Source organism: Dendrobates tinctorius, unplaced genomic scaffold (genome assembly GCF_039654945.1).
Source record: "Dendrobates tinctorius isolate UK_male_01 unplaced genomic scaffold, ASM3965494v1 ptg000016l, whole genome shotgun sequence".
NCBI classification, from domain to species: Eukaryota; Metazoa; Chordata; class Amphibia; order Anura; family Dendrobatidae; genus Dendrobates; species Dendrobates tinctorius.
In genome coordinates this window covers 53,891,247-54,171,378 of record NW_027361684.1, presented here as the reverse complement: position 1 = coordinate 54,171,378, position 280,132 = coordinate 53,891,247, and the positions used below count along the sequence as shown (strand labels likewise).

At 44.2% G+C, this 280,132-nt stretch overlaps 2 protein-coding genes and 1 long non-coding RNA gene across 13 annotated transcripts in view; all 3 read right to left on the bottom strand.

The window, feature by feature from the left end:
* Window positions 1-49,420: 49,420 nt before the first annotated feature.
* MAP7D2 (MAP7 domain containing 2) lies at window positions 49,421-239,891 on the bottom strand. Of its 11 annotated transcripts, none has more exons than XM_073565861.1 (18): window positions 239,650-239,891; window positions 157,011-157,088; window positions 142,112-142,275; window positions 106,837-106,948; window positions 106,228-106,326; window positions 102,184-102,294; window positions 97,623-97,748; window positions 94,946-95,097; window positions 94,551-94,678; window positions 90,078-90,295; window positions 89,240-89,372; window positions 86,672-86,876; window positions 84,347-84,451; window positions 83,325-83,378; window positions 82,345-82,414; window positions 69,690-69,879; window positions 68,477-68,745; window positions 49,421-52,151 (listed from the first exon to the last, which is right to left on the bottom strand). In XM_073565861.1, exons 1-17 carry the CDS (start codon window positions 239,708-239,710, stop codon window positions 68,496-68,498), a joined length of 2,256 nt encoding a protein of 751 aa, XP_073421962.1. In that variant the 5' UTR covers window positions 239,711-239,891; the 3' UTR covers window positions 49,421-52,151; window positions 68,477-68,495. The 11 variants fall into 11 exon arrangements, with proteins under 11 accessions (XP_073421962.1, XP_073421959.1, XP_073421966.1 ...); XM_073565858.1 differs by lacking the exon at window positions 239,650-239,891 and adding an exon at window positions 185,017-185,200; XM_073565865.1 differs by lacking the exon at window positions 106,228-106,326.
* Window positions 129,703-132,545, bottom strand: LOC141080569 (uncharacterized). The gene is made up of 2 exons (XR_012228969.1): window positions 130,091-132,545; window positions 129,703-129,961 (listed from the first exon to the last, which is right to left on the bottom strand). It is a non-coding gene; the product is annotated as an uncharacterized lncRNA (long non-coding RNA).
* A 26,979-nt stretch (window positions 239,892-266,870) lies between the features above and the next one.
* Window positions 266,871-280,132, bottom strand: part of EIF1AX (eukaryotic translation initiation factor 1A X-linked) — a 17,234-nt gene continuing 3,972 nt past the window's right edge. The window contains exons 2-7 of the mRNA XM_073565857.1: window positions 272,092-272,175; window positions 270,231-270,334; window positions 269,738-269,788; window positions 268,802-268,883; window positions 268,628-268,719; window positions 266,871-267,466 (exon numbers count right to left, since the gene is read on the bottom strand). Coding sequence (XP_073421958.1) covers window positions 267,461-267,466; window positions 268,628-268,719; window positions 268,802-268,883; window positions 269,738-269,788; window positions 270,231-270,334; window positions 272,092-272,175 — 419 coding nt within the window. The 3' untranslated portion in view covers window positions 266,871-267,460. The remainder of the gene's footprint in view (window positions 267,467-268,627; window positions 268,720-268,801; window positions 268,884-269,737; window positions 269,789-270,230; window positions 270,335-272,091; window positions 272,176-280,132) is intronic.

Here is a 280,132-nt window from a genome sequence, read left to right as displayed (position 1 = left end):
ACAGGTAAAAGCGCGGGTCTTTTGACCTGCAGATTTACCTGCGGATTTTACAAAATCCACGCGGCCAAATCCACACCCCAATCTGCAGCGTGTGCACGTACCCTAAGGATTGATGTGGCAGTCTGAGGGTTAAGCAACACTTATCGCGACTTCCGCTGGGCCTCCTTGATATACAGTCCAATGGGGGTTGTAGTGCCAGCAACGGCCAGCGTGGTGTCCTCAGACGGGACCTCTGGCAACAGTCCAACTTCTGGCGGCAGCGGGCGGTCTCCGGTTTTACCCGTTCCTAGTGCATAAGCCCGAGGGGAGCCGCAGGAGTCTCTGGAACAAGCGTGGGCAGATGGGCGCTGGTCGGCAGAGGGAACCGCACCTCCCTGTCCTGTAACTGGCCCACACCTCACCGTACGAGCGCTGCCCAACGTTTATCCGGGTGCATGGCGCTCTCCTCAGTGTCACTCCCGCTGGAGCATGCGGGTGAGCCTGGTCGCGGCACGGCTCCGCTGGATGCGGAGTGCGTTGCTTAGGCCTGTTTCACACATCATTTTTTTGGGGTCAGTCAAAATCCGCTAAAATGGCAGATAACGGATCCATTCCTGTACTGACCACAATGTTTGGCACCGGACCGTTATTTTAACGGATCCGTCAAAGGAAGAATTTTAATGGAACCGCTGCCTGGGGAAGGAGAGAGAGATGCATGGTCCGTTCGGGCATGTCGTCAGACGTCAAAATTTTGGCGGATCCGCAAAAAAAAGGGATCCAACGGATGGCCATCCGTCAAGATCCGCCGGTAATGCAACTCAATGGGAAAAAAACGGATCCGCCAAGAAAAATGGCGGATCTGTTTTTTTTGCATAACGGCGGATTTTGACTGATGGACACAAACGGATGTGTGAAATATGCCTTACCCTACTGCACGCTCCCGGACGGCGGGAAACTGACCCCAGCTTCGCGCGCTTTCAGTTCTGCTTCCGCCTTAAACACGCCCCTTCCTTCTGGGTCATGGGACCTGTCCGGTCCCCTATTTCTTCCTCCGGACAACATGGGACGCAGTCTCGGCAGTTCCGGACCCAGCTCAATGCAGGTACCCGCAGCCCGGTATATCTTCTTACATGCACATCAGGAGCATTGCCAGTGGCGTAACTAGAGTCTGATGGGCGCCTGTGAAAAATTTCGACCACCATGTTGGTCAGATGTATGGGCTACTGTAGCATTCTAAATCCTATAGGACATACGTATTGCCCCCTTCCCCATCCTGGTATATAAGACCCCCATCCTGGTATATAAGACCCCCATCCTGGTGTGTAAGACCCCCATCCTGGTATATAAGACCCCCATCCTGGTGTGTAAGACCCCCAGCCTGGTATATATGTTTCCCATCTGGGCACAGCCTGGTATATACACCGATGAGCAAAGGGTAACGATGTTTTAAGCTTTTGACTTTCAGCCTCCATATCTCACCATCCACTACAGCTTCGAATATGAGACTGCCATCATTTTATAGACTATCATCTTGGCTATCTCATACATAAATATGACTTAGAACAATTTAGTGTGGCGCCCCTGAGGCTCAGTCGCCACAGAGGTACTGCACCTTCTAAGGTGTAGTGCCCCACCGCCTAGGTAAGTTGGGAACTCCTTTCCTCACTCCAACACCTGCACCCACACACAGGATAGTTCAGCAATGGACCAGATTGCGGCTCCATGCTTAGGCCTCTTTCACACTAGAGTTTTTTGTTTCAGTTATAAACTGCCAAAAAGGCGGAAAAGCGGATCCGTTCTTAACTGATGTGAATGGATGGCACAGGATCCTTATTTTGACGGATCCGCAGAATGAAGATTTTTTTTTTTAAAGGAACTGCTGGCCGAGAAGGAGAGAGAGAGAGTTTTCTCCCTGACTTCCTTTCTCCGGGCATGTGCAATGGAAAATGCGGATCCAACAGCAAAAAAAACGTTTCAAGGTCCGTCCAGTGACCTGAGCCACCTGGCACGCGAAAGGAACAGAAGGAGAAAGGCGTAAAACTGCAACCTAAGCTTCCATAAGCGAGAGAAGGAACAGCGCGGTACGAAGGAGTAGGAGAACAGAGACGAGTTGTGGGTTGAAAGAGGAACCCTGCCTATAGGTTCTCAGCGCAAGGCCGGGGCCCGGTCCCCGAGGTTGTATGGACACTTATGGTTCTGCAGCAGACACCGGTGGAATAGTTGGCTGTAAATGTGGGTCACCCTCTCAGGACTGTGGGGTACTCGGTACCGGGTCGGTGTCAGGGGGATGTGTCACAGCACACAGCAGCAGTGACCCAGTCCGTGGCCCTGGGCGCCCAAGTAATGGGGGATGTAGTTAATGAAATACAATAGTTTGTGACGCCACCTGTGGTGTTCTGCAAGGGAGATGTTAAGCCGACGCTGCAGACAGATCCGCTGGGACTGATGGTGTGGTGCAGCAGTGATGGTATAGCCCTCCACAGGCAGGGCTAATGTCCCAGGGCAGTGTAGCGGTGGTTGGCACGGTGATGTAGCAGTGCCGTAAGGGTAGGAAGCAGACAAGACACAGCGGGGTACAATTTCTGTACCTTTACTTGATAACTGCAGTCCAGGGTCCTGATTACAGATGGTATTGGAGCAGGCTAGCCTGGAAGCAACTCAGGGATTCTCTGTCACAGACGGGCTGTGCAGTCTCCTTCCTAGTGCTTTGTGGTGTGAAGCACTCCAGTACTTAGTTACTCTAGAGTTCCTCCTGTCAGATGTTCCCAAGAACCTCGCTTGCACGGCAGACAGCTGTAGCCTCTCTCAGGGACTCCTCTTTAGTTCTGGCTCTCTATTCAAGCTGCTGTTGTGCCTCAAGTCTTAGATGGGAGTAGGGCATTTACAGCCTCCTACTCCTCTGGTGTCTGCTGCAGAACCATAAGTGTCCATACAACCTCGGGGACCGGGCCCCGGCCTTGCGCTGAGAACCTATAGGCAGGGTTCCTCTTCCTACCCACAACTCCTCTCTGTTCTCCTACTCCTTTGTTCTGCGCTGTTCCTTCTCTCTTATGGAAGCTTAGGTTGCAATTCTACGTCTTTCTCCTTCTGTTCTCTTTCCCGTGCCAACTGGCTCAGGTCACTGAGGCAGCTGCAGCACCCCTTCCTCCATCACTCTTCCAGGGATCCTCACTCCAGTCTGAGTGACTTCCTACTCCTCTGACCTTCTGTCAGACTGACCCGTAATTCTAAGCTTTCCCACTCTTTTATATCTAACTCCACCCACCTCCCAGCACATCTCGTGTTACGAAGCAAGGACCCACGAAGGTGCTCTGCTACCCTCTAAGCGTGGAGCCGCAATCTGGTCCATTGCTGAACTATCCTTTGTGTGGGTGCAGGTGATGGAGTGTGGAAAGGAGTCCCCAACTTACCTAGTTGGTGGGGCACTACACCTTAGGAGAAGGTGCAGTACCCCTGTGGCCACTGAGCCTCAGGGGCGCCACCTACCCCCCCGTTAAACACAACACGTCCGCGGGCTGCAAGACAACAAAGTAGACAGCAAAGAAACATACAAAAATTTTGTAATGCATAACAAACTTTTCTTATACTAATCTTCCTAGTATAGGAGGTACTCATCTTGAACGTTACAAACAATTCTATCTTAAATTCTTCATTCTAAGAGCAATTCTCAATTCAAAGTGCTATTCTTCGTAACACATTTTTTTCTACTTTCACTGTCTCCTCTAGACGCAAGACGCAGACCGCAAGTACCTGGTCCGTCACCTGTCTACTTTCAATTCTTTATTCACATCACTCATCTCTAGATCAGACATTCCTAATTCTTCTATAAAAGCCATTTCTCAGTTACTAATACTCATAAAACACATTGTCAAATACTTCACAGTAAAACATTCAACAGTTATTCTTGTATAAGTGCTGGACACCACTCCCAGCCGGGATCTCTTGCAGTGTCCTTTAAGGTAGACATCATCTTCGAAAAGTGTCCATGCAAAAACATTATCTTCGCAAAGTGTCTTTTTATGTAAATCCAAGAAAGGGCACCTAAAGAGGTGCAACTATTTACAATAAAAGTTTTTGGATCACTCCAAGTTCATGATCGCTAGTTCAAATTGGGAAAATGCTGTCAATCAAAACAGGGCAACAAAAGTGCTACCAGAAAAACAAAAACATGATAGCAAAAATAGAAAAAGGCACAATTGATGCAAACAAACCCTCCTGGGTAACGAGATTTAAATTTTTAGTGCTGGTCCCCTCCTAGGGTTCTGGAAGCTGAACTGGAACTGTCCTCAGACGGGGTATCCTCATCCTGCTGACTACTTGCTAGTCGCATATACTCTGCCTCCCACAGGGTGAGATAGGGACTGGTCGGGGTAATGGAAAGGGCCATTGTAACGTCTACTGCCTGCGGGGACAACATGTCCGCTACCTCCGATGGCGCTTCTGCGGCTGTTGGGGACTCAGCCACTGCTGCCGCCGATTCCCCAGAATCCGATTCTTCAGTGTCCATCGGGACTTCAGCTAACGGTATTGCAGTCGGGGGTTGCCTGCGGAGGTCAATCGGGCCATTCCTGTCTGTAGGTTCCGTTCCCAAAGCTAGGGTCAACCCCGGGGCAGGATTCATACCTGGCGTTTCCAGCCGCGGTTTCGGCTCCGGTACCGGGTAGTAGATGGCAGCAGCCGCAACTCCCAGGGTGACTGGTGGAATAGGCCGCAGTCGGATGCGTGCCGGGGCCAGGTCGGGGTCGTCGGTGGAGGTCGGTGCAGCCGCGCCCGGTCCAGGCGGGGGCGCGGTCCCGGTCCTCCGTTCTGCTCCAGAGCTCTCATATACCTCCTCCGGACGGGACTCACCCAATGGCAACATTGGTTATAAGGCGGTGGTGGCCGCTGCCGAGGATGTATCAGCGGTCGCAGCCTCCGCAGGGGCAGCCTAGGAGCGAGTGGCCTCCCCTCCCCTTGTTCTTCTGACTTCTCGTCTTCTTTCATCATAGCGTTCTGGCGTTCTTCCTGCCTCGGCCCCTTTCCCGCCACTGGCTTCTTCTGCCCCTCCTTCCGGGGGAGGCGTCTTCTTCCAGCGCCTCCATACCAAGCCAGTATACGAACCCCTCGGGGGGTGGGCCATGTATCCGTCACATTGTAATTCAGGCAGGGAAGGCCCAATAATCTTCGTGGTCTTTTCCTAGGACCTCCCATCTCTTCACGCCCTTCTTCTCCGCACCAGCGGCCATTTCTAATGTCCATTTTACAGTCTATTAAATCAGGTCTTCTGCACATTTTCAAAAGTTCAAAGTCTCACAAATTTCAGGCGCACAGAACCCGATGGCATCGGATCTCGTCATCCTGTTCGTGACGCCAAATTGGGTCGCTCTCCCAGGGCTGTGGGGTACTCGGTACCGGGCCTGTGTCAGGGGGATGTGTCACAGCAGCAGTGACCCGGTCCGTGGCCCTGGGCACCCAAGTAATGGGGGATGTAGTTAATGAAATAGAATAGTTTGTGACGCCACCTGTGGTGTTCGGCAAGGGAGATGTTAAGCCGACGCTGCAGACAGATCCGCTGGGACTGATGGTGTGGTGCAGCAGTGATGGTATAGCCCTCCACAGGCAGGGCTAATGTCCCAGGGCAGTGTAGCGGTGGTTGGCACGGTGATGTAGCAGTGCCGTAAGGGTAGGAAGCAGACAAGACACAGCGGGGTGCAATTTCTGTACCTTTACTTGATAACTGCAGTCCAGGGTCCTGATTACAGATGGTATTGGGGCAAGCTAGCCTGGAAGCAACTCAGGGATTCTCTCTCACAGACGGGCTGTGCAGTCTCCTTCCTAGCGCCTTGTGGTGTGAAGCACTCCATTACTTAGTTACTCTAGAGTTCCTCCTGTCAGATGTTCCCAAGAACCTCACTTGCACGGCAGACAGCTGTAGCCTCTCTCGGGGACTCCTCTTTAGTCCAGGCTCACTATTCAAGCTGCTGTTGTGCCATAAGTCTTAGATGGGAGTAGGGCATTTACAGCCTCCTACTCCTCTGGTGTCTGCTGCAGAACCATAAGTGTCCATACAACCTCGGGGACCGGGCCCCGGCCATGCGCTGAGAACCTATAGGCAGGGTTCCTCTTCCAACCCACAACTCCTCTCTGTTCTCCTACTCCTTCGTTCCGCGCTGTTCCTTCTCTCTTATGGAAGCTTACGTTGCAGTTCTACGTCTTTCTCCTTCTCTTCTCTTTCCCGTGCCAGCTGGCTTAGGTCACTGAGGCAGCTGCAGCACTCCTTCCTCCATCCCTCTTCCAAGGATCCTCACTCCTGTCTGAGTGACTTCCTACTCCTCTGACCTTCTGTCAGACTGACCCGTAATTCTAAGCTTTCCCACTCTTTTATATCTAACTCCACCCACCTCCCAGCACATCTTGTGTTACGAAGCAAGGACCCACAAAAGGTGCTCTGCTACCCTCTAAATGTGGAGCCGCAATCTGGTCCATTGCTGAACTATCCTGTGTGTGGGTGCAGGTGTTGGAGTGTGGAAAGGAGTCCCCAACTTACCTAGTTGGTGGGGCACTACACCTTAGGAGAAGGTGCAGTACCTCTGTGGCGACTGAGCCTCAGGGGCGCCACATACCCCCCTGTTAAACACAGCACGTCCGCGGGCTGCAAGATAACAAAGTAGACAGCAAAGAAACATACAAAAATTTTGCAATGCATAACAAACTTTTCTTATACTAATCTTCCTAGTATAGGAGGTACTCATCTTGAACGTTACAAACAATTCTATTTAAAATAGAAACTATCGGAGTCAACAAGTCGGCTCATCCCAAGGTCTATCAGTTCTGGTGTGACGAACACAACAGTGGAGGTGGCTCGTATACTTCATAAGGCCGGGGTCACACTTCCGAGAAACTAGCACGAGTCTCGCATCTCAATACCCGGCATTGCCGCCTGCACTCGGGACTAGAGCGCTCAGAAATACAATCCAGAAATGTAGAAATTTTAGAAATACAATCCAGAAATGACAGTGGCTGCATGAAAGATACAAGAATATGTCTGGATCCCAGAAACTCACTCAGCTTTTATGCACACATACTGATTACAAGCAAACAGGTCACAGGTGAGGATGTTACCTTTAAGGGTACTTCACACTAAGCGAGGTCGATAGCGAGATCGCTGAAACGTCACAGATTTTGTCACGCAACAGCGACCTCGCCAGCGATCTCGCTACGTGTGACACATAGCGGCGATTAGCCCCCTTTAGCCCCCTCTGCGATCTCGCTGATCATGTGTAGGTAACAGCAGGTTCGCAGGATGCAGTGACGAGACGCGAGACTGGTTGAATTTTAAAAAGCAAACTTTTTATAATTTAAAGCCGCTAGGGCTATACTAAGCAACCAAAAAGGGGTAACAACAGTTGTCCTCGCAGGGACTCAGTACAACCAAACACTATTTGAAAAGAACACGACTAACCCGGCCGAGGCCGATTACTATGAGGCCACGGTATGACCGTCTACGGGTCCTTATAATCTATAATGTCACTTATCCGTCCTGACGTCCCTCGGCGCCTCTGTGGAAGCTGCGTTGTTGATGAAGCTGCTTTGGCGTCTTTGATGAAACTGCTGTGGCGTCTTTGATGAGGCTGCCTTGGCGTAGAAGCCGCTGGGCCCAGCTGCTGAAGATTTGGAATAGTCTTTGGGCGCCCCAGCGCCCAGGAGGAGTTGGGGCACAACAGACCCTGATGGAGTCCTGAGATGGAGTAACCCCCTGTTGTAACAGCGGGGTTGCGCTTTTTATTGAGTTCAATGGGACTCCTGTCCCCAAGCAGGGTTGTGTCGCAGTGCACAAGAGTGGCGGTTTACTGGCCGCGTGCACAGCCTGGGGCTGTGTGCAGAGTGTCTCTGTTGATGAGAAACAGGCCCCAACTGCAGCGGGGTGAAGGCGGCTGTGTGCGGTGATAGACAAGCCGCAACCACGGGCTGACGTGAGCCGGCAGCGTCCGCGGGTGGCAGCGGACAGGCCGCAACCGCGGGCTGAAGGGGAATGGCAGCAGCCGGGAGAGGGAGCGGACAGGCCACGGAGGGCTCGAGCTCAGCGGTAACGGCCGAGGATGACCGGGGGCAGATCGTAACCCGGGATTGGGGTGAAGAGACAGTCCCCTGTCGGTAAGCTCGGCGCCTCTTTCCTGAGGGCCACAGCGTATCTACCCTCTGCTGCTGGTCTCTTCTCTGAACTGTCAGTGTCCTTCCCTCTCCTCGCCTACTCCGTTTCCTGCTCCGTGTCTGACGTATCACCAACTGCCTCCTCTGCGCGCTCCCTGCCCCTTTTATACTCGCCCCTCCCCTTGCTGTCCTGTCACTCTCAACAGTCCACTCTCCTCCTTTGTCCCCCGGGTACTGTTTCCTTAGGAACTCAGACGGTGGTCCCCTTGGTTCCGGCCCGGACACTCTGTTGGGGTCCTCCTCCCTACATTCCCCCATCCTGTAAGCTCACCAGTCCTCGGGCGAGGGCCTCAGTATACTTGGGCTGATCTGCGGAGGTGTCAGTTTTCATTGCAATATGAACTGGTCCTGTTCGTATCGTTCGGGGGGTTTACCGGCTGTCGACCGCTCGGAGCGTCTTAGTACGACGGGGGTGGAGTCTTCTGGGGTGGTGGACGGTGGTGGGCTAGCTGGTTCGGGCGGGATAATTGTGTCAGTTGGTTTGTCATTGAGTAGAGAGCCCCTTGTTATGGATGAGTCACCGAAGGAGGAAAAAACAAAAATAATAGCTAAGTCCAGAAAACCAGAGAAGTTGGAAGCTATCGGATTGCAGACCCCTGAACCTATCCACAACAACTAGCAGTAGCCGTGGGGGGTTCCTACGGTGCCCTAGACCCCTCAATCACAGCCGGAGAACTAAATTAGCCTAAAGACAGAAAGGGGAAATCTAAACTGCCCCAGAGCAGACCCCAAAGCAATAGGCAGCCCCCAACATATAATGACTGTGAAGCAAGATGAAAAACACTAACACAGATAGAAAGATAGGTTGAGCAAATGATGGGGCCCAAGCTAACTAAATAGGACAGGATAGAAAAGCTGCTGTCTGCAATCCGCAAAAAACCCTATCCAAAAATGAACCAACAGACTGATAGGAAAAACAGGCCCTGAAGTCGCTAGGCTTCAAAAAGACTATATCAGCACTCAGGTATATTCTGAAGACAGAGCCAGAGATAAACAGATCAGAGACAAAAATGGAATTCAGCTCACCCCCGGCCGGGGATGGCTGAACTCCAAAAAACAAGGCAAACAAAACCAGAACTAAAGTGTACAAAAGGCAGAGCAAAACTGAGCTTTGAGAAGCAGAAATCAGACTGGTCTCCAAGAATCCAGCAGGAAAATCACCGGCAAGGCAGCAGGGCGTCAGCTGCCTTATATCCAGTCATCAGTTCCTGTGACCCAGTCATCATCTACCTGCTCAGCTGTTTGGTAATCAGCCTCACTACCTTCCTTCGCCAGAAGAGGGAGTTCATCAGATCTCACTGCTGAAGGGAAAAATGAACTCACAACAGCCCCTGGTTATTATGGGGAAGTCTTCGTCGTCCGAGTCCCAGAACACGGGCAATGGTTCAGAAACCTGAGGAGCAGGTTCAGGTTGTTTCGGATCGGTGGAAATACAGGGGCGTAGCATATTCCGATGCACTACGCTGGTAGGCAGCGTTTCATCTTTCTCGGGTTGTATTTCGTGCACAGGTCCTTCAGGGTTTGTACGGCGTAGGACCCGATAGGGACCCCCTTCCCAGCGTGGCTCAAATTTGTTCTGGGGATGTTGGTCTAGTACGAGTACTCGGTCTCCGCTTTGGAGGTCGGGAGGCAGAGATGAACTCTTTCCTGGGTGTTCTAAATCTTGAAGTTTGGTATGTACGATTCGATGAAGAGTTTGCAGCCTGTGCCGGTGATTTCGGACCCATGATGATACCCCAGTCCAGGGCTGAGGTTCCTCTGGGTCCAACTCTACCTCCGTGATCCCCTTGCCCTCGCTTCCGAACAACAGGGAATAAGGGGTATAGCCGGTAACTCGATGTACTCGGTTGTTATAGACCCATACTGGTTCAGGGACATATTCGGGTCAATGGGCCTTCTTGTCACTCTCCAGAATACGCAACATTTGGATTAATGTCCAATTAAATCGCTCACAGGCCCCGTTTCCCTGCGGGTGGTATGGCGTGGTCCTGGATTTGTCAATACCGTAGAGATGGTGCAGTTCCTCCATTATTTTTCCCAAAAAACATGCCCCTTGATCGGAATGTATCCATTGAGGGCAGCCGTAAACTTGTATAAAGTTTCTAAAAATTGTGGAGGCGGCAGTCTGGTTTCAAGTGGGGGTGACCACAGCGACCTTAGTGAAATGGTCTACCATGACGAGGCAGTGTTCATACCCCTGGAATGCGGGACCAATGGTCAGGTAATTCACCGTCAGAAGCTTGAGGGGCGCTGAGGTCACGATTGTTTGTACTGGGGCTCGCTGTGCAGGCAGTTTAGCTAATTCGCATAGGCGACAGGTCCGGCAAGTCTCGTCCACAACAGCATGCAAGCATGGATGGTAAATTTTCTGTTGTAACCATTGCAAGGTCTTTTGAGCTCCAAAGTGAGCCCCTTTTTCGTGGGTTTCTCGAGCCAGTTCATTTAGTTGGGCTCCTGGCGTAACTACCTGCCAAGTCGTCATAGATGTTGTTCGTGATGTCATTTTACGATACAATAGTCCCTTTCGGATAGCCAGTCCTCCCATTGTCGTAACATTAGCGACATTTCCTGAGTCAAAGTCTGTCTTTTGGAGTCAGTGGCAATTTGCCAACGGTTACCCATTTCTGGAGAAGCCCAATTTGTTCGTCTTCTTGCTGCTGTTGGATCCACTTTGTCACGTCGCCATCGGATACAGGGTCTGTTGTTCCTACTTCAGCCACTAGGAGGCACCAGACTGGCACGTCGCCGTCAGACCAGAGCTCTGCTATTCCGGTTTTGGCCTCTGGGAGGCGCCGGACTGTCATGTCACGGTCAAACTCGGGGTCTGCTGTTCCTGCTTCGGCCACTAGGAGGCACCAGACTGGCACGTCGTCAGACCCGAGCTCTGCTATTCCGGTCTCGGCCTCTGGGAGGAGCCGGACTGTCATGTCATGGTCAAACTCGGGGACAGCTGTTCCTGCTTCGACCACTGAGAGGCGCCGTGGTCCACCCGTGGGTACTGCAAACAGGGAGGAGGCTCCACCGCAGGCATCTGGCGGCCGCAGGCTGCGCTCCTCTGTCGGTCATGAAGGGGTTAGTGCATCACCATCTGGCCTGGTCCTGGGGGCGGTCCTAATGACGTCATCAGACCGTGAACCTGTGAGGGATGATCTGATCCCTCAAATACCTTGGGGCTGGTCTTGCAGGCCGCCAGATATAGTCTTGGTTTCCTCAGTGTGCTAGTTTGTTATTTGCTATCTTTGATTCTGACCTTTGCCTGGATTTCTGACTCTGCTCCTGCCTGACGATTTTGTACCTCTGCCTCTCTCCCGGTTTATGACTCTGACCTTGGCCTGGATTTGACTCTGCTAATGTCTGCCATTTTTGTACCTCTGCTGCCTGCCTGGTTTAGACTTGGATTCCTGACTACGCTTTTGGTCCCGTTTTTTAACCCCTTTCTGGCGACCGTCCTGCTCTGGTCCACTGCTCTTATTCAGACAGCTACCTCCTGAGCCCTGCTGTAAATCCAGATCCCTGTATAGGGGTAAAGGGTATCGGGGTTGCTCGGGGTGCTGTCTCACTGCAGCCCAGACTCGCAGACGGACGTCACATTATATCTGGCCCAAAAAAAGTTTTCATATATATCCAACATATATAAAAGCAGTGTCCCTGAACTTTTTTTTCTTCTCCCTTCTCCTGCCTGAGCTGATTATTTGACCTAACACCTGTTACCTGCTTCAGTGCACAGCCTGGAGGAACATTCCCATCCTCCTACACAAGCATGCTGCAGTCTGGAGACTTCAGGGATAACACCGGACATCAGAGATCCACAGTCCTGGGACATCGGCCCCTGGGCAGCTCTGGTCAAACCTGCCCGAGGGCTCAGGTATTGCCCGCAAATGCGGCTAAAGTTTTGTTACCCGTCTCTCTCTCATTTTATAAGAAATCTCTATGTTTGAAGGCTTATGTGGATAGTGGCTCTGAGGGAAATTTCATGGAGTCTTTGGTTGCCAGGAATCTTGGTGTACCGCTACTGAGGCTTAATGCCCCTATTAAAACCACTGCTATCAATGGAACATCTATTGTCCAGGGTGGAGTGGAATTTGTTACTCCAGGAATTGCAATGTCAGTGGGGTCATTACATACTGAGCATATGTCATTTTTTGTGATTGATAAGTTATCAGACGCAGTTGTTTTGGGTATGCCATGGTTACGCAAGCACAATCCTGTCATTGACTGGCACCTTGGTGATATTGTGCGCTGGAGTCCACAGTGTCAGGATAAACTGCATATCGCTAGCAGTGAACCAGGTTAATGTTAAAACCCCCTGCATACCTTATGCTTTCAGGGACTATGAGGATGTCTTTTCTAAAGTGGAATCTGAGAAATTACCCCCTCATAGAGAATATGATTGCCCTATAGACTTGATTCCGGATGCCCGTCTCCCTAAAGGGAGAATATTTAATCTCTCCGGTCCAGAGCGTCAGGCCATGAATGACTACATAGCGGACAGTTTACGAAAAGGCTTTATTAGACCGTCCACTTCACCAGTTGGGGCCGGGTTCTTCTTTGTGGAAAAGAAAGATGGGGGTCTCAGACCTTGCATTGATTACCGGGAATTGAACGCAATCACTGTAAAAAACAGTATCCGCTTCCACTCATCCTTGATCTTTTTAATCAGCTGTTGGGAGCCCGTTGGTTTACTAAACATGACCTCCGGGGGGCATATAATCTAGTCCACATAAGAGAGGGGGATGAGTGGAAAACCGCGTTTAACACCCCCCTTGGCCACTTTGAGTACCTTGTAATGCCGTTCGGACTCAGTAACGCACCTGCCGTGTTTCAAAATTTTGTGAATGATATTTTCAGAGACATTTGTGGGGTGTATGTAGTAGTGTATTTGGATGACATCCTGATTTACTCTGGGACCCTGTGGCACACGCTCAACACGTCTGTTCTGTGCTCCAAAGACTGTGAAAACATTCTTTATTTGCTAAACTAGAGAAATGTGGTTTTTTTGTTGAGGAGGTACAGTTTCTGGGGTACATGGTCACAGGCAAAGGTTTCCGCATGGATCCTGCCAAGATCCAACCCATTAAAGCATGGGTACAACCCAAATCGCTAAAGGCGCTGCAGCAATTCTTAGGGTTTGCCAATTACTACCGCAAATTTATCAAGGGTTTCTCAGAGATTGCCAAACCACTCACGGATTTGACCCGGAAGGGGGCAGACGTGGCTAATTGGAAACCTGACGCACTTCAGGCATTTTCTACTTTAAAAGAGTGTTTTGTGGCTAACCCGGTACTAATCCAGCCTGACCTGGATCGGCCGTTTGTGGTAGAAGTGGATGCCTCTGAGGTTGGAGTAGGGGCAGTGCTTTCACAAGGCACGGCATCCCTTACGCTACTTCGTCCATGTGCTTTCTTTTCCCATAAGTTCTCTCCTACGGAGAGAAATTATGATATAGGGAATCGGGAATTGTTGGCCATAAAATGGGCCTTCGAGGAATGGCGTCACTTCCTCGAAGGTGCTAAACATAAAATTACAGTGATCATAGATCACAAGAACTTGACCTACCTGGAGTCAGCCAAAAGACTGAATTCTAGACAGGCAAGGTGGGCCTTGTTTTTCTCGAGGTTTGACTTTGTAATCATCTTTCGTCCAGGTACTAAAAACGTAAGGGCTGATGCCTTCTCTCGCAGTTTTTGCCCCTCACAAGCCGAGGACTCTGAACCAGTTCCAATATTGGCCAATGGGATTGTTGTTTTGGCTGTGTCTTTGGACCTTCTGAAGGCGATCCGTAGATCCCCAGAACAAGCCCCTGACACGACGCCCCCCAAAAAAATTGTTCATTCCTGCCACGTTTCGCCTGCAGGTTCTGAAGGAGTCGCACGACTCTGTTCTGGCAGGCCATCCTGGTGTCAATAATACCACCAGACTGGTGACTAGGAATTTTTGGTGGCCGACGGTGGTTAAGGATTGTAAAGATTATGTGTTAGCTTGTGAAATCTGTGCCCGCGCCAAGTCCCCCCCATAATCGCCCTGCCAGCTGGCTCCAGTCCTTGCCCACCCCTGAGAGTCCATGGACTCACATCTCTATGGACTTCATTACTGACCTGCCACTCTCAGAAGGGAAGACGTGTATCTGGGTGGTGGTGGATAGGTTCAGTAAGCAATGTCATCTTGTTCCCCTGTCTGGTTTACCTATTTCTGAAACTTTGAGTAAGCTCTTCATTGTTCATATTATACGATTGCACGGCACTCCGGTGAATATTGTGTCCGACAGGGGTACCCAGTTCGTTTATAAGTTCTGGAGGACGTTCTGCAAACGCATCGGCGTTGAATTGTCCTTCTCCTCTGCCTATCACCCTGAGACCAATGGTCAAACTGAACGCACCAACCAGGCTCTGGAGCAGTATCTCCGCTGTTACGTATCGGAGCATCAATCCGATTGGGTGGAACATCTGCCGTTAGCTGAGTTCGCCCTGAACAACCAATACCAGGAGTCCATCAAAACTACCCCTTTCTCACGCCTATCGAGGTCTGAGTCATCAGAACAGGTCGTTATATGGATCGCTGGATCGTTGCTGCGCCGTTGAGTAGATCTGCCTGTTTGACAGCTTACTAGCAACCCTTTAGCGACACACCCAGCGATCCTTACCAGGTCGTATCTTTGTCGGGACCACTGGTGCATCGCTATGTGTAACGGTACCCTTAGTAGCCATTCAAACTAATTTGTGTCAATTTCTGTGCATGTTATCAGGCCAAAATCACCAGGGTATGTGAACTTTGATCAGGGTCATTTGGATGTTTTGGGTTGTCAATATTATGTAAAAAGAGAAAACACAGTAGTTTGATAGTAAGGCTGAGTTCACATGTGGCTTTTTTTTGCGTTTCCGCGGCGGTTTTAACCGCGCGATTTTGCCGCGAAAAATAAGCATCCCATGCATTCCTATGGATTCCGCAATGCTGTGCTAATGCTGCGGTTTTTACCGCGGCGGAATCGCTTTGCGGTAAAAAAGCAGCATGCTCATTAATTTCACGGAATCGCAGCGATCCTGCACCCATAGGAATGCGTTGTTCTGCTTACTTTCCGCATGTGGCTGTGCACACCATGCGAAAAGTAAGCAGAACATTTGCGGATGGTACCCACGGTCCGGAGGAGAGGAGACTGTCCTCCGGGCTTTGGGTACCATATCCCTGTAAAAAATAGAATTTAAAATAAAAAATATTGTTATTCTCACCTTCTGACGTCCCGTGCAGCCTTCCCGCCTCTCTCCACGCTCCCGGTCCCAGTAAGCCTTTGCTAGCGATGATGTCCGTTCTCGCGGGATCGCGAAGTCTCGCGGTCATTCGCGAGACGTCGCAATCCCGCGAGAACAGACGTCATCACGGTAATTGTCGCAAAGGATTACAGGGACCGGGAGCGTGGAGAGAGGCGGGAAGGCTGCTGCGGGATGTCGGAAGGTGAGAATAACAATTTTTTTTATTATTATTTTTTACATTCTATCTTTTACTATTGATGCCGCATAGGCGGCCTCAATAGTAAAAAGTTGGTCACACTCGTCAAGCACTATGTTTGACGATTGTGACCAACCTGTCAATCAGTTCTCCAAGCGATGCTCCAGATCACTTGGAAAACACTAGCAATTCTGCAAGCCAATTATGCTTGCAAAATGCGATTTTCCCGCGGAATGGTAATTTCCGCGAGAGTTCCGCTGCGTGTGAACCCAGCCTTAATGGCTTCATCCAACCACTAACCATGAGTGGAGAAAACGTTTTGGTGTTATCATTCATATTCTCTGAAAAAAGGCCAAGAATACAAAAATTCTGCCGGGGTATGTAAATTTTTGAGCACAGCTGTACACCTGTGAGAGACAGTATCTAAAAATAAAAAAAAGAAAATCACATTGTATGACTTTTACATAATTAATTTGCATTTTATTGCGTGAAATAAGTATTTGATACAATAGAAAAACAGAACTTCATATTTGGTACAGATACCATTGTTTGTAAGTACAGAGGTATTACGTTCCCTGTAGTTTTTGATCAATTTTGCACGTGCTACAGCTGGAATTTTGACCTACTCCTCAATAAAAAAATCTTCCCCAGATCTTTTAGGTTTAATAGATGTCACTGGGCAACATTGAGTTTCAGCTCCCTTCCAAGATTTTTTATTGGGTTCATATCTGGAGACTGGCTAGGCCACTCCAAGACCTTGAAATGCTTCTTGTGGAGCCACTCCTTTAGTTGCCCTGGCTGTGTTTCAGGTCATCCTCATGCTGGAAAACCCAGCCATTACCCAATTGCAATGTTCTTACTGAAGGAAGGAGGTTGTTGACCAAACTGTCATGATACATGCAGTCATCCTCTCCCCTTTGCAGAAAAACACTTCCAAAGTATAATGTGTCCTTCACCATGCTTCACGGTTGTGTTGCTGTTCTTTGGATTGTACTCTTCTTTCTCCTTCCTCCAAACACAGCAAGTGGAGTTGATACCAAAAAGTTCTATTTTGGTCTTAACTGACCAAATTGCCTTTTCCCATGACTCCTCTGCATCATCCAGATGGTCACTGGCGAACTTAAAACGGGTCTGGACATGTGCTGGCATGAGCCGGGTGTCACACTTTGGCTGTATGTGAATAGGGAAAGGGGCCCTGCACTATCCCTAGGGCTGGGACCCGATCTATCCTTGCTCCCAAAGGTACCTCTAAAGTTGAGGAGGTTTGTGCCACCAGCCTTACTGTTTTCCTCTTATACCTTGAGCCGTCACCTCCCCCAGGAGGCCTGGGATAGAAATGCTAGTGTATGAACACGTAAGACAGAAATAACAAAAAGCAACTAACATACAAAACACTCACCAAAGGTAGAGAGGTATATAGGGAAGGGTAGAAATGTAGAAACTAAATGGGGCAACAGAACATTGAAGAAAACATACAACCAAAAACAGCATGCAACAATCTCCAGCAGCAACAACGATCTCCAACTCAGCACAGTGATGCTGAGGAGCTAGGAAGTAAATGTTCACTGGTGAGGAAGACAAGGTCTGGCCAGATTTTAGAGAGAGAGGAAATGACCAGGCCAGTAACAGCTGTGAGATGGAAATGCAAGTTTCTAACCAGCATAGAAAGTGTTGTTAATCTCTTCAACACCAAAGGAAATTAAATCCATTTAATATGAAACACAAACACACAGGCTAAATGGAAGCCTTTATCCCTATTTGATAAAGCTAACTCGAAACGCGCGTTGAGATCGGGCCTGGCTCCTCGGCATATCAACACACCATGGTTAAGCCCTAAATGCACTTTACTGAGCTATTATATCTGATCTGCAACACAGCCATTGATATTCTAAGGGAACTTTCCCCAGCAGGTTTCAGATACTTTATCCCTGGTGCTGTATGCATCATGGCAGTATTGCTGTATTGGATTAGCACTTGTTTCAAATTGCTTTGGTTATCCATTGGATTATCACTTTCATTAACTTGTTTTTGATTATTTACACTTCGCTGCTGGGCTGCACATGGTTCCAGGATATTAGTGTAATTTTTAGTTCATTACCTTGGTGCTGTTTTGTATATATTTGTATTACTATTCATGCCAGAGGACCCATGCTTTTTCCTAGAGTCATTTATCCTTTTATGCTATTGTCCATACTGAATAATTGTATTTACAATTGTATAATTCTTTTTTTACTTATTACATAGATTAATAATAATATTTATTTTTATATAGCACTAACATATTCCACAGCACTTTACAGTTTAGCAGACATTATCATCGTTGTCCCCAATGGGGCTCACAATCTAAATTCTCTATCAGTATGTCTTTGGAATGTGGGAGGAAACCGGAAAACCCGGAGGAAACCCAAGCAAACACAGGGAGAATATACAAACTCCTTGCAGATGTTGTCCTTGGTACGAATCGAACTCAGGACTCCAGCAAGGCTGCAATGCTAATCTCTGAGCCACCATGCTGCCCCCAGATTGTACAGAACTCCATTTTTTGGTCTTTCATATTACCTAGGAGTATACAAATATTATCCAGATTTTATTACATGGGGAAAGACAAATGCGTGGTGAAGCTGATATATACTCCAAATAACTTTCATTCATGTACTTTCTGTGACTTTGTTTATATAAATGGAAGATCTGTGATTCAAAATAACCCCAGATCTCCCAGGAGGACGTGACACAGGGGGACCTTGCGTGCTCTCCAGGATTTTAAGCCATGACGGCATAGTGTATTACTAATGGTAATGTTTGAGACTATGGTCCCAGCTGTCTTCAGGTAATTGACCAGGACCTGCCATGTATTCCGGGTTGATTGCTGACCTTTCTCAGAATCATCTTTACCCCAAGAGGCGAGATCTTGCATGGAGCCCCAGACCGAGGAAGATTGACAGTCCACTTATGTTTCTTCTATTTTCTAATAATTATGCCAACAGTTGCTGCCTCTTCACCAAGCTGATTGTCTGTTGTTCTGTAGCCCATCCCAAGCATTGTGGAGGTCTACAAATTTGTCCCTGATGTCCTTAGGCAGCTCTTTGGTCTTGGCCATGGCGGAGAGGTAAGAGTGTAATTGATTGAGTGTGTGGACAGGTGTCTTTTATAAATAGTAACGAGTTCAAACAGATGCAATTTGTGACGCTAGTCACTTCTCACAGCCAAGCCGTGAGTCAGAGTGGTCAAGGAGTCCAAGGTCAGAAGCCAGGAGGATACGTCATAAACAGAAGGAAGAGACAAATGCATAGTCAGGTAACGTTCCGAGGTCAGAGTACCGGGAGGATAACGGATCAGAGCTGAAGGGGTTAAACATGCGGATGGTCAGAATGAAGTCCAAGGTCAGGCAACAGATCAAGAATACAGAACTCAAGGTCCAGGAGCACAAATCTCACACGCTGAATGTACGTCTGGCAGTGTTCTGGGAGACACAGCTCAGTTAAGAAGCATAGCTGTTAACTAGAATAAAGAACACATGGAGACAGCCGACACCCCCATTCTCCGATTGGATAGTCGAGATGTGATCAACACACTGACAGCTTCAGCACACCCCTATACTAGATTGGACTGTCGAGCTGTCAGTAACCGCACCCCAGACACACTGAGCAGTGGGACCTTAACACAATTAATACAGGTAATGAGTGAAGATTAGGAGGGCTTCTTGAATAAAAAGTAATAGGTCTGTGAGAGAATGTTTGCTGGTTGGTAGGTGATCAAATACTTATTTAATGTAATAAAATGCAATTTAATTATTTAAAAATCATACAAGGTGATTTTCTGTTTTTTTTTATTTTTAGATTCTGTCTCACAGTTGAAGTGTAGCTACAATAAAAATTACAGATCTCCATTCTTTTTGGAGGGAAAACTTGCAAAATCGTCAGTGTATCAAATATCAATTTTCCCCACTGTACATAGAATGTAGCCACTTAAGGCCCCGTCACACACAGCGTCCTCGCTAGCGAGATCGCTGTGTGTGACGGGGATCAGCGTCCGGCCCCCCCGCCGGGTATCGCTGATCGTGCACTATCGTCCTGGGCTGTTTTTTGATCATTGGTCTCCCGCTGGCCAGCGCGCATCGCTGCGTGTGGCAGCGGGAGACCAGCGATGAGCGATGCTGGACGCTGGTTTCCAATGTAAACATCGGGTATCTAAGAGCCGCGCGGCCCTTAGAAACCCGCTGTTTACCTTAGATACCAGCATACACGCTGGTTTCCAAGGTAAACAGCGGGTATCCAAGAGCTCCGATCCTCGCGATGCTCCCGGCAAGTCCCGTTCCCAGTGATGCCTTGCGACAATGACCTTTGATGACATATCGGTCTCGCGAAACCGCTAGGGTTTCGCGAGACCGCAACTTCATCAAAGGTCATTGTCGCAAGGCTTCACCGGGAACGGGAGTTGGCGGGAGCATCACTGAGGCCTGGGGACACTGCGTGGGACACTGGAAGGTGAGAATAACATGATTTTTTATTTTAATTCTTTTTTAACAGGGATATGGTACCCAGGGCGTGGAGGACCATCTCCTCTACTCCAGACCCTGGGTACCATCTGCACATTTTCCGCTTAATTAGCGCATGGTGGCCATAGCCCCATGCGGAAAGTAAGCGGAACAATGCTTTCCTATGTGTGCGGAATTCCCGCAATTCCGCACAAAGAATGAGCATGCTGCATATTTTTCCGCGCTGCGATTTTACCGCAGAAAAATACGCAGCATTAGCACAACATGTGCGGCATGCCATTTAATACAATGGCTTGCTTATTTTATGCGTTTTTGCAGCGTTTTCGCGGCGAAAAAACGCATAAAATCCACAGGAATTCCGGACGTGTGAACACAGCCTTACAGCTGATGGTCTTTCTGATTGAGGTTGGTTACTTTTCTTGTTTTTCCCAGCTGGTCCAGTCTGACATGACATCTTCCAGTCATCACTTGTATCTGCAGTGTTTATAAGAAAGACACATTTAATGTCTCATATTTCCAGCACCGTCCCCATCTATTCACAACCTTATTCTTATGATTATACTCTCCCCACAAAAAAATTAAGTGTCCCATAGAAAGTGTTGAAGGGAACATGTCACCTGAAAAAAAAAAATGCTGTTAACCTGCAGATATGGGGATTATCTGCAGGTAATAGCGTCGTGAAACTGCCTGGTGCCGTTATTAAAACCCACGGTGCCAAGAGAAAATGAACTTTAAAGTATTCCCCCTGGCAGTGTTTGGGTTCCAGTCATAAGAGGGCACCAACACGTGTTATGAATGAGTCACCGAGGAGGAAAAAACAAAAAGCAAGCTAAACCCAGAAAACCGGAGAGGTTGGTAACTAGCGGATTGCAGACCCCTGATCCAATCCACAACAACTAGCAGTAGCCGTGGAGCGTGCCTACAGTGGTCCTAGACGCCTCGTCACGGCCGGAGAACTAAATAAGCCTAAAGAAAGAAAGGGAAAATCTAAACTGCCCCAGAGCAGACCCCAAAGTAATAGACAGCCCCCAACATGTATTGTCGGTGAAACAAGATGAAAACACAGACACAGGTAGAAAGATAGGCTGAGCAAGCGATGGGGCCCTCGCTAATTAGAAAGGACAGGAAAGAAAAGCTGCTGTCTGCAATCACGCAAAAAACCCTGCCAAAAAGAAAGTCCAACACATCTGATAGAAAAAGACCCTGAAATCACTATATCAGCACTCAGGTATATTCTGAAGACAGAGCAAAAGAGATCAACTGATCAGAGACAAAATGGGGATTCAGCCCAGTCCCAGCTAGGGCAGGCTGAACACAAAAACTAAGTAAACCAGACAAAAACTCATATGATCAATAGCTGAGAAAACTTAGCTTTAGGAAGGCAGGAACCAAACTGGAAACCAGGAGCCAGAGTCAGGAAAAATCACCAGCAAGAAACTAGGGAGTCGGCTGCCTTAAATCCAATCAGAAACTCCTGATGTCCAATCGCAGTCCTCTTCCTCAAGTGGCCGGTCTCTGCCATTTAGATCAGCTTCATTACCTCCCTTCACCAACAGAGGGAGTCCAGAGAGAGAACTCACTACTCCTCTGTCAGCACAGCCAGTTCCATAACCCTCACCAGAAGCCAGAGGCAAACCCAAAAATGAGCTCACAACAGTACCCCCCCTTGAGGAGGGGTCACTGAACCCTCATCCACGCCACCGGGCCGATCAGGATGGGCCCGATGAAAAGCTCGAACCAATCTATCGGAATGAATACCAGAGGCAGAGACCCAAGATTTGTCCTCCTGGCCATAACCCTTCCACTTGACCAAATACTGGAGTCTCCGTCTAGCCAGACGAGAATCCAGTATTTTCTCTACCTCATATTCCACATTACCTTCAACCAATATAGGGTCAGGAGATGCAGCCATAGGAACTACTGGCTCAACATATCTCTTCAACAGCGACTTATGAAACATGTTAAGGATCTTAAACGTAACAGGAAGAGCCAATCGAAAAGAAACCGGATTAAGAATCTCCAAAATCTTGTAAGGTCCAATAAATCTTGGCTTGAACTTTGGAGAAGCCACCTTCATAGAGATATTCTTTGATGACAACTAAACCATATCACCCACTTTAAACTGGGGACCAATGGTCCTATGCCAGTTAGAAAACCGCTGGGCCTTTTCTTGGGAGAGAGACAACTTATCCACTACTTGGTCCCAAATCTGCTACATTCTCTCTACCACAGTGTCAACACCTGGGCAGGCTGAAGATTCCACTTGCCCTGAAGAAAATCGAGGATGAAACCCAAAGTTACAGAAAAAGGGCGACATCAAGTGGCAGAACTAGCTCTATTATTTAAAGCGAATTCGGCCAAGGGCAAAAATGAAACTCAGTCATCCTGATCACCAGATATAAAACATCTCAAATAGGACTCCAAAGTCTGGTTTGTTCTCTCAGTCTGCCCATTGGTCTGAGGGTGAAACGCAGAGGAGAAGGACAACTGAATTCCCAGGTTGGAACAAAAGGCTTTCCAGAATCTGGAAACAAACTGAACTCCTCTGTCCGATACAATGTTCTCAGGAATCCCATGCAACCAAACCACCTGTTGTAAAAACAAGGGTACCATCTCTGAGGTAGATGGCAACTTTGGGAGTGGTACAAGATGGACCATCTTAGAGAATCTATCACAAATCACCCAGATAACAGTCATTCTCTGAGAGACAGGAAGATCAGAAATAAAATCCATTGAAATATGGGTCTATGGCCTCTTAGGCACCGGCAAGGGCATCAACATCCCACTAGAGCGAGAACAGGGTTTAGACCGGGAACAAGTCCCACAGGACTGCACAAAATTCCTGACATCACATGATAAGGCGGGCCACCAAAAAGACCGACTCACCAAATCTCTTGTACCAAAAATACCTGGATGACCAGCCAATGCGGAGCAATGAACTTCAGACATCATTCTCTTCCTCCACTGGTCAGGAACATACAATTTTCCCATAGGACAACGCTTAGGTTTGTCCTCCTGGAATTCTTCCAGAGCACGTCTCAAATCGGGCAAGATGGCAGAAAGAACTACCCCCTCACCCAGGATGGTAGTAGGCTTGGTCACAATAGGAGAATCAGCAAAGAAACTCCTAGAAAGGGTGTCTGCCTTAACATTCTTAGTGCCTGGAAGAAAGGAGACCACAAAATCAAAACGCGTAAAAAACAAGGCCCACCTAGCCTGTCTAGGATTCAAGCGTTTGGCCGACTCAAGGTAAATCAAATTCTTGTGGTCAGTGAGGACCACAACTTGATGTCTAGCTCCCTCCAACCAATGTCTCCACTCCTCAAATGCCCATTTAATGGCTAACAATTCCCAATTCCCCACATCATAGTTGCGTTCAGATGGGGAGAACTTTCGGGAAAAGAAGGCACAGGGATTCATTTTAGACGTCACCGGATCTTTTTGGGACAAAACAGCTCCTGCACCAATCTCTGAAGCGTCTACCTCCACCTGAAAAGGAAGTGAGACAATCAGGTTGCCGCAAAACCGGAGCAGAAGTGAACCTTCGCTTCAGCTCCTGAAAGGCCAAAACAGCCTCTGAAGACCAATTCAGCACATCAGCACCCTTCTTAGTTAAATCAGTCAGTGGTTTAGCAATACCAGAAAAATTAGCTATAAATTTACGATAAAAATTAGCAAAACCCAAAAACTTCTGGAGAGCCTTCCAAGAAGTGGGTTGAACCCAATCATAAATGGCCTGTACCTTGGCCGGGTCCATTTCAATAGTTGACGGAGACAAAATAAATCCCAAAAATGAAATCCTCTGTACACCAAAAAGGCACTTCAATCCCTTAACATACAAGGAATTCTCCCTCAAAATGACTCATTACATGAACACAATTCACACCTCCACAAGAAGGTCTTCAGATCTCTAATAGAACACTTGGTCCTCATCTGCATGTGTAACAAAAACCTTAATTTGATTTCCTTGGCCTGTCTATAGCTAGCATCATCTCATGTCCTGTTGTAATTCCTATTTAAATGTTGCCATCTTTTCTCAGTAATTCACTTGTAATTTAGCCTGATGAAGGGGCCTTTTGAGCCCCGAAGGCTTGCTTGCAAATATAATTTCTCTGGTTAGCCAATAAAGATATCACACCTTGAATACTTTTCTCAATTTTTTGGGGGGACATAAGTATTTATATCTATTTTTCTGGCTAACACGGTACCACAATTTTATTTTGTATTGTACATCGTAAGAATGGAAGATACCCCAATGTACCGAACACATATGGATCTGAAAAACCTACTGAAGAAACTGGCACAACTGGACAGCGACATCTTTTTATCCAGATGCAAAAAGGAAAACTTAATCCCTAAAGGTCTAATGATAAGGAACCCAACTCAGTTTACCTACAATACGCATTTCTCACAGAAACTTTGCTACAGATCATCTGAGAGACTGCGGAATCACCTCATTGGATTTTTCTACTACAAAAAGGGAAACATACAAAAGGAAATAAATTCTCTACAGGACAGAATACAAGGACCTGGTTCATGTCTATTCAAAGAGGCATTACAGGATTTTCACATCAAATTACAATACCACCTAATCATCAACAAGAAAAAGAAGCTCAACAGACTCAGGAGGAAAGCAGGTCTCAATCTAGCGGAAGGTAAGCCCAATATAAACAATAATTTTAATACATCATCATCTGTTGTGAACCTCTCACAGTATGAGCCAAATATGGCAGAAATGAAAGTTCTAGCAAAGGGTCTAACATTCTGTCCCACTAAACAGCTTGACACAGCTCAATTCTGCAGTGATATTGAGGAATTCTTCCATGACCACACAGATAACCCATCACAAATCAGTGAGACAGACACATCAAAAAAGAAAAAGAGGACAAACTGGACCCCACAACCTGGGCACAACCAAACTCTGGACCACTACATAGACTGTTTCCGCAAAAAAAGTAAAATCTGACATTTTGGACAAACACCTCAAAATACCACACAATATCAGCACGGAGGAAAGAAGAGCCATAAAATCCTTAAAAACCAATAACAACATCATCATTAAACCAGCAGATAAAGGGGGAGCTGTAGTAATTGTGAATAAGACAGATTACATCCAGGAAGCACACAGACAACTCCTGGACAAAAAATACTACACCCCCCTTCAGGAAGATCCCACCAAAAAATGCAAAGAGGAATTAACAAAGATCATCTATGGGTTTGACTTTATGTCATCCTCCCTACTGGACCTAAGACCAGACAACCCCAAAATAGGTACCTTCTACATGTTACCTAAAATACACAAAGAAGGTAATCCAGGGAGACCCATCATCTCTGGTATTGGGACATTAACTGAGAATATCTCTGGCTGGGTGGAGAACATTTTGAAACCCTTGGTGAGGCAAACACCCAGCTACATCCAGGACACCACAAACATTCTCTGCAAATTGTCAGCACTGGGTCCACTTCCAGAGGATACAATATTGGCCACCATGGATGTAGAGTCCCTATACTTCAACATTCCTCACAGAGATGGGATTGCTGCATGCAAATATTTCCTCCAAAAAAAACAATCTTGCTATGGAACCAGCCCTGCAATTCATCAGGTTTGTGCTCCACCATAACTATTTTTCCTTTGGAAACAATATATACCAACAGTGCATGGGCAGCGCCATGGGAAGCAAAATGTCACCACAGTATGCTAACCTGTTTATGGCTAAACTAGAACAAGACTTTTTGGCATCCTGCACTATCAAACCTCTAGCATACTTCCGCTACATTGATGACCTACTAATAATCTGGAAAGGCTCAGAGGAGGACTTGCTTACCTTCCACAACAACTTCAACAAGTTCCACCCAACCATCAAACTCACCCTCAACTTTTCAAAATCCCAAATCCATTTTCTGGACACAACTATATACATCAAAGACAATACCGTACAAACGACTATTTACCATAAACCCACAGGACGTCCGGCATACCTGAGATGCAACAGCTTTCATCCGAGACACACAAAAAATCAATAATCTACAGTCAAGCTCTAAGGTACATTCGGATCTGTTCAGACAATGAGGATAGAAAACTACAACTACTATCACTCAGAAAAACATTCCTACACCAAGGATATCATCCACTTGTAATTGATGAACATATCCACAAAGCTACAAGGATCCCAAGAAGCAGCCTCCTGGATTACAAACAGAAGGAGGAAAACAACAGGGTGCCGCTTGTGGTCACGTACAACCCTCACATGAACATTTTAAGGAAAATTGGCGCTGACCTCCAACCCATATTCCACAAAGACCACAGACTGAAAGCAATATTCCCGGAACTGCCACTGCTCTCCTACAAACAGCCTCCGAACCTAAGGAATATCCTTGTCAGAAGTACCCTTGCATCACCTTCAGAGACAGGCACAGTCCCCTGTAACAGTAAGAAATGCAAGACCTGCACCCACATATCACCAACAGATAAAGTCCCCATACCAAACACAAATCAGGACTATAAGATCATGGACTCTTTTTCATGTACATCCTCCAATGTCGTGTACATGATACAGTGTACAAGGTGCAATGCAGGGACATAGATCGGCGAAACTAAGCAAAAACTACAAACAAGGATGAATCTGCAAAGACATACGATAAAAAATGAGCTGGACACACCTGTAGGGATACACTTCTCTAGACCTGGACACAGCTTGGCAGATCTAAAAGTCCTAATATTGAAAGTTCATTTTAATAGTGGAAAAAGAAAAAAGGTCCAGCTTTGCAAATTCAAGTCCAATTTATTGTTAAAAGCAAGTCCAAAACAGAGCAAAAAATAGTGTGTTCACATGAGTAACAAGTAGTAGAGAAAGAACAAGCTATTGTTCGAAACGCGTAATTCAAATTAAATCAATTAAATCAAATTAAATCAAATTTATTATCGCCAAGTACATATTACATATATACAAGGAATTCTTTGTGGCAAAGAGGCAACATAATATATAACAACAGATACAACAAGTAACATCTAACAAGACAGATACAGTAAATAGTCTACACATCTAATACATCTAATCTACTACTTGTTACTCATGTGAACACACTATTTTTTGCTCTGTTTTGGACTTGTTTTTAACAATAAATTGGACTTGAATTTGCAAAGCTGGACCTTTTTTCTTTTTCCTTGGTTACTGCGTGAAGACTGCACGTGGTCCGGGCTATCCACTACACATGCCTTCAGGTGAGCTGGCTTCTTTTTCTCTTTTTCATTTTATACTGACAGAGAAAGGAATATTTGGGAGTTTAAATTTATAAATATGTTCCAATTGCTAACAATAGGACTGAATTTGACACCTGGGTTCATGACTCATTACATGAACACAGTTCACACCTCCACAAGAAGGTCTTCAGATCTCTAATAGAACACTTGGTCCTCATCTGCATGTGTAACAAAAACCTTAATTTGATTTCCTTGGCCTGTCTATAGCTAGCATCATCTCATGTCCTGTTGTAATTCCTATTTAAATGTTGCCATCTTTTTCAGTAATTCACTTGTAATCTAGCCTAATGAATGGGCCTTTTGAGCCCTGAAAGCTTGCTTGCAAATATAATTTCTCTGGTTAGCCAAAAAAGGTATCACACCTTGAATACTTTTCTCAATTTTTTGGGGGGACATAAGTATTTACATCCCTCAAAATCCGGAACACAGTCCGAACATGTTCCACATGAGAATCCCAATCCCTGGAAAAGATCAAAATATCATCCAGATAGATGATCAAAAATTTATCCACAAAGTCCCGGAAAATATGATTCATGAAGGATTGGAAGACAGAAGGGGCAATAGTGAGCCCAAAAGTCATCACCAGGTACTCAAAATGTCCCTCCGGAGTATTAAACGCCGTCTTCCATTCATCCCCATGCTTGATGCGAATAAGATTATACGCCCCCCTGAGGTCAAGCTTAGTAAACCAGCAAGCACCTTTAACTCTGGAGAATAAATCAGAAATCAGGGGTAACGGATACTGAAATTTAACCGTAATTTTGTTGAGGGAACGATAGTCAATACAAGGCCTTAATGAACCATCCTTCTTGGCCACGAAAAAAACCCCAGCACCTAAGGGGAAAGAGGGTGGTCTAATATGACCCTTCTCCAACGACTCCTTAATATAAGATCGCATAGCCTCGTGTTCGGGTACAGATAAATTGAAAAGTCGACCCTTGGGAAATTTACACCCAGGTCTCAACTCAATTGCACAGTCATAACTCCTATGAGGAGTCAAAGACGCAGACTTGCTGACACTAAATGCATCATAAAAATCAGCCAAATAGTCAGGAACATCATGCGACTGGGGAGAGGTGGAGAAAACAGGAGTGTCACCAAGAGCACACCGACAACCCCAACTCACCACAGACACAGATTTCCAATCCAAAACCGGATTATGGATTTGCAACCAGGGAAAACCCAGAACAATGGTATCATGTAAATTATGCAACACCAAAAATCTGCAATTTTCTTAGTGGTCTGGGGCGACCCGCATTATCACCTGGGTCCAAAACTGAGGTTTATTCTTCGCCAAAGGAGTAGCATCAATACCCCTCAAAGGAATAGGCGTCCGCAGAGGTGTCATAGGAAAACCACAACGTTTAGCAAAATCCAAGTCCATTAGATTCAAGGCCGCTCCTGAATTCACAAAAGCCTTCGCGGAAAATGTGGATAAGGAGCAGATCAGAGTAATTGCCATAAGAAACTTAGGTTGTACACCACCCACAGCAAATGTGTGCAAAACATTTCTCTCGTTTAGGGCAGACAGAAGTAACATGAGAGGCATCTCCACAGAAAAAACACAGCTTATTACGCCTACTAAACTCCATCACATTGCATAAGTTCAGACATTTGTTAAAAATGTGGCAGCGCCTCCCGTGTAGTCTTGCGTTCACGTAAACGCCGATCAACTTGAATGGCTAATGACATAGAATCGTCAAGACCAGAGGGAACAGGAAATCCCACCATAGTATCTTTTAAAGTCTTAGACAAACCCTTCCGAAAGAGAGCTGCCAATGCACTATCATTCCATGTGGTAAGGACCGCCCACTTTCAGAATTTCTGACAGTATAACTCTGCAGGATCCTGACCCTGGTTCAATGCCAATAGGGCTCTCTCAGCTTGATCAATAGCATTAGGTTCATCATATAACAACCCCAAGGCTTGAAAAAATGTATCCGCATTAGTCAAAACAGTATCTTCAGGTGTCAAAGAAAACGCCCAATCCTGGGGATCACCGCACAGCAAGGAGATGACAATTTTAACCTGCTGCGCAGAGCTCCCCGATGAGTTAGGCTTCAAGGCAAGAAATAATTTACAATTATTCTTAAAATTCAAAAATTTAGACCGATCCCCAGAAAACACATCAGGAGCAGGGATCCTTGGTTCAACAGCATGTGAATGAGTGAGATAGGCAGAAATTCCCCGCACTTCAGCAGCGAGCTGCTCCACACGGTCAGACAATTGCTTAATCTCCATCAAGGAGAAAAAGAAAAAAAAAAAAAAAAGAATCTTCCTACGGCCCCAGAGAAAAAGAGGAGAAAATATATATATAAAAAAAAATTCTGACTTTTTTTTTTTTTTTTTTACAATTCTCTCCTGCTTTTGAGTACCCTAGAATCTGCGGTATGGCTGGTGATTCTGTTATGAATGAGTCACCGAGGAGGAAAAAACAAAAAGCAAGCTAAGCCCAGAAAACCGGAGAGGTTGGTAACTAGCGGATTGCAGACCCCTGATCCTATCCACAACAACTAGCAGTAGCCGTGGAGCGTGCCTACAGTGGTCCTAGATGCCTCGTCACGGCCGGAGAACTAAATAAGCCTAAAGAAAGAAAAGGAAAATCTAAACTGCCCCAGAGCAGACCCCAAAGCAATAGACAGCCCCCAACATGTATTGTTGGTGAAACAAGATGAAAACACAGACACAGGTAGAAAGATAGGCTGAGCAAACGATGGGGCCCTCGCTAACTAGAAAGGACAGGAAAGAAAAGCTGCTGTCTGCAATCACGCAAAAAACCCTGCCAAAAAGAAAGTCCAACACGTCTGATAGAAAAAGGCCCTGAAGTTGCTAGACTTCAAATCACTATATCAGCACTCAGGTATATTCTGAAGACAGAGCAAAAGAGATCAACTGATCAGAGACAAAATGGGGATTCAGCCCAGTCCCAGCCAGGGCTGGCTGAACACAAAAACTAAGTAAACCAGACAAAAACTCATATGAACAATAGCAGAGAAAACGTAGCTTTAGGAAGGTAGGAACCAAACTGGAAACCAGGAGCCAGAGTCAGGAAAAATCACCAGCAAGAAACTAGGGAGTCGGCTGCCTTAAATCCAATCAGAAACTCCTGATGTCCAATCGCAGTCCTCTTCCTCAGGTGGCCGGTCTCTGCCATTTAGATCAGCTTCATTACCTCCCTTCACCAACAGAGGGAGTCCAGATAGAGAACTCACTACTCCTCTGTAAGCACAGCCAGCTCCATAACCCTGACCAGAAGCCAGAGGCAAACCCGAAAATGAGCTCACAACAAACACAGGTTCAGTCAGTTCGGTAGGTTTTAATAGGTACATGTGGATATGTGTTTACGGTAAGTGTGAATACGGATGCAACACGTACTCGTACATATGAAGGGGGTTTCAGAAACACACTACATGTGGCTCCAATGTTTGGGCTGGTTGGACAAACCATTTTGGAAAGTACACCTCTGAAGACAAATACGGTATCAATTGGAGTAGTGACGATTTAGCTTGTACTTATACTAAGAAGTGAAAAATCCAATTTTTCCCCATTTCAGGTTAATGCTTTTTTACAGCGTTGCCTATGTGGTATAAGCGTCATATTAACTTTATGATGTGATCTGTACAATGGCCAAGCTATATAGTTTTATTTATGAGTTATTATGTTTGCACAATAAAAATATTTTGCAAAAAAAAAACATTTTAGTTGCCACATTCACAGGGAGCGAGCACAAGAAGAGGATATCATCACCGCTAAACCTAGGAACGCAGCATACACAACATGCAGCAATGATATCCTCTTCCTGTTCACACTCCCGCATTGGTCCTCAGAACACAATGGGCCACGCATGTGCAGATTGAGAGCATCAGTGTAACAAGCCAATCTGACAATACTTGAAGTTATATCCAGACAAAAACAATGGGTTAAGAAATAGCCAGGAGCGTATAAACCCTTAAAATCATTTTATTTATATCAAAAAATATTACAATTATCAAATCACATAGTGTTCTGTGGCTTATCACGCTCACTGTGTCCAAATGAATATTACAGTATAAGGGGTATGCTTTCCTCACATAACAATAAATAGTCAAAAGTCCATACTTTAGGACAACAAAGTGGCAAGATGGTCACGCTTATTTAATAGGTATTGGAAGTAAGGTTCATTGGATGCAGTGAAGAGCCAGAGGCAGAGAAGGGGTTAACAGGATTTGCTAGAACAGGTTATCATACGAGGGAGATGAAATCAACCGCGGTGACAACAGGATTTGAACACAAACACAGTATTTGAGAAGAAGGTGTACGAAAAAAAGATAGCTTATCGCTTGCAGTTCTTGTTGGGGAGAGGCTGGAATATCTCCCGCCGACGTTGTAAATCGTGGACAATGTCTCTGTCTCTGTTACGTAGGAAAGAAAAGCACTGTCTACCGACCGTGCTGATGTATTCGGGTCCGCTTGGCATGAGTGCGTTGGGACGTGTAAACAGTCTCTTTTGTAGATTCCTCTGGAATGGCACAGGACATAAACAGCATGCACGCTCGCGGGCCACAGCAGCATGCAAACCTCCAAAGTGGTCGCTAAGAACAGAGCAAGTCAGATTATCTCTCACTGAGAGCGGGAAGGAGCCATTCAGTAAGGGAAGGTCCAAGAACAGTTCAGTAAGGACACAGACATTTTGCAAGTCAGACCGCTGGGAACTAGATGATGAGGAATTAGCAGTCGGAGCAGTGGGTAGGGATTCAACCTTCTCATTGTTCTCTTGTCGCCTTCCCGCCAAATCTCCCTCGTTCCCGTGCTCAGTCGATGTGCGTTCGGAGCGACGTAGACTGGAAGGAATAGTGGAGTCTCCTAGTGGAGGCGAAGTTGGATCTGTACCCGCCGTAACATTTTCTTTCGGGGTCTCAGGGCCTTGACTAACAGACGTATATTCAGATTGTTGTTCAGGACTTTCTTTTTCATCTTCCTCGGTCACGGGAGGCACCTACTCAAGAACATCAGTTGTTTCTTCCTCTTGTATAGGGTCTTCTGAGAAGCATGGCCAGAGCATACTCCTATGTACCACTCTAATGGGAGCATTCTCTTCTCCTTCCGGATAAATCTCGTATACGGGTCCTTCTGTTCCGACCCGACGGTTCACTCTGTGGGGCCTATTCTCCCAACGGTATTCCAGCTTGTCCCATGGACGTTTCTCCCGCCCCAACACTCATTCACAAACCTGAAGATCTGTCCCACGCAGAGGGAGCTTCTCAGGGTGCTCCAACTCCCTGAGCCGAGTCTGTACTAGACAATGTAGGGTCTGCAAACAGTAACGATGTTCTCGGACCCAGGTAGACACTCCCATCCATGGGTAGTCCTCCCCTGGAACCAGCTCTAGTTCTGTTACTTCTTTCCCAGTTCGGACGAACAACAAGGAGTAGGGCGTGTAACCAGTGTTTTGATGCACCCGATTATTGTAGATCCACACGAGTTCAGACACGTACTCGGGCCACCTAGCCTTCCTATCATCTTCCAGTGTCCTTAACATCTGGATTACAGTACAGTTAAACCGCTCACAGGCCCCGTTTCCCTGAGGATGGTATGGTGTGGTATGAGACCTGTCAAACTGATAGATCTGTTTTAGCTCATCCATTACACTTCCCAAAAATCAGACTCCTTGATCGGAATGGATCCGCTGTGGACATCTATAGACCTGAATGAAGTTTTTTCAGATGGCATGTGCAGCGGACTCGGCCGTTTGATCCCGAGTGGCCGTCACAACCGCAAACTTCGTGAAGTGATCTACCATCACTAGAAAGTGGTCGTATCCTTGGTGTGCCGGCCCGATGGTCAAGTAGTTGATGGTCAACAGCTCCAGGGGGCTGATGTCACTATAGCTTGTGTAGGAGCTCTTTGTTCTGGGGATTTGGCCAACTCACATGCCCGACAGAGTCTACAAGCCTCTTTGACCGCTGTTCTTAACTGAGGGTGGTAGACAAACCGCTGCAGTCACTGAAAAGTTTTTTTCAAGACCGAAGTGAGCCACTTTTTCGTGAGCTTCAGTGGCCACTGTAGACAACCCTGTCTCTGGAATCACCACCTGCCAGAAGGCTCACAACTCTTTTTGTAGTTGAACCTTCTGATATAACAGCCTGTTTCTCATCTGGAGGCGCTCCCACTGCCGGAGTATCTTCAGTGCTTCTGGAGTCAGAGTAACTGGGCAGCTTCTTCAGTGTCACCCATTGTCTAAACAGAGCAAGGTCACGGTCTTCCTGCTGCAACCGGACCCACTCATCCCGAGATCTTCCCAACATTCCTTCATGGTGGAGGGTCCATATCTGGTCCAGCGTGGCCACCACCATCCCAGTGGTCTCCCGGAAACAGGGAACCTCCTCCAGCATCTCATCTCTACTCTTTCCGGGTGTCACATATCTTGCTCTGGATAGGGCGTCGGCGTGGGTATTTTCCGACGCCCTCCTGTATGCGATTCTATATCGAAACTTTGCCATCTGGGCCACGCAGTGTTGTTCCAGGGCCCCTAACTTAGCATTCTCCAGATGTGCTAACGGATTATTATTGGTGTGCACCAGCACCTCCGAGCCGGACATGTATTCTGCGAATATCTCCATCATGGCCCACACCAACACCAGCAATTCCAGCTTGAAGAAACTGTAGTTGTCCGGGTTGCGCTTGGATTCGTGAAGGGACCGACTAGCATAGGCAATCTTCCTCTCTTTCCCATTCTGCACCTGTGAGAACACAGCCCCAAGTCCGTGCAAGCTTCCGTCGGTGTGAAGAATGAACGGTATAGAAAAGTCTGCATAGGCCAGTACAGGAGCTTCGGTCAGCGCTCTCTTCAAGTCACAAAAAGCCTTCTCCTGCCTTTCCTCCCAACGGATGGATCGACCCTTTGCATTCAGGGGTACCCCTTTCAGAAGCTCGAGCAGAGGTTGCACCACACAGGCAAAGTTCTTCATGAAGTGACAATAGTACCCTGTCAGTCTCAGGAACGCTCGTACATCTTTTACGGTCTCTGGGGTCGGCCAATCCTGAATCACCACGATTTTCTCACGTGACGGCTTCACTACTTCGGCTGAAAAAAACATGACCTAGGCACTCGATCAGGTTTCAGAACAAGTGCCACTTCAGGGATTTCACCTTCAGTCCGTAATTTTGCAGACGGCTCAGCACTTTCTCTAATCTCCGCAGGTGATCTTCAAACGAGTCCACAAATTTCCAAATGCAACTATGGGCACAATGACACCTATGTTCAATCAATAATACACCTAGTGAGTAAAAATAATACGTGCCCAAAAATAGTCCTAACGGATAAAGTAGATGTAAACTCCAAACAGAATGTGCCAAAAGAAGAAAAAGGAGTGCAATACATATAATAAAGTGCACAACAATGCAATAAGGTGAAAATAGTATTTATTAATTAATTACAAATAAATGTGTACAAAAATTTGTTAAAATTAAGTATATCATCCAACCCTAATTAGTATATGTGCCCAGTGCAAAGCAAAGCAACAAAGCTCTTTAATGGCATATAATAAAATTATTTTACACAGAAGTGTTATAATGACCATAAAAAAGCGGTACTGTTACATATACACAGGCAGAAAGCTTTAATGATACATAATAAAGTCAGTTTACACCAAATGTTATAATCACCATAAAATCCTATAGCGCTACATATATATAAGAGCCAACCCACAAAGTGCTGCTAATAAAAATACCAAAAAAGAGCCAAGTAAAGTAACAGCTTCTTAACGCTTACCCATATAGTATGGTGCTTGGTTGCTCTGGAGCCACGTGTCACCCTTGACGCGCGTTTCGCCCTTAGCTTTATCAAAAGGGCGAAACGCGCGTCAAGGGTGACACGTGGCTCCAGAGCAACCAAGCACCATACTATATGGGTAAGCGTTAAGAAGCTGTTACTTTACTTGGCTCTTTTTTGGTATTTTTATTAGCAGCACTTTGTGGGTTGGCTCTTATATATATGTAGCGCTATTGGATTTTATGGTGATTATAACATTTGGTGTAAAATGACTTTATTATGTATCATTAAAGCTTTCTGCCTGTGTATATGTAACAGTACCGCTTTTTTATGGTCATTATAACACTTCTGTGTAAAATAATTTTATTATATGCCATTAAAGAGCTTTGTTGCTTTGGTTTGCACTGGGCACATATACTAATTAGGGTTGGATGATATACTTAATTTTAACAATTTTTGTACACATTTATTTGTAATTAATTAATAAATACTATTTTCACCTTATTGCATTGTTGTGCACTTTATTATATGTATTGCACTCCTTTTTCTTCTTTTGGCACGATCTTCAAACGAGGCAGCGTATACGATGATGTCATCCAGGTAAATGAGTGTGGCCTCAAAGTTCAAATCACCTAGGCACCTCTCCATCAATCGTTGTAACGTACCGGGGGCATTGGCCAGGCCAAATGGCATCCTGTTGAATTCAAAGAGGCCCATAGGTAGTATAAAGGCCGTCTTCGCCCGGTCCTTCTCTGACATGAGCACTTCCCAGTAGTCACTGGCGAGATCCAGCGTAGAGAAGAATTTGGCTTTCCCCATTGCAGACAGAAATTCCTCAATTCGGGGCAGAGGGTATGAGTCCTTCATGGCGCAGGCGTTGAGTTTACAGTAATCCACGCAGAATCTCAGTATCACGTTCTTTTGCACCAGCACAGTGGGAGCTGCCCATGGACTTTGGCTCTCCCTAATGACGCCCAGCAGCTCAGTAAGGACACAGTCAGTTTGCAAGTCAGATCACTGGGGACTAGATGATGAGGAGTTAGCAGTCGGAGCAGTGGGAAGGGAGTCAACCTTCTCCTTGTTCTCGTGTCACCTTTCCGCCAAATCTCCTTAATTCCCGTGCTCAGTCCCTTTTATCTCCCCCACGCCCCCTGCTGTACAATGCAAAGGTCCTCCCCTCCCAGAAGAATCATTCCCCGGCAACAGTGGTGACAGTCCCAATAGTTCCGGACTCAAAGTGTACCGGAAACCACTGACTCTGTCCTGGCTCATCTTCTTACACTTACATAGAGGTATTTTGAAACAAGCATTCCCGTCGCCCCAATGCACGTTTCGTTTCAATACTTCATCATGCCTCCTGATGAAGAATTGAAACGCAACGTGCTTTGGAGCTACGGGGACGATTGTTTCAAAGTATCTCTATGTAAGTGTGACCATCTTGCCACTTTGTTGTCCTAAAGTATGAACTTTTGACTAACTATTGTTGTGGGGAAAGCATACCCCTTAGGCTAGTTTCACACTAGCGTATTTTCCACGCAGCGCTCAGCGCCGCTAAGTCCTGCCCCCTGCCGGCTCCCTGCCCGCCCCATCCGGTCATTGCCGCCTACTATCGCACACGGCCGCATGCATTCTGCGCACCCTATCTTTAGCATAGGGTGCGCAGACCGTGCGCTGGCCGTGCGCTAGTAGGATTTTAAGGTGCGCCCGTGTGCGCTGAACGCACCATGTTGGATTTTGACGCGCTTGGCGCACCTTCAAAAGTGCGCAGCGCACGCTAAAATCCTACTAACGCGTGGCCAGCGCATGGTCTGCACACCCTATGCTAAAGATAGGGTGCGCAGATCGCATGCGGCCGTGTGCGATAGTAGGCAGCGATGACCGGATGGGGCGGGCAGGGAGCCGGCAGGGCTTAGTGGCGCCGAGCGCTGCGTGGAAAATACGCTAGTGTGAAACTAGCCTTATACTGTAATATTCATTTGGACACAGTGAGCGTGATAAGGCACAGAACACTATGTGATTTGATACATATATTGGCGTCCCCATTCTTTTTGTAATTATTCTGTAGTATTGCGTTATGTGATTAATTTTAACATTTTTTTTAATTAAATAAAATGAAAGGGTTTATACTCTCCTTGTTATTTTTTAACCAATTATTTTTGTCTGGATATGTGCTGTATGATTTTAAATACCCATTAACTTTGGTGGTCTTTTTCTGATATTTAATGCTTGTAATTAACAAAATCATAATGACTCATTCATTTTAAAACGAGAAAGTACAAACTTTTCTTAAGCAGTCTCAATACGTGATTTAAACATTTAGGCTAGGTTCATAAGCCATATATACGGTGCTGTTTTTACACGCAGATTTCTAAACGTGAATCCCTAGTGTTTCTGATTTTTAGATCACTAATAGGTCCCAACAGGCTTCCAAAAGTTTCAACCATTTGCATCTGCGATTGCGTTGCAGGTTTGCTGACGGACCAGCCAAAAAAAAGGAGCACCCGGCACAAATAATGACATATCCAAAAGTAAATTATGCACATACGCATGGTGGCCGACAGGGTATAGGTGGGAGCCCACTCACTGTCAGTCATCAAGATGCCACAATCACTATTGACTGTGGTATATAGCGAGGGGGTTAAATGCTCTGGATTAGTAGTACTACTGATTTCAGCCACGGCAATATGACACAGCACTATCCTGTCAAAATTCGAACAAAAGCATTAGTGGAAACTTGATCAATTACCGAACTTTGAGGATTTTGGGGAAAATGCTCGGGAATCCAAACACAAATCCAAACGTGCAAGGTTTGTGACAAATTTGAGATTGGCAAATGTTTTCTGAACAAGTTCGCTCATCTCTACTCAGAGCACTGTACAGAGATTGTCACACTTCACATTAGGCTATGTTCACATGTTGCGTTTTTACAGCACTTTTTTTTCTGCAGGCAAAAGCTGCACTCTTAGCAGTAAAGAAGCTGGTTTTGCTGTGTTTTTCATGCTGATACAGTTTTGTTCCTGTTGTTCATGAGTTTTCTGCCAAAAAAATGCAGCAAAACCTGATATACTGCGTTTTTGCACTTACTCATTACTTTATGGGTGAAAAACTGCTGCAGAAATGCTGAAAGGAGTGACATGCTGCAGTTCTAAATTTCAGTCAGAAAAATAAACAATGTATGCATGAGATTTCACAGGTTTTGCTTCTACTGTAAAACGCAGCTTTTAATTTGCATAAATAAGCAGCAAAAAAGCAACATGTGAATATAGCCTTAGTCTCTGACTCCAAAGGGGTCTCACAATCTACTTTTTCCTATTTTTAGACATTTATGGGTCAATGTCATAAAATGTTAATTGACCTTTTAGTATTTTGGGGGGATTTTTGACTTCAGTAGGCCAATATTTAGAATTTTAAAATCATTTTTCAAGCTGGTGTTATAAGGTATTCTAATTTACTGAGATAATGACTTTTGGGTTTTCATTGGCTGTAAGCCATAATCATCAACATTAACAGAAATAAACACTTGAAATAGATCACTCTGTAATGACTCTATATTAACTTTTTGATGATATTCTAATTTTGTGAGAAGCACCTGTAAATGCTAGAAAGAAGAGGCTTTGAGAAATCTCCTACTATGCTATTCTCTCCATCAAACGTCACCTGAGCCCGAGCTCCTGGACTGTGGTCTACAGGTGCTCACCAGCTAGTCCTCATTTAGGTTTGTCCACAAGAGTGTCACGAAGTGGATGTGCGACCCACATCATGATTATTTTGTCCTCTGTATAAATGGAGGTTCATTCATTTCACTGACATGCAGTCTGAATTAGTTGCTTAGTGTTTTTTTATACTTTCTCTCCCTCTAGTGGCTCAATCGCTGAAAAAGTATTACTACAAACAAAATGTATGCCTGGTATAACCCTTAGCGCTTATAAAGTATCACTATATCACAGAATGAATGCCTTGAAAAATCTGGAATTAAACCTTTAGGCATTTTAGGAAAATCAGTGTTTTATCAGAAGCTTAACAGTGTACACAGAAAGATGCCAATCAATGCTGAAGGTGGGGTTATACAGGGCTCAGCATTCAGAGCTCTGCTAGATCTGAAGCCCGTGATTGTATCAAAATGACAGCTTCCAGGTTAGTAAATGATTTATCACCGGAATCAAAATCTTAGCCCCTACATCATGCTGCTCTCAGATGACGTAGCAAAAACCTCATGACAAATAATGGATCTCCTGTTAATAGTGCCTAAAATAATATACTGTATACAAAAAAAGTATGAACTACAAAACAGGCACAGCCCAAATGCAATATTTAAAATAACTGCCGATATGCCTTATAACAGCGGCAGCGTTGGAAAATCTCCAGGGTCTCGGCTACTGAGGGTAGCAGAGACCCTTCAGTACTCTATCAGGGCCAGTTTTTACTGTCCCTTGTCACATGACGCCAATCACAAAAAAAAGTCTGATTTACAATTAATTTCTCCTCTGATATGATCTAGCATATCAGAGAAGAGAGAAATGGGATCCTCTGAGCACTCCCGGTTCCTCTGCCAACCCCGGGCCTTCCTGATCTGTCCCCCGGCCCTCCGTTTAATCTTTCTGGAAAAAAATGGCTGTTGTATGGCTTGCCAGTACCCGGCTACAATAGGAAATTTTTCCTATTGGTTCCTTTTGATCACTGGGATAGACCATATCACAGTGAACAAACTAAAAAAATAGTAAATCAAATCCCCCTTTATTACCCCTTTAGTTAGAAAAAAAATTATAATACACTTTTTTTATTTTTTCCATAGTTTGCAGTTAGGATTGTGGTTAGGATTAGGGTTTAGGGCTGTGGTTAGGGTTTTGTTAGTGTTAGGGTTGTGTTAGGGATAGGGGTGTGTTAGGGTTAAGGTTACATTAGGGTTGGAGGCAGAATTTTCTTTTTTCAAAAGTGGAAAAAAAAATGATAATGATATGACAGCTAGTTTTGATGTACTCGCTACTTGAGTTTGCATGGGGTGGTTGGATATGCACGGAGTATTGCAGATCCATGCATGTTTTTTGGGGGGTGTCTAACAGCCACAAAACATGTAGGGCAGGGACTCGAGCATGTGACTCGAGCACCGGTGGTATTTTATGCATACTCGAGCATCCAATAAAAAAGTGGAGTAGCGAACACTTGCGCTCAACACTAATGACGGCACTTTCAATATGAACACCAATGTTATAAAATTATGTGTCGAACATGTTGGTACAAATTACAAACTATACCCCTGGATAAAATCCATGAAGGGTGTGGCTTCCAAAATGGGGTCACTTGTGGGGGGTTTCCACTGTTTAGGCACTTCAGGGGCTCTCCAAACACGACATGGCATCCGCTAATTATTACGGCCAATTTTGAATTCCAAAAGTCAAATGGCGCTCCTTCCCTTCCGAGCCCTACCATGTGCCCAAGAAGTGGTTTTCTCCATTTTCTCTTGTTACCCTTGTGAAAATAAAAAATGCTTGGGTCTAATGTAATTTTTGTGCGAAAAAAGTTAAGTTACTTTTTTCCTTCTGCATTGCTTCAGTTCTCGTGAAGCAACTGAAGGGTTAATAAACGTCTTGAATGTGGTTTTGAGCACCTTGAGGGGTGTAGATTTTATTATAGTGTCACTTTGGGTACTTTCTGTATATAGACCCCTCAAAGTCACTTCACGTGATGTGTTATCTAAAAAAAAATGGTTTTGTAAATTTTGTTGGAAAAATGAGAAATCGCTGGTGAACTTTTAACCCTTATAACATCCTAACCAAAAAAAATTGTTTCCAAAATTATAAAATAGACTTGTGTGAAATGTTATTTATGAACTACTTTGTGTGGCATAACTCTCTGATTTATGAGTACAAAAATTAAAGTTTGAAAATTGCAAATGTTCAAAATTTTTGCCAAATTTCCGCTCTTTTCATAAATAAATGCAAGTCATATCGAAGAAATGTTACCACTATCATGAAGTACAAGGTGTCACAAAAAAAACAGTCTCAGAATCAGTGGGATCCGTTGAAGAATTCCATAGTTATAACCACATATAGTGACAATGGTTAGAGTTGTAAAATTGGTCACTAAGGGATTAAACCATGAAAAAGAATAAAAACTATACAACATACACTCATTCCAATAAGATGGTCTTACCCTATAGGAAAAACTGCTTGAACTCCAAAGTTATACAATCATATATGTGAAATACATAAATTTAAGCCTACAGTGCCTTGAAAATGCTTTCATGGGGGGCGGGGTCTGCGCACTGAAGATGGAGGGAGTGTGATTCCAGAGCTCCAGTGACTCCAGACTTACATCGGCTCATATCGGCATTCAGCGGCTTCCTCGACCGCCGTGCAGTGCACCGCCGGCTTCCTAACACCCCCGGGCACATGATGACCCGTGGTAGAACACAGAGAAAGGCTTCTCCTCCGCACCTGCCTGACTTCTTTCTGAGGACTCAGACTGCACATGCAGCAGGGAAAATGGCAGCAGCTTCCCCTCCCCCAGGTTCATCTCGTTCCTCCCACGGCTCCCAGGGCTCAGGGAAAGGTGAGACCTCAGCAGATACACATCACAGTAACTCTGCACCTATGACTAGGGGAGACATGAGGGATTTCCTGGCATCTATACGCACTTCTTTAAGGGAGGACATGCAGGACATGTTAAAGGAGATAAGAGAAGTTAACTCTTTAGGAGCACGTACAGACCACTTAGAAAACAAGATGTCTGAGTATGTTTCTGTTATCAACGCTCTTGTGGATGAGAATCAAGCCATGAAAGGTAGATTGGCAGGGGCATTTGATAACATACACAATCTGGAGGACAGATCTAGAAGAAATAATCTTCGTATAAGAGGCATCCCAGAGACTATAGGAGATAAAGATCTGGCCCCCTTCCTCCAAAACTATATGCAAGCTGTCCTGCCATCGCTCTCCCCAAGGGACCTGTTAGTTGACAGGGTCCGCAGGACGTCCAAACCCAAGCACTTGGATTCGTCTCTCCCCAGGGACACTCTTGCAAGGATACACCTGTATACTACTAAAGAGACCTTTCTGAGACAAATAAGAAATCCTCCTGAGCTTCCTTCTGAGTTTCAGGCACTGCAAGTTTTCCCAGATCTGTCGTCTGCTACACTGTCTAAGAGGCGGGAATATGCCCACGTCTGCAGAGCCTTGAGGGAGGTCTCCGTGAAATATCGGTGGGGTTTCAGTCCTGTGAGGCTCTTCATCACTCATGATGGAAGTACAGTTGTCTGTTCCTCTCCTAAGCAAGCAGAGAAGCTCACGAGCTGGAAGATCCTTTTTTCACCGAGACAAGCTGACACGGGTCGGAAGGTGGCTTCGGAGTGGTCTATAGCTTGACTGTACTGCATGGTATGAGTCTGGATAACTGGACTCTCCTGCTACGCTTCCTAGTGGGCGTTGGTTCGTGAACTTTTCACTTCCACCCCCCTCGTAGATCCTTGATCTGCGGATCGTCCGAACTGTTCTGGATGTTTATACGAGTGGCTCTCGTATATTTGACTATGTTTTGGTTTCTTATCTTTTTCTTTTTTACTTTTCCTTTCTTTTTTTGTCTGTTCTCTTTTTTATTTTCTTTTTGGCATCCTTTTGGGTCAATACTCTGGCCCGTCTGTAAGTATATTTGCTCCCATTTTTTCTTCCAGGTTTTTTCCTCCCAAATACCCAGGCATCTATGTGTTACAATGGACTCTCAGTGTATTTGTAGACGTGTTGGTTCTAACATGCTATATGTGACTATATTAAGTGTGCAGTTCCATTCTGCCGGCAGCACTGTGAACTTCTCGTATCAGTATTATGAGTATACAAATCTTATCCTTGAATGTTAGGGGCCTAAATTCCCCTGAAAAACGCTCTATGATGTGGAGGGAGGTGGGGAGGTCACGGGCGGATGTTGTCTGCCTTCAAGAAACACATCTATTGGAAGCCGATAATTTCAGGCTTCGACACCCTCACTTCCCCCACATGTTTTTTGCTAATGGTCAGACCAAAAAGGCTGGTGTGTGCATTATGGTGAAACGTACAATAGCATTTCAATTGTTATCACAATATGCTGACTCCGTAGGTAGATGCTTGACAGTCACTTGCCTGCTAAATGGAGAGGTGCACACGTTGACAAATGTATATGCTCCCAATGAAGGCCAACACAAATTTTTGAGAACTACCTTTAATGATATCTCTTTAAAAGCGAAGGGTAGCAATATCATATGTGGTGATTTCAATCTCCCCATGAATGCGGACCTTGACTGCTCTTCAGGAAGGAAGAGAACTAGGAGGGGTTTGAACCTCCTATCCCATGAATTTCACCTGCATGATTTTTGGAGATACTCACACGCATCGGAAAGAGATTATACTTTTTATTCTCCTAGGCACTCCACATACTCCCGTATCGACTATTTCTTAATAGATAGTGCGACCCTAAGCAGGTGTCTAAATGCCACTATTGGCCTAATCGCCTGGTCTGACCACGCTCCTGTCTCTCTCACCCGTGCTCTTGCCCACCAGGCTGACCCTGCGTTCAGGTGGCGTCTTCATGACTCATTGCTGCTGAGGGGGGAGGTGGTTGATAGGGTTTCCTCGGAGCTGGAGGGCTACTTTCAAATAAACGATAATGGGGAGGTCTCTGATGAGACCCTTTGGTCTGCTCACAAAGTGGTGGTTAGGGGGGTTCTCCTACAACAAGCTTCATATTTAAAGAAGAAAAGAGAAGCCAGTAGAGAGGCTCTGCTCTCCCGTTTACATTATTTAGATGCTATTAATAAGGCTGCACATACGCCCTCCGTCTCTGAGGAGATCTCCCAAATTAGATTTAAATTAAGGGAAAATTTCCTATACAAATATGCATACAATATGAGGAAACTTAAACTAACTTATATGCTACCGGGGACAGGGCGGGAGCGCTTCTAGCTCGCAGAGTTCATAAACAGGAGGTCATGTCACGAATTGACCACATAATGGATGAGCAAGGTAGAGCCCTTAGGAACCCATGGGACATAGTGCAAGCCTTTGCTCAATATTACACTGCCCTCTATAATTTAAAAGATGATGCCTCCACCCCTCAACCTGACCAAACATCTATTGATGCATACTTAGATTCTGTTAATTTGCCATGTATTACCATTGACCAATTAAATTAATTAAACGCCCCCTTCGCGGCTGCAGAAATTCAGCAGGCGATTAAACAGACTAAACTTCATAAAGCCCCAGACCCGGATGGCTTAACGAATGATTATTATAGGACCTTTTCTCGGCAATTAACACCATATCTACAGCGTCTGTTCACACACTGGAGAGACGCTGGTACTGTGATGGCCCCTAATTTAGAGGCCACTATTTCCACTATACCAAAACCGGGGAAATCACTCACACATCCCGGAGATTTCAGACCCATTGCTTTGTTAAATTCAGATGTCAAACTGTTTACTAAAATCATAGCATCTAGACTGAAACTAATTATAACGACTATAGTGTCACCAGATCAGGTGGGCTTGGTGCAGGACGGAAGACGAAGGATGGCATACGACGTATGTTGAATTTGATTAAAATATCTGAGCTGTCTGGCCAACCCAGTTCATTCCTGTCACTTGATGCTGAAAAAGCTTTTGACAGGGTGCACTGGGGATATTTAAGAGCAGTCCTGAAGAAATTTGGACTGTCGGGCCCTATATTATCTGCAATCGGTGCCATGTACTCGACCCCCTGCGCCAGGGTTTTGACGTCTGGCTTCTTGTCCGGCCCATTCCAGATCACAAACGGTACGAGACAGGGGTGCCCGCTCTCACCTATTGCCTTTGCGTTGTGCATGGAGCCACTTGCCGAGCGAATTAGAATGTCGACAGGCATTTCTGGGATTAGGGTTGGACAGGTGGAGCACAAAGTTGGTCTATACGCCGATGATGTCATTCTATCCTGTGTAAATTTAGAATCTTCGTTTTCTGCGATTATTTGTGAACTTGGGGAATTTAGCAAGGTCTCATACTATAAACTGAACCCCACAAAATCCCTGTTGTTTCCGGTGGCGGTTCCTTGTGCGGCAAAGACAAGGCTGGAGGCCATTTTTCCGTTTAAGTGGATGAGAGAGGGTATTCCATATTTGGGCATTACACTGACGGGTTCTGAGCAGATTGTGGATAGGAACTTTACTAATTTGGAAATACAGCTTAAGAAACAATTGGAGCAGCTTCATGCTGTCCAGACCTCCTGGATTGCAAGGATTAATGCCTTTAAGATGATTGCCCTACCTAAAATATTGTACCTACTTCGGTGCATACCAATGATAATCCCTAAAAAAAGAATTCTAAGATTGCAAACTATGGCATATAGTTATATTTGGTCATATAAAAAGTCTAGGATCTCCAGGGCCCTAATGTATTTCCCGTATAAAAAAGGGGGACTGGGGGTACCAAACTTGTTAAAGTATCATAAAGCCGCTATAATGACGGGACTGAGAGACTGGTGGCAAGCGGACAGAGACCATAAATGGCTTCAAATAGAAAATTATTATGCTACCGCCAAGTCTACCCGATATATTTTGGAGGTTGAAGCTATTAAAACTACTAAATATTCCCCACTTTTGCCAACTATGAAAGCTGCGCTACATCATTGGAGGACAGTGGTCCCATCTCTTATTAAACTATCACGCCACTCCATCTCGTTAAAGGCCCTTGAGATGCATATTCCATACTTTAATCTTCAGTCATGGGTTGCTGCCGGAACTGTGAGTCTGGGAGACCTAGTGGGGAGTGGTGGGTTAATCCTGTTTGACCAACTGGCTGCTGAGTTTCCGGCCATCCGGAGGTGTTTTTACCAATACCTACAAATACGTCATATGTTGCATAATTCACCGGACTCGGTTTTTTTCAATTCACAACTAAATAACACAGTTAACGGTTATTTTCTGCTGCCTGATTCTGGCCCGAGAGGTATCTCATTATTATATAGAGCCCTGAATGACCCCCCGGATAATACAAAACTGCCCTATATGATCAGGTGGGAGCGGGATCTGGGTTTTCTCTCCGAACCTGTTGACTGGGAGGAAGGATTGTGTGAAGTTATACGGGTCTCTTCATGTGTGAACCATCTGGAGCAGTTGAAAAAGACGCACCTGAGATGGTACCAGTTCCCGGTCCGAATGGCACATTTTGGAGCTGGTGGGTCTGGTGAATGCTGGAGGGGGTGTGGGATAAGGGGTACTCTTGAGCATACTTGGTGGTCCTGTCCGGTGCTCCAGCCTTGGTGGAGGGGTGTTGATTTATTGATCTCACAAGTCTTGGGTATCCAGATGACTCTGACCCCAAGCCAGGCCATTTTACACATTGGCCTGAACGAAATTCCTCATATTCTTAGAGGTACGCTGTCACATATTTTGATAGCTGCTAGAGTGTTGACAGCGGCTAGATGGAAAGATCCCACCCCCCCAGAGGTTGCAGGACTAATTGATAGAATTAACACTCACTGCCAGCTTGAACTAGCACTAGCTCATTCGATGACCGCCATAATAAAAAGACAGAACATTTGGCACCCCTGGATACATAGTAGACACTCCACGGTTGCCCCGCTCCATCCTGCTTAGCCGAATATAATTACGATGCCGGATATTAGATATTGGATGTTGTTTGTTTTCTTTCCTTTTTGGAATATATTACTGTACTGCAGAACACTGAGACTTATTATGTGTACTTGCTGTTACACATAGTTCTATCGATGCCACTAATGCCTGTTCCTCCCCTCACCCCTCCCCCCCCTTTCCTTTCCTGTTTTTCATTTGTCGGTCCCCACTTTCTGCTCCTTATTTTCTCCTCTCGTTCCCCTAGTTTCATATATATGGCGGTTGTAACTATGGTTGTCATTGTTTTGACAACACAATGTAACGAGTATTTGTGAAGTGTAAAAGGAAATACATGGTTTTCTAAATATTTAAAAAAATATAAATCTGAAAATTGTGATGTGCGTTTATATTCAGCCCCCTGTAGTCTAATACCCCTAAATAAAAACCCTGAGTGACCAATTGTGTCCAGAAGTCACATAATTAGTAGAGTCCACCTGTGTGTAATTTACTCTCCGTATAACTACAGCTGTTCTGTGAAGACCTCAGAGGTTTGATGGAGAACATTAGGGATCAAACAGTCATGTGGCGGTTATGTGACTAAGTATATGATACGCATACTCCCGGCCATAATATGACTAGACTGTGCCTGACCGCACTCAATACACTTGCATTGATCGAGGCCATGCTTATCTTGTCAGAATGTGGCCAGAAATATGCGTTTCACATATAGGTGCTTCTCCCAAAATTAGAATATCATTAAAAAGAGAATACATTTCAGTTCTTCAATACAAAAATTGAATCTCAGATATTATATCAAGTCATTACAAACAGTGATCTATTTCACGTGTTTATTTCTGCTAATGTTGATGATTATGGCTTACAGACAATGAAAACCCAAAAGTCATTTTCTCAGTAAATTAGAATACTTTATAAAACCAGCTTGAAAAATTATTTTAAAATCCGAAATGTTGGCCTACTGAAATGTATGTTCAGTAAATGCACTCAATACTTGGTCGGGGATCCTTTTGCATCAATTACTGCATCAATGCGGCATGGCATGGAGGTGATCAGCCTGTGGCGCTGCTGAGGTGTTATGGAAGCCCAGGTTGCTTTGATAGCAGCCTTCAGCTCGTCTGCGTTGTTGTGTCTGGTGTCTCCTATCTTTCTCTTGACAATACCCCATAGATTTTCTATGGAGTTAAGGTCAGGTGAGTTTGCTGGCCAATCAAGCACAGTGATACTGTTGTCTTTAAATCAGGTATTGGTACTTTTGGCAGTGTGGACAGGTGCCAAGTCCTGCTGGAGAATGAAATTTCCATCTCCAGTGGGAAGCATGAAGTGCTCTAAAATTTCCTGGCAGACGGCTGCACTGCATGTTCATTTGTGGGCAGGTATTAAAATACTGGTGGTCAGTCTGAGCCATTGGCTAGACTAGTTTATATTTCTCATGGTGGTTAGATTGCTTTTAATATGTACTCACACATACATATATCCAATGGACATTAAAAGTCTGCATACCCCTGATAAAATGCCAGGTTTTTGTCATGTAAAAATGTAAACAAATACATAAGAATCATTTCCGATTTTTTTTACGCCTTTAATATCTCTTGTAATCTGCACAAGATCTTTTCAGGCGGAAAAATAAAAATAAAGAACTAAAATAATGCAGTTGCATAAATATGCACACCCACTCTTCATTGCAGTAGTGCTCCAAATCTGTCAGATTACAAGGGCATCTTCTGTGTACAGCACCCTCTTCAGGTGATTTTCAGCTGGATTCAGGTGTGAGTCGTTTCTTTTCTCATCTTCAGCTTTTTTTGCAAAGGCCTGAAAGTTTTAATGTAAAATTGACTGATATCTGGAACTGTTCCCAATTCCTTTCAATCTGACTAAAGCAACAATTCCAGCTGCCGAAAATCAACCACAAAGCATAATGCTGCCTCTACCATTCTTCACTGTGGGTATGGTGTTCTTTTGGTGATGCACAGTGTTGGCTTTCCACCAAACATACTTTTGGATGGTGATTATTAGCAGTGCCTGGGTCCTGCATTTTCTGCCATATTATTGTGCATTCTGCAGTTCCCTTTCTCCACCATTGCTTAGGAAGTGGCAGCAGATGATATACCAGAAGTCTACAAGCCTGTACCAAGATTATCTCCACCTCACATTTGGGTTTATTGCGCAAGGAGGTGCCATGTCTCTCCATTTTTTTTTTTTTTACAACTACAAACATACCTTTTGGAATGATGGCCAAATAATTCCCCTTATGTCTAAATAAACAGATATTCAGATAAACAGTGCTGGGTAGAAACCAAATATTGTAGATGGAACAGAGGCCTTGTGAGCCAAGGTTGGCTTCAGATGTGTCCCGGGCACTTGGCCTGAATCTTGGCTACAAGACGTGTAGTATGTACATGTTAATCTGTAGATACTATCCACTCTGAAAAGGAACATGCATTGCATGTAACTACTTACATGTGGCTCCTCAACATTTTTATCTTTAGAGGGTATTTTATCCAACATCGGGGGATACACAGTTAATGTGAAGTTGTTGCGATGCTTGCATCATGCAAACCCATAAAGGAGACAAGTGTAGGGAATTTGATTTTCCCATATTTGCTTTCAGCTGCTACTGCAATCAATTCCACCCCAAAAACAAAAGTTTTACATGTTGTATTTGTTGTACTTTACTCTCTTTTTTCCCCATGTTGTCAAAAACGAACACAAAGCCAACAAGTCTGTTTCAAAACAAAAATGTATTTCACTTTGATCTATACATGCTATACATGTCATGCCAATTATGAATCTACAATTGATAATAAAATATTACATCTCAATGGACATTTTTAAAGTACAGTAAAACACATTACCATCACGTCATGATGGCGAGTCACAGAAACATGCTTAAGCTTTATTGCACATTCAGCAAGATCGATACCAACAGCGTGGATATAGTGGGGCAATGTGTGTTGTTATATTGACACAGGCATAATATTCTCTGTACTACAGATCTGCAGTACTTCAGCTTCCATTCTCTTATGTCGATGCCTGTTTTAGAAAAAAAAAATCATTAAATCCATCATTGTGCACTATGTTTTTCTCTTTATTGCTTATATATCCAACCAAGAACAGTCACCCTGTGCACCCTTTGCATGGCCTAGCTGCCCTTTCCTAGCTAATCTTTTTGCATGCATTTTCAAGGAGGGTGGAAATTGATGCAATTTAAATAGTTAGGAAGGGGCACTAAACTGCTTGGTTTGAACCGTCATTTTATGGTGGCTGAGATGATGTATATTTGTAATGTATGCATTGCTATAGATTCAAAACACAACCCACTTATCCAGAACACAAGATATTTACCGTCACTTTTTCATCATGTACTGTGGCTTTTTACAACAAATCATAACATAATATGTACAGCTTAACAACAATGAAGTAGTCCGCATACAGAAACAGATTACATTTACAATGTATGGCACTTCATCTTTATACAGATTACATTCTTATTATTAGTTCTATATATATAGATTGAGGCAGTAACATCGGTACCCATAATTTTCTGCTCGGTAGACCAGCTCTTACATAGTTCATTACAGTAGTGTTTTAACCATCCAAATATGTAGCCATTATCTTGAACATATTAGTACTTGCAACCAATTAATAGTTATAAGCCAGAAGCATTCACTGGACATATGTTTCTTCAGTTTGGTCACATTTGGTTTGGGGTACAGGAAGAAAAATGCTTTTTTAAAAAAATTAAAAAAAATCTCCAAGAATGTAATAAAATGGCCCCTTCACATAATTCAAATGGCAGCGCGCCCTTCTTATGTGTCCAGACGAGCTGCAGTCTGTAGAAACACAGGTCCTGAGACCTTTGTCTAAACTGCCATAAGAGTAGTATAGTAAGCACACATTCCTCTGTGAGCTGTTCAAAAGGGTTGTGGAATCAGAAGAAATAAATCTTTTCCTTGGCTTGACTGAGCACAAAGAATTGTTTTCTTCAGCCTCAGACCTCTGTGCACAGCCTGCCGAGATTTATTTATTCTCCTGTCACAGCCCTTCTCCACAAGCTACGGTATGTTTGCTTACGATGGAACCCCTCTGTCAGTTGAAACATAAGTCTTTGGAGCTGTGCTTCAGATTGCATCCCTTCCAGACACAGGAGTAGGATGGGTTGCCGTTTGAATTACATGATGGGGGTAATTTTATTACATACTTGGAGAACCCTTTTAAAATTGGAAAATGTTCAACTCAAGTGTAATCTTGCTGTGTCACTATAAGATCATTAATTTCCATGTGAATTAGCCACTTTCTAAATTACAGATTTAAATTAATAAAAACCTGTATAATTCATTTTGATCAGTTGTCAAATAATAAGAGTGTCACTGAATTTTTTTCATATTGGAATCTTAGATCATCAATAAGTCTTGGACATTTTATTACACATATGATAGTTATAGCTCATGAAATTTCTATAGAACTGGAAGTTTGTTTACTAAGAGTAAAAGGCCAACCTGCATTTAGGCAGGTAAAATAGGATTTACCGAGTTTCTCATCCTCTGGGCATTTTCCATTAATGCAGATGAATAAATGTATCATGTGAAGCTTTATGGACTTAGACTAGTAGTTGTCAACCTTTCTGTAGTTGAAATTGTCATTATATGGGAGATAGATTTAAGATGGAGACTACCAGTTCAGAAGCTTTGGCTTAAGCACAACAATGACCTTATGGCCTAATTCTCAATACTTGGGTACTATTGATTTTTCAAAAACAGATTACAATATAATGTAAAAAGACCAAATTGTAAAGTGCGAACAAAAAAAAGGGATCACACAACTTTTATTCAAGACCAGCCTTTACCTTTTCGGACTGTAATATCACCTAGTTGGATATGAAGTTAGTGGAGAGGATAGAAAAGATTCGGTACACTACAATCTGATAAAATGAATGTCAGTATCTGTTGATATACATTTGTAATGTATGATTTATTTATTTTTTTACAAAATTCACTAATTAGAAGTTCAGTGTGTCAAACTGATAAAAAGACACTTCAATTTCTGTAGTGTTAACTCGCTTCTGACTTGTCTTTGTAAAACACTAATAAAAACAGAATTAAAAAAAAAAAAGTACACTTCCTGCAGTAGAATCGCAATTTACGGACGGGCTTTGAAAAAAAACAAAACAAAAAACAAAACAGAAAATCAGTATTACAGCAAGTGACCCATTCTAATATCAAAGGATGGCATTTATTATCTATGTGCCCCAGAGATGTTTCTGTTCACAAACTATGGAGCTGCTGTAGGTTTTTTTTTTGCCAACATAACTTTTTTTTTTGGAACAGTATAGATGAAGAATTGCAGAATAATTCAGCTTAGATAATAAAATCCAAAATTTGGCTCTTGATGTTGAACTGCCAGCAGTGTTCATTGGCCCAAAGCGCATTTCTTATTGAGATACTCTGCAGCATCTGTAGGAAAAAAAAAGCACAAGAAAACTGAAGTTTGGTGTCAGAGTTTATACCTAATGTACATATTTGTGTCTTGGGAATATTTGCTTCTGTGTTGAAATTAGGGCTAGAGGATAGAAGGAGTAAAGTGATGTGAATTAGTTGAAATATAACTTATCAATATATTAAAATGCTATTTCTAGAGAGCTTTCACTATTCTCATAGTAAATCATCCCCTTATTCCCTTTTCTTTTTCTCTTCGTATTAAGCATTGAATTGCACAGATTATTGAGCTTTCAGAACGCCGGACATTAACCTAAATTTTGTATTTCTCTTGTAAAATTTCAATAAAAAGTACATTTAAAAAAAGAATCATCGCTTTATCTAGGTGCATAGAGTAGTTAATCATCATTTTTCTCTGAACCGCTCATTTTGCTCAAAGAAAATAATTGTAAATATATATATATATATATATATATATATATATATATACAGTGCCTACAAGTAGTATTCAACCCCCTGCAGATTTAGCAGGTTTACACATTCGGAATTAACTTGGCATTGTGACATTTGGACTGTAGATCAGCCTGGAAGTGTGAAATGCACTGCAGCAAAAAAGAATGTTATTTCTTTGTTTAATTTTTTTTTAAATTGTGAAAAGTTTATTCAGAGGGTCATTTATTATTCAACCCCTCAAACCACCAGAATTCCGTTTGGTTCCCCTAAAGTATTAAGAAGTATTTCAGGCACAAAGAACAATGAGCTTCACATGTTTGGATTAATTATCTCTTTTTCCAGCCTTTTCTCACTATTTAAGACCCTCCCCAAACTTGTGAACAGCACTCATACATGGTCAACATGGGAAAGACAAAGGAGCATTCCAAGGCCATCAGAGACAAGATCGTGGAGGGTCACAAGGCTGGCAAGGGGTACAAAACCCTTTCCAAGGAGTTGGGCCTACCTGTCTCCACTGTTGGGAGCATCATCCGGAAGTGGAAGGCTTATGGAACTACTGTTAGCCTTCCACGCCCTGGACAGCCTTTGAAAGTTTCCTCCCGTGCCGAGGCCAGGCTTGTCCGAAGAGTCAAGGCTAACCCAAGGACAACAAGGAAGGAGCTCCGGGAAGATCTCATGGCAGTGGGGACATTGGTTTCAGTCAATACCATAAGTAACGTACTCCACCGCAATGGTCTCCGTTCCAGACGAGCCCGTAAGGTACCTTTACTTTCAAAGCGTCATGTCAAGGCTCGTCTACAGTTTGCTCATGATCACTTGGAGGACTCTGAGACAGACTGGTTCAAGGTTCTCTGGTCTGATGAGACCAAGATCGAGATCTTTGGTGCCAACCACACACGTGACGTTTGGAGACTGGATGGCACTGCATACGACCCCAAGAATACCATCCCTACAGTCAAGCATGGTGGTGGCAGCATCATGCTGTGGGGCTGTTTCTCAGCCAAGGGGCCTGGCCCTCTGGTCCGCATCCATGGGAAGATGGATAGCACGGCCTACCTGGAGATTTTGGCCAAGAACCTCCGCTCCTCCATCAAGGATCTTAAGATGGGTCGTCATTTCATCTTCCAACAAGACAACGACCCAAAGCACACAGCCAAGAAAACCAAGGCCTGGTTCAAGAGGCAAAAAATCAAGGTGTTGGAGTGGCCTAGTTAGTCTCCTGACCTTAACCCAATTGAAAACTTGTGGAAGGAGCTCAAGATTAAAGTCCACATGAGACACCCAAAGAACCTAGATAACTTGGAGAAGATCTGCATGGAGGAGTGGGCCAAGATAACTCCAGAGACCTGTGCCGGCCTGATCAGGTCTTATAAAAGACGATTATTAGCTGTAATTGCAAACAAGGGTTATTCCACAAAATATTAAACCTAGGGGTTGAATAATAATTGACCCACACTTGTATGTTTAAAATTTAATAAAATTTAACTGAGCAACATAACTTTTTGGTTTGTAAGATTTATGCATCTGTTAATAAATCCTGCTCTTGTGTGAAGTTTGAAGGCTCTAACTTATTTGCATCTTATCAAACCTGCTAAATCTGCAGGGGGTTGAATACTACTTGTAGGCACTGTATATATATATATATATATATATATATATATATATATATATATATTAGATATATTTTTACTTCTAATAAAGGTGTGCTCCAACCGAAATTTACTTAATTCATAAAGTGTATTTTCTACTGAAGTGTGAAGCTAAACTGCTGACTTACACCATACCTGGAGGCTATTATAGTCAAAATTTGTGTAAGTTTATCAAACATTATATGCTACAAGATGTTTAAACCTGTCAGCAGGATTTTGCTCAATAAACTACAGGCAGTGTCAGGTCGGCGCCGTTATACCGATTTAAATGATACCTTGGGTGATGAAATCCGTGTTGTGGTTGTTGTGTAATCTGCATTTTCAGTTAATGAGATTCTCTTGCTCCGAGGCGGCCTGTGGGGGGACTTTATTTGGTGCTCTGTGCTCATATTCATACTTATGGGCTTAAATAACAGGTCACTGATCCTTCAGTGACCTGCCTCCTATTTTATATACTGTGCTAGCGCAGTTCATATTGTGGTCTTCGAAAAAAAATATTTAACCACAGAAAAATGGTGTCGGCTCCTGATAGATGCTACTGCGCAAGAACCACTGCCATTTGGCTGCTGTCAAAAATTTTTTCCTCCAACAAAATGGCGGTGGCTCTTGCGCAGTAGCATCTATCGACAAGCGATAGGTGCTACTGCATTTGCGCCGCCGCCATTTTGATGTAGTTAAACATTTTTTTCAAAAGACCACAATATGAACTGTGCAACTGTAGTATTTAAAATAGAAGGTAGGTGGAGCGGTCATTTAGGCTGTGTACCCACGTAACCGTTTTTTTTTTCGGGTTTTTTAAGCGTTTTTCCCAGTAAAAATGCTTCAAAATCGCATACAAGAAGCATCCCATTCTTTTTAATGAATTCCGCAATTTTTGTGCACATGAGTTTTTTTCCGGGAAAAAAAAACGCATCGTGGAAAAAAACACGGTATATTCATTAATTTTGTGGAAAAATCCACATTTCTAACTATATGCTACGAGCAGGAGGATGCCCCTGTAAAAAACGCAAAAAAAAGTGAAAAAAAGGAAGGGAAGGAGTCCGTTTTTTTCTGCATACGTGGGTACATAGCCTCAAGCCCTAAAAGGGAATCTGTCACCTATTTTTTTTTTTTTAAATTCTTTATTTTCAAGTTTCAACCACACCATAAGACAGAACATCACTTTACAAATACATATGGTTAAAGATTGCTTAGGCGTCCGTCCAAGGTGTTAGAAAATAATAAAGGGGGGAAAAAACAAGGGGGGGAGGGAAAAGTGGGTGGGAAAAAGGAAAAAGAAGGGAAGGGAAAAGAGGGATATATAATAGCTAACAATAACATCAAAACAAAGTAGTCGTCGGCATCGACACTAGCAATAAGTGAATGTATTATAAAATTAGAGCAGGTGAACAGTTTTATACGTAACTTTGGAACCAGCTACCCCAAAAATCAAGGCCATCAAGTCTAAGTGAGGTTCAAATAGTATCTGATCCCTCTCCTCGAGGATTATCCCTCAAATATCTAGTCCACGGGGCCCAAGTCAACACATAAGATTTGTGACTAAAGACCTCCCAGCTAGACAGCTCCTCCAGACGAGAAATCTGATTTATCTTATCACGCCATTCCTCCAATGTGGGGGGAGCGACATCTTTCCAATGAACAGCTATCAGTTGTTTTGCAGCACTTAGCATCAATGGGAGTAGGCCATGTTTTTTTGGTAAAAAATCCTTTGATGGGCACGAAAGAAGAACCTCCGTAGCCCTGAGATTGGTCATTATTAGCTGTAAATTCTTGAGAACTAGCTCGACACCGTCCCAAAAATGTCTCAATTTGGGACAATCCCAAAATATGTGTGTATGATGCCCTCCAGGGTTGAGGCATCTCCAACAAGCATCATTATCAGCAAGACCCCTCTGAAAGAGCTTCGCGGGAGTCCAATGCCACCTGGTCAAAATTTTATAAGAGTTTTCTTGCAAAAGAACTCACCTGGAGAATCCCCGTGCACTAGATAGCATCCTAGATACTTGTTCCTCTGTGAACGTAATATTAAGTTCCATTTCCCAGGAGTAAATAAATGAGGGCTTAAAATGTACTCCCGGAGAGATCAGATGTGAGTAAATACGGGACAAGATTTTTAGCCGTGGAAGCGGGAGTTTGATCATAATATCTAACCAGGACCAGTTTGATTTGATCGGGAATTTCTTCCTAAACTGTAGGAGCGTACGTCGAATGTGCTGGCACTGGAGAAAATTAGTTGGTTGACTCGTTGCATTTGATGGCCAAACTCCTCCCTGTAATATTTTATTACCGTAAAAGCTATTCAATGTATCTCTAGGGAGGGTAAACCACAGATTATAGGGATCCTGAAAATCAGAATCCAATAAAAACGGTATTGAGCTAATCGGCGTAAATGTCGAAGGGAAAGTGTCCTCCGGTAATTCCCCCAACATCAATCTCCTGGTACGTAATGTAGTAGATGTTATCTCATCCAGTCTAAGGGTAGCCGGTAGTTTAGCCCTAGTCCATAGATAAGGCAAGCCCCTCGGACCCAACAAAGTCAGGTCAACACAAGCTCCCTCCCCTCCTTCAGTGCAAGACACTACCTTTAACCATCTGCCAAGGTGAATTGCTTTATAATATACCAGGGGGTCTGGAACTCCCAATCCACCAGAGGCGACTGGGTAAGTAAGAAGCCTATAAGGCAACCTAGCCGGTTTAGATTTCCAGATGAATTTTCCTATCAGTGACTTTAATGACCCAAAAAAGGTCAGGGGTATCTGAATCGGTACCATATTCATGGCATACAAAATGATAGGTATAATATATGCCTTAAACACGTTTATGCGACCCAACCAAGATAAAGTAGGTAGGTTATATTTATGCATCAGGTTAGTAACTTTCTTCAATAAGGGTATGAAATTACTTTGAAATAAGTTAGTAGGGTCCCTAGTTATGAATATTCCTAAGTATTTGACAGAGCCATTAGCCCAAGAGAAGGGAGTCTGCATACGAAGAATGGAAAGTTGGGAATGAGTGATATTTAACGCTTCAGATTTGGCTAGGTTAATTTTAAAATTGGAGAGGGAGCCAAATTGTTGAAAAATTTGGAGGATGATCGGGAATGCCTGAGGTGGATTGGATATGAGGAAAAGCAAATCATCTGCGAAAGCTAGCGTTTTAAATGTCCCCGGGCCCACCGTCAACCCCTTTATGTGTTGTTCTTGTCTGATGCGTTGTATCAAAGTTTCTATAACCAAAATGAACAAAGATGGGGACAGAGGGCATCCCTGCCTAGTCCCGTTGTGAATCTCCAAACTTTTTGATAAGGTGCCATTTATCCTGACCCTGGCCGTCGGTTGGGAGTAGAGAGAAAGGACTGCTGTTATATATTGAGGAGGAAAGCCGAACTTAATCAACACCTGCTCCATGAATCTCCAACACACTCTGTCAAAAGCCTTCTCAGTTGACAAGAGTACCAAGGGGACCTGCCGGGTTTTAGCAAACATTATGGACTCTATGACCCTAGTGGAGTTATCTTTCCCTTCCCTACCCCTCACAAAGCCCGCCTGATCCGCATGAATCAATTTGGGTAAAAAATTACCTATTCTGCCCGCTAGTATTTTAGCCCACAGTTTTATGTCCGCATTAAGTAATGAAATTGGTCTATAGCTGGCGCACAAGTTTGGGTCCTTACCCTCCTTCGGGAGAACCGTAATATATGCCTCTAATGATTGCTTAGGGGGAAGCTGGCCTTTCAAATAGGAGTTAAACAAGGTCACCAATTGAGGTAAGAGTGATTTTATAAACTTTTTATAATATACAATAGGGAGACCATCCGGGCCCGGGGCCTTTCCATTTGGAATGGTGGAAAGAGTATCCAAAATTTCTTTAGGGGTAACTGGAGCGGTCAACAAAGCCTGGCCCTCCGGGGTTATTTTAGGTAAAACTAGTGGAGTCAGGAACTCTCTAATTTTTTCTATAGCTGTTATTGGGTCTCGCATGCTATCTGGTATATTTAGATTATATAAGCTGTCATAAAAGGATCTAAACTCCTCGGCAATATCAGCAGTCTCGAAAATTGAGGAGCCATCCAGAGTCTTGAGTTGCCTAACAAACGTCCTTTCTTGCTGCTTTTTAAGCAATGAAGACATAAGCTTGCTACTTTTATTGCCATGGAGATAAAACCTCTGTTTACATCTCATATAGGTTTTGGCCGATTGGATATTCAAAAGATTTTTTAGCGAATTTCTTAGGTCCGTTAGTTCAGTTAGTGTCTTAGTTACTTGAGATCTCTTATGCAATCTTTCCAAAGAATTAATTTGGTGCAAAATAGACATAACCTGTTTTGTCCTTTCTTTTTTGAGATAGGAACTCAAAGCTATAAATTCTCCCCTCATAACCGCTTTATGTGATTCCCACACCACAGGTGTGGATGGGCCAGAGTGCAGATTTGTCTGGAAAAAGAATTCCAGAGTGTCAGTCAGTCTCGTAATGTGGGAATCTGAATCTAATAATGTCTCATTAAGCGACCAAGACCCGGCTGGTCGCGGAAGGGTTTTTATGCCCATATCGAGGAAAATAGGAGCATGGTCCGATAGTGTGATAGCGTCTATGGTCGCATTTTTGACTAATGAGAGGTTGGTTGTCTGTGTCAATATATAATCAATTCTATGGTAGCTGCCACACGGATGGGAATAAAAAGTGTAGTCTCTGTCCGAAGGAGAGAGTGTCCTCCAGGGGTCCATCAAATGCAACTCCTGGAAAGAAAGGTGTAATTTTCTCAGTGCCTTTTGGGAAAGGGCAGACTTGCCCGTGGAAGTATCTAAAGATGGATTGAGTGGTACATTAAAATCTCCCCCCATCAGTAGTAAACCTTCAGTAAATAGTTTTAAAGTATCCATCGTCCTGCACAACCATCCAATCTGACCCTTGTTTGGGGCATATAGGTTACATAAGGTAACTTTGGTGTTAGCAATAAGGCCCTTCAGTATAATAAACCTTCCTTCAGAATCTGAAAGGCAATCATGCAAGACAAAAGGAACACCTTTTTTAATAGCAATACTCACTCCTCTAGATGCCGACCCACCTGTACTAGGATACCAGGTCGGGTAACGAGATCTGGACATGTCTGGTACTCTCCCCGCTTTAAAATGTGTCTCCTGTAGAAAGATCACACTAGCCTTTTTTGTATGCAAAAGGTTCAATATCGGATTTCTCTTACACGGGGAGCGTAACCCCTTTACATTATACGAAGCCACTACTATAGTGGCAAATTTTTCCTTGTCACCCATAGTAAATTAGATGTAACAAAAGAAAAAATAAATAATAAAGTGTCACATGCCGACAGACCACAAAAAATGCAAGGTGAAATAACAGTAACAGTAACCAATAGATAACAATAACCAACTACCTGCCTGTGGCAGGAGCAGGGGGACCAACATGCCCCCCATGACAGATCAGGGAATCACATCCCCAACACACGAGTAGCACACATTAGCTTGTATAGCAGTTAAATGAAAGCGTCAACACCTAGGCAGGTGCCAATCAAGGCAAACTAAAGTGATCCAAGACACTGTAAAGTTAAACCAAAAAACTACTGAGTCCAAATGTAAGAAAATGCGACTAGACCCAATAAAACAATATTCAGGGGGGCATCTCTCTTCTTGCCCCAGATTTCCCTCGCTTAGGGGGCATGCGTCTCTTCACTGAGGCCCACTCCCCCTGACCTCCTGTATAAGCGTTGATAGGAGGAGGCGTGCGAAGATCCATATCCAAAGGTAGCCATGAGGGGATATCAATAGAAGCAATGCCAAAAGTGTCCCATATTTTGCTTAAGTCTTCAGGACTTCTCACTGTTACTTGTTTGCTGTCTCCATTTACCGATATTCCAAACAGAAACAGCCATTTATAGAGAATTTTACGCGAGCGTAGTATTTCCAATAAGGGTCTCAGGATTCTTCTCTTTGCAAGGGTCGACGGCGCAATGTCCTGGTAGAGTTGTATGGCAGATCCTTTGTAAGCGAGATTTTTAGCATCCCTTGCAGCAGACAGAATAACATTGGTGTCCACATAACTCAACAAGCCGCAGATCACATCCCTCGGGGGTTCAGAGGACTTAGGCCTGGGTCTGAGCGATCTATGGACCCTCTCAATCACAATTTGGTCGCATTTTTCTTGTGGAATTAGGAGGGCAAAGATTTCTTTCGTGGATTTTTCCAATATTTCTGCAGAAACACTTTCAGACAATCCCTTAATCCTTATATTTTTTCTGCGGCTTCTGTTCTCTTGATCTTCCAAGGCCAGAAGAGCGTTATTAAGCTGTTCTCTGTGGTATTCCAAATGGTCCCTCATGGCATTAGAGTGGCTAATGAGAGAGGACTGAGATGCTTCAAGGGACTCCACTCTGTTACCAATATGTGACAAATCAGCTCTCATACCGGATATCTCTGTAACCAAAGGTTTTAATGCTTGGGTCAGAAGTTTTTTAAATACTGATCTAGAGAACTTCCCAGAGTCTGAGTGGGTAATGTCACTGCCTGAGACATCTTCACTTGAGTCCGAGTCCTCGACCCGTTCCTCTACCTCAGCATTAGTGTGTAGCTTTTTTGGTGTGGGCCTAGCCGACCCAGGTTTATTTTTCAAAAATTTCTCCATTTCGCTTTGCCTGCCCCGATGTACCCCAGTATCCAGCGATTTTGCACGCTCTTTATTAGATTTGACCATAATGTTGAATTGAAGCGTGCATTTAAAGTCACTACTCGTGCATTTAGGGAAAGTCTATTAATACATGTTCATAGATGAAAATGACCTCATGCTTCTTAAAAGGTGGAGCGCTGGCATTAGTAAATAAGGCCCTGATATGGTGCCCTATATATAGTGTTTCTCACTGCTGTAGTATGGGATCAGGCCGGTCTTGGCGTCTCTGGAAAGGGGGAGCAGTACCCCCAAACCTCCAGTCACTATACACAGCAAGGAGCGCCAAGCCCAGCCACCAGGAGCACCCAGCACTGCGGCCACCCTCTGATCACCAGCCAGGCTTCTGCGTCCAGCTCACCTCCCTCTCCTCCGGTAAGCAGACCTTCTCCTCCCTTCCTGTAGCGGTCAGCGGTCTCCCCTCCAGCATAGGCCGCGGCCCTCCACCTCCTCCAACGGCTCTCCGCAGTCTTCTGGCCCACGCCGCTCAGGAAGAAGCAGGAAGACGCGGCAAAGATGGCGCCCGTCCACCTCCGGCGCCAAGACCCATTCCCCGCGGCCGCTCTCCTCCCCGAGAGCCGCGGTTTCCTCCACTCAATCCTCCACCACTCTCTCCTGGTCCAGCTCTCTCAGGGGGGCACACAAACACCCCCATTAGGGTCGAAATAGGGCTCCCTTCGTGGCTGGCAGCGGGAGCAACAGCAACACACGTCCTCCCCACAAGCGATCCAGGCCACGCCCCCTGTCACCTATTTTTTGTGATATGATGTAAAGAGATCATTCAATTTAGTGTCACATAAGCATTATAGCTGTACTTTTGATAACCCCTGACTCCCCACCTTTGATGCATAAATACTGTTTTTAGCTCTCCTGCGGTGTATGTAAATCTCCGCAGTCTGGTCCAATGGGTGGGGCTTATTCTCCTTCTTCCCCCCCCTCCTTGGCATGCTGTACGTATTGTGGTCTGTGAATATCACAGATCCCGTAGAGTTGCCGCGCATGCGCATTGAAATGGCCTCTCGCGCGTGTGCAGTATGCTTTGATCAACTGTGGGCAAAGCATAAAATCATTATTGTGCATGCGCCGGCATACGAGATTACATTCTGTGGCCCGGAAGTATTGCGATATTTCCGGGCCGTAGAACGTAATGGCGTATACGCAATACTGATTTTATGCTTTGTCCACAGTTGCTACCTATTGAAAGTAGCAATCCCAAGAGTCAATAGTGACTTTCTAATGAGCTTGCCACATGACTCAAGATAAAAGTCCAAAGCAGGAACTCCATTTGCAGACATGCTTTGGGATGTTTGTCCCTCATCAGCGCAAAACAGGAGGAGACCTGAATTGGCTCGGTGAGACAATTCAGACAAGAGGTCAAAGGGGAATGTTTTGCCTTGTGGAGAATACCTCTCTGAAGAGGCTATTTACACACTTAAATTTCCAGAAGAGCATTGCATTTCCTATAGGGCTCCTTACTCTGACTTGGCACTCTCCACAAGGAGATCGGGTCCTGTCTTTCATTCTGATATTTACATAGATGCTACAATGTATACTTTATGACTAAGTCAATTTAAATTTGCACATATTAATCTTATAATACAGGGTATGCTCAATTATTCCATCTCATTAGCGTTTGAGTGAAGTTTGGCTGTAGATTCAGAATAAATCAGTTCTCTTGTGCTATTAACCCCTTCACACCCAAGCCTGTTTTAACCTTCCTGACCAGCCCAAATTTTTCATTTCTGACCACTGTCACTTTATGAAGTAATAACTATGGGACACTTCAACATATCCCAGTGGTTTGAAGACTGTTTTTTTTGTAGCGTATTGTACTTCATGTTAGTGGTAATCTTATGCCGATATTTTTTACGTTTATTTGTGAAACCATTGGAATTTTGGTGAAAATTTTGAAAATGTCACAGTTTTCAAATTTTTATGCTCTTAAAACTGTTATATTACACAAATTGGTTAATAAAAACATTTACTACATGTCTACTTTACATCAGCATCATTTTTTAAACAATTTTTTATTGTTAAGAAATTAGAAGGGTAAAAGTTGATCAGCAATTTCTCAACAAAATTTACAGAACCAATTTTTGTAAGGATCACATAACATTTGAAGTGACTTTGAGGGGCCTATATGAAAGAAAATAAACAAAAGTGATGCCATATTAAAAACTGCACCCCTAAAAGTGTGCCAAACCATATTCAAGAAGTTTATCAACTCTTTAGGCACTGCACATAATTATTTACTTCCACATTGCTATAATTTAACATTTTACTTTTTTCCACTAAAATGTTGATTTAGCTCCAAATTTTGAATATTCATAAGAGTAACAGGAGAAAATGGACTGTATAATTTGTTGGGCAATTTCTGTTGAGTACACAAATACCCCATGTGTAGTGGAAAACTACTGTTTATGGTACGGCTGGGCTCGGAAGGGAAGGAATGCCATTTGACTTTTGGAATGAAAAATTGGCTGGAACCATTAGTGGAAGCCTTATCACGTTTGCAGAGCCCCTGATGTCCCTAAACAGTGGGAACCCACCACTAGTGACCCCATTTTGAAAACTACACCCCCTCAAGGAATTTACCTAGAGTTGTGGTGAGCACCTTGAATCACAGATGCTTCACCAAATTTTTTAACGTTGAGCCGTGAAAATGCAAACATGTTGTAAATGCCCCAATTTTTTCATTTTTACAAGGATAACAGGAGAAAATGGACCACACAATTTTTTTTGTTCAATTTCTGCTGAGTACACGGATACACAATATGTGGTGGAAAACTACGGTTTGGGCACGCGGCAGGGCTTGGAAGGGAAGGCGCGCCAACTCAACTCGAACTCAATTTTGGCTGGAATAGATTGCAGACGTCAGGTAACATTACAAGAGCTCCTGCCATGCCAAAACAGCAGAAGTGAACTACACCTCTTAAGGAATTCATCTATGGGTGCAGTGATCATTTTTAAAATTGTATAACATTAAGCTGAGTAGATGGAAAATTACCATTTTTTCCAATAAAATGTTGGTTTTGGCACAAGTTTTTAAATTTCAAAATGGATAATAGGAGAAAATGACCAATACAATATTACACAATTTCTCCCGAGTACACCAATACCCCATATGTGCTTTTCATTTGGGGGGCGAGGAGCCATGGAGCTTTTCCAGAGCCTTTGTACTACAAGTAATGTTAAAGCCCCCTGTATTTTCATTGACATATGACGTTCCTGAGTGGGGACTTGCTTTTTTTGTGGATTGAGATGAAGCTTTTATTGAAAAACACAGTTTGCATAAAGTTTGGGATCACTTTTATTTTGAGCTCTACGCTGAGGACTTAAATTGGGGTTTCCATCTAAGTCTCCGAGTGACGCGATTCAGATGAAACCCCAGAGAGAGCCTTTCACTATAATGAGGCAGCATAGTTACCCTAGTCTCCGTCTGGCCCCTATTCAGCTGTGTCGTTTTCAAAGATGCACAAAACTGTGGCTGACTGCACTTTTATGCACACTTAAAAAGACGGACACGGCCGCAGTATAGGCCAGACAGGGTTCATAATGTCTCCATCTGCCTTATTATAGGCAATCTCCCACCGGGGGTTCCGTCTGAATCACATTTCAGAGATTTACTAGGAAACCTCAGTGTAAGTGCACAGCGTAGAGGGCAGGATAAAGCAGGTCAAGAATTGTTTTTAGTTTTTTACGCCATTCCTTGTATGGTATAAGTGATTAGACTACTTTATTCTTCGGGTCGGTGCTATTATAGTGATACCAAATAGAGAGTGGCTTGTAAAAGTAATCACCCCCGCCTCTTGGCTTTGACTAAGACACTCCAAATCATGTACAGTGGGTACGGAAAGTATTCAAACCCCTTTAAATTTTTCACTCTTTGTTTCATTGCAGCCATTTGGTAAATTCAAAAAAGTTAATTTTTTTCTCATTAATGTACACTCTGCACCCCATCTTGACTGAAAAAAAAAAAAAAACAAATGTAGAAATTTTTCAAATTAAATAAAAACTGAAATATCACATGGCCATAAGTATTCAGACCCTTTGCTCAGGCACTCATATTTAAGTCACATGCTGTTCATTTCCTTGTGATCCACCTCAAGATGATTCTACTCTACACTGTACATATTTTCTCTTAAACCACTCTAGTGTTGCTTTAGCAGTACGTTTTGGTTCATTGTCTTGTTGGAAGGTGAACCTTCATCTCAGTCTCAAATCACTGATAGAATTAAACATGCTTTGCTCAAGAATATCCCTGCATTTTGCATCATCTAACTTCCCTGCCCCTGCTGCGAAAAAAAACTTCCCCACAGCATGATGCTGCCACCACCATGTTTCATTGTGGGGATGGTGTTTTGGGGTGATGAGCTGTGTTGGTTTGGCGCCAGACATAGCGTTTACCTTGGTGGCCAAAAAGTTTAATTTTAGTTTTATCTGACTACAGCATCTTCCCTCCATACATTTGGGGAGTCTCCCACATGTCTTTTGGCAAACTTATGCTGTTCACTACAGTTAGGTCCATATATATTTGGACAGAGACAACATTTTTCTAATTTTAGTTCTAGACATTACCACAATGAATTTTAAACAAAACAATTCAGATGCAGTTGAAGTTCAGACTTTCAGCTTTCATTGAGGGCATCCACATTAAAACCGGATGAAGGGTTTAGGAGTTTCAGCTCCTTAACATGTGCCACCCTGTTTTTAAAGAAACCAAAAGTAATTGGACAATTGACTCCAAGGCTATTTCATGGACAGGTGTGGGCAATCCCTTCATTATGTCATTCTCAATTAAGCAGATAAAAGGCCTGGAGTTGATTTGAGGTGTGGTGCTTGCATTTGGAAGGTTTTGCTATGAAGGAAACATTCGGTCAAAGGAGCTCTCCATGCAGGTGAAACAAGCCATCCTTAAGCTGCAAAAACAGAAAAAACCCATCCGAGAAATTGCTACAACATTAGCAGTGGCAAAATCTACAGTTTGGTACATCCTGAGAAAGAAAGAAAGCACTGGTGAACTCATCAATGGAAAAAGACCTGGACGCCCACGGAAGATAACAGTGGTGGAAAAGTATGGCGAAGGCGTGGTACAGCTCATGATCCAAAGCATACCACATCATCTATAAAACACGGCGGAGGCAGTGTGATGGCTTGGGTATGCATGGCTGCCAGTGGCACTGGGTCACTAGTGTTTATTGATGATGTGACACAGGACAGAAGTAGCCGAATGAATTCTGAGGTATTCAGAGCCATACTGTGTGCTCAGATCCAGCCAAAGTGATTGGTCGTCGTTTCATACTACAGATGGACAATGACCCAAAACATAAAGCCAAAGCAACCCAGGAGTTTATTGAAGTGGAATATTCTTGAATGGCCAAGTCAGTCACCTGATCTCAACCCAATTGAGCATGCATTTCACTTGTTAAAGACTAAACTTCAGACAGAAAGGCCCACAAACAAACAGCAACTGAAAACCACCGCAGTGAAGCCCTGGCAGAGCATCAAAAAGGAGGAAAAACAGCGTCTGGTGATGTCCATGAGTTCAAGACTTCAGGCAGTCATTGCCAACAAAGGGTTTTCAACCAAGTACTAGAAATAAACATTTTATTTACAATTATTTAATCTGTCCAATTACTTTTGGTCCCTTTAAAAACAGGGTGGCACATGTTAAGGAGCTGAAACTCCTAAACCCTTCATCCAATTTTAATGTGGATACCCTCAAGTGAAAGCTGAAAGTCTGAACTTCAACTGCATCTGAATTGTTTTGTTAAAAATTCATTGTGGTAATGTCTAGAACCAAAATTAGAAAAATGTTGTCTCTGTCCAAATATATATGGACCTAACTGTAAATGGAAAGTTTGATAAGGCAGCTTTACTCTTTGGGTCAGTACAATTACAGTGATACCATATTTATATCATTTTTTATCTTTATCCACAAGACAAGAGCAGTAACTTTTTTATTTCTCCGCTGATGGAGCTGTATGGGGGCTCCCTCCCTCAGCCTTCTAAATACTGCGATTATGACATTTAGGTGGTTTAACGGCCCGGGCTCTGTAGGCACCTCTCCCGGCCGTGACAGCCGGAGCACTGCTATAACTTACGCTGAGCTTCCGCACGATCGCCGTAATGTAAATTTAGGACATTTTGTAAGAACCCCTTCCCGACCATGACGTAAACGTACATAAAATGTCGTGTAGCAGTTAATACCAGGGGAAACCATTTTGTAGCTGACTGAGAAAAAGTTAAGGAGAAACAAGTTGTTCCCCAGTAGGCAGAAAATCAGGGGCTGAGATAAATATATGTAATAACTACACTGCTATTGATGTGCCTAGATATAGGGATAATTTTATATGACAATAAATTAAAGCAATCTATAAATAGATTTTTTAAATAGTAAAGGGAATCTGCCAGCAGCTTTTTGCTATGTAGTCTGAGGGCAGCATGAGGTTTGGGCTGAGACACTGATTTCAGGGATGTGTCACTTATTAGACCGTGTGCTGTTTCACTACAATGAATGTTTCCTCACCAGGAAATTATCACCGAAAGACTAGCTCCAGCCAAGTGGTGTGACCTAGCTTCTCCTCTAATACGCAGCTTACTGTCAATAGACGATGTGCATAGGGAGCTGTGGTGTGGGTGGCGTTTGCTTTCTGAGCTCTGCTACAACTAAAAACTCGATAGTTTACGGGGTGCAGCAGTTGTGACACAAAGTGATACATCATTGGAATCAGGGTCCCCTTCTCTACATTATGCTGCTCTCAGATGAGATGAGTAGCAAAAACCTGGTGACAGATTCCCTTTAATAAAAGTTATATTTTAAATGACTTCATATCACTTCTTGTACCCACTATCCTTTAAGGAAGTGTTGAAAGTGTTTCTAGTGGGGTGATTAGTAATTAGACTACCCTGCGGACACTTTAAATATTTGACTATTTGTTTCTGGCCTGAACAAACTTTGTATGTTTACTAAATCTGATGAATAATATGAGCTCCTAAAAATGGGATTGAGGCTCCAGATATTAAACTACTTGAAGTTGATAATTTGCAGTGGATTTTTCTGTAGCAATGGTACAATGTGGTGCAATACACGCGTTTTCAATGCGTGAAAAACGCTGCAAAAATGGTGATGGAATTAACATGCAGATTTTGACCTTCAATTGGTTTTGTCAAATCTGGAGCAAGGAAAAAATTAGCAGAAAAACGCACCATGTAAACAAACCCTAATACTGGATATATCTCAAGCGCAGGGCTGTGCGTGGCTCTAATGTCTCAGGACTGTATCACACTCCATTTCTCCAGTCCAACCTTTAATTTTTTTCTTTTATCAAAGAACCGATTTGACCAAGGTACATCATCCACAAATTTTGCACTCACTGTAAAGAGTATGTGCAAACCTAAAAACATCAAACATTAAAGCCTAGATTACCCATGTAGCTGGGCCTGGACCAGTCAGGATTACTACTAGTTTTTAATATTTATATAGCAATTTGAAAGACAAATGCTGTAATTTATCAACATGGCTAATGTTATGTGTTCCATCAATGAAAGTAGCACATTTCAGCTTACCCATGTTACACTGTGCAAATCAGCAAATAGTATTCAGTTTAGGTTCTTGACTAGGACTGCTAAATCCATCAATAAGATTTCTATTACAGTCATCGATATGTATGCCTTCACCGGCTATCTTGGAATATGTGGCTTGGCCAGTGAAGTCCAGCAGATCTTCTAAAGCTCTGGAATGATTAGTCCCATTGTGATCTAATGACACGCCGGGAACGTGCTCATTCAATGGTGAAAATTCCGGGATGGATATAAGTTCTTCCTTGGACACAGGACTGTGAACAAAAAATGTTATTTCTTTCATATTTCAATATCAAGAATGTTATTGTACAAAATGCTGCAATATGAAAACAAAACATGTATTAGCCTTCCAAAAAAGCGATACCCATGTTGGGTGGAAAGTATGACTAAGGCTAGTTTCACACTAGCGTTTGTAGGCGCAGCGGACGGTCGCCGTGAAGCTCCGCCCCCTGCCGCGCCTCTTCCGGCCAGCTCCGCCTATGGGCGCATGACGCTGCATGCGACCTGCGTACCCTAGCTTTAGCATTGGGTACACAGGCCGTGCGCAGGTATGCTTTTGCCACCGCATGAGTCCTTTTGATGGTTTGGCGACCTGCGCTAAACGCAATGTGTTGCATTTTGATGCGGCCGCCGCACCGTCAAAAGGACGCATGCGGCAGCAAAAGCATACCTGCGCACGGCCTGTGTACCCAATGCTAAATATAGGGTATGCAGGTCGCATGCAGCATCATGCGCCCATAGGCGGAGCTGACCGGAGGAGGCGTGGCAGGGGGCGGAGCTTCACGGCGACCGTCCGCTGTGCCTCCAAACGCTAGTGTGAAACTAGCCTAAGGGTAGGGGAGAGGCTAAAAAAGCGAAACCCATGATGGAGGGAGATTAAGACAGTGAAACTATATTGGGTGGCATGGTGATATCTCCAATGGGTAATTTGTCTGGGGGCTAATGAGTGATGCCTATTTTGGGGAGTATGTGTATATGCATGTATAAGAAAGCGTATGTTGGGTAGTGTGTATGGATGAGGGAGGCGATGGGGAAATAAGAAAAAGCGATAGCCATGTTAGATGATATGTGTGGAGGAAGGCTGAGAAAGTGCTACCTTCATTGGGTAATGTGTCTGGTGGTCAAGAAAGTGACACCCATGTTGTGTTAACAGTTGTCATTTCTAATACACCAGTGGAAATCAAGACTGTGTATATACCTCACGTCCATTGACTGAACTTCATCAATGGAATCGTCCAAGCTGTTACATTTCCCTTCGAGCACATCAAGATGGATAGTGCCCACAGCCGTCTTCAGGACGCTCGGGAACAGTTCCTGAGGCTTTGTTTCAATGATGTTAACAGTTGGTACTTTATTTTGGTCATGAGCTGAAAATCCATTGAGTTGGCCTGGAAATTCATTAGATAGAGAAATAGGATGTAAAATAAAGACAAAAAGCACAAGTTAGTTTGTTGTGTGCGACAGTATCCCTGCCACACTATCACTCGTACTCCAGCCTTTGCCATATTCCTCATACCCCTCCCATCATTCGCACTCTCTTGCCTCAAGACTTCTTTAGTTTTTACTCGAAATATATTTCTATAGGTTCAGATCAAAAGGTGAGAAAATTTCCTCCATATAGTTTCTCTTTAAAGGGAACTTGTCATCAGAAAGTAATCTATTGTTTAAGTCAGGTTTATATTTTACAAATATTTTTGGAAACATTTAATTTTTTTTATATTTTCCTTATCTATATTTTTCTAAGAATTTAAATCTTGCAATTTTCACATTAATCTTTATATTGGGCGTGTATTATCTTGTTGTGTAAAAAAAAAAATCACTGCTCAGCAGCCACATGGATGGCAGTGGCCCTGACGGAACAAAAAAAAAAAAATCCAGCTTCCAAAAACATTCAATTTTATTTTTGGATTTTTTTGCAATAAAATTGGATGTTTTTGGAAGCTGGATTTTTTTCTTTTCTTGTTCATGCACTGACGTGATGACTGCACGTGGTCCATGCTTCCCGCAACACATGCCTAGCAGTTGAGCCGGTTTTCTTTTTTTCTTTGTACATTTTCAGTGGCCCTGACTTGCTGACCTCTACAGGAAAGTTTCACAGGGATGCTGTGATCTGTGCAGAGGTCATAGGGAAGAGTGGGGGAGAAGGCGAGCTGTGATGTCACCTATTGTGAATGATAGATAATACCTTATCTTCTGTATATACTCTTCAATGCAATCCTGTCTGCGATGGCAATGAAATGTCTGAAAAGTCATCCATACAGAATAGGCAGTAGGAGTCTAATATTAGGCATGGAGACTAGTTTTACAAATTTCAAGATTTCAGTTTTATGGATTTTCATTATGGATAGTGATATTTAAAAGCGGGAAAAAATAAGGATATTAATTCATTAGTTTTGAAATGGGGACAAATGTCAATCATCTAGTGCAGGGTGGAGTTAGGCTGAGGCAGAAGAAGTGCTCTGTGCCACCCAGAGCACTTGCAGACTCATTTGCATATCACTCCTAAAGTGGTTCCCTTTTCATTCGTATACCATAAATCTACATATATAAGGAGTTTATGGTTGGCACTTCAGGTTAGAGCAGACCAGGGCTGAGGGTGGTAATTGGGGAGGGAATAGTCAATTCATCTACAAAGGCCGCAGAACTTGTGATGCTCATTACATATTTTCATTTATACATCATCGTCCGTTATTCAATCAATACTTGTAAGTTTTTGCATGAATCAGATCTGAAATGCAACGAATACATGAACACGCAACGTTGATCTTGTTGGGATTCTACAACAGTAATACATAGGGTTCATCAATACAGCATGCCAGAGGTGATCAACACCAGTCTAGTATGACATGTTAGAGACTAAAATCTGTCACCTATTAGGTCAATTATAACAAAAATTCCCACAGTACAAAGGTAATAAGCTAAAAGATAATTAAATAAGCAAGAAAAAAGGAGCATAAATACAAAAAATAGACAATACATTTTATTTTTCAAATATCATAAATATGTTGTATATTAAAAACAATTTATAGCCAAAGAAAACAGAGGCAATGAACAAAACAATATAGGGAGATCTTCAAGTATATATTGGCTCACAAAAAATGCACAAATTTACATTTTTTTTTTTTTTTACAATTAATGACGTAAGCTCCATAAATAAATATAATACTAAGACATCATAATCCTAAATCCTTAATAAATCATGGCCGTCCAGAAAATTGTAATTTCTAAGTCCATGATACACTATCTCGATAGATAATAATCATATAAAGTGCCATGTGACAATATATGAAAAAACACAATCAGTAGAACTGTGCAAAAAAAATACAAGAAAGTGCTCTTCCTGATGAAGTGAAGCTGCGAAACGTACGTTGGGGCGAAGGGAGAATCTTTACAATAGCTTTAGCCAGTAAGTTGTTTTTAAAATGTTTTGACATTGCTCCATATTTATCAATGTATACTATTATTTCATTTAACTTTATCTGGCTCCGTGTGGTGGCATTTTACTGCTAAAGTCAATACAGTGGCTGCACTTTTTTTTCAGGATTTTGCAGGATCTTGCACAATTTATATTCATTGTTTAGTTAAGCCTCAGTGTTTTTTTGTCTTTATATTAACTACATCTGTTTGACATTTTTAAGCACTGCAGCCACACTTTGGTGCAATCTTCGGCATAGTCCATGATTATATTCACCATGATATTTTTTAGTCTCAGTTTTTAATGATTAATTTTATCAAGTACACCTGTTTTGGTATTTTCAACACTGCGGTTATTTTTTTGCAACATTTTAAAACAATTCATGAGTATATTCACTTTTAGATTTTTTTAAAAAATTTTTTCTTTTTTTATTGTTCTTTTTATCACATCAAATACACTTTTCTTGCACTTTATTGAACGGCTAATATTAATTCAAATCTCATGCGACTTTATTAGATTCATTACATTTTGACAATCTTTGCACTTTCTTGCATTTTTTTTGCACAGTTCTACTGATTTCATTTTTGCATATATTGTCACTTGGCACTTTAAATGATTATTATCTATTGAGTTAGTGTATCATGGACTTATATATTCCAATTTTCTGGACAGCCATGATTTATTAAGCATTTAGGATTATGATGTCTTAGTATATTTATTTATGGAGCTTAACCCCTTCACCCCCAAGGGTGGTTTGCACGTTCATGACCGGGCCAATTTTTACAATTCTGACCACTGTACCTTTATAAGGTCATAACTCTGGAACGCTTCCATGGATCCCGGTGATTCTGACATTGTTTTCTCGTGACATATTGTACTTCATGTTAGTGGTAAAATTTCATTCAAATAACTTGCGTTTATTTGTGAGAAAAACGGAAATTTGGCGAAAATTTTGAAAATTTCGCAATTTTCCGACTTTGAATTTTTATGCCCTTAAATCACAGAGATATGGCACACAAAAAACTTGATAACTAACATTTCCCACATGTTTACTTTACATCAGCACAATTTTGGAACCAAAATTATTTTTTGTTAGGAAGTTACAGTCATATGTAAAAGTTTGGGCACCCCTATTAATGTTTTTTCTTTATAACAATTTTGGTTTTTGCAACAGCTATTTCAGTTTCATATATCTAATAACTGATGGACTCAGTTATATTTCTGGATTCAAATGAGGTTTATTGTACTAACAGAAAATGTGCAATCTGCATTTAAACAAAATTTGACCGGTGCAAAAGTATGAGCACCCTTATCATTTTCTTGATTTGAACACTCCTAACTACTTTTTACTGACTTCCTGAAGCACTAAATTACTTTTGTAACCTCATTGAGCTTTGAACTTCATAGCCAGGTGTATCAAATCATGAGAAAAGGTATTTAAGGTGGCCACTTGCAAGTAGTTCTCCTATTTGATTCTCCTATGAAGAGTGGCATCATGGGCTCCTCAAAACAACTCTCAAATGATCTGAAAACAAAGATTATTCAACATAGCTTTTCAGGGGAAGGATACAAAAAGCTGTCTCAGAGATTTAACCTGTCAGTTTCCACTGTGAGGAACATAGTAAGGAAATGGAAGAACACAGGTACAGTTCTTGTTAAGCCCAGAAGTGGCAGACCAAGAAAAATATCAGAAAGGCAGAGAAGAAGAATGGTGAGAACAGTCAAGGACAATCCACAGACCACCTCCAAAGACCTGCAGCATCATCTTGCTGCAGATGGTGTCACTGTGCATCGGTCAACAATACAGCGCACTTTGCACAAGGAGAAGCTGTATGGGAGAGTGATGCGAAAGAAGGCGTTTCTGCAAGCACGCCACAAACAGAGTCGCCTGAGGTCTGCAAAAGCACATTTGGACAAGCCAGTTACATTTTGGAAGAAGGTCCTGTGGAATGATGAAACAAAGATTGAGTTGTTTGGTCATACAAAAAGGCGTTATGCATGCGCTGTATTGTTGACCGATGCACAGTGACACCATCTGCAGCAAGATGATGCTGCAGGTCTTTGGAGGTGGTCTGTGGATTGTCCTTGACTGTTCTCACCATTCTTCTTCTCTGCCTTTCGGATATTTTTCTTGGCCTGCCACTTCCGGGCTTAACAAGAACTGTACCTGTGTTCTTCCATTTCCTTACTATGTTCCTCACAGTGGAAACTGACAGGTTAAATCTCTGAGACAACTTTTTGTATCCTTCCCCTGAAAAGCTATGTTGAATAATCTTTGTTTTCAGATCATTTGAGAGTTGTTTTGAGGAGCCCATGATGCCACTCTTCATAGGAGAATCAAATAGGAGAACTACTTGCAAGTGGCCACTTTAAAAACCTTTTCTCATGATTTGATACACCTGGTTATGAAGTTCAAAGCTCAATGAGGTTACAAAACCAATTTAGTTCTTCAGGAAGTCAGTAAAAAGTAGTTAGGAGTGTTCAAATCAAGAAAATGATAAGGGTGCCCATACTTTTGCACCGGTCAAATTTTGTTTAAATGCAGATTGCACATTTTCTGTTAGCACAATAAACCTCATTTGAATCCAGAAATATAACTGAGTCCATCAGTTATTAGATATATGAAACTGAAATACCTGTTGCAAAAACCAAAATTGTTATAAAGAAAAAAGGTTAACATTAATAGGGGTGCCCAAACATTTACATATGACTGTATAAGGGTTAAAAGTTGACCAGCGATTTCTCATTTTTACAACACCATTTTATTTTTAGGACCACATCACATTTGAAGCCACTTTGAGGGGTCTATATCATAGAAAATACCCAAAAGTGACACCATTCTAATAACTGCACCCATTAAGGTGCTCAAAACCACATTCAAGAAGTTTATTAACCCTTTAGGTGCGTCACAGGAATTTTTTTGAATATTTAAAAAAAAATGAACATCTAAATTTTTTTCACAAAAAAAATACTTCAGGTTCAATTTTTTTTATTTTACCAAGGGTAACAGGAGAAATTGGACTGCAAAAGTTATTGTGCAATTTGTCCCGAGTACGCTGATACCTAATATGTGGGGGGGAACATGGCAGAGCTCAGAATGGAAGGAGCGCCGTTTGACTTTTTCAATGCAAAATTGGCTGGAATTCAGATCGGACGCCATGTCACGTTTGGAGAGTCCCTGATGTACCTAAACAGTGGAAACCCCCTACAAGTGACCCCATTTTGGAAACTAGACCCCCAAGGAACTTATCTAGATATGTGGTGAGAACTTTGAACCCACAAGGGCTTTACAGAAGTTTATAACGTACAGCGGTACAATTAAAAAATCATATTTTTTCCACAAAAATGATCTTTTCACCCTCAATTCTTATTTTTCCAAGGGTAACAGGACCCTAAAAGTTATTGTGCAATTTGTCCTGAGTACGCTAATACCCCACATGTGGGGGTAAACCACTATTTGGGCGCATGGCAGAGCTCGGAAGGGAAGCAGCGCCATTTGACGTTTTTGGCTGGAATTGAGATCGGACACCATGTCGCGATTGGAAAACCCCTGATGTACCAAAACAGTGGAAACCCCCCACAAATGACACCATTTTGGAAACTAGACCCCCTAAGGAACTTATCTAGATGTGTGGTGAGAACTTTGAACCCCCAAGGGCTGACACCCGGCCGCGATCAGCGGCGCTCACCACGTGGGCGCCGCTGATCGCGGTAGACGTACTATCCCGTCCATGGGCATAGGGGCCCGGGTCCCATGGACGGGATAGTACGTCGGATGTCAGGAAGGGGTTAAGTCATTAATTGTAAAAAATTTTAAATTTGTGCATTTTTTGTGAGCCAATATATACTTGAAGATCTCCCTATATTGTTTTGTTCATTGCCTCTGTTTTCTTTGGCTATAAATTGTTTTTAATATACAACATATTTATGATATTTGAAACAATTTTGGTTTTTGCAACAGCTATTTCAGTTTCATATATCTAATAACTTATGGACTCAGTTATATTTCTGGATTCAAATGAGGTTTATTGTACTAACAGAAAATGTGCAATCTGCATTTAAACAAAATTTGACCGGTGCAAAAGTATGGGCACCTCAACATAAAAGTGACATTAATATTTCGTAGATCCTCCTTTAGCAAAAATAACAACCTCTAGTCGCTTCCTGTAGCTAGTAATGAGTTCCTGGATCCTGGATGAAGGTATTTGTGACCATTCCTGTTTACAAAACAATTCCAGTTCAGTTAAGTTTGATGGTCACCGAGCATGGACAGCCCGCTTCAAATCATCCCACAGATGTTCAATGATATTCAGGTCTGGGTACTGGGATGGCCATTCCAGAACATTGTAATTGTTCTTCTGCATGAATGCCTGAGTAGATTTGGAGCGGTGTTTTGGATCATTGTCTTGCTGAAATATCCATCCCCTGCGTAACTTCAACTTCGTCACTGATTCTTGCACATTATTGTCAAGAATCTGCTGATACTGAGTTGAATCCATGTGACCCTCAACTTTAACAAGATTCCCGGTGCCGGCATTGGCCACACAGCCCCAAAGCATGATGGAACCTCCACCAAATTTTACTGTGGGTAGCAAGTGTTTTTCTTGGAATGCTGTGTTTTTTAGCCTCCATGCATAACGCCTTTTTGTATGACCAAACAACTCAATCTTTGTTTCATCAGTCCACAGGACCTTCTTCCAAAATGTAACTGGCTTGTCCAAATGTGCTTTTGCATACCTCAGGCGACTCTATTTGTGGCGTGCTTGCAGAAACGCCTTCTTTCGCATCACTCTCCCATACCGCTTCTCCTTGTGCAAAGTGCGCTGTATTGTTGACCGATGCACAGTGACACCATCTGCAGGAAGATGATGCTGCAGGTCTTTGGAGGTGGTCTGTGGATTGTCCTTGACTGTTCTCACCATTCTTCTTCTCTGCCTTTCTGATATTTTTCTTGGCCTGCCACTTCTGGGCTTAACAAGAACTGTACCTGTGTTCTTCCATTTCCTTACTATGTTCCTCACAGTGGAAACTGACAGGTTAAATCTCTGAGACAACTTTTTGTATCCTTCCCCTGAAAAGCTATGTTGAATAATCTTTGTTTTCAGATTATTTGAGAGTTGTTTTGAAGAGCCCATGATGCCACTCTTCATAGGAGAATCAAATAGGAGAACTACTTGCAAGTGGCCACCTTAAATACCGTTTCTCATGATTTGATACACCTGGCTATGAAGTTCAAAGCTCAATGAGGTTACAAAACCAATTTAGTGCTTCAGGAAGTCAGTAAAAAGTAGTTAGGAGTGTTCAAATCAAGAAAATGATAAGGGTGCCCATACTTTTGCACCGGTCAAATTTTTTTAAAATGCAGATTGCACATTTTCTGTTAGTACAATAAACCTCATTTGAATCCAGAAATATAACTGAGTCCATCAGTTATTAGATATATGAAACAAATAGCTCTTGCAAAAACCAAAATTGTTATAAAGAAAAAGGTTAACATTAATAGGGGTGCCCAAACTTTAACATATGACTGTATTATGTCAAATAGAATGTAAATACACCAGTCTGCCTCCTGGTAATCCCATTACTCACACGGCCTGTGTATGGCATGACTATACTCATACATAAGTAACAGACATTGTGCGTTCTCCCTAGGAAAACTCTCTATATACAGCAATTAGGCAGTTGGTTATTTTTCGATTTTTGGTTCCCCCACTAATTTCTTTGATTGGCACTTCGTATAGTTTCCCTTGATCTACGATATCACTGGCAACATGTTCAAGTATTTGCATTCTATGTGACATAATGGCCAGAGCATTTTACACGCTATCAACTTACCGTATGTATATTATTTTACAGAATATGTGACCAAGTTCCTGGATGACTGAAATGTTGGCGTGTTTAAGTGTTTGGTCCAATTTATAACTGCTACAGTTCATTGTATACAAGAACTGAAAAAGTTATAGCAGGAATAACTAATGATCAATACATAAAGAAATGGTATAAACCACACAGGCATGTATTGGCTTGGGGGTAGAATGTGCTGACAAATATTCCCTTTAAACCCTATCTAACATGTGATATAGTATTAGTAAGTCACATGTCGAGTCCCAGTCTTTGATGCAGGCTCAGGAGCTGAGCCTGAATTTTTCCCAGCAGATGATGGCACTCTTTCATGACCAGTAAACTCCGTGATGAGAAACAAAATCGACTCAAAAAAAAAAAAAAATGCAATAAGAAGCGACCAAAACGTCTTTTGTACCCCAAAATGGTATCAATAAAATAAGTCAGATCGCCATGAAAAAAAAAACCAAGAACTCGCATAGCTTCATCCAGCAAAAATGTAAAACGTTTCGAATCTCAGATAATGGTGTCACAAACAAAATGTCAAAATTTTTATTTACTACTTAAGTAAAAAACAAAAACAAGAAAACAAAACATGTTTGGTTTCACTATAATTGTACAGACCTGGACAATCATGGCATCAAGTAATTTTTACCATGCAAAACTGTAAAAACAAAGCAAAATACAATTGTGGAATTGCTTTTTTTTCCCCACAATTGCACAGCGCTTCAAATTTTTTTTTTCACGTTTTTTCAGTTCATTGTATGGTAAAATGAATGGTGCCGACTAAAATTCATCCCACGAAAAAACATCAAGCCCTCCTACAGCTACATCAATGATAACATAAAAAAGTTATGGGCCTTGAAAGAACTGGAGGAAGTAAACAAAAAGCGCAAAAATGGAAACGCGTCATGTCGGTAAGGGTTACACCTCTGGTTACACAGTATCTAATAATCTAATTTTTTTTCACCACTAGAATAAGAGCCCCGTCACACATAGCGACACACCAGCGATCCCGACAACGATATGACCTTGTCAGGATCGCTGATGTGTCGCTACATGATCGCTGGTGAGCTGCCAAACAGACAACTTCACCAGCGATCAGCACCGACGACAGGAGGGTAACAAGCGAAGGCACGTCGCTTAGTTACCCACTGTGTACCTTAGTTACCAGCGCGCTGATGCAGGGAGCTGGTAACCAAGGTAAACAGCGGGTTTCTAAGCGCTGCGCGCCGCTTAGAGACCCTCTGTTTACCTTAGTTACCAGCTCCAGCTCGCTGATCGCTGTTCTCCCGCCTGTCACACGCAGCGATGCATGCTGGCCAGCGGGAGACCAGCGATCAAACAAATGTCCTGACCATTCCAGGGAGATCAGCGATACTGGCAGGGGGGCCGGTCGCTGGTCAGTGTCACACACAGCGATCTCGCTGGCGAGATTGCTATGTGTGACGGGGGCTTAAGTGTAAGTCCTGACCATTCCCCAGGATGCATGTGCAATTCAACAGATTGTCAATGGACTTCATGACTTACCGTATTTGTTTCCACGATGAGCTTTTGGCGAGTATTTGATGTTACAGATTTTCTGCACCATTTCTGCAGCCATTTAGTATAATAGGTTACTTGCAAGTTTTCGAAAACTAGCAGCATGTAAAACTCACCAAAAACTCATTGTGGGCATGTAGCCTTATACAGGGCTCTTTTGGGGGTTCTCACTCTAATTTAAAAAAAAAAAAAAAATCCAAGAACAGAAAAAATTACTGAAACTCTGATATCGGCTCTAATCACTACCATGAATAACAAAAAACCCTACTGTAAATGTTTTAGAAGGAGTTAATATTCAATAGTCATTTTAATTTTGCTGCATGCAAACAAATTAAATTTTCCATATCATTATTTACTAGCAGGTTAACTTTATTATTATATTCCTTAGAACAAAAAGATCTCCCTATAATTGTGAGAATCTTTGCCTTTGCCAACATAAATATACCATATTACCTGTTATTATTTGACACATATAGTGTCTTGAAAAAGTATTCATACCCTGTGCACTTTTCCACATTACATCCACAATCTTAAATCTGTTTTACTGGAATTTTAGGCGATTTACACTTCACAAATACTTGTGACTTTGTGTTGGTATAAGAAAGGATACAAGGTTTTCTAAATATTTTAAAAACATAAATCTGAAAATTGTGAAGTGCATTTGTATTCAGCCCCCCTGAGTCAATACTTTGTCGGCTTTGTACCCTTTAGCTCAGTGTGACTGGATGGAGATAGTCTGTGAACAGGAATTTTCAAGTCTGGTCACAAATTCTCCTTGGGATTTAGGTCCCAACTGTGAATATGCTTTGATGTAAATCTTTCATTGTAGTTCTGGCAGCATGTTTAGGATCAGTACCCTGCTGGAAGATGAACCTAAGCCCAGGTCTCTTGTAACATGATGCTACCACTATGTTTGAGGGTAGGGATGGTGTTTTTTTAGGGTGATGTGCAGTGTTAGATTTCCACCACACATAGCATTTTGCATTTAGCCCTAAAATTTCTAGTTTGGTCTCCTCTGACCATAGTACCTTTTTCCATATGACTTCAGTGTCCCTTACATGGCATGTGGAAGAAGGTGCTTTGGTCAGATGAGATCAAAGCAGAATGTTCTGGGCTAAATGCAGTATGCTATGTTTGGTGCGAAAAACTGCACATCACCTTGAAAATACCATATCCATAATCAAACATGGTGTTGGCAGCATTGTGCTGTGGGACGGCTTTTCTTTAGCAGGGACAGGGAAGCTGGTCAGAGTTGATGGGAAGATGGATGGAGTAAAATATAAGGAAATCCTGGAAGAAATCCGGTTAGAGGCTGCAAAATACTTGAGACTGGGGCATGGGTTCACCTTACAAGCAGGACAACGACTCTAAACATACTGCCAGAGCTACAATGGATGGTTTAGATCAAAGCATACTTATGTGTGCCAAAAAAAAAAAAAAAAGTATAGACATCACCTACAAAAATCATACATTGATCTACTTTCGCTAGGCAAAAATATATATAACTGAACATGAGGTTCTTCGTTTAACATTCTGATCAGACTGTGTGAAGCCCCTGCCACATCACGGCGAACCTCTCAGTTGGTCCTAACTTTCGTCGCCTTAAAAGGAGCGAGACTAGGTCCCCATGACTCTAGACCGCACCGTCCCACAAGCACAAAGCCAAAGGAACAATGAAAATGAAAAGGAGCATTGAAACTCATCTCCCTCAAGCTCTCAAATGCTGGTGGTTGGCGCGCAAAGCCACTCCTTTAAGGCAATAGATGTTAGGACCCACTGAGAGGTTCGCCATGACGTGGCAGTGGGCTTCATACAGTCATAGAATTGTCTGATCAGAATGTTAAACTTTGAACCTTATGTTCAGTTATATTTTTGCCTAGTGATGTTAGATCAATGTATGATTTTTTGGAGGTGTGGTCCATGCTCCTTTTTTTACAGCATAATCATGTGTGTGAATGACCCAGTCAAAGTCCAGACCTTGATGCAATTGAGAATTTCTATCAAAACTTAAAAATTACTGTTCACAGATGCCTCCATCCAATCTAACTGAGCTACAGCGAGTGTGCAAAGAAAAGTGGGCAGAGATTTCATCTTCTAGAAGTGGAAAGCTGGTAGAGACCTACCCCAAAAGACTTGCAGCAATAAATGCAGTGAAAGATAGTTCTACAAAAAATTGACTCAAAGGGGCTGAATACAAATACAAGTCACAATTTAAAGATTTATATTTTTAAAATATTTAGAAAACCTTGTATCATTTCCTTCACACTTCACATATACTTGCTACTTTGTATTGGTATATCACTTAAAATAACAATACAATACATTTAGGTTTGTGGGTGTAACATTAAAAAAAATGTGGAAAAATTCACATTTCAAGGCACTGTAGGTGATGCAGAAATCTTCAGATCACGGTATCTAGATTAGATCATCTCGCTTTGTACAGTATATAAGATCAGGTGTAAATAAAAACCACATTTACAACTCCACTGTCTCCTACTGCAGGTTTTAATATTGTGAGTGCAGATTTATCTCCACCTTTCTCCGGTTTTACATCATATTACAAGATTATCATACAGTGCCATTCTGACATTCATGAGATGATGCTGCGGCTTCTTCAGGTAAAAAGGGGGCAATGGCCAATTATGGACAAAGAGACTCACAATTATGGCCAAAAAGAACTCGGAACCAAAAACATCCCTATTATTGTGAGTTTTTTTGCCCATAATTGACCATTGTCGAATTTTTCCATGAAAAAGCAGACGCATCATCTGGCGAAACATTTCCGGGGATATGGCAAGACACAGGGTGATAATCCTAATATGGGCGTTAGACCTTAGATACAAAGTGAGATGATATCATCTAGATGCAGTAACTTGGAGGCATCTACATCTCCAATATGTAACAAATAACCACTAATGTGGTAAAAGTTAAAAGCTTTAAGCACTACCGAAAACACAGCTACACATGAACTGAGGCAACATCCCCACCCCTCAAATTCCACTTTTATTTCTGAAGCAGTCAAAATCATTCAGATGGCTCAAGAAAGTGATCTTACTTTTTTCATCATGGTTTTCAATGTTTTCACCTTTTAAAGGCAGCTGAACATCTGTTTTAGTCTCTTCCTTCTGTGATAGAATAAGACACGTAATTGAGGTAATCATGCACAGAGCGGCTTAGTCTAGAAGTTACACCATTACTACTACTACATCCCTGCGTACCATAAACATTACATGTGCTAAATATTCCAGGTCAAGGTCATAATACTTTAATGCTATGAGTGACAGTTAGAAAATATCTTTTCCATGACTTCATTACTGTGGTTTACAATGCACATTATATCCTAGCTTGTAATTTACCTGTGTGGCATAGCTCAACACTATAGGCTTGTCCTGATACCCCATCTACTCCAGCCTCCCCTTCTTAAAGGGAATCTGTCAGCAGGTTTTCACCATGTAATCTGAGGGCAGCATGAGGTGGGGGCTGAGGCACTGATTTCAGTGATGTGTCAGTTATTAGGCTGCGTGCTGTTCCAGTACATTGAGTGTTTTATTGGCAGAAGATTATCACTTGCCGAACTGGTGCTTGCGTGAGCCCTGGTCCAATCACGCCCCCTCCTGTGATAAGCAGCTCACTGTCAATATACAATGTACACAAAAAGCTGTGGTGTGGGCAGGGTTAACTTTCTCAGCTCTGCTTCATGCTAAATCTAAAAACTCTGTCAGAACAGCTGCACCCAGTAAACTAAGTGATACATCGCTGGATTGAGGGTCTCTTTTCCTATATCATGCTGCTCTCAGGTGAGGTAGAAATACCTTCTGACCGATTCCCTTTAACATGCCTGTATTTCCCGCCCCACCTGCATACAGCCTCCCTAATATTAGATGCCATTTTCCAATAACTGTTTGTTATAACCACAGTTAAATATTTTGATATGGTTTCGCAATGATCAGACAATGGCAGTGACATAAGCATACCTGTGGTGAGCACAGGCGGTTAATACTGCATTCTTGCAGATGTGTGGCTAGATACACGTACCTTGGACTCCATCACCTCACTCTTCCTTGTTCTTTTCATGATTTCATCAATCCTCTAGGAACCAAAACATTTACAAATAGAATATCATTGCTCATACAATTTTTTTTAACTTCATACTATAGAGCTCAACATTTCCTTGGAGTGGACGTTCAGGGACATCTTGATTTCTTGATTTTGGAGGAAGATTGCAGTGCTTGCACTATACACTTCCTGCCTGCAGCCTTGGGCATCGGGAACCAATAAAGCTGGTGTCCCTCTCCTTGGATGGTGCGGTCTATAGCGACCTTGGCATCGAAGGTGTTTGAAAAAGGGGAAGATCTGTCTGCTCTGTGAAACGCAAACGGAATGACAAGGACAGGTTAACAAGCCTAAAAAGGCTCAGGGCCTGCCTTTAGCTTCTGTCTGATAAGTGTTTTGATATAAGTTAAATAAAAAACTATTTTTGAACAGTTCACCTCAAAGAATTGACTGTAAACAGCAGAAAAATAATGAAAATAAGCAGCAGCAGTAATTGTAAGGAGCTGAATAAAATTAACTTGGTAGTTGAATTACGTGGTAGAAAAAGAAACCTCATAATGGTGGAATTGGATAGAAACTACTGAAAAAAAAAATCTATGTACTCCAACAGCTTGCAGGTTTTCCTAGAATGATGCCATGTAAATAAATATATATATATACACACACATACATATACACACACTATATATATATATATATATATATATATATATATATATATATATATATATATATATATATATATATATATATATAGCCACCACTAGAGGGAGCTTATTGCATACTAATTATACATTAGTCTCAATAACAGTATGCTACAGAGCGCCCTCTAGTGGTGGTTATAGTTAGAGTTGAAACCCATGTGGAGGTTTTAGAGAAATAAAAAACCCTGAAATTCCAACCAGTATACTGAAATATGAGAAAACATAGGAAGCAATCTATTTAGACAAATTTAAGACCCACACAGATATTTCACATATCTCTCAAGGTATACAAGTATATACCTTTTTTCTCTCCAGACGTTCCTGTTCGATCTGCTGTATGATTTGCTCCCTCTCAACTCTCAAAGCTTCTGCTGCTTCTCTCGCCTTTAGTTCAGCCTCTTCCTTCTGTAAAATCCATAATGTGGAGCATTGATGAATTTAAAGTACGACTAAAATGTTTAACAAACAGCAATGTTGTACAAGGGCCTCCAAAATATCACACTATATAAAATGGATAATGAAAAGCGACTTTAAAAAAAAAAAAAAAAAAGTAATAATAATATATAATATACAGTATATATACATTTGCTCATAATTATTTTACACGTTATAAATTGGATATATTTTATATAGCAGTAATGCAGTTTCGATTTCACATGTCGAGTGTTTGCATATAGCTTGACACAAGAGATCTCTGGGGAACATGCTTTTTTTAATTTCTAATTTTTTACACTGTAATTGGAGCAGAGCCCCAGTTACAGGGAAACAACTCCCTGTAGTGACAGATGTCATTGGCAGACCTGATATTGCCATGCAAAGACACAACAGCTCTGCTATGCTGCATAAAGACACACTAATCATGCGATCATCACGTTCTACAGAATATTCGGCATTACCAATGCTTCTGTTTGCTGTCAAGTGCTTACTGAGCCCTATATAGCCTACAAATGAGAAGACAGACAAGAGAATAACTGCTTCTGTCTTCTCCCCAGGATCCCAGGCTGCATCTGACAGGCAGGACCTGCTCCTGCTGGATTACAGGAGCTTGAGCTTTAATTCTGCAACCTAAATTTACAATGGCATGGGATTAAAGACCAGGACCAAGTGCCATTAAATTATGGTGGTAAGTAAAGAAATAGTCCAGCTTCACGAATAGATTCTTCTTTATTTAAAGAGATCCATAAACAGGACATGAAGAGTCATGATGACAGGTGAGTTCAGGTTAGTGTACCACTCGAATCAACGTGTTTCAGGTGAACACTCACTCTTAATCATGATCCAGGGTGAGTGTTCACCTGAAACGCATTGATGCGAGCGTTACAGTAACGCAGATTCACCTGTAATCATCTTTTTATGTCCTGTGTTTGGATCTCATTGAAATAAAGAACAATCCATTTGTGAAGCTGGATTATTTCTTCGCTTACTTGTGATGCTGCAGAGCCATTGTCCAAGCTCCGAGTGGATGGGGTTCACGTCAATGGTGAGCTGGAATCCACATTATTCTGTTAATTTATGGTGCATGGTCATTATTGGGTTAAAGGGAACCTGTCAGCAGGATTGTGCACAGTAACCGACGGACAGTGCAAGTCGGCGCCGTTATACTCATTGTGAAATCCGTCTTGTGGTTGTTGTTTAACTCAAAACTGAAAATAAAGATTAATGATTTGCTCGTGCTCCGGGGCGGCCTATGGGGGGGGGGGGGGGGGTCTTCATGTGGTGCTCTGATTAGGTGTTCATGTGTATGCCTTCTGACATCCCTCAGTGATCTGCCCCCTATTTTACATAATAGATATTATATTAATCTTGGGGAAAAAAACCTTCTGCAGGCAGGGACCAGAAGTGGCCGGATAGTCATTAGAAAAAAAAAATCTGTTTGAAAATGGTGCCGGCAGTACCTATTAGTGATCCTAAAGCTGCTACTGCGCAGGCTGCTCCATCTTGCTAGAGGAAGAAAAATTTTCCTCCTCCAAGATGTCACCGCCGGCACCTGTGCAGTAGCAGCTATTGGCAATTGCTGAGAACTGCTATTGCGCAGGCACTAGTCGTGCCATCTTGCTAGAGAAAAAAAATCCTCCTCAAAGATGATGCCGCCTGCACCTGTGAAATAGCAGCTATCGGATCACCGATAGCTGCTACTATGCAGGCGCGGCCGGCACCATTTTGAAACTGAATTTTTTTTTTTATGACTATCAGAACTGCAAATAAATTAATTACATATACAGTATATATGCGATCAGGCTATATATATATATTTATTATATAAATAGAATATTCATTATGTAAAATAGGGGGCAGGTCACTAAGGGCTCAGTGACCTGTCAGAAGCCATACAGATGAATAGCCCCCTCACAGGCCGCCCTGGAGCACGTGCATATCATTAACGCAAAACTGAAAATAAAGATTACATAAGAACCACAAGACGGATTTCATCACCAGGTATCAGTGTAATCAGTATAACGTCGCCGACCTGACACTGTCTGTAGGTTACCGAGCACAATCCTGCTGACAGGTTCTTTTAATAAGAGGAAACAGCTGCATCAAAAACAATGAATGGCATGCATCCAGTATCACACGGCAGTTTTTCAAGCTCCTGATGAAGCTTATATAATGTAATATCTCATTAACCTGTTTTTCCAAGTAGGCCTGTAACTGCTTCTCTTGTGCTTCCTTCCGCAGGCGTTCGTCCTCCGCTCTCGCCTTTGCCTCTTCTTCGGATCTCCTTCTGGCTTCTTCTTCCTCTTGCTTTTTTCTCTCGGACAGAAGTTGTGCTTCTTCTTCTAAGCGACGCCGTTCCTCATCAGCCTTCCTTTTGGCTTCTTCCATCTCCTGCCTGCTCATGAGGTTGAAAAGTGAGATACAAAATAAAAATAAAGAATATAAGATTGCGTCACGCTTACCGAAAATAATTTATAAGGAAATATACTGAGTGACACGATCAGCAGTACAGGTAACCAGTCAGGCTTGGGTCCTGGGCAGCATGAATCAGGGACAGACGTGCAGACATCTATGTCGTGTTCAGAATAATATTGAACTTGCGCACGTGACTGATGTGATGTTTGTGAGGCTGCATTACATATGCAAATTGTCACTGCTGAGAGGAAGAGGACTAGAACCCTAAAGCCACCTATCAGAAGTAGCGCTCCTAAAATCAACATCGACTCTCTAACGAAACTTGTCACATGACTTAGGATAAAAGCCAAACCAGATACTCAATTTGCAGACATGGAGTTTCGGGGGCCCGCCCCTCATCAGTTATTTAATTTCCCAGAAAAGCATTGCAAGGCTTAAAAAGTCTCCTTACAACAGCACGTCAGGCTTGACATGTCACACTGCACAAGGAGAAACTTTACCCCTTGGATTCGGTCAAAAGCCTCTCACCCAGCCAAACCAGATCTCATACTTTGTACTGATGAGGGGCAGTAGCCTGAAACACAGGGTCTGTAAAAGGAGTATGGGTTTTATCCTAAGTCACGTGACAAGGCTCATAAAGGGTCGATATTTACTTTTAGGACTGCTACCTCCAATATGTGGCACTAGATTTCTAGTCATCTTCTTCCCTGAAGCAACAAATTGCATATTTCCCAGAGGAGCATTGCAAGGCTTAAAAGTCTCCTCACCTTGGTATGTCAGGCTTGACATGTCACTCTCCGCAAGGAGAAACGTTACCCCTTGGATCTAAGGCTGCATCCACACATCTGTGTGAGTGTCACTATCCGAGAGAAATGGATCGATTTTTTTTTCTCTCAGCTGTCATTTTAGTTTTTTTGTTTTTAGCCATTAACTCTTACTGGATCAATTAAATGGATGAAGGTCAGATGGAACAACGAAGCACAAAATTTGTCTTCCATATTTCATCCGCTTTACACGGATCCCCACAGACTTTAATGGCAGAGTCTGATCCACAAGACGGAGGAGAATAGGACTTGCTCCAAGTCTCATGGACTGGAGACATTGACCCATAGATTTTCACTGATCCATGCACAAATCAGTTTTTAAAAATGGATCTGTGTGCTGGTCGAGAAAAAGAACAAGCTCATGAGGAGACACCTAGATACCTTTTCTTTGGGTGCCTGGCTACTTTTTAACCCTTTAAAAGGATTGGCCGTTTTTGGGAAGTAGAAACTAAGCAATTTTTTTTTTTTTTAAATGTTTTTAGTTTTTCCTCAACTCCATGCCGGGACAATGGATATCAAGCTGATATAGTTTTAGCACTCTCTACATGAACCTAGTTTTTATGGAATGAAAATTGTTTCCGAGGTGCCCCCAATTTGGGATCTGAGTCACTTTGACAGTTTTCTGCTGGCGTTGCCTTATTGTTTGTTGCAGGGAGCGTTTTGTATACCGTTCATATTTTTAAACCGTTTTATGTGTATATATTATTTATTGCTTGATTTTCATTACTCACTTTTGAGAAGTGGTGAGGAAATGAGGATAAGCAGCAATTCCAACTCTGAAGTTTCTATTATTTTCATTACTTACAATTATAAAGAAAACATAAAACCTAAAAAGCTAAATATTTTAAAAAAAATAATTTAATATGCCTTTTTATTCCTTTTTCATGAGAAAGGAGATCTATATATATATTTTTTTTTAAATCCTAATTGAACTTATGGTAACATTTTTTTTTGTCTCATTACAACACTGGAATTTGCGCTCCTTTGAGCGACTGAAATGTATAATATTTCTCAGAATAAACCCTAAGAATATAGAACTTTGCACCCATCTTCTTATTATCCTCATATTATCCTACTGTAGTAACAATCAGCCACCGACATCCATCTCCTAAAGGTTCATTCAGACGTCACTTTCTTCACGTATGCAAAAAAATGGTCTGAGTTTCAATAGGTTTTTTTTTTCCTACCAGAGTTTTATCTCAGTTTGGTCAGTGTCAGTATTTTCCAGAGTTAATCAGAGTTTAATCAGTTTTTCTCTGATTTTTGGATAGACCCATACACCTGCATTGCATGGTGAGATTAATTCAAAATTGGCTAAAAATTGGACATGACACAGTAGTTCTGTGAGGACTACTTGGTCCGTGAAGAATACCTACACATGCGAACAGCTCCATGTTATATAATAGGCATGAGATCTTTTTGCATGCAAAAAAAACCAAACAAACTGACCAAGGAATAAGCCCTAACACTATAGTGAAAACTATAGGCATATTGAGCTTAGACGTTACTCCGGACGCACCGCTCTGCTTCTTCGCGTTCACGTCTCTCCTGTTCTTCCTGCTCTTTCTGCAGACGGGCTTGACGTCTTTTCTCGGCTAGGATTTTTGCTGCCTCTTCTGCGTCCGTTGTACCCGCTGTCATCTTGCTGAAGCCTAAAGAAGGGAACAAAATAATCTCAATAACAATGCAAGTCTTGGGGTACGCGCACGCCGGCGTATAACACAGCTGAGTGCTATCTGATGCTTTATCGGCTAGCTCTTGGCCCAAATGTTATACTTTGAGGCAGATCAGACATTATTTTATCATGCAGATTTGACGTGAGAAAACAATCGCAGCATATTCAGATCATGTGCACCCATACAAGTCTATAGGTGCGTGTGAAACGTCGGATTGCACTCGGATGTCATCCAAGTGCAGTCCGATGTACGCTGACAGAGGCAATGGAGAAATTAAGTTCTCTATCTTCTCCACACCAGTTATGTGATTGTCTCATGTGAGAAGATCTGATGACACCCAAACTCAGGCTGATTATGTTAATGACAATAATTGGCTCAGATTCCCTCACAGGAGAGAACATACGCCAGTGTGAGCGATCCCTTCATGGGTTAGTATAAGGAAATAAATGGCCCAAAACGTCCATTCACAAAAAGGTTCAGGGTTTTAAAGATCATTAGTTGTAGCCTTATATGGATACTTTACACTATTGTTCAACACTACAGCACCTATTTAACGAGTACAATTCAACCCATTCATCTTTGTGTTTTCTAATTCCATCCATTCACTGTTGGAATATAATATTATTACTAATGTTTACTACAGGAAGACATTTTCTGTTATCTTGACTATTAAGCACTGACTTTCATTTGCTTCTTTCTTCTCCCCGGGGGAAGCGGCTTTGTCAGGTTTAGACTCCGCCGGATGTTCTTCTGTTTTGGGAGATGTCTGTTGTTTCTCGGCCTTCTTCTTTGGCGTATCCTGGCTGGGACTTGGACTCGATTTATACTTGACGGGGGATGCTGCTGGGTATTGCTTGCTGTTCCTGGCTGGGGACTGCGAGTAAGATTTGGAAAGGGATCTGAAAATGAGAAGATACCAAGTGAGACTGAACTTAGCGGAGACACAAAGAATCGTTACAGTAAAGCTATTCAGTTACAAGGACGACAAACTGGGGAAGCTTCAGAGACTGGGAGTTCTGTGGAAACTGTTTGGGTAAGAATACAAGGACAGAACAATGGAAAGGACACCATTGTAGGCATTTACTACAGGCCGCCTGTGCAAAATGAAGATATGGATGAACTCTTTATGCATCAAATGGCCAAGTTCTCCAAAAAATATGACATAGTTGTCATGGGAGATTTCAACTATCCAGACATTTGTTGGGAATCTCTCTCAGGCAAAACTAACAGGTCAAGGAAATTCTTATCCTCTCTTGCTGACAACTTTATCTTCCAAAAGGTAAGGGAGAAAACAAGGGGAACTGCTACCTTGGATCTAATCCTTATAAACAGGGAGGAAATGGTTGAGGAGGTAAAAGTGGCTGGGACCCTAGGAGGTAGCGACCATGCTATTTTAGAATTTTGGATAACTAGAGGCGGAAGACCTGTGAAGACTCAGATGTCAAGGTTAGATTTCAGAAAGGCAGATTTTAAGGGATTCAGAAAGAGAATTGGAGGGATCCAATGGCTGGATATCCTTAAAGACAAAAATGTCCAGGAAGGATGGGAAATCTTGAAAAATGAAATTCTCAAAGCACAGTTGTTAACAATTCCGAAAAGAGGGAAGAATAGGAAGCATTTAAGGAAACCAGGATGGATGAACACAGAACTTAAGCACATGCTAAAAAGGAAGAAAAAAATGTTTATAAAATGGAAAGAGGGAGGCATATCTAAAGAAGAATATAATGCTGTCTGCAGAACCTGCAGGGCACAAATCAGATTAGCTAAAGCTGAAAATGAATTGAGGCTTGCAAGAGATGTCAAAAGCAATATTAAAGGATTTTGGGGATATGTCAAAAGTAAGAGAAAAGTCAAAGATGCTATAGGATTTTTACAGGATGAAAATGATGAAATGGTAAGACAGGATGTTGAGAAGGCTGAACTTTTAAATTCCTATTTTGCATCTGTTTTCTCTCAGAAAGGAAATGTAACATCAACTGTTATTCACTGTCCTATTAAGGGAATAGAAGAATCCAGGATATCTATAAACAGAAAGATAGTGAGGAAACACTTAGCTAACCTAAATGAATTCAAGTCTCCAGGTCCAGATGAATTACACCCAAGAGTACTGAAGGAGATAGCAGAAGAAATTTTTGAACCCCTCTCCATAATCTTTGAAAATTCTTGGAGAACAGGAGAAGTGCCAGAAGACTGGAGAAGAGCAAATGTTGTTCCTATCTTCAAAAAGGGGAAGAAGGTGGACCCAGGCAACTATAGGCCGGTGAGTCTGACTTCTATACCAGGAAAGATCTTTGAACAAATTATTAAACAACATGTATGTCAATACCTGGATAAGAATGAAGTGATTAAACAGAGTCAGCATGGGTTTGTAACTAATAAGTCATGTCAGACTAACTTAATTTCCTTCTATGATGGTATCACTGATTGGGTGGATCAAGGAAATGCTGTAGATATAGTATATCTTGACTTCAGCAAAGCATTTGACAAAGTCTCTCATACAATCCTTATTGAAAAAATGACTAAGTATGGAATGGACAAGGCAACTGTTAGGTGGATTCATAACTGGCTTAGTGATCGGACCCAAAGAGTGGTCGTAAATGGCTGCACATCCAGTTGGAAGAATGTCTCAAGTGGGGTACCACAGGGCTCTGTCCTGGGCCCTGTATTGTTCAACATCTTTATCAACAATTTAGATGAAGGAATTGAGGGTAAACTGATTAAATTTGCTGATGACACAAAGCTAGGAGGGATAGCTAATACTAGAGAAGAGAGAGAGAGGATTCAAAAAGATTTAAATAAACTGGAGAAGTGGGCAGCAACTAACAGAATGGTTTTTAACAGGGAGAAATGCAAAGTACTACATCTGGGCAATAAAAATGAAAAAAGCAGATATAGAATGGGAGGAATAGGGCTAAGTGACAGCACATGTGAAAAAGACTTGGGTATACTAATAGATCACAGACTGAATATGAGTCAACAGTGTGATGCAGCAGCAAAAAAGGCAAATGCAATTCTAGGATGTATTAACAGAAGCATACAGTCTAGATCACGTGAAGTCATTATTTCCCTCTACTCCTCTTTGGTCAGACCTCATCTGGAATATTGTGTCCAGTTTTGGGCACCACATATTAAAAAAGACATCAACAAACTGGAGCAAGTTCAGAAAAGAGCGACCAGAATGGTGACCGGTCTGCAAACCCTGTCTTATGAGGAAAGGTTGCAGGATTTGGGAATGTTTAGTTTGCAAAAGAGAAGACTGAGAGGAGACTTAATAGCTGTCTACAAATATCTAAAGGGCTGTCACATTTTAGAAGGATCAACTTTATTCTCATTTGCACGAGGAAAGACTAGAAGCAATGGGATGAAACTGAATGGGAGGAGGCACAGATTAGATATTAGAAAAAACTTTTTGACAGTTAGAGTGATCAATGAGTGGAACAGGCTGCCACGAGAAGTGGTGAGTTCTCCTTCAATGGAAGTCTTCAAACAGAGGCTGGACAGACATCTGACTGGGATGATTTAGCGAATCCTGCTTTGAGCAGGGGGTTGGAGCAGATGGCCCAGGAGGTCCCTTCCAACTCTACGATTCTATGATTCTATGATTCTAAGAGCAATGGTGTTTAATGTAACAATCCCAGAGTTCTGCATAAGGGCAATGCTTCTTGTATTGGGCCTCTTCTTGCAGATGCCAGTGTTTAGGGGGCAGAACAGAAGCTCAACGTTTGGGTCTATCGATTTACGAGCGCTATGGTAAAAAATATTTACACACAGCAGCCTGTACGCTGGCTCCTATTTAACACTGGATCGATACTCAAGCTGTATATTACCCCAAAAATATTGTTTCTTTTTCCCTGCAATCAAAATTGGAAAATAAAAAGGCAAAAAAAAAAAAAAATTAAACCTTTGTTTTAGTTATTACTGGCATTTCCAAAATGACAATTCTCGAGCAGTGATTATTGGTTAGACCTGTGGCATCCCTCTGTTATTCCTCCTGAAACCATATACTCTAGTCCGTAAAGCATGTTCCTTCAAAGCCTGACACTGCTAGGACCAGACAGTTAGGGGAAGTTCACACTGCTGCTTTTTTTTTTCCTGCAGCAAAACCTGATCTTCTTGGCAGGAAAGAAGCTGCGGCAAAAATGCAGGTCTAGGTGCATTTTTGCAGCGTTTTTTCAACACCCATTCAAGTCACTGGGTGAAAGCCGCTGCAAAAACGCTGAAAGAAGTGACATGCTCTATGTCCAAAAAAACACAAAATCCTGATCACACAAAAAAACTGTGTGTGCATGAGATTTCTGAAATCTCATAGGCTTTGCTGGTATTATAAAAAACATCTGAAAATTAGCATAAAAAAACGCAGCAAAAACGCCCAGTGTGAACACACCCTAAGACTAAGTAAAGACACCTTTTCACAAGGGAAATCTGAATGCCCATTTGCCAGTTATTACATTTCATAGAAAAAAGAATGGAAGAACGCACAGCTTTAAGAAAGGGAGTTTTAGTAACAACTTTTATTCTCCATAAATTAACTATGCTAAAAACAGAAATGTCAATGGGACATACAGATCGCCTTTAAATAAGCACTCCTTCCAATTAAAGTTTTTATTCTCTTAAAATATTGCAATCATCAGGTTATTTAGCACTGTGTACTTACAATTCCTCATTTTGCCTTTCTATCCAGCTAATTGTCCTCTTTTCCATTAGGTCTATGACATCACATGATTAAAAACAGACTAGCTGCATCCTTCCCTATGTAGAAATTGGATGTCTATTTTTCCTCCTGCATGAATCATCATTAGAACTACAATTCTACATCACTAAAAAGTCCCTGTCAACTTCGCTCCACCTACTCTTCAACTCCTGACTCAGCTGCTCCTTCCCACTGGCAGGGACTTTGCAGTAATGTAGAATTGTAGTTCTAATGATGACTCATGCAGGGGAAAAAGAGACTTAAGTGCACAATGCTATGTAATATGATGATTGCAATATGTTATGAGGATAAAAACTTTGATGGAAGGAGGAGTGCTTCTTTAATTGCCATGCTAGAGGCCAAGTTGTATGCATATGTATTTATTGCTGATATAAGTATAAGGGTACAGGTCAGTCTATAGACCCAGCTCAGCACAGACAAATACACGGGACGGGTGTTCATACTTCGGTGTTGCAGGAGACGATGATCTCTTGGACAGTGCTGCAGGAGACTCAGACCTTCGAACTGGAGAACTTAAGGCGCAGGCTGGCACAGGAGTTGATGATCGCTTTTCTTTCTTTAACTTTTCTGGCTATAATATTGGACCAAATGAGAGCATATTAGGGTGGAAAAGATAAGGCAATAATAATAAAAGACACAATATAGTCTAGGAATACAAGTCATACTCAGGTGAGAAGAGAACATGCACACTTCTGGTGACTGTTTCTTATGTTTAAAGAAAAAAAACAAAAACAAACCAACAAACACCACAATTTTTGGGACAGTTTTCCAAAGCCTTAATGGATGTATGAGAGTAGAACCAACATGAAGGTTGGGGGAATAGAAGGGGGTCACATACTTGTATGGCCTCTGGAGACGTAGGGGTCTTCATTCCTTCAGTTCCACTAGGAGACGTTACGGTCTTTCTTCTGTCAGCGCTCCGAGCAGGTGAAGATTTGAAAGGAGATTTAAGAGGGCTAGCGGGGGCTACACGAGGACACACATGGAAGACTAAAGAGTTATAGTGTAAAGCCAAGGTGTAAAGGAACACATAGGAAGAAGTGCGTGGAGAAAAAGGGGAAACACAGAAATGGTAAATAACAAGTCCGTAACGAGCTGAATCACTATGCACTTTGTTATTTCTCCTATCTCAGGGCCTATACATCGGGTTTATATTGGACACAACTTTGTGTGATTCAATACCTGGCGCTTAAACAAAGAGACACTATGATGGGTGGTCAGGATCATTAAACCATGTGGAAGATGTCACCATCATAGAAGGCAGACAACGGAAAACAAACCAAGTATTCAGCTCTTATTCATACGGCTTGCTTACATACTCCGACTACTGTTAGCCAAGAGCACCCATTCTTTTTAGCCTGTGGACTAGTAACGTGGACGTGCCATTATTCTATACCGCTGCTGTTCGGCTGGGGCTACAAGCCGACATTGGCCGCCATACGCGTAAAGCGGGCCAGAGTTTGCGCTATGCCACTGCTACATTGCCACGCAGCGTCAATTAATGTGGTCGCTTTGTGACCAGCGAGATGCCGCTACCACAACAGCAAATTGCAAAAAAAAATAAAAAAAATTTAAATCCGCAGAATTTTCTGCAAGTTGAGTGCCATGGCTCATGATCACATAAATCACTTTATAGATACTAGGAAAATACATCCCATAATTTGGCTTTGAACAATTTTGCAAGGATAAAATAAAAATTAACTCAAAAGAACTATGAAGGAAGAAAACAAAACAGTTTGAATGAAGAGATAAAAATGAAGTAATAAATGAAATATGAGCTGATGACAGGATATGCCAAGGAATTCAACTTCAAGAGACACAATGGTCAAAGACTTGTTTTAGTTTGGTACTATTCCCTCTATATTAGCGGTGGGCAAGTAATTTTCCTACGGGCCACATGTGACACTGACTGTGGTGGAGGGACAAACCAGAAAACAAACTTAATTCAATACTACCATTATTATTACTTTACAGTAATCCTGATCATTTATTATTGAGCATAATTATGTTGACAAGTTGCGACTGCTAATACATGCAGTGCTAGGGCTGATTGTAACAGGTATTATCAGTAGCAGCTAATCAACACCAGATCATTTGTCTTTTAGAAATCATACTGTTATTCAGCCATTGTACCCTGATCAACAGCTCCACCCGCACAACCCCCCCCCCACACAGTATGATGGGCCACACAGGCACATACACACAGTAAGATGGACCCAGGGCTGGACTGGCCATCTGGCAATTCTGGCAAATGCCTGAAGGGCCTGTCTGGTCATGGGCTGCCTTGCCTGCTATGTTGTTAACAGAATCGGTGTTCTCAAGACACCCATACTGCTAAGAGTTGTGACGGAGCACAAAGTCGCTGACTCTGTCACTTACCCCAGCAGGTCACGGGTATCATTAGATATATTGGTCTTGTAGAAAATCTTCCTTTCTTCCATCCAGGGTAATATTAGTAATATATCCCATCCGGTGCTTGGAGACAGGGACAGCATGGGCCTGTGTGATTTCAAATGCCAGGGCTGAATTTCATTCCCAGTCTGTACCTGGATGGACCCCACACACACACACACACAGTAAGATGGACCCCACAGCCCCCCTCTACACACCCACAGTATGATGGACACTACAGCACCCCATACACAGTATGATGAACCTCACAGTCCCCACAGAGACAGACACACAGTAAGATGGACCCCACAGCCCCCAACAGAAATACACTGTATGATGGACCCCACACACACACACACACACACACACACCTCATGGACTGAGCCAGTCAAAGGGCTGAAAACAGTGGTCCACGGGCCGCATCACTGCTATCTGCATCCTCAGGATGACGCAGTGACGTCACTACATCGCACCTGTTGTGTGAAAAATCAGTGCACTAGGCTCATACTGCGCATAGGGGAGCTGTGTGGACTCGTACGGCATATAGGGGAATGTCAAAATACTTAATTCTGCTCAATAATAAGTTATAATTATTATTCTATATTAATTGTAATGTTAATACTCAGTAAAATTAATTTCAACCTATTGGTTCAGCTCAACACAACAGTCATGGTTTGCCGTGTAGCCCCTCGGGAAAATTGCCCACTGCTGACATATAGTTTTTTGCTCCGTACCTGTTAATTTTTGTTCTCATTTGTAGACCTTATTAGAGTGTATAAATCCACATTGTTTTTGCTTTTGATAATGCATATCACCCCCAGCGTAATATTCCCCATTATGATGAAACTTTCATAACTTCTGCTATATTTAGGGCAGCATTGTTGCTTTGCAGCGCGGGGGTCTGGGTTGCAAATCCAACATCTTCAAGGAGTCTGTATGCTCCCCCCGTGTCTGTGTGGGTTCCCTCCCATATTACAAATACATACAGATAGGGAATTTGGATTGTGAGCCCCAATGGGGACAGTGATGATGCATGTAAGGTGCTGTGGAAATTGCTGCTGCTACATAAGAAAGCATAATAAATAATAAAATCTATGACTGCTCCGATTTGCATCCCACATTACCTGACATGTCATGGCATGGCTCGTTAAGCATGGCGGTACTCCTGCTTCTGATTAAGGAGGAGTGTGTTGGTGTGAGCAATCGACTGACAATGAAATTTTCCATAGGGCTAAGGTACATGCGATGGGCTAGAATATGGAGGCAAAGTAATGAATGTTAAAACAAAATATGAAACATGGTGTTAAACAAAATGAAATCTATGCAAAAATAAAATAGAAAAGGATGATGGAAAATGAAAGAGATGTAAAGAATAAGAAAAAAGTAAAACAAAGACAGGTCAACCAATTGCTAGAGAACTTGCTGGATTTACCCCCAAAATAAACATCTTAAATCAGCAACCAGTGCAGAGCAGACTGGTAATCTATATCTCAGCGGCACACCGCGTCCTTACAAGTGGTCCAGAAAGATGGACTGCGGTTCTGGCACCTGCACGTCATGCTCCCCGCCATCAATGCTTGGGGCAGTCTGCTGCACAGCACCAATAATAACAGGCACTGCAACACATCCGGATAAGAAAGACATGTCTGCTCCGCTCCTCAAGGTCACACAAAGACAAGGGAATATAAAGGATCTGGTTACATCTGGATGGAAACTGGAAACTAACTGGTCTTATAGACTCTCTTATGAGTGATCTGTCCATGTCTCGCTCTATCTATATACATACACAGACACACACACATTATATATATACACACACACACACACACACACACACACACACACACACACACATATATATATATATATATATATATATATATATATATATATACACACATATATATATATACACACACACACACACACGTTATAAGTGCATACATACACATATATACATACATACACACACATACACACCCTCACACACACACATATACACATGCTCATGCGCTGACTGATGGACACATAAATGGCCCAGTTTGTGTGCACAGTGCCATGCCTTGGTTTTATAAGTACAGTCTGGATGACAATAATGTAGTTTAGATTTCATATATTCAATATTTGCATATATCTTGGAGCAAACAGGGTTCCGCAATACTCTTTGGTATGAGTAAGCCCTGCATGGGAAAGGCGTGTTTGAGATCTTGGCTGGTGCACTGCTCCAACTTAATACAATCTGTATTTATTCTTTCTAGATATTTTTTATTTCATTATTTGCATCTGCTTGACTATTAGTAACATCTGAGTCTGCACATTTATGCTCTGCATTTGGCATATAACATGTGATAGCAGTTTGCAGTTCAGCATGATATGTCTATATTGCCCAACAATGCATCACATAGGACTACTCTATATGGAAGACATTCCATCACCCCGCTAACATGATTTCATGGTAAATCTAATTCTATATATTTCTACATACATACAATAGGCAAAGCAGAACATGAATTTTAAACTGCATTGCTGCCATATAGACTATACTTCTAAAACCCAGAACTGTGCACACAAAAATGGGCCACCAGACACGGCGGGGCACACCTTTCTGCGATAGGACTCTCAGACTTACCTCTCCTTGGTGAAATTTAAAGTGCAGGTGGGATACAATGCTATCTAAATCAGCCTTACATTCATGGGAGAAGGAGTGTTCAGTCAACTATGGGGGTAGTCACTACCTACAAATGTATACTACAAGAGAACAGATGTGACCAGCACCTCCTCACAGTATAAAGCAAATGTGAAAAGGTGCAAGTTGCAACAACTGCAGAGGCAAAGACAGAGATCTCTGCCAAAATGTACAATTCTATCATTTGAATTCATATCAATAATAAAAATAAAAAAAAGTGTATGAATAAAAAATACCTGACAGCCTGTATGGTTGAGTCATTTGGTGGCTAATGAATACTAACTGTGAAGGATAGGGTAATTTAATGGCAGCTTACTGTCTTCCTAAAACATGTGTGAATGTAACAGGTCACCTGGCTCAGCAGGGGGCCCAGCCTTCTCAGTTTCAGAGAAAAAATTCACACACTCACCAGCAAGCAGTCTTTAAGCTCCTTCCAGAAGACCCCCTGTGGAGACCATGAGGGCTAAAGGGCCCGTTACACATAGCGATATCGCTAGCAATATCGCTGTAACGTCACTGGTTTTGTGACGCAGCAGCGATATTGCTAGCAATATCGCTACATGTGATACTTACCTCCGACCGGCTCCCCCGCTGATTGCACGAGAACGTCCTGGACCATTTCTCGTCGGGCGCTTCCTGCTGGGCTTCCTGTGGCGCCGACGAGAGACGCGTGGACGTGGGCGGGAGGATGTCAGGATTGCCGCGTCTGACAGGTAAGTAACGACCGCTGCTATGTCGCTGGTGAGATCTGCCTGTTTGGCAGCTCACTAGCGACCACTTAGCGATGCACCAGCGATCCATATCGCTGTCGGTAACGGTACCCTAACTGCTTTGTTGAGTCAGCTATGATTTTACAACAAGAATATGGACTTATTGTACATCCTCGCCACACACCGGTTACATTTTTGAGATGTCTGGAGTGGGGCAAACATCTTCCTTCCAGGGTCTCGGTCTAGTAGGAGCAAGGTAACATCTCTGTGTTTGTTCTCCAAGTGTAATGGGAGCACGGCCAGATCCGACGGCGCCAGAACTGCCTTCCCCATTACCTTCTGTTGGGAAGTTATGATCTTTCAATAGGCTTTGGGAGATGTAGCTACAAACTTCCAGGGATGGGGGATAAGGACCCTCCCGGGGGCGTGAAAGGGTGTGACCAACCAAAGGGGATAACGACTTGTCTAAGGCCATGTGGTCTATCTCTGTTATGCTTGCTGTTCACTTCAAAAGTGGGGAACATATCGAGTAACATGCTGTGAAGGAACTAGGAACCAGCTGGCAGCCCATGCCCCCTGCGGCCCAGCGCACACGTGGTCGAGCACCAAACCGGTAATTGACATGATCCATCTGCTCACATCTTTTGTACTTCACCCGTTTTTGCATATCTGACCATATACTCATTGTGTATATACTGTGTATTGTCTAGTGTGCCCTTAAGGCAATTAAATATATAATTTAACGTTAGGGCCCTGTCACACATAGCGACTCACCAGCGATCCCGACAACGATATGAACTTGTCAGGATCGCTGGTGAGCTGCCAAACAGGCAGCTTCACCAGCAATCAGCACCAGCGACGACGAGCGCGCACGTCGCTGTGTACCTTAGATACCAGCGTGCTGGTGCAGGGAGCTTGTATCCAAGGTAAACAGCAGGTTTCTAAGCGCTGCGCGGCGCTTAGAAACCCGCTGTTTACATTGGATATGAGCTGGGAGCTTGATGATCGTTCTCTCCCACCTGCCACACGCAGCGATGCGTGCTGGCCAGCGGGAGACCAACGATCAAAAAAAGGTCCAGGGCTTTTGAGCTTGATCAGCGATACCCGGCAGGGGGGCCGGTCGCTGATACCTGTCACACACAGCGATATTGCTGGTGAGATCGCTGTTGCGTCACAAAACTTGTGACGCAGCAGCGATCTCGCTGTGTGTGATGGGGGCTTTAGGCTGCTCTTTTATCTCAATCCACATGTCCGTATTCTTGGTTTAACTTTCCATGCTACCGGGGCTGGTTTCTAGCTCAATACAATTCCGTTAACGGACCAGGCTTATATCTAACAAGGAACTGCTGGCAGTCCTACTGGGCTGAACAGGCGTTGTTTTACTGGTGCTAGTGAAAAGGGCCTCTCAGTCTGTCAGGGTTGTGGGCGAGTGTGGTGCCACATTAGTGACGCATTGGCCGCATCCTCTCACTCCTCTCGCCTCCCTGGGTCTGTGTGCGCAGGGGGCGTTTGTGTAAAACTGTACCAAGCTGACCTTATGTGTCCCCAGGGGCGGGAAACATTATGTTGGTGCAAAAGTAGGGAGACCACACTAGGTGATCCTTCTGACTTAATAGGGACGTCAAGCGGGGTGGCGATGTGCAGATTCATCACACTGACACTTCTGTGTTTGGTGAATAAAGGGTTACTTGGGATATACTGACATATAATTTTTGGGGGACTTATTATGTGAGGTCTAATTAAAGTTAAAAACAAAGAACTTTAGATAAACTTTATAGTTATGGTTTCCAATAGCTGGTCAGAAAAAACGTTCTTTCAAAAAAAGTAAGGTGCCAGCACCAAATGTCTACATGCACTCACTACCAAGGTCAATGGAACAAGACAATCATGATACAGATTCGTTTTTGCTTTGTCCTTTGCAACTACATTATATGAAAAATATGCTTCTCACGCATGTCAAAGGGTTTGCCAGATCCAGCTCCATTATAGACTACTGTTTGCTGTGCTGCCATCTAGTGGAGTTGCTTAAAATAACATTTCAAACCACAAAAAAAAAAATAAAAATATTGCGTATATATAGTAACGTGTTTGGGTGATAATATGTTTTGCTGTTGTTAATGTGAACTGCGACTTATGATAACACATTTTGCATTTATTTGCACTTTTGTGATGCCGAGAGGCAGAGGAAGAATCCAGAGATGATGCAGCAATGATGTAAAGAAAGCTGGACAATAGAAGGAAGGTTAAAGCAGCGAGGGGAGATGGAAAAGGGAGAGACAGTCCACTTGCCTCGATCGGGGGAATGCGTGATTGCAGCGGTAGAAGCGGAGAGCCTCTTACTGATTGGCGAGTCCACTGGCCTCTGTAGACTCATTGTAGAAGAGGACAGCTTGTCACAGGCTGCAGAGAGATGCATCAGACATTGGGATCAGAAATTACTCTGGGAAATCTAACGCTGCTCTTCTTATTCAGTGATTTAATTAACTGGTGTCAGACACATTTGGAAAGGGCTTCACTAATATTCAACCAACAGCGGCCCAAACCCCTGATATATTAGTTACTGAATTCTGTGGGCTTCATGTGTTATCACTTTTCTAGATATATTTTTTACCAGTAGGAGGCGCTCATCCAAGCTGCAAGTCAATGCATTATATTAGAGAGGGCAACCATTGTGGAGTCAATATACTCGGCAGGTCTCACTCTACTCATTGTAGTACAAGGGAAATGTATTTCATATTTTAATGCTTGGTAAGCAATGTAAAGCAGCAAGCAATCTTACAAATATCCATATACAAATTTCAGTTGCTCGTTGAAATCACAAGGGGGCTGCGCTGTACACATGGATTATATAAGACGTTCATGGAATAGCTATCGGATCCCACAATCAAAGAGTTATTCCCATCTTCATAGATGGATAGTGCCGCTTATAAAAACACAGGCCCTTTTGCAATTAACTACTTTTTAAAATTGACAGCCACTTTTGAGATACTGAGATACTAATACTTCTATTTTGTCTACAGCTCATTGCCTAGGAGACAGACCACTGCTGCGGTGTATCCTGTAAGCGCTGCCATGATGCTGGCCGGGATTACATTATAACATTGCACTCCAGCAATCCTGGCCAGCTTCAGCGCAGCGCTTACAAGCTCAAAGAGAACAGAGCTTCTCAGCACTGCACATGTTCAGCAGTCTAGGAGCGGTGGTCGGTTTCCAAGGAAACAAGCTGTAAACAAAAAGATAAAAGTGTTACTCTCTCAAGAACAGCTAAAAGTGTAAATTCTCTGCAAATTGCAAAATCGCTTGTATTTACATGTACTTATCCAACAATACCCTTTTATGAAGATGAAAACAACCCTTTAAAATTCCACCTACTGGAAGGACAGTGACATAGGATTTGGGCAAGCCCTCCACACTGCCCTACCCTGTATATAAGGCATGCTCTCCCCACTGCCCTGCCCTGTATATAAGGCATGCTGTGTTTGCTACCCTGTATATATGGCATGCTTTGTGTGCTACCCTGTATATAAGGCATGCTTTGTGCGCTACCCTGTATACAAGGCATGCTGTGTGTGCTACCCTGTATATATGGCATGCTTTGTGTGCTACCCTGTATATAACGCATGCTTTGTGTGCTACCCTGTATATAAGGCATGCTTTGTGTGCTACCCTGTATATAAGGCATGCTTTTGTGCGCTACCCTGTATATAAGGCATGTTTTGTGTGCTACCCTGTATATAAGGCATGCTTTGTGCGCTACCCTGTATATAACGCATGCTTTGTGTGCTACCTTGTATATAAGGCATGCTTTGTGTGCTACCCTGTATATAAGGCATGCTTTATGCGCTATCCTGTATATAAGGCATGCTTTATGTGCTACCCTGTATATAAGGCATGTTTTATGTGCTACCCTGTATATAAGGCATGCTTTGTGCGCTACCCTGTATACAAGGCATGCTGTGTGTGCTACCCTGTATATATGGCATGCTTTGTGTGCTACCCTGTATATAACGCATGCTTTGTGTGCTACCCTGTATATAAGGCATGCTTTGTGTGCTACCCTGTATATAAGGCATGCTTTGTGCGCTACCCTGTATATAAGGCATGCTTTATGCACTACCCTGTATGTAATGCATGCTTTATGTGCTACCCTGTATATAAGGCATACTGTGTGTGCTACCCTGTATATAAGGCATGCTTTGTGCGCTACCCTGTATATAAGGCATGCTTTATGCACTACCCTGTATGTAATGCATGCTTTATGTGCTACCCTGTATATAAGGCATACTGTGTGTGCTACCCTGTATATAAGGCATGCTTTGTGCGCTACCCTGTATATAAGGCATGCTTTATGCGCTACCCTGTATATAAGGCATGCTTTGTGTGCTACCCTGTATATAAGGCATGCTTTGTGTGCTACCCTGTATATAAGGCATGCTTTGTGCGCTACCCTGTATATAAGGCATGTTTTGTGTGCTACCCTGTATATAAGGCATGCTTTGTGCGCTACCCTGTATATAACGCATGCTTTGTGCTACCCTGTATATAAGGCATACTGTGTGTGCTACCCTGTATATAACGCATGCTTTGTGTGCTACCCTGTATATAAGGCATGCTTTATGCGCTATCCTGTATATAAGGCATGCTTTATGTGCTACCCTGTATATAAGGCATGTTTTATGTGCTACCCTGTATATAAGGCATGCTTTGTGCGCTACCCTGTATACAAGGCATGCTGTGTGTGCTACCCTGTATATAAGGCATGCTTTGTGCGCTACCCTGTATACAAGGCATGCTGTGTGTGCTACCCTGTATATATGGCATGCTTTGTGTGCTACCCTGTATATAACGCATGCTTTGTGTGCTACCCTGTATATAAGGCATGCTTTGTGTGCTACCCTGTATATAAGGCATGCTTTGTGCGCTACCCTGTATATAAGGCATGCTTTATGCACTACCCTGTATGTAATGCATGCTTTATGTGCTACCCTGTATATAAGGCATACTGTGTGTGCTACCCTGTATATAAGGCATGCTTTGTGCGCTACCCTGTATATAAGGCATGCTTTATGCGCTACCCTGTATATAAGGCATGCTTTATGTGCTACCCTGTATATAAGGCATGTTTTATGTGCTACCCTGTATATAAGGCATGTTTTGTGTGCTGAAGACATTTATAAGTCATCATCGCAGAGATCAGTGGATGATGCACAGAGAAGCTAATGTCACTGTCATCTGAAACGGCTGGTCTTTTGGAAATGAGGAAGGTAATTAAATAAATGAATGAAATAATGGCAGTCAGCCATATAGCCTGATGCACTGACATAGGACAATAGCTGCTATAATAGAGAACAGTTCATGTTTTGGGCCTGAAAGCACTGCAAATCAAACAGAAATGGAAAATCTGCAGTACAGATCAATGGCCGCAAAATCTTACAATGCAAAGCACAGGGAATTATTTTTGTAATAAAAAGCACAATAAGCAGGAGATCAATTGTAGACACAATGTTCTGGATTTTGTACCTCTGATGAGCTTGCTGCATTATTCCCCAGATAATGTATTGGGGGATGGGGGATTATGACTAGGCAGGAAATCCTGGCACAGATAATGAACACAAAGTCATCCTGATGCCAGGGTGTAGCACAGTAAGGGCACCAGGACTACAGCTTAGAATTACCGTCTCATTCTGGGATCTGCGGCTTCCGCTTCTTCTAGGTGACAGCTAAATATTGTACAGGTTGAGGACCTTCCTAAAGGGCGTGGAAAGTGCCCAATCTCTGTCTCAGTTACCCTTTAAAATTGGAATAGCAAGCTGCCCTATTATGCACCACTTCTCATGGGCATACAGGTGTAGGCCCATCCGGGGCCTTGTGTCACACTTTCTTCCTGCCCTGAACTAAAAGTTGGACCCCTTTTTTTTTTCTACATCAGGGTGGTGCTGGTGTTTTTTTGGGTCCAAGTCAGCCATTTTTGAGGGTCCCTAATCCACGTCATTTTTTTGTTTTTTTTTTTTTTATAAATGCTTCATCTAAAATAAATATTTTCTAAAAAATGCAAAAAAGTTTCAAAACTTTGTATAAGCAGCATTAAAATGAAGCGCATACTGGTGACGTGAGCATGATGTGGAATGGATCACAAGACAGTATGAGACCGGGCATCATGCACCATGTTTTGGATCCACGTGGACAGACAAGCTGATGTACAATGTGACACAGGACACGACTGTGGACACTCGTCTGCCCGAATGCTGCTCAGGGTGCACAGCTGGGATTGTGATGGAGGTAATGTGATGAACACTGAAAGACACAGTGGTACTATATCCCACGTAAAAATACCATTAGAGGGCTCGTCAGCATCGGCAGAGGTCACAGGCTCTGTGTCTGGGGTGTTGGTAGTTAAATCTAGCACAGGGGGCTGGGGCATGTCTGATTCACCTGCATAGCACAAAACCAGAGTAAAACAACATAAAAATCCTACAGTAAAAAGGACAGAATTAAGCAACATAAAAGAATAGAGGTAAAATGGTCCATCTGCAACTTGGTTGGTAACCCGGCTGTGAAACAGTTAACAATTTAAAGGCCGACCTTAAAAGGGACGGGATTACATCACCTCTATTTCTGCACTGTCAGATACAACTCTGCAGCATAATGACTAACTAATGAGTGGTGGTGCCTTTAAGAGCGTTAACACATTGATGCCCAGAGTAATAAAACAGACCAGACATTATTGAAATATTCTTCAAATCACAGCACTGGATACTGGGAATACTCATGTTTGTTACAGACACAACATAGTAAAAAAAAATAAGTTAAATTGGTTAATTTTTTATAGCCTCTAACCTTGACATGTGCCTGGAAGGACAAAGTTCCCACAAAGAGAAAAGTCTCCCACATCCTTTCTTATAAGGGATTCAAATTTCTGCATTGCAGGGCAGAAGGACTCACCATCTCTTCCAGCTCCAGCCACCAAGGCCCCACCCCAGGACCATCGCTTCTGCTTCTGTTCCAGCTGTTGACTGCGTTCTTGGGAGCGTCTCATCATAGCCTCCAGCCGCTCCTAGGCAAATATACACACAGATTTAGGCTGTACTTAAGACGCAGCGCTCGTCACAATGTCTTCAGTGTACAAGTCCTATGGATGGATGGTGGGCTTTTCTATTCTCTGAAGAATAGGAGATGATGATCATACTCGACTAGAGGAGGTGGCTGCTCGGCTCCTCGTCACGGGAGGTGTCACTGGAGGGGATGTAGTGGCTAAATGACACAAGTTGCATCACCGATCTCAGCATCTGGTCCCCGTGGAGCAGCAGCCAATGATCATCTCAGATGAGAAATGCTTTGACAGCATTAACTCATTCAGGGCAGATGATGACAGATACTGCACAGTCACAGAGACCAGGCACACGGGAGAGAACAAGCACAAGACTGCTCGGATGAAATATCATATAAAATCATATCTGAAAAAAGTCTTGTAAATCCTATAGGAGGACTGAAATCAGGGCATACATCAGGACATTACAACATCTTGCTCCCTATATCTACAGTAACTAATATAACTATGGGAGTCACTCATCAAAATATGGCAAAAGAGGAGGGGATTGCACATATCAACAAGTCAGATCAATTCTTCGTCTGGCCTAGGGTGATCATGGGTCATACATTGGTTAGCTGCAGGATATTAAAGCATTGTTGAGAAAATACATTAACTGGTACAGGGTAAAAATGGAGCAGTTGCTTAAGTCAACCTTAGGATCGGCCATCAATATCAGATCGGTGGTGCCCAACTTCTGCCCTCTACCAAGAAGCAGCCAATTGAAGAGTTTGCAGAGTTAAGACCCACCATACACACTAGACGAATGTCAGCCTACATCGACGGTTTCAGCTGACAGTTTAATGTGTATGGGGGACTCCCGAAAGGAAAGATAAAGATCCGACATGTCCAATTTCGGGATGCCGATCTGTTGGTTTTCTAAGACATGCTGCCATTAGAGATGCCCAACAATGACACTCTCATTGAGAATAAAGGAGCTCTTGGCCGAACGAGCGTTTCTAGCAGTCAAACTGTTGTCCAGCCAACAGCCATCTAAAGTATATATATGGGGTATTTAATAACTTCATTTTGTAGTGTCTGTACCTGGTACTGCGGCTCTTGACAATTGAATCCATTTTAAGTGAATGTAACAGAACCGCAATACTAGGCACAGAAATACCTGCTAACTGTCCTGAATTTGCCAGGAATATTCCATAATTTCAAGCACAATCCCAGCAAATTCCATGTCTCCTGGACCTAGAGGGAGCATGGTTTATGTAAACCCCACTCAGAGATGACGTAACGGGGTTGGCCAAGGTGTTTCCGGGCATATTCCTGGCAGCGCTGGTAAACAAGACAGACAGTCCTATTGTAACAGTAGAAATATTGGTAAGTATAGGCACAGCTGTTAGGGTGTGACAGGGACGGTCATATACCTTCCCCTGGAGACAACAATTGTGGTGTGAATACTAATATGCAGTTCTATGGTGCTTTTTATGGTGTAATGTAAAATGCATAGAGCTGATGCTGCTATGTAGGTACTGTTTTGGTAATGCCTAAGGTAACCTGGTACACTCTGCTCAGGGGTAGGGACAGTACAGAACATGGTTCAGTGATTAGTTAGTGATAGATAGGAACATTAGGGAAGATAGGCAGTGGTGGGTCTTATTAGTGTACAATATAGGATACAGTTAAAAGTTTGGGACCAGCCCAACATGGGACGTGAAAGGTCAGAAAAAAGTCGAAGCACTTCCTGGTTTAGTTAGTCTGAGTTAGATGTAGTGGGAGGTTTGTGACAAATGGAAATTCAAGGTGCAGTGGGCTGGAGGCATGTGGAGTACATAATGTTCTGGCAGCATGAGGTCATACCAGATATTCTGTGCACTTTCCTGTAACATCCAGAGCCTATGGCCCAACCTAGGCACTGAAAAGTGTGTCTTAATCTCTTCCATACAGAAGAAGCCAGATGGAGAAACGCAGGAGGGAAATGCATTGGATCCCATGAGTGCTGTGATACTGGAGGGGAAATCCTTGGGGCTGATTGGAGGATCAAGTGTAGGGATAGTCTGAGCTGAACGTGAGCAAAAGCTTGAAATGTACTGTGTTAATGAAACTGGAGGGTGCTGTGCCCGATATTGCATGTTAAAGACTGATGTACTTGAACTGAAAAGAAAGCAGCCGACAGCACATTCAGAATGAAGGAGATGCACGCTCCCAGTCCAAGGACCCAATTGGACATAAAAATTCCAGAGAACTAACGTAGAGGAGCAGCATCCAATCCGGGTGAAAAAAATGTACAAAAGTTTATTCTGCCATTAAAAAGACATACAACGTTTCGACCACAATTGGTCTTTTTCAATTGGATGCTGCTCCTCAACGTTATTTCTCTGATGTACTTGAACTGTCCAGTAAAGTTGAACTTGTTATAACAAATTGGGTGTCCCCTTATGTGTGCAGCTCATCCTGGACCTAAGGACATGGATGCAGAAGGGCCTTCAAGTGAGTACAATGCATCGTGAACAGCACGACAATAAAGGACAGGGAAATGGTGTTTGTGGGGTGCCAGTGTGTGGCTACTGCTCTGGGCATTTTACACAGCCACTACCAAATGTATGGAACTGTGCCCAAGGCTGGAGTCACACATAGCGACTCACCAGCGATCCTGACAACGATATCAATGTGTCAGGATCGCTGGTGAATCGCTATGTGATCGCTGGTGAGCTGTCAAACAGACAGCTTCACCAGCGATCAGCACCAGCGACGCCGAGCGCCCGGCATCGCTGTGTTCGTTAGTAACCAGCGCGCTGATGCAGGGAGCTGGTAACTAACGTACACATCGGGTATCTAAGGGACGTACGTCCCTTGGATACCCGATGTGTACGTTAGTTACCAGCAGATCGCTGGTCTCCCGCCTGTCACACGCAGCTATACGTGCTGGCCAGCGGGAGACCAGCGACCAAAAAAAAGTCCTGGCCTTTCCTGCATCGATACCGGCAGGGGGGCCGGTCGCTGATTGCTGTCACACACAGCAATCTCGCTGGTGAGACCGCTGTTGTGTCACAAAAATTGTGACTCAGCAGCAATCTCGCTAGCGAGATCGCTATGTGTGACGGGGCCTTAACAAACATTGAAGGGGACTTTAGCGCTCACCACACTGCCGTGGCCACTTGGTTTGTCTGATCAGCTAAGATGCAAGAAGCTACACACCCACTCTTATTGTTCTGCTATTAATGGTCTATTCTAAACATAAGCATACCAAAGTCTCAGCAGACCCCTTTAATACAGCACAAACAACTGGAAGTCAACAGTAAAGAAGCAGAACAAAGATCAGGTTTGTCTTGTGCACAGCCTACATACAGATTATGTTAGCAACAATCATTTTACAGCTGATAGAACTCTTTTTTTTTTTTCACCAATCTGAATGTATACCACTGTATTTTAATACGTGGCTGCATTCATAGTTCTATTGATCGTCGGGTGAAACAATCCACAACCTGACAAATGCACTTGAGCAAACACTGTGCTGACCAACAAGAAATAAAGAGCGATTTCAGTTCTCAAAGTTACATAATTGTGAATACAGCCCTGAAATCTACACTTCCACAACATCTGTAATATTTAGCTTAAATTTTTAATGGTTTCCATTAAGTGATTGATGAACGCTCTCAGGGCTGTGTACTACAAAATCTATTACAGATAGATTTGGTTTAAGAACGGAGCTCTGCAAGGGTATTAAAGTGACATAGGAAGGTCAAAACGGAAGCCTCCAAAGAGACCAAGCAAATCTGAGGTTTCCATGACACCCTCACATGGAGTCAATGATTTTTCCTTTAGGTTGACTGTAAAAGCTTGACATTTCTCAGGGGAACATAATGCTACCATTGCAAGGAAACTGCTGGGCCTCGGGGAGGTGAATGCTGCTTTTAGGAGAGACTTCCCTGAAAAGGCCGAAGACATCTGCATATTAATGAGGAGGAAAAAAACATCTAATCTAATCTGTGACAAATGCATTTTAAGTAAATAAGAGGAGTTGTTACAAACCCACTTCCTAGGCCCCCTTCACAAGTCCTGATAGTGTCTACATGTAACATACGTGTGGCATGCATGTGCGGTCCGTGTGCGGCATCACTGAAACGTACCAGAGCCTGGGAAAAGTAGTACACTTAGCGCTGTTCCCAGGCGAAGGGTGCTGAATGCAGCTCTCATCATTGTCGCCTGTCTCCCTGTGATCCGCAAGACCAGGCGACGCTGATGAGACTTATAGCGCTGAATACAAGTCTTATCAGCGTCGCTTATGCTCTACTACTGCCACTAGACCAGAAGACGACATCGGCTATCCAAACTGGTGAGAAACACAGATTCATACTGTTTGCCTATGATTTAACAAAGCTGATAAAAAAAACATATATATAACACTAACAATGCCATCTACAATCTGTCCCCCATCCCTCATACATATCTGATCTAATCTCTAGATACCTCTCTAATATGTTGTTATCTTGGGTCCTCAAAAGACCTTCTTTATGATTCGCGTCTGCTCCTCACACAACTGTCTCCAAAAACTTCTCGTGTTCCCCCTGTACTTTTAAACTCACCACCACAATCAGCCAAATCCTTCCCTTACCCTGTAAAGCAATCTGAAGACTGACCGCAGGAAAGCCTACCACCTCCAATCTCCTTTGCTCCTACCACACTGCCATATGAGCAGCCATTACCTAGGGCCTCCTCTTATAGATTCTATGTCCTTGCAGGCAGTGTCCTCTCTCCATCTATTCCAGTCTGTCACTCATTTACTCATGTTTATTGTACTTGTTTTGTATGCTATACATTACACACTTACATTCGGTGTATTACGTATGCTATGTACTCTAAAACCGGTTTACAGCTTTTTAGTTTATACAGAGCTCTGAAATAAAGGGGCATCAAACTAAACAATCATCATTATCACAAGCAGTCTCTAATCTCAATGCCATTCACTAGTGGGATCAAGGTTTTCAAGGCCAATTGAGCACATCCACTGCAGTCATCCAAAATCAAAGAAAAGGACACTTTGTTTTTGTGGTTTGTTTTGCCATCAAGATTGAATAGACAGAAACACAAGAGCCGCTCTACTGGAATGCTAAATGAGCAGAAACACATCTAGGGCATGCACAGAGCAACAAAAATACCAACTGGGGTATGGATGACACCAGGAATGTTTACCTCCCATCAGCCGTTGGGAATGTCGATTATTGGCAGTTTGGTTTATACCATAAACTGTATATGCAGGAAAAGGCTTCCATTATATATATTTTTTACATATCCTTAGTGCTCAGCTCACTAGTCGGGATGATAAAGTATTGGGGTACCATTTACCCAACTATATAGAAAAATGCTGTAGACTGCTTTCCTATACCGAGGACCACGGCAAAAACCATATTCCACGCTCCATGCATAAGAAAAGTATGGCACTGTATGACAGACCGTACAGGAGACACTGTACATAGAGACTTGCAATGGAGATACGCATTTGAAAGTCTTTTGATTTAGTCAGCAAAGGAAATTTTTTTTTTTTTAATTCGTTTATTAAACCATAAACAAGACAAACAACATACACACTTATATATGATGATAAGCATTGCATAAAGCATACATACACTCTCCACAGTATTGATATAAAACAAAATGCATACAGTTGTGGCCAAAAGTATTGACACCCCTGCAATTCTGTCAGATAATACTCAGTTTCTTCCTGAAAATGATTGCAAACACAAATTCTTTGTTATTATTATCTTCATTTAATTTGTCTTAAATGAAAAAACACAAAAAGAATTGTCCTAAAGCCAAATTGGATATAATTCCACACCAAACATAAAAAAGAGGGTGGACAAAAGTATTGGCACTGTTCGAAAAATCATGTGATGCCTCTCTAATTTGTGTTATTAACAGCACCTGTAACTTACCTGTGGCACCTAACAGGTGTTGGCAATAATTAAATCACACTTGCAGCCAGTTGACATGGATTAAAGTTGACTCAACCTCTGTCCTGTGTCCTTGTGTGTACCACATTGAGCATGGAGAAAAGAAAGAAGACCAAAGAACTGTGAGGATTTGAGAAACCAAATTGTGAGGAAGCATGAGCAATCTCAAGGCTACAAGTCCATCTCCAAAGACCTGAATGTTCCTGTGTCTACCATGCGCAGTGTCATCAAGAAGTTTAAAGCCCATGGCACTGTGGCTAACCTCCCTAGATGGACAGAAAAGAAAAATTGACAAGAGATTTCAACGCAAGATTGTGCGGATGTTGGATAAAGAACCTCGATTAACATCCAAACAAGTTCAAGCTGCCCTGCAGTCTGAAGGTACAACAGTGTCAACCCGTACTATCCGTCGGCATCTGAATGAAAAGGGACTGTAAGGTAGGAGACCCAGGAAGACCCCACTTCTTACCCCGAGACATAAAAAAGCCAGGCTGGAGTTTGCCAAAACTTACCTGAAAAAGCCTAAGGCTGGTTTCACATTCGCGCTTTTTAAGCGCACGCACGGCCGGGGGTAGCTCCGCCCCCGAGCCGGCTCTCTGCCCGGCGTGCCCGCCCCTTCCTTGTAGCGCCGCCTCCTAGCGCACAGCGGCGCCTGCGATCGGCGCACCCTATCTTTAGCATAGGGTGCGCAGATCGTGCGCAGGCCGTGCGCTAGTTGCGCTTTGACCTGCGCTGTGCACTTTTGACGGTGCGCCGTGCGCGCCAAAATCAAACTTTTCGGATTTTGGCGCGCACGGCGCACCGTCAAAAGTGCGCAGCGCAGGTCAAAGCGCAACTAGCGCACGGCCTGCGCACGATCTGCGCACCCTATGCTAAAGATAGGGTGCGCCGATCGCAGGCGCCGCTGTGCGCTAGGAGGCGGCGCTACAAGGAAGGGGCGGGCACGCCGGGCAGAGAGCCGGCTCGGGGGCGGAGCTACCCCCGGCCGTGCGTGCGCTTAAAAAGCGCAAATGTGAAACCAGCCTAAAACGTTTTGAAAGAATGTCCTTTGGTCAGATGAGACAAAAGTAGAGCTTTTTGGGCAAAGGCATCAACATAGAGTTTACAGGAGAAAAAAAGAGGCATTCAAAGAAAAGAACACGGTCCCTACAGTCAAACATGGCGGAGGTTCCCTGATGTTTTGGGGTTGCTTTGCTGCCTCTGGCACTGGACTGCTTGACCGTGTGCATGGCGTTATGAAGTCTGAAGACTACCAACAAATTTTGCAGCATAATGTAGGGCCCAGTGTGAGAAAGCTGGGCCTCCCTCAGAGGTCATGGGTCTTCCAGCAGGACAATGACCCAAAACACACTACAAAAAGCACTAGAAAATGGTTTGAGAGAAAGCACTGGAGACTTCTAAGGTGGCCAGCAATGAGTCCAGACCTGAATCCCATATAACACCTGTGGAGAGATCTAAAAATGGCAGTTTGGAGAAGGCACCCTTCTAATATCAGGGACCTGGAGCAGTTTGCCAAAGAAGAATGGTCTAAAATTCCAGCAGAGTATTGTAAGAAACGCATTGATGGTTACCGGAAGCGGTTGGTCGCAGTTATTTTGGCTAAAGGTTGTGCAACAAAGTATTAGGCTGAGGGTGCCAATACTTTTGTCAGGCCCATTTTTGGAGTTTTGTGTGAAATGATCAATGTTTTGCTTTTTGCTTCATTCTCTTTTGTGTGTTTTCATTTAAGACAAATTAAATGAAGATAATAATACCAAAGAATTTGTGTTTGCAATCATTATCAGGAAGAAACTGAGTATTATCTCACAGAATTGCAGGGGTGTCAATACTTTTGGCCACAACTGTATGTCAGTTTACACATGGAATAAAATGTAGTGTCAGGTAAACCATGCAAGCTTTTATATTGTTATTCGATCAATAAAGTCTTTTTAACTTCCTAAACCAAACTATAACTACCAGTTCGCAGCCTAGTTCTACATAATCAGCCAATTATTATGCGATGTCTCCCTCCTACAAGGTAAGGTGAGAGGAATTCCACCTCTCCCAGATCTTTTCGAATTTGTCCGGGCACCCTCTATTTTGATACAGCGTACGCTCATATGGAATAACCGCATTCACCAATTCGATCCAAATCCAGAGGGAGGGACATGAGCTCCCCATCCAACGCAGTGCCAGAACCTTTCGTGCCATAAATAACGTTTCCCGTAAAAAATCCCGATATAATGACCCCAAGATTCATCATCACACACCCCAAACAGGCAAACCAGCGGCTCAATGGGAACAGGAACTTGTACCAGGGAAGTTACTAATGACGTCACCTCCTTCCAATATTGTGCAATAATAGGGCATTGCCAGATCATGTGTATGAAGTCTGCATCCAATGAGTGACATCTCAAGCATTCCGATGATTGGAATCTACGCATCCTGAATAGTCGGGTCGGGGTCAGATATGATTGATTTATAATATATAATTGTGTCATTCTGTAATTGATAGACGGAAACACCCCGATCGGAGATTCCAGAATTTCTCCCCATTCCTCTCCTTGTGCATCGGGGATGAGCCTCTCCCACTTCCCTTTAACCGAGTTTATGGCGGATTCCGCCCCTACCGATAACATATATGTGTACAAAGTGGAGATGAGACCCTGGGGACCCTGGCGATTTAAGGAAGCCTATCAAGGGCAGAGACGATATAGCTTTGTTTACCCCCATATTTCTCATATGTGATTGAAAGGCCGACCTCAATTGTAGATAACGGAAATATTGGGATCTTGGGACGTTACATTTGACCTGTAATTGTTTAAAAGACACCAAGGTTCCATGATCGTGCAAATCGCTTACCGAGGAAACATTGTGCTGAGTCCAGAACTCGGCAGACGGGTGTTCAAGCAATGCAGGAAAATAACCATTATTCCACAGGGGCATTTCAGCCACTATGTCTCCAAATCCAATTACGCTCTTAATCTGCCTTCACACTGACCGTGCCAGGCGAAGCAGGGGCAGCAAACGGGGGAGACATTTATTTTTTCCAATTCTAAGAAGCCCAGTGGACAGCTAACTCGTGCGGCGTGGAGCAAGTGGCTCTCAGAGTTAGAGAGGTGATCATCAGGCATCCACTTGCATATGGCTTTGGCCTGTCCAGCCAGATAATATAGAAAAAAGTCTGGTAGCGCTGCCCCACCTTCCTTTTTTGGTCTTTGCAGAGTGGACAGCCTGAGTTTGGGCCTCACTTTTCCCCATATAAAAGATGTAATTTGAGAGTTCAAATTTGCAAAGAAGGATTGGGGTACTACCACGGCACTGTGCTGAAGAGACTAGCTGAGCTTAGGGAGCAGTATCATTTTAATTAAATTAATACGTCCGACTACAGAAAGCGGGAGTTTACTCCAAATTAGAAATTTAGCTTTAACCATTTCCAACAATGGGTATATGTTGAGCCGCAAATCTAACAAACTGCTTTGAGATATGTGAACACCTAGATATTTGAAACTGGGTACAATAGTTAATGAGGAGAGGGCCTCCAGTCGTGGCATCGGGGCATGGGAGAGGGGCATCAGGGCAGACTTTTCCCAATTTATATATAAGCCGGAATATTTACTGAATTTTTTGATAGTGGCTATTACACGTGCCAATGTGTCCTCCGCGCTACCCATAAAAATCACCATGTCATCAGCGTATAAGCCTATGGTGTCTACTCGACCCGCTATTTCTATACCTTCAATATCAGGGGAAGATCTTATATGAATAGCCAATGCCTCGATCGCCAGGGCAAAAAGAGCTGGAGAAAGGGGACAACCCTGATGGGTTCCCCTATGTAATGAAAAGGACTCACATATAGAACTATTTACAATGACACGAGCCTTAGGTTTCATATATAATGTACTAACCCATTTTAGAAACCTGTCGCCAAACTCATATTTCTTTAAACATGCACATTGGAAGGGCCACTCAAGGGAGTCGAAAGCCTTGGCCGCATCCAGCGATGCCAATGCCCATTGATTATCTGGTACCAGGGAGATATATTGGACCACCGACTGGACTCGTCTAATATTAATAGAAGTACTTTTACCAGGCATGAAGCCAGTTTGATCAGGATGTATAAGTTCTAATATAATCGAATTCAATCTGGTAGCCAAAATTTTCGTAAAAATCTTATAGTCCACATTCACTAATGATATGGGGCGATAAGATCCACAGCCTAATGGGTCCTTCCCCTCTTTTTTAAGTACTATTATGTTAGCTTCATAGAAGGACTCTGGCATAGACCCTCCCTCCCAAATCCCTTGGAACATCATCAACAACAGTAGCACTAATATCTCCCGGTATTTCCTATATAATTCAATGGGAAACCCATCAGGTCCAGGGGCCTTCCCAGACGCCATGCCCGTTATGGCATTCTCTATCTCCTCCAGAGTAAATTTAGCATCCATAAAGGTCCGCTGGGAAGGGCTTAGACTGGGAAATGTGATATCCGACAGGTATTCCAAACACCCCTGACTATCAACATCACTTCTAGAGTTGTACAATGATCTATAATAGTTATGGAAGCAGCTCAGTATCTCCTCAGTTGAAGACATCAGAGTACCATCTAAGCTACGGATCTGTAATATTGTGTGAGTAGTGTTGTGCTGACGTACCAAATACAGTCATGGCCAAAAGTATTGACACCCCTGCAATTCTGTCAGATAATATTCAGTTTCTTCCTGAAAATGATTGCAAACACAAATTCTTTGGTATTATTATCTTCATTTAATTTGTCTTAAATGAAAAAACACAAAAGAGAATGAAGCAAAAAGCAAAACATTGATCATTTCACACAAAACTCCAAAAATGGGCCGGACAAAAGTATTGGCACCCTCAGCCTAATACTTGGTTGCACAACCTTTAGCCAAAATAACTGCGACCAACCGCTTCCGGTAACCATCAATGAGTTTCTTACAATGCTCTGCTGGAATTTTAGACCATTCTTCTTTGGCAAACTACTCCAGGTCCCTGATATTTGAAGGGTGCCTTCTCCAAACTGCCATTTTTAGATCTCTCCACAGGTGTTCTATGGGATTCAGGTCTGGACTCATAGCTGGCCACCTTAGAAGTCTCCAGTGCTTTCTTTCAAACCATTTTCTAGTGCTTTTTGAAGTGTGTTTTGGGTTATTGTCCTGCTGGAAGACCCATGACCTCTGAGGTAGACCCAGCTTTCTCACACTGGGCCCTAAATTATGCTGCAAAATTTGTTGGTAGTCTTCTGACTTCATAATGCCATGCACACGGTCAAGCAGTCCAGTGCCAGAGGCAGCAAAGCAACCCCAAAACATCAGGGAACCTCCGCCATGTTTGACTGTAGGGACCGTGTACTTTTCTTTGAATGCCTCTTTTTTCTCCTGTAAACTCTATGTTGATGCTTTTGCCCTAAAAGCTCTACTTTTGTCTCATCTGACCAGAGAACATTCTTCCAAAATGTTTTAGGCTTTTTCAGGTAAGTTTTGACAAACTCCAGCCTGGCTTTTTTATGTCTCGGGGTAAGAAGTGGAGTCTTCCTGGGTCTCCTACCATACAGTCCCTTTTCATTCAGATGCCGACGGATAGTACGGGTTGACACTGTTGTACCCTCGGACTGCAGGGCAGCTTGAACTTGTTTGGATGTTAGTGGAGGTTCTTTATCCAACATCCGCACAATCTTGCGTTGAAATCTCTTGTCAATTTTTCTTTTCCGGCCACATCTAGGGAGGTTAGCCACAGTGCCATGGGCTTTAAACTTCTTGATGACACTGCGCACGGTAGACACAGGAACATTCAGGTCTTTGGAGATGGACTTGTAGCCTTGAGATTGCTCATGCTTCCTCACAATTTGGTTTCTCAAGTCCTCAGACAGTTCTTTGGTCTTCTTTCTTTTCTCCATGCTCAATGTGGTACACTCAAGGACACAGGACAGAGGTTGAGTCAACTTTAATCCATGTCAACTGGCTGCAAGTGTGATTTAGTTATTGCCAACACCTGTTAGGTGCCACAGGTGAGTTATAGGTGCTGTTAATTACACAAATTAGAGAAGCATCACATGATTTTTCGAACAGTGCCAATACTTTTGTCCACCCTCTTTGTTATGTTTGGTGTGGAATTATATCCAATTTGGCTTTAGGACAATTCTTTTTGTGTTTTTTCATTTAAGACAAATTAAATGAAGATAATAATACCAAAGAATTTGTGTTTGCAATCATTTTCAGGAAGAAACTGAGTATTATCTGACAGAATTGCAGGGGTGTCAATACTTTTGGCCATGACTGTAGGCCAAGAATTTACTTGCCTGGTTCCCCAGCTCAAAATAAGATTGACGGGCAAAAAATAATTTACGTTTGGACCTGATGTCTATGTGTTGAGTATATAATCTTTGAGCAGCCAGCCACTCCACCCTATTGCCACTAGTCTGATCAGATATGTAGGTGGCCTCCGAGTCTCTCAATCGCTGCTCCACCTCATCACACTCCCTCGATGTCACCCGTTTTATATAAGAGATCGTAGAGGATAAGCAGCCCCTCAAGTATGCCTTAAGGGCATCCCAAAATAAGTTAACATTCCGGGGTTCAGGGTGGGATGAAATGAAGCAATGTAATTGATTGATCGTTCTATCGGGTGATTCTATCAACTTCAGCCAAAAGGGGTTTAATTTCCTTGCCATCTTGTTGCTGAGTGGTCCGTATTTTAGTTTAAGAACGACAGGGCTATGATCTGAAATCCTCCTACTGCCATATTCTATACTATCTACCCACATTATTAGACCACTGGATCCAAATATGTAATCTATAGGTGACAAGGAGTGCTTGGTGGATGAATGGCAAGTATATTCCCTCTTCTCGGGATGTCGCGTTCTCCATAGATCCAGCCATTCACTGCCCTCCATGAACTGTGATAGTTGGGATATAACCTGTGGGAGAGACTCCCCCTGCCCTTCATCACTCAATCTCAGCCTGTCAAGACGATTATTCATGACCTGGTTGAAATCCCCCATGCATATGACATCTGCGTCTGGATAGTTCAGGGCGAAACCCATCGCCTTCTGGAGAATAGACATATTGGCTGGAGGGGGACTGTAAATACATAGAATAACATATTGTCTGGAATTAATAAGTGCATGCACAAATACAAAACGTCCCTCAGGGTTCCTTCGGGCCTCACTGGCTTCCCATCTAACGTCCTTATGTATCAATAGCAAGACCCCCCTTGAATAACTAGTATGAAATGAGTGGTTATACCATTGTGCCCACGGTTTCTGCACACACCGAGCAGTATCCCTGGTCAGGTGCGTTTCCACCAAGGCCACAATGTGCGGACGGCATTGCCTGATCTGCGAGAATACCTTGATTTTCTTTCGGGAGGTCTTAATGCCCCTCACATTCCAGGTCATACATATTATTTCAGACCCCATTTTTGTCTATCTGAATATGGTGTATGCTAGTACCCGAGCAGAGATTGGAAACATCACATAAAAGACAGGGATGCCACTGACTGCGACTGCTACCTAAAAAACTATTAAAACGGAGACTATTAAAAGGAAAAAAACAAAACATTAGTCTAGTAATATAGGAGCAGAGTCCCACGCCCCTATTGAAAAAAGAATAAGGGGATACCATCACTGAACTCAGTGTCCGGTATTGTTGTTGAACCGGATACCCGCCGAGGAAGCCCCAACTGGGCCTCTAATTGAAGGATTCAAATTGGCAGCAAGTGCATTAGGATTCCTTTGCAGGGGATCCCCCATGGGACCGCAGCCACTCAGTCGATTCCGCTGGATCCGTAAAAAACATAGATGAGCCCCCGTGTACAACCCGGAGCCGGGCCGAGTAGATCATGGAATACACGATGTTCCTCTCTCTGAGCCGCCTCTTAATTTCGATGAATTGTGCCCGCTGCTTCTGAAGTTCCATGGGAAAATCCGGGAAAATGGAAATCACAGCATTATCAAGTTTGATGGGGCTTTTTTGCCGTGCGAGACACAGAATGGTGTCTCTGTCTTTACAGTTGAGGAGACGTGCCAAGAAGGGTCTAGGTGGGGTTTTGTAGGGACCCTATGCACTCTTTCGACGGCGAATACTGGAGAAAATTCATCCCCCAGAGAGGCCTTAAGCCAGCCTTCCAGAAATTGCTCAGGATGTTGACCCTCTGAACGCTCCGGAAGTCCAATGACACGGATGTTATTTCGACGCATCCTGTTCTCCAGATCGTCCGCTTTTTGCTTCCAGGCTTTCATAGAGCCTGCCACCTTTGTCAACTTGACCTCCAAAGGAGCGATGGTGTCTTCTACCTGGGATACTCTCGTCTCCACTTCCGTTATGCGTCCCCGCATAGCTTGCATGTCCTGTCGGAGTCGCCCCAACTCAGTGTACACGTCTTCTATCTTCAGAGAAGTCCTAGTTAAGGAGATGGCTTGCATTTGCTGTTCAGACGCTTGTTTGAGGGTCAATTCTTCCTGCTCATTCTCCTCCTTGCCCCCAGGGGGACGGCTTTTTCGCTGAGCTTGTGAAGGGTTATTTTTGGGAACCCATACACTTTCAGAGGGGTAGGGTCTGGCATATTCTTTTAATTTTTCTGCTGCTGCTGATCCTTTAGATCGACTCATAATCAGTGACAGTGCAGCGCAACAGGACAACCAGAGGTGCAGGCTCTGGGGACTTTCCCCCAATTATATGCACAGCAGGGCTTGTAAAAAGAGATATATCTCAGAAGCAGCTCCTAAGTAGGGGGAGTCACATTGATCAGGAAGGGCAGTGTCTGGTGCTGCAGCAGCAAGGTTTGTCACAGCCAGGGGGGATAGAGACCACAGCCACCGCAGAGACAGCAGCAGTGGGGGGGTACAGAAATCCCCACAGAAGTGGCGCCAGCGGCACAGTGAATCTATTAATGAAAGGGAGGAATGCACGGCCCAATTTTTCAGGGTACTCACCGCGAGTCCCTTGTGTCCTCAGAATGTGAGTCACCGTCCGGTAGCACTGTGGCAATGGAAGCTGGACACCGCAGCTCTTACTGATAGAGCGCGCGTCTTAAGATGGCTGCCGCCTCGTGCAGGCCCTGCCACCCGCTCCGGCCCCCCCGGCTTTCAGCTCACCAGAGCTACCTCACCGTCTCCCAGCGGGGTCCACCGGGGTCCCTGGCATCCAGATGTCACGAATGCTGACAGGTGTGTTGCAATTATGAGGCCACAGTCGGAGGATGGAAGCAGGATTTTCAGGAGCTCTCTGTGTGCCTCCTTCTTCCTCGGCTACATAGCCACGCGCCCCAGCAAAGGAAATATTGACTCAAAGAATGTTATTGGGCTTTTTAAATGGTGTTCACACCTGCAATTCCTCCACACTTATCTTTAAAAGACTCACAATGTGTTAAAATTAAATTAACTCACTCGCTCTGATGCCCTGATCGTCTATTTCTACTTTTAGGACCAAAGTTTGCAGAGAAATGAATATGGCATTTTCTATTATAATTATTTTAACCCATTTTGATTTTTTGTATTTTGTTTTTAAAGCGGTAGATAGGAAACTAGAATAATTCTTCCAAGAGGTTGACTATCTTCACAAGCGCCACTCTCCTCTGCCTCCTGACTTCCTGCTGTTGGGGGCGATGTGCTACTGCACATTGACAGTTCACACAGCAGCATGGCTGGGCCGCTGATCCGAACTGTGCTCTCTCCAATGTACTGTAGCTAGCATAAGCAGCTTTGCCTGCGCAGCCTCGAAGCATTGTGTTTGCAAGCTTTATAGCAAATACACTGCAAAGGCATTGGGCAGTAAACTATAGAATTAAAAATCTTTAATAAGAGGTAAATTGGACAGTTGCTTGTTTTTACCCATGTAGAACAATAAAATGATGAGAAAACTCCTTTAAGTCCTTGTTCACTTACTTACACATCTATTCCTGCTGTCAGTTGCTTTCCTCTCTGTCTTCTAAACAGACACATTGCTCTACTGGGCAGGGGTCACATAACATGGCAGTATAAATAGTGTCCTGAAATTATGAGTAGACAGGTAAGAGCGGCACAATGGATTAATATAGGACTTTTTCAACTGTAAGAAAGAAAGTGTTTTTTAGAAAGATAGAAAAAAGTTACTACAGCGGTCCCAGAAATTAAGACCTACCCCAAAAATAAGCCCCAATATGATTTTACAGGATATTTGAAGTATGCTTAAAATACAAGATTTACTCCAAAAATAAACCCTAGTTTCTGTTAAAAAATGGCATTGGGAGGAGGGTGGACTGGTCAATTGCCCAGCCCTCCCCAGCATCTCTACTCAGAGGTTAAAACTGCTTCAGGACCTTTGGTGGAATCACGGTGATATGCCCATAATGTCACCAAAGGAGTCCAGAGGGATTAAAGAGGAACCATGCTGGTATGCAGGGTTGGTGTCAGCGGGATACTGATGCTGGGACCTTTTTTCAACTATACAGTCATAATGTATTATTCTTTTCAAATCTCGTATCCCCACACTGTGCTGTCTCCTGGTTTTCCCCAACGAATGTTTTCAGCAGCATCACTTTATTCTTTTCCTTACTTACCTCATGATTAACTCTTTTCTCCTCCTCTGCTGGTCTGATCTCATAATACCTATACAATGGACCTGTTTTGGTTATTTATTACATCGCCTCTCTGGCATTTAACTTGCCTATATGGAAATGCACAGCTGCCGTTTGTTGGCATTTTTTCTCCATATTTCTCTTGGTTTCCTCCTATTTCTGTATCCAGCACAAGAATTGATTCTATATGATGATGTTAATCATATGATGGTCATTTTTTGCTTAAATGTTTGTAGACTTCCTCGATAAAGGCAATGGTGCCGAAACGTCGAATGGATTGAGGTCTGTTTTGCCATTATGTCGGCTGTTCATTAAACTGGAAATCATTTGAAACTTTATTTCCTCTGTGACTTATTAAGTGCCGAAGGTCATCACTTTATATCCTACATTGTTCTCCTTTGAGCACCATCCTCTCGTACATATGAGTGCACCACTTGTGACCGACTTTATTTACATGTGTGTAATGACGTGATTAAATTTGAATAAATGTTGGAGTTTTTGTTAAAAAATAAATGTGGATTGTTGTTCATGGAACAAAATTACATCCCCTGAAAATAAGCCCTAACCCATCTTTCGGAGCAAAAATAATGTAAGACCCAGTATTATATAATTTTTTTGGGGGGAGAAACACAGTATTTGCCACCTTGCAATTAAAATACATCACATGTCTGTACACTGCATGCAGAATTATTAGGCAAGTTGTATTTGAGAGGATTCTTTTTATTATTGAACAACAACTATGTTCTCAAGCAACCCAAAAGACTCAAATATCAAAGCTTAATATTTTTGGAAGTTGGAGGGGTTTTTTTTTTTTTTAGATTTGGCTATCTTAGGAGGATATCTGTTTTTTTTTCAGGTAACTACTACAGTGCAGAATTATTAGGCAACTTAATAAAAACAAATATATACCCATCTCACTTGTTTATTTTCACCAGGTAAACCAATATAACACAAAATTTAGAAAGAAACATTTCTGACATTCAAAAACAAACAAAAAAAATCAGTGACCAATATAGCCACCTTTCTTTACGATGACAATCAAAAGCCTTCCATCCATAGATTCTGTCAGTTGCTCGATCTGTTTACGATCAACATTGCGTGCAGCAGCCACCACAGCCTCCCAGACACTGTTCCGAGAGGTGTACTGTTTTCCCTCCCTGTAGAGCTCACATTTTATGAGGGACCACAGGTTCTCTATGGGGTTCAGATCTGGTGAACTAGGGGGCCAAGTCATTATTTTTTATTCTTTTAAACCTTTACTGGCCAGCCACGCTGTGGAGTATTTGGATGCATGTGATGGAGCATTGTCCTGCATGAAAATCATGTTTTTCTTGAACGATACCGACTTCTTCCTGTACCACTGCTTGAAGGTGTCTTCCAGAAATTGGCAGTAGGTCTGGGAGTTGAGCTTCACTCCATCCTCATCCCAAAAAGGTCCCATAAGTTCATCTTTGATGATACCAGCCCATACCAGTACCCCACCTCCAGTTTGCTGGCGTCTGAGTCGGAGTGGAGCTCTCTGCCTTTTACTGATCCAGCCTTGGGCCCATCCATCTGGCCCATCAAGAGTCACTCTCTTCATCAGTCCATAAAACCTTAGAAAAATCAGTCTTAAGATATTTCTTGGCCCAGTCTTGACGTTTTATCTTATGTTTCTTGTTGAAAGGTGGTCGTTTTTCAGCCTTCCTTACCTTGGCCATGTCCCTGAGTATGGCATACCTTGTGCTTTTTGATACTCCAGTAACGTTGCAGCTCCGAAATATGGCAAAACTGGTGGCAAATGGCATCTTGTCAGTTTGACGCTTGATTTTCCTCAATTCATGGGCAGTTATTTTGCGCCTTTTTTTATCAACACGCTTCTTGCGACCCTGTTGGCTATTTGCCATGAAACGCTTGATTGTTCGGTGATCACGCTTCAAAAGTTTGGCAATTTCAAGACTGCTGCATCCCTCTGCAAGACATCTCACAATTTTTGACTTTTCAGAGTATGGCAAAATGTGTCAGAAGAAAGATTTGACAAAGGAAAGGAAGTTGCCTAATAATTAAGCATACCTTAAAGTATATAGGGTGTTGATGTCATTACACCACACCCCTCCTCATTACAGAGATGCAAGTCACCTGATTTACATAATTGGCAGTTGGCTTTGAAGCCTATACAGCTTGCAGTAGGACAACATGTGTAAAAAGGATGATGTGATCAAAATACTCATTTGCCTAATAATTCTGCACACAGTGTAGAATTCCACTAAAGTATTGTTTTGTGTCTACAGATTCCACACACAGGGCCGCCATCAGGGCAATACTGCCCTGACTGGCGTATGGGGCCCGGTGGGCAGAGGGGGCCCGCATCGGGCCCGGTCTCCTCTGCTCACGGGGCCCCTACCAGCAGGTAAACCGGGCCCTTAGGGCGGGGCTGCGGGCGGCAGCTAAATGCTATTGACATGCGGGCCCGCCGGCCTGCACGTCAATAGTTAATAGCTGCCAGACAATCGGAGGCTGACGTCAGCTGCAGCGTGCACATCGCCGGCGTCTGACATCACTGTCAGTCGCCGGCTAGAGCGCGCTTCAGCAGCTTGAAGGGACGGAGCCTTGCCCGCCGCTGGAGCGCGGCCAGGTAAGGAGAACTTTTTTTTTTTGTTTGTTTTTTTTTGTCAGCGGTGATCTGGGGGGCCCGGGGCAGAACGCTGGAGACTGGGGCAGAACGCTGGACGCTGGGGGCAGAACGCTGGACGCTGGGGGCAGAATGTGAGACACAGGGCATGATTGGAGGCACTGGGCAGAATGGAGATACGGAGCATGATTGGAGACAGATGGGGCAGGGTTGGAGACAGATCACACAGGATCATGGGGCAGGATGGATACGATGGAGATCATATGGGGGCAGAATGGATACTCATGAGGGCGGGATGGGAGAACATATGGCTAAAGCCAGGAATGAGACACACGGGGGTCAGGATGGGGGATATTATTACCATAGGGGCTAATTAAGGGATATTATTACTGCAGTGATGTATTTAATTTTTTGAGGATACTGTTTTAAATGGGGGGGCGGTCTTGTTACTGTGCAGAGCGACACTATGTCGCCTTTTTTTCTTCATGTGGTGTAATGTAGAAGTTGGGAAAAAATAAGTAATGTGTTCTGCAAGCGGAGCTCTATATAACTGTGTTATTTCCTGCAGAGACGAGCCCTGGCTGGAAGACGTGATGGCGATCTGTGCTGGATGAATGAAAAGCAAGGATGAAGGACATCACTGGTGAGTTAAGCTGGAGTCACACATAGCGACTTACCAGCGATCCCGACAACGATATCAACGTGTCAGGATTGCTGGTAAGTCGCTATGTGATCGCTGGTGAGCTGTCACAAAGACAGCTTCACAAGCGATCAGCAACGCGGCGTCGCTGTGTTCGTTAGTTACCAGCTGATCGCTGGTCTCCCGCCTGTCACACGCAGCGATGCGTGCAGGCCAGCGGGAGATCAGCGGCGAAATAAATGTGCAGAGGTTTCTTGCAGCGATACCGGCAGGGGGGCCGGTCGCTGATTGCTGTCACACACAGCGATCTCGCTGGTGAGATCGCTGTTGTGTCACAAAACTTGTGACTCAGCAGCGATCTAGCTAGCGAGATTGTTATGTGTGACGGGGCCCTTAGTGTGTTACCTGTACACTGACACTATACACTGTATACTATATACAGAGGTCCTGCGTATAATGTCACCAGTAATCACTGTGTTACCTGTACATTATATACAGAGCTCTTGTGTATAATGTCATTGATCACTATTACCTGTACACTGACACTGCACACTAAATACAGATCTCCTGTGCATAATGCCACTTATGGTGATAGTATTATGCTTTTATTAATGATCAGTATTGTAGTATTCAGTCACCATGTGGTGGTAATATGTGGTCTGGGCATGGTGCTGTGGTATTTGTCCCTTGTATGTGCTATTATTTGGTCACTTTGTGGTGGTAATATGTGGTCTGGTCATTGTGCGGTGGAATTTGTTCCTTGTATGTGATATTATTCGGTCACTATGGTAGTACAGTAATATGTGGTCTTGTCATGGTGTGGCGGTATTTGTTCCTTGTATGTGGTATTTTAGGTCACTGTGGTGGTAATATGTGGTCTGGACATGGTGTAGCAGGATTTGTTCCTTGTATGTGATATTATTGGTCATTTTAAAAATTGAAAAATAAATAAAAATATACCTAAATTGTATTGCATATTTTAACAAATATTTAATAGGCTACAGTAGAGTAGAGCCCGGCCAAAAGTGTCTACCCTGTTATTGGTGGCGGCTTAAAAAAATCTTTTGTCCAAAGCAAAAGCTGCCGGCTATAGGTGTGATCTGTTGACAGGAACTGTTAATGTGTGATAGGTGAGAAGTGGAGTTTTTCCAAGAGAGAGCGGTGGGACTGTGGACAGTTTGAGGGGTGGAGCCTGGGCGGAGTCTCAAGGGGGCCCCGAAAATTTTGCCAGTTTGGGGCCCTGAAATTCCTAGTGGCAGCCCTGCCCACACAGACCCAAGCATCTTCATAGTAATCCACTCCAAATAGACCCTATTGTAGCCTAATTCGGCAGTCACACACTCCTCCTTCTGTCTCTCTTGCTGTATGTAGGAAGGGGACAGTTACAAAACTACATTTCACAGCACGAGTCGGCATTTCAAGGTGAGATATGATAAAGGAGATTAAAAAAAAATTACAAAATGATAAAACATTTGCATTTCTGGTCATTGGATTTTAATAAGCGTGACAATTAATCAACCTCTAGATTGCAGGAACAATGCCGATAAAGGTCATTAGGACCGAAAATCGTTTAGGATGCAATCACCGCACCAACAATCAATATTCAATTTACATGGTTTTTCCTGAGTAGCAATGGAGATGTGATAGAGAAACTTCCCAATATAGAGAATCCATCATAGATAATTAGCTAGAAAAGACATTCCGTGTTGAGGTTTCCTACATATACTAATTTACTGTATGTGAAAGAGACTGAACGATGTTCAAAAACACATCTCCATTATAAAATTGTATTCCAAATAGTATATGAAGCTTTTAAAGACAACCTTCCACTTGATAATATATTTTACACACACATACATACACACCGTATTTATTTATTTTTTTGCATGATGTATATGTCTCTAGCATCATTTTTCTTTTGTGCCCCTCAGTTTTTGTGATGTGGCCTCTTCTTCCCTTTAAGGCTCATTCACACGTCAGTATTTGGTCAGTATTTTGCATCAGTGTTTGTATGCCAAAGCCAGGAATGGAACTTAACGAGAAAAAAAATATAATTGAAAGACTGACTCCTGTTCCTTATTTTGGAGACATTCCTGGTTTTGGCATACAAATACTGATGAAATACTGATCAAAAATACTGATGTGTGAAAGAGGCCTTAGGGAAATTTTGTCTTTTTAGCCAACTGGGTGTAGTCCTCAATAAGTCTTCCATAGAGAAGAGAAGAAGACCACTTGCATAAAAAGACAAGATTTACATACAATGAAGAGGCATATCTCAGTAAACAATAGGAAAGGGAAAACAAAGAAAAATACCGTAAATTTAGATTTAGGAGAACGCGGCATCCAGAACAACTAAAAAAAAAAAAAAATTAGATTCTTCTGACAAGAGATTTAGTCATCCAACATATTTATCATCATTTGTAAAAAAAAAAATAAAAAAAAATAATAAATAATAATAATAATAATGTGAAAAATTTAAGAAAAGGTTCATGCCGCAGGCCCAAATTTGGGCTAAAATCACACATCTATTTCTATATCCATGTAAAGAAAAGTTTTTTGTTTTGTTTTTTCGTTCATGCATTATCTGTATTGCCTCAGTTTTTTTTTTCAAATCCATTTCTAAAAACTGAAGCATGTCTACTGAACTTTCATTTATCAATTGACTTAACAATGGATCAGTGAAAAGCGGATGAAAGAGATGGAACTTGGAAGTAAAAAGTATGTCTCCGATTTTTATCGTCACCGACATCAAGGGAACGGCACAGATACGGGAGGAGAGCATAACGGCACAGATACGGGAGGAGAGCATACATTGTTTTTTTTATTCTCGATGGGGAACTGAACTAATTTCTTTTAAAACCTTTGTGCAGTAGTGGACAACCCCTGCTTGGCGTCTGATCCCTAAAAATGGATGAAATACATCCTGGGGCTCAGTCTCTGCCAAAACCTGTCTTAAAATATTTGACAAACAAGGACCATAGTCTCCCTGCAAATTAACATGGTTTTTCAATTACCATACTTTTTTTTTTTTTTTTTACTAACTCTTGTGTGGGTGAAGCACATGCAGTGGCGGATTATAATGAGGTCAATCTGGGCGGTAGCCCAGGGCCCAGTGGTGTGGGGGGGCCCACCAGGCCTGGGTAAATTGCCCCATTATAATCCGCCACCATAGTGCCACAGCCCCCCCATGTACCGACCCCATCCTCGCACTCCCAGACAGACCAACGGCCACTGCAGCCCCTCACTTATAAATCCCTGCTCTGTGCGCACAGGACCTGTGATGAGGGGTCACATGATCAGGGGTCTCGGTCGGATGCCCATGATCATATGACCCCTGACTCCTCCCCTCCTGTGACCTCATCACAGGTCCTGTGCGCACAGTGAGCCCTTGATGTATGCAGGACTATGCTGTGCAGGTTGTCATCGTGCTGAATGAGGGAAGTATGTGTGGGGTCAGGAGGGGTTTACAGGGTGGATGTAGCTGTGTGTGTGTACGAGGTGTACGGAGCGGAGCCGCGTGTGTACGAGGTGTACGGAGCCGCGTGTGTACGAGGTGTACGGAGCCGCGTGTCTGTACGAGGTGTACGGAGCGGAGCCGCGTGTCTGTACGAGGTGTACGGAGCGGAGCCGCGTGTCTGTACGAGGTGTACGGAGCGGAGCCGCGTGTCTGTACGAGGTGTACGGAGCGGAGCCGCGTGTCTGTACGAGGTGTACGGAGCGGAGCCGCGTGTCTGTACGAGGTGTACGGAGCGGAGCCGCGTGTCTGTACGAGGTGTACGGAGCGGAGCCGCGTGTCTGTACGAGGTGTACGGAGCGGAGCCGCGTGTCTGTACGAGGTGTACGGAGCGGAGCCGCGTGTCTGTACGAGGTGTACGGAGCGGAGCCGCGTGTCTGTACGAGGTGTACGGAGCGGAGCCGCGTGTCTGTACGAGGTGTACGGAGCGGAGCCGCGTGTCTGTACGAGGTGTACGGAGCGGAGCCGCGTGTCTGTACGAGGTGTACGGAGCGGAGCCGCGTGTCTGTACGAGGTGTACGGAGCGGAGCCGCGTGTCTGTACGAGGTGTACGGAGCGGAGCCGCGTGTCTGTACGAGGTGTACGGAGCGGAGCCGCGTGTGTACAGGAGGTGTACGGAGCGGAGCCGCGTGTGTACACGAGGTGTACGGAGCGGAGCCGCGTGTGTACACGAGGTGTACGGAGCGGAGCCGCGTGTGTACACGAGGTGTACGGAGCAAAGCCACATGTGTACAAGGTTTACAGAGCGTGGCCGCGTGTGTACAAGGTGTACGGAGCAGAGCCACATGTGTAAGAGATTTACAGAGCAGAGCCATGTGTGTACTGAGTGGAGCCGTGTGTGTGCGAGGTGTATACAAAGCGGAACCGTGTGTGTATAGGAGGTGTGCGGAGCCATGCGCGTACAAGGTGTATGATGGGGAGCATTCATACCTCCCAACCGTCCAAGATTTTGAGAGTCGGCCCCACTGCCCCGACCGGGAGCTTACTTTTCCCGCGGACACAGGAGTACATGGCGGAGCTCCGAGGAGCACTTGAAAACTCACACGTGACGTTACATTTCAGGAGGAGATTGTGACGGAAACATGGAGGCACTTCAGGGAATGCTTCAGATCATCACCATGTCCTCCTCCGACAGCGGGATCGCCTTGGACTTGGGGATGTTGGCCATGTGAGCGGATCATATGTCCTGCATCGGGAGGCTCAGGTGGGCACTACAATGGGAGCCGGCTGCTATAGTATTTTTATAGAATCTCTCTGTTTCTTTCTCTCTCTCTGTTCTTTCTTTCTGTCTCTGTTCTTTCTTTTGCTCTGTTATTTCTTTCCCCTTTCTTTCTCTCTAATCTTTCTCTCTCTGTTCTTCCTTTCTTTCTCTGTTCTTTCTTTTTCTCTATTCTTTTACCTCTATTCTTTCCCCTCTATCTTTCTCTCTCCCTCTCTGTTCTTTATTTCCCCTTTTTCTTTTTCTCTCTCTGTTCTTTATTTCCCCTTTTTCTTTTTCTCTCTCTGTTTTTTTTCCCCTCTTTCTTTGCCCCTCTGTTTCTCTCTCTCTTCTCTTTCTTTCTCTCTGTTCTTTTTCTTTCTTTCTCTATGTTCTTTCCCCTCTTTCTCTCTCTCTTTCTCCCTTTCTTTTTTTCTCTCTCTCTCCTTTCTTTCTCTCTCTCTGTCCTTTCTTTTCCTCAGTACCAGTCAGTGTGCCCACAGTACAAGCCACTGTGCCCATAATGCCAGCCACTGTGCCCTCAGTACCAGTCAGTGTGATCAGCAGTGCTAAATGGATGTGGTTGGGTCGTGGATAGAGTTGAGCGACTTTAGTCGGATCGGGTTTCATGAAACGTCCGCATTGAGTGGATGAATGTCATCCGCTCAATGCCGACTTTTATTTCCCATTGACTTGCATTGGGGTTGGGTTTCGGACGAAACTCCGACTTTTTTTGCCCTAGTCGGACCAGTTTCATCTGAAACAAATTTTGTTTCATGAAACCCGATCAGACTAAAGTCGCTCAACTCTAGTCGTGGACATGGGTGTGACTAGTTGTGAAATGGGTGTGGTCGGGCGGCCGGTAACCAATCATCATAGTGGAAGTCGTCTGTTTCCATCAACTTTGTTATATGTGGGCAGTGCGCACCTCTAGTAAGGTGGGCACGAGATGGCGGGTCTTGTCTCCTCTGCCTCACACATAAGTTACTATGAGGTGTACTTTATTCCTGCCACATTTCTTTCTTGGCCTACTGAGATAAATGTTTTGACCAGTTAAAAGTTATACAACCAGAGGATTGAGCATGCGTGCACTGCCCGCATGTAGTAATATGTGTGTGTGTGTGTGTGTGTGTGTGTGTGTGTATGTGTATGTATGTGTATATATATATATATATATATATATATATATATATATTTTTTTTTATTTATTTATTTTTTTTACTCCAACCCCTATATAAACCCTGCCCCTCCGACCGCCATCCACTTTCCCATGCTCCTGTGTCAATCCTGGGGTCTTTTTTGTCCCCCCTTGGTCCTCCACATTCTGAACATCTGGGACATGACTAACATTGCACAATGTGCACTTGTTCGTCACCAGATGCAGTGTCGTGTCCAGTGTGTGAGGTGACGGCGACTGGTCTGTGGCAATAACCCTTCTGCTGCCATGTTGGGCACAGCCTTTGACGAGTAGCGTCTCTTCCTGTGTATCCGGCCACAGGCTGCACACCGGAGGCCGCTTCTTCTATCTGGGGAAGTTCATGAAGCAGAAGCCTCTGTGTGACTCATGTGAAGTAACTTGTCAGACAGGTCATGGGTCCAGGTCAGCAGGTGATTGCAGACTATTAGCTGGTTTCGATGTTAGGTGGAAGCCTTCCAGTATTTGTAAGGCATCGTGCACATACTGAGTATTTGGTGAGTTTTTACCTCAGTATTCATAAGGCCTCGTGCACACGCTGAGTATTTGGTGAGATTTTCACTCAGTATTTGTAAGGCCTCATGGACACACTGAGTATTTTGTGTTTTTTAAATCAGTATTTGTGAGGCCTCGTGCACTCGTTGTGTATTTGCTGAGTTTTTTACCTCAGTATTTAACCCCTTCCCGCTCCTTGACGCACCGTATGCGTCCTGAAAACTAGTGACTTCCCGACCTCATCACGTGACCCCGTCACATGACCGAGGGGCCCACAGAGTCTGAACAGCCCGGGGCCCTGCCTACCCTTAATCCACCCCTGAGCACATGGTTTCAATGAATTTATAACATTGCACGGCAAAAGACTGCAGAGCAAACTGCGACAATTCAGGGTAATAATGACATGAAAACTTGAATAAAGAAAATTAAGGTAGCACTGAAAAATATATCTAAGAATATAGCTGTAAAAGCTGAAAAAAGGTTTATAAAAAAATATTTTTCAAGTGCTATAGGGTCCAGTGGATCAGGGTGTCTCTGAAGTTGGAGTCCTGGACTAGTGACAACACATGGTTAACTCACCAGTATATTTAACCCCTTCATGACTCGGCCTATTTTGACCTTAATGACCTGGCCATTTTTTGCAATTCTGACCAGTGTCCCTTTTTGAGGTAATAACTCAGGAACGCTTCAAACAGATCATAGCGATTCTGAGACTGTTTTTACGGGACATATTGGGCTTCATGTTAGTGGTAAATTTAGGTTGATAATTTTTGCGTTTGTGAAAAAAACGATAATTTGGTGAAAATTTTGAAAATTTCACAATTTTCAAATTTTGAATTTTTATTCTGTTAAACCAGAGAGTTATGTGACACAAAATAGTTACTAAATAACATTTCCCACATGTCTACTTTACATCAGCACAATTTTGGAAACAAAACTTTTTTTTGTTAGGAAGTTATAAGGGTTAAAAGTTGACCAGCAATTTCTCATTTTTACAACAAAATTTACAAAACCATTTTTTTTAGGGACCACCTCACATTTGAAGTCACTTTGAGGGGTCTATATGGCAGAAAATACCCAAAAGTGGCACCATTCTAAAAACTGCACCCCTCAAGCTACTCAAAACCACATTCAAGAAGTTTATTAACCAGTCAGGTGCTTCACAGGAACTAAAGCAACGTGGAAGGAAAATATGGACATTTTAATTTTCCCAACAAAAATTTTCTTTTAGCATGAATTTTTTCATTTTCACATGGGCAACAGGATAAAATGGATCCTAAAATTTGTTGGGCAATTTCTCCCGAGTACACCGATACCTCATATGTAGTCATAAACCACTGTTTGGGCCAGAGGCGGACACAGACTGTAGTGGGCCCCTGTGCAAAAATTTTTTCGGGCCCCCCCGCCCTTCATAGGGCAGCAAAGTTATTTGTTATTTGTTGTTATCTAATATTGAGGCTATGCAGGGCTGGATATATCTGTAGGGTGCTGCTGGGCTGTATTTATTATTTGCCAGTTGCAGCCTCCAAATTATATATACAGGCCAGCACGGCCTCCAAATAACATATATATCCCACTAGCCCAGCATTGCCTCTAGTTGTTAATATATGCAGCCCAGCACAGCCTCCAAATAACATATACAGCCCAGCATAGCCTCCAGTTAATATATACAGTCCAGCAACAGCCTTCAGGTAATATATACAGCGCCCAGTACAGACTCCGGGTAATGTATACAGCCCAGCACAGCCACCAGTTAATATATACAGCCCAGCACAGCCTCCAGTTAATATATACAGCCCAGCACAGCCTTTAGGTAATATATACAGCCCAGCACAGCCTTCAGGTGATATATACATCCCAGCATAGTCTCCACTCCAGGTGATATATACATCCCAGCATAGTCTCCACTCCAGGTAATATATACAGCCCAGCACAGCCTCCAGTTAATATATACAGCCCAGCACAGCCTTCATGTAATATATACAGCCCAGCACAGCCTTCAGGTAATATATACAGCCCAGCACAGCCTCCAGGTAATATATACAGCCCAGCACAGCCTCCAGGTAATATATACAGCCCAGCATAGCCTCTAAATAACATATATAGCCCAAGACAGCCTCCAGGTCATATATATAGGCACCCCCGTTTCCCTTTGTTTCATAATGCTCTCCCCCATATGAGGTCTACTTTTGGCATAGTGCTTCCCGCCCCCCCAGTTTATGCTGCTTCTCCCCATGTGCCCCCCCCAGTTTATGCTGCTTCTCCCCCTATGTGGGCCGCCCGATTCATGTTTCTTCTCCCCCCATGAGCCGCCCCATTCATGAGCAGCCAACTATCTCCCCCAGGGCCCCCCCCCCTTCATGAGCAGCCAAGGCCATGCTTCTCCCCAGGCCAGCCAGTCCATGCTTTTCCCCAGGCCAGGGGCCCCCCCATTCATGAGCAGCCAGGACATGCTTCTCCCCAGGTCAGGGGCCCCCATTCATGAGCAGCCAGGCCATGCTACAAGCTCTCCCCAGGCCAGGGGCCCCCACATTCATGAGCACCCAGGCCTTGCTTCTTCCCAGGCCAGGGGCCCCCCATTCATGAGCAGCCAGGCCATGCTACAAGCTCTCCCCAGGCCAGGGGCCCCCACATTCATGAGCAGCCAGGCCATGCTTCCCTTCTCCCCAGGCCAGTGGCCCCCCCAATCATGAGCAGCCAGGCCATGCTTTAGTTCTCCCCCAGGACGGAGACCCCCAAAAATCATGCCTGCCATGCTTCAGTTCTCCCCCAGGAGTCCCCCAAAATCATGCCTGCCTCGGTCCCAGTCCCTCAGTCCTGCTCGGCTCTGGTACTCTTACCTGGAGCAGGCAGGGCAGGCCAGACCAAGAGGAAAGAAAGAAAGAAAGAAAGAAAGAAAGAAAGAAAGAAAGAAAGAAAGAAAGAAAGAAAGAAAGAAAGAAGGGAAAGAGAGAAAGAAGTCAAGAAAGACCAGAGAGAAAGAGAATAGAAAGAACAGAGAAAGAACAGAGAGAGAAAAAAGAGAGGGAAAGACAGAACAGAGAATGAGAAAGAAACAGAGAGAAAGAAAGAACAGAGAAAGAAAGAAACAGAGAGAGAGAGAAAGAAAGATTCTATAAAGATACTATAGCAGCCTGGCTCCACTGTAATGCCCACCTGAGCCTCCCGGTGAATATCATGATCCGCTCACATGGCCGGCATCCCTGATTCCAAGGCGATCCTGCTGTCCGCGCTGTCGGAGGAGGACATGGTGATGCATTCCTGGTTCCATCACAATCTCCTCATGAAATTACCTCATTTCCGGTCAGTTTCCAGCACATCACTTCCGGTGGAACGTCATGTGCGAGTTTTAAAGTGCTCCTCCGGGCTCTGCCGTGTACTCCTGTGTCCGTGGGAAAAGCCCACTTTGTATGCCTCGTACACACTTGGCTCCGCTCCGTACATCCAGTACACATATGGCTCCACTCCGTACACACACACGGCTCCACACACCTCGTACACACGCGACTCCGCTCCGTACACCTCGTACACACACGGTTCCATACACCTTGTACATGCGCCGCTCCGCTCTGTACACCTCATACACACGGGGCTCCGCTCCGTACACCTCGTACACATGCGGCTCCACTCCGTACACCTCGTACACACGGCTCCGCTCCGTACACCTCGTACACACACGACTCCGCTCCGTACACCTCGTACACACGCAGCTCCGCTCCGTACACCTCGTACACACACTGTTCCATACAACTTGTACATGCGCCGCTCCGCTCTGTACACCTCATACACACGGGGCTCCGCTCCGTACACCTCGTACACATGCGGCTCCACTCCGTACACCTCGTACACACGGCTCCGCTCCGTACACCTCGTACACACGCGACTCCGCTCCGTACACCTCGTACACACGCAGCTCCGCTCCGTACACCTCGTACACACACTGTTCCATACACCTTGTACATGCGCTGCTCCGCTCCGTACACCTCATACACACGGGGCTCCGCTCCGTGCACCTCGTACACACGCGGCTCCGCTCCGTACACCTCGTACACACGCGGTTCCGCTCCGTACACCTCGTACACACGCGGCTCCGCTCCGTACACCTCGTACACACGCGGCTCCGCTCCGTACACCTCGTACACACGCGGCTCCGCTCCGTACACCTCGTACACACACACGGCTCCGCTCCATACACCTCGTACACACACGGCTCTGCTCTGTACACCTCATAGTATTGTGAGGAAAGAGGGAGACACAAGCGCAATATAGGGTCTTATCCCACAAATAAAGTAAGCGGTTTGACAGAAAACTGCTCACCTGGTAATAGGTATTCAAAGCATGTATAGATAAGGGCTGCTGCAGATCCACAAGTCGGTCACCGACTATCTGAAACAGAACTCTGCAAAGGAATACGTGGATTTTGTCCGCGCTGCCCAAATGATGAAATTCCAGAACATAACATAGTAACATAGTTATTAAGGTTGAAGGAAGACTTTAAGTCCATCTAGTTCAACCCATATCCTATCCTAACTTGCCCTTACTACCTGAAGAAGAGGTTGCAAAAAACCTTGAAACGAGTAGAATAAACCACTGTCAAACTTTATTAACCTTCTGGAATTTCATCATTTGGGAAGCGCGGACGAAATCCACGTATTCCTCTGCTCCGTACACCTCGTACACACACGGCTCCGCACACCTCAAAAACACACGGCTCTGCTACATCCACACTGTAAAACCCTCCTGAACCCACACAGAAACTTTACCTCATCCAGCACCCTCCATGACAACCAGCACAGCAGAGTCCCGCAGAGTGCAGACAGACACAGAGGCAGACACGGCCCCTGATCATGTGACCCCTGACTCCTCCCCTCTCACAGGTCCTGTGCACACAGAACACACACAGCCGAGCCACATTATTTCAGGCTGCGATACGTCTATCTGGGACAGCGAGCATGGCGTCAGGTGGATGGGGGGGCGTGGTGGCTCAGTGCAATGCGGGATGGTTGGAGCCATTAATTAGCCATGTGGTGCTGGAGGCTGGATGGGCCCCCTCTCCCCGTGGGCCCCCGTTCAATGAACGGGCTGCACGGGCGGTAGGTCCGCCCCTAGTTTGGGCGCATGGCAGTACTCAGAAGGGAAGGAGCGCCATTTCACTTTTTGAATGGAAAATTAGCTCCAATCGTTAGCGGACACCATGTCATGTTTGGAGAGCCCATGTATGCCTAAACTTTGGAGCTCCCCCACAAATGACCCCATTTTGGAAACTAGACCCCCCCCAAGGAACTTATCTAGATGCATAGTGCGCACTTTGAACCCCCAGGTGCGTCACAGAAGTTTATAACGCAGAGCCGTGAAAATAGAAATAATTTTTTTTCCTCAAAAAATGATTTTCTAGCCCGCTATTTTTTATTTTCACAATGGTAACAGGAGAAATTGGGACTGCAAAAATTGTTGTCCAGTTTCTCCTGAGTACGCTGGTACCCCATATGTGGTGGGGAACCACTGTTTGGGCGCACGTCTGTGCTCGGAAGGGAAGTAGTGACGTTTTGAAATACCGACTTGATGGAATGGTCTGCGGGCGTCATGTTACGTTTGCAGAGCCCCTGATGTGCTTAATCAGTAGAAACCCCCCACAAGTGACCCCATTTTGGAAACTAGACCCCCAAGGAGCTTATCTAGATGTGTGGTGAGCACTTTGAACCCCCAAGTGCTTCACAGAAATTTATAACGTAGAGCCGTGAAAATAAAAAATCATTTTTTTTCCACAAAAATAATTATTTTAGCCCCGATTTTTTTATTTTCCCAGGGGTAACAGAAGAAGTTAGACCCCCAAAGTTGTTGTGCAATTTTTCCTGAGTACGTTGATACCCCATATGTGGGGGTAAACCACTGTTTGGGAACACGTCGGGGATCGGAATAGAGGGAGCTCTGTTTGACTTTTGAATGCAAAATTGGCAGGAATAAATGGTGGCGCCATGTAATGTTTGGAGACCCCCGTGATGTGCCTAAACAGTAGAAACCCCTCAATGCTAACTCCAACCCTTACCCCAACACACCCCTAACCCTAATCCCAACGATAATCACAACCCTAACCACACCCCTAATCCCAACTCTAACCCTAACCACAAGCCTAACCCTAATCCAACCCCAACCCACCCCTAACCCTAATCTTAACCCCAATTCCAACCCTAACCCCAATTCAAACCCTATCCCTAATTCCAACCCTAACCCTATTTCTAACCCTAACCCTTATTCCAACCCTAACCCTAATTCTAACCCTAATGGAAAAATAAAATTATTTTCTTTATTTTATTATTTGTGCTTGCCTATGGGGGTGATAAGGGGGGCGGTGATTTACTTTTTTTATTTTGACCAGTGTGAGAGTTTATCACAGTGATCAAAATAAATGAATGAATCTGCAGCTTTGCAGATTCCGGCGGGCGCACTTTGCATGCGTCCGCCATTTTCCAAGATGGTAGCGCCCATGATCCGGGACGGCGGGACACCGGGACGGCCAGAGGGACATCGGAGGCACCGTGGAGGGTGAGGGGGGGGTGATCGGAAGGTGGCGGGAGAGGAGGGAAGGGGAGCAGATGATGACGGCGGCTGATCGGCGCCGTCAGTCGGTGGTGGTGGTGGTTGGGGGGGGTCGGATCTCGGTCTCCAGCCATGCAGATGCTATTGCACCATCGGCCATGTCTGGATTGTAGTATTTCACCAAATTTCATTGGTGAAATATTACAATCACTCTGATTGGCTGTCAAACGTGAAAACAGCCAATCAGAGCGATCGTAGCCACGGAGTGGCTAAGACACCCCCCCGGGGTGAAGCACATGGGGTCCTGTGACCTTTCAGTGACTCCGGTAACCTGACCCGCAGGAACGCGTTCCCCCCATGACACAGCATATGCGTCGCAGGTCGGATTGGCACCGACTTTCATGACGCATACGCTGTGTCTCAGGTCGGGAAGGGGTTAATGTCATTTGATTTATTTCATTTAATATATTTTATGTCAATAGTGATATGATATGCAGGGGCCAGTCAGACTGGCGACAGGGATCGGACATGTGTGCATGCGTCGACCTTCCACGAGTGCTTACTGCACTATGCAGCGGATATAGGACAGGTGCAGACAGTTGGCCAGGAAATACAGGAAGGAGTGGACTACATGCCACTGACAGTGTGCATGGCAAGATGTTAAATATAATCTCACCATAAAGGCAACAGATATGTCACACACTAGTTAGAAAGCAATGACATGACAATAAACCACATGGAAATCAATCATTTCTGATTACAAATAGAAAGATAAGCTTTTATACACTATTGGAACAAAGTTCGAACAATACTTCTTTTGTGGGGGAAAGCATCATTTAAAAAAAAAAACCCCCGATAAGAACGCTCAGTGACTTGATGCAATTACAAAGCAAAGGCAAAATATAAACATTCACCTTCCATTGACTAGAAGTAATTATGGCCGCCGTAATTCACAAGTGACACGGAGATTGTGATGTAGTTATACTGGTCAACCAACTATTGCATCAACTCTCACTGCAGTAATGGACACGGAAGAATGAAAAATGAGCAAGGAAAGGGCCATAGGGTTATATGCAAAAAACTGCAGGATAGGTTATATATCTGTTATATTGTGCTAATATTTAGGTTACATACAAGTGGACACAAAACACGGACACGAGAGCAGCCCCAGAGACTGTAATAACTAGGCGTTCTGCCAAAAACACCAATAGAATTCATATGGAAAACATGGATGTCTGAGTTAGGCCTAAGTGTTCACTTTTATACATTTACATTTGAGTGGAGAAGCAAAAAAAAGACAACAAAAAAATGAGTGCTCCGTTTTTCTGATTGTTAGATCACTGACCCAAAATTATTATTTTTTTTTCTAGAAAATGTATCACAAATTTTGAAAAAAAATGCACTGTGTATTTTTTTTTTACATTTTCACAAAAAAAACAACTTCCCATAAACAACCCTAATATGACACAAATGGACGGCTATCAATGAGTACGTGTTCAGGCAAACATCTTTTCAGTCCTTGGGGAAAAGGGACCACACAATGACTTGTTTAGACGGATTTAAAGGGAACCTGTCAGCAGGATTATGCACAGTAACCGACGGACATTGCAGGTCGGCGCCGTTATACTGATTATAATGATACCTTGTTTGATGAAATCTGTCTTGTGGTTCTTGTGTAACTTTATTTTCAGTTTTGATTTAATTACATGCTTGTGCTCCAGGGAGGCCTGTGTGGGGTCTTCATGTGGTGCTCTGATTAGATATTCATAATGCAGACTGCTGATAGGTCACTGATCCCTCACAGACCTGCCCCTAGTTTACATAATGAATATTATATATATCTTGGAAAAAAAAATAACACTTCTGCAGGCAGCTGCCTGCGGGGGCGCCTGAGCTGCAGCCTTATCGCAGGTGTAATGAATTATATACACATTTGTTTGATGTAATCCTGAAGTTCCTAAAAAAAAAATCCGCCATAGCAACCTATCGGCATCATCTTGGTGGAATTTTTTTTTCTCTAGCAAGATGGCGATGCCTGCGCAGTAGCAGCTATCAGATCATCAATAGTTGCTACTGCGCTTGTGCAGCCAACGCCATTTTCAAAGGGATCTCATTATGTAAACTAGGGGGCAGATCACTGAGGGCTCAGTGACCTGTCAGAAGCCAAACGCATGAAATCATAATCAGAGCACCACATGAAGACCCCCCACAAGCCGGGTAACTCAAAACTGAAAATAAAGATTAAATAACAACCACAAGACAGAGTTCATCCCCCAGGTATCATTTTAATCAGTATAACAGTGCCGACCTGACAGTGACAGTAGGTTACTGTGCACAATCCTGCTGACAGGTTTCCTTTAATTCAGACAAGGACATGGAGCCAGTCAAGTCGGCAATTTTAAATGGTTGTCTGAACTTAATTCTGCCAATTCTGAAAATTACTAAGGAAGAAGCTGTCATTCACAGGGGTAGAGGATGTCTCTTACTTCTTCCTCTCTTATTTTCAGCTTCCTCTTCTCTTCCACCGCTGCCCGCTTCTGATCCTCTCTCACACGCTGCTCTTCGAGCTTCTTCCATCGCTCTTCTATTTGTTTCTCATACTGTAGTTTTGCTCTCCTTTCTTTCTCCAAAATTTGTTGCTCTCTGACAGCTAGAAATAGAAAAGTGAATATACATTACATTAGAAAAATATTCAGGATTGAGAGTCCTCAGTAGTTGATACCTTTTAATGGCTAACTGAAAAGATGGTAACACATTGCAAGCTTTCGAGACTACTCAGGTCTCTTCATCAGGCTAGACTAATACAAAATCTGAAGTCACATATTTATGCACAATACAGCCTAGAAAAAATGCAATAGATAAGACAAGTGACGTGAAGCAGAACTATCAATATGGGAGAGGGAGAAACATAAATATAAACATTGGACCAGTTCATAGATAAGGAGTCCGGATGTTTTATGGTCCTCTGATTGGGGTCTAGTTCTGTGTTGTGATGCCCCCACACGGTTTTAAAAGGAAATTCCTTAATTGATGTAAAAAGACATAAATCCATGCGACACATTCATTCCAGCACTGAGAGTGTCAAAGTTCGTCATAAATTTGTACTCCCAAACTCGTCTCTCTCTCTGAGAATTGAAGTTACCTTTCAATACCAGTAATTTCATATCCACGCTGCTGTGATCAGGGATACAGAAATGTTTTGCCACAGGTAGATCCATTCTTTTTTCTCTTATTGTGTGGCGATGAGAATTCATCCTTGTTCTAAGCTTTTGCCCTGTCTCCCCCACATACAGACCCCCAGTTGGACATTTAGTACAAATAATTAAGTACACCACATTAGATGTAATGCAGCTGAAAGTACCTGCGATCTTGTAGTCCTGATGTGAGTTGGGGATCTTTATCTTGTCCGTGGTCATTATAAATGGACAGGTTTTACATTTTTTCTGGTTGCAAGGAAAGGTTCCTGCAGCTGTTGGAGAGGACAGGGAGCTTCTGACAATGATGCTTCTTAAATTTGGGGGCTGCCTAAAACACAGCAGTGGGGGGTCTGGAAAAATGGATTTCAATCGGGCATCTTTTTGTAGTAAAGGTTGTAATTTCCGTGCAGCTCCCCTTAGCACCTCCAGATTTGGGTGGTAGGTGACTACTAGAGGCACTCGGTTATTTTCTTCTTTAGCTTTGTAATTTAGCAGGTGATTCCTTGACAATCTGGTGGCTCTTGTAATTTGGTTTTCAGTTGTTCTTGGATGGTAACCCTGATTCAAAAAGGTCTTTTTGAAGCGACCAAGGTGTTTGTCTCTATCCATGGGGTTGGAACATATACGATTGTATCTGATGGCTTGGCTATAGATAATAGAGTTCTTTATGTGTTTTGGATGGAAACTGTCCCATTTAAGGTATGTTGGACGGTCAATTGGCTTCTGATACAGGGATGTCTCTATTTCATTGTTTTTTAGCTTAATGATGGTGTCCAAAAAATTAATCTCAGTACTGGAGTAGTTGAGTGTTAAATTGATGGTGGGATGAAATTGATTAAACTGTTCGTGGAACGTCTTTAGCTGTTGCTCAGACTCCGTCCAGATGATTAAAATATCATCAATGAAGCGGTAGTAGGCCAGGGGCCTGATGGCCTGATTATACATTACATTATAAATCGAAGATGAACCTTGTGTCACATACACACACACCAATCTGCACTGGGACAGGCAATGCAAACCTGATAACAGGAGAGCTGTGCGTTCTGTGAGAAAGGCCGCACTAAGTACAGGAGGCGAAACTGTGATACTTATATAAGAGTAAGGTCTGTATTGTGGTGTGAGGCGGTAGTGGTGGGCAAGGTAGTTGTCTCTTGCGTCCCGTCATGGTTCATGAAGCTGGGGTTCTGGGCTGGGTGTGTGGACTTGTGGTGTGGGGGCGCTACACTTTTGCAGGCCGCATTTAAACTGATGACTTGGGTTGGCCAGGACCAGGTGTTTGACAGTTCAGTAAGGGAGACCACCAGTCAAAAATAAACTTTTTACTCAGCGATAAATTGGTAGGGATTATATACAGGAGGTAGCACTTTCATTAACATTTTCCTTTCCTTTATGGAGCATTTTCCACATATCAATTTTATCCTCTATTCCCTCTTATCTTCAGCGTTCCTCTACACTTCACCACAGCCCAGCTCAATACTACAGTCCAGTTAGTAAGAGTCCTATTCTCAACCCGCGGTTCCGCGTATTCTCCCCCCTCTATATTGCTAGTATGGCTGGTACTCCTCTTCTCTGTCTCTGGAACTCACGCCCAGGGCACTCTCTTCGTCTTAGGCCAGCTACCTCTGCGAGTTATAAACTTAGGGCGTCCTGACCCATTACCCGTCTCCAATTGATCACTTTGTTCTTTTGGTCACTTTTCTCTCTACTAGGATTTCACCACCCTCAGGCTCTGTCTCCCATCTTGTTAGAGACACCAACATCATGTGGCACTGCTCACATCAGACCTTGTGTTTTTCCTTTACGCATACTGGGCCCTTTCTAACATTCTGACAGGAACTGTCTCAGGCCCTTCACCTTAGCCACTTCCATTATGGGCTAGTACCAAACATTAACTTTTGCTTTCCCTACTGTCAGGTAGCATACAACATTAACATCATTAAAGGAAACTTGTCATATGTTTTGGCAGATATAAGATGCGGCCACAGCCTTTCAGGGCTTATCTACAGAATTGTATAATGCTGTAGATAAGCCTCCAATCCGACCTGCAAGAGAAGAAAAAATCGTAGTTACTTACCGATAACGGTATTCCTCCAATCCCATTACGGCACCACGGAGAGAGGGGACCTGCCCCACGGGGACAGGAAACGTACCGATAAAAAGGCGGTACCTATTTCCCGCATCAGTTGTTTTACAGAGCATTAATGGAACTTCAGCCTAATACTAACACAACACTTAAGAAAAAAGGAATTTCTATAATTATTAAACTGTGTATAGGAGACACCACGTGACTTTCTGACTAAACTATATTTACAATAAGTGTGCACCCCATGCGTGTAGGGAGGGAATATACGGGTGCCGTCATGGGATCGGAGAAATACCGTTATCGGTAAGTAACTACGATTTTCTCCTTCCCCCATGACAGCACCACGGAGAGAATTGCAGAGACTATCTATTGGGGGGGGGACACCACTGACTCCAGCACCCTTCTACTAAAGGTTAGATCTGAGGAGGTGGCTAGGTCCAGCCGATAGTAGTTAAAGAAAGTTGAAGGAGAAGACCAAGTAGCGGCTCTACATATCTGCTCAATGGAGACGCTTGCTCTCTCCGCCCAGGAAGTTGACACCGCTCTTGTGGAATGGGCCGTTATTCTGCCTGGGATGTCCGCGCCTTCTGACGAGTACGACAAGGTGATGGCGTCCCTTATCCACCTCGCCAGTGTGCTCTTTTAATGCCTTTCGCCCTTTCTTTGGCCCCTGGAAGCAGACAAAAAGAGCCCTATCCTTCCTACACTCCCTGGTTGCCGCTAGGTATTCCATTAGGCATCTCCTGACATCTAATGTGTGTAGAGCTTCTTCTCCCTTGTTTTTGGGATTGGGGCAAAAGGAGGGGAGGGAGATTTCCTGGGTTCGATGGAATTGGGATGCTACCTTCGGCAGATATGCTGGGTCTCTTCTAAGTACCACCCTGTCATCCAGGAACTGTGTGAATGGAGGAAAGGCTGACAGGGCCTGGATGTCGCTAATTCTACGGGCCGATGTGAGGGCTACCTGGAGGGAGGTCTTGAAAGATATTAATTTCAGTGGTGTCCTCTGCAAAGGCTCAAAGGGAGGCTTGGTCAGGGCTGAGAGTACAAAGTTTAGATCCCAGGGAGGGGTGATTAGGGAAGACACGGGCCTGGATCTACTGACTGCCTTAATGAACCTGGACACCCAACGATTCCCTGCCAAGTCACAGTTGTATAGGGCCCCCAGGGCTGCCACTTGAACCTTTAGTGTGCTGGTAGCTAGGCCTTTCTCTAACCCCCTTTGTAGGAATTCTAAGATCTTTGATATGGGTACCTTCCCCTTTGGACTAGCCTTTGACACTGAAAGGAATTTCCTCCAGACCCTCCCGTACTGTTTAGTGGTTATTGGCTTCCTACTTCGCAGTAGCGTGGATATTACATTTTGGGAGAAGCCTCTGTTGTTTAATAGAGCCCTTTCAAATTCCAGGCCGTCATATGTGGGTTCTCCACTTGAGGGTGCAGTACTGGGCCCTGGGAGAGTAAGTTCGGGATATCCGGGAGGACCCAAGGATCGGAGATGGACATTCTCCTCAGCCAAGAGAACCACGTCCTTCTCGGCCAGAAGGGGGCTAATAATATTACCCTTGCTTTGTCCTCCCGAATCTTACTCAGAACTGATGGAATTAAGGCTATTGGTGGGAACGCATATGCCAGGGGAAAGTGCCAGGGGATCCTAAGGACGTCCAGGGCTACCGGGTCCCCGGATGGGTCTATGGAACAGAATATTTTCACTTTCCGATTCGTTTTGTTGGCGAACAGGTCTATGTTGGGTATCCCCCATAGCTTTGTGATCTGGTTGAAAACTTCCTGGTTCAGCTCCCATTCACCCTGCTTCAGCTGTGTGCGACTTAAAAAGTCCGCCATCACATTGTCTGACCCTTTTATGTGTAATGCCGTTAGTGAGCCTAGGTTCCCTTCTGCCAAGTGGAAAATTGACTTTGTCACTTCCATAAGGGTACGGGATCTCGTGCCCCCCTGATGATTCAAGTAAACAACTACAGTGCTGTTGTCGGAGAACACCCTTATGTGCTGGCCTTTGAGGGGATTTAGAAAAAAACAGGAGGGCGCGCTTCACCGCTAATAGCTCCTTCATATTCGAGAAGGCTGTCCTTTAGTTTTCTGTCCAGGCTCCTTGTGCTATCTGGTTGTCCCAGTGAGCCCCCCACCCCCTGGGGCTTGCGTCCGTATTAAGAATCTGAGAGACCGGTATTACCCAATGAACCCCCCTGGATAGGTTGGATGGTTTCGTCCACCACTGTAGAGAGCGAGCTGTTACGGGAGAGATGTTTAACTGCCCTTCTAAATTCCCGTGAAGAGAAATTTCTGCCTCTAGTATCTCCCACTGGAGATCTCTTGTATGAGCTTGGGCCCACTGGACCGCTGGTAGGCAGGCTGTCATTGAGCCGAGCAAGGAAATGGCCTTCCTGAGTGTCATTAGTGTCCGTGTTATTGCTCCTCTTGCTAGCTGCTCTATGTGTAACCTTTTCCCTTCGGGAAGGTGGCACTCCTGCCTGACGGAATCTATGGTTATGCCCAAATATTCCTGCATCTGGCTCGGAATTAACCGAGATTTCGGTAGGTTCAGCAGCCAACCTAGGTTGGACAAAAATTCCATAGTCTGGTTCAACTGGTCTCTGCAATGATCGGGGGAGTTGCCTACGATTAGGAAGTCGTCCAAGTATGGGACTATTAGGATGTCCTGTTCTCTCAAGTGCGCCATAACCTCCGATATGACTTTCGTGAATACTCTCGGGGCAATGGCCAGCCCGAATGGGAGGGCTTTGAATTGATAATGCTTTATTTCTACCCCTATCGTGACTGCTATTCTGAGAAACCAGCGGTAGTCCGAGTGTATGAGGACGTGATAGTATGCGTCTTAAGTCGAGTACTGCCATGTAACAAGCTGGAAACAATATCTTTACTGCAGACTTTATTGTCTCCATCTTGAATGGAGGAATCACTAGGCATTTGTTTAACTTTTTTAGGTTCATTATCGTCCTGAATGTCCCATCCGGTTTCTTCCGCAAGAAGATAGGGGAGTAGAAGCCTTCTCCTTTTTCTTGGTGGGGAACCTCCTGCAACACCGCTTTCTCCACCAGGGTCTGAAGCTCCCGTTGTACTGCAACTTGCTCTTCTATCGACTGCCTCTGTGGTGTCACTACGAAAGAGGGTTTGGGTGAGGTGTGGAATTTTAGTTTGAGACCTGTTTCTACGATGCTTAGTATCCAGGAACTGCTTGATATCTTTTCCCAGGTCGGGAAGAAGCTCAATCTTCCTCCTACCTGGAAGACACCTTCATTGGGATTGCTTCTTGTCTGCCGGTTTCCCGAACATGAACTCCTTCCCTTTGCCTCTTCTATCTTCCCACTTGAAGGGGAAATTGGATGGGTTAGGGAAAGACTTCTTTTTATCCCCCGCTTTCTCAAGAATGTCATCCAGTGTAGGCCCGAAAAGGAATTCCCCTTCACAGGGGATGGAGCACAACTTTGTTTTTGTTTGCAGGTCTCCCGTCCAGCACTTGAGCCATAGAGCCCTTCGTGCTGCGTTCGAAAATGAGGCTGCTCTGGCTGTCAACCTGATTGAGTCCGCGGATGCGTCCGCTCTAAATGCCGCTGCTCCTCTCATTAACGGGACGGATTCCAGGATTGCTCCCCTTGGCATTTTGGTCCTTAGTTGGTCATCCAGCTGGTCCAGTCACACCATCAGGGCTCTGGCTGTGCAAGTGGCAGCTATAGCGGGTTTTAGTCCACCTCCGTCTGCCTCCCAGGCTCCTTTTAGGAATGTATCCGCTTTCTTATCCATAGGGTCTTTCAGTGTCCCCATGTCCTTGAACGGCAGAGAAAATTTTTTCGAGGCCTTTGCTATCGCTACATCCACATTTGGTGCCTTATCCCAAAACGAGCAGCTTGGTTCTTCAAAGGGGTATTTCCTTTTTGGTGCTAGGAGGCCTTTCTTCTCTGGCCTTTTCCATTCCCTCTGTATGAGCGCCTGGAATTTATCGTTCATGGGAAATGACCTCCTTTTCTTCTGCTCCAACCCACTAAACATGGCATCCTGGATAGTCCTTTTAAGCCTGGTGTGTACTAGCCCCATAGTGGTTCTGATAGGTGACAGTCCGCGCTATGCCCCCTGTGCGCTTTTAAGCCACGTGAGGGCGAGTTCCACAAAGAAAATTTTTTTTTTGTATGCGCGCCCCAGCTGGTTTGCGATGCCCCGCCCTCCGTGTGTGCACCCCACAGTTGCTCCCAGTGGTGAATTGCACGGACGACGGCGCCTCCTCCTGCCCTCAGGCGCGTGAGTGTCGCCGCCCCGTGCGTGCGCACCACCGCCGGCCTTCCCAGAGGTGCACTGCGCGGTTGGCGGCGTCCTCTTGCCGCCTCGCCCTGAGCGTGCACACCGCCAGCTTTCCCTGAGGTGCATTGCGCGGGTGGTGGCGTTCCCCGGCCTCTGCCACCTCACGCGAGCGCACCACCGCCGGCTCCAATGGTGTCCTGCTTGGCAGCAGCGTCCCCCCCCGGCGCGCATGGGGATACCTGCGCCTGCTGGCGCACTCCCACCCCGGTACCTGCTCCGGCAAAGGGCCGCTTCCGGCCACCATGGAAGGACGCCATCCTGAGGGAGGACAGATCGTCCTGCTGCCGTCTCTCCCCCCAGCACACCCTGGAGGCCCACTGACCCCCAGTGGTGGCGCCTCGGGTAACCGCCCCAGCTGGGACAGGGGGCTCCCGCTGCCATCCACCAGACTGGTCGGCCCCGGCATCCGGTAAGTCTGTAGGTTCCCTTATGGGGACAGGAAACCAACTGATGCGGGAGAGAGGTACCGCCTTTTTATCGGTAGGTTTCCTGTCCCCGTGGGGCAGTTCCCCTCTCTCCGTGGTGCCGTCATGGGGGAAGGTGATATAAGTTTTATTATACTCACCAGCAGAGCAGGTCCGGTGCCTCCCATCTTCTTGCGATGCCGCCCTCCTGCTTGCTCCATGGCTCCCCGGCATCGCGCTCCTGCGAAGGCGTACTTCTCTGCTCTGTTGAGGGCAGAGTAAAGTACTGCAGTGCGCAGGTGATGGGCCTCTCTGACCTTTCCCGGCGCCTGTGAACTGCAGTACTTTACTCTGCCCTCAACAGGGCAGATAAGTACGCCTGCGCAGGAGTGCGATGCTGGGGACCATGAAGCAAGCAGGAGGGCGGCGAATTATAAGATGAGAGGCGCCGAACCCGAACCAGCAACACCCATCGGACCTGACCGCCGTGAGTATAATAAGTTATTTTTCTTAGCTTTCAGGTTGGATCGGGGGCATATCTACAGCATTATAGAACTCTTTGACACATGGTTAACACATGGTAAGGTTTTTAATATTAGACAGTGTGGGACTGTCCCGATCAGAGTCACCTTGTCGTTAGTGGGACGGCTTTTATGCCATTTTTTTTTTTTTTAAACACAAACTTTATTTCAAATTTTCATTAACAATGCACCGTTTCATATATTAAAACGTATTTCCAATGAACAGGCAATAACTTAGCCTATCCTCCTCCCATCCAACCCTCCCTTAAGCAAACCCTAGTCATCGTACATTTTCGGTAACCCCCCTCGCAACTTCGCACACACTTTATGCCTAGACCACTTGGAAAACACAGATTATAAGCACCACCTCTGTGATATAGCATCACATGTTTTATCCCCCGTCCCCACCCAGACCTTACATCTCACCTTCATTAATCACCTTCAATTTCCCCAAATTGCCATGGATATCTTCCAATATATACCATTCTGTATACTTAAAGGGAGTTACTATTTTCCTTATTTCCTCTTCACCGCACTGTTGCACTATGAAATTCCTCCATTTTTTGAAAAATTTACCCGTCAGGCCCTCCTTATTCCTTTCCGCCTCCAGCTGTTCGATTCTGAGTAATGATTTAATCTGCCTCAACACTTCTTCCTCTGACGGCACACTTCCTTCCAGCCATTTGGACAATAAAGCCCTTTTGCCTATCATAGCCACTCCATGAAACAATTTTGGTAATTTGGGCCTCTGGTCACCCCCTCCTGCTATTATTTGCCCCTTGTTCCTATAATGGAAGATCCACAGCAATGGATCCATTTAGACTTCCACACTCCCCACTTTTTGTAAAAATGTTTGCAATCTTTTCCAGAATTTCTGGCTCTCTGGGCATTGCCAGATCCCATGAAACAGGTCCGTTTTTGGCCATTTACATTTGGGACAATGGATCACTCTGCTTATCTGTTGTGTGATTGGGATATTAAAACCATAGATTGCTCTATGCATCAACCGGAATTGTGTATCACTCCACCCTTCATTAATCACCTCCTTCCTCATTGTCATCCACCCCTGCAATATCTTGTCCCCCACTTCGACGTCCTCTAATTGTCTTGCCCATGCTCTCCAGATTTGTTCTGGGCATATTGGAATCAAAACCTCTCTCATAGCTTTATATAAAGCTGAAATAGTATTCTCATGTCTATCTTTCATAATAATTCGGTCCATGTCATTTGTCACCTGTTCCATACTAACATCCCTCAATTGTGACATTAACCCTTTTTCTATCTGTTTGTATTGAAGGATTTGGAATGTGGATAGCCCATATTTTGTCACTATTTCCTGGTATGTCAGCCACCTGTTCTCCGTTTCATGTAATAGATACGTCACCCCTTCTATCCCTTTACTCCTCCATTCTGAAAATAATTTATTGTCCCTTCCCGCTGGGAAATCTGGGAATTTCCATATATTTAGATGTTTGGAGATTCTCCAGGACAAACCAAATTTTTTTCTTACTGCTTTCCAAGCCATCACCGTATCTCTACATACCAGTGAGTGTTTGATTTTCTTCGGTATGTTAGCCAATGACGTGTGAAGTAATGCCCCCAAATCCCAGGGTCTACAGAACTCACTCTCTAAACGTATGTCTGAGTGTCCGTTTGTCTTCCTTAACCAGTCTATGACGTGCCTCATCAGGCATGCCAAGTTATACCCTCTAATATTTGGCATTTTGATGCCTCCTTTTTCCAAAGATTGCATTAATTTTTCCGTTTTGATTCTCGGTCTTTTCCCCCTCCACAAGAATGTCGAGAATGCTTTATTCAGTCTATTTATGTCTGTATGCTTCAATAACATGGGGATTGTCTGCATTGGGTAGAGTAATTTTGGAAAACTCATCATCTTCAAAAGATGATTTCTACCTAGTAATGATAGCGGCAGCCCCTCCCACATCTTTAGTTCCCGTTCTATTTTTTGTATCAAAGGTTTGTAGTTCAATTCGTATATTGACGCTGTTGTACGTCCCATCTGTATTCCCAAATATTTAAGGTGAGACCGTGCTATCGGTATCCCAGAGATGCCATCTCTTGTTCCCTCGTCAACCATCAGTTTCATCTTTTGCTCACACAGAAACAAAATTTCACACTTTGCTCTGTTCAATTTAAAGCCTGATAATCCCCCAAACTCCTCTATCTGTTGTGTCACTTTTGGGAGATCCCTCTGAGGATTGTTCATAAATAGTATGATATCATCCGCAAATAGGGCTGAACGCAATTGTTCCTTCCCGACCCTAATACCTTCAAAACAATCTCCTTCATTTAACAGTCTAGACAAAGGCTCAATGGCCAGATTAAACAGGAGGGGTGACAGTGGACATCCCTGTCTAGTCCCTTTGCTCAATGGGAAAGATCTCGACAGGAACCCGGGCATCGCCACCCTCGCCTGAGGATTCGCATACAATACCCCTATGAATGTACGAAAGGCTCCCCGTATCCCCATATTGTCTAGTACCGTCTCCAGCCATGACCACCCCACGCTATCAAACGCTTTCTCAGCATCAAGTGTGACCATGGCTGGACACTCCTCCTTTTGAAGATCCCTATGTCTAATGGCATCCATTACCAGCATAGCCCTCCGCACATTCGTCACCGCTGCCCTCCCCTTAACGAACCCCGATTGTGCCGGTAATATTAAGTTTGGTAGTATCTCCGCCAATCTATTGGCCATCAATTTGGCCAAGATTTTGAGATCTTGGTTTAACAATGAAATTGGCCTATAGTTTGCTGGGTTATCTAGATTTCTGTCTCCCTTGGGTATCAATTTTATGTACGCAGTGTTAAGGTGTCCCGAAATTCCCCCTCCTCCCATTATTTTGTTATACATTCTAGTCAGGATCGGTGCTACCTGCTCTCTCATTACTTTATAAAATTCCCCATTAAACCCGTCAGGTCTCGGTGCCTTGTGTACGTTCAGATCCCCTATTACCGTCTGTACTTCTTCTAATGTTATTTCTGCGTTCAATCTAGACAGCTCTTCCGCATTGATTTGCGTGAGTTTTATGCTTTTCAACCAGTCATTTTCCCTGCCAACCGTCTCTTCCCCCTTACTATATAATTTTGCATAATAATCCCCCAGAAACTCGGTAATCTCTTGTGGGCTTGTGGATTTGCTTCCGTCCGGTCTAGTCATGTTAGTTATCAAAGTCATTGGTCGTCGCCCTTTTGCCAGATTGGCCAACAGTCTCCCTGCCTTATTGCCAAATTTGTGCAAATCAACTTCCTGCTGTGATCTTATCAGATCCTCCCTTTTCCCCGCCCAGGATTGAAATTCCTGACTTGCTGCTTTCCACTCCTCCTTTGCCTCTTGTGTCTTGTTTTCTAGATACCATGTATACTTCTCTCTGAGGGTCTCACTTGCAGCCTGGTATTGTTTGTGGGTATGTTTCCTAAGTTTAGCTACATGTCCCATCAATCTTCCCCTTAATACTGTTTTTGCTGCTTCCCAGAACAACATTATATCCGCCTCATGTTCACTATTGTTTCTGCTATAGTCTTCCCACCATTCGTTCAGTGTTTTGGCAAATTCTTTGTCTCCAAGTAGAAACGACGGAAACCTCCACAAGTAGTCCGTCCCCCTCAGTGTTGTATCAGTAATTTCTAGAAGCACCGGGCTGTGATCCGATATCACCATATCTCCAATATCCACATCCCTTACCCTATGCATCAGAAATTGGTCTACCAAAATGTAATCAATCCTAGACCACGCTTCGTGTGGATGCGAGTAATGAGAGTATTCCCGGTCATTTGGGTGAAGCATTCTCCAACTATCTTTTAAATTTGTGTCCTCCAAAAGCTTGACCATTAATCCTTTTACCTCCCTAATTGGTCTGCCGTCATCTCTACTATATCTCTTATCTTCCCCCCTTGAAACCACTGCATTAAAGTCCCCTCCGACTATCCGTTTGAGTTCTGTGTCTTTTCCCAGTTCAGTAGTGATAAAGTTAAAAAATGAAGTTTGTTCATTGTTAGGGGCGTATATGTTATATATATCAAACTCTCCCTGTGGACTGGTAAGCTTGATGCAAATATACCTCCCTTCTTCATCATTGTTCTGAGACACTATCTTGTGATTAAAATTTTTGTTAATTAGAATCATCACCCCTGCCTTTCGTCCCAGGGAGCCTGACCCAATTACTTTTCCCACCCATAGTTTCTGCATACGGAAGAAATCCCCCTGGGGTAGGTGTGTCTCCTGTAGTAATGCTATATCGACTTTCAGTCTTTTGAGTTGTCTCAATATCATCATGCGTTTATGTGGTGACTTCAGTCCTTTCACATTCCATGTCACTATTTTAACCATTGTCCCAATTTCTCAAGTATTTCACGTCGACATGTGGTCTTTCATATGTGTGGTATTGTGATCCCTCCAAGCATTCGGTGTGTCCATAACGTTGCTTTCCCTGAACCCATTTGCTCATCCTAAATCTATCATCAACTAACAACCCCTCAACTATCCCCCCCTTTACAATCAGTCGTCTCTTCACTTCCATTTTTTCTGTGATGCTCCTGGCTCCGCAATTCCCTCTCAGCTCACTGATTAGTAATTACCCATAGCCTATCCCCCATTCTTCTGCTCCCCACCATATCAAGGCAAGGCCTTCTTGGTCAATAATCTTGTCAACATACAATACCCCCCCCCCCCTTTCCCATACACCTTATTCGGTGCCTCTGAACCCAGTCTCCCTCTCCTTCCTACCGGTATGGTCCTCCCAGCACCCAATAGAGAGACTCGGAAGAGAAGCCCGGACCCCCATGAACGCCAAAGCTCCTCCACCCCCCAAAGTGCGTAGGATCTCGGGATCCATAGAGACCATATAGCAGGGGAGAACCAAAGTGATGGATCAAGAAAAGGAAGAAAAAAAAAAAAAAAAAAAAAAAGTGTACACCTCTACTTTCCATCATTCCCCCCCCCCACCGGTCCCCCAGTTCGGTCCAAAGTGATATATCTTCTCCTTAAAATCTCTCTCAAGGCGCTCCTCTGCCTCGGTCTCCAGATTTCCATGACGGCTATCTTCTTTCATTGGGATTCTTCGTATGGAGCTCCGTCCCCTCCTCTCTCCTCTCCCTCCATTCGTTCTGTCCCTCTTCTCGAACCTCCCCCTCACTTTCCCCACATCGACCATCCCTCCTCCCCGAAGATTTTCTTGTCTGGTCACTGTCCACTGCCTCCTCCATCCATCTCTCCGCCTCTTTCAAGTCCTTTGTCACAAAAAAAGATCCATCTTGTCTTGTCACTCTCAGTAGGGCAGGGTAGAGCAACTGGAACTTTATACCTTTGTGGTACAGTGTAGTGCAGATCTTGCTGAAGGTCTTCCTTTTCCGGGTGACCTCTGCCGAATAATCTCCAAATATCAATACTTTATGTCCTTGTAAAAACAATGGGATCCTCCTTCCTCTAAATGCTCGCAGTAACTCTTCTTTGTCCTTATATTCCAGGTATTTTATTATGACTTGGCGCGGTCTGGCTGTGCCAGTCGTCCCCACGTTGTCTTCCTTTCCGCTCGTTCTCCACATGCCTGGACTGTCTCTTACAGGACCCACTCTTATGCCATTTTTGAACAAAAACAGTATTACTAAGAACTCTGTTATTTAAAGGGAACCTGTCACCCCCCCCAGGGCGCTTTTTAAGTAAAAGAGCCACCTTCAGCAGCACCAAGGCTGCACTCTGTGAAGGTGGCTCTTCTGTTTCTGACCCCTAGTAACGCTGAAATATCGACTTTTATAAATAGCTCCTCATACCTGTAATGTGTCTCATTGGTATGGTGTGTCCCCCTGAAGCAGCCGCTTCCCATCCGTCCATCATGCCTGTGTCGTGTTCCTTGGGTGCCGCCCACCATCTGTCCATCATGCCCCTTGTCTTGAGCCTGGGCACCGCGGGATCTGGGGCCTCAGCAACACGCAGGCGCAATAGCCTGATGTCAGTTCTCGGGCAGTGCGCACTGCGCATGCCCGAGAACTCGTCACAGCGCAGGCATTAAAAACAGGAGGAGGAGGTGGTGGCGCACAGGGGCACAAGACACAGGCATGATGGACGGATGGGAGGCGGCTGCTTTAGGGGGACACACCATACCTATGGGACACATTACAGGTATGAGGGCCTATTTATAAAAGTCGATATTTCAGCATTACTAGGGGTCAGAAACAGAAGAGCCACCTTCACAGAGTGCAGCCTTGGTGCTGCTGAAGGTGGCTCTTTTACTTAAAAATGCCCTGGGGGGGGGTGACAGGTTCACCTCAAGCCAAGCTCAGTTTTTGTGTTTTTTCTTTGTATTTTTTGCATTCTGTGCAAGCCGGGGTGTGGCCTCCCTCTCCTGAGATGGAAATTGTATTTAAGGCTTCCCTAGACTGGTGTTCCACTGGCTGGGACCCGGTCCTTTTGTCTGCCCTTATTCACACACTGAGGTCGACTTTGACACATGGTAAGGTTTTTAATATTAGATAGTGTGGGACTGTCCCGATCAGAGTCACCTTGTCACGGTGGGATGGCTTTTATGCTATTTTTGAACTCTGTGTTACAGCAGGATTTTTGCTCATTTTGTCTTTTGTAGGTTTTATAAGCATTATACAACATATTTTTTCTTCAAGAAGGATCATTGGGCAATATGTCCAAATCCTTATAGGGCCACAAAATCATGTACAACACATTTGCTAAAATAAAGGGGCAATCCATTTTTTCTTAACAATCATTACGTTGATAAAATCCTTACCAACACACTGTTACAGTATATAAATTGGATACAATGGAGTCTCCTCCATCTTGAAAAAAAGAAGTGATAAGAAACAAGGAAACTTACCAAGACATTTCTCCCTTTCTTCCCGTCTTTCTCTGGCTAGCCTCTGTCTTTCATCAGTCTTGAAAAGACTATCCATGCCTTGAAAATAAGAGGTATAAGTTAGTATTTATATATCTTTATTATGCCAATATTTATTTTACTATCTTTTGAAATGCTTATTTTTTTTATACAGTTTTAATTGCATGTGCACGTGTCCAGAATGGGACGAGGGGCGTAAACCACAGCGCATCTCCACTGAGAGTAAATTCAACATGCCTTATCATCCTCATCCATCCCCTCCCACAAAATAGGCCTAATATTTGTTGTGCAAAACCAGATGGTTTAGGTCGCATTGTAGGCGGTTATCATCTTATTAAAGGGATAAAATTGCAAAGTGCCTGCAAAAACAAACAACTTTGCAATTTACCTTATATTAAAAAATCATGTTCTGTTCTCCAGAACACAAGAATTTGAAATTCTGCGGTGTATAATCCATTTCCAAGGTTACAGGCCACCTCTGCTTGCAATAGCTGCTATGCGCCAACTACCCCTGCCCCGCTGTTTTTCCCATGCTGTAGACGTAAAGCTGCCTCTACTAGCAGCCACAACAATTCAGCCATGCTCCTGCCCGAACTGTGAATCTTCAGGAGCGCACTGTCACTTGGCAAGCAGGTACATGCGAGGCAGGGGAGCTCCAGAAGATAGGACCATGAGACAACCCATTTAACCTATATGTGCAAGTTACACATCTAAACGGCAAATGTTCACTTCTATTAATGGATCTACAGATTCCATACACAATTACCTTGAAACTAGAAAAAAAAAACACAATAAAACACTTGGATTAGGTGTAATATGACTAAAAACTTTGCAGCTCCAATAAACTTCATTAGATGGATTCAACCACCTGCAAAATCACTTCTTCATTGGAGCCACAGAGGAAATGCTGAAACAAAGAGGGTCACAAGACACTTATTCTAGTAATAGGAGAAGACCCTAGAAGTGGTACTAGCACTTATGCCATTTCTTGTGGATACGTCATAAATGTTAAAGGGATCCTTTAAAAAAAAATACACACCTCCAACAGCTGGAACTCCACAGGACAGCCTGCACAGCTTGCAGTGTAAACCTACGGATAATTGTAATACACTGCTCAAAAAAAATAAAAGGAACACTTAAACAACAGAATATAACTCCAAGTAAATCAAGCTCCTGTGAAATCAAACTGTCCACTTAGGAAGCAACACTGATTGACAATCAATTTCACACGCTGTTGTGCAAATGGAATAGACAAAAGATGGAAATCATTGGCAATTATCAAGACACACTCAAAGGAGTGGTTCTGCAGGTGGGGACCACAGACCACATCTCAGTACCAATGCTTTCTGACTGATGTTCTGGTTACTTTTGAATGTTGGTTGTGCTTTCACACTCGTGGTAGCATGAGACGGACTCTACAACCCACACAAGTGGCTCAGGTAGTGCAGCTCATCCTGGATGGCACATCAATGCGAGCTGAGGCAAGAAGGTTTGCTGTGTCTGTCAGCATAGTGTCCAGAGGCTGGAGGTGCTACCAGGAGACAGGCCAGTACACCAGGAGATATGGAGGGGGCTGTAGGAGGGCAACAACCCAGCAGGAGGACCGTTACCTCCGTTTTTGTGCAAGGAGGAAGAGGAGGAGCACTGCCAGAGCCCTGCAATATGACCTCCAGCAGGCCACAAATGTGCATGTGTCTGCACAAATGGTTAGAATCCGACACCATGAGGATGGTCGGAGGGCCCAACATCCACAGATGAGGGTTGTGCTCACAGCCCAACACCGTGCAGGACGCTTGGCATTTGCCACAGAACACCAGGATTAGCAAATTCACCACTGGCGCCCGGTGCTCTTCACAGATGAAAGCAGGTTCACACTGAGCACATGTGACAGACGTGACAAAGTCTGGAGACCCCGTGGAGAACAATCTGTTGCCTGCAACATCCTTCAGCATGATCTGTTTGGCAGTTGGTCAGTAATGGTGTGGGGTGGCATTTCTTTGGAGGGACAAACAGCCCTCCAAGTGCTCGTCAGAGGTAGCATGACTGCCATTAGGTACCGAGATGAGATCCTCAGACCCAGGCCCGGATTTAGGGGGGGGGGGGGCAAGGGGCCCAGGCCCTGGGCCACCCACCAAGTGGGGGCCTCCCACAATATAGGGATAAATATCTCAAAACATGTAAAATACATGTCTCTCTTTGCTGTGAACCGTTTCTAAAGATAAGAAACAAAAGAGAAACTATTGAAAGTGTAGGGACCTCGCTACGGTCCTACATCTCAGTGGCTGGCGCAGAGTGGCAGAGTCATGGCACCTGCGTCAGCATCTACTAACCTGGCTAGCCAGACTTCCTTAGTACCCTGTACCGAATGCTTAGCTTATGGCATGCGGCAGCCGTCTCCGATCCCAACAGAAGCTTCTAGGCGCGCCGCTCTACCTATTCAGCTATATCGCTCCCTCGGATTAGATCAGATGAGAGTTTGTTCAGTTCAGCTATCTTCCAGGAAGGAGGCGGAGCCACGATGTCGGCGCGAGAAGAAGATTCTCCACATCGGAGCGTGGCAGGACTTCACTCTGGATCTTCAGTCACTGAAGATCCAGAGTGAAGTGGTTCAGTCTTCACAGTGTCATGGTGGGCGAGTATGATCTCTGTCTGTGTGTGTGTGTCTGTGTATCTTTCTTGCAGCTCCTGTCCTACACAGTACCATACTGTGTATACAGGTCCACACTATATCCTGCACCGTGTTTTCAATAACCATAACATAGTCCAGGCGGTTTATTCATCATCATAAACCAAAGCAATATCATAAACTCCATAGATTCAGCATATAAACAGCAGAGCGTCCATTATAGCTTCACTCTGTAAACCCTGTGTTCACACAGGTTGTACAATGTCCAGCATACAGGCTCTCTTAGCCTCATTTATCTCACCCACGTCCGGGTCTCTCATGGTTCCTTTAGCATACTACAGAAGTCCATTCCCTCCAGGGAACTCCCAGGCACGTGCAGTCATTAACACAGCGTTCACTTGCTGTCAGAAGGCAGCCCCATATCACTCAGACGGGACCTTCCACACTGGACCAACCAGGTCCCAGCATTCACCCCCATGTGACCTACCCTGGCCACATTATATGGTCCACCCCTTTTTGGGTTACCACCCCAATTTGAGTCACTGCCCCTTCTGGGACTCCACCCCCTTTTGGGTTACCACCCCGATTTGGGCCACTGCCCCCTTTCGGGATTTCCCCATGTCCATTATACTGTATTTCTCAGACCACCGTTCACACAACACAGTTTATGTCTCTTAACGATACCACACAAGTCCTTGTTGGCACCACCACAGCTCCTGCTGTCACCGATCACCGACACCACCGGTTGCTGTTCACACACAGCGGCTGGTGTCCTCTTCGTAACCCCGGCGAGTTACAGGAAGCCGCTTGTTCCCTTCATAACCCTGCCGAGTTACCGGAAGCAGCTTGTCCCCTTCGTAACCCTGCCGAGTTACAGCAAGCCGCTTGTCACCTTCTTGACTCCCACTGAGCCACCACAGGCTGAGTTGAGAAAAGAAGCAAAAAAAAAACAACACCACACAAAAAACTCACGTGTCCTGTCTGTGTGCTATTCAGGACGTACCGTCTCTGCCTGAGACCGTCCAACACACAGGGCGCACCGGGTGCTATTCAGGGAGCGGCCCTCCTCCCAGGGTTTCCCAACACACTGGCTTCACCAGGTCCAGGGGGTTAGCGGGTGCTCTTCAGGACATCCGTCTCCTGAGACTGCCCAACACTCATGCCTCACCAGGTCCAAGGTCATACCACGTGCTCCAGGGATCCGATTCTTCTCCCAGAACCTCCCAACACTGACCCTCCAGGACCTTGCTCACTGAACCCTCCAGGTACACAGTCTTTATCACTGACCCCAGTCAGTACAACACGAACACCTGTTCGTTACCTGTGTTGGCCACATAGGTCCTCGGATACCTCTTCTCCACAGAAGCACCCTATCAATCACCAGTCTCTTTCTCACTGACCCCGGTCAGTACAACTCGGTTTTCACGACCGTCATATTGCTGGCAGCGCAGGTTCTCGGACCCCTCTACCGCAGAGGTATCCTATAAGTCTCTTTCTCCTGGGGAAACGGCCGCACTGGGCTCACCGATCCGGACAGTGCCTTACTCACTAGGCCGCCCCATGGTTCTAGAACCACAGCCTGGCAGTGGCTTCCCCAACCGTCAGCCCTCCTGGCTCAGCGTTGCCCTTAGCAACCGACGTTGCAGTCCTCTTCTGTTGCTCCCAGCAACAAGGCTACAACAATGCCCGCATTCTCCACCAATTGTGATGTAGCGCTGTCATTCAGATAGGGGATTCTCGCTAGGCAGCGAACAAAACACATCCGGCACCGTGTTTTCAATAACCATAACATAGTCCAGGCGGTTTATTCATCATCATAAACCAAAGCAATGTCATAAACTTCATAGATTCAGCATATAAACAGCAGAGCATCCATTATAGCTTCACTCTGTAAACCCTGTGTTCGCACAGGTTGTACAATGTCCAGCATACAGGCTCTCAGCCTCATTTATCTCACCCACGTCCGGGTCTCTCATGGTTGCTTTAGCATACTGCAGAAGTCCATTCCCTCCAGGGAACTCCCAGGCACGTGCAGCTATTAACACAGCGTTCACTTGCTGTCAGAAGGCAGCCCCATCTCACTCAGACGGGACCTTCCACACTGGACCAACCAGGTCCCAGCATTCACCCCCATGTGACCTACTCTGGCCACATTATATGGTCCATAGCCACGCCCACCGGGTCAAATGACTGACCTCATCACAGGTCCTTCAAGCCTTTACACACTTTACAATAGTGCTTTAAACACACCCCCTGGGTGGGTTTGTAGGTAACCAGGCCCACCCATCTCTCTAGTTACCTGGAGACTTCTCCCTTACACATTGAAACAACACCTCAGCAGTATCACTGCTGATCAACACATAAGTCTCCATCCCAAAGCCACCCACTTTGAGATATATAACGGCCATTCAGTATTCTGCCATTCATCCTTTCTCCTGGGACATCCACACAGCGCCCCCTAGCGGACTCAGTGGTTACTACACCACAGTATATAGTGTGGATCTGTTTACAGTATAGTGCTGTGTATACACTTTATACAGCCCCATAGCCTCTATTCTATATACAGCCAGCACAGCAACAGCCTCTGATATATACAGCCAAGTAAATAGCCTCTGATATATACAGCCCAGCAGCAGCCCCATATATATATATATATACACACATACATACACACATACATACACACACACACACACACACACACACACACACATATATACATACACACACATATATACTGTACACATACACACACACACACACACACACACACACACCAGAAGCCTCTCATACATATACAGCTCTGCAAAAGCCTCTCATATATATACAGCCCAGCAGCAGCCTCTGACATATAGAGCCCCACAGCAGTCTTTGATCTAGACAGCCTTTCAGGACTTCAAGGGTTGACAGGGTCATTTTGTTACTTTTAGATTACCATCATGGACAATCGTGAAGGAGATAGGCACAGACATCGCACAAGAATTTGGGGGTCTGGGGCTCCTAAAAGATGTAAGGCAAAAGAAGCAACAATGAAATCAACAGAAGAGATAGCGAAGACAAGAAAATTGGATGAGTTTTTCACTGTTCATTCAAGGCAAGTGTCGGAAAGGAGTAATGACCTTGTAGAATCTGATCAACCTGACAATGCTTCAGTGGAAAAAGTTGTTGATCCTGGCAAAGAAATAGCTGAAATAGTAATGTGTACAACGGAAGAACACAAAGGAAAGGAGACTGCTAGTGGCATATCTTATGAAGAAGGTGAAGTTGAGGGCCCACCAGGGGGTGATGACATTGGACTTTGGCCATCCATTATTTCAGAACAGATGGGAGATTACTAGCTGAAAAGGGGTGTATCAACAATCCAGCACTGTGATGAAAGTTTGTTCATTGCACACTCGGTTCAGCAACCTAGAAAGGACCGCAATATTCCAAGGATGTGCACATTTGGGCTTTTCCGTCGTCAAAATCATAATGGAGAAGTCATAACGAGGAATTGGTTATGCTTCTCTCCCTCTAAAGGACGTATTTACTGCTTCACGTGCAGATTGATGTGCTTTATTAAAGCACCTGAGTCTTCTCAGCTTTCGTCTAATGGATTCTGTGATTGGAAACATTCACAAGAACGTATAAAAAGTCATGTGCAGTCAGTGGAACATCTGAACTCTACAATTGCTTTCAATATGAGGTTAAAACCGAATGGGCAAATTGATACGGAGCTAACACAACAGGTCGAGGCTCAGGAGCATTATTGGAGGTCAGGTCAGTATTGAAATGAGTAGTAAATGTTATTTAGTTTATTGCTGAGCGTGGCTTAGCATTTAGAGGAGATAACGAATTGGTTGGATCACCGAGAAATGGAAACTTTCTGGTCATTCTTGAACTCATCGCCCAGTACGACGACTTTCTTGCACAGCATATCAAAACTCAAGCCAGTCGCGGCAAGGGTCATACAAACTACCTGTTATCTACAATTATGGAAGAAATGATCAATGTAATGGGCGAACAAGTCCGCTGAGAAATTATTTCTCGAGTTAACAAATGAAAATACTACTCCATCCCTTTGGACTCCACACCCGATGCAGCTCACGCTGACCAACTAACCCTTGTATTGAGGTATATGGAGATTGATGGCCATGTGGAACTCTTGTAACATTCATGGCAAACAAAGGCCATGGGGCTCAAGACATGTTCAATGCCTTGTTGGAATTTTTGAAGAGACATGACCTAGACCTGGGAAACTGCCGCAATCAAAGTTATGACAATGCATCTGCAATGAGTGGCAAATACAACAACCTGCAAGCCAAAAAGTGAGAGCGAAGAACAATCTTGCATCCTAGATTCCTTGTACGGCACACTCTCTTTAAATCTGGTTGCTAAAAATGCTGTAGAAAGCTGCTCGAGTGCTGTACATTTTTTGACTTCCTTGAAAAGCTGTTCCTCTTCTTCACAGTTTCAACGCATTGGCATCATCTCCTGACAGAGGCTTTGAAAAATATTGACTCAGCAACAGCATTGACTCTCAAACGTGTCACAACAACGTGTTGGTCCTGCAGAGCAGACGCTACTAAAGCCCTTAAGCATGACTATCAGCAGATTAAAGATGTACTTAAACAGATTGCTGATGACTTTGAAGAAAAAAGCTGTGTACGGTGTGAAGCAGAAGGACTGTTAAGACAAATGAATCAGCTTGAAATTGGAACTAACACCACCTTCTGGAATAAAATCCTGCAAAGAACAGATGTTACTAGTAAAAATCTACAAAACGCAAAACTCGATCTAAACACTGCTGTGGCATCACTGACCAGCTTAAAAAACTATGTCGCATCAATGCATGACTCCTTCAAAATTTATGAGAAGCAAGGTGAAGAGCTGTCTGGTTCATCTGAGTTTGTTCAGACGATAACTCGACACAGGTGCCGAAACGTGTGTCTCAATCCATTGAGTTCTAGCCATACGGAAGAAGCACAACTCAGCCCTTCTGAAAAATACAGAACAGAAACTTTCTAGCCTATCATTGATCAGTTTATCGCTTCTCTTGACCAATGCCTTCAAGCATATAAAGATATATCAAGCAAATTTAGCTTTTTTAGCCATCTGAAAGAACTGTCTTCAGACGAGCTTAAGTCCACAGCAAAGCAACTTGTCCGGTCTTATTCAGATGACTTGGACATTACATTTATCGATGAACTGTGTCAGTTTGTAACATTTGCCAATTTATTCACAGACGAGGAGCCAAAAGATATCTGCACTGAACTTTTCATGAACAAGCTTCTCATGGAAAAGGGTGTGCAGGACACTTTCCCAATTATTGAGATAGCTCTAAGAATATATCTAATTTTGATGGTAACAAACTGCAGTGGTGAGCGTTCCTTCTCAAAACTCAAATTATCGTAGTTGAAAACCGATTAAGGACATCCATGAAGCAGGAATGACTTGTAAATTTGGCTATCATGAGCATCATGACATCATTAGTGATTTTGCAGTACGAAAATCAAGGAAAGTGCCTAGATTGTAAAAAATGAATGATTTTACCTGAATTACTGTGTATAAATGATTTTTGTAAATAAATTTGCGTTCGTTTCATTTTGTGTTTTTGCATTACATATTGCAACACCTTTAAAAATGGGCCTCTCACCTCTTAAATCCGGCCCTGCTCAGACCCCTTGTGAGACCATATGCTGGTGCGGTTAGTCCTGGGTTCCTCCTAATGCAGGACAATGTCAGACCTCATGTGGATGGAGTGTGTCAGCAGTTCCTGCAAGATGAAGGCATTGAAGCTATGGACTGGTCTGCCCGTTCCCCAGACCTGAATCCGATTGAGCACATCTGGGACATCATGTCTCGCTCCATCCACCAATGTAACGTTGCACCACAGACTCTCCAGGAGTTGACTGAAGCTTTAATCCAGGTCTGGGAGGAGATCCCACAGGAGAACATCCACCACCTCATCAGTGGCATGCCCAGGCGTTGAAGGGAGGTCATACAGGCACATCGAGGCCACTCACACTACCAGGGCTGTGGAGTCGGTAAGCCACAGTTGCGACTCCGACTCCTGGATTTTAGCAGGCTCCGACTCCGGCTCCTTCATAAATGGCCAATTCATAACAACAAATTTACTGTTGTAAAATATTAAACATCGTGCTTATTCAGTTTCTCACCATCATATAAGTAATCAGACCACTTAGAGCAAAAACTACGTTTATTAGAATACAATTAGAATATAGCAAATAACTTTTATAAACTTTTCTAAACTAAGTAAATATGCAATAAACACTTTTATGCAGTTAATATGAAGAAATCTATAAATTTGTCCTCAGAAAAAGTATTGCCTCTGTCAGATCCTCCTTCATGGATGCCCTCAAATCTGATCTAATTATTTTGAGAGCAGAGAACAACCTCTCTACACTAACTTGTGTTGGTGGCAAAGCAGTAACCACTCGGGCAACATCTCTGACAATGTCAGGATACAGAGGAATCGCTTGTTGCACTGTTATTTTTGATGAACGGTCAAATTTCTCAATTTCTTTTAGTGCACATGAAAAATTCTGCTGAAATGTACTGGCTGTGTTCCTTGATGGGGATGACTCTTCTTTTATGCGGGAACGCTTTGCACGGTCCTTGTGATCCAAATATTTTTCAAAATTAAATTCTTCATCAGTTGATGATGAGGGTGAAGATGTGGCAGGACGACCAAATTCTTCTTGTTCCTCCTGACTGTTCTGCAACCCTTTCATCCTTACTGCTATTTCAAACAGAGCTTCTTTTCCTTTACTTAGCTGTTGATCATCTAGAAGAATCCGATGCATTGGGTCTACATAAACAGCTGCCAAAAGAATGTTATTTTGTAATAGTAGCTCCTCTCTCCGTTTCATTGATGTAGCAATGCCACTTGCAATTAACCCTCCTCTTTGGGACAGGCAAAACATCAGGTTCTTCCACTCCTTTAAGAAAATACCTGGAGTTAAGTCCTCTGCTTGTAATTTTTTAGTCACTGTAAATGGGTGCTCTAGCAATTTTTCCAGATCAGTCACCTGATTGCACTGACTTTCATTTAGCGTCAGTTGAGGGTTAGCCATGTCTACAAGAAAGGTTTTCAGTTCAACCAAGCGCTGAATCATTAAGTACTGCCCCATCGTGTGGCTTGATCAATAATTGCCCCTTTTCCAGCACGTCTCTTCAAAATTGAGTCAACTTTAGGGGTTCTGGCAACAGTAGCCAATTTTCTCACCTTGCCAATCAGTGCAGCAGCATGTCCTTCTTGCAGACTGTCTCTTATAGCCAGCTGTAGCGTATGCACAACACAGCGTATGTGATGAATGAAAGAACATATTGACACAGTTTCAACAAGATCTAAACTATCATGTTGCTGTTCATCTGAAGCAACTTCAGTTTGCTCCTCAGTTACAATACTGTGTTCCTCTATTTCAAACATTTCTGTGTCTGTGGACCCAGAATGTTCTTCTAGCTGCTGGTCACCATCATTACTCTCATTCATTAGCTTAATAGTACTTATCATATTTGAAGCATTGTCAGTTACGACAGAAAGAACTTGCTCTTTTTTAAGTTCATAGTCTTGCAGAACCTTTTCCACCAAGACCTGGAGAAACTCACTGGTGTGATGAGCTTTGGTGTCTTTTACTGCCAATGTCTTGGTAACTATTTCATTTTTGTCACAAACAAATCGGACATTGATGGCAAAATAGTTCACTCTGTGACGTGTGCAGGCATCCATTTTAAGAAACAGAAAGCGTCCCTTGAGAGTTTTTTTTAAGTTCTTCCTTTTGTTTAAAAGCTTCTTCGATTACTAATTTTCTAATACTCTCTCTCTCCAGAGAAACACCAAGCTTGCGGGCCATTTCCCCATTCAGACACATCAAAGCTGGTCGTGAAAATAATGAAATAGGCACACTATCCTTTACAACAAGCTCTATGATCTGTTTTTTAAATGTATCTACTTTCATTGTCACAGTAACTTTGTCACTGACAAAATATCTTGCAACTGATGGCTGCAAAGTTCTCTGCTCCTTTGTTTGGCTGGAAGAGCTGGGCACTGGTTCATTGGTTTGGATGCAGTCTCTCATCCACTGCTTTCAGTACTTCTGGATGAAAGCACTGTAAATGTCTCTTTAGATTAGAAGCTCTGGTAGGAGCATTTTTATCTTTGCCTGAATATGCACTCATCTTGGCTTCACAGCATTTGTTTTCGTCTGGATCATTTGTCATACACTGACAGACATAATGTTTTCTATCTTGAGTGATGGTGAAATGTTCAAATACAGCTGATTTAATGTGATTCTTCTTTGACATTCTCAGGTTTTTAATTCTGCATTCACAATCCAAGTGACAATTGTTTTTCCTAAAAACAATTGTACAAAATTATTGCCAGGTCGTACAACTGATATAGTGGTCAGTAATACTGTTATTATTCCTCATGTACTCAGTTAACTGATGCAAAGTTTGTTGAAAGGATAATACTTCTTACAGTCTTCCTCTTCTGAGTAGCAGGCAGCTGTGAGATGCTTGGAAGACGCACACCTAGTATGATCTAGTCTAGAGGAGAAGCTTTACTACTAAGAATTTGCAACACATTTTCACTTTCAGTTTCATACATTGTAAGTAGGGGGGTTGGGGCAGCATGAGGTTAACCAAGTATAAGATTAGATAAGGGCAGTGGAGAACAGTGACACACAAGAAGTAAGAAATGTCTCTATCTCCAGCAGAACTGCTTATCACTGTTGTTCATAGTTTGATAGAACATATATATTTGAGTAACATTTATAAAATTCATATGAAAGATCAATTATGAAATATTAATACATTTTTTTTAAAGCTGGAGTTGGAGTCGGTACATTTCTACCGACTCCAACCAAATCTAACTCCGACTCCGACTCCACGACTCCGACTCCACAGCCCTGCACACTACTGAGCATCAATTCCTTGTCTTTAAGCATTTCCATTGAAATTGGATCAGTCAGTAATTTGATTTTACACTTTGATTTTCAGTAACCTTCCAACTCCAGACCTCCATGGGATATTAATTTTGATTTACGCTGATCATTTCTATGTTTTATTGTTCTCAATGCATGCCACTATGTAATGAATAAAGCTTTGCAACTCGAATATTTCATTCAGTGATATCTAGGATGTGGTATTTTATTGTTCCCTTTATTTTTTTGAGCAGTGTATGTTTATTGTGATGAAAAGATTTCAAACCTTTTCATCCCAAGCAAAAAATCTTGAATTGCCCGTTTTGGAAAGAAGTACAAGTGATCACAGTTTTTAAAAATAGTCAGAATACCTGTCTACAATAGAGAGAAATAAATTGAAGCGCATAAAATTAAAGTGAAGCATGTCAGCCGGCCACATTCCTGCCCTGCGCGTAGTCACAAAGGGGACGATCACTGCGCACTTTCAGAAAATGCAGAGAACACCCATTAAACAAATCCAAAATGGAAATGTCAGCTTTACTATAGATGCATCCAAAAACTGAATGCCAACAGATCACAAACCTTAGTCCCCCACTGAGAGATCTATTAACCACTTATTTGGCTTATTTTAATGTTTTGCTTCTCCATTCCCCTAAAACGGGTCAAAATAAAAATGTTCACTGTATCACTTGTAGTTTGGTGAAATCAAATTACAGGTAGATTTTTATGATAATGTTTTTTGCTTTTTTTTACTCACTTGTATAGCACAATTAATTCTACAATACTTTACCATCATCATCATGGCTAAATTTCTTTGTATGTCTTTGCGTGGGTTTCCTCCCACACTCCAAACACAGGGTAAACATACAAACTCCTTGTAGATGTTGCCCTTGGTGGGATTTAAGCCCAGGACCCCAGTGCTTCAAGGCTGCAGTGCTGTGTAGTCGGTAAGCTAAACGTCCGACTCCTCAATTTCCATGACACCGATTCCACCAAAATGGGCTCCGACTCCACAGCCCTGAAAGCAACTGAGCCAGGAACACTCCCAAACGATAATCTTGCTGTGTAAATGGCCCCTAATGGTCCAAAGACCCCAGATCCATCTGTGCACTTAGCCTGCCGTTAGGGCATGCTATTACACAGGTCACAACAACAGAAGAGACAGGTAATAAATATTATATTACATATAATCTATTTGTACACAGGAGGATATTCGTACATTATTGGCTTAAAAATAGGCTGGATCATTAAAGAGTAACCATCGTTGAAATTTTTGTTTCATAAATCTATAGCACACCTGAAAATAATCAACTTTGTAATAGATCTAAGAGAGATCTGCTTCATTCTCTGCCAAAATTGATCAGTCAATATTAAAGTTCGTGTCTTTTTGTTATTTTTGCAGGGTGCATACAGAATTTGCATTTGATGGATTAACAGACGTCATCAGGGCTTTGTTTTCCATCATACTTGGCATGTTGTCTATATAAAATATTCTCAGGTGTTATCCGGTGTGTAGTTGGCTGGCTCTGCATAGAATAATTCAGCTTTGTGCATTTGCCTCCTCCATACAGTCCGCACATAGCGCTGCAGCTGGTCACCGCCATATGGACTGGCACCAGCGATGAGCGAACATGCTCGGATAAGGTGTTATACGAGCATGCTCGTATTCTAAACTAGTGTCTTCGGCGTGCTTGAAAAAAAATGCTCAAGTTCACGCGGCTGCATGTCTCGCGGTTGTTCGACAGTCGCAGCACATGCAGAGATTGCCCGTTTGTTAGGCGATCCCTGCATGTGTTGCGGCTGTCGAACATTTTAATCGAGCACGCTAAAAATACTCATTTAGGAAACAAATTATCCGAGCACGCTCACTCATCACTAATTGGCACCCCTTGTAGCTACAGCACTTCCATGTGAATACCCCCTCTCCTCGGCAATGATCATGTAAGCACTCAGAGGACCCCCACAGAACTCCTGCCATGGGATTAAAATATGGTCAGCATTGAGGAGCAGGTTGACAGCTGTGGCATTTGATGTCCAGCAATAATGCTGCAGAAAATGGCTCCTAGCAGGACAATAATTTACATTACTAGCTCAGCAGGGCTTCACCAAGAGGCCACATCTTCATTAGCCTTGCGTAATATGGAAAAAAATTCCAGCATCCAGATCAGTAATTAGATTAAAAAAATTTTTATTCCTTTATTCCAAAATTTAAAAAAATCATAAGATTCTCCATCATGATAAGAGACGCATCAGGACGTGTAGTTGGACGCGTTTCGGACAAAAAAACAGTCCTTATTCTAAGGTTGTCTTAGAATAAGGACTGTTTTTTTGTCCGAAACGCGTCCAACTACACGTCCTGATGCGTCTCTTATCATGATGGAGAATCTTATGATTTTTTTAAATTTTGGAATAAAGGAATAAAAATTTTTTTAATCTAATTACTGATCTGGATGCTGGAATTTTTTTCCATATTACGCTTTGCTGCAGAGGGATCCTGTTTCCACATTCCGTGCACCGATCAGACTTATAGCTGTCTTCTTTGGGGTGAGCTGAAAAAATTTTCTTTTTTTATCTTCATTAGCCTTGACAGACTAGAGAAGGATTTTCTCACAACATGAAGTCAGTTCTGTGACATATAAGGCAGCTACGGCCTTCCCCACTATAAATCCTTCTCTTCACCTGCCACATATTGCTGATTTAATTATTATGCACACATGCAAAGGCAAAACTAAAAGCCCAGGGGATTGTGAGCGCCACATGGGATCAGGAGACCTCAGCTACTGTGTGATCACATCAAACAGACAGAAAGACACCAGGCACTAAACAAATGCCGCACAATAGAGATTAAGGGGAATCTGTCACCAGTTTATTGGCCTAGCAACTAAAAATATCATCTAATAGAGTGTGATCTATACATTTCCCAACTACTTGTGAAACCCCGTGACTCCCCCATAAAAACCTTTTATATTGCCCCCGCGCGGTACGGTAATATCCTCAGTCCGGTCCGATGGGCGTTGGTTCTGGTCCCTCTCTCCACCCCATATCGGCGTGCTGTACGCATTCCGTTCTCTAAATAGCGTTGTCCGCGTACAGGTCCCGCGTGTGCGCGCATTCAAATTGCCTCCTGCGCATGCGCAGTATGCTTTGCGCAACTGCAGGCAAAGCCAAAAAGCATTAGTGCGCATGCGCTGGTGAACTATGTCCCAAAACACAGCAAAATACTTCCGGGACATAGTAAATCTGGCGCACTGCAGTCTTCTGGCTCCTCTTGTCTTGGTAAACCCGTGACACTTATTATCCAGGTCAGAGCAATTCTGGTGATCCCAAACTTGCATAGTTAAGTTGTGAAAAAAATATTCTGAACATCATGAAAAAAAAAAAAAATTGCTTGTATTGTTATTTTCTAAGACCTGTAAAGTTTTCATTTTGCTGTTGATGGCCCTGTGTGAGGGCTTAATCTTTGCAGGGTGACCTGATGTTTTTATGGTCACAATTTTTAGATTACGTAGACTCGATGTCTTGATCGTTTCTTATTGCACTTTATGAAGAGCTGTGGTGACCAAAATGCCGCAATTCTGGCATTTGGATTTATTTTTTATTTACAACATTTACTGATCAGGTTAATTAATACTATATTTTGATAGATCAGACTTTTATGGACAGCGATACCACATGTGTGAATTTTTTTTTTTTAAGATCTTTATTTTAAAATGACGGAAAAGGTGGGCAATTCAAATTTGTAGATTTTTTTTTTAAAACTTTTTTTTAGTCCCCTAAGGGTGGTTTCACATTAGCGCTTTTTAAGCGCACGCACGGCCGGGGGTAGCTCCGCCCCCGAGCCGGCTCTCTGCCCGGCGTGCCTGCCCCTTGCTTGTAGCACCGCCTCCTAGAGCACAGCGGCGCCTGCGATCGGCGCACCCTATCTTTAGCATAGGGTGCGCAGATCGTGCGCAGGCCGTGCGCTAGTTGCGCTTTGACCTGCGCTGCGCACTTTTGACGGTGCGCCGAGCACGCCGAAATCCGAAAAGTTTGATTTTGGCGCGCACGGCGCACCGTCAAAAGTGCGCAGCGCAGGTCAAAGCGCAACTAGCGCACGGCCTGCGCACGATCTGCGCACCCTATGCTAAAGATAGGGTGCGCCGATCGCAGGCGCCGCTGTGCGCTAGGAGGCGGTGCTACAAGCAAGGGGCGGGCACGCCGGGCAGAGAGCCGGCTCGGGGGCGGAGCTACCCCCGGCCGTGCGTGCGCTTAAAAACCGCTAATGTGAAACCAGCCTCAGGGCTTGAACCCGTGATTATCCAATTGCTTGTACTATACACAGCAATACCACAGTATTTCTACATAAGGCACAAATCACAGTCTGCTATGAACACAGGAGTACCATCATGATAGACATGGAGGTCTTCAGAAGGCATCCAGCTGTCATGGCAACCGATCAGCTCCCCGCAATCATGTCATGAGGCGCCAATGAGCGGTTAGAACACTGTGCCCCCCCAGGATACATGCTGTAAATGTCGCTGTCAGAGAATGTCAGTAGCATTTAACAGATTAACAGTCGCAGGCTCCACACCACTTGCGGCTGCTGGAGGCAAATCATGGCTGAATGACAGTCAAGAATGGATGGAGCTCAGTTCCTAAGTCCTCTCCATTCATCCTCTACTGAGCAATGATGTATATTTATGACATCTGTCTTTAAGGAATTAAAACACGTTTTGACATGTAGCATACATGGTTCAAAACAGGCAGCCAGTGTCTGAACCACTGTCAGGTTCCCTTTAAGAACATTAAAGTCAATTACAATTGCTCGTCCTGGTTTTTTTGACCTTGCAGAAGGATTGGCAACATTTCTACATACTGTAACACCCCTCTATACACAGACTAATATCGGCCAAACCCGCCAATGTCGATGGATCTAATGTGTATGGGAGCCCTGGACAGTTGTCGAGTGAGAGAGGCCGGAATCAGACACAACATATAAAAATACGGACCGTATTTTACGGTCGTAATACGCACAAATGTTCCCTGAACAGTGATCCGTATGTCATCCGTTGCCAAGGCTAGGATGCAATTTTTGCGCATGTAAGCATCCGTATGCAATATGGATGTCATCCGGATGCCGAGATTTTCTCACCGGCTTGCAAAATGGACATATAATGGATCCCAATGACAGGTTAAAACACAAACAAAAGAATAGATATAGACACACAGAACACATAGAATAAATTATATAATATTATATATATATATATATATATATATATATATATATATATATATATATATATATATACATATACATACACACACACACATATATATACACAATACACATACATACACACAGTTAGGTCCATATATATTTGGACAGAGACAACATTTTTCTAATTTTGGTTCTAGACATTACCACAATGAATTTTAAACAAAACAATTCAGATGCAGTTGAAGTTCAGACTTTCAGCTTTCATTTGAGGGTATCCACATTAAAATTGGATGAAGGGTTTAGGAGTTTCAGCTCCTTAACATGTGCCACCCTGTTTTTAAAGAAACCAAAAGTAATTGGACAATTGACTCCAAGGCTATTTCATGGACAGGTGTGGGCAATCCCTTCGTTATGTCATTCTCAATTAAGCAGATAAAAGGCCTGGAGGTGATTTGAGGTGTGGTGCTTGCATTTGGAAGGTTTTGCTGTGAAGGAAACATGCGGTCAAAGGAGCTCTCCATGCAGGTGAAACAAGCCATCCTTACGCTGCAAAAACAGAAAAAACCCATCCGAGAAATTGCTACAACGTTAGGAGTGGCAAAATCTACAGTTTGGTACATCCTGAGAAAGAAAGAAAGAAAGCACTGGTGAACTCATCAATGCAAAAAGACCTGAGCGCCCACGGAAGACAACAGTGGTGGATGATTGCAGAATAGTCTCCATGGTGAAGAGAAACCCCTTCACAACAGCCAACCAAGTGAACAACACTCAGGCGTATCAATATCCAAATATACCATAAAGAGAAGACTGCATGAAAGTAAATACAGAGGGTTCACTGCACGGTGCAAGCCACTCATAAGCATCAAGAATAAAAAGGCTAGACTGGACTTTGCTAAAAAACATCTAAAAAAGCCAGCACACTTCTGGAAGAACATTCTTTGGACAGATGAAACCAAGATCAACCTCTACCAGAATGATGGAAAGAGAAAAGTATGGCGAAGGCGTGGTACAGCTCATGATCCAAAGCATACCACATCATCTGTAAAACACGGCGGAGGCAGTGTGATGGCTTGGGCATGCATGGCTGCCAGTGGCACTGGGTCACTAGTGTTTATTGATGATGTGACACAGAACAGAAGCAGCCGAATGAATTCTGAGGTATTCAGAGCCATACTGTGTGCTCACATCCAGCCAAATGCAGCCAAACTGATTGGTCGTCGTTTCATACTACAGATGGACAATGACCCAAAACATAAAGCCAAAGCAACCCAGGAGTTTATTAAAGCAAAGAAGTGGAATATTCTTGAATGGCCAAGTCAGTCACCTGATCTCAACCCAATTGAGCATGCATTTCACTTGTTAAAGACTAAACTTCAGACAGAAAAGCCCACAAACAAACAGCAACTGAAAACCACCGCAGTGAAGGCCTGGCAGAGCATCAAAATGGAGGAAACACAGAGTCTGGTGATGTCCATGAGTTCAAGACTTCAGGCAGTCATTGCCAACAAAGGGTTTTCAACCAAGTATTAGAAATGAACATTTTATTTACAATTATTTAATCTGTCCAATTTCAGCTTTCAATGTGCATAGGCAGAAAGGTGCCAATCAGTGGTTGGTGGTTACACAGAGCTCTTGAATATGGAGGATAACTACATGGTAGCAGGTTTACTAGTCCTCTATAATATCCTGCTGACAACACAATGAATTTATTAATACTACAAGTAGCCCAGTAAGTGACACATCCCTGGAATCAGAGGTTCTATCTCTATATTATGAGGCAAAACCTGGTGACAGAATTAAGTACAAAAGAAAAAACAAAACAAAACACAACTTCAAAAACATTTACATGGTTCATGCACCTTTCACCACATCATGATTCTCGCCCTTTTCAACTCTTACAGTAAAGGCTGCCCTGAATAGGAGCTGCACCGTCTCTTACCCTGGTAGTTATGCCCCTGGCAGACACGATCTTACACTGCGCATACAATTGCTGTGAGGCGCACAGCGGACTGTAGTTTTGCAGCATCAGCCGTTGCAGACTGCAGAGAATCTGACTGCAGCGTTCTCAAATGAGATTACAGGGCAAAATCAACATCGGTCATCCAGAAGTTTAGGTTCAGTGACCCCTCAATGATCCTTCAACCTGCACATTCTGGTATAAAGAACTTAAAAAAAAAGCTGTGGACACCTTTGACATGAGAAAATATTATTTTACGTATATTTTAAAGCTTAGCTTAGGTGCACACAGTGCATTTTTCAGGTAAATTACACCTGAAATCAAGATGAAAAACAACTTGAAAAAATGCTAAAAAGAATTACGGTAACATCTGCACTGCAATGTTAAAATGACCTTCATCGAAAGCTGTGACGCAAATTAAATGAGTGACCAGACCATTCTTCTGGAGGCTGCACTTTGGAAGCCACTCACTAATTTGTATATACAGTTAAATAAAAAAAAAAATCCCACAGGTGACAGAGATGCTGCAACATAACCACAAAGGGCTATCATGTTACATAATGTTACTAACCTGCAGATATAGGGTTAATCTGCAGGTTAACAGTGCTAGGCCGGGGTCAGGCTAGTTTCTCACTAGCGTATTTTACATGCAGCGCACGGCGCCGCTAAGCCCCGCCTGGTAATCTCCTCCTACTATCGCACACGGCCGCATGCGATCTGCGCACCCTATCTTTAGCATAGGGTGCGCAGACCGTGCGCTAGTCGTGCGCCAGTAGGATTTTTGCGCGCGCTGCACCCTTTTGAAGGTGCGCCGAGTGCACGCAAAAATCCTACTAGCGCACGGCCAGCGCACGGTCGTGTGCGATAGTAGGAGGAGATGACCAGACGGGGCGGGCAGGGAGCGGGGCTTAGCCTCACACTTGCGAGTAGAATGCGAGAAACTCGTGCGAGTCTCTCACATCAATACCCGGCACTGCCACCGGCACTCGGTAACGGAGTGTGCGGCTGTATGTGTGGCGCCCCTGAGGGTTCAGTCACCACAGAGGTACTGCTCCTCCTCCTGAGGTGTGGTGCCCCACCATTCAGGTAAGGTGGAGACACCTGACCACACTCCAACACCTGCATCCCACACAACATAGTAGTGTAGCAAAGCACCTTTGGTGGCTCCCTGCTTGGAACACGAAGAGTGCTGGGAGGTGGGTGGAGCTTAGTCTGCACCAAAAGAGTGGGAAGATATTAGGAGTCAGTTAGTCTGACAGAGGAGTCAGAGAGAGAAGATCCCCTGAGTGGGATGGAAGGAAGAAGTGCTGCAGCAGACCTCAGTGACCTGGGTCTGCTGGCACAGGAAAGAGATATTCAGAAAGCCTAATTCTCCATTAGAAAGATAGTCCTCTTCTTCACCTTACGTTCCGTACAAAACTAAGGACTAGGGTTAGAGCAGAGCCCTTCCTCAAGTCCTAAGCGCATGGCCGGGGTCCGGTCCCCGAGGTTGCATCATGGATACTAATGGTCCTGCAGCAGACACCGGAGGAATAGAAGTTGTCACCACTTTATTCCCACACAAGACTTGGGGGCACAACAGCAACGTGAGTGAGCCGGAACTTAGTAGCAAGGAGTCCCCGAAGCAGGCTACAGCTGTCTGCTGTACAAGTAGAGTTCTAAGAACATCAGAAAGGAGGAACTCCAGTGTAACTCAGTACTGTGAGTACTTCACTACGAGCGCTAAGGAGGGAGATGTTCAGAAAAGGCACATATGTTGGCAGAGTGTTGGAACGGAGTACTTCATCTTGCCTGGAAGTTGACTGAGCTCCTGACCTGGAGGACACAGCACGGATGCGGGCACCTGTACGCACAACAGACTGAGTAAAGCTTTGGAACTACATGCCCTGGTGTCCTCCACTTATTCCTGCGCCAACACACTCAGCACTGCTACATCGCTGTGCCTGACACTGCACCATCTACGTCTCCTCCCTATCTCCTCACCTACACTGCCCTGGGACTACAGCCCTACCTGTGGAGGGCCACAACATCATTGCTGCACCACACCATCTGTCCCAGAGGATCTGTCTGCAGCATCGGCTTAACATCTTCATTGCCGAACACCACAGGTGGCGTCACGAATCATTCACTCAAACTTTAATCATCGTTCAAACATCCTCCCTTTTACAATGGACGCCCAGGGCCACGGACCGGGTCACAGCAGCCGTGACATCTCCAATTGAAACCAATGGGCCCGGCTCCGAGTATCCCGCCGCCCTGGGTGCGAGGGTGATCCATATGTATTTCTATGCAGCCACACACTGCGCACCCGAGTGCCGGGTATTGATGTGAGAGACTTGCACGAGTTTCTCGCATCGTACTCGCAAGTGCGACCCCGGCCTAAGGAAGGTGCCCAGCTGTTGTACTGAAAGTTTCTTCATCCGGGAAAATTAACTTTATTCCTTCTGGGAGCCTTCGGCTTTCAGTCAGAGGCTGCAGCATGCCCGGCATGGCTACAGTCACCGGCCACAGCACTGACAGCAGTAGGTATAAGCAGTAAGCACACCCCGGCACACTGACAGCTGGCTCTGCACTGACGCACTGTAGCCGCACAGGCATAAATGTATAACGAACAGCCTAAAGCTCCCAGGAGCATAAAGTTCATTTTCTCACAGGTTTCAATACTTTCAGTACGGCGGATATAGGATTAGTTTTTTTAACGCATCTAACTGTAGTATATTAGCATTATCCAACATGACATCTTGAAAGAGAATCTGTCAGCAGATTTTGGCTCTGTAATCTGAAACCACCAAGAAATAGGGGAAGAGACCCTGATCCGAGAGATGTGTCACTTGCTGAGCTGTGTTTTGCTGTTTTAATACCATCAGTGTTTTATCATCAAGAGATTATCAGTAAAGGACAAACTGCTTTGTGCCATCAGATTAGATGGAAGAAACTTGCTGACAGATTCCCTTTAAAGGGAACCGGTCACCAGAAATAATGATGTTAACCTGAAGATATGCTCTTAATCTGCAGGTTAACAACATTATGATGCTGTCCAGCGCCTGCGTACGCAGCTAAATGCAGGAGGGAAAAAATTATCATTGTTCTCCCAGCCAGTATTTGGTATTCAGTCATAGGGGGACAGGACGACGCTGGTACAGTCACTGCTCTCAGTATACAGAGTGGACGCTGTAACCGCGCCTCTGGCCCTGACTGTTAGCTGAGCCGCAATGTAAAGCCAGTGTCCGTCAGGGCCAGGGGCGCCATTACAATTCTTTATAATGAAAGCGGTGACTGAACCGGCGCTGCCTACCTTTTGCTCTAATAGCAAAATGATAGAACATTTTTAACGAAGATTAGACAGTTGCTTATAACTATTTCAAATTAAAAATTAAAAAAAATGGTTGAAAATGTACAAGGCCTTTAAATGGAATCCGTCAGCAGGATTTCGCTATGTAATATGAAGACAGCATGTTGTAGGAGTTAAAAACACAGATTTCAGAAATTCCTATCTGGTCAAGCTCAGTGGTTTTGTTTACTTACAATGATTGTTTTAACACCAGGAGTTTATCATTTCTGTAACTAGCTGGTCATGTGAGCCCTGGTCGGACACACCCCCTCCTGTGATAAGCAGCTCACTGTCTATGGACTTTGTACATGCAGGGCCTGGTGTGGGCGGGGTCAGCTTTCTCAGCTCTGCTTCACACTAAATCTAAAAACTGTGTCAGAATGACTGCACCCAGCAATCAAAGTAATACATTGTTGGATTCAGGGTCTCTTTGCCTACATCATCTCAGATGAGGTAGCAAAACTGCTGACAGATTCCCTTTAACCCCTTTACCCTCAAGGGTGGTTTGGATGTCAATGACCAGGCCAATTTTTACAATTCTGACTACTGTCCCTTTATGAGGTAGTAACTCTGAAACGCTTCCATGGATCCCGGTGATTCTGACATTGTTTTCTTGTGACATATTGTACTTCATGTTAGTGGTAAAGTTTCTTTTATATAACTTGCGTTTATTTGTGAAAAAAAAATAGAAATTTGGAAAAACTGTTGAAAATTTCGCAAATTTTCCAGCTTTGAATTTTCATGCCCTTAAGTCACAGAGATATGGCACTCAAAAAACTTAATAAGTAACATTTCACATATGTTTACTTTACATCAGCACAATTTTTGAACCAAAATTTTTTTTTTGCTAGGACGTTATAAGTGTTAAAAGTCGACCAGCGAGTTCTCATTTTTACAACACCATTTTTTTAGGGACCACATGACATTTGAAGTCTCTTTGAGGGGTCTATATGATGGAAAATACCCAAAAGTGACACCATTCTAAAAACTGCACCCCTGAAGGTGCTCAAAACCACATTCAAGAAGTTTATTAACCTTTCAGGTGCGCCACAGGAATTTTTGGAATGTTTAAAAAAAATAAATAAAATGAACATTTAACTTTTTTTTTTCACAGAAAATTTACTTCAGAGCTAATTCTTTTTTAATTTACCAAGGGCAACAGGAGAAATTGGACCCCAAAAGTTGATGTGCAATTTATCCCGACTACGCTGATAACCCCTACCTGGGGGTAAACACCTGCTTAAGTGCACGGCAGAACTCGGAAGGGAATGAGCGCCGTTTTACCTTTTCAACGCAAAATTGGCTGGAATTGAGATTGGACACCATGTCGCGTTTGGAGAGTCCCAGATGTGCCTAAACTGTGGAAACCCCCCACAAGTGACCCCATTTTGGAAACTAGACCCCCTAAGGAACTTGTCTAGATGTGTGGTGAGCACTTTGAATCCCCAAGTGCTTCACAGACGTTTATAACGTAGAGCCGAATAAATAAAAAATTATATTTTTCACAACAATGATATTTTTGCCTCCAAATTTTTTATTTTACCAATGGTAACAGGAGAAATTGGACCCCAAAAGTTGTTGTGCAATTTGTCCTGAGTATGCCGATACCCGATATGTGGGGGGGAACCACTGTTTGGGTGCATGGCAGAGAGTGGAAGCAAAGGGGCGCTGTTTGACTATTTTAACGCACAATTGGCTGGAATGGAGATTGGACTCCATGTCGCATTTGGAGAGCCCCTGATGTACCTAAACAGTGGAAACCCCCCACAAGGGACACCATTTTGGAAAGAGTCGGCAGAGCTTCTTGTAACGCTTCTTCCCTGGCGCCCGTCCTTGTGGTACTGAGGCGGCACACACATGCCACATGTGTGCCACAAGTGTTACACACAGGGATACTGACAGCTCCGGTAACGGAAATATCAGGACGTGTGAAAGATGCCTTACAGCGGGTTTTTATGTTTGGCTACTGTCACACGCTAAAAGACGCTTTTTATTGCAAAATCGTTTTTGCATTAGCACATTTTGAGAGCTATAATTTTTCCATATTTTGGCCCACAGAGTCATGTGAGGTCTTGTTTTTGCACGACAAGATTTTATTGGCACCATTTTCAGGCACATGACATTTTTTGATCGCTTTTTCTTCTGATTTTGGGAGGCAGAATGAACAAAAACCAGCAATTCATGAATTTCTTTTGTGGGGGGGGGGGGCGTTTCTACCGTTCCGCGTGTGGTAAAATTGATAAAGCAGTTTTATTCTTCGGTCAGTACGATGACAGTGATACCTCATTTATATCTTTTTTTTAATGTTTTGGTGCTATATATAATATACAATAAAAACTATTTTACATAAAATTATTTTAGCATCGCTTTATTCTGAGAGCTATAACTTTTTTATTTTTCCAGGGATGGAGCTGTATGGGGGCTTGTTGTTTGCAGGACAAGATGACGTTTTCAACGGTACCATGTTTATTTACTGTATATCTGTCTTTTTGATCGCGTGCTATTCCACTTTTTGTCCAGCGGTATGATGATAAAGCATTGTTTTTTGCCTCGTTTTTATTTTTTTATGGTGTTCACTAAAGGGGTTAACTAGTGGGACAGTTTTATAGGTTGGGTGGTTACGGGTGCGGCGATACCAAATGTGTACTTTTATTGTCTAGATTTTTTTTCATTCAAATATTTATTTAGTGATAGAATAAGTATTGCTTTTTTAATTATTATTCTTAATTGTAAAAATATTTTAAAAAAATAATTTATTTTTTTTAACTTCATTATAGCCTTTACACTTTGTACCACTATGGGACAATCATTTTTTGCAGGCTGATCGCTTCATCTGCATGCTATAGAAGCTGTCAGCGCTGCACTTACTGGACATTGACCTGAGAGACTTCCTGACATGCACTGTGCATGACAGGAAGTTTCTCAGCTTTGATGACCTGGATGTTGTCATGATGACATCGGGTCACCATGGCAGCAATCTCCAATCCAAAGGCAGAGGGACTGTCAGCCCTCTGCCTGCTCCCGGAATGCTGCGATCATGTTCAATCGCAGCATTTCGGGGGTTAAAGTGCCGGGAGCGGTCTGTGACCGCTCCTGGCACTTAGTGCCAGGTGTTAGCTGTGAGAATCAGCTGACACCCGGCCGTGAACCACCCGTGTGCATGGCCGATCGTGATGACGTACTATCCTGACCATGGTCAGACAGGCCCAGATCACATGGACGGGATAGTACGTCAGATGTCAGAAAGGGGTTAAAGCTCATATATATATTGTGGTAGATCGTCTCACTCAGCTGCACTCGGAGTAGACACGGGTACACTGCGGCTTTAGGAACTTCCTTGGGTTTATTTGTAGACAGCATACACCCAGGTGTGGTACAGAAAATACAGCCCTCTGGGCAAAAAAGGAAAACAAATCAAAATGGTGGCAGAACACAGTCCTTCTCTGAGCGGGGTTCCTCCCGCTCACGGCTGACAGAACACAGATGGTTCAGGTTTACTAGTCCATGCATCGCTCTCCTGCAGTGCTCCTTCTCCAGGTGAACACACTGAAAGTTGTTACCTTCAGCCATTTTAGCCCAGACCATGTGACTCCTCAACCACGTGACCTCACCCAGGTCCTGTCAGCACACAGTGGTGCTAGCTCTGTAGGGGGAGATATGGGGGACACTCTCCCACCCGCTCTATGAATGTCCCCCTAGGAACCAGCTCTGGATTTTATATCACTGACGCCATTTGGCATAGTGAAACATATGTCCCCTATATTACATTACCAGATACCTATATACACACACGTCTAAAGTTGATTAAAACAGTAAAAAAAAAAAAAAGTTAAAGTAAAATTATCATTTTAGGTTGGAATGTAACAAAAAATTAGTTTAACTTATAGATGACAGTGTGTGATAGATCTTAGACATATTTTTGGGTATTTTGAAAGTCAGACATACACATTATCTGTTTGATGCAGGGAGACCAAAATGGCAACACTGGCTTGAGCAGAAGTATTGCTGCAGTACATGCCCGGGGTGCCCCTTAAAATCAACGGACTGCTGATGAAGCTACGCATGGAGTTAAATATGTCTGAATAACCCCTTTAGGTTGCAGAAACACTGTTTACAACCACCTTTACTGCACACACAACCATTGTGAATTCTTGGTGGCCATGAACTTGAGAATTCTTGATTTGCTCAGTTTCCCATATTCATGCTCACTCGGCTCAGCCAAAGTACTTGATCCTACTTTCTCTCCCTATTGTATGAGCCAGGAGACCCCCTATACACATTAGATAAGTATCTGAACCCGCCTTAGTTGGCAGACACTCATGACTTGTATGGCCACTTATAGCTATGTTTTCCTTTTAGGATTTGTTTAGACATCTACAAAAAGTAACATGTAGGGAGCCGTTATGACAGATGTAGTTTTGCAGAAACAGAGATAACTGAGCATCTAAAGAGAAAGGTTTAAAATTCCAAGTTATACCATGAAAAAAAAAAAAAATCCAAGTTATTATACCAGTCTGTGCACCTTAATGGCAGTATAATATGTGGTAATACGACTATGGTTGGACATAATATTTCTATGTGGATGAGGCCTACAGGGTTCAACACTAATAAGTCCCCGTCAGGGACATGAACGCCACTCCAGATCTATTACCTCACGTTTCATCTGTGTACACAGAGTAAGGAACACATGGAGCCAAGAACAATGCAATTATCCAGCTATGTATAATTTGTTGTCTGGTTTTCCTTACAAGCCATCTCCCCTCCAGACGGCTGCCGCTCAGCCGCTGACAGGTCTGCACTCGCTCTCCATTGCAATGAGACAAAACCAAACACTGAGCGCTCACTAGTAGGCATCATCATTTGCCATGTGTTCTTGTAGACGTCACAGAAGCCAGCTACTGCATCTATCTAGTTCATTGTGTAAGAGAGGCTGCAGAACTACAAATCCCAACAAGGCGAGCTGGGAAGGTGGATTGTTCAGCTCCAGGGTAACTCAAGAGATCCAAGTCCCATGAAAACTTAGATCAGCATTAGTATTCACAATCTTATGTATATCTCATCAGCCAGACAACCACATGCATCATCTCTGCCTTAAAATTTGTCGTGTAGCACGACGTCCAGCATCTCAAAAACAGCTAGAGGACCTCCAAGGTTAAGGTGGCCATGCGCCAATAGCCATCAGCCAAACAAATCCTCAAGACCCTACCATACACATGCACACAACCTGGCTAATCATGCATGTGTTCGCATTAGAGTGGGGGGGGGACACCTCTGGGTGTGGATTATTTTCTTTGAGAACAAAAGATCAGTCATGTCGAAATTCAGAGGGCCTGATCCCCCACCAACGTCTGCCATTGGTGGAGAGCTGTGATGCCATCATACACATTAGATGGTTCATTGATCTGGGTGTGTGACCTTTAGTGACCAGATAATCTTTTGCCCAGTACCCCCTATACTCAGTGTCAAGCCAGAGCGCCATCTAAAGGCAGTGACTGGTCAGTGCGTTCCCAGTCAGCAAAGAAAGAAAACAAGTATGATCAGGTTGGCATCAGTGAGTGAGTTATTTAGAGCTTTTTTTTTTAGTCATTTGTAGAAATAATGAACGTCCCTCATTTACTGACTTTCAAGAGGAAAAAACATCACTCTTCAGAGAGAAATTAGAATATACCAATGCCAAGCATGGAAGCTCAGCAATATCGGATGTTATACACTGCTCCACCTGATTTATGATAGAAAATGACATTTTCCACTTAAAAAATGGCAAATAATGAGATTAATCTTATATAAAACTTACACAAGGAAGCAATGCAAGACGGAAAAGGGCACTGAGGCTTCTCAGATATTCCTGCCTTATATCCAGGAGAGCAAGAGATATGGGATAGATAGATAGATAGATAGATAGATAGATAGATAGATAGATAGATAGATAGGCAGGCTGTGTGCTCACCTTCCTGATGTTTTCCTACCTCCCCTACCTCCGGCACAAAAGGAATTTGAAAGTGTAGACAGAAAAAGGAAGGCTTAACAACCCTGCTCTCCTCTGCTATTGGCGCTGCATGCCCTAACCCATCTTCTTCCGTAACCTTGGGAACCAACTGAGCAAATGCTAACCTCATTCAAACATGTCTGCTGCCTGCCAGACTGTTAAAGGGAACGTCTAACAGATACCGCAGATACAACATACCGGCAGGGGGTTTGTTATGAACGTGACATTTTGCCATCTGCGATGCACATAGTTGTACCCTGGTAGATATTTACAGGAATCCTTACTTCTTAAGAAGTGGGACAGAATAAGATACACAGCTCTGACAAAAATTAAGAGACCACTTCCAAATGTTCAGTTTGTCTGATTTTTCTCTTTATAGGTATATTTGAGTGAAATGTAAATTGTTCTTTTAGTCTATTAACTTCTGACAACATGTCTCCGAACTTCCAAGCATTGCATTTTGTATCTTTTTTTTTTCTGAAAAGGAGAAATGGTCAAAATTAAAAAAAACAAAACAAAAAAAAAAAAACACACATTGCTTTCAGACCTCAAATAATGCCAAGAAAACAAGTTCATAATCATTTAGATACAACAATACTAATGTTTTAACTCAGGAAGAGTTCAGAAATCAATATTTTGTGGAATAACCATGATTTTCAAAAAAACAGCTTTCATGCGTCTTGGCATGCTTTCCACCAGTCTTTCACACTGTTTCTGACACAAAAATGTAAGCAGTTCTTCTTTGTTTGATGGCTTGTGACTATCCATCATCCTCTTGATTACATTCCAGAGGTTTTCAATGGGGTTAAGGTCTGGAGAATGGGCTGCTCATGACAGGGTTTTGATGTGGTGGTCTCTTAGTATACAGCTCTGGCAAAAATTATTAGAAATACACTGCTCAAAAAAAGGGAACACTAAAATACCACATCCTAGATATCACTGAATGAAATATCGCAGCTGCAAATCTTTATTCATTACATAGCGGCATGCGTTGAGAACAAGAAAACGAAAATTATCAATGTAAATAAAAATTAATATCCCATGGAGGTCTGGATTTGGAAGGATACTCAAAATCAAAGTGGAAAATCAAATTACAGGCTGATCCAACTTCAGTGGAAATGCCTCAAGATAAAGAAATGATGCTCAGTAGTGTGTGTGGCCTCCACATGCCTGTTTGACCTCCCTACGACACCTGGGCATTCTCCTGATGAGTAGGCGGATGTTGTCATGAGAGATCTCCTCCCAGACCTGGATTAATGCATCTGCCAACATCTGGACAGTCTGTGGTGCAATGTGACGCTGGTGGATGGAGCGAGACATGATGTTCCAGATGTGCTCAATCAGATTCAGGTCTGGGGAACGAGCGGGCCAGTCCATAGCTTCAATGCCTTCATCTTGCAGAAACTGCTGACACACTCCAGCCACTTGAGGTCTGGCATTGTCCTGCATTAGGACGAACCCAGGGCCAACCACACCAGCATATGGTCTCACAAGGGGTCTGAGGATCTCATCTCGGTACCTAATGGCAGTCAGTCTACCTCTGGCGAGCACATGGAGGGCTGTGCTGCCCTCCAAAGAAATACCACCCCACACCATTATTGACACACTTCCAAACCGGCCATGCTGAGGGATGTTGCAGGCAGCAGATCGCTCTCCACAGCATCTCCATACTCTGTCACATCTCTCACATGTGCTCAGTGTGAACCTGCTTTCATCTGTGAAGAGCACAGGGCGCCAGTGGCGAATTTGCCAATCCTGGTGTTCTGTGGCAAATGTAAGCGTCCTGCACGGTGTTGGGCTGTGAGCACAACCCCCATCTGTGGACGTCGGGCACTCAGACCATCCTCATAATGGAGTCAGTTTCTAATCGTTTGTGCAGACACATGCACATTTGTGGCCTGCTAGAGGTCATTTTGCAGGGCTCTGGCAGTGCTCCTCCTGTTCCTCCTTGCACAAAGGCTGAGGTAGCGGTTCTGCTGCTGGGGTGTTGTCCTCCTACGGCCACCTCCACATCTCCTAGTGTACTGGCCTGCCTCTTGGTAGTGCCTCCAGCCTCTGGACACTACGCTGACAAATACAGCAAACCTTTTTGCCACAGCTCGCATTGATGTGACATCCTGGATGAGCTGCACTACCTGAGCCACTTGTGTGGGTTGTAGAGTCCATCTCATGCTACCACGAGTGTGAAAGCACAACCAACATTCAAAAGTGATCAATACATCAGCCAGAAAGCATTGGTACTGAGATGTGGTCTGTGGTCCCCACCTGCAGAAACACTCCTTTATTGAGGGTGTCTTGATAATTGCCAATAAATTCTGTTGTCTATTCCATTTGCACAACAGCTTGTGAAATTGTTTGTCAATCAGTGTTGCTTCCTAAGTGGACAGTTTGATTTCACAGAAGTTTGATTTACTTGGAGTTATATTCTGTTGTTTAAGTGTTCCCTTTATTTTTTTGAGCAGTGTACTTTTAGTAGAGATCTATCATCTGAGATGCCATAGATTAAGCTGTCGGAGATGCTGCTGGTGCCGCCACCCAGCTGCTTGGGGAAGATTTACTTCTAGGCAAGGTGGCATCCCCAAACATAGCCAACAAACAATAGCAATATTCTGAAGTGGCCATTTCAGAGACTAAATCTTAAACTAAACAGATGCTTGAATGAACGTCCCGTGGTCTAAGTCCGGCTGCAGACGAGCGTTTGAATAATCATCAAAAAAAACTTGGACTTTTTCCATCTAATTTTCATCCTTGAGCCCTGTATGTCGGTGAGGTTTGTGAGTGATCCATTTAAAAAGTGTACGGTATGTGTAATGTGTATCGGAATACATAAATGTTCTGTGTGGATCCAATTTTTTTTTTTTAAGCCCTCATAGACTTGAATGGGTGAGCTTCATCAAAGACCTGGAAGAGAGTAGTGCATGCTGGTATTTTTACTCACAGACAGACTGAAAAAATGAAAAAGAAATAAAAATCGTTCATCTGAACAGCCCTATTGAATAACATGGGTCATGTCCGTGTGCCCCACATGTCCGATGTATACGCTCGCCTGCGTGAGCCCTCTTAGTGTATCACTTTGCTAGAAGGCAATGTTAGGCTAGTTTCATATTAGCGTTTTTTAGCGCTGCGCTTCGTGCGCAATAGAAACGCATGCAAAAAAACGCATCATGCATTTTGCATGCATTTGCTTTTTTTTAGGCGCATGTGTTTTAACCAGTTTCTAGGCATGTTAACTCTTAAAATGCATGAGATTTCAAACGCAGGCGTGCGCATGGACATGGCCTGCGCTCCCATAGACTGTAATGTGTTATTTTTGCGCATTCTGTGCGCAAGCGGTTTTTTTGACGCTGTTTGATGGACCCAAAAATGCAACAGGTTGCGCCGGGCGCACACTACAAAAAAACGCATGCGCACGAAAATGCATACGAACGCATGCAAACGCTAGACCACACGCCCGCCATGTTAAACAGGGGCGCATGGTGCATTGACATGGACGCGCACGATGCGCTGCGCTAAAAAACGCTAATGTGAAACCAGACTAAAAGTAATTTTTAGTATTGAACAGAGAAGTCCTCATTTTAGGTGTAATTATTAGCATATTGGGTTTTCTTATGTAAGGCGCTACTCAGACTTTAATACTGTAAAGTGCACTAACTTTACTAATTTAGTGCAGAAGAAATCATAGCTCTCTAGACATGCCTGCTGTAATGTGTGCTATAAGTTTAAGTACAATTATATAAATCACTCCCTAGAAAGGTCAAAAAGTTGCAGCAATGTGGCTGATCTCATTTTATTACATGGGGCATAGGCCGGATTCACACATCCGTGTGTCGCTGTCAGAAGTGCGGATTGTGGTGCACGGATCGATGGCGGATCTCCTGACTCAAACTTGACAGCCTCATATACGGCTATGAGGCTGTTGGGTTTGGGCCGGGAGGTAGGCATTACAGAGACGGTGTCTCTGCCCATCGTTCTGCTGACGGGTGGGGAACGTCGATGGCCTACAAAAGAATAAGCCATGTATGGTAAAATATCCCTAAACCCCTTTAACTTTAATAATATATCTACAGCCAAAAGAGCTGAGATATGGGGTTTTGATAATGTTCCCAAATGAAGAGTCCATACACCGTTATTTTTCATGGTACAATGACAGAAACCCCATTATATACAATGGAGGCTGGGGGGTGATGCTGGTGCCTTGGGCTAGGGGAAAATGTGTGTAGATGGGTAGGTAGCTGGCTTAGTGATAGAAAACAAAGAGTGGTTATTAATGGTGCATACTCAGATTGGGCCAGGGTTACTAGTGGGGAACCACAGGGTTCTGTAATGGGCCCTCTACTATTTAATATATTTATTAATGATCTAGTGGATGGCTTATACAGTGAAATATCAGTATTTGCAGATGATACAAAACTATGTAAGGTAGTTACACAAAGGAGGACAGTTTGAAACTACAGACAGATTTGAGTAAATTGGAGAATTGGGCTGAAAAATGGCAAATGAGGTTTAACACAGATAAGTGTAAGGTTATGCACATGGGAAGGAGAAACAGATGCTACAATTACTTACTAAATGGGAAACTGCTGGGGAAATCAGACATGGAAAAAGACTTAGGCATCTTAGTCAATAAGAAGCTAAATTGGAGTGCCCAGTGTCAGGCAGCTGCCACCAAAGCAAATAGGGTCATGGGATGCATTAGAAGAGGTCTGGGGACACGAGATGAAAACATAATTCTCCCTCTGTACAAATCACACGTCAGTCCACACTTGGAGTATTGTGTGCAATTTTGGACGCCGGTGCTCAAGAAAGACATTACTGAACTTGAAAGGGTTCAAAGGCGGGCTACTAAAATGATAAATGGAGTTGGTTCACTACAATACCCAGAAAGGTTATCGAAATTAGGTCTATTTACTCTAGAAAAGAGAAGACTTAGGGCAGACTTAATATATATGTACAAGTATATCAGAGGGCAATACAGAGATCTCTCCAATGAACTGTTTGTACCAAGGACTGACAAGAACAAGGGGGCATTCTCTTCGTTTGGAGGAAAGACAATTTCTGCACCAGCATAGAAGAGGGTTCTTCATGGTAAGAGCAGTGAGGCTCTGGAATTCTCTTCCTGAGAAGTGGTGATGGCCAACTCACTGAATGAATTTAAGAAAGGAATGGATGCTTTTCTTGTGAGTAACAGTATAGAAGGTTACAAATAACATAATTATAGGTAGATGGTTGACCCAGCTTAGGGGAAGGAATTTTTTTTCCCTATGGAGAAAATTGGCTTCTACTCTGTGGGTTTTTTGCCTTCCCCAGGATCAACAATGCAGAACAGCTGCACTAAAAATAGGCTGAACTAGATGGACATATGGTCTTCCTTCAGCCTTCAAAACTATGTTACTATGCTACATGACTAATCAGGAAGGGACATGATTTTTATTTTTCCCTTCCTAGAAGGCGACGTGCACATGCTGAGCATTTGGTGAGTTTTTTTACCTCAGCCAAAACCAGGAGTGGAACAATCAGAGGAAAGGTACACTAGAAATACGTCACCTCTTCTGTATTTATCACCCACTCCTGGTTTTGGCTGCCAAATACTGAGGTAAAAAAACTCACCAAATGGCCTAATGAAACAGAAAATCGAAACGCTAGTGCACATCTACACCCTAGCTCTCCATGAGCTTTTTTTTTTTTTAACCAAGAGGACCCAGGGAAAGGACCTTGGCAGCACCATGTAGATTATCTTTTTAGAAAGGTTCTGTGCTATAAATGGACACTTATCTACCACTAATATATCAGCTTGGTTTACAAGCCAAAGGATGTGTTATACCATGTTATCAATTGAAGGGATATATTGCCATTTCTCAAAATGAATGTAATGGATGCTGTCATAAAGGCAATCACACACAAATAGACAGCAATCCACAAAAAGTATATCTGCTCCGTTAAAGACAATTTATGTTTTGTACTTCAAATTATCCAGTCAGTCGATGCATAAAGCTAAAAATTAAAACCATGAAAATGTGCCGTCAGCTTCAGGTATCTGCCCAGTGCAAGGTGAAACAGGGTGAGGCTCGGGCGTATGTGTCTCTTGGCAAAGTTCCGTCTATAGGAATTTTTTTTTTGGTATACATTAACTATCATACTGTAAATAGTAAATGTAATACTGGGTTTAGAACAAAGAAGAAAAAAAAATACATTCAAGAAGGACACTGCAGATAAAGCGAATAGACGCAAAAAGAACCACACAGAAATCAGTCGGAGAAGCATCATATACACTCGGCTGGTAATAGAATATGTAGGAAACAGTAGATAATATTTTACACTGTAATTCTTAATGTCTGGTGCCATATTTTGTAATCTATAGCTGTTAATATATTAGTTATGATACATTGAAATTAAAAGACCACCAATCTGAGTGGTACAACTTCACAAGGATTTTACCGCACAGTGTGCACTGTACTGCATTAATATATGCCAGCCCATGTACAGAGAATGCAGCGGTTTAAGGTGTGACCTTTGTACGCCGGTCTGTGGTTACTCTTTAAAGAGAATTAGTCAGAAGGATCAACTCTCGTAAGCAGTCAATATGGACATGCAGGTCAAACGAAGCTGAATAAATGATACATTGAGAACTGTGATCTGACGTCTTATTCCAGAGAAACATGGATTTTTGTGCGTACTCACCATAAAATCCTTTTCTCCGAGACACTCATTGGGGGACACAGGTACTGTGGGTGTATGCTACCGCCATCTGGAGGCTGACACTAAGTAAACAACACAAGGTTAGCGCCTCCTCCGCCACATACACCCTCGCCCCAATTACGGGCGGAAACCAGTTTAGTGCAAAAGCAGTCAGAGAATAACGAAAAAACAGCCTTAATGCAGATAACAATATGTCTGGAAAAGATCCACCCTGACATCAACAAAAAAATGCACATTAATTAAATAAACCAGAGGCAACTTGGCTAACAGGGTGGGTGCTGTGTCCCCCAATGAGCGTCTCCGAGAAAAGGATTTTACGGTGAGTACTCACAAAAATCCATGTTTCTCCTTCATTTCATTGGGGGACACAGGTACTGTGGGACACCCTAAAGCAGTCCCTAGGTGGGAAGTTGACTCACCAATCCAAGCTACATGCACCTCCTGTCTAAAGGTGCACCACCGCTGCTTGGAGAATCCTTCTACCTAGGCTCGCATCCGACGAAGCCTGAGTATGGACATTGTAATGTTTAGTAAACATGTGCAGGCTGGACCAGGTCACTGCCTTGCACACTTGCTCCATCCAAGCCTGGTGCCGAAGTGCCCAAAGGCGCCCACTGCCCGAGTAGAGTGTGCTCTGATCCCTGCTGGATCCGGCGCACCCCTGATGCGGTAGGCCTCCTGAATAGTTAGACGGATCCATCTGGCTATGGTCGATTTTAAGGCTGCGAGTCTCTTCCTACGCCGTTCGGGGAGCACAAACAGCGTGTCCGTCTGACGAAAGGGAGCCGTCCGCGCCACGTACCTTCTGAGTGCTCTCACCAGGTCTCACGTGTGAAGAGCTTTTTCCACGCGATGTACTGGCGCTGGACAAAACGAGGGAAAGACAATAGCCTCATTAAAGTGGAATGAGGATATGACCTTCGGCAGAAAGGGGGGAGCTGGTCTGAGCACCACCTTATCCTTGTGGAAGGTGAGAAATGGTGCTCGGCAGGACAAGGCCGCCAACTCAGAGATTCGCCTAATGGAAGTTATGGCTACCAAGAATACTACTTTCCGGGAAAGGTACGATAAAGGAACATCTTGAAGTGGTTCGAAAGGAGCTTCCTGCAGAACACTTGGGACCTTAATCTGGTCCTAGGTGTCCAGAGGCACCCTATAGGGCAGTACCAAGTGGGAGACTCCCTGGATGAAAGTCCTCACCTGCATATTGGTAGCGATTCTTTGCTGGAACAGGATGGACAATGCCGATATCTGTCTCCTAAGGGAGCTCGGGGCCAAACCTGAGTCTAGGCCTGACTGGAGAAAGGCCAAGATGTTGGGAATCGAAAATGTCAGTGGAGAAAAACCACAGTCTCGACACCAAGCGAAGAAGACCTTCCAGGTATGATGGTAAATTCTCGCTAAGGTAGCCTTTCGGGCGCTAATCATTGTAGCGACCACCTCGCGCCCAAACCCCTCCTGGGTCAGAATCCAAGATTCAACGGCCATGCCGTCAAACACAGGGCCCCTGAGTTCGGGTGGAAGATCGGGCCCTGGGACAGTAGATCTGGGCGCTCTGGCAGTCACCATGGGATGTCGGCGAGTAGCTGCACTAGATCTGCGTACCACGCTCAACAGGGCCAGCAGAATCGCTGGAGCCTCTTCTGTTTTGATCATCTTGATGACCCTCGGGAGTAGCGGCAGCGGGGGAAACAAATATGGAAGACGAAACTGGTTCCTTGGCAGAACCAACGCATCCACAGAGATCGCTCGCGAGTCCTGAGATCGGGCGACGAACACGGGCACCTTGGCGTTCACTCTGGAGGCCATCAGATCCACATCCGGTGTTCCCCACCGTTTGCAAATCTGCTCGAAGACATCGGGGTGCAGAGACCATTCCCCCGACGCGACACCCTGCCCGCTGAGGAAGTCCACCACCCAATTTTCCACGCCCGGGATATGGACTGCTGATATTACCTAATGGTTCCTCTCGGCCCAGTGAAGCACGTGTCCCTCCTCACGCATGGTTGCTCTGCTGCGCGTGCCTCCTTGCCGATTTACGTAAGCCACCACCGTGGCGTTGTCCGATTGAATCCGGACGGGACGTCTTGCTAGATGGTGCCGAAAATGTTGCAGTGCCAGCCGGACCGCTCGTATTTCCAACAAGTTGATCGAGAGGTGTGCCTACTGCGGGGACCATCGTCCCTGGGTGGTGAGGTGGCGAAAAACTGCTCCCCAGCCGAGGAGGCTGGTGTCGGTTGTGACCACTAGCCAGTGATCTGGGGGAAAGGGTTTCCCCTGCAGAAGGGAGGACATGCTCGTCCACCACTCCAGTTGACTGTCTGACCTGCGAGGATAGCCGGCACTGATGATCAAGCGTGAATGGGTTCTTGTCCCAGGCTGACAAGAGTGCGTGCTGTAGGGGGCGAAGATGAAATTGGGCAAACGGAATCGCTTCTATTGCTGCCACCATCTTCCCTAGCACTCTCATCCCAAACCGAATGGTTTGTGGGACTGGCTGTAGAAGCTTCTGGACTCCTTGCTGGAGCGCTAGAGCTTTGTCCTGAGGGAGAATTACCAACCCTCAGGAGGTGTTGAAAAATCATCCCTAAAAAAGAAATCCTCTGGGCTGGGACAAGGGATGATTTTTTTTCCTGTTGACCAACCACCCTAAGCGGGAGAGGGTATCCAGCGTGATGCTGACATTCTCCTCGCATGCCCGAAACGAGGGGCCCTTCACCAAGAGGTCGTATAAGTATGGTAAAACGACTATGCCCCGAGAGTGTAAGACTGCCATCACCTTTGTGAACACCCTAGGAGCGGTGGCTAGTCCGAAGGGCAGTGCTGCAAACTGGAAATGTCGGCAATTGATGGCGAACCGCAGAAACTTTTGATGCGGAGGAAAAATGGGGATGTGCAGGTAGGCATCCTGGATATCGATCAAGGCCAAGTATTCTCCTTGGCCCATGGCCGATATAATTGAACGGAGAGATTCCATTCGGAAATGTTTGATCCTGATGAACTTGCTAAGGAGCTTCAGGTCCAAAACCGGCCAGGACAGAGCTTCAGGTCCAAAACCGGCCTGACTGTCCCATCCTTTTTGGGGACCGCGAACAGATTGGAATAAAAACCCTGCCCCTTTTCGTGCTCTGGTACGGGAACAATGACTCCGTTGCGCTGGAGTGAGTTGATGGCCCCTAACAACGCCCTTGCCCGGGGCTCCACTTTGGGAAGTCGAAACAGAAAAAATTGTTTTTGGGGAAAACCTCTATCTTGTATCCTGCGGACACCAGTTCCGCCACCCATGAGTCGCGTGCTATCGTGACCCAAACCTGGCGAAAGCAGAGCAGGTGGCCGCCTACTCTGCTGATGTCGCCTAAAAAGTGCTCTGAGTCATTTGGTTGAGGGTCTCTGGGCCCTGGCTCCCCTCGCTCTGGGCTGGCGAGCACGCATTCTCCCCAATGGGTTGGTTCTATATGAGACCTGTCGCTCCCTATCCTGGTTGGAGCGACAGGAGCTGGCCGCTGCCGTCCACCCGGGGTTGCGAAAGGCCCGAACCCGTGCCTGAGCTTGGCGAAACGGCTGCTTGGCCCTTTGTAGCGGGAGGAAGCTGCTCTTTACCCCCGCAGCATCGGAGATGAGCTGGTCTAATTTCTCCCCGAACAGGCGAGTAATAGCAGTATTTTACATCACAGGTTCACTTTAAAAAGTGTTAGTCATTTTATAATTACTTTCCCAAGTAAAAAAGAAATTGTACTGCAAATTTATCTCCAACCATACAAGGAAGCAGCATGTAAAACGCTGGTACTACCATTACTGGCCCTGTTTTTACTTGTGTAGTTTACTAGAGTACCAGCATTGTTATACATTATATATAAACATTTTCGGATTTCACATCCTTTGTACAGTACAGACCAAAAGTTTGGACACACCTTCTCATTCAAAGAGTTTTCTTTATTTTCATGACTATGAAAAGTGCAGATTCACTCTGAAGGCATCACAACTATGAATTAACACATGTGGAATTATATAATTAACCAAAAAGTGTGAAACAACTGAAAATACTGTATGTCTTATTCTAGGTTCTTCAAAGTAGTCACCTTTTGCTTTGATTTCTGCTTTGCACACTCTTGGCATTCTCTTGATGAGCTTCAAGAGGTAGTCACCGGAAATGGTTTTCACTTCACAGGTGTGCCCTATCAGGTTTAATAAGTGGGATTTCTTGCCTTATAAATGGGATTGGGACCATCAGTTGTGTTGTGCAGAAGTCTGGTGGATACACAGCTGATAGTCCTACTGAATAGACTGTTAGAATTTGTATTATGGCAAGAAAAAAATCAGCTAAGTAAAGAAAAACGAGTGGCCATCATTACTTTAAGAAATTAAGGTCAGTCAGAAAAATTGGGAAAACTTTGAAAGTGTCCCCAAGTGCAGTGGCAAAAACCATCAAGCGCTACAAAGAAACTGGCTCACATGAGGACCGACCCAGGAAAGAAAGACCAAGAGTCACCTCTGCTGCGGAGGATAAGTTCATCCGAGTCACAGCCTCAGAAATCGCAGGTTAACAGCAGCTCAGATTAGAGACCAGGTTAATGCCACACAGAGTTCTAGCAGCAGACACATCTCTACAACAACAGTTAAGAGGAGACTTTGTGCAGCAGGCCTTCATTGTAAAATAGCTGCTAGGAAACAAGCAGAAGAGACTTGTTTGGGCTAAAGAACACAAGGAATGGACATTAGACCAGTGGAAATATGTGCTTTGGTCTGATGAATCCAAATTTGAGATCTTTTGAACCAAAGACTGTGTCTTTGTGTGACGCAGAAAAGGTGAACGGATGGACTCTACATGCCTGGTTCCCACCGTGAAGCATGGAGGAGGAGGTGTGATGGTGTGGGGGTGCTTTGCTGGTGACACTGTTGGGGATTTATTCAAAATTGAAGGCATACCAAACCAGCATGGCTACCATAGCATCTTCCAGCGGCATGCTATTCCATCCGGTTTGCGTTTATTTGGACCATCATTTATTTTTCAACAGGACAATGACCCCAAACACACCTCCAGGCTGTGTAAGGGCTATCTGACCAAGTAGGAGAATGATGGGGTGCTACGCCAGATGACCTGGCCTCCACAGTCACCAGACCTGAACCCAATCGAGATGGTTTGGGGTGAGCTGGACCGCAGAGTGAAGGCAAAAGGGCCAACAAGTGCTAAGCATCTCTGGGAACTCCTTCAAGACTGTTGGAAGACCATTTTCCAGTGACTACCTCTTGAAGCTCATCAAGAGAATGCCAAGAGTGTGCAAAGCAGTAATCAAAGCAAAAGGTGGCTACTTTGAAGAACCTAGAATATAAGACATATTTTCAGTTGTTTCACACTTTTTTGTTAATTATATATTTCCACATGTGTTAATTCATAGTTGTGATGCCTTCAGAGTGAATCTACAATTTTCATAGTCATGAAAATAAAGAAAACTCTTTGAATGAGAAGATGTGTCCAAACTTTTGGTCTGTACTGTACATCTTATTGGCCCTGAATTAACCCCTTACCGAGGTATTTTTGGTATTGCATTTTCTTTTTTCCCTCCCCTTCTTTCCAGAGCCATAACTTTTTTATTTTTCTGTCAATATGGCCAAATGAGGGCTTGTTTTTTGTGAGCCAAGTTGTACTTTTGAATGACACCATTGGTTTTACCATGTCGTGTACTACAAAATGGGAAAAAAATTCCAAGTGCGGTGAAATTGCAAAAATAGTGCAATCCCACACTTGTTTGTTGCTTGGCTTTTTTTGCTAGGTTCACCAAATGCTAAAACTGACCTGCCATTATGATTCTCCAGGCCGTTACAAGTTCATAGACACCAAACATGTATAGGTTCTTTTTTATCTAAGTGGTGAAAAAAAACTCCAAAGTTTGTTTAAAGATAAAAAATTGCGCCATCTTCCGAGACTCATAGTGATCTCGGGCTGGGTGAGGGCTTATTTTTCACGCACCGAGCTGACGTTTTTAATGATATTTTTGTGCAGATACGATCTTTTAAACGCCCGTTATTGCATTTTAATGCAATGTCACAGCAACCAAAAACACGTAGTTCTGGCGTTTGATTTTTTTCTCCCTACGCTGTTTAGCAATCAGGTTAATCCTTTTTTATTGATAGATTGGGCGATTCTGAATGCGGCGATACCAAATATGTGTATGTGTGTTTTTTTATTGTTTTATTTTGGGGCGAAAGGGGGGCGATTTAAACTTTTATATTTTTTTCATTGTTTCATATTTTTTTAAACTTTTTTTTTTAAATTTTGGCATGCTTCAATAGCCTCCATGGGAGGTTAGAAGCTCCCATACTTGATTGGCTCTGCTACATATAGGCGATGAACAGATCACCTATATGTAGCTGAATTACTGCATTGTTATGAGCGCCGACCACTGGGTGGCAGTCATAGCAATGTGGCATCAACAACCATAGAGGTCTCCAGGGGACCTCTGGTTGTTATGACAACGCATCGCTGACCCCCTATCACGTGACGGGGGTGAGCGATACGCGCATCTCCGGCCGCAAGCGCCAGTTAAATGCCGCTGTCAGCGTTTGACAGCAGCGTTTATCTAGTTAAACCAGTTTAATAATGTTGTGATTCCACCTCTGCCTATTGCGAAGCCCACATCAAAGCGGGGGAGACGTCCAATGACGGACTGTGCCCGTCATTGAACGTTAAGGGGTTAATCAACTTCAGGGCTCCTGTTATACAAATCTATAGAATCCGCTCCCATCACACTTCGGACAGTATGATCATACATCTTATTTCAAGGGAACTGGGGACCAGAGAGACATCTGCAAAAGAATGACAGTTCATTTAACATAATTTTTACAATTAGGTCTAGAAATATTTGGACAGTGACCAAATCTTTGTGGTTTGGGTTCTGCATGTCGCTATTTCTATTTAAAGTGAAACAACTGAGATGTAATTAGGTTTAATTAAAAAGGTTGGGAAAAAATATCCTGTAAATTGTTTAGGAATTGCAACCATTTTTCTACAAAGCCTCCTTAGGGACTCAAATTAAATTGGACAAATTAACTTTACAAAGTATTAAAAATTGACATTTTATTAATGGTAGAGAATCCTTTGCAGGTAAAGACTGCCTGAAGTCTGGAAGCCATGGACGTCACCAAACGCTTTTTGATTCTTTGCCAGGCCTTTACGAAGGTTGACTTCAGTTGTTGCTTGTTTGTGGGTGTTTCTGCCTTAAAGAGATTGTCTACTACTTTTACATTGATGACCCATCCTCAGCATAGGTCATCAATATCTGATCGGCCAGGGTACGACACCTGGCACCCCCATCGATCAGCTGTTATCGATATCGGCTGCAGGAAGTACTCACTAGCCGAGCTGCTCTATCTACTTGTAGAGGCTGGGACTTGGTACTATACATCTGCCTCCTATTGTGAACCCCAATGAGGACAGCGATAATAATACATTTTATTTCTATAGCGCCGACATATTCCGCAGCACTTTACATTTCAGAGGGGACTTGAACAGACAACAGACATTACAGCAAAACAATAATCACATAGATTATAACAGATACCAAGAGGAATGAGGGCCCTGCTCACAAGCTTACAGTCTATGAGGAAAGAGGTAGACACGAAAGGTGGGTGGTAACAGTTGCCCTGATTGTATGGACCAGCCATAATGTTAAGTGTGTAACAGTACAGACACAGAGGGCTAATGGATGCATAAAGCATGTGGGAACATGGTGCGGGGAACCTGGTTATGGTAAAACTTTTGGCTGTGCCACACAGGGATAGATTAGGTTAATGTGTTGAGGCGGTAGGCCAGTCTGAATAAATGCGTTTTCAGGGCACGCTTAAAATTGTGGAGATTGGGGACTAATCGTATTGACCTGCGAAATGCATTCCAAAGAATTGGCGCAGCACGTGTATAGTCTTGGAGACGGGAGTGGGAGGTTCTGATTATTGTGGATGCTAACCTCAGGTCATCAGCAGAATGGAGGGCGCGGGTAGGATGGTATACTGAAACAAGGGAGGAGATGTAGGGTGGTGCTGAGCCATGGAGGGCTTTGTGGGTGAGGATAATAAGTTTGTACTGGATTCTGGAGTGGATGGGTAGCCAGTTTAATGACTGGCACAAGGTAGAGGCATCGGTGTAACGACTGGCGAGGAATACGATCCTGGCAGCAGCATTCAAGACAGATTGGAGGGGGAAGAGTTTGGTAAGAGGGAGACCGATTAGAAGAGAGTTACAATAGTCGAGACGAGAATGAATAAGAGAAACAGTAAGTTTTTGCAGAGTCAAAAGTAAGAAAAGGACGAATTCTAGAAATGTTTTTGAGGTGCAGATAACAAGAGCGAGCCAGTGATCGGATGTGGGGGACAAAGGAAAGCTCGGAGTCAAGTATGACCCCAAGACAGCGGGCATGTTGCTGGGGAGTAATAGTGGAACCACACACGGAAATGGCAATGTCTGGTATAGGTACATTAGCAGCGGGAGGAAACACATGGAGTTCAGTCTTTGACAGGTTCAGTTTCAGATATAGTGAGGACATGATGTTAGACACAGCGTTTAGACAATCGATGGTGTTTTCTAGAAAGGCAGGCGTGATGTCAGGAAAAGAAGCATATAATTGGGTGTCATCAGCATAGAGATGGTACTGGAAACCAAATCTACTGATTGTTTGACCAATAGGGGCAGTGTGCAAAGAGAAGAGGAGGGGGCCTAGGACTGATCCTTGAGGAACCCCAACAGTAAGGGGAAGATGAGAGGAGGACGAGCCAGCAAAAGATACAATAAAGGAGCGGTCAGAGAGATAGGAGGAGATAAGACAGGAGTGGACCAGGCGTTCCAGGAGTTTAGAGATGAAGGGAAGATTAGGGTATGTGCAAACGGTGCGGATTCTGCTGCGGATCCGCAGCAGATTTAGGTGCGTTGTACAGTACCATTGTTTTCAATGGTAAACGCTGTGCACATGCTGCGGATTTTTCCGCGCGGTTTTGTTGCGGTTTACAATCCGCAGCATGTCAATTCTTTTGTGCAGAAACGCTGCGGTTTCACACCTCATCCATTATGAGGTGTGAAACCGCAGGGCAAAACCGCAGGCAAATCTGCAGATAAACCGCAGGACTTTAGCTTTAGTTGTTTTTGTATCTTTGTTCCTCATAAATCATGATATATTTAAGATCCTATTCCTATCCTCATTGCCATTTTATAGAAACAAAAAAAAAAATTGAATTAACATTGCAGATATGAATGAAACCTTAAAGGTCTTAGACCTGATGAGACTACTGTACTTACTGTTGAAATCTCACACTGATGGTTACAAACTGCAGCTGTCAGTCAGGCTGGGTGTGGAGATTGAAGGATCTCATAATTCTAAAGGTAATGTCACACTTAGCGATGCACCAGCGATCCCGACCAGCGATATGACGCGGTCAGGATCGCTGGTGCATCGCTAAGTGGCCGCTAGTGAGTTGCCACACAGGCAGATCTCACCAGCGACATCGCTGGGGACGGGGGTCGTTACTTACCTGTCAGACGCGGCGATCCTCCGTCCTCCCACCCGGCTCCACGCTCGTCGGCGCCACAGGAAGCCCAGCAGGAAGCTGACGGCGAGAAACGGACCAGGACGTTCTCGCGCGATCAGCGATGAGCAGCAGGGGAGCCGGTCGGAGGTAAGTATCAGACATAGCGATGTCGCTAGCAATATCGCTGCTGTGTCACAAAACCAGTGACGTTATAGCGATATCGCTTAGTGTGACAGGCCCTTAAGGGATGGAAGGGGCAGAAAATTTGTGCCCATGCCACTCACAGCAGGAGTCGGCTGGTATACACAGCTAAGCACCTGCTGTGCGTTTTGGGATTAGCACTAATCCCAGCACTTTAACCCCTAAAATCCAGCTGTCAAAAGCAACAGTTGCACGTAAGGAGTTAGTCAAAGCGAGATGGCTCCCTTTGACAGCCTATCAGCACTCGGCAACACAATTGTGGGGTGCTGATGGTTTGGTATGGTTACTAATGGTCCAACAATGGCCTTCAGTTGCCAAAGTGTCAGCCATTTACATCAGCCGATGGCGGCGGGCCTTATATTTGCACTGAGGTGTGCACATAGCCCAATACTGGCTAAGGCTACTTTCACATTAGCGTTTTTTAGCGCTGCGCTTCGTGAGCAATAGAAACGCATGCAAAAAAGCATCATGCGCTTTGCATGCGTTTGCTTTAGGCGCATGCGTTTTAACCAGTTTCTAGCCATGTTAACTCTTAAAACGCATGCGTTTTCAAAACACAGGTGTGCGCATGTCTATGAGCACGCCTGCGTTCCCATAGTCTGTAATGTGCTATTTTGGCGCATTCCGTGAGTATGCGTTTTTTTTTTACGCCATCGGATGGACCCAAAAATGCAACAGGTTGCATCGGGCGCGCCTAGGTGCACACTACAAAAAAACGCATGTGCACAAAAACACATATGAACGCGTGCAAACGCTAGATCATACACCTGCCATGTTAAACATAGGGGCGCATGGACGCTCATGATGCGCTGCGCTAAAAAACACTAATGTGAAACCAGCCTAAGCCTCTGTAGGACTGTATATGTAGTTTAAAACCACATTTTTGGGGCTGACCAATTCTCTTTTACCTATGGCAGTTAGCATTGTGCAGGGAAACAAATAGTTTGTAAAAGCGCATGATTGATTAAACCCATAAAGTTCATATCCTTTGACCGTTTGCCTCCAGACCTACGGTAATTGTTGCGGGTCTTTTTTAGCTTGATTTTTTCTCTTTCCCTTTAAGAGACTTCTATATGAAAAAAAGTTATCTTTCCATTTTACATAGCCATATGAGTGCTTGTCGTTTGTGAGCAGGGTTGTGGTTTTTGATGACACCATCTATTTTATCAAGTAATGTTACTGAAAAAAATAAACAAACATTTCCAACTGGGTTGAAACGGTGGGGGTAAAAAAAAAAAAATACAATTCCACCATTGTTTTTTAGGTTTTGTTTTTAACAGCATTCATTGCATGGTAAGAATGATCTGAAACAAGGATTCTCTAGCTCCGTACAATTGGAGCGATATCAAACATGCATAAGTTTTTATTTAAGTGGTGGAAAAAAAAACATTGGTCTGTGCTGTCATTTTTTGAGACTTGCTTTTATTTTCTTTTGATGGAGCTCAGGGACGGTTTTCTGTCCAGCTAACTAGTTTACTGATACCACTTTGGGGTACTTGTAACGTTTTTATTACATTAAGGGAGGTGTGACGACCAAAAAAACCACAACTCTGACTTTTTTTCCCCTGTATGATGGCTTTTGCCATATAGGTCAATTAATCTTATTTTTGGATAGTCCAGACTTTTCGGATGTGACAATACCCAATGGTAATTTTATTTACTTTTTTTTAATTTTTAATTGGGGAAAAAGGGTAGTGCAAATTTAGATATTTTTTAAAATTATAACTTTATTTTTTTTAATGACTTGAAACTACGACCACCTGATCATTTATATTGCAATAGCACAGCTAAAATCTTGGTCTTCTATGAAGCTCATCCTGTGGAAGACTACCACAAAAGTTCCAAGATGGCCCTTCTGACAGGTCCTTGATGCTAAAGCAACACATCAGTGCCCCCCGTTTGGGTCACGGAGGTTCGACAGAAACCAGTGTGCGCACGCTGCCCAGTAGTCAGTTCATTAATGCCTCTGTTGGAGACTGAGAGCAGCAATTAAATAGCTAACAGCAGCAATTGCAGCTCAGTTTGTTTAAAGACAGATGCAGGCTTTGCAACATAGCCGCCATGTACGATGTATGGAGGGAGCTCAACGCCTGAGCCCCCCCAACACACTCTGACCCCAGGACTGACTTATATCTACATCATTTTGTTCTATGGGGTTACATTCTTGGGGAATCCCAAACTGGTCCCAGTACCAGATAAGTAATGAAATCTACATCCCCAAGATGGTACTATAAGGTTACATGAGGCATCAAGGACGTGACAGGTTCCCTTTAAATAGGTCTGCACTTTGTATTGTGAAATCTGGTGATTATTTGCTTTAAGGGTCTCTTCACTATATAAATTTACCCTATATACAAGGCCTAGGTGTTCAGCTGAGCAGACTAGTGTTAGAATGTCAAAAATGATGATTGCTTCAGGCAAGTTCAGTGTCACAATACAAATATTCAGCACGAATGTCAAAGTATGCATTCCAAAAACCAGTCCATTCCCAGTTATCTCCACCTCCCCAGCACGCAGGCGTGTGTCTACCCGAAAGTAAGTAATGCAGTACATGATGTAACACCCACTTCAGATTATCCACAGAAAACAATTAAGTGCTATTAAGTGCTTCATTGACAAACACCATGCCATTGTTATTTCTTATTCTAAATATAAAGTATGTACACCTACACACCACACCCTAAACAGGAGAAGCCGTCACAAAAACGTGGAATATTGGGGAAGATTTAATATATTAAATATTATTGATTATCATTTTTGCTATGCCTAGGTCTTTTAGACACTTTTTGGGCCTAAACGTTAAGTATCCATTTTGCATGAGATTTAATGGGAATATGAAGTGAAGTGTTTCCAAACTAAACGTCTAAGAAGATATGACGTTTAGCTCCCGGCAATCCTCTGTTTTCCCAGAAATCTTCCAGTGTCAGTGTTATCCAGTTGTGGATTTTTTTCTCCCTTATAAACAATTGTGCATCCAAGCATTAACGTGATGCCTGAGTGCCACTTCCCAATATGACAGGTTACCAATATCTATGTATAGAAGTAAAAGCAAATTAGAGATTGAAAGGTAATAAAGTAGTGAAATGTGACATTTCCTAGTAATGGTCATTATCAGAAGCCCAGCTGAATTTTGAACTTATAAACATCTCGCTTGAAGGGGTTGTCCACTACTTTTACACTGATGACGTTATGCTGGGGATCGGTCCTCAATATCAGATCAGTGACGGTCCGACAAGTAGTGTATAGATCAGAGCAGCACAGCTGTGTACACAGCTCAGGGTACTGGCTACTGCAGACTGGCTCCTATTCACTTCAATAAGAGCTGGTCTGCGGTAAATGGCGGCATCCATTTAACAGCATACAGAGCTGTGCGGTTCTGCTTTGTACATGGCTTACATCTGGTGTGGATCCACTGGCCGGAGATCACAACTGATTGAGAGAGAGTGCTGGACGTCAGACCCCATCCACCTGATATTGATGACCCATCCTTAGGATAGATCAATACAAAAAGTGGTGGACAACCTCAAAGAAGTTGTCCACAATTACCAAAATGTGGCTGCTTTTTTTCAAAATCAGTGGCACACCTGTCCATGAGTTATGCCTGGTATGGCATCTTGGCATGAGCTGCAACACCAGGCATAACCTGTGGTACGGTGTGGCACTGTTTTTTGGAAAGTTGCTATGTTTTAGGCTGTGTTCACACATTAGCGGTTTTTTTTGCGTTTAAGCGTTTTTTCCCTGCAAAATCGCATACATTAAGCATCCCATTCTTAGAATGCATTCCACAATTTGTGCTCATGATGCGTTTTTTTCCCTCAAAAAAAAACGCAGCATGCTCATTAATTTTGTGGAAAAATCCGCATTTCAACGAGAAGGTTGATGCTCCGGAAAAAAACGCGAAAAAAAACAGCGAAAAATAAAAACGCGGATTTCCTGGGAAGGAGTCAGGTTTTGCTCAGGAAAAATCTGCTTACATGTGCACATAGCCTTACTAGTCCCATACAAAAACCTTTTAATGCTGTTTTTTTTTAAGCAGGACCTGTCGCGAGGTCAAAAGAGGCCTTTTCTGCTGTTCAGTTTTTTTTTTTTTTTTTTTAAATCCACCAATTGCTAAGATATGAGGGGATTTTATTTGGTGTTCCTTGTTATTGTGTTTACCAAAGAGGCTCCTCTGCACGACCCCTTATTAAAGGAAATCTGTCAGCACTTTTTGCTATGTAATATAAGAGCACCAAATATAGCAGCTGAGACCCCGATTGCATCGATGAGTCACTTTCTGGGCTGTGTTAGGCTACTTTCACACATCAGGTTTTCGGCGTCAGGCGCGATCCGGCGTCGTGCCGGAACGCCGGATCCGGCAACCGTTTCGTAAAACCGGATGTGACGGATCCGGTTTTCTGCCGGATCTGTCTTTTTCTTGACAGACAAAACCGGATCCGTCTCATCCGGTTCATCCGTTTTTCTATCCGTTTTTCGACGGATTACGCCGGATCCGGTTTTTAAAATTGACCCTTGTGGCCTTCCGAACGGGATTGGCTACTGGAAAACTATATATAGCATGTTCCTACAGCCCTTCTTTGACAGGTTGTAGAGGAGAAAGTGCAGGTTGGAGAGAAGAGCAAGTTACTGGCGAAGATGGATGTTGTCATTGGAAATATTTTGAAGAATTTGGCGGATTTTACAGCGGAGGCAAATCGTTTGAGGGTGATTGTTCTGGAGAAGGAGAGAGCGAGACAGCAGCGCATCAGGCATCGTAGACGACGTTTGTGGATCCACCCCATCACAGCCAAGAGAATGACGCGTGGGGTCTATTCTACACTATGCATGGACCTTCGACGAAACCCGGATAAATTTTTTCGATATGTTAGGATGAAAATGGAGAATTTTGATTACTTGGTGGAGCGCATTGCACACCTCATAAGAAAAGCGGACACCTATTGCCGCTTCTCTGTTTCACCCGCAGAGCGTCTGATGGTGACTTTAAGGTAAGCCACATTTATTGGATATGCTCGCATCAGAGCACACTTTCACTGCAATCTTGTTGGTGGTAGTTTGTATCTCCAAGTGTTATAGATCAGTTTTGGTATGTAATGCTGTGATTTAAAACTAATTGATTGTTTTTTAATTCCCCACAGATTTCTTGCAACTGGAGAATCCCTTTCGTCACTGCATTTCCAGTACAGACTCGGGATTTCCACCATATCTGGAATTGTGAAGTACACATGCCGTGCACTGTGGGACTCCTTAGCTGAAGAGTTTTTACCAGAGCCCACAACAGAGAGGTGGATTGAAATTGCTGACAAGTTTCAACAGATATGTCAGTTTCCAAACTGCTTGGGCGCTGTGGACGGGAAACATATCCGCATTGTAAAGCCAGCTGGATCGGGATCGGAATATTTCAATTACAAGAAATATTTTTCAATTGTCCTCATGGCCATCGCTGACGCGGAATACAAATTTATTGCGGTTGATATTGGGGCCTATGGCCGCTCCAATGACTCTCAAGTTTTCAAACTGTCTGCCATGGGGCGTAAACTGTATGGAAACACCTTCCAGTTCCCACCACCTAGACCGCTGCCGCAAACATCTGGTCCACCTATGCCATTTGTCTGTGTAGGGGATGAAGCCTTCCAGCTGTCAGAACACCTTTTGAAACCGTACTCTAGCAGAGGATTGACAAGACCAAAACGCATTTTTAATTACCGCCTCACAAGAGCAAGAAGAATGGTTGAATGTACCTTTGGTATTCTGACAGCCAAATGGCGGGTCCTATTGACTGCGATCAACCTCAAGACAGAAACTGTGGACGAGGTGATCAAAGCGTGCGTGGTACTCCACAATTTTGTTATCTGCAAGGAACCCATTTCCATTGAGGACACCTCTGAAGAAACCACCTTGCAAGATTACCATGACATTACCACTAGAAGTTCTGTGACGGTTTCAGTAATGAGGGACAATTTTGCACTATACTTTATGTCACCTCAAGGCAGAGTACACTGGCAGGATGACAGAGTGTGAAAGATTTGTGCCCAACCAAACTTGTGTACCTTCTGTACCAACAGTATATACCTTTGCCAACCAAAGTTGGCTATCTTGTCATGGTCTCTATTTTTAGCTTTAGGCCACAGGTGTGTACCTGGTTGTGTTTTATGCAAAGTATTTCACCTTTTAACAAAAGTTGTGTACATTTTTAGGAAATCACCAACAATAAACACAACTTTTTAGTTGAAATACTTTGCTTCAAACACAACCAGGAACACAACTGTGGCAAAAAGCTAAAATTTACCCACAGTTATATACCTAGTTTTGAATACCATTTCACCTTTTAAATACCCTGTATTTAACCTTTTTCGCCGCAGAAAGAAATGACAGACAACCAGTGTAAAATAATTTAACTTTTATTGAAAAATGTTTTTTTTAGTAAACTTTTTTAAAATTTTAATAAACTTGTTTAATAAAACTTTGAAACTATAAAACTGAAACCATAAAACTGGTCATTTTTATTTAAATACACACATTATAAATCTGTGTAGTGTGTGGTGGAAATACTGCTGTAGGGGCTGCGGGACACTTCGACACTGGGAGTGTGGAGAGAGGACTGGGATCGTGGTGGGGAAGGAACAGTTAGAGGTGAAGGTGTGGAAAAAAACTACAGAATGGGTGGACATGTGGGAAGCAGAAGAGGTGGTGGGTGGTGGAGTGGAGGGTTGGGCAGGGACTGTAGGAGCAGATGATGTTGATGGCAAGTTGTATGGGGAAGGAGTTTGGTACGGGGCAGGTTGCTGGAAGTGGGGAGATGTCTGGTACGGGGCAGGTTGCTGGAAGTGGGGAGATGTCTGGTACGGGGCAGGTTGCTGGAAGTGGGGAGATGTCTGGTACTGGGGAGGTTGCTGGTACTGGGGAGGTTGCTGGTACTGGGGAGGTTGCTGGTACTGGGGAGGTTGCTGGTACTGGGGAGGTTGCTGGTACTGGGGAGGTTGCTGGTGCTGGGGAGGTTGCTGGTGCTGGGGAGGTGGCTGGTGCTGGGGAGGTGGCTGGTGCTGGGGAGGTGGCTGGTGCTGGGGAGGTGGCTGGTGCTGGGGAGGTGGCTGGTGCTGGGGAGGTGGCTGGTGCTGGGGAGGTGGCTGGTGCTGGGGAGGTGGCTGGTGCTGGGGAGGTGGCTGGTGCTGGGGAGGTGGCTGGTGCTGGGGAGGTGGCTGGTGCTGGGGAGGTGGATGGTGCTGGGGAGGTGGATGGTGCTGGGGAGGTGGATGGTGCTGGGGAGGTGGATGGTGCTGGGGAGGTGGATGGTGCTGGGGAGGTGGATGGTATGTAATAGGAGGGGGAGGATGGAAAGTGGCTGGAGGGGGTGTAGATGTAATAGGAGGGGGAGGATGGAAAGTGGCTGGAGGGGGTGTAGATGTAATAGGAGGGGGAGTTTGGAAAGTGGCTGGAGGGGGTGCAGGTGGAGGAACTACTGTGGTGGGAGGAGGAGGTTGGGAGGTAACTTGCTGGAGAGCAGCGTGGCATGAATGCATTACATGCATCTGCTGGGCAGGAGAGAGCGTTTCCATGCGCTCCACAACAGACCTGAAAAAGGTGTGGTTTGGCGAAGATCTTGCTTCTGAATGCATGGTTTGCAGAAGTGTCTTCACCTCCAGAATGCTGGAGTTGATCTGCTGAAAGCCTGCGGAGATTTGCTCTGACAAGACTTTTAGACAGTTCTGGAAAGATACATTCAGATGCAAGAACTCTGGCGCATAAGTCTTTTCCTGACCCCTCTGCCGCCCAGTACCCGCAGGTGTACTAGAGGTGGCAGGGGCAGAAGGGTGGGGTATAGGGAAAGCGATCTCCTCACCAGCAGCTTCATGTAATGTAGGCGGCCACGATGCTCCTGTGCTGGTGGATGGGACAGATGGGTCGAATGTGTGGGAAGGCTGGGAAGGTGCAGATGTACCGGGGCGGTCGAAGTGTCCCTCGGTGCCGGTCTCCTCAGGGATCGCCTCAGAAGGGTCCAATCGTGCAGGCTCCCGAGTGCTGCTCACCGTGCTGTGGAATAAAGAGAAAAAAAACCAATTAAAATACTGACATGGTATGGCCCTGGCTGAAAAAAAAATTTACATCTAACATTTGTTTTCACATGTGGTGTGTAATATTTACCTTCTGGTGACCATTGTTTCCCGGAGGAACGACAGGGCTTCTGCGTACTTGTACTTGCTCCTGCGTCCTCCAGATCCACTCGGGGCCCGCATCTCTTTATTGAACTCCTTCTTGAAACGATCCCTCACAGACCGCCACCGATTCACAATTCTGTTCCCTGAAACGAGAAAGGAGTGGTTAGTATACAACATCAGTGTTTCCCAAACTCCAGTCCTCATGGTCCCCAGGGGTCATGTTTTCAGGATTTCCATAGTAAATAGAAATCCTGAACACATGATCCGTGGGGACCACGAGGACTGGAGTTCGGGAAACACTGGTTTACATCAAGCAACCGGTACTGTATATACTTACGCTCTTTAATCTGGGCCCGAACATTGAGGTCCTCCCAGCGGCCCACAAGGAGCGAACAGATTTCCTCCCAGAGTCGTCGGGTAACGATAAGGTCAGCGTGGCGGCGGTCAGCCATATTCCAGAGCGGCTCCCTTTCTCGGACGAGATCGATGAGGTGGTCCACATCGAGTCCTTCATCCTCACCGTCAGAGTCGGGAGCACGCTGTGAAGGCTGTTAAAGAAAAAGACAAAAATAACATAATTAGCCTCCACATAAGAAATGAAATAAAAAGTGCAAAAAAACAAAGCAAAAATATTTATACTTACACGCTGGTGACCGCCGCGTTGCTGTCGCCGACGACCCTGGGAGGCACTGCGAGGACCTCTTGGCCGAGCACCAGATTGGGAAGACTAGAGAAGAAAACAAAAAATGTTATGTCTTTGGATGTAGGCATTTGTTTGCTGTGTGTGGTCTGCAGAACATTGTTTTCTATGTGTTGTGTGTAGTGTGATGTTGTGTTTCTGCGTTTGATGCAAAAAAACTTACCAATTGTGAGCCCACTCCAGGTGTCTGTCCACCCCTTCCTTCTTCTTCTGGGAGCTCCTCTTCATCTTGTGAATCCTGTTTTGAAATAAAAGGCAATGAATAGACATATATTACAGAGAAGATGGATTTTGGAAATAAAAACTTACCGTCAAACGCTGACGATGCGAGGCAGGGCTCCCAGAAGATGATGTGCTGTCTTCCTGGTGGCCACACTCCATGCCTGTGGGTGGTGTTCCAGCTGCTGCCATTGCTGCTGCTGCTGCTGCATCTATTGGGCGGCTGTTGAATAAAGAGAAACAAAGGGCCAATGAATATCTTGATATTCAATAGCCCTAGTTTGGAGGAATGGGGGATTTGATAATTACCGTCTCTCATCTGCTGCTGGCCTCCCCTCCTCAGCATGTTGCATTTGCTGCTCCATTTGGGGTGGTTGTGGTGCTGATGGTGCTGCAGTGGTCTCCTGCCTTCTCCTGCTTCGCTTGGTTGCTTTCTTGGGTGGCATGTTGGGTGTGGCTGTGGGTCCCACTGTCTTGCTTTTATATATGGCTTGTGGGCAGAGCTACTGAGCATGCTCAGACCAAAAAACCGGATCCGGCGCATTGCGGCGCTCATAGGCTTTCATTGTGTGAAAAAGCCGGACGCGCCGGATCCGGCGTGTCCGGCTTTTTCGCCGGAGACAAAAAACGTTACAGTAGCCGTTTTTTCCAGACGCCGGATCGCGACACATTGCCGGATCCGGCGAAAACCGGATGAAACGCATGGCCATCCGGCGCGATCCGGCGCAAATGCAAGTCAATGGGGGGGAAACTGGATCCGGCATTGCATTTCGCCGGATCCGGTTTCTGTCAAAAGCGCCAGATCGCGCCTGACGGCGAAAACCTGATGTGTGAAAGAGGCCTTATGCAGTTTCAATATATTCAGTGTTTTATCAGCAAGAGATTATCACTGCATGACACCTGGCCTTGTGCATCCTAGTCCAACCACACCTCCAGCACTGATCAGCAGCTCTGTCACTATACAAAGTACACAGAAAGCTTTCAATCAGTGATGTGGGCCGGTAAGGGTATATGCACACATTGCGGATTTTGATGCGTTTCCGCAGTGTTTTTGGATGTGTGGAATTGCCTCAAATCCGCAGTGCAGAGTGCACATAATGTTAATGAATGGGAAATGCAAAAACGCTGTATACATGCAGCGGTAGATTCCGCGCGGAACCACAGTGTTTTATTTTCCGCAGAAGGTCAATTCTTTTTGTGGATCCGCAGCTGCGGTTTCCATTCTCCAGAGGCACAATGGTGAAAGTTCACAAACCAAATCCGCACAGCAAAAATGCACTAAAATCCACAAGGAATCCGCATCAATTCTGCAGAAAAAATCCAAGCGTTTTAACCATAGTTTTCTGCCAAGAGATGCGGATTCTCTGCAGAAAATTCCGCAAAGTGTGCACATACCCTTATACACAACAGCTGACCTCTGCTAGATCTGCATCAGAGAAAACTGACTCCATCATAGCTACTGTACCAGTAAAAATAGCTGGAACCAGGGTCTCTGTCTCTACCTCATACTGCTGTCAAATTACATAGAAAAAAGCCTGCTGAGAGATTTCCTTTAAAGACTATAAAATGAGCACTAAATAAAAAGGCCTATATCTCTGGCACCATATGGCGGATTAAACAAATAAACAGACTCAGTGGAATAGCAGGTTTGAAATTAGAGTAAAATGGGCACTATTGATCTGGTGACAGGTGCTCTTTAAAGGGAACCTGTCACCTCATTTTTCAGCTATAAGCAGCGGCCACTGCCTTTTGGGGCTTATCTACAACATTCTGTAATGCTGTAGATAAGCCCTCAATCTAACGAGAAAGATAAGAAAAGTTATATTATATTCATTCAGGAGCGGTCCAGTCCGATGGGTGTCGTAGGTCTGGGTTCGGCGCCTCCCATCTTCATGCAATGTCATCTTCCTTGCTTTGTGTCGCGCTCCTGCGCAGGCGTACTGATCTGTCCTGTTGAGGGCACAGCAAAGTACTGCAGTGCGCAGGCGCTGGGCCCCTCGGACCTTTCCCGGCGCCTGCACAATGCAGTACTTGGCTCTGCCTTTAAATAGACGGGAATCACTATGTTGTGTACAAAACGATATCCATGATGCTCATGTTGTAGTATACAGTGCAAATTTTTCAAATTTCACATCGTCAACAGCTGAGGAAGTAGTAGACACCTTTCTGATGCTTCTGTCCATCCTGTAAGTTGGGTGCTTTAGCAAAGCATACTGTATATGCGAGTCTTGGCCCAATAAAGTTTTTGAAGAAAATATTGAGACAGAGTTACTGGTTCTGGACACAGTAAGCTTACACAAAACAGTGAAAAAGGAGCCAAAATTAAACACAGTGACTCACACTGGATGATATGCTTGATGCATCTTTAGACACTTGGGTCTAAACAAAGACCAAGACAGAGTAAAGTTAGCAGATTTTTGCACCAACATCCTAAACATCTCCTTATAGCTAATCCATTCCCCCTTTTCCAGGGAGCCACATAAATAAATAGGTCCAAAATTAAATGTGACAAAATCGAGTCCATTTTGTGCTGAGGTGCACTCATAACTGTAAATCTGCCCCACTAATTTAAAACACTCCCCAAGACTGGTTTCACACATCTGTCATTCAGTGTCACAATACAGGCTGTGGATCGCCTGATCTGAACTCAATAGCCACCTGTGAGGATGTTGAGTTTGGATCAGGAGACCGGTAACCGGTCAGGACACCATGATCCATAATTGGACCATTAATGTCAGACACGTGAACTAGTTTTACGGAATTTTGGAGCCTTTTTGAATATTGGACCACCGGCTATCAGAAATACAGGCAAGTCTAGAACGGAGCAGAGGTTTGCATGTTCTGTCTTTGCGCCACTTAGCGTCAATGGAACTACCAGACTGTGGAGTAGAGGTCGAACATGCAAACCTATGCTAAATGCATGACGGGGTTTCTCTTTTGCACAGCCGTGTTCCAAGGGTTCCAGAACCCCATTTTGGGGGATTGTTGGACGTGTCATCTGTAGGTCCCTGAGCAATCAGTAAGTCATCCCCTAACTTATAGATTAAGCATAATTTGCAATTCTGGGAAAAAAAAAAAAAAAATCACAATAGGTGATGTCACAGCTGACCCTGCTCCCCTCCCATTACAATAATATTTGCACATGCTCATTAAAACACTTCAATACACTTCCATTCATTGCGGCTGTGTACAAGTGTTTCCTGAAACAAAAGGGAGCACGAGACTTGGAAAAAACAAGAAAAAAAAACAAAAAACAAAACAAAACAAAAAAACACAGCACATACACATATCGGCAATACATTTAAACACAAAAACTTGATTTAATCAATAGCTCATTTTCTAGTGCTAGCGTCCCTTTAAGAATTCATGAAGCATATGTGGAGTAATGAAATTGCTAAGTGCTACGTAACTGCACGCAGGGTGTAACTTCCAAACCCATTCACATTTTACATCTTGCTACACACAGCCATGTATCTATAAACTCCAGCATGATGAATATGATATTAGCAGTGTACACTCATATTTATTTTACATGCACACACACTTATATATTTCATAGAGACTTTTGAATATATGACTAGCAGGTCTTCCTACACTGTATTTTTAGATTTATATGATGACTGACTAGCTGCAAAATTTTCAGATGCCTGATAAATCATAACTCACCACCTAAATAGTTTACCGTCATGTTCATACGCATTTCTATAGTTAAAGTCAGGAAACTGGTAAACGGTGGTCCACAGCAACATATGGTGGGCCAGGGCCGGACTGACCATCTGGCAATTCTGGCAAATGCTAGCAGGGCCTGTCTGGTCATGGGCTGCCTTGTCTGCTACGTTGGAAACAGAATCGGTGTTCTCAAGACGCCCATATTGTTAAGAGTTGTGACAGAGGTATCATTAGAAATTTTGGTCTTGTAGTGAAACTTGCTTTCCTCCATCCAGGGTAATATTAGTAACATATCCCATCTGGTGCTTGGAGATGGGGACAGCATGGGCCTGTGTGATTTCAAATGCCAGGGATGAATTTCAGCCCCAGTCCGTACCTGATGGTGGCCCATGAGCTACAGAAAGTGAAATAGATAAAAATAGTTTGCTGTTTGGTTTTAGTCACTTGCCAGCTTTGCATACCATTCATTTCAATATGGGGCAGAGTAGGAGGAGAGGTAAATTACTGGTGCCCTTTACTTCCGTCCTGTTGAGAGATACAAGCTACAAATTATAAGACACTTTTTTTCCCCTCTAAATTTGGGGTGGGAAATGGGGGTGCATCTTATAATGCGTATATACCTTACTGGTACCGTTGCTGCAGGCTGGGATGATGGGATGCCCGGTGGTGCTGCGGGGGTGTCCGGCGGTGCAGCGAGGCTCTGACGACATTTTGTGAAAGGCCACAGCCCCGCAGTTCCGTGGTTTCCTTTGGGGTGGACTCCGGGAAAATGGCCGCAGATGGAGATTTCGGCATCAAGATCTCGTAGATGAGATTTCAGGCTCTATTCACATTATGTTTGTGATTAGTATCTGGCCCATACATTGGGAACACTTTTCGAAGTATAGATAGATTGGCTAACAGACTTTGCGACATTTTTAACCAGCATTCACTCCTACAGGGCCTGAAAGACAGTGCATCAAACACCAAAGTCCAGGATTAAAATCTTGACTTTAGGTCAAGTAACGATGTCCGTAGATTGCACATCAGCATTTCTCTTCATACCTCCTGCAGTAAAAACATCTCAGGCAGGCAGCCATTCTTATAAGCAATGTTTATCCAACCATTTATTCTCTTGCTGTCAGCAGCGATTTTCCTCTTTATATTAAAATCAGTACAGAAGATAGCAGCACTGAAGATAATAGGAGGTGCCAACTAATCGCTTGAGAATATAGCAAGGTAATTAAAAACATCCCACACACTAATCAGTGAGCTTGTGAGAATAACGTGGCAATCCTCTGATGCTTGCACCAATCATTCTTGTTCTGCAACTCTTCGGTTCCTGCTCTAGTTCTTTTTTCAGACTTGCAATGCAGTCTTCAGGCTATGTGGCTTTTGATTTGTATTTAGCCAGGTCCTTGCCTGTATGTCTACTCCGGGGTTCAATGCTTGGCTTCTCCAGTTAGGTGATTTTTTTTAATTTGGTACCACAAATTACTGCCACTGGCCTTACTGCAATTTTTGTGCGGATTTCCCCTGCGGATGCCAATAAAGGAGCAGGTGTAAAACTGCTGCAGAACTGCACAAAAATCGTAGTTACTTACCGATAACGGTATTTCTCTGATCCCATGACGGCACCAAGGAGAGAGAGAGGGATCCGCCCTCATGGACAGAAAACCTACAGATGAAAAAGGCGGTACCTCTCTCCCACATCAGTTGGTTTACAGAGCATTACACAGAACTTTCAGCTGAAACTCAAATGGTTATAAAAAAAACCCACAATTAATCAAACTACTCAAGTTAAGCTTAATAGAGGCACCATATGGCTAAGTATCAAAGCTAACTAACTCACTCTAATGTGCACACCAGTGTGTGTGAAAGGGAGGGGATGTACGGGTGCCGTCATGGGATCAGAAATACCGTTATCGGTAAGTAACTACGATTTTCTCTTTCCCCCATGACGGCACCACGGATAGAATTACAAAGATTGTACATCTAGGGAGGGACCACCGCCTCCAGAACCCTTTTCCCAAAGGTGAGATCTGAAGAGGAGGTCAAGTCTAGACGGTAATGTTTGAAAAATGTAGAGGGGGAAGACCAAGTGGCGGCTCTACATATCTGGTCTATTGAAGCGCCGGCTTTCTCCGCCTAGGATGATGCCACTGCCCTGGTTGAATGGGCCCTTATGTCCTCTGGGATGGCTGCCCCGCAGGAGGCGTAGGATAGGGTGATTGCTTCTCTTATCCACCTCGCCAGCGTGGCCTTTGATGCTTTTTGACCCTTCCGAGGACCCTGAAAACAGACAAACAGAGCCCTATCCTTCCTAAACTCCCTCGTGGTTGTTATATACTGGACCAGGCATCTTTTTATATCTAAAGTGTGCCATACCGCTTCTGTTTTTTTTTTTGCTATTGGGACAGAAGGAGGGTAGGGAGATTTCTTGGGTCCTATGAAACTGTGAAGACACCTTGGGGAGATATGCTGGGTCGGTTCTAAGAATTACCCTATCATCCAGAACTTGCGTGAAGGGTGAGTGGGCAGACAAGGCTTGTATATCACTAATGCAGTGGGCAGAAGTTAAGGTTATGAGGAGGCAGGTCTTAAGGGACAATATTTTTAAGGGAGCCTCCGCCAAGGGTTCGAAGGGAGATTTGGTTAGTGCGTTCAATACCAGGTTAGATCCCAAGGGGGGGTACGTAGGGGGATCGGCCTAGATCTACTTGCGGCCCTCATGAATCTCCTAACCCACCGATTTCCGGCTAAGTCATGATTATACAAAGCCCCTAAGGCCACCACCTGTACTTTCAGGGTGCTTGTAGCTAGTCCCTTTTCCAACCCTTTCTGTAGGAATTCCAGAATTTCCCCTATTGGGATCTCTCCCGTTGGGTCAGAATCTGAAATTGATAGGAATTTTTTCCACACCTTCCCATATGCCATAGTGGTTACTGGCTTTCTACTTTGTAATAACGTGTTTATCAAGTTTGACGAGAAGCCCCTATGGCTTAGGAGTTCCCTCTCAAAAGCCAAGCTGTCATGTATAGTTTTTTATATGGGGGTGATACACTGGTCCCTGGCATAGAAGGTCCGGGATTTCTGGTAGAACCCAAGGGTCTGTGACGGACATTTTTCTCAGCCAGGGGAATCATATCCTCCGGGGCCAGAAGGGTGCTATTACTACTACCGTCGCTTTGTCCCCCTGTATTTTCCTCAGTACTAAGGGGATGAGAGATATTGGAGGGAAAGCGTAAGCCAGATGATAATCCCAGGGAACCGTGAAGGCATCTAGAGCTATTGGCCCCCCCGGGGATCTATTGAGCAGAAGGTTTCCAATTTCCGGTTCTGACTGTTTGTAAATAAGTCTATTTCTGGCCGGCCCCAGAGGTTCACAATCTGGTTGAAGACTGACTGGCTTAGTTCCAACTCCCCCTGCTTTAGGCGTGTTCTGCTCAAGAAGTCTGCTGTTCGGTTTTCCAACCCTTTTATGTGGAGGGCTGTCAGGGATTCCAGATTGTGTTCCGCTAGGTGAAAGATGGATTTTGTTACTTCCATCAGTGCTCGAGACCTGGTGCCCCCCCGGTGATTTAGATATGCTACCACTACCCGGTTGTCTGAGAAGACCCTTGTGTGTTGGGAGCGAAGAGAGTCTAGAAAATGAACGAGAGCTAGTTTCACTGCCAGCAGCTCCTTCATGTTTGAGGAAACTGACTCTTTTTTTGAGCCCAGGGCCCTTGCGCTACCTGGCTGTCTAGATGTGCACCCCACCCCCAGGGGCTTGCATCTGTGGTTAAGATTTTTGTCGTTGGTAACGCCCAAGGGACCCCCTTGGTTAGATTGGTTGGGTCTGTCCACCACGCTCAGGTCTCTTTCACACTTCAGTTTTTTACAATCAGTCACAATCCGCCAGGTTTTGAAAAAAACGGATCCGCAATTTTCTTTTGAGGATCCGTTTTTTCCCCCATTGACTTCCATTATTGGCGGATTGTGACGGATTGCCGTCCGTTGTATCCGTTTTTTTTTGCGGATCCGCCAAAAGTTGCTGTCCGTCACCATCCTCAAAGATTTCAAAACGGAGCTTGCAACGTTTTTTCCTCTGGCGGATCCTCCAGACACTGTTTTAACCCGTAATTCTTTCTGGCTGCCGGACAAAATTCTCTCTCTCTCTCTCCTTTTCCAGGCTGCGATTCCTTTAAAATTCTTCACTTGTCGGATCTGTCAAAAAAAACGACGGGTGGCATCCGTTGTCATCAGTACTACAACGGATCCGCCATCCGTCCTTTTGGCGGATTTTGACTGATGCAAAAAACTGAAGTGTGAAAGAGGTCTAAGGAGTGTATTGTGTTTGGTGAGATGTTTAACCGCGTGTCTAAATTCCCGTGTAGGGAAACGTCTGCGTCTAATATTTCCCACCGTAAGACTCGCGTGTGGCTTTATGCCCACTGTACTGCTGGCTTGCAGGCTGTCATTGACCCCAATAGAGACATTGCCTTTCTCAGGGTAGTTACTGGGGATGCTATCATTTGTGACACCATCTGTGTCATCTTTTGAATCTTCGCCTGTGGAAGATAACATTTTTGTTCGGTTGAGTCCAGTATTATTCCCAAGTATTCCTGTACCTGACTTGGTACGAGTCTGGATTTGGGCATCCATCCTAGATTCACTAGAGATCCCATGACCATGTCCAACTGTTTGCAGTGGTGAAAGGTGACGCCTACTACTAAGAGATCGTCCAGGTATGGGACGATCAGGATGTTTTGCTCTCTTATGTGGGCCATTACTTCCGACATTATCTTTGTAAATACTCTTGGGGCAATAGCTAGCCCGAAGGGGAGAGCTCTGAACTGATAATGTTTTATCTCCCCCTGGATTGTCACCGCCACCCTGAGGTATTTCCTGTGGTCTCTGTGAATAGGTACATGGTAGTATGCGTCTCTCAGGTCTAATACAGCCATGAAGCATGATGGGGGAAGCAATTTTACACAAGATTTTATTGTTTCCATTTGAAACACTGAATTTCCAGGAACTTGTTCAGTCTCTTTAGATTTATTATGGTCCTGTATGTTCCGTCTGGCTTTCTGCGGAGAAAGAGGGGAGTAGAAGCCTTTGCCTCTGTCCTGGTAGGAGACGTCTTGTAGTACCCCTTTTTCCCTTAGGTTCGCGACCTCTTGTTGCAGAGCCAGCTGCTCGTGTGATGTCCTTTGGGGCGTTATCACAAAAAAATGGTTGGGTAGGGTATTGAATTTTAGTCTCAGTTCTTCTTTTATTATGTTCAGAATCCACGGGCTCGCGGATATTTTTTCCCAGGCCTGGAAGAAGTAGGACAATCTTCCCCTGACCCGGGGAGCACCTTCATTGTGGCTTTTTGTTATCGGGGGGCTTGTTGAACATAAAGCCTTTGTTCTTATTTCTTTTATCGAGTAAAAGAACAGATTAATCCAGCTCACCGCACTGCCTTGCTGGTAGGATCCAAATCCTGCGCACGGATTTGACTAGGCAGTCAATCAATAGTAGAAAAAAGGGAAGAAAGTTCCAGCGCTAGGAATGGAAAATTAAAAATCCATTTTATTGTGCCAATGCATATTAAAATTCCAGCAGGTACAGCATATCAGTCGGATGACTGCAGAACAACGCGTTTCGACGCCTCAGGTCTTAATCATGTTCTATTTTCCATTCCTAGCGCTGGAACTTTCTTCCCTTTTTTCTACTATTTCTTTTATCCTCCCAACCTTCTCTGTTCCCTTTTTGGGGGTCTTCGCCGCATAAATCTTCTGTTCCGAAAAGGCCGTTTGTATGCCTGATTAGGGAAACCAGGAAAGGATTTTTTCTTGTCCCCGCCTTCTCCAAGATGTTGTCTAACGTTGGGCCAAATAAGAACTCTCCCTCACATGGGATTGCGCACTATTTGGTTTTAGTGTGCAGATCCCCCGGCCAGCATTTTAGCCATAAGGCGCGTCTCGCGGCATTTGAGAAGGAGGCTGCTCTGGCCGCCAACCTAGTTGAGTCTACTTACGCATCCGCCAGTAAGGCTGCTGCTCCCTTCATTACAGAAACTGATCTTTGTATTGTTTCCCTTGGGACTTTTTCTTTTATTTGGGAATCTAAGTGGTCTAACCAAACCATTAAGGCACGTGCCGTGCATGTGGCTGGCTTTAGTCCCCCTCCTGCCGCTTCCCAAGCGTTTTTCAAAAAGTTTTCTGCCTTTTTATCCATTGGGTCCTTCAGGGTACCCATATCTTCGAAGGGCAGGGCAAATTTTTTAGAAGCCTTTGCAACCGCCACATCCAGTTTAGGTGCTTTACTCCATAGGGAGCAGGCCGGATCATCAAAAGGGTATTTCCTCTTGGGTGTTAGGAGGGCTTTCTTGTCTGGCTTTTTCCATTCTCGTTTGATTAGAGAGTGGATTTTCTCATTCAATGGGAAAACTCTCCGTTTTTTTTGTTCCAGTCCACTGAACATTAACTCTTCCACCGTTTTTTAGGGCGTTCATCTACCAGCCCCATAGTTGTCCTCACGGCTTTTACCAGTGCGTCCGTCTCCTCAATAGGGAAGCAGCTGCGTCCCCCTTCTGAGAATGATGATGATGATGACTGGGAGGATGATGAATAACAAGTTAGATGATTCATTCCCTGACTCACTAATACTGGACTCTGGAGATCTATGCCTGGATCTACGTTTTTTTCTTAATGGTTCTAACGCCCTTGAGGGCATCCTCTACCTGGGTCCTTATCAGTGTTTTGAGGTTTGAAGCAAACCTCGGGGATTCCCCCTGTACCGTCTGCTCTATGCACGCCGCACAGAGCTTTATCTACCATGTAGGGGGCAGCTCCTCCGTGCATATAGCACATACCATGTGCTTGGATTTTGCTGTGCACTTGCGCCCCTGAAAAGAAAAAATTAATAATCGCATCTTAGCGAGCGGGCGCTCACGGAGATCACTCACCCCCTAGTGGAACGAGAGATACCGTCTCAGGCGTAGGAATTATTTCCACTGTTGAATCCACTTCTGGCTGTGCCGCCATGGTGGAGCTTTGGCTGCGCTGTGATCCTGTATGACCACTGCTGCCGCGCTGCTGGGAGGAGTCGCGTTGGCGCTGCTCTTGTGACCGACCGCCGCCGCGTCTCCTCTTTCTGAGGCTTTCCACTCATAGTGATCGCCTTCTTCCTCTTTTAGTGGGGCTTTAAATACATTTTTTTTTTTTAAATTTGAATTTGGCGCCTCCTCCCCGCTGTCCGAGGCCCCGCCGGAAGTGAACGCCGGCGCATGCTGACTGCGAGATTTCCCAGCAGTGCATTGCGCCTCCTTTTTTAAGGAAGCTGCTGTGCGCGTGCCCGTGCCCCCGGTACCGGCGTCCTGTGCCCTCCGTTCTCTCCAGCAGCCCCCGGTGACCGCCGCCACCCCCATCGCTGCAAGCCCTGCGGGCTTATACGGGTGGCCGCCACCACCCCCTCCAGGCCGCTCCGAGGTCCCGTCCCGACCCCTGTACCTTTTACGGTCCCGGTGGCCGCCGCCATCCTCCGCACGCTCTGGGTCTGGTGCTCGGCGGGAGGCTCTCCCTGAGTGACCGCCGCCACTCACTTAAAGAAGGCCGCAAACCCCTTTTTTTTTTTTTTCTTTCTTGGGATCGGCAGGCTTCGTCCTCGGATCTTCACTGCCTCTCCCCACTCACCCTCAAGGCCCGCCGACCCCGGAGGTGGTGCTACGGGGGAAGCCTGTGCGAGGCCTCGACCCAGCCGAGGCAGTGAGCCCCGCTGCCTATTACCGGACTGGTTCGGTCCCCGGCATCGCGCGTCGACTGCAGGTACGTGCTGTAGGTTCCCAGTCAGGGACAGGAAACCAACTGATGTGGGAGAGAGGTACCGCCTTTTTCATCTGTAGGTTTCCTGTCCCTGAGGGCAGATCCCTCTCTCTCCATGGTGCAGTCATGGGGGAAAGAAAAAGAAGTGAAATGCTGCAGTTTTCAATCCGCACCAAATCTGCACGGAAAAATCCGCAGCATGTGCATTGCGTTTTTTGTTTTACATAGCCTTAAATGGTACTGTACATCACTTGCAGTTCTGCTGCAGTTCTGCAGGGCCAAATCTGCTGCAGAACTGCAGCAGAATCCGCACCGTGTGCACATAGCCTTAAGGTTAAGTTGTATCTGCTCTCTGTCCTGGCTTCTCCCCTACCATAACAGCTGTTATTTCTAGTGTCAAAGGCTGTGGCTGCTACATGACAACGCACCTTCCTGGCCTGGGTAGACCTTAGTGAAATTATTGGTAGTCATCAGTTCCCCTCCACACAGATAATTTGGCTATATAGCGTGCATCACAAAATGCAATCCCTGAGTTACAAAAGCCCCTTGTCAACAAACTTTGCATAACCTGGAGTTATGGCAGCTGACCGCCAAAAGGGCAGAGAACAGGACCGGCCAGGAACTGGATCATAGGGGGACATGCAACTGGTAGACAGAACAGGTACTGCATAAGGAACGGACAGGATTGGTTCAGAACACAGGACAGACTTTGGTACAGGATCACAGGTGCAGGTTGAGACTGGTGAGGGTAGCGCTATAGGCGAGGATGAGATGAATCAGACTCCGGACTTGGTAGAGGAAGGACAGGCTCAGCAGCAGGATACAGAAAAGCAGACAGGGCAGGCAGGATCAAGGGCAGGCAGGATCGAGGGAAGACAAGACAGGCAGGACGGACAGGCTCAGATTCACATACCTTACAACTTTGAAAACAGACTGAATACTGAAGCTGCTAAGGCATCTCCCAATAGGGAAGGGTACCTTAAATATCAGATGTCTCCCAGCTATTGGCTGGCTCTTTAAGGGTGCACAGTGCCCTAACCACGCTCCTAGAACACCTGCATGCCGTGTGCAGGTCCCGGGAGGAAGCGCGGACGGGTAAGTGAACACGCTGGTGTCCCTGCAAGGAGGAGGGGGATTTGTGCAGGGGCACTGGCATTGTTCTAACAACCACATAGTATGAAGCTACATTTATTTAATAGCTTATAATATATCATATTCAACTGTGCTGCAAAGTCACATTTATGCCATGTGCCCAATTAATATGTATGTGATGATACATGTTATTACTGAACAACTACAGTGCTGTCAGTCAGTCCAAAAAGGTAAAAGAACCTAAACTTTCTTAAAAATTAAAATTTTAAGTGAGGTTTTGTCTCAAGAGAATATATAGCAGGTGACATACATATTCAACACGTTACTAATTTTCTATGTAAATTTTTTTTAAAGGTGCTATTGACCTGAAATTCTCACCAGATGTTGGCAACAACCTATCTAATCCACACAGGAAAGAAATCAAACCATACATGTCTATAAATTATGTTATGAGTAATAATGAGAAATAACAAAAGGGAAATATTTTGAACACATGAAGAGAGGTACTAAAAGACAAGGAAATTCATGACACCAGCTGAAATCTATCAGTAACTAAAAAGCAATCATGCCACTTATTGAAGAATAATATCACCCGGTTCATCTGAAGGCCTATAAAAAAGGTGTCTCATTACCACTGTGCCACACAAGAAACATCTTAAGATGGGTAAACCAGTAAGCTTTCTCAAGATCTTCGCAACCTTATTGTTGAAAAACATACTGATGGCATTTGTTACAGAATAATTTATAAACTACTGAAGGTTCCAGTGAGCACTATTAGGGCTATTATCCAGAAGGGGAAAGAACATCATTTCACAATAAACCGGCCACAATCAAGATTTCAGACAGAGGCGTGAAAAGAATCAGACGAGTTGTCCAAAAGCAATCTGTAGAAAGCTACAGAAAGACCCAGAATCAGCAGGTACAATTGTTTCAAACAAAACAAATAAGTAATGCATTCAACCTCCATCACCCGAATGGACGCTCACCACACAAGACTCCATTGCTGAACCAAAATCATGTTCAAGTGCGTTTAAAGTTTGCTCAACAACATATAGATAAGCCTGTGAAATACTAGAATATAGTCTGGTCAGATGAGACCAAAACTGAACTCTTTGGATGCCATAATACACACCATGTTTAGAAGCCAAACGGCACTGTATAACATGTCAAAATACACCATGCAAACAGTGAAGTGGGAACAGGGCTGCCACTAAGAATTTCGGGGCCCCACACTGGCAAAATTTTCAGGGCCCCCTTGAGAGTTTGCCCAGGCTCTAACCCAGGCCCGACTCCACCCCTTGAGCTGTCCACAGTACTACCACTCTCTTGGAAAAACTCCACTTCTGCACCACTTCCTCACCAATCACACATTTACAGTTCCCATCACCACATACATAACCAAAAGCTCTTGTTTTGGCCAAAAGATTTTTTAATCCGCCACTATGACAAGGTAGACTCTTTTTGCGGAGCTCAACTCTACTGTAACTTACTAAACATTTGTTAAAATATCCAATACAATTTAGGTATATTTTTATTTATTTTTCAATTTTTAAAATGACCAATAATATTGACAACAAGGAACAAATACCGCCACACCATGTCCAAACCACATAATACCACCATATAGTGATCAAATACCACATATAAGTAATAAAACCTGCCACACCATGACCAGACCACATATTACCACCACATGGTGACCGAAAAATACTATATACAAGGAACAAAAACCACCACACCATATCCAGATCACATTACCACAACATAGTGACCAAATACTACAATACTGATCATTAACAAAAAACAAAATACTAACATCACCATAAGTGCCATTATACACAGAAGATCTGTACTTTGTATACAGTGTCCGTGTACCGATAATACTGTGATCACTGGTGACATTATACACAGGAGATCTGTATATAGTGTCAGTGTACAGGTGACATTATACACAGGACCGCTGTACATAGTATATAGTGTCAGTGTACAGGTAACACACTGACTCACCAGTGACGTCGCTAGTCAAAGGTCTTCATCTTCATCCAGCGCACACAGCCATCACTTATTCCAGCCAAGAATAGTCTCTGCAGAAAATAATACAGTTGAGCACAGTCCCCAATTTTCCCCCAAACTCTACACTACGCCAGATGAAGAAAAAAAGCGACCGTGTTGCCCTGCACAGTAACAGGACATCTCCTCCCCCACACTGAAAACAGTATCCTCAAAAATAATATCCTTTAATTAGCCCCTACAGTAATATCTCACATTCTGGACCCCACATGTCCTCCCATTCTGCCTCATGTCTCTCCATACTTCTCCCATTGTCATCCAAAACAGTATAATGTACCCCATAGTCATATAGCAGTATAATGCATCCCCATATCAGTATAATGCACACTATAGTACTATAATGCAGCAGCCCCACAGCAGTATAATACAGCAGTATAATGCAGCAGCCCCATGGCAGTATAATGCAGCAGCCCCATAGCAGTATAATGCACCCATAGTGCATATATATAGTGCCTCGATCACACTCATCCTCAAAAAGCCCTCCCTCGACCCATCCTCTGTCTTGCTATCGCCCGATATCACTTCTCCCCTATGCCTCAAAACTACTGGAACAGAATGTCCATCTTGAACTGTCCTCCCACCTCTCCTCCTGCTCCCTCTTTGACCGCTTACAATCTGGCTTCCGACCGCATCACTCAACTGAAACTGCCCTAACTAAAGTCACCAATGACCTACTATCCGCCAAGAGCAAGCGACACTACTCTATCCTCCTCCTGGACCCGTCTTCTGCCTTTGACACTGTGGACCATTCCCTCTTGCTACAGATTCTCTCATCTCTTGGCATCACAGATTTGGCCCTATCCTGGATCTCGTCATCGTATCTAACAGACCGAACATTCAGTGTCTCCCTCTCCCATATATAGTGTATATTCAGAACCATGAGTCTGATCCAGACTTTGTCTGATTCAGCCATCTTTCGAAGTACAGATTTCGAAGTACATTACTTTGAATTAGACTCGAATTGGACTGGAATTGACTGTAAGGTAATGGCATAGAAAACCACTATAATGTTTCAGTTGCTTTTCACTTTCACCCTCATACTACTTCACTTCTTCCTATCTCCTGTAATCCCTCAACCTAGTAAGGACCTAGTCATTTCTCCCTCCATCCTCCCCACCTCCTCAGAACTGTTCCTCCTTTTTCTTCAGACACATATGGCCACATCGTGTTATCCTGATCCCACCTTCTAACGCTCTGTATGCTACTCCTCATTGCTGGCGACGTATCCCCAAATCCTGGCCCTCCTCAACACATCCCCACACTCATTTCTAACACCCTGCCACGATCCTCTACAAGTTTTCGCAATCATGATAACCTCATAGCCATTCATCCAGCCCCCAGTCCCCCTACCTGGAGCACTATGGAACGCACGCTCTGTCTGCAATAAACTGTCGTATATCCATGACTTCTTTATCACCAACAAACTCTCCTTCCTTGCCATCATCGAAACCTGGCTCCCCAAGTCTGACTCAGCTCCTCAAGCTGCACTTTCTTGTGGCGGATTCAATGTCTCACACCCTTCGCCCCAGCAACAAATGTGGTGGAGGAGTTGGCTTGCTCCTGTCCCGACACAATCCCTCCACCATAGTATAATGCAGCAGCCCCATAGCAGTATAATGCACCCATAGTATAAATAAAAACACATGTGACATGCACAAATGTGAACAAGTCGGTAGGACAGTGTTCACACCATCCCCTGACTGAAACACAACAAGAAAGCACAGAATGACAAATTTGCAAAAATACTCTGCAGTAAAAAATATGACAACAATCAGCAAATGCTGGATAACAAATACAGGGTATTTAGTCGATACGCTTTTTGCAAAAAATGTACACCAAGCTGCTCCACCTCGTCACGGTAACCCTTAATGGAGCAGTCCCTATCTAATGTATTTAGAACCTGAACATATGAAAAGTGTCTAAATGGACAGGATTCAGACAGGCGCTTCCTAGTATGGGCTCGTGGTGTAAGACAGCTCTTTATGCGCATATCACACAAGAGAGGGGTGGGGTCTCCCAAACCTTGCTAACCAAGGAAAAAATGGATTAAAAACACATGTGACATGCACAAATGTGAACAAGTCGGTCGGACAGTGTTCACACCACCCCCTGACTGAAACACAACAAGAAAGCACAGAATGACAAATTTGCAAAAATACTCTGCAGTAAAAAATATGACAATAATCAGCAAGTGCGGGATAGCAAATACAGGGTATTTAGTAGATACGTTTTTTTTCACCCCTCTCTTGTGTGACATGCACATAAAGAGCTGTCTTACACCACGAGCCCATACTAGGAAGCGCCTGTCTGAATCCTGTCCATTTAGACACTGTTCATATGTTCAGGTTTTAAATACATTAGATAGGGACTGCTCCGTTAAGGGTTACCCTGACAAGGTGGAGCAGCTTGGTGTACATTTTTTGCAAAAAACGTATCGACTAAATACCCTGTATTTGTTATCCAGCACTTGCTGATTATTGTCATTTTTTACTGCAGAGTATTTTTGCAAATTTGTCATTCTGTGCTTTCTTGTTGTGACCCATAGTATAATGCAGCAGCCCCATAGCAGTATAATGCAGCAGTCCCATAGTTTAATGCATCCCCTTTCCCTTTCCCTCATAGTAGTATAATGTACCCCCTTACCAGTATAATATGCCTCATACTGCAGCTTTACAAAAAAAAAAAAAAAAAAAAAAAAAAGTTCCTTGCCTGACCGAGCTCCAGCGATGTTGTCACCTGATTCGTCTGAGGTGCGCAGTGTTGTTCCGGCGTATGACAGTGACGTCATGTCGGCGACATGCGCGCTGACGTCAGCTGCCGGTTATACTGTTTGTCGTGTGGGAGGAATCTCCTGCACAGCAACAGATTTTAACGGATTGTGCGTCGACGGACGCAGTGAGGGGCCTGCAGCGGGTCCGGTGAGCAGAACAGAGGGGGCCCATTGCAGGCCCCCTCTGCTCATCGGGCCCCATACGCCAGTAAGAGCAGTAATGCCCTGATGGCGACCCCGAGTGGGAATATCATGGTGTTTTTCAGCATACAACATTGGCAAACTTCACATAATTGACGGAAGGACGAATGGTGAAATGTACAGACACATTCTTGATAAAAAACTGCTGCTGTTAAACAGGATGATGAAGATGAAATGAGGGAGAACATTTCGGCAAGACAATGATCCCATACACACAGCCAAAGAAACTCAGTTTGTTTCAGAGAAAGAAAATAAAGCCGCTAGAATGGCCCAGCCAATCTCCTGACCTGAATCCAATAGAAAATTTATGGAAGGAACCTATGCTCAGAGTTCATAGAAGGAGCCCATGGAACCTTCAGGATTTGTGAGGAAGAATGGGACAAAAATAACACCTGTGAGACTATTTTCTCCATACAGGAGACGTCTTGTAACTGTCATCACAAAGGTTGTATTTTACTTTCATCTCTGGGGTTTTCTTCACAGGCTATCACCCCATCTGCTTGACACTACAAGAACCACCCGAGAGAGGTCATTAAGTGAGTGTACTGGGATTAGTCATATATGGGGTTGAGGTATCTCGTCAATTATATATACATAAAAATATTTCATAAATTGCTGAGGCATCCAAGGATATTGATGGAGGTAGCACTAGATACTGACTTTGGTCTGTCGCTATGATGTGCATGCAATAAATCCAATTTCTCTCTGCATCTCCCTTATGGTGTTTGATCTATGAAAATGACCAGCCAACCTAATAGCAGTTATGTAATAACCAGAAATACATTACACTGGAATCTATATCAAATATCATTGATACAATCACGAATACATTAAAAAGTATAAAATAAATAAATATCACTGTTAGTCTACAGTGTGTCAGGTAATGAAACAGCCAAATGGCAAAAGATAAAAAAAAAAATACATATAATTTTTTCCCCCACATTAAAAGGGTTTTTTATTTTCAGTACAGTGGATGCCAATCAATTCCTGAAATGTAAAGTAACAGAGACAAATAGTACTAACTCACCATTGCTACAGCGCCGTCTCCTGCTGTTGTTCCGGTCTCTGTGTTTTGGCTGCAGGGGTGACATTAGCTCACATCATTGCTGCAGCCAATCACTGAGCCCATCACTCGTACCGCCTACGTTCTGATTACTTTGCTCACCGTGGACAAAGGAACATCAAGATCTCTGCGCATAGACTTGTAACCATGAGATTGTTGATATATTTCAACAATTTTGGTTCTCGAGTCCTCAGACAGTTCTCTTCTCCCTGTTCTCCATGCTTAGTGTGACACACAGACACACAATGCAAAGATGGCGTCAACTTCTCCCCTTTTTATCTGATTTCAGGTGTGATTGTCATATTGCCCACACCTGTTACTTGTCACGGGTGAGTTTAAACGAGCATCGCATGCTTGGAACAAAGCTGTTTACTCACAATTTCGGAAAGGTGCCAACAATTTTGTTTGTCCCATTTTTGGAGTTTGTGTAAAATTATGTCCAATTTGCTTTTTTTTTTGTGTTCTTCCAATATGCACATGTTTATTTCCTTTGTGTGTAACAAAACATGTGTAATTGTAATCATTTTCTGGGAGAAATATTTCATTTGCTGGAACAATTTCAAGTATGCAAACACTTTTGACCATGACTGTATACAGTTTAAAAAAAAATAAAAGACCTGAGGCTTCTTCTGCTGGAAGAACTCTGCGGGTACTCCAGCATCTTAAACACGTCATGTGTACACACCCTTACAGAGATGAGTGGTAGGAGACTCCTCTAAACCTCAGAATACCTTATAGAAAACATAGCACATAATCAATATCATGAAGTCACAATCAATAAGCTTTCAGGGTTATTAAAAGGCGCTAAGAGTGAGTAACCAATATGACCTGTTACCATGGAGACCATGTAAGCAGTTATACAGTCATATGTTAACGTTTGGGCACCCCTATTAATGTTAACCTTTTTTCTTTATAACAATTTTGGTTTTTGCAACAGCTATTTCAGTTTCATATATCTAATAACTGTTGGACTCAGTTATATTTCTGGATTCAAATGAGGTTTATTGTACTAACAGAAAATGTGCAATCTACATTTAAACAAAATTTGACCGGTGCAAAAGTATGGGCACCCTTATCATTTTCTTGATTTGAACACTCCTAACTACTTTTTACTGACTTCCTGAAGCACTAAATTGGTTTTGTAACCTCATTGAGCTTTGAACTTCATAGCCAGGTGTATCAAATCATGAGAAAAGGTATTTAAGGTGGCCACTTGCAAGTAGTTCTCCTATTTGATTCTCCTATGAAGAGTGGCATCATGGGCTCCTCAAAACAACTCTCAAATGATCTGAAAACAAAGATTATTCAACATAGCTTTTCAGGGGAAGGATACAAAAAGTTGTATCAGAGATTTAACCTGTCAGTTTCCACTGTGAGGAACATAGTAAGGAAATGGAAGAACACAGGTACAGTTCTTGTTAAGCCCAGAAGTGGCAGGCCAAGAAAAATATCAGAAAGGCAGAGAAGAAGAATGGTGAGAACAGTCAAGGACAATCCACAGACCACCTCCAAAGACCTGCAGCATCATCTTGCTGCAGATGGTGTCACTGTGCATCGGTCAACAATACAGCGCACTTTGTACAAGGAGAAGCTGTATGGGAGAGTGATGCGAAAGAAGCCGTTTCTGCAAGCACGCCACAAACAGAGTCGCCTGAGGTATGCAAAAGCACATTTGGACAAGCCAGTTACATTTTGGAAGAAGGTCCTGTGGACTGATGAAACAAAGATTGAGTTGTTTGGTCATACAAAAAGGCGTTATACATGGAGGCTAAAAAACACAGCATTCCAAGAAAAACACTTGCTACCCACAGTAAAATTTGGTGGAGGTTCCATCATGCTTTGGGGCTGTGTGGCCAATGCCGGCACCGGGAATCTTGTTAAAGTTGAGGGTCGCATGGATTCAACTCAGTATCAGCAGATTCTTGACAATAATGTGCAAGAATCAGTGACTAAGTTGAAGTTACGCAGGGGATGGATATTTCAGCAAGACAATGATCCAAAACACTGCTCCAAATCTACTCAGGCATTCATGCAGAGGAACAATTACAATGTTCTGGAATGGCCATCCCAGTCCCCAGACCTGAATATCATTGAACATCTGTGGGATGATTTGAAGCGGGCTATCCATGCTCGGCGACCATCAAACTAAACTGAACTGGAATTGTTTTGTAAACAGGAATGGTCACAAATACCTTCATCCAGGAACTCATTAATAGCTACAGGAAGCGACTAGAGACTGTTATTTTTGCAAAAGGAGGATCTACGAAATATTAATGTCACTTTTATGTTGAGGTGCCCATACTTTTGCACCGGTCAAATTTTGTTTAAATGCAGATTGCACATTTTCTGTTAGTACAATAAACCTCATTTGAATCCAGAAATATAACTGAGTCCATCAGTTATTAGATATATGAAAATGAAGTAGCTGTTGCAAAAACCAAAATTGTTATAAAGAAAAAACATTAATAGGGGTGCCCAAACTTTAACATATGACTGTAAATCTAACCCGTAAGCAAACTCTATGGGGCGGCACACGTCACCCGCATGAAAGCCAATCTATACAGCTTTCCCATAGACTCACTGCATGGAATAGTATATCACAGAATAGGAAGAATGTACAACTTTCCTTTATACATTTTCTTCTTTTTTGGACCCATTTCTGTGTTTGCCTAAAAAAAAACTGTATCAAAAAGTTCTGCAAAAACGGTATGTGTGACTACATAACGATAAGTAGCAGGTGCCTCATTCAGACTATCAGGTGATCGCTCCAGACCATCCAGAGGGTTTTACATTGGCTCATTTGCTGAGGGACAGAGAGTCTTTCACCTGAAATATATTTGCATACGCTGGTCATATCTACGATGAGGCACAGCAGAGTTAATGAGAAGTATATTCACCGGCCAAGTCAAATATTGAGAATTAGGGAGCAAGAAATCAGCTTGGTAAAGTAAACAGTGGATCCCATGGGACCGTACTGTTCAGACACAACAAGGTGTTTGTCTCTTCCTCATAGACCTACAACTCATTCACATGGAGAACCTTCCCATATTCCTGCTCTGTCTGCAGATAGTCATCACAATAACATCATCCACAAATGACAGCCATATACTTCGCCGTGAAAGCGAGGATTGCAAGCAAAAGTCTTCCCCAAAAGTTGCTCTCCCACCTCCTTGGGCTAGCGAAAACACTATTTCCGCGGTTTTTTCTTGTGCACTACTTTTAGCAGTTCAATGGAAGTGATTTGTGAAAGTTCGATGCTGTAATTTTTTTATTTTTGTATTATTATTGATTGATTACATCATCAGTTATTTTACAATTACAATAAAATTCACTGCTTTAATATTTTTTTTTTAAATTACCGCATTTTTCGCACTATAAGACGCATCGGACCATAAGACGCACCCCAAATTTTCAGAAGGAAAATAGAGAAAAAAAATAATGTGTCAAATGGAGGTCCGTCTTACAGTCCGAATTCAGCTTACCAGGGAAGGGATCCGGCACAGGTGGAGGAGTGGTCACAGGGCTCATTCAGTGGTCCAGGCTGGTGCGGTGGTGGCGCCTCTGTGCTGGGGCAGCTAGGCTGTGCTGGGGAAGCTGGGCACTGTGGTGTGGTGGTGGCGGCGGGCTGTGCTCCGGTGCAGGGGCGGCGGCTCTGATGCAGGAGCAGCGACTCCGCTGGCATTTCTTCTAAGCCCGGAGGCCCCCGCACATCCGTTGCCAGCTGCCGCCATGTTGCGGTGGCCTTCGGGAACATGGACACCGGGAAGATGGCCGCCGGTCCGGGGACGGTGCATGCTCAGGTTCAGATCTCGTCCCGAGATCTCAGGACAAGATCTCGTTGCCGAGATTTTAATCTCGCCTCCCGAGATCTCGGGACGAGATCTGAACCTGAGCATGCGCCGTCCCCGGACTGGCGGCCATCTTCCCGGCGTCCATGTTCCCGGAGGCCACCGCAACATGGCGGCAGCCACCAACGGATGTGCGGGGGCCTCCGAGCTTTGAGGTAATGCCGGCAGTGCCCCCCACGGAGCACAGAGAGCCACTGCCCCTGCACCGGAGCACAGCCCGCCGCAACCACCACACCACAGAGCCCCGCGGGACCCGCACCAGCCTCCAGCCATGGTCGGAAATGAGTATATTGCGACCATAAGACGCACCCCACACTTTCCCCAAAAATTTTTGGGGAAAAAAGTGCGTCTTATGGTCCGAAAAATACGGTACTCTTTTCTGCAGCCAGTGAGGACTTTCCATTTGCATTTGCTGGTGTGTAAAAACAGTTACGCACCACAAATATGGCAGCCCCTGGGCATAAGAGACTGCGGTTGCCATCCGACCGCATCTCCTGCATTGTGGTGCCTCTCTAGTGTTAGTTATCCCTCCAAGGTTTGCACCATCTGCAAATTTGATTAGTTTACCTTCAGTTCCCTTATGTAGATCATTTATAAAGGTGTTAAACAACACTGGGGCCAGGACAGAGCCTTGTGGTACTCCACTTCAAACACTCCTCCAACACTCCTCCAACCATTTACCACTCTTTGAGTACGATCACTGAGCCAGTTATGAATCCACCTAATTGTAGCCTTGTCAATCCCATACTTAGTCATTTTCTCAATAAAGATAGTATGAGATAATTTATCAAATGCTTTGCTGAAGTCGAGATATAGTATATCTACCGTGTTTACTTGATCCACCCAGTCAGTGATGCCATCATAGAAGGAAATTAGATTACTCTGGCATTACTTGTTTGCTACAAACCCATGCTGGCTCTGGTTAATTACTGTATTCTTTTCCAAGTACTTACAGTTGAAACCAGAAGTTAACATACACTATATAAAAAGAGACACATGCATGTTTTTCTCAATATCTGACATGAAATTAGTGATATGATGGCTGGAGATTCTCATCTTGTTTGTACTTGCATGTAATTGTTTGTACAGATGAACAAGGCACCTTCAGGTATATCTTGAAATTGTACCCAAGGATGAGCCAGACTTGTGCAAGTCCACAACATCTTCCTGATATCTTGAGACTTTCCCCATGATGCTATACAAAGAAGCAGTGTGTTTCAGGTGTGCATTAAAATACATTCACAAATGTCCCTAATTAACTCAGATGCTGCCAAAAACCCTATCAGAAGCTTCCAAACACATGACATCATCATATGGGTAGTCCAGAGTTGTTTAAAGGCATAGTGATCTCAGTGTAGGTAAACTTTTGACTAATTGACCTAAAATGGGAAAGGTCTGAATTCCTGACAGATATTGAGCTAAAACATGCATAAAGGTCTTTTTATATAGTGTATGCAAACTTCTGGTTTCAGCTGTACATATATGCTGTTTAATAATTTGTTCAAAAGATCTTTCCTGGTATAGAAGTAAGGCTCACTGACCTATAATTTCCTGGCTTCGTCGTCTCTCCTTTTCTGAAGATAGGGACAACATTTGTCCTTCTCCAATCTTCTGGGACTTCTATTTTCCAGGATTTTTCAAAGATTCTGGCTAGTGGTTCTGCAATTTCCTCTGCTAGCTCTTTCAGCACCCTAGGATGTAATTCATCTGGACCAGGAGATTTAAATTCATTTATATTAGCTAAGTGTTCCCTCACCATCTCTTTGTTTATGGATAGAGTGGATTATTTTATTCCTTCGATGGCACCGTGAAGATCAGTTGAGGTTACAATTCTATCAATAGGCACTGAATTGATTTCCAGCTGCAGAAGTTTTCTGCTACAAATTCGTGTGCGACTATAGGGAAAGGGAATGTTCCCATGGGATGAGCCACCGCATAATCCGTTTTTGCTTGTGGAAATACTGTGAATTTGTCGCACACTATAAAAGTTTTGGACTGACATGGTGTGAAATTAATATCAATAGCGAGTTTTCTCTCCAATAGTAAGTGAGATTTTGTAAAATCTCATCCACAATGCCGCTTTTGAAAATGTGCAGCTGATTTTCCACGTGGGAAAATTTGCTATGTATAAGGTGGTGTGCCCACCATCAGAATAGTAGCGTTTTGGACGGCTACGTTCTACATTACAAGCACAGTGGATGGGATTTATAGAGACCCCATGGCTACTGTGCTTTTATTTAACGCTGCATAGACTAATCCGCGTTGCGGGTTTACGAGCCACAGTACATTCATTTCGGCAGCGAAGATGCCAGTCTTTGATGCAAAATTTCCCCCATAGCCATTCATTAGATGTGTTAAATCGGCATAGTTCACTAAGAACATGTGGATTTACCTGCGTCATTAGAACGCAGCGAAAATGTGCTACTCCTCATCAAATCCTAGCCCCATGTGTCCATGCTCAATATGCCTATGTCGTCCTTGTGAGTCATCCACGTAATCTGCACTGATACAGTGGCGCACCATCTACATTACACACCATAGCACACATACAATCAGGGCTTCCTAACCACTAAGGCGCAGGATCCTGGGAACGTTCAGTAAAAAGACGAAAAACATCCACCTTGATGTGGAGATGAAGAAGTCATGGAGCGGTCTAGCTCGTATAACAAGCTACCAAGAGGCCGAAATCCCCCATCCGCCTATCTATAAATATTATATGGGGTTTGAAGTGTTCACATTAATCCGGGTACAGTCATGAGGTTCCTTTGAAATGTAAAGCAGCGAGACTCCTGAATGCCTCCTATGACTACAATGTACCACCGGGGTGGGAATTCTTACTGTGCAGGCGGGCGAGACTGAACACTCACGTCACCATCATGGCAATATTCAGGAATATTGTACGGACTAAAACGTCATTTCATGTAACGAGCGTGGACACTAATTTTATAATTCAGATGCATATAAGCATTCAATAAACCAAAGCAGGAAAAAGATTAACAGGTCTCGGTGCCAGGAACAATGTCCTTTAGAGCTGCATGGAGAAGCACTTAAAGGGGGTTATCCAAAACCTAATAAATGATGACCTTATCCATCGAATTGATTAATAAGAGATTGGTGGGGTGCAGGATCTTGGACCCCCACCTATTAGCTGATGCAACGTACATCGATTACTTCAGGCCAGTGCCGAAGCAGTTGTCAACCGTCTGGTGTCTGAACCTCACAAATCCAATATTGATAACCTACCCCATAAATTGATCATCAATTGCTAGGTCCTAACCAATCCCTGCCCCCCTGTGCAGTAACCCTTGGGAGTTGCCCCTGTGAATTTCTCCAGTTCCCCACGACGTCAGCACAAGACCTAAGGTTATTATGCAAATGACCATTTTAGAGATCACATGAATCCCGAATATGATGCCTACAGATTCCTTACTCTTCGTTCCAGGGTAGAATACATTGGCTATGTGGCAACCACTGCAACATGGCGCAAAAGTTTAATCCCAAGGAAAATTAATATTGTGGCATTCTACCCCGAAAAAGGTAGAAAGACCCAACTGCTCCATCAATTTGTCCACGACGGGTACAGAACCTTCCAGCCGTTGAAACCAGGGCTGTGGAGTCGGTAAGCCAAACCTGCGACTCCAACTCCGACTCCTCAATTTCCCTTACACCGACTCCAACTCCGACTCCACGACTCCGACTCCACAGCCCTGGTTGAAACATGCACTGTGTCGACCATACAAGGTTTTCTTGCAAAACTTTTCCTTCACTTTTTGACAGGGATTTTTTCCCAATGCTGCCAGATATCATCAGTAAGTCAACAGGGAATTAGAAGACAATGCTTGTTTGTTTTTTGTACGGGAGTTTTTTTCTTAACTTTCACTACGGTTCTTGGTCCATAGTGTTTTTTTCCAAAAAAATTCAGCATGTTCTAGTTATGGGCTAATTTCAGACTTTTTTTTCCCCATTCGTTTATATGTTACTCCAAAAACACCCCCCCCCCCAAAAAAAAAAAAAGAGGGGGTTGTGGGTTGGAAGAAAGTGTTAAAACGTATGAAAAGTGCCATCAGAGGAAAAAAAACATTATATACACGCGCACACATTATGCATTACGACACGCACTCATATTTACCAGCATACTCTATAAAAATAGCAAAAGAACCATTAAGACTTCCAGCAGGGACAGGTTTGTCCAGTTACACGGATATTCCTGCGGTGTCTGCTTCAGAGACGGCAGTGCCGGTGTGCAGGTACGATGGACGTGTACAAGAGGTTTAATGTACAACCAGCTGCATAGAAAGAAAACCAAGCGTATGGTGGAGCTGCCCTGAGGGTGAATCCTCGGGTCAGATTTATGGCAGATTCTCCATTTAAATGACTGGAAAACAATTTTATAATCTCGGACATTTCTGCCACGTGTGAATTAAACCTGGGGTGAAGGTGGCGGCGAGCGTTTGCTGAGAAGTGGTGCACACGTTTCTATTAGATTTTTCCTCCGAGTGTTCCACTCCTGGTTTTGGCTTCACTGAGGTAAAAAACTGACCAAATACTGAAGTGTGAATGTGGCCTTACATGGGGAGGTTGGCACCACAAAGCTGGTCACATGGAGTCAATTACATTGAATCCCACGTCTTCCAAGTCTACACAAAATCCACTGTGTGAATATACCTCAACAGCTTCCACATAAACCATCACCTGCTTACTTATACATTACTACGTGACTGGTTCTGAATTACTGAAGTCTTGCCATTCAGGGACCTAGGAAAGCAGGATGACAGCCATCATGGGCCTCATTCAGAAGTCCATTCTTTGATTTTTTTTTTTTGCATATGAGAAAAATAAAAACAAAAAAGAACTGTACCAGTGTACTGGGGCCAATTGTCATCCATGTTTGGTCCTTGTGTTTTTTTTTTTTTTTACTATCGACATCACATCCATTTTTCTCATATGCAAACAGACGATCAGAAACAACAAAACCAACAAACCACACATTTCCAAGATTCTTCTACACACTAAGCAGTTAAAAATGACAGCACTCGGATGACACGTAGAAGGACACCGTCAACATGTAGAGGGGCACCGGGAGCCGTCGACATGTAGAGGGGCACCGGGAGCCGTCGACACGTAGAAGGGAACTGCCAACATGTAGAGGGGCACCGGGAGCCGTCGACACGTAGAAGGGAACTGTCAACATGTAGAGGGGCACCGGGAGCCGTCGACACGTAGAAGGGAACTGTCAACATGTAGAGGGGCACCGGGAGCCGTCGACACGTAGAAGGGAACTGTCAACATGTAGAGGGGCACCGGGAGCCGTCGACACGTAGAAGGGAACTGTTAACATGTAGAGGGGCACCGGGAGCCGTCGGCACGTAGAAGGGAACTGCCAACATGTAGAGGGGCACCGGGAGCCGTCGACACATAGAAGGGAACTGCCAATATATAGAGGGGCACCGTCGACACGTAGAAGGGAACTGCCAACATGTAGAGGGGCACCGGGAGCCGTCGACACGTAGAAGGGAACTGCCAACATGTAGAGGGGCACCGGGAGCCGTCGACATGTAGAAGGGAACTGCCAACATGTAGAGGGGCACCGGGAGCCGTCGACACATAGAAGGGAACTGCCAATATATAGAGGGGCACCGTCGACACGTAGAAGGGAACTGCCAACATGTAGAGGGGCACCGGGAGCCGTCGACACGTAGAAGGGAACTGCCAACATGTAGAGGGGCACCGGGAGCGGTCGACACGTAGAAGGGAACTGCCAACATGTAGAGGGGCACCGTCGACACGTAGAAGGGAACTGCCAACATGTAGAGGGCCACCGTCGACACGTAGAAGGGCACCCGGGTGCCGTCGACACGTAGAAGGGAACTGTCAACATGTAGAGGGGCACCAGGGCGCCGTCGACGCGTGGAAGGGCACCATCTGTTATCTTTCACAAACAGATTGATTTGAATGAAGGATTTCTGATGATGAGGGAGGGTGTGATGGGAGCACTCAGCCCTTATAAAAGCACAGACGTGTGAACAGCCCCCTAGAGTAGAACACGTACATGAAAAATGCGCGTCATGAGATAACACATTTCTATTAAATGACTCTGTTACAGACAATAATCAGACAATATGGCGCTCCAGTGCGGGGTAATTTCGGTTGCATGTTGGCATGCCAGTATGGGATGACACCGGCTGCCATCTTTAGACGCTCGCCCACCTGACCGGATGATGGCAGTGTATCATACATTGCTCAGATCCTTCTGTAATATGATCAGCCCTATACACAGACAGTAATGAGAGCGCAGGCTGCCACCTGGGATCTCCACCTACATTGTACTTTGCCCACATCTGTATTCACCCCACTGCCAACCTCCACATGACAGCACCCATGTCAGCCAGGACGTGTCACCCTTCACCCACTGTCATCATCACACCTGTGCACCAGCATAACGTCAGCAATCCCGCTTACACCCATGGCATTTGCCACATCGCCCTCTGTCAACCCCAGGGTGCCTCATGAGGGGGTATTGCAGCCATCACGCACTTTGCTCCCCCAGTCTCACAGCCATCGCCCACCATCCATATGGCACAGTGATCAGCCGGTGCCAGGCCAGCGCCCAGGCTGGTCACCGCTCACCTGCAGGCAGTGTGCCGCCCCTGGGGCTCTGCGGAGACGTCTTCCCGGACCCCTCGGCCATCTTCTAGGTCTGCAGTAATAGCTGCAATTGTGGAAACCGTCCCCTGAGTGGCGACAATGTCAGAGCTGCAGCTGAGACATGAGCAGGAGCCGCACACACACCGCGGGGACGAGGCGGCCGGCACATAAGTGTCAGTGCAGAGCGGCGCGGCGGCCGGGAGGAGGCGCTGTGCGGGGGGCGCGGCCACAGGCGGCTGCTCAGTCCTGGACCTTTCATCATTGCACTGGCAGGAGGGGAGGAGCGCGGATTACTCGTCTCTCCACCCATCATTGTGTGATCGCTCTCTACAATGGGATGGAGACCCTGTATGATAATAACGGGGCCGACCTGTGCAGCTAGGGAGGGAGGGATCGGCCGATCTCGCCAATATCGTGTGTGCGCCCCAATCCCTGCACATGAGATTGTTATCTGCTAACACATTTGGTTATTTCTGACAATCTGATGTTAGGTGGAGAACAACCGAGGCAATGAATGTGACAACAGTCTGCAGCTAGCACTGATGGCCTACTGTGAGGAGAGGACACTATTAGATCTGCCCTCCTGCTGATCCATTATGTCCGCCATACACAGGAACATTGGCGACAAATGACCCGGGAGGGGGATATTGTCTAAATAGACAAAACCTTGGGAGGACCCCAGGCAGAATAGGACATGTCACAGCACGTACCCCCCAATATGTTTCACCACAAACGCGGCATCATCAGCGGTTGGGACAATGGTGGCCGAGCAGACACACACCTATATATATGGCCTTTGAAGATAACGTCCCAACCAATGTGAGAACATAGATGCAAAATGATATTAATGAATCCAATTGAGACCAATAGTAAAGGTTGTAATATGTCCATATGTAGAGTAGCGGTTGCTCATAGCACACGCTGGAATCAATGGCTTCCTATAACCATCAGCAAGCTTCTTTCACCAGTCACCTGGATTTTTGGACCACTCTTCTTTTGCAAGCTGCTCCAGGTCGCTCATATTTTCAGGGTGCCTTCTCCCAACAGCCATTTTAAGATCCTTCCACAGGTGTTCAGTGGGATTTAGATGCAGATGTAGAGGTCAGCCAGGGCTGTAGTCGTGGCTGAGCTCATCGGACCTTGCGTGCTCTGGCATCCCAATACATATAACTCATGTTTCACCGTCAGCTTACTTGTCTCTCCGTCCCCTGCGCCGTCAGGGCCTTTTCTCCGTTCTTTAAGGTCACCGGCTGCTTCTGAATAAACAGAAACACAGTCCAGGTGCAACTCAAAATCTTTACTCTCATGTCTTCGCACCACTTCCAGATTCGACAGCTTGTACGTTACTTCGTCTTGTCACACTGCACGTCCCTAGGTCGGACCGTTTCCAACGGCTCCTCAGCGTCCTCCCTGGCCAGCCTCACTGCATACAGGTGTTTCCTCAGCCATTTCACCCCAGATCTGAGGACATCAGCCCAAGCAATAACCTGCCATATAGCGAGCGACCTGCCCTGTTGTGCTGCGGTGACTTCTCCTGTAGCCCAAGTTCCTGTAGCTGCTGCCGATGCGGTCTCTCCTGTTGCACCCACAGATGGCCCCTGGCTGGCTGGGCTTCTCCCTTAAACATTGCGGGTGCCGTGTAGCTCGGGCATTATGCCCACCCAAGCACTTCGGGCTACCTACCCTGACTGGCTCTACCCAGGAACTATTCCTGCCTTACACCCAGCTAACCCCTCCTACAGTTAGCCATTTACACTAATGAACTCTTGTCCTATATTAAGCACACTTATAATGCCCCCAAACATGTACACTACACTTTCCCTAATCATATACATAGCATTTTACAATGACAAATGCACAAAGCATACACTCCAAACCGGGACATGATTGGGGGTACAGGACATCTTCTGTGACCCCCTTACACAGACTCATTGCTGGCCACTTCAGGACTCTCCAACATTTTGTTTCCATTCTTTTTTGGTTGCTTCTTCAAGTATGTTTGGGGTCATTGTCCTGCTAGAAGACTCATGACCTAGGGTGCAAACCCAGATTTCTGGCACTGGGTACTACATTGAGAACCAAAATCCTTTAGTAATCTTCAATTTCATGATGCCTTGCACACAGTCAAGGCAGCCAGTGCTAGAAGAAGCGAGACAACCCAAAACATCTTTGACCTTCTACCATATTTGACTGTAGGCACTGTTGTTCTTCTTTTGCAGGCCTCATTCTGTTTTCAGTAAACAGTAGAAAGTAAAAAGCTCTATCTTGGTCTCATCTGTCCACAAGACTCTTCTCAGAAGGATTTTGTCTTACACACATACATTTTGGCAAACTACAGTCTAGCTTTTTTTTTTTATATCTCTGTGTCAGCAGTAGAGTCCTCCTCAGTCTCCTGCCTTAGTGTTTCATTTCAATCAATTGTCGAAGGGTAGTTTACGCTGACACTAATGAGCCTGCAAGGACAGCTTGAAATTCTGTAGAACTTAAAGGGAATCTGTCACCCCATTCTTGCTCTATGAGGTGAGGCCACCGCCATCAGGGGCTTATCTACAGCATTCTGTAATGTTGCAAATAAGTCCCCAATGTAACCTGAAAGATAAGAAAAACGAGATAGATTATACTCAACCGGGTGTCTGGTGCAGTCCGATGGATGTTGCGCAGGCTCGGACTGGCCCACCAGAGAACCGGAGGATTCTCCGGTGGGCCCAGGCACTGACACCTGCTGGCATACTGGCCAGCAAGTGCCTAGGGCCGCCACTGCTCCAAGGGCCCCCACTGCTCGAGGGGCCCCCAAGTCAGTGGGTATGGGGCCTCTGAGTCAAGGGGGCCCGCCCTGTGCCAGCTAGCAGCAGCGGGAGACAAGTTCCTGTCCCTGCTGCTAAAGCGAAATGAATATTCACGCTTCCCCACGCCCCTATGGGCGTGGAGAGGCGTGAATGAATACCATTCCTCTTTAATAGCGGGCAGCCCATCCCCAGCACCACACCACACCACACCACACACACAGCACCGCATCACTCTCTCACACGCACAGCACAACCCACCTCCCCGCAGCCCATCCCGGCTTCCTGCTTTCTGGGCGTTTCCTGTCTGTGACAGCCCAGCTGGATGACGTCATCATCCAGCGTGCTGTATCAGAGGGAAAGCTGCCGGAGAGAAAGAAGCTCCCAGGATGTGCTGCGGCTGCGGGGAGGTGAGTTGTGTTGTGTGTCTGCGTGTGCATGTGGTGCTGTATGTGTGTGTGAGAGAAGTGATGACTTGCTATGTGAGTGAGTGATGCGGACCGGTGCTGTGTGTGTGTGTGTGTGTGAGAGTGTGAGATGGGTGGTGGGGAAGGACAATGATATTGGTGGTGGGAGGCAATGATGGAGGTAATGGGCAATGATGACAGTGGGGGAGGCAATGATGGAGGTGATGGGCAATGATATTGGTGGGGGAAGCAATGATGGAGGTGATGGGCAATAATGGCAGTGGGGGAGACAATGATGGAGGTGATGGGCAATGATGGCAGTGGGGGAGACAATGATGGAGGTGATGGGCAATTATATTGGTGGGGGGAAGCAATGATGGAGGTGATGGGCAATAATGGCAGTGGGGGAGACAATGATGGAGGTGATGGGCAATGATGGCAGTGGGGGAGACAATGATGGAGGTGATGGGCAATTATATTGGTGGGGGGAAGCAATGATGGAGGTGATGGGCAATGATATTGGTGGGGGGAGGCAATGATGGCAGTGGGGGAGACAATGATATTGGTGGGGGAGGCAATAAAGGAGGTGATGGGCAATGATGGTAGTGGGGGGAAGGTGATGAAATGGACAATGATGGTGGGGAGGAGGCAATTATTGAGGTGATGGAATGGGCAGTGATGGGGTGGTGGGGAGAATGATAGGGGTGGTGGGGGAGAAGGCAATGATGGAGGTGGTGATGAGGACAATGATGGGGGTGGAGAGGGGCTGCATTATACTTTGAGGGGGGCTACATTATATTCTGATGGGGACTGCATTATTCTCAGGGGACTACATTATATTCTGGGGGCTACATCATACTATATGAGGGGGCTGCGTTACATTCTGTGGTGGGGCTGCATTATTCTCTCAGGGGACTACAATATATTCTGGGGGGGCTACATCATACTATATGAGGGGGCAGCATTATGCCCCAATAGGGGGATACAGTATACTCTATGGGGAGGCTGCATTATATTCTGTGTTGGTGCTGCATTATACTATATGTGGGGGGCTGCATTATACCCTATGAGGGTGCTACATTATATTCTATGGTGGGGACTGTTATACCTTACGAGGGGGTTGCATTATATTTTGTGGGGTGCTGCATTATACCCTATGGGTGGGCTGCATTATATTTTATGAGGGAGGCTACATTATAATCTATGAGAGAGGCTACATTATATTCTATGAGGGGGCTACCCCTCTATGATTCTTCCCCAACCCCTGCTACATAATTAAGACGTGTACTACCTTATATAATACCCTGATATTAGCGTGTTTTACCAAACAATTGGTTGTCTTGTATTTATTTCTATGTAGCTACATAGTGGGCCCTAAGAATGATTTTCTCTGGTGGGCCCAAGGTGCTCCAGTCCGACGCTGATGTCGCGGTCCGGAGCCTCCCATCTTCATACGATGACGTCATCCTTCTTACTTCTGCCTCGGCTCCTGAGCAGGCGTACTTTATCTGCCCTGTTGAGGGCAGAGTAAAGTACTGCAGTGCGCAGGCGCCGGACCTCTCTGACCTTTCCCGGCACCTGCGTACTGTGGTAGTAAGAAGGTGGACATCGTCGTATGAAGATGGGAGGCGCCGAACCGCGACACCCGCCGCCCCCGCCCCCCGGTGAGTATAATCTAAGTTGTTTTTCTTATCTTTCAGGTTAAAGGGGTTTTACACATAGCGATATCACTAGCAATATCGCTAAAGCATCACCGATTTGGTGACGTAGAAAATCGCTATGTGTGATACTTACCTCCGACCGGCTCCCCCGCTGTCTGCCGTTGACCGCGCAGCTCCATTTCTCGTCAGGCGCTTCCTGCTCGGCTTCCTGTGGCGCCGACGAGCGACGTGTGGAGGCGGGCGGGAGGACGTCAGGATCGCCACGTCTGAAAGGTAAGTATCGTCCGCTGTATCGCTGTGAGATCTGCCTGTGTGGCAGCTCACTAGCGATCACTTAGCGATGCAACAGTGATCCTGACCAGGTCGTATCGTGATCGGGATCGTTGGTGCATCGCTAAATGTAAAAGGGCCTTTACATCGGGGGCTTATCTACAGCATTACAAAATGCTGTAGATAAGCCCCTGATGGCGGTGGCCGCAGCTCATACAGCAAAAATGGGGTGACAGATTCCCTTTAATGGGGATGCTTATCCACCATCTGGACTATCCTGCGTAGCAACATTTCATCAATTTTTCTCTGCTGTCCACATCCAGGAAAATTAGCTACAGTGCCAGTGGATAATGGAACATCAAGATCTCTAGAGATGGACTTGTAACCTTGAGATTGTTGATATTGTTCATCAATTTTGGTTCTCAAGTCCTCAAACAGTTATCTTTTTTCCCTTTCTGTTATCCATGCTTCGTGTGGAACACAAAGACATACAATGCAAAGATTGAGTTAACCCCAAGATCGGACAACATAGCCGGTGGAGGCGTTGGTCTGCTCCTATCACCCAAATGTACCTTTCGGGTTATCCCTCAAGTGCCCTCACTTGTCTTCCCTTCTTTTGAGGTCCATGCTGTCAGACTCTACATCCCCTTCTCCATGTGACTGGCGGTGGTGTATCTTCCTCCGGCCCTTCCCATCAGTTTCTGGATTACTTTGCCACCTGGCTTCCACACCATCTCTCCTGTGACATACCCACCCTCATCATGGGAGACTTCAACATCTCCATTGCTCTTCCCCTCTCACCATCTGCTTCTCACCTTTTATCTCTATCCTCTTTCGGCCTCTCACAGCACACTAACTCCGCCATGCATGAAGACGGAAACTCCCTCGACTTGGTCTTCTCCCGGATTTGCTCAGTGGACGATTTCACAAACTCCCCTCTTCCGCTCTCTGCCCACAACCTTCTATCATTCTCTATCAAGAACTGTCTTCCCGCCCAGGTCACCCTCACTTTTAGAAACATACAGGGCATTAAACACCCAGAAACTTATGAAGAACTTGCAGTCATCATTTGCCCCTATCTCATCCCTCTCAGGTCCTGATTCTGCACTGAAGCATTACAATGAAACACTTTAAGTGCCCTGGATGAAACTGCACCTCCTATACATAGAACAACTAGTCACAGACCGTGACAACCCTGGCACACACTGCAAACATGCTTCCTACAGCAGTGCACCAGGTGCGCTGAACGTCTGTGGAGAAAATCCAATCTACCAGAAGATTTCATCCATTATAAGTTTATGCTTAAAACATACAACACTGCCCTTCACCTCTCAAAACAAACCTATTTCAACATCCTCATCACCTCACTATCCAATAACCCGAAACGTCTCTGACACTTTTCATTCCCTACTCAACCCAAGAGTGCAGGCCCAACCACGGACCTCTACGCTGACGATCTGGCCAATTATTTCAAAGAAAACGTTGACCATATCCTACAGGAAATTATCTCCCAATCCCCTTGTACCATGCATTTTCTTCCCTCCCCCACTGCATCTAGCTCACTCTCTGATTTTGAACCAGTAACAGAAGAAGTAGTAATCAGGCTCCTTGCATCTTGTCGCCCTACTACTTGCACCGGTGACCCCATTCCATCACATCTCCTCCAGTCCCTTTCCCCTGCTGTTACCACTCACCTAACAAAAATATTCAACCTCTCTCTTCCAGTATCTTTCCTTCCTCATTTAAGCATGGCATCATACATCTATTACTTAAAAAACCATCCCTCGACGCTAACTATAGACCTGTCTCTAATCTTCCCTTCATCTCTAAACTCCTGGAACGCTTGGTTCACGCCCGACTTATCCGCTATCTCTCAGATAACTCTTCTCGACCCTCTAAAATCCGGTTTCCGCTCTCTACACTCTACTGAAACTGCCCTCACTAAAGTCTCTAATGATCTTTTAACAGCTAAATCTAGTGGTCACTACTCCATGTTAATTCTCTTAGATCTCTCTGCAGCATTTGACACTGTGGATCATCAGCTCCTCCTCACTATGCTCCGCTCCAATGGCCTCAAGGACACCATTCTCTCCTGGTTCTCCTCCTATCTCTCGGACTGCTCCTTTACTGTATCTTTTGCTCCTCCTCTCATCTTCTCCTTACTGTTGGGTTCCTCAAGGATCAGTCCTAGGCCCCTCCTCTTCTCTTTGTATACTGCCCCTATTGGTCAAGCAATCAGTAGATTTGGGTTCCAGTACCATCTCTATGCTGACGACACCCAATTATACACTTCTCCTGTTATCACGCCTGCCTTTTTGGAAAACACCAGTAATTGTCTTACAGCTGTCTCTAACATCATGTCCTTCCTCTATCTGAAACTGAACCTGTCAAAAACTGAACTCCTCGTGTTTCCTCCCTCTACTAACCTACCTATGCCCGACATTGCCATTTCCGTGCGTGGTTCCACGATTACTCCCCAGCAACAAGCCCACTGTCTTGGGGTCATACTTGATTCCAAGGTTTCATTCACCCCCCACATCTGATCACTGGCTCGCTCTTATTATCTGCACCTCAAAAACATTTCTAGAATTCGACCTTTTCTTACTTTCGACTCTGCAAAAACTGTTACTGTTTCTCTTATTCATTCTCGTCTGGACTATTGTAACTCTCCACTAATCGGTCTCCCTCTTACCAAACTCTCCCCTCTCCAATCTGTCCTGAATGCTGCAGCTAGGATCATATTCCTCACCAATCGTTATACCTATGCCTCTACCTTGTGCCAGTCCTTATACTGATTACCCATCCACTCCAGAATTCAGTATAAACTTATTACCCTCACCCACATAGCACTCCATGGCTCAGCACCACCCTACATCTCCTCCCTCATCTCAGCCTACCACCTTACTCATGCCCTCCGTTTTGCTCTTGACCTGAGGTTAACATCCTCAATAATCAGAACCTCCCACTCCCGTCTCCAAGACTTTTCACGTGCTGCGCCAATTCTTTGGAATGCACTACCCTGGTTAATACGATTAATCCCCAATCCCCACAGTTTTAAGCATGCCCTAAAAACGCATTTGTTCAGACTGGCCTATCGCCTCAATGCATTAACCTAAATATTTCTGTGTGGCTCATTCAAAAATTTTTACCATAACCAGGTTCCTCGTGTCATGTTCTCATACGCTTTATGCATTTAATAGCCCTCTGTGTCTGTACTGTTACATATTTAGACTGTTAACTGGTTTAATCAGCATCACAGGAACACCCGATTCTTACACTATGGCTGGTCCGAACAATAAAAGCAATTGCTACCATCCACCTTTTGTCTCCCCTTTTTCCTTATAGATTGTAAGCTTGCGAACAAGGCCCTCATTCCTCTTGATATTTGTTTTGATCTGTGTGTTTATTGGTATGCTGTAATGTCTATTGTCTGTAGAAGTCCCCTCTATTATGTAAAGTGCTGCGGAATAGGTTGACGCTATAGAAATAAAATTATTATCCTCTCCACTTTTTATCTGGTTTCAGGTGTGATTTTCATATTGCCCACACCTGTTACTTGCCACAGGTGAGTTTGAACGAGTATCATATGCTTGGAACAAAGGTTGTTTACTCACAATTTTGGAAAGTTTTTAACAATCTTGTCCAGACCATTTTTGGGGTTGTGTGTGAAATTATGTCCAATTTGCCTTTTTTTCCTCATTTTTTGTGTAGTTCCAATACACACAAAGTAAACATCTGTATAACAAAACATGTGTGATTGCAGTAATTTTCTGGGAAAAATACTTCATTTCCTAGAACAATTTCAAGGGTGCCAGAACTTTTGGCCATGACTATAGTTGAATGAATTAATTTATATTAAGAAGCGCTTTAATAAAGGGAGCAGCAGAGCAAAAGATGTGAATTGGTTAGAACATCTAAAAGGTATATTCCTCACATAGTCAACCTACATAAATGAATATTTCTGAAATTATCTATATACAGGTGCTTCTCACAAAATCAAATATCATCAAAAAGTTCATTTATTTCAGTTCTTCAATACAAAAAGTGAAACTCGTATTATATAGAGTCATTACAGAGTGATCTAGTCCAAGTGTTTATTTCTGTTAATGTTAATGATTATGACTTATCAAGTATTGAGTGCATTTACTGAACATACATTTCAGTAGGCCAACAGTTAGGATTTTAAAATCATTTTTCAAGCTGGTGTTATAAAGTATTCTTCCACTTTTGGGTTTTCATTGTCTGTAAGCCATAATCATCAACATTAACAGAAATAAACACTTGAAATAGATCTCTCTGTAATGAATTTTGTGAGAAGCATTATAGGGCTGGTTTGGTCTAGAACAGGGGTCCCCAACTTTTCTGACCTAGAGAGCCACATTCAGCACAGCGTACCTTACTTAAGTTATCTCTAAACCCCTAAATCCAGTATATGTGCATCCAGATCTGCTCTTCTGTGCAGGGCTACTTACAAAAGTCACCATTTTGAGATTTGCTCCTCATACCTGTTTGTTAGACCTGGTGCTTATGCACCAAGCTGGCAGACAGCCACGAGCCACAATTCATGGGACCGCAAGTCACATGTGGCTCCTGAGCTACATGTTTGGGACCTCTGATCTAGAATGACAATCACTATTTGTGACTGCTGACTTGTGACTTCCATATGTCTTGCCCAAGGAGCTCATCATATAGAGAACTGCTACATCTGCAGCACAGAAACTTATCAAAACTGCAGCAAGCAGCCCAGCAAGTGAAACATCGCTGAAATCCGGGTCATGCAGCTCTCAAATGGGGTAGCAAAATTCTGGTGAAAAATTCCCTTTAACATGAACACTTTTTTTTGCCCTATAAACTGTGCGATCCTGCACATAACAGGAGGAATGTGCATAAAAAAGTGTTTTGTTTTTCTCTCCACTGCGTTGGGGATATAAGGGCAATTTTCTTATCATTCAACTGTGCGTTTCATTTTGTTCCGTTCTGTGGGGGTGTACTTTAATCCCACTATGACACTGTCCAATCATTAAAAGGCAGCGTCCATAGGTAGGAAAAAGCCCACAATGCTGACCTCCCTGAGGTCAGTAACTGTGCCAGCGTAGTCATGGGTGACTTTGTCTAAGGCCACATTCACATGTTCAGTAGTTGGGACCCAAAACCAGGAGTGGGTGATAAATACAGAAGTGGTGACGGGTGTCTATTATACCTCTGATTGTTCCACTCCTGGTTTTGGTTTAAAAGATACTGAAGTAAAAATCTCACCAAATACTGACCATGTGCACGTGGCCTAACAGTCATACTTAGCCTTAGTTGCTCCTCTCCCTCCTGCCATTTCCTGTTAGTAAAATGCTGGAAGACGTGACCCCACTGAGAAAATTCCCCACCTCGATGGGTGTACTATTCCTACCTATGGACGCTGCCTTTTTATGGCTGGACAGCGTAATGGTGGGTTGAATGTACACCCCATAGAGCTGACCAGTTTAATATAAAAAAAAAAAAAAATGGACACATTAGGCAGCAATAATTTCTCTATCTCCACAATGGTGTGGAGGAATGCACAATTTATAAAGGCAAAAATTGGTGACAGATCAGAGTCGGTCGGTTACATTCCACAAGAAATTTCTATATATATAAAGCTGAGTATGTATGTGTGTATGTATCAAGTCATTCCCATCATTCCACATAACCTCGCCCACTGGTGGCTGGAGAGCTGGGTTGCAGAGGGAAAGTGCGGGACACAGGTGGAAAGCGGAGCTGTGAGGTAGAGAGCGGGACACGGATGGAGTGGGGCTGCAGAGGGATAGAGCGGGGCTGTGGAGGGAGAGCGGGGCTGCAGAGGGATAGAGCGTGACGGCGCATGGAGAGCGGGGCTGTGGAGGGAGAGCGGGGCTGTGGAGGGAGAGAGCGGGACAGCGAGTGGAGAGCGGGACTGTGGAGGGAGAGAGAGGGGCAGCAGTTACTATGCCCGTGCAACGCCAGGCTCTTCGGGCTAGTATTTTCATAAAACAAACATAATTGTCTTGTTGGCACTTGCAAAAACTAGTTGCCATAGAAACATAAAATGGAAAAGGCTTATATGTCTTCAATATGTCTCATTCTTGATATGTAAGTATCGGCTATGGAAGTCAGGGGACAGGATCTGAGACTGCTCATGTCTGAGCTGACCCATGACGATGACTAATTCCTGCTGCTAATACCGTAATTGATCCAACCGCAGTATGATCCTTAATGTGTGTACACAGCTTTTATTACAGAGGAGTCATGTATGATATTTGTGCTTTAAGAACCTTCTGTGATTCACAATCACCTTTAATACCTGGACTAACATGACTGAGGCCAAAGATCATTTTGCTCTCTAAGCCTACACGTCCGACTTCTAAAGGACAAAGGTAACTCCTGCAGCTCGAGAATGAAACTGTATGGCTGGAAAGTCTATGTTCTCTAGTGTTATATATTAGAAGAGCAAATTATATCTGTTCATTTTCAGCTAATCACTTTCTTGGCTTAGTCCTGGTATATGCACCCCCATTATTTGGAGGTGTATATATTAACAGAGGTATTGGATCCCGTCCTGTGAGATCAGAAGGACTTGTCTTCATCAAACTAGCCGAGGACAGGTGAATTAGTCCCCAATTAGATGGTTTACCGCTAAAATCTGGATTTAAAGCTCAGTCTTCAGGAATTTTGTCATTATCCACTTTAGGTTGTCATGTTAGAGGTGAGCAGTATAATATCCATTAAGCACTTAACTAATCTTAGAGGGGCACTGCCAGCACAGAATGACTGTTCAAACCAAGTACAGGTAATCAGTACACAAAGGAGGGTCCAATCATGTATTATACACCTTCCCATCTATCTCTACCCATCTCTGCCTCTATGAAGCCAGAGCTGTCAATCAAAAGAGGAGCTGGAGATTGAGGGGAAAACAAGCAGGTGGGAAGGTGTAGTTAAATGTTTGGCCCCGCTACACTGCACCGAGCGCATGTACTTGGTTTGGACGGTCATTCTGTGCTGACAAGAGTCAGTTTAAAGAAATTGTCCAGTGAAAGTAAGTTACCACCTAACGTGTTGATCGGTGGAGGTTCGACTGCTGAGCCAGGCACTGATTGGCAGAAAGGGGAAATTTAGATCCCCGTCAGACTAAGAGTGGTAACATGCATGATCAACTGCTGCTCCACAAACTCCCCATGTGCCTTACGAGCGCTGCATTCCGCCTTTTCCCCGGAGCCTCATGAAGAATGACTATAGCGGTCGTCGATCTATATAAATTGCCTTGAAAAAACAGGATTTTTAGTTGCTTACCGTAAAATCTGTTTCTCTGAGCCTTCATTGGGGGACACAGAAACCATGGGTGTATGCTGCTGCCACTAGGAGGCTGACACTATGCAGAAAAAAGTTAGCTCCTCCTCCGCAGTGTACACCACACCGACAGGAAGTAGGATGATCAGTTAGTGAGAAAGCAGTAGGAGAAGCAATCTGTAAATGAGATAAAAACCACAGAAAACAAATCCATACTGTAACAATATCATACAGTAAACCGTGCTGTTCAACTTGGGAGGGTGCTGTGTCCCCCAATGAAGGCTCAGAGAAACAGATTTTACGGTAAGCAACTAAAAATCCTGTTTTCTCTATCACCTTATTGGGGGACACAGAAACCATGGGACGTCCCAAAGCAGTCCTCAAGGGGAGGGAACAGCAAATAACTCGATCAGGACGAGGGAGTCACCCTCGTCACCTGCAAGGTCACCTGCGAGGTCTTCTTTACCCCGACTGGCACTTGCCGAAGCTAGGCAAGGGTTGTGAAAAACCTTATGGACCTGTGGAGGACATATCACCGCACTGCAGAGATGCCAGACGAAGGCCCAAAGAGTACCGCTGGGAGGACACCCACTGCCTGGGCAGGGTGCATCGTACTGAAAAGAACACAGTCCTTCCTGAGCCAGCAACCCTACTAATGTCGACCAGAAGATTCCGCGATCCAACGCTGACCTGGAGGCCAGAGGACCTCTATACTTCAAGCCTGAGCTTGATAAGTACCGTTGCTGTGGCCAGGTAGCCTGATGAGAGAGCGCCACAAAGAAAAATCTGAGGCGGACGAAAGAAAGGAAATCCAGAATGATGGAGAGTGGACCACTGATCCACAGGAAGAGCACCACAGCTGGTACAGAGTCCGTGAGACCCTAGGAGTGGTGGAGAGCCTGAAAAGGGAAGGCTACCAACTGAAAGGAAAATGAACCCGTCCGTTGCAAAACAGATGTTGCCAAAGCCCTGAAGAAATCAGGACCCGGATAAGGGCTTCATGGAAAAAAACATACGATTCACAGGAGGCAAATGCTGAACGAAGAAAAATTCTCTTCCTGAGAAAAACAAGGATGAATTCAATCCTAGATCCCGAAAAGGCACGCTGAGGAAAATGCGCTGAAGAACGACAGGGTGCAGTCTGAGGAAGGATAGCGCTTGTCCTTCCGGTGACCCTCTCAATAATTTGGCCTGTTGGAGCCACCCGGAAGGAACGGAAGTTGGTGTGAAACTGAAAGCCAAATGGACCCCTAGATGGGAACGATTAGGCGAAAACCAAGGTCCCTATGCAAGAAAAATCATTAGGACAGTGAAGCCAGTCATATCTTCTGACCGGCCTCCGGGAAGAATGCTCTAATGAGCAAGCTAGGCCACGTGTCTATAGAACCTTGCAACACGGGTTGAGACTAAGGCAGGTCACGATATAGCGGCGGGTGGTTTGAAGGTTGACCTTGCCAACTACTGTGTGAATTCGCCATTGGTATCCCTGAGGGATGCACTTCTGAGAGAGGAAGGACCGTAGTAGAAGACTTGGAACCGGAGGGTTCGTAGTCGAAGAAGTAGTCTAGTTTGCAAAACGCTCGGGAGAAAAGATATACTGAGGCGTCCCCTTGTTTGGAAACGGCTGAAATCTGTTCTGTGAGAAAATGGCAAGACCTGAGAGCAGGGCACTGAGAACCTGCTAAAGAGTCGAACACTGAAAACGTACTGAACGGAACCTGGGGATAACCTGGATCCCATCGCCGCGATGTTGGCTCAGGATGGCTATGGAGAGACAACTGATTGCTCGACTAAGCCGGAAGGACGAAGACTACTGGATGACCTTGCAGACTGAGATCGAAAGGAAGATAACCCAGCCTACAGGGATGAGGGTGGATATGGAAAACTAGTCCAGCTGGACTTAGAAAAGAGATTAGTCGAGCAAGGAACGTCCATATGTAAGGAAGGTTGGCTCTAGGTAGATTAAATAGACACCCGAAGACAACTAGGCTGACGAAAGGCAGGTCAATCCGTAGGACGAAGTAGACGACCGAATCCATACTGGACCCTCTAGAGCAGGGAGGGAATTGCGGTGTGTAGACCCGCTTGCCTAAGTCTAAGAAAAGAAGCGCTCGAGGATAACATGGAAAAGATACAATTGTAGCTGAAGGAAGAAACGCGTTATCACCAGACTTATCCTTGGATCCAAGACTGGAGCAGCTTTTACCCTGGTTGATGCTTGCGCAGAGTCAGATCCCACTCCTGTCTGAGGTGGGATACTCTTTCCCGTCACGGTTAGAAGTCCCATGCCTGCGCTGCCGGAGGCGTTACCTGGCGTCTGTAAGATAGAATAGGTAAGTTCCGACAGATAAATAGCTTAGGCATTGTGGTAGCTTGAAGGCCCTTAGGACAGACTAGGACCTGTAAACTACTATTGGCCAAACCTAAAAGATAGGCGTAACACTTAGGGTCCAGAGCATGCCGCAGACAAATCGCGATCCACCGTACCTGACACGAGAGTGTGTGACCCACCTGAAGGTGGAGTATCCAGTTATGTTGCTACCGAGATCCGCTCTGTGGTACAGAGATCTGCTCCGTCTGAACATGGTAATGCTTACGTTTAACTGTTAACAAACCACAGATGTTATTAAAAATGAAATATGCATCTGAAAGGTGTGTTTGACTCACCTGGAAGCGGCCTGTAACCGCAGCTGCAGCCCATCAGGCGCAATAAATGCCGGCACCTCACCCCGAGTGGTGATTAGACGGGAGCTTAGGCAAAGGCTGCAAAAGACACCGAGGAACGCAAGAGAGGACACTCCTGACTCACCTGAAAATGAGACAGTGGAGCCGGACCGGTGTAGTAGATGTACCTCGGGTACGTTTGAGTTACCAGAAAGACGGCATGTATTGACAAACATGTCTGGTAGAGGCCCATCCAAGTACCCAATAAGGGATAGGATACTGCTGCAATAGAACGCGAGAAACTTGAAGGCTAGAGCGTCTAACTCACCTGAGTACGGTACCGAACACCAGTACCACTGAAGTAGTGAACTTCGGGCACGTCTCCACCGTAATACGGCTGTTCGAACTACTGTACCTGGTAGGTGGTGCTTTTGAAGCCTGTATAGCAGATATAGCACAGCTGCAATCGGCTCTAAGTATCCTGTGAACAAATCAGAGTGGAGAGAACCCGGAGAAGGGTATAAGAGACAGCCCTTTCTGTGCTGCGGTGCGGTCTAGGTCTGGATACCTGACGGCATTAGGCAGAATAACGGCTTCTGTGTTGCGGTCTAGGTCAGGATACCTGACGGCATTAGGCAGAATAACGGCTTCTGTATTGCGGTCTAGGTCAGGATACCTGACGGCATTAGACAGAATAACGGCTTCTGTGTAGCTGTCTAGGTCTGAATACCTGACGGTATTAGGCAGAAGAACAGCATCTGTGTTGCAGTCTAGGTCTGGATACCTGATGACATCAGATAGAATAACGACTTCACGTGTAGTAAGCCGTACCACGAAGTCTGTAGTAAAATTAGAGTCTGACCAGTCAATTCTTCTGACGGTAGAACCGTAGCTGCTTAGAGCCGTATGAAGCCCGCATCCGGAGGGGGCTGCAGAAAAAAGGGAAGGGCGAGTGCCTGTGGGCAGTAGATGTGGGAGCAGATGCTATGCCAGGGCTCCAGCACTTTTATGTGTGAAGCAATGGCTGAGTGGTGCTCTGCTGAAAACAAGGCACATATGTGCAATGGCCGAAAAACCCAACAGCCGAGACAGAATCAGAGGAAAACGTGCGAGTGAAACCTTCTACCAGATCAACGCCATGCGTCAAACACAGAAGACAGCAGCGTGGCTCTACAAGGCTCTGTGTGCCATGACATCAGACATACTGATGTACTAGAGGCTGTGCGGCAGATTACATTTACGCCTGTAAATTACACGACTCCGGAGTACTATTACGGCAGTGACTGTACAGTTCTAGCGCACAATTACTTCATAGACTGTACGGCTCCAGAAAACCATTACGTTAGTGGCTGTACTGCCCAAGAGACTGTACGACTATAGCGCCTATCACGTGAGACGCAATTGCTAAGGTGGATTCTCTGCTCCGACACCGTACCTACGTAAAGTGTGGCCCTGCTTAATTATTCTATGAGGGGCTTATACTCCGCAATGTCCCTGATTCGGCTGAAGGGAGCTAGGTAGCGCTGGGAAAAAACGTGCAAGTGAGCAAACTGTGCGGTGACGACGACCGCGCTGCCCGCAGGCAGGATATAGTCATCCCCAGTACTCACATCCATATGGCACCTCAGAGCCCCCACCTGCCCGCATCAGAAAGGTCGCACTGTGCAAAACTCCACTCTGCACAGCGTAGAAGGGGGCGGAGCTAACCGTCCGCTCTGGGAGCAGTAAAATGGCGGCGAGGATATACTCTCTGCGCCACAAGGGAAGCCGGCCGGACGGCAGAGCTTGCGCCAAGGGGAGACGGCGGGAAAAAGCCCGCCCGAAATGAGAGGACACGGGGGGGGGGGGGGGGCGCTTTGCTACCGCGGACTAGGCTGCAATTGAAGCCGGGGCCTAGATTAGACCCAGGAGACCGCCGAAAGGGGAGGGGCGGCGCGGAGGCCCGAAAAAATCTGGAACTATCCCGTGGATCCTCCCAGAAAGGTAGTCAGGTGCGGGGGGAAGCGGTGGGGCAGGAGCCCCGCGCCGAGGAGAGCAGGCTGCTGCTGCCCACCGTCGCCTATACTGCAGAGTAGGGAACCAGCTGAGGGAAGCCTGGAGCACACAGCACTCGGCGAGGAAATTGCCAACCTCGGCAGGGAATAAGCTCCCCACATGAGCGGCCGGAGAGCAGCCAGGGATAGGGGAGGGCTTTCCTCTTCTTTGCCTATCTTCTTACGTTTACCTCTTTCCCGGTGTCAGACGTCCGGAAACCTGTTGCAGGACGTCACGTCTCATCCAACTAACAGGCTCTGGTGGGCGAGTAGGTGGGAGACGAAGGGCCAGGACCAGGTCTGGATCACCTAAGCACGCTTCTGTGCTAGGGGGTTGGGTCCTGCCGGCTAGACATATGAGGATACGGGGTGGCAGTACACGCCGTACTCATAGTCTCTTTGTGGGAGTACAGTTGTGACCTTTCACACTGTATCCCTCCTGGTACCTGAAAACGACGCACACTGAGGTAGATAAGGGTCTAATGAAAGACCCGTGTCCACCTCCTACTGACACTAAGCTAAACTGTTCATCCTACTTCCTGTCGGTGGGGTGTACACTGCGGAGGAGGAGCTAACTTTTTTCTGCATAGTGTCAGCCTCCTAGTGGCAGCAGCATACACCCATGGTTTCTGTGTCCCCCAATAAGGCGATAGAGAAATATTGTACTTTCTTGTGAACTTTTCCACATTTTTTTCATGCAACACCCACAAACTTAATTGTATTTTATGTGACATACCAACACAAAGTCACAAGTATTTGTGAAATATAAAGGAAATGACACCCGATTTAGTAAATATTTTAAAAATATAAATCTGAAAATTGTGATGTGCATTTGTATTCGGCCCCCTTGCGTCAATACTTTGTAGTACCACCTTTTGTTGCAATGACTACTGCAAGTCTTTGGGGGTCTCTCTCTACCAGCTTTGCACATCTAGAGGTGACATTATTGCCCATTCTTTGCAAATTCGCTCTAGTTCAGCGAGGTTGGATGGAGGAGTCTATGAACAGCAATTTTCAAGTCTTGCCAGAGATCCTCAATAGGATTTAGGTCTAGACTGTGACTGAGCCAGTCAAATACATGAATATGCTTCAATCTAAACCATTCCATTGCAGCTCTATCAGCAGGTTTTGGGTCACTGTCCTGCTGGAAGGTGAACCTAAGCCCTATTTCAAGCCTTTTTTAAGCTCTCATGTTTTCCTCCAGCATTGCCCTGAATTTAGCAGCATCTATCTTTCCATCAACTTTGACCAGCTTACTTGTCCCTGCTGAAGAAAAGCATACCCACAGCATGATAATGCTGCCATCACCATGTTTGATTGTGGGGATGATATATTGAGAGTGATGTCCAGGGTTCGCTTTCTGCCCCAGTGTTTTGCATTTAGCCCAAAACTTTCTACTTTGGTCTCATCTGACCAGAACACCTTCTTCCACATGCTAGGTGTGTCCCCTGCATGTTTTTTTTTCAATCTGAAAACTGGACTTCTCACGGCTTGCATTTAAAAATGGCTCTTCTCTTGACACTCTTACACGAAAGCCAGATTTGTGGAGTAGATGACGAAGGTCATGTTCAATATTTGTAAACTAAATTTAGGAGTGCAACAATCAGAAGAAAAGTATAATGGATACATGTGCATCGCTTCTGTATTTTTCACCCACTTCTGGTTTTGGCTTACAAATACTGATGTAAAATACTGACCTTGTAAATGTATCTTAATACTTGTCGTATGACCAGATTCTTCCACCTGAGCTGTGAATCTCTGCACTCCTTTAAAGTGACCATAGTCCTCTTGGCAGCTACTCTAATTAGTGCTCTCTTTGCGCAGAATGTCAGTTTTGGTGGATGGCCATGGTAGGTGTGCATTTGTGCCATACCCCTTCAATTTTTGGAAGATGGATTAAACAGAGTTCTGCGAGAGGTTTAGAGCTTTGGCTATTTTTTTTTAATAACCTAACCCTTCTTTACTCATCTCCACAACTTTGTCCCTGACCTGTCTGCTGTGTTCCCTGATTTTCATGAAGCCTTTTGATCCCTAATGCTCTCAAACAAACCTCTGGGGCCTTCAGAGAACAGCTGTAGTTAAAATTACACACGTGGACTCTATTTACTAATTATGTGACTTCTGGAGACAATTGGTCACTCAGAATTATATTTAGGAGTATCAGACTACAAGGGGCTAAATACAAATACCGGTCACAATTTTTAGATTTATATTTTTCATATTTTGTAGTCATTGCTGTGACACCTGAAACGCGTTGATAACGCAACTTCTTGTCCATACTATGCTGAATTTTATCTTCTATTTTTGCAAAAATCTGAGTGAATAAAGAATTGTTTTTTTTCACTTCAGCATTGAGCTGGATTTTTTTCTTCACTGGAATTCTATACACCAAGACACGGCGGTTCCGTGCTCCGAGCCTCATGATGTCCTGATCGGTGAGCTGGATTGTTTTATACAGTGGGGAAAAAAAGTATTTAGTCAGTCAGCAATAGTGCAAGTTCCACCACTTAAAAAGATGAGAGGCGTCTGTAATTTACATCATAGGTAGACCTCAACTATGGGAGACAAACTGAGAAAAAAAAAATCCAGAAAATCACATTGTCTGTTTTTTTTTTCATTTTATTTGCATATTATGGTGGAAAATAAGTATTTGGTCAGAAACAAGCAATCAAGATTTCTGGCTCTCACAGACCTGTAACTTCTTCTTTAAGAGTCTCCTCTTTCCTCCACTCATTACCTGTAGTAATGGCACCTGTTTAAACTTGTTATCAGTATAAAAAGACACCTGTGCACACCCTCAAACAGTCTGACTCCAAACTCCACTATGGTGAAGACCAAAGAGCTGTCAAAGGACACCAGAAACAAAATTGTAGCCCTGCAGCAGGCTGGGAAGACTGAATCTGCAATAGCCAACCAGCTTGGAGTGAAGAAATCAACTGTGGGAGCAATAATTAGAAAATGGAAGACATACAAGACCACTGATAATCTCCCTCGATCTGCTGCTCCACGCAAAATCCCACCCCGTGGGGTCAAAATGATCACAAGAACGGTGAGCAAAAATCCCAGAACCACGCGGGGGGACCTAGTGAATGAACTGCAGAGAGCTGGGACCAATGTAACAAGGCCTACCATAAGTAACACACTATGCCACCATGGACTCAGATCCTGCTGTGCCAGACGTGTCCCACTGCTTAAGCCTGTACATGTCCGGGCCCATCTGAAGTTTGCTAGAGAGCATTTGGATGATCCCGAGGAGTTTTGGGAGAATGTCCTATGGTCTGATGAAACCAAACTGGAACTGTTTGGTAGAAACACAACTTGTCGTGTTTGGAGGAAAAAGAATAATGAGTTGCATCCATCAAACACCATACCTACTGTAAAGCATGGTGGTGGAAACATCATGCTTTGGGGCTGTTTCTCTGTAAAGGGGCCAGGACGACTGATCCGGGTACATGAAGGAATGAATGGGGCCATGTATCGTGAGATTTTGAGTGCAAACCTCCTTCCATCAGCAAGGGCATTGAAGATGAAACGTGGCTGGGTCTTTCAACATGACAATGATCCAAAGCACACCGCCAGGGCAACTAAGGAGTGGCTTCGTAAGAAGCATTTCAAGGTCCTGGAGTGGCCTAGCCAGTCTCCAGATCTCAACCCTATAGAAAACCTTTGGAGGGAGTTGAAAGTCCGTGTTGCCAAGCGAAAAGCCAAAAACATCACTGCTCTAGAGGAGATCTGCATGGAGGAATGGGCCAACATACCAAACAACAGTGTGTGGCAACCTTGTGAAGACTTACAGAAAACGTTTGACCTCTGTCATTGCCAACAAAGGATATATCACAAAGTATTGAGATGAAATTTTGTTTCTGACCAAATACTTATTTTCCACCATAATATGCAAATAAAATGAAAAAAAAAACAGACAATGTGATTTTCTGGATTTTTTTTTCTCAGTTTGTCTCCCATAGTTGAGGTCTACCTATGATGTAAATTTCAGACGCCTCTCATCTTTTTAAGTGGTGGAACTTGCACTATTGCTGACTGACTAAATACTTTTTTTCCCCACTGTAAGTATTTTTTTTTTTTTTTTTTACAATTCACATACTTTGTGTTGGTATATCACACAAAATCCCAATAAAATACATTTAAGAATATGGGTATAATATGGCAAAACGTGGTAAAGATTACGGTGTATGAATACTTCTCCAAGACACTGCCGGTCTATATAAGGGTTACATATATGCATGGGGTTTCAGAGCTCAACACTTTTTATACATACTATACATTATCAGTATATACTATAAACTGGAAAAATGTTAGTTTTAGGCAGTGGAGATATTTATCTATTTGGTGGTGCAATCAAGTCAGAAGTTGCAAATTCTCAAGCCCTCTCAAACCGCTTACAATATTTCCTGGTGTACCAGCAAAGTGCCACACAGCCAGTGTCAGTGTACATGTTTGCTCTATGAGTGGAGCGTGAAGCCATCGCCGATTGACCACAGGGATTGAGTGACAACGTCATGGCAGCCCTGGGAGAGCCAGTGACCACACTGCTGGAACAGCGTCTGCATTGGAGGAGAGTATAGAAGTTATTTTACTGTGGGAAAACATAGGGATTAAGAATGGGTTGTCTTGAGTAGTGGAGAACCCCATTAAGTATCTATTGCGGCTCTTCCTGGTAGATGTTAGACCTATTATAATTCGTAGGAACCCGTAACAAAACAGATATTGCTCCTTGCACAAAGTAATGCTGGATCTTCCCGCTAGGGAATATTAGTTAATAGCAATTAGAATATTTTCATATTTCCCGACCACCTCTCATCTCACTGTATACAAAGGACACTGTCAAACTGCAATGCAAAATACACACAGTGCACCCTTGTAAGGCTTGAATAAACTGGCCATGAATGGTTCTTTCTTGCCACTTATAACCACTGTCAAAAGTCTTCTTGTAATTGTAAGGCTGTGTGCCCACGTTGCGTTTTTGTAAGCGTTTCTGTAGCATTTGAGCCGGATCAGACACTGCAGAAACGCTTAAAAGAAGCTTCCCATTAAATTTAATGCATTTTTGGCTTTTTGTGCCAATGCATGCGTTTTTAAACGCTCAGAAAACGCTTAGCGGCTGAAAACGCAGCATGATCATTAATTTCCGCATTGCTCCACATTTTTAGCCATTTCCAATGTTCCCAGCAGGGCTGTGGAGTCGGAGTCGTGGAGTCGGAGTCGGTGCTCATTTTCGTGGAGTCGGTATAAAATGGACCGACTCCGACTCCTAAAATATATAATAAATTGGGTACAGTAATTCAATGCAGGATGTGCTGAATATTTTTTAATAGGAGTTTGGGAAAGTTATGAAATATCCTATAAATGGCTGTTCTATTCCTGATCTAAGGCTACATTCACACACAGCGTTTTTCCTGTGTTTTTTGAGGATACGTTTTTCCGCTGCAAAAGCTGATCATCTTTTTAAAAAACCGCATCACCTGAAAGGTTTTTGAGCTCATAGATAATGTTTTCAATAGCAAAAGCAGATTAGAAATCTGCTCTATCTATCCATTTATCCATATCTGTCTATCCATATCGTATCTGTACCAAAAAGAATGAAAACCGGGTAGTACACCAATATATATTCTGTTCTATCTAAATATCTTGATTATTGGATCATAAAAATGATTAAATGTCTGAGGTTCACATTGTACTACAATAAATTTTTCACTTAAATATAAGCAATATGTGTGGGAGTCGGAGTCGTGGAGTCGGAGTTGGAGTCGGTGTAAGGGAAATTGAGGAGTCGGAGTCGCAGGTTTGGCTTACCGACTCCACAGCCCTGGTTCCCAGAAACCGCGCGGGAAAAAAAGCATAAAAATCACACGGTTTCTGTGCAAAAATCATGCGGTTTCCGGGAATGAGTCCGGTTTTCTGAGCGTTTAAAACCGCTAACGTGGGCACATAGCCTAAATATAATTCTATAGCTCCAGTGTAACATTTACCATATCTAGCATCAGGATACCTTTTTCGTTTCAACACCAGTCCTATAACTTCTGTAAAAGAGCTTGAGGTTTATTTTCATGCTTATTTTTCATGCAGAATTTAGCACATCCTAGGAGATTGCAGGTGGTAATAATTACAATGGTGTGCACGTGTCTCAATAATCAGTGCTGTCAGCACATAATAAATTGGCACTTCCAATTCAGCACTGAAAGTCAGCAATATGGCTGATCCTTTCATGTAAAAGATTCCACATATTTATGAAGACTAGAGTATCTTACGCCAGCCTAACTATAAAATGGGCATTAAAAGGCATCACTTGATAAACAGTCAGAAAAATCTTTGCTAGCTATGAGCAAACAAAATTGCACCCAAACGTGCACCATTTAACAAGGAAAAAAAAAAAAAGACTGATGGCTGCTCTACCGAGTACAATGCTGTCAAGTTGCTCTACCGAGTACAATGCTGTCAAGTTGCACCATTTTGCCAAAGTTAAAAGGTTATTCTCATGCTCGTTTAAAAGGGCCGTTCACCAATTTCTTCATTCTGAACTGGACACACGAGCAGAATAATTTTTTTATTTTGCATCTTCATTGTGGAGATATTAGCAAACAAAGTATTGCCACATAATGAATTAACTTGAGTTAAATCCAAGTGGGTGTAATCAGATAGAAACTCGTACAGGGAGAAGTACGGTACATGGGAAAAGTATCCAAATACACGCATTTGGACTTAACTAAAGTGAACTCGCTCATTAGGTGCCAAATACTTTGCAAAGGAAAGGTGAAATAAAAAAAATAAATAAAGACGTATTGCACTCTGCAGCCACAATTACACTGTGTGCAATTTCAACATGAAAAGTTTGGTGCACAAAAAAAGCAAATTTTTAAACATCCTCCCAATTTCTGCTGATTATTTAGCCTACTAGCTATCGCTGCAGTCTACCAGCCGTTGCCAAACATGCTTTTTCCCTATAGAGCTGGTAAGCGCTGCACTGAAGCTGGTCGGAAACCGTGGAGCCCCCTGTTAGCCCCTGACACGGCCAGCTTCAGGGCTACCAAACTTCTCCAATCTGCCTGGGGGCTGGATAAAAGGTAATAGAAGGCTTGAAACAGCCATTGGGCGCCTGGTGCAATGTGTGGATGTATGCCAGCACTTGGAGATCATGCCACTTATCAAATTTGGGCCATTACAAATTTTTGTACAAATTGGTTACATCTTTATTTGCTTTTTGGTACAGTTCAAACAGCTTTGTAAACCATGGTTGTTTTTATTTTTCACAATTTTAGGCCAAATTCACCCATTCACGAAATATGGCCCGTGTATGGAACCAGAGGCAGTTCTCCCGATCTGATACCTACAGCCTTATACATGCCAATGAGAAGGTCAAGTTCAGGTCAGGAGACCCACCCCGTCTGTTCATTGCAGTCTGTACTCGGAGCACATTTCACAGGTACGGAAGCCTTTGCAGGTGTTTTTTGCTAATTATTCAAATTTACTGAAGTACAAACTTTTGGGTTTTCATTGGCTGTAAGCCATAATCAACATTAACAAAAAAAAAACAAACACTTGGAATAGATCACTCTGTTTGCAATTACTCTATATAATGAGTTTTACTTTTTGTATTGAAGAACTGAAATAAATTTAACTTTTTGATATTCTAATTTTTTGAGAAGCACCTGTATATAAATGAGTGGTCCACTACTTTGACAACCCCTTCTCATTCCTTATGTTTTGCCCCGTTAAAATAAAAACACTTAAGCTCACCTCCTCTGCCGTCGCAGCTCCAGAGGTGTCAGCACTCACGTTCCCATGTCTCACGTGAGGTTATATCACATGAGCCCTGTGCCCAATCAGCGCTGACATCACTGTCCAAGTAGTGGACAACCCCTTTAATTTTAGAAGTAGTCGGGGTTGAGAGCATCCAAAGATTTCAAGTCTCCCTATGGGAGAAAAGTTCAGGTGTCGAAACACTAACGTTGCTTTCACCCTTAGTGGAATCTCTCCACACATTCTCAGGTTTGTAATTTCTTTTGGATAAATTGATGAAAATTGCACACTTTTACACAAGATCACAAGTGTAAAAAGTGAAAACAAACTGCTTATACATCATCTTAGCTAAAGGATACATCTTAGCTAAAGGACACATTTTCAGAAAAAAAGAAAAATGTGCAGATGCGAAGTTAACTCAAATCTACTCCAAATATACTCATGAATCTTTATTTAGTTTTTGGATGTTTTAATTCCCATTCATAAATTGCATGGCATCTTTCCATAATATTTTGGGTAAATCAAGCGAGATTAGGAAACATAGGCCCTTTTAAGTTCCACATATTAATCTGTACACAATTCAGATCACACACTTTATAATATAATGCAGGGCAAGAGGAGCTTGCACACCAAAGAGGCCAAGCAGAGGAAGAATGAGATACTACACAGCGATATCACGCTCCTACTAGTCTGCAGCATTACTATATGGTGAGCCAACAGAGACCATTTGTGTGTGACAATGACCAATATAAATCACTATTTATGTTACATGGAGGAAACTGAGCTGGTTAGTTTATTAGAAGTCCATCAAGAGAAACTCGTTAATATCCAATCTTTTCATACTTTTTGCAAAATTTTACTAAATTAAAGCCTTAAGTGAAAAATGGCATGTGTAAAAAAACGCTATTAACCTGCAGATATGGGGACAATCTGCAAGTTAATAGCATTCTAGACCTGTCTGGTGCTGGAACTTACACTCCTGCTGCCGGGGGAAAATTAAATTTATTCCTCCCAGTAGCATTTGGGAATCACGGGGATGGCACCGCCGCGGGGTGAGTCACCACTCTATATATAGGGCGTGCGGTAGCTGTAATCATGCCCCTGGCACTGACTGACAGCCAGCTCTAATGCCGTGCTGCCATCAGTCAGTGCCAGGGGCATGATTACAGCCGAACGCTACTGGAAGGAATAAAGTTCATCAACTCCCGGCAGCAGGGATCTAAATGCCACCACCAGGCAGGCTTAGAACACTATTAACCTACAGGCTAACCCTGTATCTGCAGGTTAATAGCATTTTTCTTGTGACAGTTTCCATTTAAAGATATCAATATTGAAATAAGTAAAATACGTTGGAAGAGAACAGGTCAGCCGTGTCTTGCAAAGCAAGACAGGCCCCACTCATTACAGAAAGGTTAACTATGACACGCTGCAGTATTTTAGAGAAAACTTAGGCCCCGATTCATGAAAGAAATCTGGTGTAAAACACAAAATTGTTTCGCGAAACTTTTGACTTTTCGCAGCGTTTTCAAGCCATTTTCGCCCAACGCTGTCAAAATGGGCAGAGCTGGGACAAAATAGGGGCGTGACGCCACGGCTAATCCAATCAATAACAAGCTGTGGCGTACATTAAGCCAGAAATCTTACTTTAGTCCTTGAGTGGAGTAAGATAAGGTGGTGGGGAATATGCCACTTTTCAGACGCGCCTGATTAAGGTCTGCACCTCTTAATGAATCAATAATGTCTGACACCAATATGTCCCCTTTTCAAAACCAGCATTGATCACGCCAGTCTTGATGAATTGGCAATATAGTTTAAAACACAAGCAATATGGAGAAGAGTCCACTGAGCGGCTGTCTGGCTTCTTACTACCCAGCTTGGCTTAACAGATCACTCCTTATTTGTGTATAGGGAGAGATCGGTCAATCAAGAACAGCCAAATGAGAAATAAGGGAGTTATCCAGCAGGTACTCTACCTAATGCATTTTTCAAGCAAACATATACTCTGAAAAACTGCAGTGTTTTAGAGTAAAACATGGCTTTCTGTAATGGGGTAGCCCGGCTGTGTTCCATAAGTCGATTGATATATAGCATAATTGGGCAAACAATCACAGAGCTCATCATCTCAATATCATCTCAATACACACTGACTATCCAGACAGTGAATGTTTTTCCTTTTGGTGTGCAAGTCCTCTAAATGCATGGTAAAAGCACTTTCTGTATAGGAAAAAAATATTTATATAGCTCTTAACACACAACATATGGTTAGTCATTTTTTTTCTGGATACAAAAAAAAAAAAACAACAAATTTAATTAAAAAAAAATTTGAGGAAAATTGGATGGATATTCACTAGACAGTCCTTTATTGGTATTTTACCAATGCACTTACTGTGCAGATGCATTATATATTTTGTACAAGAGTTTAAAACAATTGTAAAGAGCAACACTGAAGCTGATGAGTCAAAGGATGAGTCTGCTCTTCAGAAGGTGCACAACTCATAGTAAAAAACATGAGATGTGGCAGTCACCAATTGGATCATTGCCTTTAACACCACAGCCACAATCATAAAGGCAGGAGTCCAGTAGGGAGGCTGAATGCCCCACCTTGTACTAACATTAAAGTGTGAATTTAGTTGTTCAATCACGCAACCATGATAAATTACAAAAAAAAATCCTTAAAAATGATAAACACCTCAAAAGGCTGTAAAATTACCAGCTTTATGGCCAAAGGATATTTCTCTGTTTAGGCGTTTCCGATCATCCAGCTTTGTCAATCTCTGCTGAAAGAATATAAATACTTTAAAACTGAAAATAAATTTTATTGGAGCAAAGGGCTTAGAGTATCATCTCAATGGGAGGACTTCACTCAAATCAAAAACATCAAAACTAGAACAATCTGCAGCAAGTGGAATGGAAAAGACGTCCCTGGATCAGATCTGCAAAACCAAGCAGAAGAGAATGTTACTTCAATTATTCCATTGTAGAACACAAATATATCATTTCTGGTTAAGTAAAGGGCCGAGGCAGACTGGGAACACTGCTCTGAAGGTAATCTGAAGATGTCCATCACAAATATAAACAATACTTTATTTAACTCCCCCGGCTAAAATCATGTGGCAGAGGCTGTTCGGTGGATGTAAAAGAGGACATGGGTCCACAGCAGGAACCCAATGATCTGGTGGAGAGCTGATAACTGGAATAAGCCTTTTGAAGGGGACCTGACAGCTGATACATGCATAGTGTTGTTTGGGCAGAATGCATCAGGCATTGGCTGTATGATTAACTCCTGGTATGTTTGGCTCTGAAAAGCTGCAGCGTTTCAGAGGGAAATATACTTTAAAAGACAAAAAAACAAACAAAAAAAACAGCTGGATACTGAGCCACATGGGAGAGTAGTCGAGACTTCACCAGCTTCCCTAAAGAGACAGGTCTCTCCCTATATATGCACGTAGAGAGAGAGCTGTCACTCAAGGGGACAGTACAAGAAGCCACCAGGAACCCACCTAGTCGACTAGTTTGCCGTTTGGCTTGGTATTAGGAGCATCTTTTTCTCTGAAACACTGCAGTGTTTCAGAGTCACATGTACCTAACAAATGATACAGCCAGTGGATGATACATGTGGCTGCTGTGGTTCAGGCAGCATGTATCAGCTGTCAGGTTTCCTGTGAGACTACAAATTAGTCACATCTAGTAGCATGGATGCAATATATACAATACCCAACACTGAGATTGTACCTCTGGGCAATGCTTGCATGTAGGACATATATATCGGTATCAGAAAGTGATTTCCCCAAACAGGCAAAGCAAAAAAGCCTTTGGAAATTATGCAACTCTTAGCAAACCACTAACGCACCCCTTTATTATTTTGAAAACCCTTTGATCTCTCTCCCCTTTTTGTATAGCCCAATGTGCGCCAGACATAACAAATTCATCAGCGCTAAACCAATAAGGAAAAGGCAATTCTACTCTGCAAAAAGCTTTGACATCAGTCACCAGAAGTGATTATAATTTAGTAATTTTCTACTTAACCCAGGTCAGCAATTATTCACAGCACTTAACATTCCATGACAGCCATTAGAATAACTTCAGACACTTACATCATCAATATCTTCATCATCATCTCCAATGTCATCAAATTGGATTTCATCATCATCTCCTGGACCAAATGTGTCGGTTTCATTAATTTTAGCTGAAAAGAAAAAAATCATCTTAGATTGCATTCCAGCAACTAAGCACCATGAATGAGACATGCATCGCAGAGCTCTCATTACCATGCTCGGGAAGTTCTCCATACGCCTTCAGACTTCTGGCTTCATCTGCATTATACTTTAGGATAACATCTGCTTTGTTGTCCTGGAGAAAGAAAGTAGCTTTTATTTTTTTATATCTGTTATAATAAAATTGTAAGATGTAACTTTCAGATCTTGTAAAGCAATTTGAAAAGGTTAATCTCAATTTCTTAAACCATTTATGACTGGATAATTTTCTTTTTTTCCCCCACTTTTCCCTCTTCTACCAAGATCCATAACAATATTTTTCCATTCATATATTCGTATGAGAACTTTTTTTTTTTTTATCAAGGGAAGAGTTGTTCTTTGAATGATATACATTTTAACATTTTTATTGCAGACTTCTGCTGTAATGGGGCAGCATAGCAGAGCAGATATTTGTTATGACCAGCAGATCATGCTCTGCCTCCCTGCACCCAGCAATCACATGAGCACTGGATCCGGAGCAGAAACTGCTGGCAGCACTTTCAATCCTGTCTAAGGCTGGTTTCACATTGGGAAGGCAGAGATGGTAATTAACCATCTGACTGCCAGTTCACAACTGCAGCAGTTAATGCATTGATGGCTTAGAAATGGTTAACCGGTGTTCGGAATAGTATAATACTGGTATTATTCCAAACGGTAAAAGAGAAAAAAAAAAAAAAAAAAAAAAATTCTATTACTGTGAGCCTTCAATTGTCTGCGGAATGGTAGGTGTCCAGATTTTGAGCCTCCACTCATTTCTTAGAAGACCTCTAGAGGAAGTGAGCAACTGGAGTAGTGATTCAGTAGAAAGTTTAACGTTTTTGCAGAGAATATTATTTTCTCTTAATAAAGAATGTAGAACTTATCGGTTTATGCATTTACCCTTACAAGCAGTACTAAGATGGACATATTTTATTTTTCTTTTCTAAAACAGAGGGAGGCAAAAACACATACTTGATAGTCTCGTAAGCCAACCAGTATAATGTCTGACGTGTTTATCCACACCTAATGAAGAAAAAAAAAAAGTGTTCATATCAAAACTAGTAAACAGACATCTGCTTCAGTAATCCCCAAATTAAAATGAATAGCCTCATGTAATTAATGGACAAACTGGGTTCACCAGTGAGGCCCCATACAGATTTAGTGTGTGTACCTCACTTTATGACGTACATATGCCCTAAGGAATATAAAAATATTGCACGTAAGTCTTAAGCCTCACAGATACTATGCCATCATCGCTACATATGACCTCCCACTTGTACCTATAGTTTCCTACAAAACCCAGCTGTATCAGATTAAATATGGAGACTCATGATGGCTTTGTGGCATGTGTACGGAGCATTATAAATCACATTGCTGGGAATTATAGTTTCACAATGGCTGGAGAGTTACAGGTCACATCAGGCTTATGGTCGCCAACACTTTCATTCTGTAAGGCAACTCTTACCTTTTTACGCAGTTTTCCTCTAATGTGACATAACCTCTTAACACCATCAAAGCACATAGCTTCCAGTCTGCCGTTGCCCAACATCTTTATGACTTGTGCATACTCTGGGAAAATAAATATGTAATATATGGTTCACTAGCATTAAAAAAAAAAATGTAGAAAATAAATCAAGACCCCAAATATATAGCTCACATTTATCCAGTAAAGCAGTGATAAACATATCCATGGTGTACCCAAACTTGTACAAGGAAAGGAATTGTGCTTCATAGTTCTCTGGCCTAATCACATTGCTTAGATAACCCAGTCTAACCTGTCCCTGCTTATATCATTCTGATTAAATTTAGAAACTGTTGAAACTTGACAAGTTTCCTAGGCAGACAAGGACTGGAAAATACTGAAGCTATATCACCTATAGAAAGCTACATTGATGGCATGTTCTCCCATAGAGTAAATGCAGCAGATTGTATGCTGCTGTTTTGCTTAGATAAAAGTATTACTGTACCAGTGTTGTTAATGAAATTTCACCAAACCTCATTTACACATTGTGGAAAAAAAAAACAAAACTGACCAGGGTCGTTGATTTGAATTCTGCAGCCTGTCAACTCCTACTGCAGCCAACAGTGCGCATTTCAGCCCTTGCAAAGCATAAGGTGAACTGTATGTAAAATCTGCACCTTCTTTCCGTGGCATATATGCTAGCGAATAGGAAACTGCGAAAATACACGCGCCACCATGGGAACACTTTGAAAGTTCTGCCACACGTGAGCATAATCTTTGATTGAAACATCCATTTCGTATGTCATCCACCATTTCATAGGGGTCGTTCTAGTGGCATGAGAATGGATTTATGCTCCACTCAAATGAGCAGGACAGTTAAAAAAAAAATGTCATTAGGGTAATGGCATGCCATTAAAGAATCAAAGATTTTATCCTCTTAATATATTGCAATCGTAGTATACAGCACTATATACTTACAACTGCTAATTTTGCCTTTCAACCCAGATAATTCTCCTCTTTTCTCTGCTCCATGTAGAAACAGGAAGTCTCTTGTCCCTGAATTTCTCATTCCCCTCTTCCATTCCTGACCCACCTGCTCCCTCCACCCCCTACCAAGGACTTTTGGAGCGACTCATGAGTCATGCAGGGAAAAGAAACTTCATGTTTGTACATAAGAGTTAAGGCCCCGTCACACACAGACTTAGAGATCGCTGATTTTGTGACGCCACAGCGATCTTGCCAGCGAGATTGCTGTGTGTGATGGGGGAACAGCGACTGGCCCCCCCGCCGGGTATCGCTGATCGTGCTCGATCGGCCTGGGCCATTTTTTGATCGCTGGTCTCCCGCTGGCCAGCGCGCATCGCTGTGTGTGGCAGTGGAAGCCAACGATCAGTGAGGCTCCCAGCGCTCTAAGCAGGCGCTGGGAGCAGGTCTCTAAGGTAAATATCGGGTAACTAAGTGACGCGCACCGCTTAGTAACCCAATATTTACCTTAGACACCAGCATCCTCGCTGGTGCTGATCGCTGGTGAAGCTGCCTGTTTGGCAGCTCACCAGCGATCATGTAGCGATGCACCAGCGATCCTGACAAGGTCGTATTGTTGTCAGGATCGCTGGTGCATCTTTATGTGTGACGGGGCCTTTAGGAAAAATTCAGCTAATCAGCTTCTAATCACGTGAGGTCATAGACCTAATGGAAAAGAGAATTAGCTGTGAAGAAAGGCAAAATGAGCAATTGTAAGTATACAGTGCTATATAATATGGTGACTGCAATGTCTTTAGAGGATACGAATTTTGGATGGGAGGAGGAGTGCTTTTTTAAACATTGAACTTAGACCAAACAAAATTTTTGGAGAATCTCTTACCTTGCCCATCCTCTTTAAATACCAGCTCTCGCTTTTCAGATTCATTTTCATTCTTACCACGTCTTCTATTTTTACCTCCCTTACCTGAAGAGGAAAAAAATAAATAAATGGAAATTAGGCAATGATATCACATACAGCCAATAGTAAAGCATGGACAAAATTGTCATTCAGAACAAGAAAATTACAATTCAGGCTATTTGTACAAACAAGCGGAGCCTTCAGTCTGAGGCATAAGCTGGAAATTTATCCTGAGGTATGCCTCCAATGCAAGGCATGGACATCAACTGTAATATAAAACATACTGCACAGCAGGGTTGTAGAGTCTGTATACAATGGCCCAACTCCTAAAGTATATAATAAATTGGGTTCAGTGCAGGATGTGATGTACATTTTTTCATAAGAATTTGGGAAAGTTATGAAATGTCCGATCTAAGGATCTCATCTTATATAGTGGAGATGAATCTGTGCTGCACTTTGTACATGCCCAGTAGTGACCAGTGCTGTGGAGTCGTAGAGGAGATGAATCTGTGCTGCACTTTATGTACATGCTCTGTAGTGACCAGTGCTGTGGAGTCATAGATGAGATGAATCTGTGCTGCACTTTATGTACATGCTCAGTAGTGACCAGTGCTGTGGAGTCATAGATGAGATGAATCTGTGCTGCACTTTATGTACATGCTCAGTAGTGACCAGTGCTGTGCAGGCAGGGAAATTGAGGCGCCGGAGGTTTGGCTAACCGCCTCCACAGCCCTGCCGCACAGCATACATTTTATTAGTAAAGGCACACTGTATCGTACACATCAGACTGCTACTCTTTCCCCTAGAGATGAAAATCAAAGGAATACTAATGTATACAGGCCTGACAGAGGCCAAAAGGAAACCTCTCAAAAGGTGAAGAAAACATAGATGAAAGGACATTACATTTGCTTCTTCCAACACATATGCCAAGTGTAAATGTAGGACTATCACAGACCCATGGAGGCAAAATAAACCACCCTCCAAAAGTGAAAAGAAAAAGGAAAGCGGTCTATAAGGGCATGATACCTTGTTGTCTGCCATCCAATGTCCAATTCTATAGAAATCCATTTTTCTTAATATGTAAAAGAGCTGTTAAGATCTATGGGCTGGACAAAGATCTGAATGAAAATCTGCCTCTAGAGCCTTTTTGAAAAGAAAGGGAGTCACCAGTGAGAGACACTAGATCTTAGAAAGTCTGCCCTCCTGATCTACAAGACTTTTTCTATGAAACATTGCTCAAAAATGTTTCTAAATCTGTGTTAGTGAGCACTTATCCTTTGCCAGGATAATCCATTTACCTGACACATAGCAGCTATTCTGAAGACTCAAACCTCGAGAGGCGTGCTTCAACGAGGTCGCTCGTCGTTGTTATGGCGTCAAACACAGCAATGCACGCTGGTCAGCGGGAAGCCAACGATCAAAAATAGTCTAGGACATTCCAGCATGATCAGCGACATCGCAGCAGAGGGCCGGTCGCCGCTATGTGTCACACGTAGCGAGATCGCTGTTGCGTCACAAAACCCGTGACGTTTCAGCGATCTCGCTATGTGTGACGGGGCCTTTAGGATGGCCACAATAAAAAGGCCACTCTAAAATGTGAAGATTTACCATATTGGGGAGTCCGTGAGGGGTCAGAATATCTGGTGTGATCGCCATTTGCCTCAAGCAAGGCCTTTTGTGTACATAAAAAAAAAAGTCTTAGACTGGTTTCACATTAGCGCTTTTTAAGCGCACGCACGGCCGGGGGTAGCTCCGCCCCGGAGCCGGCTCTCTGCCCGGCGTGCCCGCCCCTTGCTTGTAGCGCCGCCTCCTAGCGCACAGCGGCGCCTGCGATCGGCGCACCCTATCTTTAGCATAGGGTGCGCAGATCGTGCGCAGGCCGTGCGCCAGTTGCGTTTTGACCTGCGCTGCGCACTCTTGACGGTGCGCCGTGCGCGCCAAAATCAAACTTTTCGGATTTCGGCGTGCTCGGCGCACCGTCAAAAGTGCGCAGCGCAGGTCAAAGCGCAACTAGCGCACGGCCTGCGCACGATCTGCGCACCCTATGCTAAAGATAGGGTGCGCCGATCGCAGGCACCGCTGTGCGCTAGGAGGCGGCGCTACAAGCAAGGGGCGGGCACGCCGGGCAGAGAGCCAGCTCGGGGGCGGAGCTACCCCCGGCCGTGCGTGCGCTTAAAAAGCGCTAATGTGAAACCAGCCTTAGATCTTTGCGTTCAGCTCATGAAAAATGGGTGCAAAAGCATTGTGTTTATATTTTGGTCAGTGTACAACTTGAGAAAAACATGGATTACTCTGGAATAAGACATAGGATCACAGATAAGGTTATCATTGTATTCAGCTTCCTATAACCTACATGACACATAGACAGCTTAGGAGGTTTGATCCTACTGACAGATTCTCTTTAATTCAGCTTACTGGCAAGTGGCAAGCTCCTGTGTTCCCTTAGATCCCATATAGATCTATGCTATGGTCACACTTACATTAATGCTATACTGGATTACCATAATTAAACAGTGGACCCTACATCTGCCCCTCACTGACTTATTAGGGTCTGTTGGTTCTAACATTTCAGATATATTGATGGGAAAAGCAAGGATATGTGACTGAAGTCTGTTTGTCAAACCTGCCAAATGATAGCTCAGTTTCGAATGGCGCTGATTACCAAAGAGTCTATGTGGCCTCAACTAGATAACCCACATGTCTCTAATTTTATACTACTTAATAGGAATGGGGAAAAAGAATGTGAGGCTTTTCATCAGAATTCCTGTGTGTTATTCTTGTCTTAAAGAGAATCTCTAAAATCCTGCAGCATTGCAGCAAGAAAAAAAAAAAAGCTAGAAAAGCCGAGCAAGACAATGTCTAGCTTTTCAAACTAGGTTTTCTGTGAAACACTGCAGCATAAAAACATAGTTGGCTGCCATTGCAAGACAATAATCTAAAGACAGGTTCCATTTAAAGCCGAAAAGTTGCCTATACGGCAGTTTAATTCGGTTTTAAAACTTGGTACAGAGGGAGAGCCAAAAGTTTCAGCATTCAATCCTATCCAGTTATCAATGTAATAACACAAACATGCACTGTGCATTCTAGGAATGGCATCACTTATACCCATGTCCATGGTGTTAACTTTAATTACAAGTGACCAAATTGTGCTTTACTGAGAACCATTATCAAAGACACCAATGCAACATCCGAGACCCTTCTGACCTAGCTTGTTACCCAATAGTCCACCACTAGAGTCACATTTCCATTAGTCTTTACTTAAAGGGTTACGAATAGAGTTGAGCGAATTTGTTTGGATTCAGTCACCGAATCTGATTTTGCCATATTGGTTCCCTATCTGTGTCGAATTTATGTTTGATGATCAGTTCCGAACATATTCGGTAATTTCTACTCCCATTGACTAATGACGTTCAGCTGTGTTCGACAAATATTGCAAAAACAATATTCGCTGCCGATCGAATTCGGAACCAAATCCGAACAAATTCGCTCAACTCTAGTTAGGAATACTCCATTTAGCACGATCAAAACAAAGTCAGCAACTTTCTGGTTACGGAATATTTTCTGAAGTCATAATATTTCTCCATTAACTACAAAACACCAGGAAATGTATAAAATCAAAGAGGTGAAATAATTGTGATCTCATTAAAAAAAAAACAAAAAAAAAAACAAAACAGCTACTCCTCCGCTTCTCCCCTTTGCAAATCTCTTCACTGGCTCCCATTCCCTCGTATCCAGTTGAAATTACTAATACTGACCTACAAGGCCATCTATAACCTGTCTCCCCCATAAGTCTCTGAATTAATCTTCCGATACCTTCCCTCACGTAATCTCCGGTCCTCCCAAGACCTCCTTCTCACTTACTCGCTGCTCACCCAACCGCCTCCAAGACTTCTCCCAAATAGCCCCTTTTCTCTGGAATTCTTTGCATCAACAAGTCCGACTATCAACCACATTTGGATCCTTCAGACTGAACCTGAAAACCCACCTCTCCAAGAAAGCCTACAGCCTGCAATAACCCCGCTACCTCCTTCTCTCTCACCACTACCGGTGATATCACCTCAACCAACACCGGAACTGCTGCAACCCACCAACCTACTGTCTCCTTCCCCACCATCCTGTAGCATGTAAGCCCGAAAAGGCAGGGTCCTCTCCCCTCTGTATCAGTCTGTGATTGTTAGTTTGTTTACTGTAAGTGTTATCTGTAAGTAACCCCTTCTCATGTACAGCACCATGGAATCAATGGTGCTATATGAATAATAATAATGATTTACAAAGTATCACCTAGTGGATATGATAAAAAGAAGCCCTGACAGTGACACAAAGGATCTTTTGCAGCCTCCATTCTGAATTTAATCTGGAAAATGCTCACTTGTATGAAAAGCTTAACATTCAACCAGGGCTGTGGAGTCGGTGCTCATTTTGGTGGAGTCGGTATAAAATGGACCGACTCCTAAAATATATAATAATTGGGTACAGTAGTTCAACGCATAATGTGCTGAATATTTTTTCATAGGAATTTGGGAAAGTTATGAAATGTCCTATAAATGGCTCTTCTATTCCTGATCTAAGGCTACATTCACACACAGCATTTTTCCTGCGTTTTTTTGAGGATACGTTTTTCAGCTGCAAAAGCAGATCAGCTTTTTAAAAAACCTCTCATCACCTGAAAGGTTTTTGAGCTCATAGATGTTTTCAATAGCAAAAGCAGATTAGAAATCTGCTCTATCCATCCATCCATCATCTTATCTGTACCAAAAAGAATGAAAGCCGGGTAACACACAGACTAAAGGCCCCGTCTCACTAAGTGATCTCGGTAGCGAGATCGCTGCTGAGTCACAACTTTTGTGACGTAACAGCGATCTCACCAGCGAGATTGCTGTGTGTGACAGCGAGCGGCCCCCCTGCCGGTATCGCTGGAAGAAACCTCTAGAAACTTCTTTGGTCGCTGGTCTCCCGCTGTACAGCACGCATCGCTGTGTGTGACAGGCGGGAGACCAGCGATCAGGTGTAAAAAATAATAAAAAAAATAAAAAATATAGTTATTCTCACCTTCCGACGTCCCGTTCAGCCATCCTGCCTCTCTCCACGCTCCGGTCCCAGTGATCCTTTGCACGAATGACCGCGAGACTTTGTTATCCCTCGAGACCGTGACATCTCGCGGTCATTCGTGCAAAGGATCACTGGGACCGGAGCGTGGAGAGAGGCAGGATGGCTGAACGCGACGTCGGAAGGTGAGAATAACTATTTTTTTTATTTTGATTCTATTTTTTACAAGGATGGCCAGCAATGCCGGGCGCTCGGCATTGCTGTGCTGATCACTGGTGAAGCTGTCTGTGTGACAGCTCACCAGCGATCACATAGCGACTTACCAGCGATCCTGACACCTTGATATCGGTGTCGGGATCGCTGGTAAGTCGCTTAGTGTGACGGGGCCTTTACACTCCGTTTTTTTTTAGCACCAGTCAGGTACACCTCATAGCTGCCCAAAAGGAAAGTAAAGAAAAATGAGTGGCCATGATTACTTTAAGAAATGAAGGTCAGTCAGTCTGAAAAATTGGGAAAACTTTGAAAGTGTCCCCAAGTGCAGTGGCAAAAACCATCATGTGCTACAAAGAAACTGGCTCACATGAGGACCGCCCCAGGAAAGGAAGACCAAGAGTCACCTCTGCTGCGGAGAATAAGTTCATCAAAGTCACCAGCCTCAGAAATCGCAGGTTAACAGCAGCTCAGATTAGAGACCAGGTCAATGCCACACAGAGTTCTAGCAGCAGACACATCTCTACAACAACTGTTAAGAGGAGGCTTTGTGCAGCAGGCCTTCATGGTAAAATAGCTGCTAGGAAACCACTGCTAAGGACAGGCAACAAGCAGAAACTTGTTTGGGCTAAAGAACACAAGGAATGGACATTAGACCAGTGCAAATCTGTGCTTTGATCTGATGAGTCCAAATTTGAGATCTTTGGTTCCAACCACCGTGTCTTTGTGCGATGCAGAAAAGGTGAACGGATGGACTCTACATGATTGGTTCCCACCGTGAAAAATGGAGGAGGAGGTGTGATGGTGCTTTGCTGGTGACACTGTTGGGGATTTATTCAAAATTGAAGGCATATGAACCAGCATGGCTACCACAGCATCTTGCAGTGGCATGCTATTCCATCCGGTTTGCGATTAGTTGGACCATCATTTATTTTTCAACAGGACAATGACCCCAAACACACCTCCAGGCTGTGTAAGGGCTATTTGACCAAGAAGGAGATTGATGGGGTGCTATGCCAGATGACCTGGCCTCCACAGTCACCAGACCTGAACCCAATTGAGATGGTTTGGGGTGAGCTGGACCGCAGAGTGAAGGAAAAAGGGCCAACAAGTGCTAAGCAACTCTGGGAACTCCTTCAAGACTGTTGGAAGACCATTTTCGGTGACTACCTCTTGAAGCTCATCAAGAGAATGCCAAGAGTGTGCAAAGCAGTAATCAAAGCAAAAGGTGGCTACTTTGAAGAACCTAGAATATAAGACAAATTTTTAGTTATTTCACACTTTTTTGTTAATTATATAATTCCACATGTGTTCATTCATAGTTTTGATGCCTTCAGAGTGAATCTACAATTTTCATAGTCATGAAAATAAAGAAAACTCTTTGAATGAGGTGTGTCCAAACTTTTGGTCTGTACTGTATATATGTAATCTATATTACATAGTGTATGACATTTACATTTTATTACAGTTTGTGTTCTAAAGTTGTATTCCAATAAATATATCTTATGTTCTAAATATCTTGATTATTGTATCATAAAAATGATTAAATGTCTGATGTTCACATTGTACTACAGTAAGTTTTTCACTTAAATATAAGCAATATATGTGGGAGTCGGAGTCGGTGTAAGGGAAATTGAGGAGTCGGAGTCGCAGGTTTGACTTACCGACTCCACAGCCCTGCATTCAGCAACCTTATCTAACTGGCCTGTGGCCATGTCATCTCCGCTATCTTCTTAGCCTCCCACCCCTGTGAAGAGACTAATTAAGAGGAACCACCTTTTGCTGAGGTGGCAGCACTGCATAAAGCTCAAAAGGGATTTCTGAGTAGCAATAGTGACAATACTATTCAGCACACTAACGATCCGGCAGTCTGAAATTTGCATTAAATCTGAATACTTAACATTTTATATTGTATGATGATAAAATACTGGCAGGAAAACAAATGATGCTGAAGTTTCCAATAAATGTTTCAGTCTGATTACACCCCTAAGTCCAAAGGGTTCCTGGCCGCACCCTATCCTGGGCTGTTGTCCCATAGGACTGGCTTCCTAGTGTCACGAGACCTGGCTAGTGGAGTGAATTAGAAATGCTATTGAAGAGGTGAGCTTTCTGAGGGTACTGAAATGAAGCAAAGAAGCTAAACCCCCTTCAGCCAAAAAAAAACAAACAGAATTTCCAATGTTGAAATAATGGAGCAAAAAATGGTCAAACCCATATGAATTTTTAATCAAGGTAGAAAAAATGATTGTTTCACAAATTTCTACCAATTCAAGAACTATTACTCCCCAACCTCGGCTTTTCATGGTTAGGGTGTTACATAAACAGCACAGATACCACTGTTTACGGCAGATACCACACAGCACAGAGCGCTCGTCTGCTTCCTTAGCCCCAACCACCTCTTGGTCTCCTGCCATCTCTGTCATGAGTGACTGGGATGAGAATACCCCTTTAACCCTTTGGAGAGGGGTATTTTTTCAGCTCTGCCTTTTAGAGCCAAATAGTTCATTTTTCTGTTCATTTTCCACTTGATCTCTTGCAAAATGAGTTGTTTTGAGAGACAACATTCAGGTTACTATAGATTTCCTGTTTTCCAGTACAGTTAATGCCACCTGCAGTGCAATGGGGAAAATAGCCATATGTTTTTTGAGGGTTTTAACACTTTACGGTAAAGATGAACCGTTAGCTTGGTTTTATGGCTTAATATGTCTATGGTGATATCAGAATACTAATGGCGATATCGAAATTCAGTCTTTCCTTTAAATACGTG

Coding starts and splice junctions, on each gene's coding strand:
- MAP7D2 (XM_073565858.1), bottom strand. CDS start 185,185: ATGAGGTTAGCATTTGCTCAGTTGGTTCCCAAGGTTACGGAAGAAGAT. Junction 94,679..94,945: donor CGTCTCCAGAGGCCATACAA/GTATGTGACCCC, acceptor CCAATATTATAG/CCAGAAAAGTTAAAGAAAGA. Junction 68,746..69,689: donor GTTCAGTCAATGGACGTGAG/GTATATACACAG, acceptor TTTTGTTCACAG/TCCTGTGTCCAAGGAAGAAC.